The sequence below is a fragment of the Uloborus diversus genome, chromosome 7, assembly GCF_026930045.1.
Source record: "Uloborus diversus isolate 005 chromosome 7, Udiv.v.3.1, whole genome shotgun sequence".
Taxonomy (NCBI): domain Eukaryota; kingdom Metazoa; phylum Arthropoda; class Arachnida; order Araneae; family Uloboridae; genus Uloborus; species Uloborus diversus.
This window is the reverse complement of record NC_072737.1, coordinates 103103499-103391045: the sequence shown is the minus strand read 5'-3', so window position 1 is coordinate 103391045 and position 287547 is coordinate 103103499. Positions and strand designations below refer to the sequence as shown.

Genomic DNA, 287547 nt, shown 5'->3' with positions numbered 1-287547 from the left:
TCAGAAATGAGACAAACGTTTCTTTTCCGAAAGTTCAATACAGCTACTGCACCAAAAATGGTTACACATTTTTAGAAATCACTTAACATAATTTCAATTGAAGTGGTGACTTCATTGAACTGAAATAGGAATTTATGTTTCAGTAAAATTCTTCCCTTTCCTTTATATTTGTTTATTTTCACTATTTTTAATTAATATATTTTTTTAGAAGAGAGATTAATTAAGACAAATTTAAATTTTATTTTACACTTCATTTTTTATTTATATTTATGTGTTTTGTCGTATAATTATTTTACATTCTTTTATCTTTAACATACAAGTATGATTCATACATATTTGACACTACTTGAACAACACAGTTCAAAGCAGTCAGTTTTGGCTGCCCAAAAAGGCTACGGTATGACATTTTATTATGCAGCTAATACAAGTTTGTGTTGATTGAAATGTCATCCTCTATAATGCATGTCTGCTATATACATGTACAAATTAATGTCATAGATGTATCAAAATCCTAGACTAATTCCGAGAAATACTTTATAAAACCATACAATAAATAAGGTAGTTTTCAAACAAAGTTTATACATCAGTATTTGGTAGAGATCAGTTTGGAAAGCTGATTATGCCTGTCAAGTAGCAATATAGTTAAATATTTACAAGGTGAAGAGTTATCATTCGTATTCTTTACTAGAAGATGCGAAAATTTCTAATGTTACAAAATAGTGTTGGAATTCATTATTATTTGAATTTACAGAAGGTTTACCAATTACTTAATTTTTTTTGTCTCAAACTTAGATATGATTATATTGTACTCAAAAATCAAGTATTCTGTGAAAAGCTCTCTTTCAGAAATTAAAAAGATCTATTATAACATGAGTTACTCAGAAGTCAATGTGGTTAAGTCCGTGTTTTGATATTTTCTGATCTTTGTAAATTTTGATTGAATTATATTGAAGCAAATCAGAAAATGTATGATATATACTTTTATGGTCGAATTAATGAGCCTAAAATTATATAAGTTGATGATTAAGAATTCTTTTCCACTTTTAAATTTTTTTTAAATCAAAAGATTTAATTGTTCTGGCTCCTGAGCAACTTGTTTATTACTTGGTCAAATATATCTTTTGTATGAAAGGAAAACTATATTTGAATCAGTGAAAGAGATTAGTGCTAGATTATATGATGGTAATTACTACAATAAGAACAAGGCAAGATTAATATGTGGCCAAACAGTATTGACCATTTTTTAACTATGCCTTTCTTCTATTTTTAGTACAGTCAGTATTCATTTTTACTTATTTAAGAGATGTGTCAAAAAATGACACAAGGGAAACTTTTTCGATAAGGTAAGGGCTTCTGTTGCTAGCCTGAGGTAGAAATTCATTACATTAGGTTAAGTGATATTTTAATACTTGAACCACAGTTGGGGGGGGGGGATCATATCATTTGAAAAATTTTGACATTTAAAATGTCTTAGTTTTTATCAGTCTGTAGTTTTTTCATAAACATGTACTTTCACAGTGGTGAGATGCTGGGGCAGCACAGAACAGCATTTATCGTAAAACATGTCATGAAATTTAATCAACTCTCTTATTTATTTTTTCCCAACTTCACAGCTGACACTAAAATATTTATCAACAACAATCTTGAAACAAAGGCACAGATAGAAAGTCCTTCGCTAACAGCAAATGTCCTCCTTTTTGTCATTCTATGTAATATTTTACTTATAACTGATTGAAAAACAGACCTTTTTTATTCATTACTTTTTGAACATTTCTTGAATATTAAAATGAAATTCTAGACATGGTTATGCAGCCGCTCAATTTTTAAAAGCATTTGTATTTCTCGTAAATCAAAGCATTGCATCTTCTGTATTCTGAAAATCAACTGAGACAGAAACAATTGTTTTCTGGTTTGGACCAAGTTAAACAAGTAGATAATTTTTCACATTGCCCATTCTGTGAGGACCACAGCTGCTGGATCGCATAAAGTAGGGATGTCGGTGTATTCCTCTGTGAGTTTTTTCTCCCACATGTGGATACTCATTGTCTTCCATAAGGTAGGTCTTCAAGCGGTTAGGTAAGTTGAGTTCATCGATGGCACTGTCATGACTCAAGAGTGTCAGGATGGTAGCTCTACACCGATCTTGCAAGTTACCAAATTCTCGTTTGGTGACACCCAGATACATTTCTGTCTTGGCTGCTGTTGAACACACTATTGGGTAAAGTTCATCTTGGACATGATGGAGATCTGTGAAAGCCACACCTAAGCAACTACCATCTTTGTAATAGGCCAGAGTACCTTTGATGCCGTCAAAAAGCAGACCAATGATGGTGGCTTCATTTTCCCGGAAGGGTTTCGTATATTGTCGCCATTGACCATTATGCCAGAGCAGACCTTTATGTGAAAGTCCCCAACCATACTTGTCCTCGCCCAACATATTCACAAAGGCATCAAGGTGTAATCTGGCTTTCCTTGTTCCAATACCTATGAATACAAAAGTTTAAATTGTATTAACATTAGGTAGAGATGTGAAATTCTTGGTCATAATCATTTCGAAAATATTAGAATATTTTCTAAAACAAAACAAGAATTATCAAGATTAGTTCAGCCAGTTAGGAGCTACAGTGCCACTGAAAGATACATGTCAAATCTATAAACCTCCTTCCTTGTTGCCTTTAAGGTTTAAAAAAGGTTTGTACTGTTTTGGAATTAGAATAAAAAAGGAGTGTTTTGCTTGTTAGATACTTTATATGATTTGATAACTAATGAAGAAATTAGGTGATAATGGGACTCACCAAACATCATGCTGGTCCCGAAGATCCTCTGTGTGACATGAATTTCCCAGTAGTAGCGTCCTCTATTGAGTATCCTTGTGCCCCTCACTCCAGCTGTTCCATTGCTCCAGTTGGGATGAAAGTGAGCCGACCTCATCAATGGACCGTGCAGTCGAACTTCATGTGACTTGTGCAACTTGCTCCATGTCCAGTGGTCAGAACAGAAGTTATGCAGAGGAGGACCCTCAAATTGATGACACCTCATGGCTAAGGAGAATGATATAGTTAAAACATTGCATTACCCAAGCAGAGAAAGTGCATTCCTTACATTAAACAAAATAAGTCTCTTGTGAATTTGAATGAGAATGAACATAATTTTACAGAAAGTATTTTCTGTAAATCATTTTGTTTTATTTTATTTAAACACGTTTTTGAACTCTTTAGATGTTAGCTCTGGCCTGCCATTTAGGTGCATCAGAAAGTGGCAGTTGCCTTCAGAATTTGAGAAATTAATAAAAATTTGCATGTATGGTAGGTGTGGTTTTTGTTAGTTTTTCAGTGTAATACACATCCCCTGTTTATAACCCCCACCCCTCCCCAGAAAATTTTGACATGATGATCGTGTGTTTGCTATTTATATGCTGAGCTGCCAACTTTTGAAAAACTAAATTAGTAGCAGACTTTTATGCAGGGGGAGGGGGGGGGACAGCATGTTTAATTACGAATTTACATAGCAATGAATAATTGATGTTTAAATTCTGTACCCCAGAGACAGATTGACTTCCAAAAATTGCGATATTCCATTTATTAGTGCATTGTATGTAGAAGCCTATTCTGCATCAAGCCATGTGAACGTAATTCTTTAAAAAGAAATCATTTTGAATTTTTTACCAGGGTTGAAAGAGCGCGTGTCCCATCCTTTGCATGCTCGCCAGAAAAAGTTTTTCATCCCTCCTGTAAAATTACCATAATGTTACATATGTCCTTCTGGCTCTGAGGTACAAAATTTACAATAGGACCAGTAACACTTTACTCTGAGAAAAATACTAGCAATCAATGTTAAGTTTTATTTATTTATTTTTTAACATTAACTATAGTAAGATTATTTTGCTTGTGTTTAAAGAAACATTTAAAAGCAATATTATCTAAAATATTATACTGTCTGTAACAATTGAAAAAATTCCTGTGATTACAAGAAAAAAAAAGTCGTGGACACGTTTTCGTAGCATCGTAGTTTAAGGCTGTAGTTCGTAGAAACTAAGATTTTTTTCGTAACAGTTGGCAGCTCTGTTTATATGTATGTATAACATTGAACTGTATAAAATCTTGAGACCAATTTTCACTTTTTGTGAAAAGAACATGTAATATGCATTTTTCTTTTACAACTCAATAAAAATTTTAGGAAAATGAAAGCTTCAGAACATGAAAACATTACATGCTGCCCCCTTTTCTTTTATATTCAAAAACAGACTTGAATGAAATGAAAAACATATCTTGTTAACGCAAAATCCAAATTAAAGATCTTTCTGTGGGTAATAATTTTTCCAAACTCATCCCTCAATAAAGCATAACATTTATATTCAGGGATGAAAATGATGGGGGAGGAGAGTGTCGGGGCAGCTAGGAAAAGATATCTGAAAATTTTATGCATGAAACATATTTTATAATTTTTGTAATAATGGAAATGTTTTTTCTTTTTTTAGTTTGTATTTATTGCAATGAAAATATACTGCAATATTTTTTTTTTTTTTCAATTCTAAAAAATCTTCTGCAGATCAAAACTTTTACTGGTTTGTATGTATCATGCATGTGTGGTCACCAGTTTTGCCCTGACCCGGTGCATTTGTAAGCATAGGTATCTTTAACCAAATTTTCTTTTTTAAAGTAATTTTAGTCCAAAGAAGTTACTGCAGCTAAGAAAAAGTTTTACCAATTTGGAATCATATCATTTGAGGCAAAGGTATCTTACAATATAATCCATCAAGGAGTATAATTTAGCACCGAAAGGTTATGAGTTATTACGGGTTCTGTTAACCTTTCAAAAATTAATTATCTTAATTTATCTTTAAAATTTCCCTCTGTGCTTTTTGATGTTGTACGTTTACAGGAGTTGGTATGTCCTTTGGCAGGTTTACACCAACAAAAAAAGTTGCATGAAAGAATGAAGTTCAAGATGTTTAAAATTATTCCATATTGAGCAATCAATATTTATTGATTTCACTTTGCCAAGCTTGAGCTTTTTCAATTAGTCTGGGTTATTGGTGGATATCGAGTTAAGTGATTCATTGCCATATCCATCAAAAGTTTATTTATTTATTATTTTTGCAAAAGGGAAATAGTGCAGCAAATGCCCCATTGGAGAAGAAGATAAAATCTTTTCTTATTTTGTTGCGTTTTTTGACTAAATCATTTCGCATTTTGTTTCATTTATTTATTTATTTTGTGCTTAGGAAGAATCTTTTTACATTTTATTGCTTTTTTAATTGATAAAATTAAACACTTAGAAACGGTAATTATGAGTGTATTAAATTAAATGAATTCGCGTAGAATGTTTTTCTTTTTCATTTTGTCTCCTTTGAAATAAATAGCTTTTTATTTTATTTATTTATCTTTATTTTATTTTATTTTATTTTTTTTTTTTTTTTTTTTTTTTTTTGTTACAATTGAGCGCATTTCTCACTGCATAGATTTTTTTTCCTTCTGTGATTGTGCTTCATGTGTCACGATATATTATTTTTTACTTTGTACGATTCATTAGACTTTTTGTATGATATTTAGTTAAATAAAAAATAACAAAAGATAGTACTAAAAATATTCAAGCATTCTGAGAGCACATAATTACCTTGCTGCAATCCTTAATTGCAAAAACTTCTTTTTGTCAGAAACAAATTTAGTTTTTTGCTTTTTAATTTTATGATTAATTGTGATGCATTTGGGCGGTTCTCGAAAAAATGTCTCGTACGTAACGCTAAGTTTTTTATTTTTTCCAGCTAACCAAAGCCTTAAAAAAATAATGCTGTTGGGGAATAACACCTGCTTTAATATACTATCAAAGCATAACAGTTAATCCCATATTTAATTAATAGTTACTTGAATAAAGTAAAAAACTTAGCATTACTCACGGGACATTTTTTCGAGAATCGCTCATTTCAAAATATTTCTTTTCATCAATCCATCTCTGGAGAAAGGGGGGGGGGGGTCGAAAGAGATCTAGGACGGCCAGGACTATATTCGTCTGCGTTTGGAAAAAATAATGCAAACTTACTTATTTCATCGTCGGACTCCAACATAGGATCATTGTTCAACGCGAAGCATTTCCTATCGCACGTGCACTTCATCGGCCGTATGGGCTGCATGGTTAACTCCCAGCAGTCTGATATTTCTCTTCAACGATCCATGCTGCAGCCCCGACCACTTTCGCTTTTTTCCTCTCCGCGGAGCTCCCCCAAATCGATCCGCGCTTTCCAACGGATCAGCCCAACTCTCTCCAATCACCACCATTCCATCTGATTCCATTCCGAACACCCCCCTGCAGAATAATAATCAAGGGGGGGGGGAGGAATCTCATCCACATCTGCCGGAACGGAAAGCGTACCCTTTGTTACGAGCGTGTGGTGCTGCTCTAACGGGAGTGCGATACCGGCTGCTCCCCCCCCCCCCCATCCCCTGCCGATGGCCACAGCTCTTATACAAACACAAGTTTGGTTGGGAGCCATGTTTAACCCCTATGCGAGATCTAAAATCGCTGCTAACTTACAATCTGAATTAAATGCTTTTTTTTTCAGCAGTACTGGCATAAAATTAATTTACATATGAAATTAAGAATAACGTCTTGCAGTTCACTGCATACACGTGCGTCAGCAGTACAGGCAACACCTTTTCCAACGCAAAAGAAGTGAACTTATGATGATGGCCTCAGAGAGCCAAGGCGGGCCCCTTATCAGTTATGTCGCCGGGCCCCCCCCCCCCCCAAAAAAAAGGGGGAGAGAAAATCAAAACTGCTGACTAAAAAACAATTAACTTTATTTTAAGTGCGGCAACAGTAAATACCAAAAGAGTAAATTTTACTTAATTTTTACCTTTTCTCTTATTTGGAGTTTTCTCCCCCCCCCCCCCCCCCCCCCGCCTTTTCTTTTTTTCTTTCGCCGGGTCCCTAGTTTCCGACTAGTCTGACATGGCTTCTCGTCGGGCCTACTTCTGGTTGACGAATAAGTCAGAAAAGCTAAGTTTAAATTACTTATTGCCACCTTTAATTTAAAAAGTAGACATGTTTTTAAAAGGTTGTTTGAAACAATTGCATTAAATTTGTATCAATGTTTCATGAGTAGACCAATAATCTTGGACAAAGCACCCCCCTTCTCCCCCCACAGCACTCGCTATATATCGTAATTAAAGGAGAGTTGTGAAAGTGAGTTTTAGATGTTGTCCTTTCAAATTATGTCTATTTTGGCGTCTACTTTTTAAGGATGTCAATACACACGATGTCGCTTTTCGCATTAACTTTTATCTGTATACATTTGCATTGTTCCGTAAATTGCTGCATTATTTTTTACTGTTGACTGACTAAAAGATAATCTAATAGGATAATTGGCCGCGATGGTACAGTGATGGTGCACTTCTCTCAAATGCTATGGAGCTACCCCCCCCCCCCCCCCCCCCAGGTAAAAAAAAATTCAGCCCAAAAAAAAAAAATCCTAACTTCGTTTGACAGCTTTTCAATTTGTGAACATAAATGTCTGCCGCGGTCGGGCAAGCATTTATGGCAGCTTTATTGACAGCCGGCGCGTGCGAGTGACGTCACGACCACCTGATTGCTCTGGGGATGCCCGTATCTCGTCCGGCACACTCACCGACAGATGCTGTCGTTTGCGCGGATGCTGCGTTGAGAGGCTTCTCCCACATCTGCCCGTTTATCGCTCCACTCCGCACACTTCTCATAAACATTTTTTCTGCCCCGATATTGCTGTTGATTTCAATATGAAATCCACCTTTTAATGTCAAAATCTTTTACAACGATATCAGCTTTTTTCAACCATTTTATTACTTACAACGCTTTGTAACAAACAAGTAAAACACACACACAATTTAGCACTAACAAATAAACAAACAAAAGTATATGTCGAAAATTAATAATACTTCAATCGTCTTAATATAACAGTTCAGTTTGTGTTGGGAAGAAAAATCATTTTAAGGTAGGCGAACACCCTAATTATTATTATTATTATTATTTATTTTTTTTTGTTCAATATTCATTGCAATTTTCTAAAACTTTATACAATTATTAAATATGACACAAATAACACATTTTGATTACTTACTTGTTGAAAAAAAAATTTTCAAAAGGTTTTTATTAGTATAAAAGCCATTATTTTTGGCAAAAAAAAAAAAAATCCTTAACACTTTTAGGGCATTCACTTTTTCAAAATTTTAAAAACGTTTTATGTCTGTCTCATCGATAGATACCAGAGAGTAATATGAACCTCCAGCTTGGAAATGATTATCTAAAAACAGATTTTATGGGTAAATGTTCGAAAAATTCCCCAAAAAAACGTGATTTTTGCCCCCTGACTTTAATTGAGCATTATATCAAAACCACATATTGCATGCACATTAGATTTTCGCGGGTTATATCACAGTAATATGTTCTATTTGTATGTTTGCAAAGTTTCAAATGTATAGAGTTAATAATTTTTTCATTAGAGCTGTTGGCGTGAACAGAAACGTCTGTTATTTGCGCATTTGATCTCAATAAATTTCTTCTAGTTTTTCAAAATTTCATCGATTAAAAAAAATTGCGGCTATAGAAAGAAAAACAATGGGGCACTAAATTTCTCAAAGTGGACGCGAGATGTCTATGGTATCTATGTATGAGGAGTGTTTGTAATTTGAAAATTTTGGGTTGCCGTTTCCAAAACTTTTGGACTGACAACACATTCTAAAACTGAAAAATTGTTTAAGAAAAAAAAAAAAAAAAACTTCTTAAATGTTTTTTTTTAAATGATATTTGTATTCATATTTGAAAAGTTTTTATGTGGGGAGGGGGTATGTCGAGCTTCCTCATAGTTTCCGAAAACTTCCCACTGTATTCAGAATATTTTACTTTAGTCCACTATCACCCCTTTAATATGTGTAATGGAACGAGCAGGAATAGGCTAGGGTGCCGAGGATACCGTAATCCAAAAAATTTTGGGAACCCCTGGTATATATGCATTTGAAAAATAAAAATGTAGTACAGTTGATTTTGGGTAAATGCAAAATTTAAGCTAAGAAAGAAATAAATAAATGGTCACACCTTTTGGTATGAGCTGCACTGAGATAAGAGCAAAATAGATAAAAAATAATCAAGTTCAAATCAATTTATAAAAATACGAAATCGCCATCTGATCCATCTAAAGAAAATTTTCTCTCGTGAAAAAGTTGTTTACAATCAAAAAGTTCTTAAAAGTAATGCTGATTGTGAATGTGAATTGAATGAAATCCTGCGAAGAATTTTATCTTTTTGAAATTAGCACTTTGTCCAAATTTGTGCATTAAAAAAAATACAGTGGTCGCCGCTTATACGAATCACGTTTGTTCTATACAGGTTTGATTCCATAAAGCGGCTGATTCAATAAAGCTGGATCTTGTTCTGCTTTTGACGATTTGATTCATTAAAGCGGTTGATTCAATTAACCGGCGTCCACTGTACTACATAAATTCTTTTTTAAGTACTTATTTCTTTTTTTCTGTGATGAAGCACAAACTATAAAAAATAAGACGCTTTTTCTTTTTTAAATACACATGCAAAAATTTTTAACTGTCCCGTTTTAAAGTGCAAAAATAAACCGTCACCATGGGTATCAATTAGTCGAGTGTATGTATTATATACAGTGAAGCATCGTTTATATGTTTTTGAAGGGACTGCATGAAAAAGCGTACAAACAAAAAAACGTACAATAGGTATAGGTTAAAGTGTATTCGACTTTGCAGGGACCAATTTTAAAAACGTATAAACGGTGCTTCACTGTGTAAATGCTTCCAAATAATAAATCCTGCAATAACAAATATTGCCATCTGATGGTTCCATTTGGCGACACAATCAGCATGTGTTCACCACACAGGCAACCCCACAGCCACGCGCGCTAAGCATTCATCCCTTCCCGCATCCCTCTTTCCGTTCGAATATATTCCCTCCTCTCTCTTTCTCTCCCTCTTCGCTTTATTTCCGACTTCACTGCTGCGGCTTCTTCGGCCACGAGTTCACATTTTTTTCTTCTTCCAAACGGAACACATTTATTCTGGCAGCATTAAAATCGTCTGCAGAAAGACCCCCCCCCCCCCTGCCCCCCTTCTACAACCGAATGGAAGCACTGGATGTTGATTGATTCAAATCACTGTTACTCCCTAACACTTTTCATGAAGTTCAGGTTTTACTGAATGTTGTCAAGTTGCAATAAACCCTCATTAATTCGGACCCTGTTAAACCGAACTTCGCTTTATCCGGACAGCTATATAGACGTACATACTGCATAAATACTTGACGAGTTAGAACAATATTGTGTCTTTGTAGATCTGTTAAATAATGCATTTACATACTACTGTCTGACCATCGATTATATGAAAAGGCTAATATCCGGTTTATAGGCGGAAATGGACGTATCTATTAGTTTATAGGGGTGTTAGTTGGTTTGTTACAGATGTGCACTTTTGCTTCTCTATTATTTTGCCTTAGTTTTGTAAAAATGAAAATTTGCTATCAGCAACATTTTTTAAATCTGAAGTATATTCGATCTATATATTCTCACGTCAAAAATTAATTGATTTATTTATTCAGAACAAAGTTTTGAGCTTACCATTTTGCTTTTACGTTCCTGAACGAAATGAAAATATTTTCTTTTCTTTTTGTTGTTTCCATGGTAACTATTTTTGTTTTCCCTTATTTTATTTTAAAGAATGCAATAAATGAATAAGGCACTAGTGACATTATAAAATGTGTGCATGAAAATACCATCGTTATTTTCCCTTCTCCCCTGCTAGATTCATTCAGATGGATTAGTCTTTACTTGACAAATTGCCTAATTACATACAATCCGCGGTCAAAATGTATATTAAATTGTATTTTGAATTCATCCTCTTGAACTCAAAATACAATTTTTTCTGTGTACAGTTGGACGATTCTCGAAAAAATGTCCCGTTCGTAACGCCAAGTTTTTTTATTTTATTCAAGTAACTATAAGTTAAACATGGGATTAATTGTTGTGCTTTGATAGTATATTAAAGCATGTATTATTCCCAACAGCTTTATTTTTTGAAGGCTAAGGTTAGCTAGAAAAAAAAACTTAGCGTTACGCATGGGACATTTTTTCGAGAATCGCCCCGTAGTTTGTTTGTGTACTGTGGCTCAATTTATTGTTTACTAGCAGTACCCGCACAGCGATGCCCGTGCTAAAAATTTGATGGAAGTCAGTTGAATAAAAAAAAATGACGCCTTTTCCCTCTCTGATGTGAAATGATAATTTTTCTTTGTATAAAATGCGTACACACCTTTTCAAAAAAAAAAAAAAAAACTATTGATGTTTCTTTGGAATTTTTAAAACTTTTCGTCAAATCATTAAATTAGATTTACAGTTGCTTTAAAACTCTATTTATCGAGTGAAGCGGTTTTTTCTGCAATTTAAAATATTCCGCCAAATAATTTAAAAAAAAAGACATCAAATAATATCTTTCAAATGTAAAAATAGTTCCGCAACTGTATTGTTTATCGCCAAACTCGCCCAGCAACCACGCTATCATAACCCATCCGTCTAACAAAAAAAAACATCGTCAGAAAAAAAAAAAAACAAATGTCGTACATTTCACTTAGATAAAAACAAATTAAAATTTTCTTTTCTTTCAAAACAAATCGCCAAAACAATGAATGACATTTACGGTTGCTTTAAAACAACAATCCTAGACTGAACCTGCTCAGCACCTAACGAGCCAAGCGACCACGCTACCGGAACCCAGCCCTTTTGCGAGTGAAGCGAATTTTATTCTTTGGCAATAATAAATGTTTCGTCAAGCAAACAAAAAAGTATAAAATCACATTAACAGTAGCTTTCAAATCTTTATATATTAAGAGCTGCTTGCCCGGTCTACCCTGAGGATAAAAATTGTGTCTAGTGACATAATTCAATAATCAGGCTTAAATAAAAGAAAAAAAAAACACCATGCAAAATTACCCAACCAACCAATGACGACAGATATTAAAATACTTTTAAGGAATTAAAATGCGAAAGATGGATTTTAAAAGCGTAACCATGGAAACATGAAATAAAATAAGTTTAAGAAATTAAATGCAAAATAAGGAAAGAAACAATGGATTCAAAAAGCGTAACAGTGGAAACGCGAAAATAAAATGGTTGACAAGCTGAATCAAAATGACATTTTTCGAATTTGATTTTTAAAAGCTTGTAACTTTTTTTCCTTTGAAGATAGAAGCCAATTTTTTCGACCACAGGTCGAGAGAGATCTGGAGTAAAAAATCTCGCTTTTTCCAATGCTGTCAAAAAGAAAACTGTGGGACAATTCCTTCACTTTTTATTTATTTTTCATAAAGATGTGATTTACAAATGTTTTTCTCCTACAAATAATCTATTTCTTCCAAATAAAATTACTTTTCAAATGACAACCTAAGCATTTTCTCTTAACCTTCAAATGTTATGAACTCCGATAATCAGTCTGTAAATTACATCTACATAAAAATTAAGTGGCAAAATATACAAAATTGCTACATTACATTTATTTATAAAAAAGCCCCCCAGGCTTTTTTGTATTACATTAAAATTAAGTGATTGGTCAACTACTATCATCCAAAGATTATTTTTCCCTTTTTAGATCATTTTGCTACGAAAGCGTGTTTTTTTTTTTAGTTTTTTAAACTATTATTTTATTTATTTACTAGCAAAAATACCCGTCGTTGCCTGAGTCAGTAATACACTGAGGTGACAAAAGTCATGGGATACGTCTAAATATCGTGTAGGTCCTCCTTTCGCCCGGCGAAGTGCAGCAACTCGACGTGGCATGGACTCAACAAGTTGTTGGAAGTCTTCTGCAGGAATATTGAGCCATGCTGTCTCTATAGACGTCCATAATTGAGAAAGTGTTGATGGTGCAGGATTTTGGGCACGAACAGACCTCTCGATGATGTCCCATAAATGCTCGATGGGATTCATGTCGGGCGATCTAGGTGGCCAGATCATTCGCTGGAATTGTCCAGAACGTTCTTCAAACCAATCGCGAACAGTTGTGGACCGGTGACATGGTGCATTGTCATCCATAAAAATCCCATCGTTGTTGGGGTACATGAAGTCCATGAATGGCTGCAAGTGATCTCCAAGTAGCTGAACATAAGCATTTCCAGTCACTGTTTGGTTCAGTCGCACCAGAGGACCAAGTCCATGCCATGTAAAAACAGCCCACACCATTATGCTGCCACCACCAGCTTGAACAGTGCCTTGTTGACAATTTGGGTCCATGGCTTCGTGGGGTCTGCGCCACACTCGAATCCTACCATCAGCTCTTAGCAACTGAAATCGTGACTCATCGGACCAGGCCACGGTTTTCCATTCATCTAGGGACCAACCGATATGCTCACGTGACCACGAGAGTCGCTGAAAGCGATGTCGTGCTGTCAGTAAAGGCACTCGAGTCGGTCTTCTGCTGGCATAGCCCAAGGAAGACAAATTTCGCCGCACAGTCCTACCGGACACGTCCCTCGTACGTCCCACATTGATTTCTGCGGTTATTTGACGCAGTGTTGCTTGTCTGTTAGCATTCACAACTCTACGCAGACGTCGCCGGTCTCGGTCGTTAAGTGCACGCGGTCGACCACTGCGCTGTCCATGGTGGGATGTTATGCCTGAAATTCGATACTCTCGGCACACTCTTGACACAGTGGACCTGGGAATGTTGAATTCCCTAACGATATCCGAAATGGCATGACCCATGCGTCTAGCTCCAACTAACATTCCTCGATCAAAATCTGTTAATTCCCGTCGTGCGGTCATAATCACGTCAAAATCTCTTCACATGAATAACTTGAACACAAATGAAAGCTCTGCGAAAGCACTGCGCATTTATACCTGTTCTACGCGATGCTACTGCCATCTGTATATTTGCATATTGCTATCCCATGAATTTTGTCACTTCAGTGTAATTGTGAAAAACAATCGCTACTTTCTTTCGTTTTCTGTTTTAACTGAAAGAACTTAAAACACACCGCTTTGACGTGATTAAAAATCGGGCTTCTTCCTTACCCATAGAAGTAAAATAGCAATTCGCAACTCCAGAGCTCGAATACGCTACCTTGCGGATATTTACAAAACTGCCGGAAAAACTAAAACATTGCGTTCCACGTGTTCATTTTACTCGACATTAAATCCCGGTTATCACAAATTTGCCATTTCAACTGCGCTTGCGCGCGGACTTAGCTGATTTCAAAACTCTTGCTCAAACTAATTTAAAACATTTTAAATTTGTTAATAAATATGAGATGACAACAAATAAAAATGAGAAATTACAAAGCTTTCTTTGATTTAGTTTTTACGCCTCGGTAAAGATTGAGTTTTGAGTCTTAATTATTAATGGGTTCGGAGTCTGATTTTCCTATCAGACAAAGGCCCTTTTCAGAGCCAAATTTTTAACGTCAGAAGGGCATACTCGAATTGCAGCATCACTTCTAATACAAAACCGAATCCTCAACCTAAACACCACGGGTGCCCATCCCCCTCCCCCCAAGCTCAATGGTGCAAATTCCCCCCCCCCCCAAAAAAAAAAAATTCTCGCTTTCGAATCGGGTTGAATATAACCGTTTTTAGGGTGTTTAATTTCCAGTCAAATTCATGTGGGGAGGGGGTAGCACTAACAAATAGCATTTTGAATTGAACTAGTGTTGGATTGTTGACCTGCCTTGCCTTCCCAAATTTTACAACGTGCACCTTGAGTAAACAAGTTTTGGGTACCTCTGAATTTTGCTACATTTTTTTTTTTTTCAAACGCATGAGCAATTACGGGAAGAATAAAGTCAACTTTCTGGCTTGGGATGGAGTCATTGCTAGATGTACACAATAAGCATCTATGCAAAATGAATCTTATTTTATTGCCCTTAGATAAAGGGTTGGGGGTTTCTCCCCCGGAAAATTTTCGAAATTAGTTTTAAAATTACAGTTTTAGACAATCTCTGGGGATGTTAGGGGGATAAAAGGTTTGGTGTGCCCTTCCCGGTAATTTTTCAGTATTGAAACTTTAAAAGCGCAATTGTAGATAGTCTAACGTCGTGTGAAAAAGGGCTTTCCTTTGTTTTCAAAATTGTAGTTCTAAAACCGCAGTTTTAGACTATCTGTGATAATGTTAGGGAAAGAAGAGATTCTAGGGCTCACCCCAAGAACATTTTCAAATTAAAGTCTTAAAAATGCTATCTATGGTTGGGGGAAAAGCAGTTTTTTGAAATTGAAGCTCTAAAATCGCAATTGTAGCCGATCTTTGTGACGTTAAGAAAAAGAGTTTTCGGAAGCTCTCCCAGAATTTTCTCAAAATTGAAGCCCTAAAAACCAAATTTAACACGATTTTTTAATACGTTGACGAGAATGGGGAGAGGGGCGCTCCACTTAAATTTTTGAACTTTTTAGCTTTAGAACGCAGTTTTGATAGATCTTGATAATGCTAGTGGAAATTGAATTTCGGTGCCATTCCCCCGGCAATTGTTTGAAATTGATACTCCAAAAGCGCAATTCTAGGCTTGTCTTTGATCGCGTTAAGGAAAGAGGGGGGAATCAGGGGCTCTCTCCTATAAATTTTTCAAAGTTACAGTACTACAAACGCAGTTTTAGATGACTCTTGATGATAAAGAGGGTGTCATTCTGCCGCTACAGTGGGGGGCGCTCTCCTGGAAGTTTTCTAAAACTGCTGGATCAGACACACCGTGACAGATATGTTTCGTAAATTCTCAAAAATTGATTGAGCTCTTCAGCACACATCGAAAATCAGAACTCGAGAATTTTCATGAATCAAATATCCTTCTATACATATCAGATATAGAAGAAAGTAAATATGATTTACGAAAAATCGTTTAAACACCTTATGAACAGACTGTTTTACCTCCATCAGCGAAAACCAACATCACTGAAAGTTTTAATAAAAATCATGTAATGATAAATTGAAACAATCAGTTTAAAAATGGTAGAGAAGATGGTAGTAAAGTGAAATGAGAAAAATTCTTTATGAGCTCAAACTCGTTGATGAAGAAAATACATTAATTGTTGATTGGAGGGATAAAAAATATGTTATTCGCAAAATTCAAAACTAGTTCTTAACGATTGTCGAGGTGCAAATGAATCAATGGAAGACTAGAGCATACTGGTCAGAATTATTACAAACAATAAAAAATTTTTGACCTCTCTCTCTCTCTCATCATTTTTGACACACGCATTCATCATGCAAAATGATACTACTTCCAGAAAATTTATAAAAAAAATTAAAAGAAATCAAATCGTCTGATCCAGCTTTGAAACGGACACCAACTCCATGTCGTCTGTGATGTTCCCTTCATTGAAAAAGAGACACGGTCATTAAATTTTGGAAAGGAGTACCAGAGCCGTCGCTAGGTCAAAAAACTGTGGAGGAGAGGTGGTACGCTTTTGGCGGCCCGTTAATTGTTTCAAACTCATGTTCCAGAGAGAGATCTCAATGCAGAGAGAGGGAAGATTTGGCTTCTGGTTTAGCAGGGATAGTCATATTACTAGACCTTAGTACTAGCTGTATAAATTTAATCATAAGGATAATATTCAGTCAGAATTAGGAGGTGTCGGAGGGCTACCTTCTTGCATTATTTTGAAACTGAAGACATAAAAAGGCAGTTTTAGATTATATTTTAAGTTTGAAAGGAAGGGGAAGAGAAGGTCCAGGATAGCCTCTCCCGATAATTTTTCCAAATTTAAATTCTCAACACAATCGTACGTCATATTTAATTATGATCAGAAGAGGGGGTCCAGGGCTCACCCCCGTGAATTTTAAAGATTGTTATTTGAAAAACAGTTTTAGACGAGTTATGGTGATGTTAAGGATGGAAGAGACTCGGGGTCATCGTTCTATAATTTTTCAAAATGCAAACTTCAAGCACGCATTCCCAATTGTGAATTATTTGTGATTGTGACACGTAAAGGGAGGCTCTCTCCCGGGAAAAATCTGAAAATTGTAGCTCGAAAAATGCAGTTTTAGATGATCTATGGTGATCAGTGGCGTAGCTACACTTTCTGCCGCCCGGGGCGATTCCTCAATTTGCCGCCCTTTGGTTGCAAACAGTCAAAAGTATTTAAAGGAAAAATAAGAACTTAATTACGAAGAAAAATAAAAAATATGCTCTATTCAGAAAATTTTCCAAAATTAGTCCTAAAAATGCATTTTAAACTTTGGTGACACTAGGCAGGAGTTTAGAGGCCGACGCTCTGCGCAGAAAATTTTCCTAATTTTCAGATCTAGAAACGCAATTTTATGGTTTCTTTGGTCTTGTCAAAGGGGGTAATGACTTCCTTTTGGATCCGTGCTTGGGTACCTCACTTGATGTTGAAAAACTCGGAAGTCGCCGCTTTCCTAGATCCGATACTGCTATATTACAGAATTTGGATGGTTTTCTTTTATACTGATACAGGGTGATAAGACTAATAAGCCCTATAAGTTCGATTAACCATACTGATTAATGAGAAGGAAAAGTTGTGCATCGAAAATCATTACTTTCCATGTGAATGTGAAAGGTTTACTTAGACAACAATTCACTAATTAAAAACCTTCCGCTTAAATAAATGTCTCAGTTTGAAACTCACTGTTTATAGGACTTTTGCTGATATAAAGCAATAAGATTAGTCGCAGTTATTATTTGAGTTGTGAGTAAGTACTTTTATAAAATGAACATAAAATTCATTCTGGTCTGGATAAAAGTTTTGTAATAAGTGATCAATTAAAGCAATTTCTGAAACAGATAATGCTACCCCAAAGATGAGCAATTAATTGTCCATCATTTCAGACCTCTTTTTTCTTACTCTTGTTGTAACTTTGCTCAAAAAATAGTTTTTTTTTAAATATTTTTTATTTTAATAAGGTGGTTTTCAAGTAACTTTCTTAAAATCAAGTGCTAGCTTCATATTATAACGAAAAGTTTTTTTTTTTTTTTTTGCCTCCAGATCAAAAGCATGATTTCTCTATTGGGAAACGTTGAACTTTTTTCACGTCAAGAGCATGAAATTTCCGCCCCCCAGCAAAGTGCCGCCAGGGACGGACCCCCCCCCGCCCCACCCTAGCTACGCCACTGATGGTGATGATATTAAAGGAAAGAGAGATGCACCCCCCCCCCCCCTCGAATTTTTTAAGAATTTTAAAGCCTTAAAAACGCGATTGTAGACCTTTTTTTTCCTTAAAATTTAGTGCACCGCTAGTTTCTTGAAATTAAAGCTCCGAAAACGTAATTTAAGCCAACCTTCAATGACAGGGGGAAGGGGGAGTTTTGCAGAAGCTCGAGACCAGAAATGTTTCGTAATTGAAGCACTAAAAGCAAGATCTAAGACATTTTTCGGTAATGTCGGTGAGAGAGCATGAGGGGGGGGGGGGGGGGCATTCTCTCGAAAAAATTCTGATCTGTTGAAACCGCAGTTTTAGAACATTTTTGGTAGTTTTAATGGGTGGAGAGATTCAGAGTCCTCCCCTGGCAAATTTTCAATAGTGAAATTCAATTAACGCAATCGTAGACGATTTTGAATACTGTTAGAGGATTAGAAGGTATTGGAGATCTCTCCCGAAAAATTTTCTGAGTTGAAGTCTTAACAATGAATTTTTTGAGGATCTTCTGTAATATTTGGAGAACGACAGTTTTGGGATCCCTCAAGGAGTTTTTTTTTTAAATTAAAGTCCAAAAGACGAAATTTATTCGACCTTGAATGATGATGAATGATTAATTCAGAGGGCTTTTATCGGAGGTTACGTTGGGAGTACTCTCACGGTTTTTCGAAATTGCAGTCCTAAATACTTAATTGTAGGCCATCTTTAATGACGTTAAGGTAAGAAAACAGGTTTGAGAAAGTTTTCCCGGGATTTTTTCAAAACTTACGTTTTAAAAACTCACTTTCAGGCAGGGCCGATCCTAGGGTGTCGGCCGCCCGCGTGCAAAGACCTAATGTGCCGCCCCTCAAGAGTAATTTGCAGATTTTGACTAATTTTTAACGTCCATATAAATCTTTCTTCAAATTTCTATACCAAGTTCTAATTCAAAAAAGAAAGAAAAAAAAAAAAAAAAACAGAAGAATGATGAATTTATAAAAAGGAAGAAAAGTTTTATAGTAAGAAACTCCTTAGGTACAATTTATATCTTTGAAGAAAGTAATAGATACTAGAATTTACTAGTCTTAAAAACGCATTTTATAGTCTGTCTTCGGTGAGATCAGAGGGAGGAGGGGGAGGGGGGATTGCTCCGAGAAAATTATCGAAATTGGTATATGAAAAATAGCTTCAGTTAATCTTTGGTTGTGTTCGGTTGCAAGGACAAAAGAGTCGGGTATACTTAAGGTGCATGGAGAAATTTTAGAAACTTTTTCGAGACTTCAGGAGATAGTAATTTTGACGTTCTTTCCTAAAATTCTTTCAAAATTGAAATCAGTTTGAAGCTATTTTTTGTGACCGTAGCGTAGGAAGGATCGGCGCTCTTCCCGAAAATTTTCCGAAACTGAAGTTTTAAACACGCAATTTTGGGTTACCTTTGTGGACGTTGCTAGAAGGAGGGATATTCAAGCGTCTCCTATCGAAAGTTTTCAAAATTGAAGTTTAAAACGCAAATTTAAGCTGTCTTTGGTGACGGTATGGGATCTAGCGGCTTTCCTCCGGTAATTTCTCGGCACTATTTTTCAAAAACCCATATTTGGCTGTATTTGAAAACGATAGGGGAAACGTGAAAATATTCCGAACCGAAATATTTTTCAGAACTAAAATTCAGGGGTGATTGTGTTCCGGTATTTTACCGGTTTTCCGGTATTTACATCTTGATTTCCGGTATCTTCATCTTCGAAAATACCGGAACCATCCTATATTTTCAGAAAAACCCGCTTTTGTAAAATTTAGGTCGATGTTTAATGAAACGCCGAAAGTCCAAATTTAAGACGTTTCGTTTGGTATAAAGGGTAAGCTACCGTCATGTTTTGCAACCTCTATGGTAATTATTGAAGAACAGCTGGGGTGAGAGATGGAATAAAGGCTAGATAAGAAGAGAAAGGAGCGTTACTTGATATTTTTCCCCTTAATATTTTCTTTTCAAGATGTCTAATATCGTTTCTCTGTTGCATATCTTAATATGCAGATGATGTAACTAGGGTTGCCCATTCCCCCCGACTGCGATGGCACCCCTCAATTTTACCAAGCCCCCTTTTCCCTCAAGAATTGCCACCCACTAATAAAAAGACTTAAATTCTTCTAAATTAATTTCTCCAAAAGTTTCTGTGGTATAATCTGCTTCCATGACGATCCCTCCCCACACAAACACATGAAAATCCTTGCTATAACTATATTATTAGATTAAATTGCTGAAATATTTATTCACCAAGATGGCCTTTGGCTCTTCTCTGTTGTAGATGCTTATGTAATAGGCTTTACAGTCCCCCCCCCCATTAAATGTTGAATTTAACGACTTATATATATCGAAAATATCGATATTTGGAGAGCGATATATCGTGGCATTAAAATTCGGATATCGCCTAGCCCTATTGCGCAGTGATCATAATACATTCTGCCACTTTTGCCCCAAACTTATTTAATTCTGAAATATTTATGCAATTTTAGAAAATGAATGTAATAAATGGTTAAGGATTCAGATACAATGGAGGAAAATAAAACATTCTTTGAAAAATTTTTAGAAATGAGAAAAATTAAAAGAATTTAATTCTCTCCATGCACATGGACATATTAAGTCCAATTAAAACTTCGAGTTTTAGCCCCAACAAATAATTATGTATATAAATAATGTGTGCATACACGCAATGTGTATATGTATGCCCATCAAAACACTTTTTCTTCTTGGAAAAAAGTTCAGCTATTTTTTCATGGAGTCACAATCACCTCTGTAAAATCCATTATAAGCTAATTTTTTTTTAGAAGGAAGGGTTTTGGGGTTCCCAAGCGGATGTTTCTAAAAGCGCAATTTTATACTATGTTTGGTGACGTTAACGAAACTGGGAAGCTTCGGCGGATATTTTTCGATATTAATATCTGAAAAATACAACTATAGACTTTTGTCCACCTTATCTCAACGATTAATGGGTATGCCCTAGTGCGGTAAAAAGTTACATAAGCCAAGCAGTTCTCCTCCGGAGTTTTTTAGAAATTGAAGTCCCAAGCACGTATTATTTTAGGCATTGTTTGATAACGATGGGACTAAGAGCGGGCGGGGGTTCAGTGTACCCCCACGAACTGTTTTTTGAAACTGAAGTCAATTTCAAGCTAGTTTAAGCAGGAAGGGTTCTGTGGCTCTACAGAACCGTCTAAAAACGAAATTTTGAGGTATAGTGATTACATTGGAGAAAAGGGGGATCCTTCTGCCTTTTCGCGAAGGGTCCTTCTCCGAAATTAAGTTCTTGAAACTGATGTTTGAAAAACGCAATTTTAGTTTGTTTTTCAATAAATTAAGTGAGAGGGGGTGGGATTAGTGGTTTCTCTAAAGATGCTAATTGAGACTGTCTTTGGTAGTAATCGAATAAAGTTTATTGCAAAAATTTCGAAAAAGAAATCCGAAAAATGTCATTAAACAATTTTTGATGACATTAGGAAGGGCTGTCCTCTAAAAACACATCTTGGAGCCAACATTTTTAGGCTATGTTTTATTAAGTTAAGGTGGAAGGGGTGAATCAGAGACTTAATTGGGTCCTTAAGATCAGTGGTTCAACCAGTGAAATTTTCCGAAATTAAAGTCCTAGAAATCGCTGTGAAAATATCCTAATTGCATTAATTAATTTGTTGGGACTCTAGCTCAGCCGAAATATAAACAAGCAACACGAAATCTCAAAACAGAAAGCCCAAAAAGCAAAGTCCGTGCGCAAGCGCAGTTGAAATGGCAAATTTGTGATAACCGGGATTTAACGTCTAGTGTTCATTTTGGACAAAACAAAGTTTGTTATGCGTATTTTTTTTTATTTGCGTAATTCATCATTTGGAATCGCCATCCGCAACAGAGTAACATCAAAAATATCTGATATAAACTGTGAGTACACATTTTATTTATCTTGTTCTGAGTGAATTTGAACAAGTATCAGTTTTTCAACTCGATGAAAAAAAGCGGACTTAACAAAATTGACTGGACACTAGGGCCATGCTGAAAAATTACTCTTTTCCTTAACCTAATTTCACATTAATAACTTTTAATCCCATTTAAATAACCTTTGTTACTACAGCATCCAACTGAAATGGACAGTATGCAAATAAATTTTCTTGAAAATATTTGTCGCTGAATTGAAAAATCCAGAAAGAACGTTAAGAACTTGAACAATAAAAAATAAAAGTTTGGAATTTTTATCGCTAGAATATCGCGCTAACTTGACTTAATTGCTCTGCAAAAGCTGTCATTATCGGTGTAAGAGTTTCGCCAAAAATCTGTTTATAGGGTTATGGTTTTAAAATTGTGTGAAAGAATAATGTATCTTGACAAGATTTCGCATATCAGTTAAATCATTTCCATGACGAATGAATTAAATGCATGATAATTTCTTTTGATATCCAATCATATAGTCATAGAAATAAATTATCTAGTGTTAAATGTTACTCTTGACAGTGTGTCACGTATGTGCACTATGTGACAAAAATGTCAACAAATGCCGGAAATGTCACGAAACTGGACATAATATGTATCACTCACTCATCAAAATGTTTACGAACTTCCAAGTGTCTCACATACTTGAAATTTGGCATAAAGATAGATTTTCATGCACATGTAAAGGGAAAAATCTAAAAAGTCAAAAAACTTCATTAAAATAGCGGTAGAATTACGGTAAACGGGTCGCGGCGATAAATGTTTGATTCTGGCAACTCGCTACCTTAATTGGCGACAGAGCAATATTAGCAACCCTACAACAAAGCTGATTCGCTATTCGTTTGGCCAATCGGCGATACACAAAACTGTAATTGATTTGTCTCATAAACTTTTTTTTTTTTTTAAATTCTATAGAATTATATTTTTAAATTTCTGAAAGTTGATTTTTTTTTTGAAAATTGGCAACGTAAACTATCTTTTCAATTTTTAGATCGTCGAAACATTTTATGAAATTTGACATTGTGGAATGTTTTTCACTCTTAACTATTTTAAGTTGTTGATTTAAAAATTAGTCATTCATATCTTTTGGATACTTTTGTTTTAGATTTTGCTTGCCGTAAGTACTTTCCTTCATGTTTTATTGTTCCATCTTTAATTTAAAATTTATTAATTATTGTAATTATTCAGTAAGGTAAAATAAAAATTTGCAGTTATGATAACGTTCTCTGACTGAATCTTTTCGTTTAGTTTAATTTCTCTTTATAGATTTTTTTCGTTTTACTATTACACTTTAACTGTGCTTAATGACGTTTTCTGTTTACTTGACGATTTATTTTGTACTTTAATGTCGTTTTCGATCCAACTTTTAATGTTGTAAAATTTTGTTGGAATTTATTTTTCATTCTTTTGTTCCTTAGAATTTGTTTCAATTTGTTTTGGTAGAGGAATTTAAACTTTAATAGAGTTGTTGAATCATTTAATTAGAATGTTATTTTACATTTTAACAGGAGGTTTAACGTCATTTTGTAGTATTTTTAATTTATTTAGCATTTTTTTTTTAAATTTTAATACACTGTTAGTGTTACATTAATGTTTCGTTTGCTTTTTGCTCATTTCGCTCATTGCTAGTTATGTATTCTGTTCGAATAAAATGTGCATGCTAGCCAAAAACAGCTTAAGTTATTATTTTTTTGCATTAAATGATTTTGGAAACTAACAATTATCTGTTCCAAATATCCACTCCCCCACTCTTTTTTTTTCTTTCAAGTATACTCTATGATTTCCTAAATTAGGTTTAATAATATGTTTCTTTGTATATTTTGCTACATTATCATCATTTAAAAGAGGAAAAAGAATTTTTTTCTTTATGGTTACGATCTGAGAGAGTTAACAGACTCTTCGTTACCAAGGTGATAGTTTGCGTCAGCCATAGCTCCGCCCATTTTCTTGGGGTCTATTCTTATTGGTGGATTTCCTTTGTTTACATTGAAGTACTTTGTTTACGTTGAGTCGTAGGTGCCAACTTTGACTTTTTTTGAAAAAATCCGCCAACGCGACCCGGTTACCGTAATTCTACCAAAATAGCAAAAAACTGTGCTATTTTTTATGAGCATCACGGCCTAATCATTTTACCACGCAATTGCAAAATATTTCGCCAAATAAATCACAACAAAAGGTTGTTCAAAGGTCAAACGTTGCCAAAACAAGATTGTTGAAGTTTAATGTTAACAATTTAATTTCTAACCAAAATGGGGGCTTTAAACAATACTTTAAGTTCCACTAAAATGAAAAATGATCCATCAGATAATTAAAATTACAAATATAGAGCTAAGCCTTTAAAATCAAAAATAACCAGCTTTAAAATTTATAAAAACTTTAGATCTCAATTAAATGCAAAATTTTACAGGAGGAGCAAAAATGGCAGCAATAATTTCAACAATTGTGAAATATTTTCGCCACTTCTGCATATTTTACGATCTACGTTATAATAAACCCCCCGAACAAATTTGAAATTCCAATCAGATTTTGAGATGAGTGATGAGTCAGCAGTTTTCCTCATTTTCGTCAACTTTGAGGACGCCAAAGACCAAGCGCTAACGTACTTTGGCCTTGCTGATAAATGGGAAAAATAGACGATTACTGCACAAAATTTGCGCCAAGTCCCCAGCTATCGAAATATCTTCAAAACTTCTAATAAAGAGAAACCTCAAATCAGTGCATCGTAAAAGCAGTAGGAAAAAAAAGGAAATCATATATTTGTATACGCTTTTGCATTTATAATTGTCTGAATTAGAACATAATCTTTGATTTAGCTTTCAAAAAGTAATGATATCCCAACAAAACATAAATGTGAAAAGAAGCCAAGTTCGGTCGAAATGAGGTTCGGGATAGGCGGTGTCACCGACAAAAAAAGTTCAGATCTAAATGGTTACCAAGTTCCATAGCAGTTCCACATAGATGTTGGATTTTCCCATGTTCTTCAATTCATTTAGAAAACAATTTTTTACTTTCTTTGATAATGGATTTAAAACTTGGCAAGTTTGAAAAAAAAAAAAAATAAATAAATAAATAAAAATAGCGATGACTAAAACTTGCCGCAAGTTTAAAATCCATTATCAAAGAAAGTAAAAAACTGTTTTCTAAATGAATTGAAGAACATGGGAAAATCCAACATCTATGTGGAACTGCTATGAAACTTGGTAACCGTTTAGATCTGAACTTTTTTTGTCGGTGACACCGTCTATCCCGAACCTCATTTCGACCGAACTTGGCTTCTTTTCACATTTATGTTTTGTTGGGATTTTTTACTTTCGTAATACTTTTTGATTTCGAATCTATTTCTACATGGGTCAGAATAACCAAGAAACTTTGAAAAACCTTTTCAAATGAATAAAGAACAAAAAATCATACATGCGAACAAAAATTTCTGTCATTTCCTAAGTTTAGAAGCAATTTATACGTTACAGCGTGCGTTTGTTTTAGTTTTTTCATCCGCTATTAGACAGTGACTGCAGCGCCCCTATAGTTTGTTGGAGTTACGAATAAATATAAAGAACCAACGAATATTCATTTAAAAAAGAAAGCACGAATTTAAGCATATAAAAATTTGAAGAATTTCCAAAATATGAACTAACAAAAACAAAGATCACTAAAAAAAACCATGCGCTTTATTTAATTAAATAGTACACAAACACAGAAAGAAAAAAAAAGCTCTCTACTATGTTTCCCTAAGAGTGCAAAAGTAGAGTTTCCAAATGTTTAAAGACATTAATCTCATGTTTGCTCCAGAGAGGCCTTGATTCAAAATTTACATCATGATTACTTTTAATATTGCTGTTGTAAGGCAACGAATTTTCGAAACAATGGGTTTAATCTTGAATCATTTGATGTGGAAATTACATGACATTTACTGTATTCGATCACGACGTTTTTAAACTAAGTTTTTTAGCAATAAATTATAGCCTAAGTTGTTCCCTGATAATGTAGCTATCTATGGTGAAAAAATGGTTAAAATTCGTCCAGTAGTTTTGAAGTTTACCCCGATCATCCGGACAGAAGTAGCCCTTTATGTATAAAGATTTATTTATTTATTTATTTATTTATTTATTTTGTGTGGTATATGAAAATTTTAATCAGATTGGGACTTAATTGACGAAATTATTTATAAAACGAGTGCGAGGTAATATCTTAAAGTTAAGACAAGTGCACCCCGATGGAAAGCTACTGTGAGTCATCGATGTATGTTTGCGGAAATCATATTTATCTTATACATATAAAATCTGAGTATCTATCTATCTATCTATCTATGTCCAAGCTTCTTCTCCCGAACGACAGTGAACTGACCATCGAACCAGGTATCGATGGATTCGTCATCTTCCCGTCTTCATGTTTGGCTATTTAACATAATCCTCCGATAATAATTAGCGGAGATATCAATTAAAAATTATTAATTATGACTCTTAGATTTCAAAATAAAATCCATATTTTTCGAAGGCTTTCCTCCATTCAAATTATTATTCAGTGCTTCAACTCAACTTTCCGGATGAACGCTTTTATTAAAATTTACAGCGTGAAGCATAGACTAATAATAAGAGTAGACCGAGCTATGACAACCCTTTTGCTGCTCATAAACCAAACCATGTGACTGGTGGATATCCTAGCAACAGCGGGCGTTGATCGTAGCAGACGATCAACGCCGGCGAGAAATAAAATAAATGGAATTGATGGAACACGGTATCTTTTATGGAGTCCGATTTGTAAATTAGTTATTCTAAGTTGTAAATATTTTGTTAATATAGTGAGTTTTTCGTTTAGATAGTATTGTGCATTTTCTTTATTTAATTTCAATAACTCTCTAAGAAATTAAAGATGCAAGTGCCCCAAAAGAATCGGCAAACGGTAAGATTTTTACCTACAATTTCAATTTAAGATACCAATTAGTACATTTTTGCGTTAACGCAAAACGTTTACGCCATTATACGTTCACGCCAACGCTGACGTAGCAGTTCCGAATGAAATTAAAGTTACTGAAAACTGTGATAAAAACTAATTACTAATGTCAAAATAATGCATAACTAAACGAAAAACAGTTCAATATCTGCACCTGGAAAAAAAAAAAAATTATAATGAAAACACATTACGTCTTAAGATACATGTCGAGTGCCAAACTATAGATAATGTTGCCATCTAGCAACCATGCCGCCAAAGTTTTCGCCAAGCCTTCCACTAGTCACATGATGTATCCATGAACCAATTTTTTCATCAGCAAGTCTGGGAAAGCTCGGTCTACTCTTATTATTAGTCTATGGCGTGAAAAAAATCATTGAGATGAAAGATCTGTTGCCATTTCTTTTTCTCGAATATAAAGAAATAAAATTAGGCTTTTGTTTTAAGGCTTTTCCTGTAATCAGGGTGTTTAAGTTGTTTACTTTTCGATTATTTTGCCGTAATCTGCAGCAAAATTTTGCTGTTTTTTTTTTTTTTGTTCAAGCCTGATTGTTAAATACGCGTCACATGACATAACTTTCATTTTCGAGGAGGACCGTGCACGTCGTAAAGTAAATGAGTGATTTACATGCAGTTTATTTTTAGTTACCTAACCTTAGTTAAACCTTGCTTTACGCGCATTTATTTATTCCTTAACGCGTTAGAAACTAGTGTCAGTGTACTACAAAAGCATCAACTGGACTGCTCTTACATTTTTTAGGTAGCCCGTGCAACGCTGGGCACTCAGCTAGTATTACTTTGAAAATTTGAGATGCAGTTGAATAAAAGTTTTGTTCAACAATGGTCTGATCAACAATGAATTTCCAATTGAAGGCTCACCTAAATTTTGGCATGAAATTAGTTAAAAATAATTATATTTCATGTTCTAATTACCTTGGAACATTGAAACACATTTTGTCTGATGCAGAAATATTAAGGTTTTTGTAGATATTTTAAAATAATTTTTGCGAGTATTTTTCAATGTATTTTTTAAAATTTTTCCTTTTTCACATTATTGGATTTATGCCAAAATATTGGTTAAAATTGGAGGAAATTAACAATTAAAAGAGTTAATTAATTAATTTGATTATAGAATATTGCATTGTCATCGGGTCTGAGGTCGCGTGCCAAATTTCAAAAGAATCCGATCGCAGGAAGTGGACGAAATTTGAGCTGCAAGATTCCGTTACAAGATACATACATACATACATATATACAGGTGAAGCTAATAAAAGCTATATACATACAGGTGAAGCTAATAAAATAAAAGCGTGTTAAAATATGCTAACTCTCAACGTGTTTATTTTCTTTCACAACTGCGATCAACGCAGTTGAGACACAAGTCCCCCCCCCCCCCCCCGCTTTGCTCTCATGACGAAGTTAACAGTTCTTGATTGAAGTATTTTAAATGTCTGTAAGAGAGGAAGATTATGTAGTCTTGAACTAAAAATGAAGGAGTTAAAACCAAAATGAAGGAGTTTGAAGGGCCCTTCGAAAAATTTTCCTAAATGAAGGAGTATTGGAGGAGTTTTGAAGTAGCGTACGAATCCTGTTTTTAGTAGTTTAGAAGTGATTGTGTTAGACTTCATGGCTTAAAGGACGCCCAATTTCAACAGACCAGAGCCATTTCAAGAACAAATAGTACTTGGATGCTCATACCCAAATTAACCATTTTCTGGAATACGCCTTTCTTGCTTAGGAAGATTGATTAAGAGAAGATACATTATTCCATGAAAGTGTTCGAATTTAGAAGGAGTAACAAGTCTGAGGAGCGCGGACCAACACGGGTCGTTTTAAGTAATGATCTTTGATGGAACTGTGTTAATGTTTGGCACTAATTGATCTGTGTGGGTTGAACTTTTTTTTTTCTCTCTCTCAGCAAGGCAGCTCTACTTCAAGAAGCTACGCACGGAATCAAAGTCGGGGGAAAATAGTTAATTAATATTTATAATATGTAATTTAAATAAAACAATAGCAAATCTAAATGGCTTTCCCTGCTCCCAAGTGGTTTGGACTTCAAATGGTAGATTCATAGGGGCAGATCAGCAAGCCGTAAGAGCACTTGGTGTTTGAACTACTATTTCACCAAATCACAAGTGCACAACATGGCAGATCGTTCGAATTTCAACCCGAAGTATTATCAAGTACCGAAAGAGGAAACGGGGAACGTTTATATTTTTCTTCGCCATGGAAACGCTATTATATTCATCATACATAGGAGAACGTAAGATTTTTATTTGATCGCTGCCAAAACAAAGAGCGGAAATTCCATTGAAAAACGCCAGTTGCCATAGTAACAATAAGAAAACAGAGAAATGTTACTGACAGTAAAGTTCCTTACTAGCGTAAAAAGACGTGTTTTCATTGAAATTCACAAAATGAATTTTATCCCCGGAAAAATTCTGAAATTGAAGGTAAAAATGATAAGCATCCTCCCCCCAACAACAAAGTCTGTTTTCTAAAGGCTCTTGCCGCTTCTCTCAAATACTTTTAGATAAGCTTTTCATAAGTCTCTGCCAAAATATAGATATATATTTGTTTCACTCAATTTAATATTTACTATATAATAGAACGTCAGCAGTAGATTACTATATCATTCTTCTAAAGTAAATGTGTATTAAATAGTCATGCATTAGCTAGGTGGAATTATTTTAGCGTGGAACATGCCAAATTAGCGTTCCCTCTGCTGAAATTGCTGTTGCCATTTTCGTTCCTCATGCTTTAATTTTAAATTTTAACGGAAATTTTATTCTTTCTTAATGGTTCTGTACTATTTAATTCACAACTCCAACGAACTATAGGGGGCACTGTAGCCACTTTCTAATGGCGGACGAAAAAGGTAAAACAAACGCACGTGGTAACGAAGAAAATGCTAATAAGCCTAGTAAATTTTGTTCGTATGCATGATTTTTTCGCTTTATTCTTTTTAAATTAATTTTCAAAGTCTGGTTGATATTCTGGCCCACGTAGAAAGAAATGAGAATTCAAGAAGCATTACTAAACGTCAAAACTTAATGCAAATTGCGTAGTTCGTAGTTCTAAGCAGCCATTTCCACGATGTTGAATTCGATATTTATTAATTCTTGATAAAACTAAATAATAATTGTGTCCTGACAAGAATAACAATTAATGCTAGATAATTTAATTGACATTACGAATTATTATCAAAAGAAGATGATACTTCTTTGTCTTTCTTGGCTAGCGCTAATTGTTTTGCATTTGTAGCTGAGTTATTTTTCTCAAATTGCCGAATCGGTTAATTTAAAATTTTTCTGTTTCATATTTTTCTAATTTCTGCGTTATGATTTAATTATGTCATGCCATGCAAATCATCAACAACATTCTCACGGATAAATAAGTGGTGGAAGTTTTTTTTTTTTTTCAATTGATCTAACATTATTTCTTTTAACTTATCGAATTCTGTTAACCTTTCTACCATTTTATTCCACTCATGATAAAAAATAAATATGGTTTAACTGACATGCGAAATCTCTCGCCAAATGTTCGTTGCTCGCACAATACTAAAACTATAACCCTAAACTATAATCCCACCATTTTGGCGAGGAAAATTCTCAGCGTTAAAAATTTTTCATTTCTTTCTACGATAATATATTCAAGAAAATATTTTGCATACTGCCCATTCCAACTAAATGCTGCAGTAAATTAGGTTGGTTTAATTAATTATTTTTAAACTAGGCGGAGATGAAAGCCCTATTCTTCTGCTAAGGTTATCAAATCCTTCTTTCGAACTTAAGATTAAAAAACCCCCCGTATTCTTTGAAATTCACACAAAACAATTAAACAATTTAAAAAAAAACTTATCTGGTATACCGTTATCCTCTTTCAAAAAAAGAAAAATGCATCGAACAGAGCAAATGCAAAGTTTGTTAACCCAGAGTTTTCTTGCGTTTCGCTTTCGCCATTTAAGACAATCATCACACTTTTTAGAGGGAAATAATGAAAACTAACATTATCTTGAGAAGATCGAGAATACCATTAAGGGACGAAACAATTTCTGTTGCTGAGAGCAATCTAAGACACATCGAATGCGTTAATAAATACTCCTAACAAACTGCCTGTGTTTACGTCAACAGACACACATGGAACGCAATGTGGCAATGTTTTAGTTTTTTCGGCAGTTTTGTAAATCACCGCAATGTAGCGTATTCGAGCGCTGGAGTTCCGAATGCATTGTTTTGCAATTTAATGACTTTTTTTCATTATTTGAGAATAATGGTGGATAAGTGCCACACGTGGATAAGTGCCTAAGAACGTATAGACACGCGAAATATCCATTTTGACGATTCCCGAGTTAATTATGACGAGTTTTCTCATGACGTCTGTATATACGTATTTGCGTATGTATGTCGCATAGCCCAAAACGGTATGTCCTAGAAAGTTGAAATTTGGTACGTAGACTCCTAGCGGGGTCTAGTTGTGCACCTCCTCTTTTGGTTGCATTCGGGATTTTCTAGAGGGGTCTTTTGCCCCTTTTGGGGGGGAAATCATTGTTAATTTCGATGCTAACTCAAGTGGTGTTATAATTTGTCAAACACTTGGCGATATATCGCCAAGCTTTTGGCTGCCAAGTTTAGTCACCGATTTGGCGAAACATTTGGCGTTTTTTTTTTTTTTTTTTTTGAATTTTGGTTTCAATTTGGCTACTATTGGTGCTATTTAGAAAGTAAACTATTGAATCACATTAAAATTGCCAATAATGGGAAAATGACATTAAATTGGAGTAAAAGGAAGTCATGTGATGCATGCATCAGCTCGTTTTTAAACTAGTATTGCATCATACACAGGAAATATTTGTCGAAAAAACATTAAGTCTAAATTCCTTTTTCTAAACAATTCTTTGCACAAAACTTTCTAAAAAATATTCAGTAATAGTAAAGTTAATAACCATTCCAGTGATGTAAGATTCCTTATTTTATTATTTTGAAAAACAGAATGGAATCTTACGTAAGATGGAGGGGGGGGGGGTAAAATATCTTACTTACCCTTACATGGTGGGAGGGGTGTCAAAAACTCCCAAGATCACCCTTACGTAATTAATGAATGGCCCCTTTCCATAGAAACTCGGTTTCCCCTTATTTTATTTTAGAGAATGCAGTAAATTAATAAGGTACTAGTGACATGTAAAACGCGTGCTTCAATATATCCCATCGCTGTTTTCCCTTCTCCCCTGCAAGATTCATTCAGATGGAATCGTCTTAACTTGGCCGATTGCACATTCCATACATTTCGTAGTCAGACTGTAACTGTCGGATCAGTGTTTAACTTTGATGTATATTTGATTATTTCACTCTGTAGTATCCCCCTGCCCCCGCTCCCCCCCTTAATTTTCGTGACAACGAAAGCTGTTGCTGAATGATTGAAAGTCGTTTCCTAATACTGCTTTTGAATAACTGTTAAATCTGTTTTATCTTTGCAATTTCAGCAAGACATACATAAGAATTCTGGGAAAAAGGCCAAATGTCATACGTTGTGATAATTTCCCTTCTAAACATTTTCTTTTGCAAAGAAAGTCTTCTTTTTTTTTCAGTTGTAGTATTCAGGAATGTTATGACGAATCCCCAAATACTTAAACAAACCAAATGTTAAGAAGCAAGAGATAAAATTAAAAAAATTATTAACTAATTGGTTGAAGCGTTGAAGGTGCCGTTTTAAAATACGTACATGCACATTAAAAATTAGAGAAGAATAAAAGTTTTGTCTCACTTCTTTTCCTACTAGAAGTAGAAGTTGGTGTTTTTGCAATAGTCCCCATTTTTCTGTTCTATTTCAGCAATCATCTATCAAGGATTTGCATTTCATTTTCCCCTATATTATCCAGCCTTACGATCAACCCAAGCCGCATGAAATTTCTTGAACTCGATTTCATCTTGACTCGATCTAAAAGAAATGTTGACGCATTTAATTCAGATCAAAATGACACTAGGAATTACAGTTATCATTTGAGAATCCTGTAATAAACAAGTGCGTAAGAAAAACAAAAGCTTTTAAATCACCTAAATAATCTGCTAAATTTTAAAAGCTTCAAACTCTTTGATATTAAGCCCAGGTCGTTGCCGTTCGTAAAAAGAAAAATTATTTTGACACAAAAAATACTTGATGTAAAGATATTTTCTTGAAAAATGGCTTGCCTCAATATTTAACAGGAACTTGAAGTTGTTAAATCAATATCACAGCTTGGTATTCGCAACTCCAGAGCTCGAATACGCTACCTTGTGGTGATTAACAGTACTACAGAAAACGGTAAAACATTCCATTCCACGTGCTTTCTTTGGGGTAAATTACAGGCTTCAGACAGTTTATGATGTAATGTAATTTCAGAAGAATAGGAAAAAAAAAGTTTCCCACAAACACGATGAAAAATTACTGTCATTCACTAAGCGTCAAAGCAAGTTATGAGTTACTGCATTTGTTTGTTTTACCTTTTTCATCCGCCATTATACAGTGACTGCAGCGCCCCCAATAGTTTATTGGAGTTGCGAATTGGTTAAAGGTCATCCGATATAGCGATATAGTATTGCAAGTTTTCAAATGATCAAATGAAGATTGATGATAAAATGAAAGAGAAGTGAACTCAAAGCTCAAGAGATAGGGTTTCCAATCCCGCGTCAATCTCAGTCCCGCGGGATTTCGGGATCATAAGAAGCCAATCCCGGGGGATTGACTTAATTATTCAAAAAGTTACATTTTTATGTCAAAAATAAAAGTTGTGCTTTTAAGGAAGGACTGCTTTTGTTACATGATATAGTTTTTAACTTGAATACCTTATACCAGTTGTAGTCAATTGGTTGTAGTCACAAAGTCACATCTCAATTAGCGACAATTGTTTGGTACGCTAAAATATACTTAAAGTCCAATGCATCTTAACAAAGCATTATTAAACGATTTTTGCACAAAAAATAATGAGCTTGATGAAAACGCGTCATGTGGCTCCCCAGCAGTTGGTTTTAGTTAGATTAAATAATTGTGGACATTGTGTAGCAAAGATCCCCATAAACTTCACCACCTTCTACAATAGATTTTTCTTTTCTTATGGGGGTCATGTTAACAGTTTTTGCTCCTGATCTCCAAACTTTGGACAAAAACGATGTCTGTTTGATTTGCACATTACTCTATCCAATTTACCTTGCCTTGTTGCTTCATTAACGTTGGTCATTACGTCAGTGCATTTGTTTCGTTAGAAAAGGGAGTGAACACTGACTGGGTCGCAGTCTTAACAAAAGTTTCTGAATGATTTCGCTAATTTTACCCTTTAATTTAAAGAGACTATCAAAAACCTGAGCAGCTTAACGTACTGCATTGTAATGAGAGTCATCTAGTGTTTTATCCAAGTTGCTGTCACTTCTTTTAGAGTCGTGCCAAATATTGAAGATTACACAGCTAATTCATCCAGCATAATTTTCAAGGTACCACCCACATTTATATTATTAACTTCAGGGTGACAAAGACATCAACAGGATCTTCCTACAGGTTAGAGGGCAATTACAGAAAAAGTGTTCTTTGGTCACTCATCTACATCTAAAGGTGGTATCCATTCTACGACTATTGAACGTTATTTCTAGATGTTCTATTAAACATCTAAAATTGGATATCTATTAGTTATCCTTTACAGACGTAAATTAGATCATCAACAAGGGTCGTCTACTAAACGTCGAATAGAAGTGTCCAGTAGAATCAACACAAGCAGTGATGGGTGAGAGCGGATTGCGGTGGAGCTAATTGCTGCGAAAAGTGAATTAAAAATAGTTCATTAGTTCATAGAACAACGGTTAAAAGGCTAGAACTTCATTAAAAAAAAAAATTCCTGACAATGATGATATTTATAAATTAATTGAAATGTTTGGCAACACTTGTTGCTACGGTATTAGTGTTGAAGCACGTGCTTCAACGTACGTTAAGCAGCATCGCTTTTTACTTCTGATATTTTAGCGTCTGTTTTTTAGCGCCTTGATTTCGCTAAGCCTAATTCATCTTGTTGATTTCTGTTTCAAAATGATATATGGAAATAAGACTGTTGGATAAAAAGATAAGCTTGCACACAAGAAAAATTGAAAATAATGTTTTAAGTTTAATAGTGAAATTGCAATAAGTATTAAAAAAATTGAACTGGCAGATTAGACAAAAATGTATGAATGTTAAAAAGTTAAGGAAAATGTAATGTGCCGTATAAACATTACAATTAAGAGTCTAGAATTAAAAAAAAGGTGTGCTGCTTTAATAAGCGTACCTAGAAGACGTTTTCTAGATGATCTATAACTGTTCTTGGAAACGTTACCTAGCGCTATGGATATCGTTCATTATTGATCTAATTCCACCATTTTTGATCCATTGTAGTCGTCTTTTCGACGCGTATAAGACGACTTTCGACTGTTCTGAGGGGACATTTCGACGAGTTAGGGACGGTTTTTAAATCAGTTATAGACGAGTGTTTGGACCAGATTCGACGACTTTTCAACGTCTATTCCACCAGTTTATGTTGTGTGGGGTAGTACTCTTTCTAAATTTCTTTTAAAGCCCAATTTTCTGGGTTTCAATATTTAGGAATGGTTTTCGAAAAGGCTGATAATTTTTACGTATTTTCGCAATGTAAATATAAGAACACTGAAACCTCCGAATGCGCATACCAATTCATTCTCAGAAAAATATATTCTATTTTTATTGCTTTCTTGAGAAGTAAATCTACCGTTCATCATATGAGACAAAGTTTTTCTTGCTATTATTGCAGATAGCCAGGAAGGTGATTAAAATTTGAGATCATACTAGTAAAAATATTCATTTTATGCAAGGCAAAAATTGTAAATCGTTTGCATGCAAAATCCTTGCGGGATCAAAAATTCCGCGTGATTTTGTTTCCAATCCCGCTAAATATCGTGCGGGATTCGGGATCGGGAGTGCGCGGGACTGGAAACCCTATCAAGAAAGGAGGTTATCCCAAGGAGGTAACGATAAATATTTTTATATATACAGGGTGTAACAGTACAGCGTTTAAAGACTTTCAGGGTAGATAGAGTACACCTAGATGATCTGAAATCACATAGCAATGCATGGTCGGAAACGGTTTCCTGGCGTAGCAGTAACGACACAAATCACCAAAAAGACAACACGAACAAAAGAAGAAAACATGTTTGTTATCTTTAGTACAGCAAAGAACTAAGAAAAATGAACATGAAGGAGCTATTGATCATCATCAAAGTAGGTGTTCGAAATTACGACTCCGAGCCGTGATGCATGCCTCACATTTCCGGCACATTGAAGATCGAAGCGAGTGCGGCAACAAAAATCGCGTGTGCGCATGCACCGTCATCTGACGCTTCGGTTTACGTAACGACGCCTATCGTGTACTCCAAACAAAAACTTACCAGCATTTTTGTTGGATTAGAAATAACAAACATGCCTTTTTCCCTTATTTGTCTCCTGTCTTTCTTGCACTTTGTGTCTTCACTATCGCGCCAGAAAAGCGTTTCCGACCATGCATTGCTATGTGGTTTCCCATTGTCTAGGTGTACTCTATCTACCCTGAACGTCTGTAAACGCTGTGCAGTTACACCCCGTATATAGGCATCGATTAAATTTAAATGTCAAGAATTTGCCGTGGTGAAATTAGATTCTACAAACTCTGACGACAGTTAAATCTACTTTTTAAAAACAAGTAAGCAGGAAGTTATTTTCTTCTGTCAGCCTGGTAATTGAACTTAAAAGTTTGAGAAGGTGCAATGGAGAAACTATTTTCAACGACATCTAATTCTTTCCGGAAGAACTTTGGATAAATTTAGTTTTCACAAGGATGTAATGATCAAACTAGTTTTTCAGTGTGTCTCTAGATAAATATAATGGGGTTGTTTCCGAAATTTTAAAAGTATCTTTTTCTGAAAAACTATGCTTAAAAACAAAGGATCTGACCATTTTTTAAATAATTTGACAAAGTTTAACATTTAAAAAAAGTTATTTTAATAGGTGCGCAGATTCAATTTCATTTTTTACGCCTCTGCACATGACATCACAAGTGATGAAATGTCATTCACTGATGCCATTAGCGCAGAGCGCAATGTATAATTCGCATCTTTACTCACATGTACTGGCAACAATATGGTTGATAGCAAGTTTAGAGCACAATATTTAATTCGTTTCTGAATTGTCATAAGATGGAAACGCGGTAGACAGCAAGCGTCGGCATTCAGCGCGCCAGTGGAGTATGTGCCAAAGTTCATCACTTGTGACGTCATAAAGAACACTTCTTGTTTGAAAAATCGGGCAGTTAAAAAAAATAATTAAAAATTAAACCTTTTGAAAATAAAAGATTTTTCTCGATCCATGTTAGTTATTTTATTTATTTATTTATTTATTTTTTTCCATTCTATCAACTTCAGTGACTAAAAGTAGTACTTTTGACTGATGGTAATAACCTTATTCATACAGAACAAGTTCGTCAAACCAATTCTGTAGTGTACGGGGGGGGGGGGAGATAGGGGGCTATGTTGACCGACAAGAATGTTTTTTTATTGAAAAAATAATGCAAATGTCATGTACACTGGTTTTAAACCCCCTTTTCTTTTTGTAAGCCCTCCCCCTCCCCCCCCAACCTCAAGATGAGTTCCCCCAAATATTTCTTCCCTATTACCGCCTTGTCCATAAGCAAGACTATTTTCCCTGATACCAATATCGAATTTCTAACATCCACTTTGTGTCTTTCTCAATTGACTAGGCTTCAAACTATTTCAAAAATAAATATATGAAGTAAGTTTTATTTTATTTTATCATTATTATTTATGTTTTTGAAAATACTATTAATAGCACTAAATGTTAAACAGAATACGTTGAAGTCAAACATGTCATTTATTGCAGTTGCCCCCCCCCCCCCCGCCTTGTTTTGAGAGATCAATCTATTTACGTATATGTGGAAGCGTTTTTTGTTGTTTTTAAATATAATATGCATTGATCATAACTTTTACAACGCTTGAAAAATTTGAATTGCCGTGCCTAGTTGGAAATTATACATAACTAGAAGACCCGACAGACGTTGTTCTGTTCAAACATTGTAAATTGAAAAGTTAAAAAATTTCAGTAAACTATCATGTGTTTGAACCATTTGTTGAAAAAATAAGTAAAAAGAAAATGTTTTAAGCTGCTTGGTGTCAGAATGCGTATATTTATTACAACTTGATTTATATAATGCCCACTGAGCAGTTGTTTTATTATTTATTATTATTTTTTCTCTCGTACTTGATGGTTTGTTCTTTCAGCCATACCCAAAAGATAAAAAGCGTCCTCAGATATTAAGTGTAAAAAACTAAGTACCCATCTAGAACAAACGGGAATTCCCGCTGCAACATCCCCCAAACGAAAAAGAATAAAACAATCGAAAGGATACCCTTTAAAAAAATGATATAGTAAAAGCAGTTCTCTGAATAAGCAAAAATCACTCATCCCTCCCCTCCATATGTAAAATAAATATTCTTCAACTAAAATGACTAAACACTCTTTAAAAACGAAAAACAATTCTTTGCAATTTGAAATATTTCGTCAAATAAACAAAAAATACAATAAATTACATTAATAGTAGCTTTAAAATGTAAAAAAATTATCACGCAACTCTATCGTTTGTAGCCAAAGTCGACAAGCCACCACGTTACTGTAATCCGGCCGATCAGTGAGCGAAGCTAACTTCGATCGATTCGCGGTCCGATCGTTTGAACGAAAACTTTTTAAAACTTCATGTATTGCCTAATTTGTTCTTTCCACCAAAGATAAAGATCTTCCACTGCACTGATCTTTTGTGTACAGAACTAACTACCTTGTCGTAATTTATCTGGACGAAAATAAGATTTGTTTCGTCTTTAAATTCCATCATCTTTTCTTTTAATAATGTACTGATTAGTTTAATAATCCTTAAAGTATTCTTGCCATTGGTGCCAAAACTCAGATGGATTTGAGCCGAGAAACAAATGTTGCTAGGTGCGGTACTTTCTGAGCATTTGGTTAGGAAAACCTAAAGCACCGATCCGGTCACATGGTTCAACTACGACGACAGAACACACGTTTTGCGTGAACCTTGCAGTACTTTACTTTAAAATACATCACTGGACCTAAAATCATTGCTTTCAAGAAATGAAGGCTTCACTCTCTCTCTCTCTCTACGTTTTATCTATTCTCAATTGACATATCACAGTAGGAAATTTCATTACAAAAAGAAGAGCTAGCTTTCTTTTTGTCCTTTGGCAACGGGTTAAATATTTATTTCAGTTCTCGCTCAACAATAGTTTAAAATAAATATTAATCATATGGGAGATATAACCATCCAATGTTTAAATTAATTAATTAATTAACAAAAACGTTTTCGATTCGATCCATCGCGCTTCGAAACCATGCTTGCCACAACTTAATTACGCACAAAAAAATTGATCAAAATCGGTCCAGCAGTTTAAAAGCCTTATGGTGACAAACGTCCGCACAAAAGATTTTTACATATTAAGATATCTTTTTCCTATAAGAAAATTAAATGGGGCTTTGCACTAAACAAAGCCCCATTGCCAAACTTTGCTAAACAAAGAAAATAATAACATTAACTATAATAATTTCAAGTAAAAATAAATAAAAATATATATCCACCTCAACGATCATTTAGTTGAAAATAAAATCGTTTGCAACTTTTCTTCGGTGTGAAAAAAGCGATTTTCCAATGAGTCAAATCTTATAATTGTCAATGTTGAGTTTGCGGAGACATTGATTTCTACTTCTTGGAGCAATAAATTAAAGATATAAAATTTTCTCGATGTTGTGGTACAAAACAAATTGTTTTTCCAGAACCATTGTTTTTTTTTTTTGGAAAAAAAAAGTATTTATTTTAGATGATCATGATAAAAAGAAATTTCAACTGTTCAAAAAATATCCTCAGTACATTGAAAGATAAAATTTTTTAAACTTGTTCTATATCATAATTTCTTTTGCTTCAGTATATTCGAAAGAAACCCACCAATTAGAGCAGGATTCAAATTTTTACGTGGAGCCGAATGCTGCTGTCATCATCATTGTTATTTATTTTTATATATATATATATATATTTAAAAACAGACAAAAGATTGTATGAGGCAAAAAATGAAACATAGAGATGAGGTTTTTCCGGCCTAAATCTTCCTAACAAAACATGTTTTGTTCTAATCGGCATTTTCCTTCGAATGGGGGAGATGTTTGGTGAAGATCAAGATTCGCGGTTTCCACTCGCCTCGTGACAACTAAGCATAGAAATTGGCGACTAAAAATATTAGAATAATTCGCCACCTGGTCGCCACTCTCCCCTACCCCACCTGTGCCACCAACAAATTTAAGTTCCTCCAACAATATAAAGTAATACGTGAAATACACCGCCAGCTAGCACGAAACTATAGTCCTTGGTGGAATGACTGAGCTGGCGTTGTATTTCATGTATTTCTGCATCTCTATAGGGTTGTAACTTACTGAAAATTTTAAGTTAGTTTTTTCCTCTTAAAAATGAAATGTTTTGTTTGCATAGTTAACTTGATTATATAATTAATTTATAGTAATGCCACGCATTATTTATATTAACTGATAATTTTATTTTTTAGTAGCAATTAAAAAGCTAATTTATTAGTTACTTTATTCATTTATTTATTTTTCTTTTTGCTTACAAAAGATGTCGCGTCTAGAAAAAAGAAGCGGCGACTAATAAATTACTTTTATTTGTATTCACTACTGGTGACTTTCCTAATCTGAAATGTATGGACCAACAGACATACGTACATTTCCTCTGGATCAGGACTTTTTAAAATTATTCATGCAATTAATTAATTTTTTTGACTTATTTTTGTTTTTAAAGATATTGTTTTGAAGCATTAGGCCAGAAAAAGCATTACCTTTTAATGCTCTTTTTTTTAAATGCTATTTTGATACTATTTGTTACTTTCATAAGAAAGTGTTGGATAAAAATGTCAATTATGAATCCAAATTTCTTTCAGTATGGGGATAAGAAATGGAATTTAACAAAAGTCATTCATAAATTTAAAACTTACCATGAAACCACGATTCAACTACTATTGTTGACTTAAAAAAAATCAACAATGAAGTCATTCATTTTCCGTAGGATTAGGCATCGCGACTAAGTTCAACAAAAGTGCCCATACGATAAATAAATTAAATTCACGAAAGGAACAATAATTTAACAAAATTCCTTAAAAATGTCCAAAATGGAAAAATTCAGTTTATCAAAGTGAGCAGTAATTTATTGATATTTTTATTGTAGTTATAAAAATCGTATCGAAATGAAAAAAAATCTAGAAAGTTCTAAAATTAAAATCTGATTCTTTATTTCAATTATTTCCTGAAGGTAATTTAGTTTATTAATTCCAATTAGTATCAGTAATAGCTGTTTTATAGTATTTATTTTCAAAAAATCGTAGTAATATTTTTTTTTTCTAAAGCGATCAGAAGCACGTATTGCTATCGACCTTCAGTTTCCTTCGTTGAAATAGGTAGACTCTCTTTTATAAATTTGTCCCCTAAGTTTGGCTATTGAATAAATTTAATTCATAAAGAGGAATGAAACTTAGTTAAATTTCTTGAAAAGAGGAATAAAGAAATGTATTGAAGTTAAATGCTTACAATAAAGCAGCGAAACAAGTTAACTTCTAAACAGGTTTGAATTTAATAGATGCAATTCTCAAATATGAGATGTTGCAGCAATAAAAAATTTATTTCTCTACGTTTCAATGATTTGTGTCTCTGAAGAGAAAGAGTTATTAAAAAAAAGATTGTTTTCCTCCTTTTTTTTTCAACTCTCGCGTTTTGAAAATATCCCTAGAGTAATAAAATACTCGATTGGGGGGAAAAAGATTTCAAACTATGTATATTTAAATAAAAATAAAACAATTTTTTTTTCTTCCCAAGAAACGCAATATGAAATAAAACTTATTAATGAGATCTGATAAAAAAACTTTCTTTTTTTTTAGTATGGAGCATTTTTGTGAAAAAAATAAGGTGAAGTTTCGTTATAGTAACTTCTTAATATTTCTGAAATACATTTACACTAAAAAGAATAAAATAAAAAAAATTCAAAAAAAAAAAAAAAAAAGAATCGACTTCAAAATTGCTCTAAAAAGTAAAAAATAATTTTATTCTTTTAAACATCATCAATAATACTTTTAGACATAATTTTTGAAGTTGGCGCAAAAACGATAGATAAAATCATTCACAGCCATAACTCAACTACAACTATAAATTTAACCAGGCTGAGTTTCTTCACTACCACATACATTATGCATTGATGACAGCATATTTGAGTAACGATATAAATATTTCGTTCCTAATTTAGGATGATTTTCTGAAACAAATATGAACGGACATGGTTATACTGGATTTTACTTTTTGTTTTCGCGCCAACTTCAAAAATTATGTTTAAAAGTATTATTGATGGTGTTTAAAGAATAAAATTATTTTTCACTTTTTAGAGCAATTTTGAAGTCGGCTCTATTTTTTTTTTTTTAAAAAAATTTTTTTCTGTTTATATTCTGCTTTCATATTTTTAAAATATTCTTAGAGAAGTATTGTATGCGGGATGAAAAAATTCCACGTAACTATAAGTAAACAAAAACAAACTCTTTTATACTTCATTTTTAAGAAAATCATTACATAGCTCCAAAGATTTCGACTCTTCAGTAAAAGAAGGAATTTCATTAAATCTCTCTCTCTCTTTTCGGCTCTCATATTTTACAAGTATTCTCACAGTAGAATTACTCTTGGCATGTATATACAGGTAGTTATCAAAATAATGGAAACACCTGAAAATAAAAGTTACTATTTTGAATGCGCTTTGTAAGTAATAAAGAATAAAATTAGATATGCTTTTTTTTATATAAATAGCAATATACATATTCTGGCACTATTTGGTGATTTAACGGAAGTTCTAGAAGTCTTGGATTTCTTTCAAGCTCGTGAAATGTCGGACCTCTCAAATTTTTAAAGAGGCCAAATTGTTGGGGCGCGTCTAGCTGAAGCAAGTGAAACTAAAATTTTTCAACTTTTTGGCGCATCTAAAATTACAGTATCTAAAGTCATGACAGCATACACACAGCGCTGTAAGACAAGTTCGGCAAAGCAAAATAGCTGGCGGAAAGAGAAGCTCAGTGAAATAAACCGACGAGTATTGAAGTGGATTGTAATGTCTAAAAAGCGAACAGCAGCAAAAGTGACCACAGAACTCAATCACCATATAGAGTCATCAGTGTGAGTGATTACAGTTAAAAGAGCACCTGCTTAAACAGAACATTTACGGCAGAGTAGCGATTCCCAATTTTTTTTCTCCAAGTGTTTCTATTATTTTGATAACTACCTGTATACAAAAAATAATTTAAAAAAAAACTATGCTTTTTAAAGTAGCATATTTCACTACATAACAACCTTTTTTAAAAGAAACTTTCTTTTTTATTCCCTTTCTTAGAAACGCAATATGAAATTGCAAAATTATTAATGAGATATGAAAAAAAAAAGATTACAAGTTTAAGTAATGTTATAATGATAAAATTTACTTGTTCTGCATTGCAAAGATTTGTATTCTTCAATAAGAAAATTAATTCTTCTTCTTATTATTATTTGATTCACGCATTTTGTAAATATTCCTAGAGCATATTATGCTGGGAATGAAAGATACCTGAGATATTTCACTTTACACAAAGGGAATAAACTAAAGCTCTTTTCATACAATGATAAAATGTACTTGACTACTGTACCTCAAGGATTGTATTCTTCAATTAGAAAAGAAATTTTAAAAAATATATTTTTTATTTTTCTTCCTATTCGGCTCTAACCTTTTGCAAATATACCAAGAGAAGAATTGTGCTTGGTGTAAATCCCCCCCCCCCTGTAACAATATGTAAGTAAAAAAAAAATTTTTTATATCTTTTCTAAGAAAGGCGTTACATAGCTCTTCTGGATGAAGATTTAATTCAAAATTTTCACACATAGCACAATTAACCTTTTTCGCGAAAGAAGAAAGAGCGTCTTTCGAAATTCTTTACATGTAGTTTCACTGCCATTCTTCAAAGGCAGGCAGCCAAATTGACTCTTCGTTTTAAACTTCCCAGCGCTGCGATATTTTCAGGAGGAATCAATTAAAGTTTTAAAAAATCCACATAATATACTTACCAAGTTAATTCTCTTTTTCTACTTCAATATTCTTTTAGTTTAATCCCAATGACCTCATCCCACCTCTCGCCATTTTCGAATCGGAATCTGTCTCGAAGGAAGGCCATAGATAGGGTTGCTTACCGTTCTTTGCCAGAACTGTCGCCAAACCGCTTCGGAAGCACTTATGTTACTATGGCAACTACGAAACGCAATATGAAATCACAAAGTTAATGACGAGATGTGACAAAGAGATTGCACGTTTAATTAAGTACTGTCCCCTCCCCATCCCAACTAAATGTAGTAGATTTTTTCCTCTTCTGCTTTTATGCATGAGGCACAAGAATCACCAAGCCATACTAATCTACATAGATGGTAAACAGTTTGTATTTTTAATATATTTGTTAAATTTTTTAGTTCATACCAGGACTAGATACAATAAACTACCATTTTAAGGGGACCGTGTCTTGCTGAAGAATGACCCCCCTCTCCTCCCCCATAAACGAACCTACGGTTTTGGGTACAAAAAGTTTCTGAGACTGCTTAGGTGTCAAGAAAAAGCACCCCCGGAGAAAAATATAAAAACAACACTTATTAAGTCAGTTCTTCTTTCTCCGAACACGTGAATCAAAAAATTTTATAATTTTCTGATCGATCGTCGATTTTAAACTCAGAAAAGTGGAGCAAGGGGGCGGGGGGGGGGGGGGGGGGGGAGAGCCCTTTACTTTTAAAATTGAGGGGGAAGTTGCCCTTTTTGCTCCCCCGCACAAGTCGCCTATGTATAGAGGTGCACTTATATTGTAGAAAAGCTCACAGTTTTTTTCCAGCGCACTATTAAAAGAAAATTTGGGTTCTGAAGTCTCCCCCGAATATAAACATGAAGTTTTTTACTATAGTTATCCGCTAAGTTATAAAGTAAGTGTGCCAAATAAGGCCCATCTAAGGTTCAGAGCTTAATGTTTCGCTCATTTATGATCCATTCGGCTCCAATTTTTGTACATTCATCAAATGACTCATAAAATAAGAAAAAGGCAATCCATGTGAAAATTTAAGTATAAATCAACTTTATTAGAAGCAGGGGCTCTTAATAAGGCCAACTTTGAAAAAACAGCAAAAAAGATTATGAAATTTTGGAATTCTTTTACTGTCGATATTAAAAACATGTTAAACTACATTTGATAAAACCAGACACATTTTCAAAAATGTCATATTTACTTCAATGGGAAAGAGAAAATCAATAGTCACATTCAGGGCACTGATAAGTCGTTATTATTATTTTTTTTTCTTTTTTTTTTTCACTCTTGAGAACAGTTCCTGCAGCATACGCGGATGCAGCACTGAATCATGTTCTCCACCCGACCTTTCAGTGTCTTAATAAGGGTACCGGAGTATTAATAATGTCAATCGTGGCCTTATTGGGCTATACAGTCTTACTTTTCTATGGATATCATGTCACAGGAAAACGTGGCGGTGCACCACGACATTTTTCCTTTTTGAATTCGTCTGCTGCATAAATTATGTTTTCTAGAACAATTAATCACTTTTTTTACTAGTCAACTTTACTGTAAAATAAAACCAGACAGTTTTTGCAAAATTCTACTGTCGCCACGTTTCCTATACTATTGCCTGTTGGTAACAAACTGCTTGTTGATAATAATTTATCGTCAGTTAGGCTTTCTCATGAATATAAAATCCACGATTTGACTAATTTTCGCTGTCCTGCGTAGAAAAATGCGGGATTGGTTTTGTTTCATTGATCTCCATGGCTTTGTTTGGCACACGCCTTATATGAATCTACATTATTGTCCACCGCTCTCAATAAGTCGTTGTTTTAAAAAAATATAATTTTACTTTAAATAGGTACTCAGCTTTTGCATTAAGCATTTCAAGTCACTATGAACATTTATATTCTTTGAATATGATTTGAGTTTTAAACATAATTTGTATTTTCTCCATATTCTTCCAGCTGGAAGTAAGTATGCTAGAAATCATTTATAAAATATCTTCTCAACAAAAAGAATAAAACTACATTCAATAGGGTTGTTTCCTTCAGTCAAAAGTACTACTTTTAGTCACTGAAATTGATAGAATAAGCAAAAGAAAAATATCATGGAGTCAGTAAAAACTTTTATTTTCACAACAGTTGCTTTTTTTTTTTTAATGCCCGGATTTTGGAAATATGTTGTGGTCTTTATGACGTTACAAGTGATGTACTTTGGCGCGCTCCTCCATTGTCTCTCCAAATGCACTTTGCTGTCAACCGCCTTGTCAGCTTATGATAATTTGCACTGTGCGCTAATGGCATTAAAGAATGGCCTTTCATCACTTGTGATATCATGTGCAGAGGAAATGAATTTCAATCTGCGCACCAATTAAAATAATTGTTAAAAAATATTAAACTTGTCAAATTGTTTAAAAAATAGTTCAATCCCATGTTATTATGCATGCCCTTTCAGAAAAAATGCTTTTAAAATTTCGGAAGCTATCCCATTGTGAAATGAAAAATATAAATTTTAATTGTACGCAATCACAGTGGACGCCGGTTAATTGAATCAGCCGCTTTAATGAATCAAATCGTCAAAAACAGAACAAATCCCAGCTTTACTGAATCGTTTGTTCTAAACATCTGCTTTATGGAATGAAAGCTGTTTAGAACAAACGTGATTCAAAGAGGCGGCGGCCACTGTATTTAAGTTGAGATTTTTGTGCAAGTAGAAGCGTTGTTATTGCTAAAAAAACCATTAGTTTTGGACAGTGGCGCACCCACGGAGGGGGCCAAGGGGCTTAAGCCCCTCCCAGAGATCAGATGAAATTCAGAAATGGCCATAACCTCCTTGACCAGACCAAAGAGAATGGCTAAAATTGAATCTTTTGGCCTATAATTTTGGGGATTTTACAAAAGATTTGAAGATTGCTCCTCTTAAAATACGGCTGCTGTAAAACTCTTTTTCCAACTATCGCCTTTTTTCTCCACAGAAAATTCAGCCTCTTTCTTTAAAAAGAAAAATATTTGTTGCAGCTTTCTTTATTCAATGTTTTTTCTTAATTTGAGCATAATTAAGTAGGTGTGTGTCTTTTATGATTTGCAAATTTAAACTGATTTTGTAGAAATGGTTCGATAAATAGAGAGAGAACGCACTGAGAACAGGAGAGCGCAATTTATTCTTCCCTGAAATTTTATCAAGTTGCTATATAATAAAAATAAAAACTGAGTTATAAAACATGACTGATACGAATTTTTTAAAAAAAAAATCTACGTAAATCTGGGACAGGTAGGAAAAGCACTAATTTTGCCTCTTTATTCACGTATCAGAGTTCATTAAAAAAATTATAGTCCCTCCCAAGAAAAAATCCTGAGTGCGCCACTGGTTTTGGATTGCAAAAAAGGCTCTTTTCATAAAATGAACTCGTCCTTTTCACGGGAAACCTTACGCGTCTCGCAAACTGATGAGCACACCTCCCCCCTATTAAAATACGAAACAGTTATGCGACGTACATTGCGTATGATTCATTGGTTTATTCTGCCATATTCGCCCCCTCCCCCCTTCATCCATGAATACACGCACGCATGTCTAGTCATTCCCCTCGCCACAAATCGATTGCGTTGGGATGAATTCACTCCCCCGTTTTTGGCATAAAATACGAGAAGGTTGCAAGAACACGGGTTTCAGCATTGTTTTTTGGCACGAAAGAAATATGATTACCGTCGAACCTCGTTAATTCGAACACGCTTAAAACAAATTACTGCTAAGACGAACTTCATTTGCGATAACCGTTCTGTTGTTTATCGTTCGGACTGTACATGAATTGCAGGGTATGGTGGAGAAAAGTGCTCACACATCAAATAAAAGCTGAAGTTTGGAAATAAATATTCGAATGAGTGTGAAATTGTTATTTTAGATTTTAACAGTACGAAATTCATTTAAACTCAATGTGTTATTACTGGCGATAGGGTTAGTTGGAGTAAAAGAAAACGTGGAGTGTATGGAAACAAACTTTGAGATGAAGTGCGCCAAATAAGGTCATGTATTTATGTATACCAATAAGGCCATTTCCCCATTTTTTGATGTAGGATATATAAAAAAAAATCGTTCGATCGTGATTTTATTAACCGACTTCAAAAAGGAGGCGGTTATAAGTTCATACTGTATGCATGTTTTTTTTTTTTTTGTTTGTCCACTCATAGTGTCTCATCTAGTGAACCGATTTTGACGATTTTTTTCTTTTTAATGGATAGGGGATGCCTCAACTTAGGTCCCATTACTTTGTTTGACCATATTTGTTCGTCAGAAAAAAAGTTACTGGCAAAAAACAGTAAATTTCATGCAATTTCCCTATTCCAAATCGCTTAACGACCAATCACTTAAAGTTTCAGGCGTGTTTATAGTTTTTTTTTTTTTTTTTTCCAGTATGGAGCATTTTTATTAAAAAAAAATAAATAAATAAAGGTGAAGTCTCGTGATGGTACTTTCATACTATTTCTGAAGTACATTTACACTAAAAAGAATGAAATAAAAAAATTTTGAAAAAAAAAAAAGAACAGACTTCAAATTGCTCTAAAAAGGGAAAAATAATTTTATTCTTTAAACACCATCGATAGTACTTTTAAACATAATTTTTGAAGTTGGCGCAAAAACGATAGATGAAATCATTCACAACCACAACTCAACTACAACTATAAATTTAACCAGGCCCAGTTTCTTCACTACCACATACATTATGCATTGATAACAGCATATTTGAGTAACGATATAAATGTTTCGTTCCTAACTTTGGATGATTTTCTGAAAAATATATGAACGAAGCATGGTTGCACTGCATTTTACTTTCTGTTTTTGAGCCAAATTCAAAAATTATGTTTAAAAGTACTATCGATGGTGTTTAAAGAATAAAATTATTTTTCCCTTTTTAGAGCAATTCGAAGTCGGTTCTATTTTTTTTTTTTTTTTCAAAATTTTTTTGATATTAGAAAGCCTAACTGATGACAGGGGCCGATACAGACTACCATTTTAGGGGCAGGGTGGTCATGTTAAAAAATGATCATCCCCCTCTTCCCTATAAGCGAACCTACGGTTTTGGGTACGAAAAATTTCTGAAACTGCTTACTTTCAGTAAAAAGCACCAAGCTAGCCACAAATAATGCACCTAATAGTGCAAACAACGTTACATATTAATCTCATTTGCAATGAAATCTAGCGTTCAAATATTTACTTTCAAAAATAATAATAAATTGAAAAAACAACTTAAACCGTTTATTTTATTCAAAAAGTGTTTTGAACACAATGTGGACTGATATAGTCGACTACTGATATATAGTCGATAACTGATATTATCGACGGTTTGGGGGGGGGGGGGGGTCATGACCTCCATGACCCTCTACTGACTGACGATAAAGCGTTATTAGTTATCAACAAATATAGTTTGTTGTCAATAGACATAAGTTGATTTAGAATATTGTCAAAATTTCCTTTTCGTATTAAACAGTAAATTTTGTTTCTTCATGGTTTTTTGTAGTTTAATAGCATAAAAACGGTTGTTCCTGGTTCTGGAAAGTAATTTATGTAAAGGAATTTAGAGGTTAGATATTATATACTTTCAAATTTTAAGAACAATAACAAATCTCCTGCGCACATTCATGCTTCTTGCTCATTCCGCTACGCTAACGATGCTATAAACAATATTAGCACAATTACCGAAACTACGGCACTCGATTTCATCCACTAAAAGGCAGCAGGCAGACATGGAACATTTTTGCATGTGGTGATCTAGCATAATTGCACGAGTTCGATGACTGGCTGGGATGCTTCGAATGTAATCAGTGTTCCATGCGGGCTGGATCGCAGGTGGAAGCCCTGATTATAACGATAGTACAATTTTTTTGTTTTGTGATCAGCGAGCGTGGACTGCGACAGATGTCAGAAGGGAGACATGTGGTGATTTTGAAAGACACTCGCATCATCCTGTGTGATTGGAGTTCGAAAATAATTTTGAATAGGATTTTTTTCATCAACAGTAAAATTATGGAGTTCATCCGAAAAAAAAAAATCATCATTTGGACAACTTTCTTTCAATGCTTTTGCTTTAGCATAATTGACTTTTCAGATTGATAAGACAGGAAATTTTTCATGAAGTGGTTAACATGCGGCACTTTCCTTCTGTTAATGCAAGAAATTCTGACACAAAGTGACTAATGATTCTGCATCAAGAGTGTTCCCATGGGTGCTCCCCCCTTAAGGGTAAGAGTGCATCCCTTAAATATCGCGAAGGCCCCCCTTAAAACATCCCTTTCCCTAAAAAATTCAATGGCGCAGTCTGCGCCATGACCCCCCCCCCCCCCTTCCCCTAGGTGGGCATTTCTGGTTTGTATTATTAAGATATGTAGCCACTTTGTGGCACAAACTATTTTTCTTGAAATTGTACATGAAGCATTCGATAGATTAGTGCCTCTTTCTCATAAATTTTCCTTTTGTATTAAATAAAAATGAACAAGGATACAAAGAGTTTAAAAAATTGTGTTATGTTACCAGGATTAATGGGTGTTGCGTTATACGAATTCTGGGTAAGTCCTATCATTTTTTTTACTCAATTGTTGAAGGAACCTTGCACCAGTGTTGGGCATTAATCAACTAAATCCTCAATCGACTAAAGTAATCTGATCTCATTTAGTTCCGACTAATATTTTAAAAATTTAATTCAATTGCAGACGAAGATTAACGTTAGTTTAAACTAACGCGTTAGTTGATTAAAAAAAACTAATTTAGTTCAGATTGATTTAGTTCAGATTAAATTAATCAAATTGAATTTAGTCAGATTAAAAGTAATCAGATTAAAAGTAATCAAATTAATTTGATTAAATTTTTAATTCAGATTAAATTCGTAAAATATAAATGTCACATGAACAGAGACACATTTGTATTTCTACGTGTATGTACATATTTACGCAAGCATACACGAGTTAATACGTGTATATACGACTATGTGCGTAAATATATGTATATAAACGTGTTATCCCGCGTATGTTCGTGTGCGGAGGTATATTTGAATTTTTAAGTGAATATACATATTTATGTGTGCATACACGAGTAAATATGTGTATATACGAGTATGTACGTGTACACAAGAGAATATGCATATGGATATGTGTTACCCCGAGTATACTCGTGTACAGAGGTAAATTTGCTTTAATTGTGAAAACACATACTTATGCGTGCACACAAGCGAAAATACGTGCATATACGTGTACACATGAGAATATGCGTATAGATACGTTTTATCCCGAGTCTAATCGTGTAAAGAGGAACATTTGTATTTCGACGTACATATTCATATTGAAGCGTGCATATTCGAGAAAGTACGTGCATATACAAGTATGTTCGTGTACACACGAGAATATGCATGTAGATATTTGTTACCCCGAGTATACTCGTGTAAAGAGGTACATTTGTATTTGTACTTGTATATAAATATTTCTGCGTGCATATAGGAGAAGGAACGTGTATATACAAGTATGTTCATGTACACACGAGAATATATGTAAACATACGTGTTACCCCGAGTATACTCGTGTACAATTTAATCGGGTAAATTTCTATTTAAACGTGTATAAATATATAGATGCATGCATATAAGAGAAAATACGTGTATATACGAGTAAGTACATGTAAACTCGACAAATAAGTGTTTAACCCGAGTATACTCGTGAACGAAGGCACATTTGTATTTCATCGTTTATATGCATATTTATGCGTTTATAAACGAGTAAATACGTGTATATACGAGTATGTACGTGTACACATGAGAATATGCGTATAGATACGTGTTACCCCGAGTATGCTCGTGTAAAGAGGTACATTTCTATTTCGACGTGTATATACATATTCAAGCATGCATATACGAGAAAGCACGTGTACATACAAGTATGTTTGTGTACACACGAGAATATGCGTATAGATATGTGTTACCCCGAGTATACTCGTGTAAAAAGCTACATTTGTATTTGTACATGTATATAGATAATTATGCGTGCATAAACGAGAAGGTACGTGTATATACAAGTATGTTCATGTACACACGAGAATATATGTAAACATACGTGTTACCCCGAGTATATTCGTGCACAGAGGTAAATTTCTATTTAAACGTGTATACACACATTGATGCATGCATATACGAGAAAATACGTGTATATACAAGTAAGTACGTGTACACACGACAATAGCTATATAGATACTTGTTTAACCCGAGTATACTCGTGTACGATGGCACATTTGTATTTCTACGTGTATATGCATATTTATGCGTTTATAAACGACTAAATACGTGTATATACGAGTATGTACGTGTACACATGAAAATATGCGTATAGATACGTGTTACCCCGAGTATACTCGTGTAAAGAGGTACATTTGTATTTCTACGTGTTCATGCATATTTAAGCTTACATATACGAGAAAGTATTTGTATATACAAGTATGCTCGTGTAAACACGAGAATATGCGTATAGATATCTGTTACTCCGAGTATACTCGTGTAAAGAGGTACATTTGTATTTGTACCTGTATATACATATTTGTGCGTGCATATAGGAGAAGGTACGTGTATATACAAGTACGTTCAGGTACACACGAGAATATATGTAAACATACGTGTTACCCCGAGTATATTCGTGTACAGAGGTAAATTTCTATTTAAACGTGCATATAGATGCATGCATATTAGAGAAAATACGTGTATATACGAGTAAGTACGTGTACACACGACAAATAAGTGTTTAATCCGAGTATACTCGTGTACGAAGGCACATTTGTATTTCTACGTTTGTATGCATATCTATGCGTTTATAAACGAGTAAATACATATATATACGATTATGTACGAGTACACACGATAGTATGCGTATAGATACGTGTTACCCCGAGTATACTCGTTTACAGAGGTAAATTTGCTCTTAATTGTGTATATGCATACTTATGCGTGCACACAAGCGAAAATACGCGTATGTACGTGTACACATGAGAATATGCGTATAGATACGTGTTACCCCGAGTATACTCGTGTACGAAGGCACATTTGTATTTCTACGTGTTTATGCATATTTATGGGTTTATAAGCGAGTAAATACATATATACGATTATGTACGAGTACACACGATAGTATGCGTATAGATAAGTGTTACCCCGACTATACTCGTGTACAGAGGTAAATTTGCTTTTAATTGTGAAAACACATACTTTTGTGTGCACGCAAGCGAAAATACGTGTATGTACGTGTACACATGAGAATATGCGTATAGATACGTTTTACCCCGAGTATACTCGTGTAAAGAGGTACATTTGTATTTCTACGTGTTCATGCATATTTAAGCGTGCATATACGAGAAAGTACGTGTATATACATGTATGTTCGTGTAAACACGAGAATATGCATATAGATATTTGTTACCCCGAGTATACTCGTGTAAAGAGGTACATTTGTATTTGTACTTGTATATAAATATTTCTGCGTGCATATAGGAGAAGGAACGTGTATATACAAGTATGTTCATGTACACACGAGAATATATGTAAACATACGTGTTACCCCGAGTATACTCGTGTACAATTTAATCGGGTAAATTTCTATTTAAACGTGTATAAATATATAGATGCATGCATATAAGAGAAAATACGTGTATATACGAGTAAGTACATGTAAACTCGACAAATAAGTGTTTAACCCGAGTATACTCGTGAACGAAGGCACATTTGTATTTCTACGTTTATATGCATATTTATGCGTTTATAAACGAGTAAATACGTGTATATACGAGTATGTACGTGTACACATGAGAATATGCGTATAGATACGTGTTACCCCGAGTATGCTCGTGTAAAGAGGTACATTTCTATTTCGACGTGTATATACATATTCAAGCATGCATATACGAGAAAGCACGTGTACATACAAGTATGTTTGTGTACACACGAGAATATGCGTATAGATATGTGTTACCCCGAGTATACTCGTGTAAAAAGCTACATTTGTATTTGTACATGTATATAGATAATTATGCGTGCATAAACGAGAAGGTACGTGTATATACAAGTATGTTCATGTACACACGAGAATATATGTAAACATACGTGTTACCCCGAGTATATTCGTGCACAGAGGTAAATTTCTATTTAAACGTGTATACACACATTGATGCATGCATATACGAGAAAATACGTGTATATACAAGTAAGTACGTGTACACACGACAATAGCTATATAGATACTTGTTTAACCCGAGTATACTCGTGTACGATGGCACATTTGTATTTCTACGTGTATATGCATATTTATGCGTTTATAAACGACTAAATACGTGTATATACGAGTATGTACGTGTACACATGAAAATATGCGTATAGATACGTGTTACCCCGAGTATACTCGTGTAAAGAGGTACATTTGTATTTCTACGTGTTCATGCATATTTAAGCTTACATATACGAGAAAGTATTTGTATATACAAGTATGCTCGTGTAAACACGAGAATATGCGTATAGATATCTGTTACTCCGAGTATACTCGTGTAAAGAGGTACATTTGTATTTGTACCTGTATATACATATTTGTGCGTGCATATAGGAGAAGGTACGTGTATATACAAGTACGTTCAGGTACACACGAGAATATATGTAAACATACGTGTTACCCCGAGTATATTCGTGTACAGAGGTAAATTTCTATTTAAACGTGCATATAGATGCATGCATATTAGAGAAAATACGTGTATATACGAGTAAGTACGTGTACACACGACAAATAAGTGTTTAATCCGAGTATACTCGTGTACGAAGGCACATTTGTATTTCTACGTTTGTATGCATATCTATGCGTTTATAAACGAGTAAATACATATATATACGATTATGTACGAGTACACACGATAGTATGCGTATAGATACGTGTTACCCCGAGTATACTCGTTTACAGAGGTAAATTTGCTCTTAATTGTGTATATGCATACTTATGCGTGCACACAAGCGAAAATACGCGTATGTACGTGTACACATGAGAATATGCGTATAGATACGTGTTACCCCGAGTATACTCGTGTACGAAGGCACATTTGTATTTCTACGTGTTTATGCATATTTATGGGTTTATAAGCGAGTAAATACATACATACGATTATGTACGAGTACACACGATAGTATGCGTATAGATAAGTGTTACCCCGACTATACTCGTGTACAGAGGTAAATTTGCTTTTAATTGTGAAAACACATACTTTTGTGTGCACGCAAGCGAAAATACGTGTATGTACGTGTACACATGAGAATATGCGTATAGATACGTTTTACCCCGAGTATACTCGTGTAAAGAGGTACATTTGTATTTCTACGTGTTCATGCATATTTAAGCGTGCATATACGAGAAAGTACGTGTATATACATGTATGTTCGTGTAAACACGAGAATATGCGTATAGATATTTGTTACCCCGAGTATACTCGTGTAAAGAGGTACATTTGTATTTGTACGTGTATATACATATTTGTGCGTGCATATAGGAGAAGGCACGTGTATAGACAAGTACGTTCATGTACACACGAGAATATGTAAACATACGTGTTACCCCGAGTATACTCGTGTACAGAGGTAAATTTCTATTTAAACGTGTATATACATATAGATGCATGCATATAAGAGAAAATACGTGTATATACGAGTAAGTACGTGTACACACGACAAATAAGTGTTTAACCCGAGTATACTCGTGTACGAAGGCACATTTGTATTTCTACGTGTGTATGCATATCTATGCGTTTATAAACGAGTAAATACATATATATATATATACAATTATGTACGAGTACACACGATAGTATGCGTATAGATACGTGTTACCCCGAGTATACTCGTGTACAGAGGTAAATTTGCTTTTAATTGTGTATATACATACTTATGCGTGCATACAAGCGAAAATACGTGTATGTGCGTGTACACATGAGAATATGCGTATAGATACGTGCTACCCCGAGTATACTCGTGTAAAGAGGTACATTTGTATTTCGACGTGTATGTACATAACATATTCAAGCATGCATTTACGAGAAAGTACGTGTACGTGAAAGAATGTTCGTGTACACACTAGAATATGCGTTTAGATATGTGTTACTCCGAGTATACTCGTGTAAAGAACTACATTTGTATTTGTACGTGTATATAGATATTTATGCGTGCATAAACGAGAAGGTACATATTTATACAATTATGTTCATGTACACGCGAGAATATAAGTAAACATACGTGTTATCCCGAGTATACTCGTGTATGGAGATACATTTGTATTTCTACGTGTATATACGTATTTAAGCGTGCATATACGAGAAAGTACGTGTATATACAAGTATGTTCGTGTACACATGAGAATATGCGTATAGATGCATGTTAACCCGAGTATACTCGTGCACAGAGGAAAATTTGTATTTATGATTGTACATACACTTTTATGCGTGCATGTAAGAGAAAAGACAAGTATATACGAGTATGTACGTGTACGCACGAGAATATGCGTTTAAACCAGTATTGTGCATTAATCAACTAAATCCTCAATCGACTAAAGTAATCTGACTCACATTTAGTTCAGATTATATTTAATCTGATTTTTTCAATTGCAGACGACGATTAACGTTAGTTTAAACTAACTTGGTTAGTTGTAGGGAAAAAAAACTAATTTAGTTCAGATTGATTTAGTTCAGACTAATTTAATCAGATTGATTTAGTCAAACTAATATAATCATATTGATTTAGACAAACTAATTTAATCATATTGATTTAGTCAACTAAAGTAAGCAGATTAAACTTCGTCAGATTAAACTTTATACTAAATCTAGAGAGATTGAAATAAATCTACACCGTATGTACTTGTATTTTCTCATGTATGCACGCATAAAAATGTATGTACAATCTTAAATAGAAAATTACCTCTACACACGAGTATACTCGGTGTAACATTTATCTACACGCATATTCTCGTGTGAACACGTACATACTCGTATTCTCTTATATGCTCACATAAATATGTATATACACGTTTAAAAGCAAATTTCTCTGTGCACAAGTATACTCGGAGTAACAAGTATCTTTACGCATATTCTCTCGTGTGTTCACATACATAATCATATATACATGCATTTACCTATGTATAAGCGCATAAATATGCATATACACATAGAAATTCAAATGTACCATTGTACACTAGTATACTCGGGCTAAAAAGGAATATATACGTCTATTCTCGTGTGTACATGAACTTACTCGAATATACACGTATTTTCTCGTATATGCATGTATAAATATATATATATATATATATATATATATATATATATATATATATATATAATATACATAAACCTCTGTGCACGAGTATACTCGGATTAACACGTATCCATACGCATATTTTTTGTGTACACGTACATACCCGTGTAATCACGTATTTACTCGCGTATGCACAAATAAATTTGTACATACACTTAGAAATTACAGATACCTCCGTCCACGAATATACTCGGGATAACAGGTAGAAATAATAAAAAAAATTGGGTTTACACTTATTTACTCGTATATTCACGTATTTACTTGTGTTTACACGTACTTATAGGTATATACACGTAGAAATACAAAATTTCCAGTATACACGAATATTCGGGATAACGCGTATATATAGGGATATGCACAAAACTACTCGTTAATACATGTTTTTACTCGTATATACAAGTGTATGCGAGCATTAATATGTTTTTTAACGTATTAACGTACAAATACAAATGTACCTCTGTACACGAGTATACTCGGGTTACATGTATCTATTCGCATATTCTCTTGTGTACACGAACATACTCGTACATACCTGTCTTTTCTCGTATATGCTCGCATAAAATTGTATGTACAATCTTAAATACAAATTATCCTCTCTGCACGAGTATACTCGGGTTAAAACGCATCTATATGCATATTCTCGTGTGTACACGAACATACTTGTATATACAAATACTTTCTCGTATATGCAACCTTAAATATGCATTAACACGTAGAAATACAAATGTACCTCTTTACACGAGTATACTCGGGATAACACGTATCTATACGCATATTTTCATGTGTACACGTACATACTCGTATATACACGTATTTAGTCGTTTATAAACGCATAAATATGCATATACACGTAGAAATACAAATGTGCCATCGTACACGAGTATACTCGGGTTAAACAAGTATCTATATACCTATTGTCGTGTGTACACGTACTTACTTGTATATACACGTATTTTCTCGTATATGCATGCATCAATGTGTGTATACACGTTTAAATAGAAATTTACGTCTGTGCACGAATATACTCAGGGTAACACGTATGTTTACATATATTCTCGTGTGTACATGAACATACTTGTATATATACGTACCTTCTCGTTTATGCACGCATAAATATCTATATACACGTACAAATACAAATGTAGCTTTTTACACAAGTATACTCGGGGTAACATATCTATACGCATATTCTCGTGTGTGCACGAACATACTTGAATGTACACGTGCTTTCTCGTATATGCATGCTGGAATATGTATATACACGTCGAAATAGAAATGTACCTCTTTACACGAGTATACTCGGGGTAACACGTATCTATACGCATATTCTCATGTGTACACGTACATACTCGTATATACACGTATTTACTCGTTTATAAACGCATAAATATGCATATAAACGTAGAAATGAATATATTCCATCGTACACGAGTATACTCGGGTTGAACAAGTATCTATATACCTATTGTCATGTGTACACGTACTTACTCGTATATACACGTATTTTCTCGTATATGCATGCGTCAATGTGTATATACACGTTTAAATAGAAATTTACCTCTGTGCACGAGTATACTCGGGGTAACACGTATGTTTACATATATTCTCGTGTGTACATGAACATACTTTTATATACACGTACCTTCTTGTTTATGCACGCATACATATCTATATACACGTACAAATACAAATGTAGCTTTTTACACGAGTATACTCGGGGTAACACATATCTATACGCATATTCTCGTGTGTGCACAAACATACTTGTATGTACACGTGCTTTCTCGTATATGCATGCTTGAATATGTATGTACACGTCGAAATAGAAATGTACCTCTTTACACGAGTATACTCGGGGTAACACGTATCTATACGCATATTCTCATGTGTACACGTACATAATCGTATATACACGTATTTACTCGTTTATAAACGCATAAATATGCATATAAACGTAGAAATACAAATGTTCCATCGTACACGAGTATACTCGGGTTAAATAAGTATCTATATACCTATTGTCATGTGTACACGTACTTACTCGTATATACACGTATTTTCTCGTATATGCATGCATCAATGTGTATATACACGTTTAAATAGAAATTTACCTCTTTGCACGAGTATACTCGGGTTAACACGTATGTTTACATATATTCTCGTGTGTACATGAACATACTTTTATATACACGTACCTTCTTGTTTATGCACGCATAAATATCTATATACACGTACAAATACAAATGTAGCTTTTTACACGAGTATACTCGGGGTAACACATATCTATACGCATATTCTCGTGTGTGCACAAACATACTTGTATGTACACGTGCTTTCTCGTATATGCATGCTTGAATATGTATGTACACGTCGAAATAGAAATGTACCTCTTTACACGAGTATACTCGGGGTAACACGTATCTATACGCATATTCTCATGTGTACACGTACATAATCGTATATACACGTATTTACTCGTTTATAAACTCATAAATATGCATATAAACGTAGAAATACAAATGTTCCATCGTACACGAGTATACTCGGGTTAAATAAGTATCTATATACCTATTGTCATGTGTACACGTACTTACTCGTATATACACGTATTTTCTCGTATATGCATGCATCAATGTGTATATACACGTTTAAATAGAAATTTACCTCTTTGCACGAGTATACTCGGGTTAACACGTATGTTTACATATATTCTCGTGTGTACATGAACATACTTTTATATACACGTACCTTCTTGTTTATGCACGCATAAATATCTATATACACGTACAAATACAAATGTAGCTTTTTACACGAGTATACTCGGGGTAACACATATCTATACGCATATTCTCGTGTGTGCACAAACATACTTGTATGCACACGTGCTTTCTCGTATATGCATGCTGGAATATGTATATACACGTCGAAATAGAAATGTACCTCTTTACACGAGTATACTCGGGGTAACACGTATCTATACGCATATTCTCATGTGTACACGTACATACTCGTATATACACGTATTTACTCGTTTATAAACGCATAAATATGCATATAAACGTAGAAATAAATATATTCCATCGTACACGAGTATACTCGGGTTGAACAAGTATCTATATACCTATTGTCATGTGTACACGTACTTACTCGTATATACACGCATTTTCTCGTATATGCATGCATCAATGTGTATATACACGTTTAAATAGAAATTTACCTCTGTGCACGAGTATACTCGGGGTAACACGTATGTTTACATATATTCTTGTGTGTACATGAACATACTTTTATATACACGTACCTTCTTGTTTATGCACGCATACATATCTATATACACGTACAAATACAAATGTAGCTTTTTACACGAGTATACTCGGGGTAACACATATCTATACGCATATTCTCGTGTGTGCACAAACATACTTGTATGCACACGTGCTTTCTCGTATATGCATGCTGGAATATGTATATACACGTCGAAATAGAAATGTACCTCTTTACACGAGTATACTCGGGGTAACACGTATCTATACGCATATTCTCATGTGTACACGTACATACTCGTATATACACGTATTTACTCGTTTATAAACGCATAAATATGCATATAAACGTAGAAATAAATATATTCCATCGTACACGAGTATACTCGGGTTGAACAAGTATCTATATACCTATTGTCATGTGTACACGTACTTACTCGTATATACACGCATTTTCTCGTATATGCATGCATCAATGTGTATATACACGTTTAAATAGAAATTTACCTCTGTGCACGAGTATACTCGGGGTAACACGTATGTTTACATATATTCTTGTGTGTACATGAACATACTTTTATATACACGTACCTTCTTGTTTATGCACGCATACATATCTATATACACGTACAAATACAAATGTAGCTTTTTACACGAGTATACTCGGGGTAACACATATCTATACGCATATTCTCGTGTGTGCACAAACATACTTGTATGTACACGTGCTTTCTCGTATATGCATGCTTGAATATGTATATACACGTCGAAATAGAAATGTACCTCTTTACACGAGTATACTCGGGGTAACACGTATCTATACGCATATTCTCATGTGTACACGTACATACTCGTATATACACGTATTTACTCGTTTATAAACGCATAAATATGCATATAAACGTAGAAATAAATATATTCCATCGTACACGAGTATACTCGGGTTGAACAAGTATCTATATACCTATTGTCATGTGTACACGTACTTACTCGTATATACACGCATTTTCTCGTATATGCATGCATCAATGTGTATATACACGTTTAAATAGAAATTTACCTCTGTGCACGAGTATACTCGGGGTAACACGTATGTTTACATATATTCTTGTGTGTACATGAACATACTTTTATATACACGTACCTTCTTGTTTATGCACGCATACATATCTATATACACGTACAAATACAAATGTAGCTTTTTACACGAGTATACTCGGGGTAACACATATCTATACGCATATTCTCGTGTGTGCACAAACATACTTGTATGTACACGTGCTTTCTCGTATATGCATGCTTGAATATGTATATACACGTCGAAATAGAAATGTACCTCTTTACACGAGTATACTCGGGGTAACACGTATCTATACGCATATTCTCATGTGTACACGTATATAAACGTATTTTCGCTTGTGTGCACGCATAAGTATGTGTATACACAATTAAAAGCATATTTACCTCTGTACACGAGTATACTCGGGGTTACACGTATCCATATGCATATTCTCATGTATACACGTACATACTCGTATATACACGTATTTACTTGTGTATGCACACATAAATATGTATATTTACTTAAAATTTCAAATATACCTCCGTACACGAACATACATGGGATAACACTTTTATATACGTATATACCCGCACGTAGTCGTATGTACACGCATTAACTCGTGTATGCTTGCATAAATATATATATATACACGTAGAAATACAAATGTGCCTCTGTTCATGTGATATTTATATTTTACGAATTTAATCTGAATTAAAAAAGTAATCAAATCAATTTGATTACTTTTAATCTGATTACTTTTAGTCTGACTAAATTCAATCTGATTAATTTAATCTGAACTAAATCAATCTGAACTAAATTAGTTTTTTTAGTCAACTAACGAGTTAGTTTAAACTAACGTTAATCTTCGTCTGCAATTGAATTAAATTTTTAAAATATTAGTCTGAACTAAATGGGAGTCAGATTACTTTAGTCAACTAATCAATCAATTACAAATTTAGTTGATTTTTTTAGTTGATGCCCAACACTGCCTTGCACTATAGTTTATGTAAAGTCCCACAGTCAAAATTACTTTGAGGTAGAATGCACCGCCCACTGGATCCCGCTTCCCTAAAAAAATGAGTGATTGTTGTTTGTTTTAAACTACTTCAACACTGATTTCGAATTTATTTGCTTAAATGTTTATGGTTATTTACTATTATTATTATTTTAAAGTTTTGAGTAGTTATGTAGGGCTTTTAATTCTGGTTTTTGGATAATCATTTTATTTAAGTTATATCAGCAAGTAAACAAGTTTCTTAGGACTTGACAGTATTCTAATTTCCTTCCATCTTATAATTCAGTTTAAATTAAAAAATCCAAAGCGGTTCTCCCTATAGATCTTGGTTTTGAAATGGGTTATTCACATTATATGGATCGGCTTAATTTGGCAAATAATTCAGCTTCCATTTCAACAAATTTGGGGCATGTTTCTGTGATTTAGGGGTTTTCTTTTTAACATTTTCTTGGTTGTTGCCTGCTTTTTAACTGCCTGAAATTTTCAACAAATTCATTTTTGTCTCATTAATAAATTTTATTTGTCAATGTTGAAGACATTTTGGATTTTGTTGTGGTGAATTAAAATTCACAGGATTTCTGTTCATCTGAACTGGTTAAAACATTTTTTCGGAAATTGCTTCGACCAGCTTTCACCGCATTTCTGATTAATTTTGCGAATGCTTTGATCCAATTTTCTGAATTTCATGTTATTCCTCAATTAACCGTTGTTAGTTTTTAGGTGCAGTGTGCTTTTTACACAAATTGAGATACAGTGCATGAACTTCCTCTTTTGATCAAGTTGAAATTGAATCAATTCTTTAAATTTTTGGAACAGATATAACTATCACAAAGATATTTTTTAAAAACTTTGAAGATTTTTCAGCTTTCCATACATATTTTTTTTTTTGTATTTAAAAATTTGTTTAAACATCACAGTTTGGCGGCTCCTGGTTAGTTGTTAATCGTCATTAATTAAGATTCGATGACGTTTTCAAGTAATATGTGTTGATATGTGTTGAGTTTCTTTTCTTTTTTTTTTTTTTGTTCAAATGTTTGCCAAAACGTGAAAATATTTTCAACTTCTAAAATTTGTGTATAGGTATTTTAGTTTATTTAAAAGTATCCCTTTGGTTTGGTTTTGGAAACTTACAATAAAAAGAAAAAGTTTTTTAAAAAATTTGATAAAAATATTTTTTTAAACATTTTGAAAGAAAACTGAGCCCAGAAAATCTCAAAAACCAAATCTCAAAAGCAAGAGCGTAACCAGGGGGGGGGGGGGGGAGGGGCGAGGGTAATCTGTTTTTCCTTTGAGGAATATCCAATTTCACTCTCCTCCCAAAAATGAAAGATAATTTGAAATTGCATTCTGGGACTTTAATTTAAAAAATTTTTTGAGGAAATGCCAAACGATTTCTGGGGATAGTCACCAACTCCTTCCCGAACGTCTCAACATGAGAGTATATGGTTGAAAATTGCGTTTTTGAAACTTTGATAACAAAAATTTTTTGGAACAGCTCCTGAAGTTCGACAAATCTTCCAACTTCATTAAAGACGCCTAGATATGCGTTTCTAGGACTTTTCACTCCCAAAAAGTCTCTGAAGAGAGCATTTAAATTTTCATTTAATTAAGATGATAAATTATCAGATCATCATCAAGATAGTCTAAATTGCGTTTTTCAAAATGTATTTTGGAAGGGGTCTTTTTTGAAAAATAATTAGGGAAGTGAATAGCAACCCCTATTTCCCTTCAATTTACTAAAAATGCGAATTTTTTAAAATCTCTTTAGATAGACTCTAAAACCTGTCCCCCGACCATCTAATACCACCAAATATTGACTAAAACTGCATTTCTAAGACTTCAATTTGGAAAATTTTCTGGGAGATATCACTCTAATCGTCCCTCTTCCAATTTAAAGACAGTCTAAAACTTTTAAGCACTTATAACTTTTGATATCGATCTTTTGGCACGAGGAGGCAGCTAAAAACTGCCATCTTGTTGGGCCTTGGCTTGCTCCTCCCTAAACGTGAGCACTTATTCAAAAAAAAGTTGGGTGTGTGGGGGGGGGGGGGGGGAGCTAACACTAACAGTTTGGCCCTGGATTAAAAAGGTTGGCGACCCCCGATCGGGACTATCTGAAGAGTCGAAATTCCGGATAAGAAGCAAAGCAAACAGAAGATAAATTAATAAGCAGACTTACCTCTCATTACAGCAGAAAATGCTTAGTAACAAAATCAGATAGGACTGTTTTGCTCAAACACTTGATCCCCAAAGCAGAATACTACTAAATTTGAGACGTATGTCGCAAAACAGATGCCTGAGCTGCAGAACAATCCTGTTCAAATGTAAGAGGGAAACTCAAATTTTCTGCAGACATTCTTGTGAAATTTCTGCCTAAACAGCAGATTTTCTGCAAATATCTTCCAACTTAAGATAAAATTTTGCACAAATTCTAAATTTCTTTAAATTAGAAGAAAATCTAAAATTCTTGGAAATTACAATACAGGGTGGCGACAGGAACTGTGAAAAAAAGTTCCCTGACTTTTCCCTGATTAAATTCACCAAATTTCCCTGATTTACGTTACCAATGATAATGGTTTTCTTTCTCTGCTCTACTTGAAATCCATTGTATGTTTGTATAAAATGCAGTATTTTAAACGTTTTAAGTTGTGTAAAGTTGTTGAACTAAAGATATATTTTTGAAAGATGCTACTTTTTTAATAAAATGGTTTAAAAAAAAACATATCAAGTCAATTTTTTTGGTGAAAAAAACCCTACAAAACAGTATATTAAATTTTTCTACATGGAAAGATTATAGAAAATTAAAAAAAAAAAAAAACTTTACTTTCAGAAGTTACTTAGCATAAGAATTTTAAGAAACTATTGAAATTACTCTTAAAAACATATGTGTATTTATGATAGAACTAAAAAGTAATTGAAATTATTTTGATCTAAGTTTTCAAACAGTATAATAATTGTTACAAGAATAACAAGTAATAGTGAAAGAAGAGAAGTAATGTAGTTATTCTGATATAACTAATTGACATATTTCTGCAAAACAGATAAAACAATTTGACTTTCATTCATAGGGAGCTTTTTTCTAATCAAGAACATAGGTTTTAATGAATGAATACAGCATTTTAACAATAAATAAATAATAGTTTAAAAAACTAAAAAAACACGCTTTCGTAGCAAAATGAACTAAAAAGTGAAAAATAATCTTTGGATGATAGTAGTTGACCAATCACTTAATTTTAATGTAATACAAAAAAGCGTGGGGTGCTGTCTATTTACATTTTTGCTTGGGCAACAAATGGAAGAAATTCAAGACAAATGATAAGAAGCCCCCCACGCTTTTTTGTATTACATTAAAATTAGGTGATTGGTCAACTACTATCATCCAAAGATTATTTTTCACTTTTTAGTTCATTTTGCTACGAAAGCGTGTTTTTTTAGTTTTTTAAACTATTATTTATTTTTCTGTTTTTTAGTCTTATGTTGGAGAATTATCAGGCAACATTTTTTTTTTTGTGCGGTATATGAAAATTTGAATCAGATTGGGACTTAATTGACGAAATTATTTATAAAACGAGTGCGAGGTAATATCTTAAAGTTAAGACAAGGGCACCCCGATGGGAAGCTACTGTGAGTCATCGATGTATGTTTGCGGAAATCATATTTATATTACTTTGAAAATTTGAGATGCATTTGAATAAAAGTTTTGTTCAACAATGATCTGATCGGCAATGAATTTCCAATTAAAGGCTCACCTAAATTTTAGCATGAAATTAGTTAAAAACAATTATATTTCATGTTCTAATTACCTTAGAACATTGGAACAAATTTTGTTTGATGCAGAAAAATTAAAGGTTTTTGTAGATATTTTTAAATAATTTTTGCGAGCATTTTTTAATGTATTTTTTTAAATTTTTCCTTTTTCACATTGTTGGATTTATGCCAAAATATTGATTAAAATGGAAGGAAACTAACAATTAAAAGAGTTAATTAATTAATTTGATTATAGAATACTGCATTGTCATCGGGTCTGAGGTCGCGTGCCAAATTTCAAAAGAATCCGATCGCAGGAAGTGGGCGAAATTTGAGCTGCAAGATTCCGTTACAAGATACATACATACATACATACAGGTGAAGCTAATAAAAGCGTGTTAAAAAAATAAAGATATTTACTTAAGTACACAAGTTAACTCTATTTCAAGTGATTTCAGTATGTAACGAAAAAAAATCTTAGATTGCTTTTGTAACAAACAACTTTGAAATGCAAGGAAAAAAAGAAAAAAAAAACAATTAGTTAATTTCAAAATATATAAAAGAAGAATACAACTTGGTTGTAAAATTAAAGAATCACTTAAGTCTGAAGAAAAGAAAACTTTTATAATCTGTGGTGACAACAAATAGAATAACGGCAAAAAACAAAAGTTTTTTTTTTAAATTGAAAGCTCAATTTTAGCAATTAAATTAAAAACGCGAAAAAGAAATAACTTTTAAGCTTTTATAGTATTCATTCAAAAACCAAAGATTTCTTCTTGAAATCGTGATTACAGTACGCTTACTTAGAGACAATGGAATCAAGGCAAAGGAGCTAAGGCATTAATGAAAGCTTCCTCTTCGCCTGAATGTTTGTTTATTTTACGTAGCATTAAAAGCGTAAAAGGAAATTTCAAGCTAGTTAAAATAAACAACCTAACAAATATAGAAACAATCTTAAGAAGTTCATTCTGTGGTTAATAAGTAAGATTCAATACTTTGATGTTGAGGAAAAAAATGCACAAATATGCGGCAGTGTATAATCGCACCTCATTAATTTTACTTATTTTTTGAACAGATAATTGGCAGAAAATGCGTAGGGAATTAGAGTACTTAATTTTGTAAAGCAAAAAAAAAAAAAAAATTTTTTTCCTCATAAAATCAATTTTCCCTGATTTTTTGTTATTTTTTCAAAATTCCCTGATATTTCCCTGACTTTTCCCTGATCAATAAAGTTCCCTGACTTTTCCCTGATCTGTCGCCACCCTGCAATAATTCGGCTGAAAGCCGAATCACAAAAAATGTTGAATTCGATAAGTCATATGCAGGAACTTTAGATTTACTTTGAACTTTAAGAAATCTGCAGAATTTGTGCAAAGTTCTATCTTGAGCTGGAAGATATTTAGAAAATCTGCAGAAGAAATTTCATTTTCCAAATCTGAAAATATTCTGATTTTTCTAGCGTTTTTAGTTTCCCTTTTCCTTATTTTTCCCAATCAACCTTCATCCACTGCAATTTCCTCCATAAACGTATGTTTTGGAAACATGTGTCTTTTGACATTAAAACACGTCCATCGCCGAAAATTGCGTGTCTTGTTTGAAATTTTAATCCTTTTGCATCCTGAAAATATTTCAATTATTTAGAAAGTTTTGAAGTGTTCTATTATTTGCTACCCTAACTCGACTCATTTTAGTTATTATTTTAGTAATTTATTTATTTATTGTACATTGTTTTAATTTCTCCTTCATGCCACGTAAAGTTAACCAAAAGAACGTGGTTGACATTAAGGTTCGGATTTTTGTAAAGTTTTGTATCTTTGCTCTTTTTATGCATTTTAGAAAGAATATAAAATATTTTTGGAGAATCTCGATCGGTTTAGGTTTTACAGAAATGCATAGCAACAGTGAAGTTTTAAAAACTGAAGAAAAAAAAGCCCTCCTGTCTTGTCCCTTAGCTCAGGCGGAGAATCTAGCCACCAGGGGCGAATAGAAGGGAGGGGCGATCGCCCCTCCCTTGAAGGACATTTCACCGGTAATTTTTCGAAAATGAAGTTCAAAAAACTCAAATTTAGACGAGTTTCATTGATGTTGGGAAAAGGGAAGGTGGTTGGTTTATACTAAATTTTTTAAAAGGCGCCAAATTTGGCGACATTTAGCAATTTCTCGCCAGATTTGACATGTCTGTATATTCATTAGTAGAGCATTAGAATTCCCAGCTTTTTGCTATCTTAAGTGTCTCCAACCAAAACTAGAGATCAATTTTCTGTCTTAAAATCTTAAGAAACCCAAGATTAAAAACTGGTGAACAATATTAATTTTTACAGATGGCATTCGCTTAAATTAATTGGGATGCAACTGGATAGACATTTTCGAGTGGGCGTGGCAAAAAGATGAATTTGTCCGATGAACTGAAAACAAAAGATAACAAAGGCTGAAAATAATGATTCGTGCAAAATTTTTCTAGTTAAAGGTTAAATACTAAAAAATTAAAACGATCGAGTTTTTCAAAAGAGGGTGCAAGCGGATTTTGAAATGAGCAAAAAATCGGGACTAAGCCAAAAAATCGAAAAACAAGCTCCAAATGCATAAACTTGATGATATTCTACCAAAATTACTAAAGGAACTGCAACATCAAATGCAAAATTGCAGTTTTGGCGCAAGTTTGTCTGATTTTGGCGTAGAAAAATCCATTTGGCGGTCTTTTGGAGCAGTTTGGCACAGAATCGGCGCAGCTGGCACATCCCTGCAAAAGACAAGTCCTGTCCTCCTTTACTTTTTTCTTACACTTCTTTTGATTTAAATTTAGTTCACATTTAAGTTCGAGTGCTTTGATACCTATTTTTACAATTTGTTTGCTTTTATGTAACATATTCAAAAAGGCTTTTAAAAAAGCACACAAAAGAATGGTTGAATTTAAAATCTTTACCTGAACAAGTTACAAGTGAGTTTTAAAGAGCTATTAGATATTTTTTCTTTCTTTTGGTATGTTTTAAGTTATTCACTTATATTTGACCTTATTATTATTTTTTCCTTGGCATATACGTGGGCAAATCAAAAAGTTTTTGCGCCTATCTTTTTTAAGCCAAAATATAGCTGGGAATACGAAATGAATATGGACATCCCCAGCAGTGACAGTTCCTTTAACCGTACCAGCCGTATTTGCTTTTTGGTCGGAAGAGAGGAGCTTCTGTCAGTCATTTAAGATGATGGTCCGTATTCCGACGTCCACAGCTTATGAGCAACGAAGTGTTATTTGTTTCCTACGGAGCAAAAGAGACAAACGCCCTTTGTGTCTCTTCAAGTGAGTCTCCAAGAGAGACAATTTTCCCCGTGTGTGGGGAGCATCTCCCTGCCAATTGCTATTTGGGTTTGTCCCTTGCTCCATAGAAAATGAATAATATTTCGCTGCTCATAAGCTGTGGATGTCTGAAGACAGACCGTCATCTTAAATGACTGATAGCAGCTCTGGTCTTCCGAGCAAAAAGCAGATACGGCTGGTACAATTAACGGAACTGTCACTGCTGGAATTACATATTTGTTTTGTATTCCCAGCCATATTTTGGCTTAGAAATAATAGGCGCAAAGACCTTTTGATTTGCCCTTGTATGTATATATACTGAACTACTTGATTAACAAATCTGAAGATCAAGCAAAGCCAACATTAAAACCTTTTATTTTTAACTGTTTGATATTTAATCACAAAATTAATAATGAAATTACAATGAAAAAAATTATTTTGAGGAATGATGTCACAGAAAAGGAATTTTTAAACGCACATGAAATAAATATGAAAAATGTGAAGAAAGAAAAATAAATAAAATTTTTAAAACAGACTAAGAATACGGAAAAATGCCTGAATCTGAGAAACTTGAAATGTATGCATATTCTTTACCAGAGCATTGGAATTCCCAGATTTAAGCGTCTCCAACCAAAACCAGAGATCAATTTTCTGTCTTAGAATATTAACAAACCCAAGATTAAAAACTTGTGAACAATATTAATTTTTACAGATGGCATTCCCTTAAATCAATTTGGATGCAACTGGATTGAAATTTTTGAGTGGGCGTGGCAAGAAGACGAATTTACAAGTCCTTATATACTGAAAACAAAAGATAACAGGTTGAAAATAATGCTCAGTGAAAAATTTTTCTAGTCAAAAGAACAGAATCACATACAAAATTAAAATGATCAAGTTTTTCAAACATGGATGCAATCGGATCTTGAAATGCGCAAAAAATCGGGATTAAACCAAAAAATCGTAAAAACAAGTTCTAAATGCACAAACTTGATGATATTCATCCAAAACTGCCAAATATGCTAAAGGAACTGCAACATTATATGCAAAAATGCAGTTTTGCCACAAGTTTGTCCGATTTTGGCACAGGAAAGTCCATTTGGCGGTCTTTTGGAGCAGTTTGGCGCAGGATTGGTGATTGGCACATCCCTGAGATTTCAATAGTAAACATTTTTTAGTTTCAAGCTCAGAGTTATTTAATAGGCAAACTAAGAAGTAATGATGCATCGAATATTCGCTTCGTATTTGGTATACAATATGAAATCTCAAAATCCCGAACTTTTTCATGTATTAAAAAAAACCCACCTTTCTTTCAGTTTTAAAAGTTTAAAATTGTCAACAATCAGCAACTACTTGGAGAAAACACAGTATTTTCAGTTGACCGCTTTTTTTTTTCAAATGTTTTTTTCGATATCACCTGCTACACTGCGATGCAAAAGTTTAGACAATGACGTTCTTCAGCTGTAGAATTTAGAATTGCGATAGTAGAAATACAAGTCTGCAAACATATTCAAAAACTCTTTTGAAATACTATAACTAAAATACAATTGTTTGATATGCTTTAACAATACTGTTTTGGATAAAAATAGAAATTTGCTTGTTGCAAAAGTTTAGACACTATTACGAGTTTCTGTGAATTTTTTTTCGTATATGCAAATTTAAAAGAGATGACATCACAGATCTCTTGTACTTAAGGTCTGCCAACGATAACACTTGGTAGTCGAGATGCCGCGAGCTGAGCAGATTAAAGCGGATGAGGTAACTAAGATTTGGCAGTTGAAAGCTGAAGGTAAGCTTGTTCCTGAAATTTCGGCTATTATTAATAGATCAAAGAAATCTATTTACCAAGTTTTATCAAGGCACTGCAATTATAAAGCAAAACGCAGATCGGGGAGGCCGCGTGTGACGAATAAACGGGATGATCATCAGATTTAAAGACTAGCAAGTACCCAACAAATGACTGTTCGTGAAGTTCAAAGCTCCTTGGGGCTTTTAGTATCAAAGGATATGATTCGTAGACGAATTTTGGAAACAGGGACAATGGTTCACTGCAAAATGAAAAAGAAACCAGCTCTAAAGCCACATCATAAATCACAACGAATGTTGTGGGCTCGAAATCATATGTCATATGGATCGAAATGGATATCAGTAATATTTAGTGACGAAAAAAAGTGGTATCTGGATGATCCAGATGGCTGGACATCGTACTGGCATGACTTACGGAAGGAACCCAGATGTTTTTTTAGTCGCCGACAAGGTGGTGGCTCTGTGATGGTTTGGGCGTTTTGCAACAATGGACAAGTGTCTTTGAACTTTACCAGTGGTCGTCAAACATTACAGTATTACACTAAGACACTAGAGGATCATTTCCTACCATTTGCTGAGCTTATAGGGGGCCCTCAGTGGGAATTTCAGCAAGACAATGCTTCGATTCACACTGCAGGAAACACAAAATCTTGGTTAAATTCAAATAATATAAAAGTTCTCAATTGGCCAGTGTGTAGTCCCGACCTCAACCCTATAGAGAATCTTTGGGGCATCATATATCGCAAAGTTTACAGCAATGGTAGACAATACACTTCTGTATCGGAACTTAAGCGATCTATTGAGGAAGTATGGTACGAAATTGAGCCCTAAACCATGCAAGATTTAGTTTCTTCGATGGAAATTCTTATTTATGAACTAATAAAGAAGAATGGATGCACAAGCAGGTTTTAAAACTGTTTTATTTAATTTTTATTTCGTTTGTCTAAACTTTTGAGACAATGTTAATTTTTTGTTACAATGTAAAAACTTGCAAAATGCACAAGTCAACTTTTCATTGCTATAAATATTATATAGTATGCATAGCACCTTAGACTAAAGTAGTCTTAGGAAAACTGAATAGATTTCGAAATCTGTGTGAATTTGCTCATTGTCTAAACTTTTGCGTCGCACTGTATGTGTAAATATGCGTTTTGCTGCAATTGTGCAGCAATATTTTAACATCCAGTTTTGGTTACCGAATAATTATTTTCTTCTTCTCATAAGTATGCAATACAAAGCCTATTTAACAAAGGTACAAAATTATTTTTAGTAAAAATATGATTTATTTATTGTATGGATCAGCCCATTTAATAATAAAAAGCAACATTCGCAGACTGTACGATGATGCAAATTATCTCCAACTTTTGTTTCAGAGTAATGAAGTGTATTTTCATTCATATTGATCAAAAAATAAAGGAAATTATTTTTTATATTTGAAAGACGATTAATAATTACAGTATTTAAATTTCAGAAGTTTCACACCATGAAAATTTTTATGATGGGATTCCACTGTGTGTTTAAAAACAAACTAATTAAATTAATCATTTTAACCTAAGTTTAAAAAAAATGATTAAAAAATTGATATTAGATGAAAATGTATTTATATTTCAAAAATAAACATTTTCTAGTTGAAATTGACATAAAATTAAATACAAATATTAGTTAATATTTTTCAACTCAATATTTGGTAGGATAGACCGACCAGTGAATGAACAGTTAAGCACAATTTCATTTTTTAAAAATCCTAGTAATTTTAAATTTTATACTATACAGATTGTGATAGTTAAAACATTTTAATTGATCTATGTAAATATCTCTAAAAAATCGCGGGAACTTAAATGGTACCGCTTCCGACTTTTTTAGGTGTTTAAAGAAAAAATGGCACAACAACCCAGTGAATGAACACCTCGAACCAGTAAATGAACACAAAATGGTCCAGTGAATGAACATGATAAATTTTGATTCAAAAAGAAACTAAGTTTCTTTGAGATCTATCTATCTATATAACTATTTATATCTATTTACCTACCTATCTATTTACATAACTATCTATATCTATCTTTTTATATCTCTATCCATCTATCAATATACCTTCCTATCTATTTTTCTATCTATCTATATATCTATCTATATATATGTACTTATCTATATATCTACTTATCTATCTACATACCTATCTATCGATCTATATATCTACTTATCTATCCATCTATATATCTATCTACTTATCTATGTATGTATCTATCTATCTACTTATCTATCTATATGCTTATCTAACTGTCTATCTACCTAAATATCTACCTATTTATCTGACTGTACATCTAAATATCTACCAATCTATTATCCTAATCAATCTATTTATCCATCTATCTACTTGCTTTTTTACCTGTCTATCTACCTATCTAACTAACTATCTCCTTATCAATATATCTACCTATCTATATCTATCCACCTATCTATATCTACATGTCTATATCTACTATCCATCTCTATATCAGTCTCCCTACCTAGCTATCTATCTCTATATTAGTCTCTCTATCTACCTATCTATCTATTAACCACTACCTATCTATGTATCTATCAATAAATCTATCGGTCTATCTACCTACCTACCTATTCTATCTCTATATTTATCTACCTATATATCTATTTACCTCTTTTTTATATATCTTCCTCTATCTATTTATCTATCTATCTATATATAAACATATCTACCTATCTATTCTCTCTCTTTGTATATATATTTCTATTTCTCTATCTACCTGTCTATCTATCAAGAGAGATATAGAAAGATAGATGTAGGTAGGTTAATATACAAATAGAGATATAGATAGATGAAAGATAAAACTCAGTAAAAAGTGCATTGTTTGCAAAGACAAAAATAAAGAAATTATAGAATATATAATGAAATACATAAATAAGTAAGCATATAAAACTTTCTGCATTACAAAAAAGTACGAAAATGAAAATATCTCAAAGAAACTTCAATTTTTTTTTTAAATCTGAAGAAATTTTGCCATTGTTCATTCACTGGGTTTTCGCAATTTTTTGTACCCAGTGACTGAACACCCCTCTACCTGAAAATCTACGAATTGACTGCATTGACTGAAACAATTTAAATCCATACCCTAAATATGTATACTTAATTTTTCTTTTGTAGAGTTAAAAAATAAAATTTATCGATAAAAATAATATGTATCAAAATAATTGCTAGCACGAAACCAGCCTTATTATTTTAAAAGAGAGAAAGAACGATTCACGGCAGTAAAAATTTCACATTTTTTCCAGAAAAAAAAAACATATCCAAAGTAACCAATCAGGTGTCAGATAGCTTAGAATATCAATAAAGAACACTTTTGTAGTGAATTTATTCAGAAAAAAAATTCAGGAAGCTTATTTTTTTTTTAAAAATGACGCGCTGTTCATTCACTGGGTGGTGTTCACTCACTGGTCGGTCTACCCTATATCTCTACTTAGAATTAGTGTGAAGCCCATAATACATAATTAAGAAATTATACAATGTGCTTTGAATGTAAATTAAATTGGTACATGCAAGACTATTTGTAAATTTAATTACATTTTATTATTCCACAGAACATTTTTGGTTATTTAAAAGAAACAAAGCCATATGATTGAAAATACATTAAAATATTTTATTAGTCACAGCACTATACAATCGATTTGGCAGGTAGTGTGACAACTTCGACCCCTTTAGTTCATAAAACAAATATAAATAGTTCAAACATCATTTTGTACTGGTAGTGGTTGTGCTCTCTCTGGGGCATGCAAGTATTAGAGTATGCATCCCACCACCAGCCACCTTCAACACCTTCCAGGATTTTGCAAAATTGCCCTCTATCTGTTTCGGCACATGGCGATCCTCGTCGTCTCCGTGCCCTAGTTGATAGTTATCTCCTAAGCCCCATGAAAATACATATCCTGGGAGGAATAAGAACCAAGTTATTTCAACGTGTAAAAAAAAGTCTAAGATTGCAACATTGAAAACTAACAGACAAGTAAAGCAATAGCAGGGAGATTGTGAGTTCATGAAATTTAAAAGAGAAAGGCTAGGAAGGAGAGCATTCATTTTTTATACCCCTCTTACCCTTTTTAATAGGTAATTGACAGTCAGACCTTGATATAAGGTCTCTTTTCTTTAGTTCTGGTTCATTGAATAGGAATTCTAATGTTGTGAATTATCGAATAATATATGATCAGTAATTGAATATTGTAATCACTTATAGGGGCATTTTTTTCTGACTTTCGTTGGGTGCATTCCATGCCACAGATTCAATTCGAAGAATTTAACTTGGTGCATAATATTTTATCAATGAAAAGTAGTTTTTCAAATTGTAGAGAATGTAGTAGAGGGTGGATATTATGCCCCGAGCATTAAAGTGTTAACACAAGCACCAAAAAAAAAAAAAAAAAAAAACTGGTATTTTGAGTAAACCAGGTTATACAGCAATACTTTGCTTCAGCATACTAATATTTAACTGCATACTGAATTAAAAGTTTACAAAAAATAAACTTATTTATTGATTCTATCAGATTTAATTGGTTCAACTTTATTAAAAGTTAAAATAAAACAATAGTTTTCAACGTATTGCAGGTATTTGAACGTATTTACAGATAATAAACTACTTGTATATATACATGAAATACACTGCACTAAATTATTTCTTTGATTATTCATTTGTGCCGAGGTCTATTTATAATATTTATGGTACTTTTTTAGTACATGAAATACACCACCAGCTCAGTCATTTCTAGCAGAGGACTGCAGTTCCGTGCTTATTAGCACTCATCAGCCCGGCATAGGAAAGTGACTGAGCTGGAAATGGAAAACCTCTATAGGAAGCCAAAAGTGCCAAACAAACTGCTAGCTAATATAAAATTAGCACTGACCAGACGAGTGACCGAAGCAATGGTTTGCTTCAACTCAAAGATTGATGGCAAGGCATGGTATATTCAGTATATCATGTATTTCTGCTTTAGCTCTGGCTAATGGGCGGTAATTTACTGAATATACTTGTATACATGCTTATGTATAAATCGGTTATAAGGTCACTCTGCTTATAAAGTCAGTTTCAGAAAGTTACAAGGATGACCTTACATCGAAGTTTGACTGTACAGGATGTTCCCGTTTAACCCTGCAAACCCTCCATTCTCGCAACTGTTAGTTCTTTTAGATAGTAGTTAACTTTCCTGTAGTTAACTCTCAACTGTTAGTCCTTTTAGATTAGTAGTTAACCTTCCTATAGTTAACTTTTGTAGAATGAATGTTAAAAAAAAAAACTCTATATTTTTAAACATCTAGTTCTACTTTTAACCAGTGTTTGTAATTTTTTCAAATAAAAAAGCCAGATTTTTCAAAATTTAAATCTTCAAAAATTTGTAGTCATTAATAACTTTTTATTTTTAAACATAACATATTTCATACAGTAGATGAATCCATTAAGCTTACTTCGAAACTAAGATAAGAAGTGATTTGTTTTATGCTTTGCTTAAAAATAAGGTTTCCATCATCATGTACGATTTAGTTTAAAAGAATATTTTTAGTAATTACTTTTCTGAACTATATTTAGGGGTCTGTCCAGGATTTTTCACAGGGTCCGTTTTTTGTGAAAAATCAAGTAATTTTGTGAAAAATCAATTATCTTTGTGATAAATCAAAATAATTTTGCATTTTTTTTTTTTTTTTTTGTAAAAACGTAAGTTTAGATTTTTGAGATGGTGGAAATTGAATCATTGACACTTAAAGTTGAGTGTTTTTCTAGTATTTGGGGAGAGAGGGGGAGGCATCGCTCCCTGGAAGATGGGCACCCCTCAAGTATCAATATTTATCTACCATTCTACATCATGTTAAATTATACTAGAAATGTTATTTGTATAGTATTTAAAATAACTGTAAGAAAAAAAATTCAGGCAGGGGTTCAGCATTTAACTTTTTAACCGAAGACACTGTTTAAGAGCAGAGTTTCGTTTAAACCTTATAAACTCTGTGATTTTTACAAAAATAAAAAATATTTTATTTGTTTACCTCTTAACTAAGCGTACTAAACATCGAAAATTCGAAAAATCAAATTTCCACAGCGGATGCAAAGAGATTGCAATCCTTAAAGTGAAGGCATTAAAAGTATAAAAACGGCTTGTAAAATAAATTTTTTTGATAAAATTATTTTTGAATTGCATTTTAGAGTCCTATGATAAACATATCATTAATATCTGGACACAGTTGAAGGAAAAATAAATAAAGAAAAAATAAACCATCGATTCAGCATTTTAATTATTGACTCATAAAAGAAAATGAAATTACACTTTAAAAACTTGAAATAGCTTTGTTAAAAAAATAAAGAGATTTTTCAGTTATTTGCATCCTAATAAAGCGAAGTTACTGGCTTGAAAAAAAGAATAAAATAGGATTCTCATATCGGATGCAAAAAGATTGCGTTTTTCAAAATGTAGGCATCTATAGAAAAAAAAACGGTAACTAAAAGTTTATTTAATGTTAATTATCCTTTTTAGCTTTGAAAAACCAAACCCATATAACTTTCTCCCAAAATAACAGTTTAACATTGCACCACCATACACTAAGTGGCGATAAACAGTTAAACATCACACAACCAGACGCAAAGTGGCAATAAGTTTGAATTTTGTAACCCTATCTGAAGCGATCACATCCCCCCCCCCACACCTAAGTTCCTTTCACTGTACATTATTGAAGATTAAATCATGAGTGGGGAGAAAAATGCTTACTACGCCTATTCAGAGAATGTTGACGATTTTTCAAAGAAGTTTACAACATCAAGTTTACAACAACATCGCTGCATAAAACAAACAAGCAAAATTATAAACCAAACTGACTTTCAGCTGTTAATTTCTTTCAAAGAAACCAACAACAGGCATTATATTTATTGGCCATAGTGATTATTTATGGCTTGCAGAAGCATCACAAGAGTGCGGATTTTTTTTTCTTTTGAAAAATTAGCTGATTTTGTACAAGTTGATTCCTCTAATTTAACTTTTAAAAAAGTTCCAAACATTATCGTTTTTATACAGGAAATATGCAGTATTATTTTAATTTGAGGTTTGTTCTTTCAATAAACAATTTGTGAAAGATCCGTTTTTGTTTATCAGAATTTTATGAAGGGTCTGTTTTTGTTGATAGGGATTTTGTGAAAGGTCCGTTTTGGTTGATCGGATTTTTGTGAAGGGTCCGTTAACGGACCCAAATTTGCTCTGGCAAGACCTCTGATATTAATAATGGTGTATAAGAAAAACTGCAAATTTTTATTTGGTTCTGTTCTGAATTGAACTGTAATTTTGAGCAAAGGCAATATTGCAAGACTGGAAATCTGTTTCACACACAAAAAGAGAGATCTATGTAGTTTTGCCTGTTGAATTTAAGATTGTATAATATAAAATTAGAGCAACAGATTCTAAAAATACAAAGTTAACTGATTTTGCTAAAAAAATCACTTGATTCAAATTAATGATTTCTTTCTTTTCTTTTCTTTTTTTTTTTTTTTTTTAATCTCTTGATTTAAATCAACAAACCCTGCTTTTAACTGAGATTAAACTGATTTTTCACATTCATGTTTTTCAATTTAATGGGAACCCTCACTACACCAAGGATTTAATTTAAAAAAAAATCTACATTCTTGGATTCCTGTTAGAAAAAAGTTAGTATTACATGCTAACTGAATATACTGGATACAATGTAAAACAATTATTCTTAAATTATAAACCCCAAATCCTAGAATTGCCTATTCATGCCTATTCTAGACTTTTAAGGTATAACTGTGTGATTAAATCTGAAACCTTGGCAGTTAGAACTGGCGAACTTAAGGATTATCTTACCTTGCTCAGTCACTGCAAAAGATACACAATTACCACCACATGATACATTAGTACATCTTTCATTTGCTAATGTAGGAATCACTGTTGGACTAGACGTATCATCACAATTTTCACCGAGACCTAATCTTCCATAATCTTTCCTTCCCATAGAATATACCAAACCTAAAATAATAAATAAAATTTATGACATAAGACAAATGAAAGGAGCTCCTCAAAACAGTAACTACAACACATTCAGATAAGGCGAAAGTTCACATTTGTGTGCTGCAACAGCACAAACATATTACACAGGGGTCGGGTCTGTCCAGAATTTTTCACAGGGCCAGTTTTTTTGTGAAAAATCAATTTTTTTTTGTAAAAAATCAATTAATTTTTAAAAAAAATCAAATTTTGCAAAAAATGTAAAAACAAAACTTTTGAACTTTGAGATGGAGCAAACTGCATCATTTACACTTAAAGTTGAATGTTTTGCCTCTTTTCTGTTGAGAATATCACTCTTGAGTGTTTTTCGAGTATTGGGGTCTGGGAGGGTGCCATCACTGAGAGATGGGCATCCCTCAAATATCAATATTTATTTACCATTCTACGTTATGTTAAATTATACACTAGAAATGTTATATGTATAGTAGTTCAGCATTTAATTTTTTGAACTTATAAACTGCGTGATTTTTACAAAAATAAAAAAAACATTTTATTTGTTTACCTCTTATAACAAAGCATACTAAACGTCGAAAATTTGAAAAATCAGATTCCCATAGCGGATGCAAAGAAATTGCAATCCTCAAAGAGAAAACATCAAAAGTATAAAAATGGCTTTTAAAATAAATATTTTTGATAAAATTATTTTAGAGTTGCATTTTAGAGTCCTATAACAAACATATCCTTAATGTCTGGACACAGTTGAATCAAAACAAATAAGTAAATAAAATAAAAAATGAACCATCGATTCAGCATTTAAATTTTTTGACTCATAAAAGAAAATGGAATTTCACTTAAAAACTTGAAATAGGTGTAGTTACAAAAATAAAGAGACTTTTCATTTATTTGCATCCTAATAAAGTGAAGTTAGCTTGAAAAAAGAATAAAATATGATTCGTATATCGAATGTAAAAAGATTGCGCTTTTCAAAATGTTAGGCATCTAAGGGAAAAAACGATAAATAAAAAAGTTTATTATTAAAAATTATTTATCCTTTTTAGCAACAAAAAATCAAACCCATATAACTTTCTCCCAAAATAACAATTAAACATCGCCCCGACGATGCTAAGTGGTGATAAACAGTTAAACATTGCACCCAATGCTTAGGTGGTGATAAGTTTAAGTTGGTAACCCTATCTGAAGCGATCACATTTTCCCCCATCCTACTATCCTTTGCAGTTCTAAGTTCATTTTGCTGCATATTGTTGTTTATTAAATCATGAGCGGGGAGAAAAGTGCTAAGGACTACTGACTGAAAGTTGACTTGATGACTACTGACTGAAGGTTGACTTGACGCTTTTTCAGAGAAGTTTACAACAACACCGCTGCATAAAACAAACAAGCAAAATTATAAACCAAACTGACTTTCAGCTGTTAATTTCTTTCAAAGAAACCAACAAGCATTATATTTATTTGGCCTTAGTAGTTATTTATCGCTTGCAGGAGCATCACAAGAGTACCGATTTTTTTTTCTTTTGCATAATTAGCAGATTTTGTATAAGTTGATCTCTCTAATTTAACTTTAAAAAAGGTTCCAAACATTATCCTTTTTATGCACAGAAATATGCTGCATTATTTCGATTTGAGATTTGCTCTTCCAATAAACAATTTGTGAAAGATTCATTTTTGTTTATCTGAATTTTGTGAAGGGTCCGTTTTAGTTGGTCGGGATTTTGTGAAAGATCCGTTTTGGTTGATCGGATTTTTGTGAAAGGTCCTTTAACGAACCCAAATTTTCTCAGGCCAGATCTCTGTTACAGTATGCTTGAAATTTCTTGTTAATTTGTAAAAATAGAGAGGGGAAAGGGGAGCACACATATGAACAATATTTCTCATTTCTTTATTTTTCCAAATATATTATCAATTTCTCAGACCAAAAATGCGTTCCATGAATGAATTGTCTTTTGTGTCTTGCAATTTTTTGCATATGTGCCCCTATAGGGGGGCACATATGAACTCTTAAAAATGCAGGACAAGCATCATATTTCAGCAAGAAACTTTTCGAAACATAAAGTACAATATACAATTACACTGAAGGGTTTGTATCCTACTTTGTGTCAGTTTAAATTATACAGTAACTGTATCATTAGGAAAATATTTTTTCCCCAAACATGTAACTCTGCTCACTATCAAATTTTAAAGTTTTGGAGCATGTTCTAATTATTGGAAAGAAAAGGGAAACTTATTGCTTTTAAGCTTCATACAGAATATGATGATGTATTTTAAAATGATATTAAACTTCAGTTTTTAATTAAATGAAAATATTTTGCTTTTTATTTCCTGTAAGTACAATATAACACTTAATTGTGGATCAACTATTCAGTAACAAAATGATTTAACAAATAAAAAATAATAAAAATAAATAAATGAACATTTAGTTTTAAAAAAACAATTAACAAATTTACAAACTGATTGCAGAAAATAATTACGAATTATTACCCTGTCCCCGTACAACCTTCTCCCCTACCCCACATTATGGGGTGGATGTTACTCAGGATTAGTTTCATATTGTCAAAACTTAGAGACCTAGTAGTGACATTCTCTAAAATAAAAAACCAGGTACCTATTACTTTCCCCGTGTTTGAGATAGGTTTGAAATAATTAAGGGGTCATCAATTTGATACACTCCCTTACTTTTTTGACCTTGGGACAGCCTTGCACATATGCATCTAGGGCAAGTTATATAAAAATTTTATTTATCTTCTGTACATTAGCCCACTTAAAATTTGGTTATAACTCAAATGTAGTTGTTTCTGAAAATTGCATGAAACATTCAAACCTTACTATTATTATTATTATTATGTGTTTGTAAAGGGGAGGAGGGAGGGGAGATGACATCACATATAACCGCCACGGGTGTCATCCATGCTAGGTACGTCACTGATAAAACTCATGGGGATCTTAGACAACCATTTCATTTTTGTACTTTCATGATATGCATACGAAAAATTCAGGAAAATCAGAGGATTACACTGACAGCAATATAAGTTATGTTTTTAAGCTTTCAAGAGAAATTGTTAAGACTTGAACATGCAAACATAAAACACAATACAGTCAAACCCCGCTATAACGAACCCTCAACGGACCGACTTGAGAGATCGCTATAACCGGGGGGTTCGCTACATTAGATTTTCCAAAAAAATAGTCAAAATTCGGTAATATTTTACAATAATAAACATTATAATTGCACAATGACTTCATTAGTAGTTAGGGTAATAAAATGAAGTTTTAAGAAATAATTAGTAACTATATTTTACTCAATAATAAGCAAATTAAAATTTTACCATTTTTTTATTTATCAGTAGCGTGGAAGAAAGACGTTATTTTCGGTTGAAAACTTTTGGATTTTATATACATATCAATTTTTTTCTCAACTACTGCAAAAGAATCCACAATATGTTTGTCAATGTTTTCAGTCGCAAAAAAAAATGTTCAAAATATTTACAGCTGCTTTTGTAGCGGAAATGGACGGTCCTTGATTTGCATCTTCTGTTCCTTCATCATTGTCCGAAGAATCGTCATCCATATATCTAAAGTCAAGGTCATCTTTTCACTTACTTCTGATACGATATCGCTGTTACTAACTTTGCCAGATGTAGCTACATCGTGATCACAAGATTCAAAATGTTCAATTTCACTTTGAGGAAATACGTGCACTCCGTGTTTTTCCAGCCACTTGGAAATGGGAAGGTTGTCATCATCATCGTCCTCATCATTGCCTTTATCTTCATCCTGTTGCGTTTTTCTAAGTCCAGCATGATGAAAATAATTTGTGATAGTTGACTCAGATACCATCCTCCAAGATTTTTCAACCAAAACAACGACATCAAGAAGGGAAATGTCACAGTCCTTGTTGTTATCGTAACATTCTAAAATGCGCAAGATTAGCTGTTATCGGTAATGACATTTAAGGCTACGAATTACTCCCAGATCCATCGATTGCATTACTGAAGTAGTGTTTGAAGGGAGAAAAACTAATTAAATCCATTGTAAATTCCGTGGTTCAACGTGTGCGGAACAATTATCTATCAGCACAATAATTTTTCTTTTCTCTTGGGACAGCTCCTTATCCCATTGTTGGAGATACCCCTGGAACAAGTCAGCAGTCATCCAAGATTTTTTGTTTGATTTATAAACTACAGGGAGTTTTTTCATGTTCTTAAAGCACCTCGGTTTTTTCGATTTTCCAATAACCATCAACTTTCGTTTTTCAGAGCCAGTCATGTTAGTACAAACAAGAATGGTTATCCATATGTTGGAGTGTTTCCCGCCCACTCATTTTTCACCTTTTAACTTCAATGTTTGATTTGGAGTCAGCTTATAAAATAAGCCCGCTTCATCGTAATCTTGAATGATGTCCGGCCACATTTTGCATCCATTCCTTCAGATCAGAAGATCACACACTTGCAGCTTCACCCACAACTTTTCCACTCGTTATGTTGTGCCGTTTCTTGAATCTATTCAACCACCCGTTAGATCAGACAAAACCTTTTTCATTAAAATGTTTGGCAAATTCATTTGCCTTTGCCTGCAGAATGGCTCCCGTTATCGGTACATTTGTTCCTCTGCAGAGTGAAACACTTACATACGCTTCGTCTACGTTTTCCCTTTCTGCTTTTCGCATTTTTTTACAGTCGTTTATGTTTCTTTCATAGGCAGAAACAATTGCATCACGGTTCTTCCAAATAGTGGCTACAGTAGATTTTGACAGCGAAAATTTTTTGCAAAGTGAGGATTGGGTTTCGCCACTTTCTAATTTGCGAACAAATTGCACTTTTTCTTCAACAGAAAATCCTTTGCGTTTATTTCCACTGGAAATGATGATTTCTACCTAGTTCACATGATTATTCGCAATGGAAAGAAAGCTAAAAATCAGAGCAAACACACGAGTGACCAATAATCTCGTGCTAAAACCAGTACAGAAAATTGAGGGAGCTAGAAAACCGGCTCGCCCCCCCCCCCCCCCCTGAAGAAGCAGCTGCTCTTGCAAGGAACAATAAAGGAGGAATGTGGTTTGGACTGGGAATTTCCTAGAAAAAAGGGTGAACGTTGTAGAAGATGGAGTTTGCTGAGAGAAAAATTGCTAAAGAATTTCATTGGGGCATGTGCAAAGAGGAACTTGAAAATTCAGACATTTTAGGATCGTTATAGCAAATTTTTTCGTGTTTCTGGATCGTTATAAGCATATGAAATTGTATTAATGACATAGGGCTTCAGTTCGGACCAATTAAAAGGTTCGCTACAACCGGGGGATCGCTATATCCCGGGTTCGCTATAGAGGGGTTCGACTGCATTTAAATACAATTTTATACAATTATTGAAGATCTAAATTCATAAAAAGTTTCCCCATACATATAAGTTTTTAAAAGGATTAATCTGGTAAGGAGTTTGTACAACAAGAAAAGCAGGTAGGGTCATTTTCAACCTGTGTGAGTGCTCTTGCTATAACCACAGGTGAAAGTTCTCACAGGTTCATAAAAGAAAAGCCTAAAATACTAAATAAATTTAGTTAACAAGGAGTTAGGTCAAGTTAAAAAAGTTTTCGTAGGGCTTTAAAATGGAAATATTTTTCAATTTTTTCCCCCATTAGTATTAATTTGTGCAGGTCAAACTTATACGCAGAGAAAATGATAAATTACTTCACACATAGATATCATTAGTGAGCTAGCTCACTTGCTGAATTTTAGATAAAATATTCCACAAGTGAGAACTATTTCTTCAAAAAGATTAAAACAACATCATCAATATGTCTTTTTTTCCATTCTAAGTCATTCAAAAAATCAAAATTGAAATAATACCTTCAGTATCTAAAGTTAGTGTATGATGTTGACCACCACTGATTTCTTTCCACTCTTTATTATCAAATGATGAAACTTTCTTTGGTATAAAACTCACTCTTTCACCTTCATAGCCTGGAAATAAAAGAATGTAAATATGGAACAATTTGCATTTGACAAAAAAAAAAAAAAAAGTTAAAATTACTTATGTGCATGACAGCGTATCACATATTGTTGCACACTCTATACTGTACATAATTTTTAGGCAGAGGTGGGTTATCTGTTAGGCACTGAGCTTCTAACCATTGAGTCACATGCTCAATACTAGTAGGTCTAAGACCTTCCATGTATGCTTAATGGTGACAAATGCACGTTGACATTATATCTATAATAGTCTACATTTCCCATTACAAATCAATACTTCTAGGAGAAAATAAAGCAACAAAGGTGTAACCATCATTCTTGGTCAGGGGCGAACTAGGTCCTGCAAAAGGGCAAACATTTTGGCCTCCAAAGGGCACAAAAAAAAAAAAAAAAAAAAAAAAAAAAAAAAAAAAAAAAAAAAAAAAAAAGGTACACAGGTTTACGAGTTTACAGAAAAGAAAAAAAAGAAATTGCAGAATATTTTTAAAAAAAAATTAATTTGAACTTTGACCTCTTGAGTTCAAATTATGTTTTTTGCAATCACGAGTATGTGTGTGTGTGTGTGTATGTATGTAGGCGTGTGTTTATATGTGTGTGGGAGGGAGGTATGTGTGTTTGAGTGTAGGAAGGTATGTGTGTTTGTGAGTAGGGGTATGTGTATGTGTGTAGGCATGTGTGTTTATGTCTGTGTGCAGGTATGAGTGTGTGGGTAGTTGTGTGTATGAGTGTTTGTGTGTGTGGGGGGGGGGATGTGTCTGTGTGTGTAGGCATATGTGTTTGTGTCTGTGTGCAGGCATGAGTGTGTGGTTAGTTGTGTGTAGGTGTGTGTGTGTATGTGTAGGTGTCTGTATTTATGCGTGTGTGTATGTGTTTGAGTGTACGTGCGTGTATGTATGCGTGTAAGAGTATTGACGCAGTCTGGAGATGGTTTTTGCTAGAGGAGCAGCATCGTGAGGCGGCCGGTCGACGGTGATGCTGCAGAGGGTGCTGGCGAGAAAATAAAATGATAGGACATCAAAACAGTCAAATGAAAGCAATAAGCGATCGTGATTGCTCAATAAATAAATTTAAAAAAAAACTTTTTAAAAATAAAATAGGTATTCAGACTTGAGGGCCATAGGCCAGGGCGCATTGGCCGGTGGGCCAATGTCCCAGGATTAAAAATATAGAAAGCTTTCAGTTGTCTTAGCTAAGATGAACTTCTAACTCTGTAGCTCATCAAATGGAAGTGACACCGTTCAGCCTTAAATCGTTTAATATCACTACTTGGGCTTGGGTTCTCGAATGGTTACAAAAAAAGTAACACATCACTCAATAAGCTGCTGCCCTAAAGAAAAACAAATTTCTTTCTGGTCCTTAGATTCTACACTCCTTCAAGAGTGGTACATTCATTTCAACATTAAACTTTTTGAATGCCATTTTCTTAGATCACTTCTGCTTTGCTCTCAGTTCTGGCAAACACATCTTTATTTAACTTGTGACATGTGTGAAACCTGCAACAGCTCAAACCTTGAGTTAAAAGCAACTACAGTAAAACCTGTAAAGTTGACCACCCTTGTAAGTTGATTTCCTGTCTATGTTGACCACCAATATGCACCAAATTTGGCTGAGAATCATATGATAAACCCTTTGTAAGTTGACCACCTCTCTAAATTGACCATTAAAGTAGTGCACCGCAAGTGGTCAACTTACACAGGTTTCACTGTACTCAAGTGTCGAGAGTCTTTATTTTTCCAAATGAAAGATAAAGGTGTAAAATTGAAATCATAAGCACGGCATTTCTAAGGACGTTTCTGGGACCATAACCCTGTCTCTCTATGCCAAAAGATGAAATGCAGGGTTTGTACGAATGTGGGAGGTTTTGTTTTCACAATTTTGCCTTTTTTTTCTTTCGTCAAGAAAATTTGTTAAACAATTCAATATTTTATTTTTGCTATCTATGTATCTTTACTGACCTAAAAAAATCCTATGCTTTTGTACATATCACAAAAATAAAGCAAAGTACAATCCTATTTAAGAGACAGGTTGAATGTGCTCCGTTGGTCTTAGTTTACAGGCATTAATTTAAGAAACATGCTTGTTTGATTTTAAAGTACTATATTTTCATTTCATTAATATGATTAGTTATTTTATATTACAACATGTATAGTAGATAAACTAATGGTAAAGAAAAAATAACATAAAAAACCTCAGTGAGTGGGCAAGAAATTTAAGCAAATAAGTAAATAAGCGTGTGCTGTCTGAGGAAGTCACAATGGAAAATTGCTAAATTACAGTCTGTTTAGTGCTAAGTAAAGTAAGCTCCTTGAAGGACCATTAATATATATATATATATATATATATATATATATATATATATATATATATATATATATATATATGTCTATATATAGACATTAAGGACCTACTTTTAAAAATCAAATACTGGAAAAGGTTTTTTTTTTTTTTTTTGGCAGCAGGGAATTTTATGAAATGTCTGTTTGAAAACTAGTGATATGCTGGATCGAGATTCAATAGAGAAAATTGGGAATTCTTTTAAAAGCCTTTCTTAAATACTAGAATGAATTATAAGTGTTTTATTTGTTAACAAATAAAAACTGGCGGAAGATTAAAATTTTAAATCATTGAGCTTTCTTTTCTTGTTGGTGAACAATGATATTATTGCCAAATACATAAATAAAGGATAAGATTGTACTTATAATCTGCTAAAAAGGTTCATCATTCAAGTTCTGCAGGGTGCGGCAGGGAAACTTGCTAATTTGAAAAGTCAATAAAAGAAAAAGTACTTCATGCAACTTTTTTTTAAAAAAATAAGATATTGTATATATTCTGAATTTTTATTTTAACTAGATTTAAAAATTACATCGAGCAAATGATGGCCCCCACAGGGGCGGATTTATGGTCTATTCAAGGGGGTGGCGGTAAACCGTGAAAGCCACCCCCAGACCTTTCGGTATTAATTGATTTTTTATTATCATTATCTTGTCTTTTGAATACTAATCCTTCCTATTGCCCTCACGAATTTATGGTCCCCTTGAGCTGCCAAATTGCACCTTGTGGACGATCACCCCCAGGATTAGGAACTACTGTTCTAAATCATGGCAATGTCTTATCATACCAGAATAGTGTAGTCCTGGAAGAAAGAGGTGAAAAGACACATATACAAACATTAAAATTATTAAGTTCAAAAAAGAAAGAAAAAGATAGGGAGGATTGAGCTTAGGTTCAAATTAAAAAGTGGGTAACACTGTCTATCCTTGACTAACTGTCTAAAATTAATTTAAAGCAAATTTGTGGAATTTACAAGATTAAAAATAGTAGTGAATGCTAGTAATTTCTTCAATTCCACATTATTGGTTTCAGAAAATGAGTCATGGAGGGGGTGGTCGCACCCACCGCCCCTCTAGTAAATCCGCTACTGGGCCCCCATTAATGATGCACTGATCTACCCTAGATTTGAAGTTTTGTACCACTCTTTCAAGCATCTCGACAGGAAAGTTGATGATGGCTAGCCGGATGTTTCAGGTCCTTGGCTTGCCTTTGCAAAAGATTGATGTCTTTTCTTACCTAAATGATTGTAATTATTAAGGCCAAATGCCCATATAGAGCCTGTATCGTGGGCACGTAAAAATGTGGCATAATCTCCAGTCCACACTTCATCAATGGTAAGAGATTTGCTTGAACTTGAAACATGTACAATATTAGGTTCCAACAATGTAGCTGAAATGAGAGAGAAAAAAGAATAATTTAATAAAGTGTTATGAAAAGATACTAATTTATAAAAATCAAAATACAGAGCAACACTTCTAAAGAGTATCTCAACAAAAATATTTGCTTAGAGGAGGTTGATTGTTTTAAGTTCCTCTGTTGAGGCAGTGATTAAGAGTAGACTAGAGAAGAGGCCATTATTAGAAGACATGAAAAACAATTTAGAATCCAAATATATAAACCTTTCATATAATCATTATTTAATGCAAAACTATACTCAGGATGGCCACATAAAGAACAAAATCATTCCCCCCTACTTTCCAAGTCCAACTAAAATGTTCCCCCCCTTTTTTAATGACCGATTTTTCATCCTCTCACAGCTATATTTCTACTCTTCCTTGATACTTGAATAGACCTAGCCTTTTACACTATTTCAAGCAAATTATTTAGATACCAAAATAAGCAGCAATAACATGAAATACGTTGAGCCCAGGGCTGCCATTGGGATTTTTTTGCAAAATCCAAGGTTTGGCTCATAAAATTCCCTATATTAAGGAAGAAAATCCAAGATCATGTAAATAAGAATTCATACTCACTTCTTTTTAAATGCTACTAGTGCAATTGGGCAATTATTAATCTTTCTTAAAAAAAGTGAATTACGATAATAAATACAATACAACACCAATTATCTGAACTCGAACTTTCTGAATCGCTTTCAGAATTGAAATAATGATAATAATATTTGTATAATCAGACGGAAACGTATAGCAATTTGCAAATTAATGATTTTGCCTTTGCGCTCTATTGTTCTTCCCTCCACAAAGTTAGTATAGGCGCAGCCTGAACATTATTGGGATTGATTATCAGTCTTATTTCAGGGATAAGCTTTTTTATTTGCTTCAAATGTACAGCACTTATAAGTATGCTTAACATGTAGAAGTAGACATGTTGCCTTTCAAAATAATGAAAAGCTACTTTTCTTTAAACTTTTAAAGAGTTTCCCAAACTGTAGTTCACGGGCTATCCAGCTTAAACGTTAAATATAACTGAGATTGAAGGACAAGTAACGATAGTTTAATTCAAAAAGAAAGCACATTTATGAGGAATAAAAAAAAATCTTTCATAGAACATGCAGGATGCAGCAGCCCCCCCCCCCCCCCCCCCCGAAGTAAACACACAACACATGAATTTTTTGTGGATAATGTTCATATTGTTACAAAACCTTTTTTTTTTTGTACCTAAACACATTTGTACATTTCCTTATCTCAATATTTTTTGAAAATCTAATTATAATACATAGATAGTTTCGTAGCAGACAGTGAAATCCTGAAGACACTAAAACGCAGAAAAGTTGGGCTAAATTTAAAAGTCAACATTCAAAGTTTCAAGCAAAGGCTGAAATAGATCAAATGCTATAATTTTCAGTCTATTTTAATGATTTTGGAGTACCACTGTTTTTATAAATTTTTGTACATAATATGCTTGAGTTTATTGAGCGAAGTCATTTGAAGTGAAAGTAAGCATTTGACACTTGAGATTTTCATAAAGTCACCAAATTTTGGGCAATCATCCTTTTATTCTGGCTAAATCATGAAGGCCTAAAATATTTAGTGCTCAGAACACATTGATATTGACATACTTCATACTATATTGAACCCGCACCTGCTGGACTTTGTTGATGTAGTTAGCATGTGGTAAACTGAGGAACAAGAGCAGTGAGCAAGGTTGTAGCACTGGTGCAAATGGATTTTTTTCTGTATTAACAGTAAGAATACTTTTTACTTCCTTTTAAAAAAAGGAAGTATTGTATTCGCGAAAAAAATTTCACTCAAAAATAGACCTTAATTTCTACTGCTCACCCCCGAATGAAAGTAGAGTTTTTTTTCGACTTGACCACACGTGGATAAGTAAGGGCCTAAGAACGTATAGACACGCGAAAAACCATTTTGACGATTCCCGAGTTAGTTAAAGAGTTTTCTCGTGACATCTGTATGTACGCATGTATGTCACATAACTCAAGAATGGTATGTCCTAGAAAGTCGAAATTTGGTATGTAGACTCCTAGTGGGGTCTAGTTGTGCACCTCCTCTTTTGGTTGCATTCGGGTGTTTTTAAGGGAGTCTTTTGCCCCTTTTTGGGATGAAATCATTGTTAATTTTGATGTAAACTCAAGTGGTGTTACAATTTGGTGGACACTTGGCGATATATCGCCAGTCTTTTGGTCGACAACTTGGCGATTAAATTTTTTTTTTTTTTAATCTGGTTTCAATTTGGCCACTGTTGGTGATATTTAGAGAGTAAACTATTGAATCACATCAAAATTACCAATAATGGGAAAATGACATTAAATTGGAGTATAAGGAAGTTTGCGAGGCCCACATCAGCTCATTTAATTACATTTACAATTAAGTTTAATTATAATTACATTTAAAGTGTTAATAATGCATTGATTGCTATGAATGTAACTGTTTGCAGCTTCCGGAGACTGGTGACCGATAGCGAGCAGAGGGCGGTGGCTCCCTATAATTGAGGCAAACTTAAGAAGGCAGCATTGTGAAGACTACGTATATCCTAATCACAGCGTTACATCCCTGCCAGGGTAGGTTTGCCCAAACCATAGGGTCTGGTGGGGGAAAGTGGTCAATGGGGTAAAGTGGTCATAATTCAAATAAATGGCTATAGCTTGGAAATTAATGTACGAATAAATGTGAAAATTTTATTTTAGGGTAGTGCATTTATAAACTATATTTTGAATACAAAATTTTACAACTGGCAAAATTTTATTTGATAGAAAAAAATATTTTGTGTAAATATGAAAATTCTTAAAATCTAAACACCTTTTTTAACTTCCTTGGGAAATTTTGTTTGTTAGAATTATGAACAGATTGACTGCACAGGAAGCTTCCTACATGTCTCAAGAACGCTTACTCATTAGCAGTTAGCTGAATCTATTTTGAATAATTTGTTAGAACAATTTAAGTAAGATGGGGTAAAGTGGTCATAATATTAGGCTTAACGAATATTGTTCTTCTAAAGTCACTAAATCATTAAGTGTAAGGCAGATATAAATTAAATATTAATTTCACTTAACATGTATTGTTTTTACAATAAACAGGGTTAAATATACGAGTATATGTGTATGTATACGCATATACTCGTGTAGGCATGTATGTATACGTATTCACATAAATGCACCAATAAACACGTATTTGGGTACCTGCAAGTATTTTTTATCTATACAGATATACATTCGACTATACACGTATATTCCCGCTTATATGCTCGTATATATACGAACAATTGTATACTCAAGGAGACACGTATATACGCATACATACTCGAGTAGACACTTGCATACAAGCGTATGATATACATGTATACAGGGTGAGTCTAAACTCTTGGTCAAATTATTAAAAGGTTTTAGACGGGAGGATAAGAAGCAAGAATCATAAGAAACATCCAGAATCAAACTCAAGGCTGACGCGCTACATGCACGCAAAGCCAGAAACTGATGGATGCAAAACATGTCACAAATTTATTACACAAAGACAATTTTACACAACATTTTAGGTTTTACGAAATTTTTAAAGTTATTGATGAAATTTGCGACCGGCAGCTGTAATACATGCATCGCAATCACTCTGTTGCAATTACGAGACTTTTGAAAAACTTTCATCAGTCGCTGCACTTTCGTTGCGATGCGTGTATTAGAACTACTACAGGCCGTAACTTTTAACAACTGCTCTAAATATGTCTTAAAAACTAAAATGTCGGGTAAAATCATCTTTGTGTAACAAATTTGTGACCTGTTTTGCTAACGTCAGTTTCTGACCTTTTGTGCATATAGCGCGTCAGCGACCATAAGTTCCTTATGATTCTTTGCTTCTTATCCTCCCCTTTCACACCACTTAGATTTTTCAAAAATTCTTGGATTCATTCTGTAAGCATACATGTATATTAGCGGATATACTCGTGGATATACGTGGATACATGTACTGGTGTATGCACGTAAATACACGTATATACGTCTAACAGGTATATAATCGTGTTTACACGTAAACATACGAATATACTCGTGCTTTCATATATATTTACGTGAGTAGACATTTACAAACACGCACTGGATATATCCACGAATTAACTCGTGTATACTCGTATAAGTATGTATGTACACTTATATATGCGTATATACGTCGACTGTACACGTATATACTCAGGTATGCACGCATATACTCGAGATACAAGCGCAAAACACGCATATGATGTTCTTTTCTACGTTTTACTCGCATATACACGTGATACGTATATACTCGTGCAGACACGTATACACTCCTATAGGTAATCACGTATACATGCGTGATTATATACGTGTATACACTCTTGTATACACGTATATCCTTGAGTAGGCATGTGCATGCATCTGATGTATACATGTATCTATTCATATATGAACATGTTTACTCATGTCTACACGACACGTATAGTAGACTCGTGTATACCCGTATATACTCGTACATATACTTGTAACTATAAAAATAACCGAAATATACAAAAATTAAGGTTATTTGTAACGGTTTTGCAGTTTTTTTAAACTATGACCACTTTACCCCATGCTATGACCACTTTACCCCATGGGATGGGGGAAAGTGGTCATAAATACAAAGGGAAATGAAAGTGTTATAAAACTACTTAAATTCAATATTTTTTCCCTGAAATGCAATGTACCGTGTTCTTTAATAATGCAATGTAAAATAACAACAAAAAAAGTTGAAGTGTTTAAAGAATTTATTGTTTTTATTATCCACCTAAGTTGAAAACCTACGATTTTATGACCACTTTACCCCACCAGACCCTAGTTAATAATTAAAATCCTAATATGCCATAAAAATACTGAAATGAAAAATTAACACATTTAAACTAGGGTAACAACATTTTGTTCACCAACTTCAAAAGCTCATTTTTATAGCAAACTTGTTTTAGAAATTTGGTGATAACATTTTTATTTCTAATTGAATGTCTAATAGAATTTTACTTCCATAACTGAAAATAATAATGTAAGAAATGAAAACCAGGCAAGAGCTCTGAAAATATACAGAACAATGAGGAAATAAATTTAAAGAGAAGAAAGCGTAAAAATATATTAGAAAAAATAGATTTAATTGTCAAATTTTTTTTTTACGCTCGCCGGGGGGAAGAGGGGTGTGCAAAGTTCTTCATTTTTCCGGAAGGGGTTCGCGGAGGTATGAAGTTTGGGAACCTCTGATTTAGATCATATTCTTCACAAATTTCCTTTCACACTGCTTGATCATATCATTTAGTTTAGTTTAGAACTTACCTAGACCTCCACGTCCACCATTTCTAGATCTTCTTTCCGGCACTCTGCCCAGCTGACCATTCTCTGCACAGCCAAACGTGTAAACTGAGCCATCAGCCGAGAGGCACGCAAAATGATCGGTTCCAGAGGCAATCTTAACTATAGTAACCCCAGGCAATATCCTGATTGGAGAAGTCTGTTTCTGTCCATCAGGTGTTAAACCCATTGGACCATCACCACTCTGATGAAAAAGGAAATTTATAAGACAGGAAAACAAAAAAATAAATAAATAAAACTTTACATGTTGCATCACAATTACTACTTGGAAAAAAAAACCTTTTTAATTTAGACACTATTTCTTCGGAAAATTTTTAGTTGACTATCATGTTCCATTTTTGGAACATTGGCGGGTAAACCTTTAATTTAGTTTTAAAATATTTTGTGAATTTTAGTTGTAGTTAACTATATTCTTAAAAAAAAATTTTTAAGTACATATATTTTCTTACAAAAATTATATTTATATACTTCTTTTTCCCCAAAATTTTAAGCCTACTTTAAAAGTATAGGACTAAAATTTTTTTTAAAAAGAACAAGAACTCACCCTGAAATTGCCCCAAATGTAAACTTGCCCTGACTGCGAAAGAGCTGCAGAATGCGAGTCTCCAGCACACACTTGAACTATTCTCTCAGGAATTTCAACTCTGTGGGGAATGAAAGGAGAGTCTTCATCTGTTGCCGGTTCTTCACTTGTCGGACGGCCCAGCGCACCTTCATCATTGCATCCGAATGTGATAACCTGAAAAAAAAAAAAAAAAAAAAGAACTATTGAACAACTTGAGGGAAAACATAGACTTGACTTACAGCATTTTAAACCTTTGATTCCAGATTCTGATGCCCTGCCAAATATTCAATATTGAGAATATGTCCTTGATACACGACAATTTTTAAAATCAGCACTGCCAAAAGTCACAAGGACAAAGATTGGGTGGCCAGTTACCATACTGTAGAAGATGCACAACTAATGATTGCTATCAAAGAAATGTTGCTGCTATACACTAAAGCTGAAAATTAGCGATCGCCATTATCGCCATGTGGCGATTAAGGTTGCAAAAGTGGCAATTAAAAAACATGTCATTAATTGCCACCCCCGGTCGCCACTCTAGCTCAGTCACTCTACTTGCATTCCCAATCGAACCACACTCTCCTCCCCCTGTTCCGAGCTACCCCGATGTATTTCTTTGCCCCACCGCTAGAGGGAGAAATTCAGCTGCAGCAGTGTACTGTCATTTGCACTTTGAATCCTGCATGTGCCACCTGCTTTGCGTGTTAAACGTAAAATCGAAGAAGAATCGCTTAAAATTACATAATTTTTCATCAAAAGGTAAGTGATCAATTTATTGTTTAATTTATTCACTTCCTATTTGTTGAAAATTGGACTTGGTAGCAGCAGAGTATTTTACAGTGCTGAGATCGTTTCTTAAAAATATATGTATTTTCAAAAATAAATGAAAATATCATTTTTGTTCAAGAATAACATCAAAAAATAAATTGCTTGAAAAAAAAAAGAACATCGTAATTTTGATGCTAAGCAATAGCGCTTTCGAAATTTTTTTATACATGATTATTAAATAAATAATAAATTTCTAATTATAAATCCATAACTGGAATTTTTTAATCTTTTAAAAAAATTGAATTTTAAGTTTGAAGCAATTTTTTTTACACAGTATGTTTTTGAAAATGGCGCCACGAAACAGAATATTCACTCTCGCTATGAAAACACGCTTGGTTTAATTTTTTTTTTGTCCCTTCTGTAAAATTTTATGCTATTTGGTTCTGTCACCTTTCTTGCGTGTAAGTGATACTCTGATACTTTTTTTTCTTCATTAATAAAAATTTGAAACATAGTTGCAGTTTTAAAAAGTGGCTACCAACTTTTAAAAGTGGCTACTAATAAAATTGAGTCTACCGGCCACTGGCTACTAACCAAATTTCCCTGTTTTCAGCTTTACTATACACTCTGTATCTGAAGTTCAATCTGGGGTGGTGCACCATTTTAATGGTCGAAAATCGACGTCTTCGTTTCCATGCTGAAGCTTCTTTGTGGCGACTTGTGGTATTTTTCTTTTCTTTTAGAAATTAAAATCCAATGGTTATGGTTTTATCGAAATTCCTTTGTAAGCAAGAACCATCCGTAGTTAATAAAACTGATGTGTTCTACTTTGTTAGCCATTTAATTCTTTAGTATTTACAGTAATACAACTTTTCAAAGCCAAAATTTCCCTGTTTGTGACTTATGGTACCATTTTTTTTTCTTGTAGAAACCCCATAGTCTGCTATGTAACTCCATGAAATTTGGCAATGAACAACAAGGACCCATAATCATGGCCAAGAAATTCCAGAAAATTTTGTGTTGAATTTCTGCTCAATTTATTTGAGCAGAAATTCAGAGTTGCATATTTTGTTAATGGGTATCTTTGCTTAAATTATAAGCTGGGTCCATCTCAGAAAACTTGTATATTTTTATTGCTTGGATATTTGGTTTTAAGATATTCGAAAAGGAAACTTACAAATTTATGCACAACGAGTTTAATATGATCCAAAGTGTCAAAAATTATTATAAAAGTTTGAGAGATTCCTTCGGAAATCCATGCATGGACGTGAAGATCGTGGCGTGGGCATGTGCTCAGTTTGCGAGGTTGGATTTCATTCCGTGGTAAAATTGCCGCATTTTGAGATGTTTAAGATAAAGAAAAATCTGATTCTAATAAGTTCAATGCTTCTAGCGAAAAAAAAAGTAACAAATTGGAGCAGTTGTGATTAACCAACTTCCAGTTTCATGGTTTAGAAAAAATGTTTTTCAGTAAGAATAACCATTAATGAAATATTTTTAATGACTAAAGTATAAAAAAATGTTATTATTGTTGTCGTCTATCTCTTCTATTTTAAATCAGAGAAATTCTGCAATCAGAATCAGGAAATTTTTTTTTAAATCTTGGTGTCGAATGTAATTAATTTTTTACATCCGACACCATAAAATAACAAAAAACTATTTTTTTGAATGCTGTTCGGATTGCATATTTTCAATAGTAACTGACAGGGGCGGCAAATAGGGGGGTCAAGAGGGGGCGATCGCACCCACAAATTTTTTAAGCAGGATGATAGAAAATGGGTGAATTCAATTTATGTAAGTCGGAAATCAATGTTCATTAAAAAAATCTCGCTGGTTCTCAGTAACTATTTGATGAAACTCGACACATTCCCAGACTAGAAAAATGTTTTTCGTTATTTGGATGATGACTTAGAAATTCACGAAGTATTTTTCGGCCTTTTCACGGCTAAATATTTCATACTTGTGTGCCCAGTGTAACGATGGTATGTCCAATATGAGAGGCTCGTGCAAAGTGGTGTGGCTGCATGCAGGGGTCTGTCCAGGATTTTTCACAGGGTCCGTTTTTTGTGAAAAATGAAAATGATTTTGTGAAAAAAGAATTAATTTTGTGAAAAATCAAATTTCGCAAAAAAAAAAAAAAAAAAAAAATGCTAAAACGAAATTTTTGAATTTAGAGATGGCACAAACTGCATCAATTAAACTTAAAATTAAGTGTTTTCCTCTTCTATGTCGAGAATATCATTCTGGAGTGTTTTTTATATAGTTCTGGACATTTAGTGAGGGGGGGGGGCATCGCTCTCTTAAGTATCAACATTTATCTACCATTCTACATTATGTTAAATTATACTAGAAACATTTCTGTACAGTATTTAAAACATTTGTAACAAAAAAAATAAATAAATAAATAAAATAAAATTCAGACAAGGGTCAGCATTTTTAACTTTTTGACCCAACACTCTTAAAAAGCACAGAATTTCGTTTAAAACTTATAAATTCTGTGATTTTTACAAAAATAAAAAGATATTTTAATTGTTTAACTCTTGACAAAGCGTAATAAACACCAAAAATTCGAAAAATTGGAATCCCATAGCAGATGCAAAGAGATCGCAATTCTTAAAGTGAAGGCATCAAAAGTATAAAAACGGCTTGTAAAAGAAATATTTTTGATAAAATTACTTTAAAATTGCAGTTCTATCATATCCTATCATAAACATTTCATTAATATCCGTGGACACAGTTGAAGCAAAAAATAAAAAGAATATAAAATAAACCATCTATATCTATCCTCTTAAAAGATATTGGAATTTTGCTTTAAAAACTTGAAATGAGAGTTCTAACAAAAATAAAAAGACTTTTCATTTATTTGCATCCTAATAAAGCGAAGTTAGTTTGAAAAAAGAACAAAATATAATTCTCATATCGGATGTTAAAAGATTGCGTTTTTCAAAGGGTAGACATCTTAAGAACAAAAAAAAAAAAAAAAACGGTAATTAAAAGAGTTTATTTAAAGTTGTTAATCATCCTTGTTAGCATCGAAAAATCAAAACTCATATAATTTTCCCCCAAAATAACAGTTAAACATCGCACCGCACCTTAAAAACGCAAATATTGACAAGCAGTAAAATGATGAGAATTTTTTCTAATCAATTCATTATAAAGGTTCAAAGCCAGACTCTAAGTGGTGATAATTTTGAAGTTGGTAACCCTATCTAAAGCGATCCGATCCGTATTTTTCCCCACCCTTACTATCCCTTTGCAGTTTTAAGTTCATTTCGCAGGCATATATTATTATTGTTTATTAAATCATGAGCGGGGAGAAAAGTGCTTACCAACGCCTTTTCAGAAAAGCTTACAACAACACCGCTGCTAATTAGCTGTGATAAAACAAACAAGCATTATATTTATTTGGCAGTAGCAATTATTTATCGTTTGCAGTAGCGCCCTTTTTTTTTTTCTTTTGCAAAATTAGGCGATTTTGTATAAGCTGATCCCTCTAATTTGACTTCAGAAAAGGTTCCAAAAATTATCGGTTTATACACAGAAATATGCGTTATTTTGCTTTCACATTTGCTCTTTCAATAAACAATTTGTGAAAGATCCGATCTTGTTTATCAGAATTTTGTGAAGGGTCCGTTTTGGTTGATCGAGATTTTGTGAAAGGTCCGTTTTGGTTGATTGGAATTTTGTGAAGGGACCGTTAACGGACCCAAATATCCTCTGGCCAGACCCCTGGCATGGTTTTCTCAAGAAAATTCCTGGATATTTTACATTCACTTTTACGTTCATTTTTTAAGTGTATATTTATTTAATGAGTGTTCATCGCTTTCTTTTGCTAGAAACACGTTTCAGCTGCTCAATGCATTATCTGCTTTCATAGAAACTTCTTAAAAATTCATGTGCTTATTGAATAAAAAAAAAAAACATATCAACAAATACCTTTTATGGGACTCTATAGTTATGCAATCTCGAAGTGACACAAGATGGTATTCAAGAGTTAAAACCATAAAAACCTTTCTCTATAACTTCAAAGCAGTGATTTGACGACTGTGAGAATTATTACAAAACTATTCTTTCAATGGTGAAAAAACTCATGCCCTTCAGCATGTATGACTTCGTTTGAATTTTTATTCAATTTGTTTCTATTGCGGAAAGTGTTTTAAAAATGCTTTACTCTATCAAAACATCTTCAATCCGCAGCCCTTAATTTTCGGACTATTCAAGCCACAGTTCAATCTACAATTGATCTGTGCGTTCATACTACCATAGTTCAATCTACAATTGAAATTGAAAATAGATTTTACATAGATGCATATTTCAATCAATGATGAAACGTTTTCAAAAAAATTCTTCCTCCGAGCCAATTTTAAAAAGGCGCTAAAAAACGAAAAATCCACTTGATGATGTGAAGTCAAACACTGATTTTTTAATATTTTGTATGAAGTAATAGATTTTTTTTCGAATAAAATTAACATAAGATTTTGATGATAATTATTTTTCTGCATGGTTGGCTTTAGATTATCTGGATTGGATTTTTGAAAATGAAAAATAAAATGTTTCAATTATGAGTAAAATTTTTAGCACTAAGCAAGAAAAATTACAGGCAATATACCGACAGACCGGTTATCACATCCAGAGACTGCTGTTCCGTCCTCTTCAGCCTGGAATAGTGAATAACAGAGCTGGTGGTAGATGACATCTCATTGAAGCTGAGAGCGCCGACGAGACTAGATTATTCAATGATGAAAAATTAAGCTCCTCGCAATTTTTGAAGTTGCCTGTGTGATTTTGAAGAGCAAGACATAAAAAGTGTTTTCATACATAACTTTGTTACTTCAATTATTTCTTAACTATTCCAATTAGCTCAGCTGGTAGAGAACAATTTTTGTTAGGTTACAGAAATATTTTCGAAGCACTATGGGCAAAAGAAAAAAAAGAAAACCTTTTCTATTTTGGCTGTACTGGCAAAACAGCACGACACTGGGCACTGATAGTAAGACGATTCCCTGCTCTTCTGAATTCCAAAAAACATGCATTAAAACTTTTCCAAAAGGTATAAAAACTTCAGTATCGAGATGTTTTGTATGATAACTTATTAGAAAATGAATCAAAATTTTAATTCCTTCTAAGCACTAATTTTTATTCATATTAAACCCATTTTATGACCACTTCCTGTTAGTTCATGTGTGTTTGTTACCGCACTGTGGTCAGGGTTCATACTCTATTTGGATGAAAAAATTCCATGACTTTTCCAAGACTTTTTCATGACTTCAATGAAAATTTTCATGACCTCGTTACAGAAGAGAATAGCACTATTTAATCTCAAACTTGGTAATATTTGGAAATGAGCAATACGTCCCACAGCCTCATTGAAGCACTTACTGTTGTGGAAAAAATATAAGTGCACACTTAAAAAACTAAACTATTCTTATTTGTCTTCAATATATAAATTTAAGTAAAGTAAAAATGCAGTGAAGAAAATATGATGATGCTTAAATGTGTGATTTTTTTTAAAAAAACAGGCAGAATGATATTGAATGGGACAAAGGTTGAATGAGTCATCACTAAGTTTCAATAAATTTGCTTCAAAAGTTACCTTTTAGTGTCAACAGTGCCTTTAATCATCCACGTAATTTGTATTTTGGTTCTTTGAAGTAAAGCCACCAGAAGTAAAGCCACATAGTTTAGTTCTTTATGTTTTTAAACCAGATCTTTTTTGAAAAAACATTCAGTAATGAATCAATCTTCTGATTCAGAAGTATATTTGTTTTGTTTACAAATTTGCATATTTTCAAATGCATATAAATTAATAGGTTCAGAAATTCCAGAACACGTTGAATTCCCGACATTGAAAGTAGCAGTGGGTTGCATGGATTAGTTTTGCATGCCGTATGTTGGACACTACTGTTTTAGAGCATTAGAATCCCTCTTTTCTGTATTCTATCGCCTGACTTAAGATCTTTATTTTCTAAAACATTCAACAAATTAAGATAAACTCTGATAAATTTAATAATAAAGACCTTACGAGTGATGGAATCGAACTCGCATGCAATTAAATTGCTTTTTTTTTTTGAGTGGGCGTGGCAAAACTAAGAACGTGAAATTTTGCTACTACAGAATTTGAAACATAAGAAGTGTTGAAAATAACAGAAAATTTAAAATAGGTGACGTCCAGGCAGTAAAATCACATCGCAAAAAATGGCAAGCGGCTGCGACAAAAGCGGATGCAATGAGATTTCAAAATTCAGATTTGATTTTTGGATCGTTCAATTTTCCACTTTTAATAGCTTTTATGTGCTGCACTGTTAAATCACTCAAGATTTCTAATGCTTCTTTAGCTACTGTTCCTTTCTCTTTGTCCAGAAAATTTTTCCATGACTTGAAATAAATTTCCATGACTTTCAAAGGAAATTTCAATTTTCCATGACTTTTCCAGGTCTGAAATTCTGTTATTTTTTTTCCATGACTTTCCAGGATTTCCATGACCCGTACGAACCCTGTGTGGTAATACATATTTAAGAAACTCGACCCCCCAAATGAAATGCTGAAATGCCGCCCCTGGTAACTGATGTTCTGATTTGCAGGTGAAATGTTTTGTAAAATATTCCATCCTATTTCATACAGCACAAACTTTTAGGCAATTTAGTGTTGGACGTAATTTTATCAAAGTGCACGTTATAAATAAGCTTTTAAAGACAAAAATATTTTATTTAGGTCTCATTTTTTGTGCTACATTTGTTCTAAAGTGTTGTGGCAGGCATATGAATCAGTTACAATTTGAAAAATATAGCAACTCTTGTAGCTTGAAATACCAGTTCCAACAAGATATCAAAAAATCCATTATGGCAGCATGTCAAAAATTTCTTTGTTCAAAGGCTTGTAACTTTCAAACAAACTTTTGAGGCAATTTTTATTATTTTCATATAATTCAACTCATAAGCTTCAAAGTGATACCTAATTTGTGAGAAAAAAAGAATTCTGAAAAATTGGTTATCAGTTCCCAATTTGCGTGGAATTGCCCATAAGCAGATGTACATTTTTAAACTATCAAAAATGCATACATTTTCTACAAGATATGATCAAATTTTTGTATTTCACTATTTACTATGAACAAATTTAGCCAGAAAATAACTTAATAAATAATACTTTTTGGATACATAAATTAACATATGGGAAAAATAAATTAATCAGTTACTATTAAGCTTTCAAAATAAGATAAAGAAAACATACAATTAGTAAATGGAAGACAAAGTATTAATTAGAACTGATGAATCTTTCACAGGCAGGGGTCTATCGTGTGGGAGTTTTCAAAAAGGGACTAACGAACATTTGGTGCAAATTCTGTTCAATTTTACCTCATTATGTAGTGCAAAAAAATAAAATTCACACATCCTTACCTCTCCACTTTCGGTGAGGCAGACCGAATGCATTCCACCGGCAGCAACATCCACCATTGCTTGAGGTAGGTCAAGAAGTGCAGGCCGTTTCTTTTCTTCGACATCTTGCCCAAGACCCAAAGCACCAACACCATTGTCTCCAATAACAAAAATTTTGCCTGATACCGTCTTCCGAGGAGGAACTTGAATACTAACTGCAATTTAAGGAAAGGGAATTGAAAGTCAAATTTCCAAAGTTAGCATCAATTTCTAAACACAAAAGTTTTAACAGTTAAAGAAACATGAGCAGACAACAGAAAAAGTTTATTAAGAAAATTAAGTTTTTTTTTTTCATCCCAAAACCTCATTTTTGATCTAATTAGAATTGAGAAAATTTAGAAAGTTAAATGTGTTTTCTTGCAGCAGCCAGGACTGATAAAATTTATTTCAGGGGTGCTGAAATGTCCCCAATCCAGCAATCTGTGGAAATTAAAATTAATTTGGGGAAATTTTGCATCTTAATTTAACCATCCCGCAGATTGAAAAAATTTCCCCAACAGTTTTTAAAAAGAAAAACGTATGCATATACTTGCCAACTTTTACATATTAAGCATACATTTACATACCGTTGCCTCATAGCAACAGTCAGACATCTAATCCCAGAAATAATAGTAAGATATCCTACTGTTGCTCTGAGGCGACGATATTTTAGCTATTTTCTATGTACTTCAGTTCCAATTTTATGCATTTCTAAACCAACCTCTAATCCACCAAGTTTAACATAGGTGGATTTGCATCCACCTATGTTAAACTTGCTTGCTCTTTTTTAGAATGTGATTATATTACTTAATTTTGTATGTACTATTATTTTCAATGCTAATAATATTTCATTTGCATAGGAGCGGACTTGCAAGCTTGTCATTTTGCTAAACCCATTAGAAAACTTCAATCCAGTTGCATCCCAGATCAAAGGCACTTGAAGAAATTATTTTTTATTAGGGCTTATCTTAATTTTTATATGGGTTTTAGAACATAAAACTGATTTAGAGAGTTGAAACTGGCGATCAAATTATTGCTACAATCAAGCAAAGTCAAGAATTGAGATGAGTTATTCAAATTCTGAAATTTCTTTTGTTAACTAAAGCCTGTCTGAACTTTTAATTATTAAATATCGCAGAATTAAACATATAGAAATAGTAGGTTTAAAAACATATTTTGTTTAATACTTAATTTTGTAATGTTTTATTTATTTTGCCTAATTGTTTTAAGACAGAGGTTAAATTTACTATATAAAATAAATCAAAATACAACTTATGATCTGACATAAAAAATCAAATAGATACCCTGACATTTTTTCTCTTGATCTTGTCATCATTCTGAAAAGGCTAATTAAATGATTTCAATTTTGTATTTATACATTATGAGTCACATTTATTTAAGTTTACTGGTTCAGATTTCACAGCAACATAATATATATATATATAAAATAACTTACACTTTTGTTTCTTTGCTTTTGTTTCGCTCACTTTTAAACATTTCTTTTCCACAGTTTCTTTCAGAACGGTTTCAACAACTTTACGCTTACGATTCTTTTCTGTTTGCAGATTGGATTCGCTAGCCGATTTTAAACATTTGATTTCGGAAAGTACTTTTGCAGATTCTCCTGGAACTGTTTCTAGTTTAGTTTCTCTTTGTGCCTCTTTAGGAGAATTTCCTGGGTCTGCTTTTCTTTCTTCCCCTAAAGTCTCTTTATGTTCGGACACTTTTGATATAAGTTTTCTCCCTTTATAAGGCTTTTCCGCTTCTGCCTGTTTGTAACTATTACTAAGAAATTCTGATTTATTTTTCTTTATGACAGAATTTGTTTTAATAATAACTGACGATTTAGCTTTTTTCGGTGTAGCTTTTTGAACTATTTCTTCATTTCCCTCCCCTCGAAGAAAAAAGAGTTTAGTTAAAATATGCATTAAGAATTTAATTAAAATATGTCATAGATTTTGTAAGTGTAAAATTTCCCTTCATTCAGAAGAAAATTACTCATTACAATTAGAATGAAACAAATCGGCTGCTTTTCACAAAGGAAAAATATTTCAACAGAACAAAATGAAAATTGTCCCCCCCCCCCTTCTTAATCCCACCTGATTCAGAAATAATTATGCTTTTTGTTCAAACAATCCCTCATCCTCCAATTAACTATAGCACGGGTTCTCAAACTGGGTGTAGCAGAACCCTGTTGTGGCATAGGAGGAGGTGAGCGGTGTTTTGAGGTGGCCATGGTGTTGATGTATAGTAAAACCCCTTTACAAGGAAAACTGATACTACAAAATATTCATAACAATGAACAGAACGTTCGGTTCTATTTTAAGACCTATTAAGATAAGGTATAAAAAATCTTGTTTGAAAGAAATTATTTTTATTAAATATTCATTACAACAAAATGTTTTTCTAAACTTCAGTTAGAATATTTTTTCTTAATGCTGTTTTCAGAAACTGAAAAACGACTTTTACAAGTCATAATGTGACAACTCCGTTGTTACTTTGGGAACATGGTAAAATGAAATTGAATGTACTTTTGTCATTCAAGGTGGAAATCCATTCATGCTGAAATGTTAGTGGATGTGGGACAACAAAAACTAGTGTCTAGCCAAGCACAGTCAATTTCTGAGCACTAAACATAAAGCACCTTGCGAATTCGAAAGAGGGTCAGCAAGTTTTCAACTTTTCGTGTGGCTTAAATGCCATTCAAATTAGAAACTTTTATAATGTCCTCTGGGACCAAATCTCTCATACAGAGTAACACTTTCTGTGAAGATGACCAATGAATAAGTTTGGTGCTCAATATTTTTCCCTTTTTTTTAGAATAAATAAAGGGCAATTCCATGGTGTCGGACATAAAAACTGAAGAAAAATTTCTCAGTTTTAATTCCATTTACCAAATATAAACTTATCCAAAATAATTAAATTTATTTACAAGATACTTACTACATCCCATTGAATAAAAAATCATGTTAGTTTTTTAAAATAGATCCCTAAAGTATAAATAAAAAATTTTTTAAGGAGTTCGTGTTCGATGTAAACACACAAATAGTAAATTTGATGGTTCACTTAAAAATTATTAAAAGTCTGTGAATTGGCTAATATTTTAATTTTAAAAACAGCTTAATTGTTAAGAATACTAATGATTTAAGCATATTTCAGTTTTCAAATGATATTATAAAGAATAAAATTATTTTTTACTAAAATATTTTTAGCTTAGTGTCAGACATAAATTTTCGATGTTGAACGCAAATTGTTCATATTAGACGTAAACTACTGCTCTTAAATGTAAATACATAACAATAATTACAGTTATTAATATGTAAATTATAGGTTACATTTACTAAGACAAAATTTACAAAAGTAAATTCAGAAGTAGGGTTGGTTGGAGGAAGTGGGTCACCCCCCCCCCCTTCCCAAAAAACTGAAATATGCATATGGTTTTTATACTTTTTTTACACTGATCATGTTATGGTTCATCACAGTGATTGGTTTTGCATATGTTTGGGTTTCGTGGAATTTTTTTCTAGGTCAGATAACTTAGTTAAAAAAAATCTGAATATATTTTTTGGGGGATCAAGCAACATTTTTCAAAGAAGTGATTTGCGGTTTGCTTTATTTATTCTTTTTTATGATCATTAAACCTTCATGTACAGTTTAACTTAAAGTGCATACTGCAACCAGAATTTTTGAATAAAATAATATTAATAACTGTTTGAGGATGGGTCCCACTTACCCTGTATAATTTTGCTATAAGAAGTCCTCACACAATGGGGTAAGTGGCTCCCTCCATACCAGTGAGGATTTGAAAATAAAAAGCAACTTTGATGAAATATTTATATTAGTGAAACACATTGGCGGATTTATGGGGGGGCAGAGGGGGACAGTGCCGCCCCACCCCAGTTTTGGGAGGACTTTACGTAGTAACAAACATATCTTCCAAATTTTTTTTAAAAAAATCATTACTTTTTTTCTTTTTTGAATAGTTTATAAGGGCATGGGTGGATTTATAGGACGGGAGGGGCATAGAGGGCAATGACCCCCAGTTTTGGGAGGACTGTAGTAACAACACATTTTCCAAAATCTTAAAACAAAAAAAATCATTTTTTTCTTTTTTGAATAGTTCAATAAAAATGAAGAGAATAGCGAATGTCCTTTTCTGATGGGAGAAAAGAAAAAAAAAACATTATAAATACAAATAGTACAGCTGTCACTAGGGTGCTGGAAAGATGTATAAATTCACTATTTTGGACTGAAAACCATTTGGGCAAGTGTATAAATGAAAATATAGGCGAAACGAGCTATACATTCAGCTGTAGCACTTATAATAATTGACGATTATTTTTACAAATTAGAACCTAAAACAAAGGGAACCTCCCTCCCACATTTGGGCTAACAGAACGATTTACTCGTTATGATTTGTTTTCTTTCTTTTCAGAATGTTCATTCTCAATTTGCGTGATTTCAAAAACTAGATATTTTATGTTGTTACAGACGCAAGATTTTGCAGAACCTTCTGGATTCATACGTTCAGATTGGTAAAATTGTAAAAATCCTTTAACCGTAAAAACTGACAAATTTTCATAAAAATGACAAAAATCTGCAGGTAAGAGCAAATTACCTATAAGATAAACAAGCTATAGCTTAGGGTCACTGCTCTGAAGTGAGCCCGTAACTAAAATTGTATGATTTGTTCCTTAAAAAATGGAAAGTGCTTGAAAAAACTAATTTCATTTTGAAGTGCTTGAAAGCCTTGAATATTTGGAAACATGTGGCTACAAACCTTAAATTTTAAATTTTCTAACAAATGGTAGGGGGAGGAATGCCAAAATATGTCAAATTCAGCTCCTTGCTACATCCTGCATCAAAAATGTAAAAATCATGGTTCTTACCCTTTGTAACATATTTCTTGAAATAAATTTTTTTCACTCACATGTTTCATATCTTGCTATTTATTTAAACCCGAAAAAGGATACACTACCTCTATTCTTTTTCGCTTTCTGCACTGCTTATAATTTAAAAAAAGATTGTGGTAATAAGAGAATTCTAGTTTATTTTTTCTTTTAAACTTAAAATAGCGGTTTCTTTACAAAGTTTGAACAATACTGTACAACTGCATAATCTAGTACTTAATTTCAGAGACTAGAAAGTGCAAATGAGGAGCCTTAAAGTATTAAATGTTGTAAAATCATTGAAAAGAATTGGCACAGTATAACTTACTAAGGCTCTTAGGCCAAAACTCCCAATCTAACCAACCAAACCTTGAAAATAATTAGACAAGTCTTTGAAACTCCTAAGCAAAGTGTGCTTCAATTTTATTTCTTATCAAGTGTATAAATTATGAATTGTTCAAATAAGTAGTATGTTACTCTCAATTTACCTATTTTCTAAATCTGCATACTATTCATTTTAAAGTATTAACTTGCGTCACAAAGCACAATTAAATCATAAAACTTTTAAAAAAAAATTTCTTTTTTTTCAAGAGATTTTTGTTTATCCAATTAACCCTTATAAGGCTTCAAAATGCAGAATTTTAGAAAATTTCCTCCGGGGGAGATACCCTCGGACCTCCTAAAATTGGAGATATTCTATATCCCACTTAAAAGGGAGCCCTGTGTCACTCTCTTGATACCAGTCACCCCTCTTAAGGTCAATTCAACAAGGACAGCACGAAAACACATATTAATAAAAAACAATACACAAAAAAAAGTAAAGCATGGCCTTATGCTTCACAGGAAAAACAGACCAAAACATGGGGGGGGGGGGCAATTAAAAATGTTGCTCAAAAAAAAGAAAAAATCCTGCCCCCCAGGAACTCGGTCCTAAATCCGCCTATGGTGAAACACAAGACAACTATGATGACTTACTAGGAATTGATAGTTCAACTACAAAAACTGCTAAAGCTGGTTATTAGTTATTTGTTAAACTTACGTGAAAGAAAACCATTTCGATTTATGTAGGTCTAATGTTGATGATGGTACTTCTTCAGTCAACTTTACACAGACGCAGTCATTTAGTGTTTCCAATTTCTTTTTCAACTTATAGTTTGGGTTAATTTGCCAAAATTGATCTTAATCAACTGTATTACATTCATTCAACACACCTTTATAATGTAAAAGTAAAATATATACCTAAAGGCTTTCAATAAATTTCAAAAAATGAAACTGTTTTGTTTTCTGTTTTAAAAATTTCCGTGATACAGATTTAAAAGACAGTAAATATCTAATAAAAGTATACATTTGCAAAAAAAGTAATTCACACTAAAAATTTACATACTTTATCATGTAAGACTTCCTTATCCCTTTAGATATGCTTCATTTTGATTTAATTAAAAAGGGAGGTGACCCACTTACCATGGAGTTAGTGGGACAAACATTCAATTTTGTAAAAAATATAATAATTACAGGGTTCTGTCCAGGGTTCTTTACAGGGTCCGTTTTTTGTGAAAAATCAAATAATTTTGTGAAAAGTGAATTAATTTCATGAAAAATCAAATAATTTTGCAAAAAAAAAAAATTGTTAAAGCGAAATTTTAGAATTTAGAGAGGGCACAAACTGCATCACTTAAACTTAAAGTTGAGTGTTTTCCTCTTCTATGTTGAGAATATCATTCTGGGTTGAGGGGGGTGGGGTATCGCTCTCTTAAGTAGTAATAATTATCAACCGTTCTACATTATGTTAAATAAAACAAGAAATATTTCTGTACAGTATTTAAAATAATTGTAACAAACAACAACAAAAAAAAACATGCAAGGGTTCAGCATTTAACTTTTTGACGCAAGACACTCTTAAAAAGCCCAGAATTTCATTTAAAACTTTTAAATTCCGTGATTTTAACGAAAATAAAAAGAGATTTTATTTGTTTACCTCTTAACAAAGCGTACTAAACATCAAAAATTTAAAAAATCAGATTCCCATAGAGGATGCAAAGAGATTGCAATTCTCAAAGTCAAGGTATCAAAAGTATAAAAACGGCTTGTAAAAGAAATATTTTTAATAAAAACATTTTGAAATTGCATTTTAGAGTCCTATGATAAATATATCAATAATACAGTTGAAGCAAAAAATAAATAAATAAAATAGACCATCGATTCAGCATTTTAATTTTTGACTCATAAAAGAAAATGGAATTTTGCTTTAAAAACTTGAAATGAGAGTTCTGACAAAAATAAAGAGACTTCATTTATTTGCATCCTAATAAAGCGAAGTTAGCTTGAAAAAAGAACAAAATATGATTCTCATATCGGTGGTAAAAGATTGCATTTTTCAAAATGTAAACATCTAAAGAAAAAAACGGCAAGTAAAAGTTTATTTAAAGTTAATCATCCTTGTTAGCATCGAAAAATCAAACCCATATAATTTTCTCCCAAAATAACAGTTAAACATCGCACCGCAAATATTGAAAAGCTGGTAAAATGATGACAATATTTTCTAATCAAGTCATTATAAAACAGGGTTTGGACTCAATTTCAGAAATAAAATGAAGGAGTTTTGAAGGAGTAAAATGAGATTTTGCAGGAGTACTAATGAGCTGTCCCTGAATGTCGCTCTTTTATTCATCCTGGTTAGGACTCGACCGATGCATCGGCGCCGATGGTTCAACAATTTAGCCATCGGCATCGGCGGCCGATGCTAACTTGCTTGAAACATCGGCCCATCGGCCTTAAAAAACATCGAAAAGCCGATGGAATTGGCCGATGTTTTTGAAAAAAAAAAAGGATCTTTGCTGTTTTACTTTTTAATACAAAGTAAATGGAGTTGTTGTTTTCATATAAAATTATTTACTTAAATTTCAGTATGAATTTCTATTTTTAGTCATCCCTAGAAGAGTTTTTAATACTATATTCAGGCACCAAACAAGTTAATTATTGCGTTGTTTCTTGCAGCAGGATGTACGTATATATCTGTCATAAGTCATAACTCAAAAATGATAATCTGTAGAAGGTTAAAGTTTCGTATGTGGGGTCTGCGGACGTTCCAGTTGTGCACTTCCCTTTTTTTTCGATCGGGTGTTCTGAAAAGCCTGTTTACTCATTTTTTGTGGCTATTAATTACCTATTTCAATGCAAAACTAATATAGCGTCTCAGACTGACGATCATTTGGTGATATATTGCCGAATTGGAGACTATGGAAACAAATATGAGATGGCGAAACCGATTTTTGTGTCATTTTATTAGATTCCCGTTGAACCGACAGTAATTTTTAATTTTTCGATATTTGTAATATGAATCACAGTAATGCAGTCTTTTCTGTATCACTTCGGCGGAATTACAAGTTTGGGGCCCGTCGAAATACATTTTGGGGATCACAGAAGTTGTAAAACATTTATCATTCGCATTTTTGTAACTCCTTCGGTGGCCCTATGGTTTGGGCTGCGGAGTCGGAAGCAAAATGTCCGACTCCAACTCCTGGATTTTGAAATGCTTGACTCTGACTCCAACTTCGACTCCGGATTTTTTTTTATTTTTTTAAATTGTATTTTTTTAAATTCCCTCTCTCCCTTTAGGGGAGGGGGAAAACCTTAAACAGAGATTGAAATATTATTTCCTTTTTATGAAAACTTCGCATTTTGTTTTTTATTTTAAACACAAGACGCATACAGCGTTGAAAATTTAATTTAAAAATCAAATTTTCCAATAATTACGAGTTAAAAAATGAGATGACTTAAAAATCCCCTGTAAAAAATTTGAAAAGGATTATCCGTAATTGTAATCTGTAATTTGTCCCCCTTTAATGTTTAACAAATATATATTGATCAAATTGTGTGCTTTCAATTTTTGAAAGCTGTAACGTGAGAAGAAAAAAGCTTTTTTTTCTAAATCCAAGTTCTTGAGAGGGGATGGTTTGCCCCGGGTGACACCCAGCTGGTAGATGACACCCAAAGTTAATTTCAGAGTTTTAAAAAAATATAAATATTTTAATTCTGAAAATTTTCGTGAATATATTTTAAATTATATATCATCAATAAAATTTCAACGAAAATAGAGCACATATACGTCACGAGCTAATCTTACACAAAATGCGGTGGTATACAAATTTGTACGAATAGCTTTTACTATACCTATATTTCTTCTTCGCTAAATTTTTAATTTAAATTTTATTGGCTCCTTTAGAATTAACCTTAATATGAAGATTTTAAGATTAACTGCAATTATTGAGTGTTGTAATCAAGAAATCTTTTACACTTATTTTGTTCCATACTTTTTAGTGAGAACCAAGCCAGGGTTGGCCGGATTGGACCCAATTGGGTTGGACCCAATGGGTTTTTTTGAAAAAACCCATTTAAAAAAACCCATTATTTAGCCCACTTTTGGGTTTTTTTAAATTTTCTGAGAAGTTTAAAAAAAAAATAATTAACTTAAATACTTTTACAATTTAAACTTCTTTTTTATTTGTTCTTCAACACAGACAATGGACATAAAAAATGAATTTTGAACTTATAGTATTTCTTAACTCGTAACGGCATTAAAAAATACTTCAAAGAATCTAAATAAATATATTTAACTTTTTCCTTTAACTGGTCAATAAATCACTCAAATTATTTTGTCTAAGTCCTGTCACGTCTGATTTTCTTGATATTTGTAGATTGTACAGAAGAAACTACTCTAGCTATAAGGCTTTCATGTGAATTATTTTCTGCAAATCAACACGTCACAAATCTCAAATAAACAAGGTATATTTTTTAGAAATTAACAGGTTTTACAAACGGTCGGACAGAAAACAGAATAGGATGTACAGTATTTTCATTATCTTACAAAAAGTTTAATATTTCTTACTCGGTACACAGAAATAGAAAAACAGGCAACATAAAATTCAAAGAAATATCTTGATTAAGCTGGAATTCATTAAAAAGGGATTTAAACTACTTGACACTCTACAGTAGTTTTGCATAACAAAATGAAATACAATAAAGTAAAATGCAAAAAAAAAGTAGTAATTAAAAATGAACAAACGAACAATAGATTTTATCACTCGCGAAGTAACTTTGCCCTAACTGTTGGTAATCATGGAAACTAAGAAATCTGAAACTTCACCATTCTTGGGTTTCATCGTCTTTTTTACTTTTCTTCAGAAAACGCTGAATTTTCCAGCCTTTTTTACCCTAAGACAATTTTTGTGCTTTGTCCATATACTTACACTACAATATGCTACAAGCACCACATTTCCCCTAAAAAAAGACAAAAAACCCCACATTTCTTTTAAAAAACCCAGCTTTAGTTGGGTTTTTTTTGGGTTTTATTTAAAAAAACCCAAAAAACCCTGGGTCCGTGGGCTTTTTTAAAAAAACCCGGGTTTTTGCCAACCCTGAACCAAGCTTATAGAAATAGTCTTAATAAAGAAAAAAACATTAGATTATTTCATCGATTCTTTTGGATTCGTGCTTTCGCGGCAGAACTTCTTTGAATTTGCCGATCACCCTTAAACGTTTCAACGTTGGCTACGGGAATCGACTTACTAATTTGTTACGTTTCTTTTATTATTTTCTAACTGAGATCGAACAAAACACTATATTTCTATTTTTATTTGAAAGTGATTACTTGAAAATGTTAGGCAACAAAACCGTTTGCTGACAGTTGCTATAAGTTAATTAAAAAAAGCTAGCAAACTGAGGGACTGCTACAGAAAGTTGGGTAAGCACTCAAACTAGCTGATTGCCATAATGGCACTTATTTTCTCATTAGTATCTTTTTATACATGTAATCGAACCAATTGGTAGTCAGTTTTTAAAAAATGCTAGGAGAGTCAGTGAAAAGGAAAGAAAAAAAAAAGCCCAGAGTCGGAGTCGGCATGTTTTCCAACGACTCCGACTCCTTTACCCCAAAATCAATCCGACTCCGAGTCTTCGACTCCGACTCCACAGCCCTGCCTATGGTTATGGGGCTTCTCGCGCAATTGCAACATTTGCTATATTTTAAATCCGCTATTGCACGTCAAAACAAAAACGGGTGCAAGTTTTGAAAGGTTTTTCTGCTCAATATTTATGATTATTTTGAACTCTATTTTTACGACTATTTTTTGAATTTCCGAGAACACTTGCGTGCCCCTCCTCCCACTCTCTCAATTTCTGAAATTAAACTCTAGTTGTACTTCTGAGTTGTTTAAAACTAACACCATTGATAAAATTGGAGATTTTTTTTCTTTCAAACTTTATCTATTGTTTAGAAAGAATTTAAGGCATTAATGTAAGAAATTGATTAAAGACGTTTTGAATGGTGACATAATTCGAAAATCAAAGGGACTTTTGATTTTTTTTTTTTTTTTTTTCCGAAGTGCTGAAGTAGATTCAGAAACTCTTCCGAGGCGTTGGTGGTATCTGTTCTGTACTAAAAAAATGAGGCAGAGGTTGGGGCCGAAGTGTGATTTACTCCAAAATCAGAGGGTGACCCCCCTAACCCTACTTCGTCGTTTCAAGCATTTCTTAAATATTTAGCGATTATTTATTTTGGTCAAGAAATGTCATTTTGCGTATTTCTCATACTTGTTTCACCTATATTTCGTAAATTGCCATCTTTTTTGAATCATTAACAGCGAATGATTTTTTTTCTGTTGTAAGTAACTATTTTTATGTATTTATATAAAATCAATGAATAAGTTATTTCCGTTTTTTATAGAAAAGTTTCAAGGATTTTCTATTATGCAATTTTTCAAATTTCAGAAAATTATTGTTAAATTGAAAAATTTAATTTGAACTTGTTTGTAAAGTTTCATAAAAGATTAAACAATCAAATTGTTCAATACTATGTGTGCAAACATCAGATCAAGTAGTATATGTATTCAGTTATTAACTTGGTGTAAATATTGAGTTTGTTTATTGTACCTGCGTTTTAAGAACCTTGCTATTTTCATGGCTATTTTTTTTTCAGCAAAATGTATGTCACTGTTATAACTTTTATGAAAAATGCAACTTTTCTATTCATAAATTTTAAATAAGTATACAAATATTCCTATTTTGATTTAATATTGTAATTTATCTGTTACCTTTTTTGTTTAATTTGATGACTAAAAAATGTCTACTTGCAATCTTTCCACTTTAATTGTTAATTTGTTGACGGTTTCATAGTTCTATTCTTATTTATTTATTTTTTTGAATGATTAAACAACGTAATTTAATTTTTTTTAACTATGTTTAGTGTACCTAAATCCATACATTATTACAACATTACTGAAATCTTAGTTATATGCTCAATTAAAAAAAAAAAAGACAAGAAATCAATTGGTTATTAAACAATCTCTTTGTTTTTCTTCCTTCTTTTTTTGGCTATTGTTCTTTCTCTTTCATCATACAGCAGTCGAAAAAGGAGAAGCATAACTACACCCTATACAGATTGTACGTAGTACGATGCAAAAGTTCGGGGACAAGCTGTATAAAATATTACTCAGAATAGTTCACATTACCGAAGCACATCCACCTTCAAAAGGTCGCCTTGAGGGACTATGTACTTCTGCCAGTGTTCATAATATAACTTTTGGAAACACTCCTGGAAGCCATTTTTTGCTACCTTCTATGATGCAGCTTCATCTTCTCCTGACGGAAAAAAGTGGCGTCTATGCAAATGTTTTTTTGCTGGGAACAGGTAAAAGTCACACGGAGCTAAGTCCGACGAAACGTTATGTTTTTTGTTTGTCATATCAGAGTATTGACCAATCGAACCGTGCATCCTTAACATGAAAGTCGCCTTCTTCCCCACGATGAAGTTAAAGCAGCAGCGCAAGAGGCTTTACAGGAATTTGCGAAAAATGTCTTCCAGGAGTGCTTCTAAAAGCTATACGAACGTTGGCAGAAGTGTATAATCGTTCAAGGTGACTATTTTGTAGATAGATATATGTTTCGGTAATGTGAACAATTCAGGGCAAGGTTTTATACAACTTGACCTCGAACTTTTAGATTATACTACGTACGTATGAGTTTTCAATTTACTATTTCATAACGTTTTTGAGTGACGCAAGTTTACGCGCATGAAGACATCACAAGAGAATTTGCGATAATTAACTGAGGAGGCGTTCAAAATGGATATTTGGTTATCTATATATTCTTAGGTACATATGTATGTACAGATGTGCCGAAAAAACTTGTGAAGTATAAATTTGGTGATAGTAAAATAGAAATTTAGGTCGAAATCTGATTTTTTTTTTTTGTGATTACAATTCTTTATTCGTAGAAAGGAAGTAAAGTGAAATGAATCAATGATCCTTTAAATCCCTGACAATCTTATCAATTTATTTCTGTTTGATTTTTTTTTTTTTTTTTTTGCCATCGGCCAACGGCATCGGCCATCGGCAATCGGCCATTTGGAGGAAAACAATCGGCCATCGGCCATCTTTGAACAATCGGCCAACAATCGGCATCGGCCCATCGGCCAAAAAATGCCATCGGTCGAGCCCTAATCCTGGTTGTACCAAAACGGCTTTGCCTGTAGTAAAAAATTAAAAGGTGATTTGGTTCACCTGTATAGTAACAAATAATAGATGATGAATTTCTCACCAATTTTCTATGTTAATTTGTTCACCCCTGTTATGGTAATTTGCTTGCCCACATTATGATAATTAGCTCGATAAAATGCTCTTAAAATGGTGATAGAAAAAAAAAATCAAATTTTCAAAAAATCGCTAAGAGGTGCTCACCAGTATGTTATGAACACATTTTGTGGCAAATTTCATGAAAATCGGCCGAACGGTCTAGGCTCTATGCGTAAAACAGACAGAGATCCAGAGACACAGACTTTCAGCTTTATTATTAGTAAAGATATTTGACCCTCTTCCCCTTTGTCACAAAGTGTCACACTTCACCTTACTACTCCTCTTGTCACATGTTATGACATTGTTATAATAACTATGTAATGCCACTTTTTGGTCTCTCTCTCGCTTCCTCTAGTCACAATTTTTTTAACCTGTCTCCGTCTCAAGGCATGACATCACTTGTGGATGTGGATGATCCTTTTTACAATATCATAACTGCGATTTACTACATAACTGTATTTTTAACACAATCACTTAATATATTAAATCTACTTGTGTATTTTTAAATATTTAAATAAAAATTAAACAAACTGATTTTTGCTGCTGAAAGGGAGAGAAAAGCAATAATCATAAAACTTGAAAAAATAATCAAGCACCATTTAAGCATGTTTTACTTCACTTATGAAATGTCTTAGTCATCTAATAATATTTTCACCTTCAACTTTTACGACTTCTACGCTCAATTTGTAAATCACATCTTTATGAAAAAAATAAATATACGAAATTACTACGTCAAAATTGTAATTATACCTTTGCCCTTGTGACGATATTAAATTGTCGATTGAAGTATATTAAATCACTGTCACAGAGGAAAATTATGTAGTCTTGAACAAAAAAAAAAAGTTTTGAAGGAGTTAAAACCAAAATGAAGGAGTTTGAAGGGCCCTTTAGAAAAATTTCCTGAATGAAGGAGTATTGGAGAAGTTTTGAAGGAGCGTACAAACCCTGTAAAAGTTTAACCCCAGACACTAAAGGTTTTGAAGTTGGTAATCCTCTCTGAAGCGATAATATTTTTTCCCCCACCATTCATATTTACTATCCCTTTGCAGTTCTAAGTTCATTTCGTTGATATAAATTATTATTACTGTTTATTAAATCATGAGCAAGAAGAAAAGCGCTTACCAATGCCTTTTCAGAAAAGTTTACAACACCACCACTGCTAATTAGCTGTGATAAAACAAACTAACAAAATTATTTAAAACCAAACTTATTTTCCAGCTGTTAATTTTTTTCTAAGAAACAAACAACAAGCATTATATTTATTTGACAGTAGCAATTATTTATCGCTTGCAGGAGCATCATAAGAGTGTTGATTTTTTTCTTTGCAAAATTAGTAGATTTTGTATAAGCTGATCCCTCTAATTTGACTTTAAAAAAGGTTCCAAAAATTATCGGTTTACTATGCGTTATTTTGATTTCAGATTTGCTCTTTCAATAAACAATTTGTGAAAGATCCGTTCTTGTTTATCAGAATTTTGTGAAGGGTCCGTTTTGGTTGATAGGGATTTTGTGAAGGGTCCGTTAACGGCCGCAAATATCCTCTGGCCAGACCCCTGCCTTAAGAATAATTAAAGCATTATTTTAGAAAATAATGATGGACTTTTGCTTATTAATAATGTTCAAGATAAAATAAGACAATAACTTTTAATTTTTTTTGTTTTGAAACTTTTGAATATATTTTGAAAAATGAAGGGGTTTTACTTACTCCAAATCAACCCTATATGTACATACAGTAAATTCATTAAGTTGTTTTTTTATGCATGTTTCACTTTAACTTTGAAATTAAAGGCAAAAATAGGAGAGATACAGTTGAAAACATATGCTGTTTAAAGGAATGTAACAGCGTCGGACGTAAAAAATTTTTTACGTCTGACACCTAGATTTTAATAAAAAATATTCACTTGTTACAAAATGAAAATAGGTTACATCAATGAGATTGAAAATCTTACTTTGTACCCAAAAATATATGTATGTAAATTATTGGCTCAGCATAATTAATTGCACATTTTGGTGTTGGATGTAAAACACTTAATTCACCCCAGAGGAATTCGTATCAAAATGAATTATATTTTGACACACTTTTGTAACATCACCAGCAACACATTGTATCTTTAAATGGTTATTCATCTCAATTCATAGTATTAGCATGTATTTTTTGGAAAAAACAGAATTTCTTTGAGTCACCAAATATGGTTTGAAAATCATGGGCGAATTTATGTGGGGGTAGAGGGGGGCAATGCCCCCCCAGTTTTGGGAGGACTTTATGTAATAACAACACATCTTCCAAAAATTAAAAAAAGAAAAATATCATTATTTTTTTGTTTTTGAATAGTTCAGAAGAGCATGGGTGGATTTATAGGGGGGGGGGGGCAAAGGGTGCAATGCTCCCTAGTTTTGAGAGGAGTTCATATAGTAACAACTTATCTTCGAAAATCTTATAACAAAAAAATCATGATTTTTTCTTTTTTGAATAGTTTAATAAAAATGAAGAGCATAGCGAATGTTCTTTTCTGAAGAGAGAAAAGAAAAAGAATAAAACCGAACATTAAATACAAATAGTACAGCTGTCATTGGGGTACTGAAAATTGGTCTAAATTCACTATTTTGGACTGAAAACCATTTGGGAAAGTATATGAATGAAAATATAGGCTAAACCAGCTATGCATTCAGCTGCAACACTTAAAATAATTGACCTTTGGAACTCTTCCTCCCCCCTCCCCAATTTGCACTAACAGAACGATCTACTCCTTACCTTAATTTGTTTTCTCTCTTTTCAGAATGCTTATTTTCAATTTGCGTGTTTCGGTTGTTACAGACGAATTGCAAAAGAAGTACATACAGGGGTTTGGCCAGAGGATATTTGGGTCCATTAACGGACCCTTCACAAAAATCTGATCAACCAAAACGGACCGTTCACAAAATCCCGATCAAACAAAACGGACCTTTCACAAAATCCCGATCAAACAAAACGGACCCTTCACAAAATTCTGATAAACAAGATCGGATCTGTCAAATTGTTTATTGAAAGAGCAAATTTGAAAGCAAAATAACGCACATTTCTGTGTATAAACCGATAATTTTTGGAACCTTTTTTAAAGTCAAATTAGAGGGATCAGCTTATACAAAATCGGCTAATTTTGAAAAAAAAAATCGGCACTCTTGGGATGCTCCTGCAAGAGATAAATAATTGCTACTGCCAAATAAATATAATGGTTGTTTGTTTCATCACAGCTAATTAGCAGCGGTGTTTTTGTAAACTTTTCTGAAAAGGCATTGGTTAGCACTTTTCTCCGCTCATGATTTAATAAACAATAATCAGGGGTCTGGCCAGCGGATATTTGGGTCCGTAAACGGACCCTTCACAAAAATCCGATCAACCAAAACGGACCTTTCACAAAATCCGATCAAACAAAACGGACCTTTCACAAAATCCGGATCAACCAAAACGGACCCTTCACAAAATTCTGATAAACAAGAACTGATCTTTCACAAATTGTTTATTGAAAGAGCAAATCTAAAAGCGAAATAAGGCATATTAAACCGATAATTTTTGAAACCTTTTTGAAGTCAAATTAGAGGGATCAGCTATACAAAATCTGCTAATTTTGCAAAGAAAAAAAAATCGGCTCTTGCAAGCGATAACTTGCTACTGCCAAATAAATATAATGCTTGTTGTTTGTTTCTTAGAAAGAAATTAACAGCTGAAAATAAGTTTGGTTTTAAATAATTTTGTTTGTTTTATCACAACTAATTAGCAGCGGTGTTGTAAACTTTTCTGAAAAGGCGTTGGTAAGCACTTTTCTCCCTGCTGATGATTTAATAAACTATAATAATATATATCAGCGAAATGAACTTAGAACTGCAAAGGGATAGTAAGGGTGGGGAAAAAATATGATCGCTTCAGATAGGGTTACCAACTTCAAAATTAATCGCCATTTAGCATCTGGCGTTAATCCTTTATAATGACTTGATTAGAAAATATTCTCATCATTTTACCATCTAGTCAATATTTGCGTTTTTATGGTGCTGTACGATGTTTAACTGTTATTTTGGGAGAAAATTATATGGGTTTGATTTTTCAATGCTAACAAGGATGATTAACTTTAAATAAATTGTTTTACTTGCCGTTTTTTTTCTTTAGATGTCTACACTTTGAAAAATACAATCTTTTAACATCCGATATAAGAATCATATTTTGTTCTTTTTTCAAGCTAACTTCGCTTTATTAGGATGCAAATAAATGAAAAGTCTCTATTTTTGTTAGAACATGCATTTCAAGTTTTTAAAGCAAATTTCCATTTTTTTATAAGTCAAAAATTAAAATGCTGAATCGATGGTTTAATTTTATTTTTGCTTCAACTGTGTCCACAGATATTAATGATATGTTTATCATAGGACTCTAAAATGCAATTTAAAAATAATTTAATCAAAAATATTTCTTTTACAAGCCGTTTTTATACCTTTGATGCCTTCACTTTGAAAATTGCGATCTCTTTGCATCCGCTATGGGAATCCGATTTTTTGAATTTTTGATGTTTAATACACATTGTTAAAAAGTAAACAAATAAAATCTCTTTTTATTTTTGCTAAAATCACGGAATTTATAAGTTTTAAAGGAAATTCTGTGCTTTTTAAAAGTGTCTTGGGTCAAAAAGTTAAATGCTGAACCCTCGTCTGAATTATATTTATTTATTTAATTTTTTTGTTACAATTATTTTAAATGCTGTACAGAAATATTTCTAGTATAATTTAACATAATGTAGAATGGAGATAAATATTGCTACTTGAGGGAGCGATGCCTCCCCCCCCCCCCGCCAAATACTAGAAAAACACACCAGAATGATATTCTCAACATAGAAGAGGAAAACACTCTACTTTAAGTTTAAATAATGCAGCTTGTGCCCGCTCTAAATTCTAAAATTTCGATTTATTTATTTATTTTTTTGCGAAATTATTTGATTTTTCACAAAATTAATTCACTTTTCACAAAATTATTTTATTTTGCACAAAAAAACGGACCCTGCGAAAAATCCTGGACAGACCCCTGATAATATTATATATCTGCGAAATGAACTTAGAACTGCAAAGGGATAGTAAGGGTGAGGAAAAAATATGATCTCTTCAGATAGTGTTACCAACTTCAAAATTATCACCACTTAGCGCCTGGCGTTGAACCTTTATAATGACTTGATTAGAAAATATTCTCATCATTTTGCCAGCTTGTCAATATATGCGTTTTTACGGTGCAGTGCGATGTTTAATTATTATTTTGGGAGAAAATTATATGGGTTTTGATTTTTCGATGCTAACAAGGATGATTAACTTTAAATAAACTCTTTTAATTACCGTTTTTTTTTCTTTAGATGTCTACATTTTGAAAAATGCAATCTTTTAACATCCGATATGAGAATCATATTTTGTTCTTTTTTCATGCTAACTTCGCTTAATTAGGATTCAAATAAATGAAAAGTCTCTTTATTTCTGTTAGAACTCTCATTTCAAGTTTTTAAAGCAAAATTCCATTTTCTGTTATGAGTCAAAAATCAAAATGCTGAATAGATGGTTTATTTTATTTTGTTTTTTGGGTCAACTGTGTCCACAGATATTAATGATATGTTTGTCATAGGACTCTAAAATGCAATTTTAAAATAATTTTATCAAAAATATTTCTTTTACAAGCCGTTTTTATACTTCTGATACCTTCACTTTGAGAATTGCGATCTCTTTGCATCCGCTATGGGAATCCGATTTTTCGAATTTTTAATGATTATTACGCTTTTTTAAGAGGTAAACAATTGAAATATCTTTTTATTTTTGTTGAAATCACGGAATTTATAAGTTTTGAACGAAATTCTGTGCTTTTTAAGAATGTCTTGGGTCAAAAAGTTGAATGCTGAACCCTATTCTGAATTTTATTTTATTTATTTATAGTTTTGTTACAATTATTTTAAGTACTGTACAGAAATATATCTAGTATAATTTAACATAATGTAGAATGGTAGATAAATATTGATACTTGAAAGAGAGATGCCCGCCCCCCCCCCCCCCCCCCGCCAAATATCAGAAAAAAATCCGGAATGATTTTCTCGACGTAGAAGAGGAAAACACTCAACTTTAAGTTTAATTGATGCAGTTTGTGCCATCTCTAAATTCTAAAATTTCGTTTTATAACAATTTTTTTTTTTTTTTTTTTTTTTTGCGAAATTTTTTGATTTTTTACAAAATTAATTCATATTTTACAAAATTATTTGATTTTTCACAAAAAACGGTCCCTGTGAAAAATCTTGGACAGACCTCTGACATAGCTAAAAGGTTTTTGTACAGCAAAATACTATCAAATGTAACAGTTAACACCAGACTAAAGGAATGTATGTAACAATGAAACAAAAAACTAGAAAAATTGTCCAACCATTGAAAAAACAGAACGTAAAATCACTGTAAACAATCAGGGTTTCCGCTATGATCGCATTTTTCGCAAAATGCGAAAGCGCTATCTCAATTGCGCAAACAAAGTAAAGCATTTTCGCTTTTTTGCTCAAACAAAAAAAAAAGTGAGAGAGGAACAATGTATAATCCAAGAGAGGAAGCAGCATGACGACAGTCAACTTAATCTTTTTTAAATCTTAAGCTAAGATTTAAAAATTACTATGAAGTCACCAATACTTAGTCTTCCGGCATTATGCCCTTCTCAATAGCATAGATAGTAACTAATTTTCAATAACTGCATTATAGGAGGAATAGAGTGCAACATTCTAAAAACCAAATATGTAGGGTTTTTTTTTTTTTTACGTTAAAAAAATAGTTGCTGTACTTATTTCTTTAAGGATGCCATAGAGATGAAATAAGAATTTTATTTTGAACTGGAGATGAAACACAATGAGACATTTAGAAAGATATGCGAATATGTAACATTTTAGCATTTTGCTAAAACTTTTTCCACAATTTTAGCTTTTATGCTAAAGAACTTTTGAACCCAACTTAAACCCTGTGAACAATGCGTTAATTTTTTAGGGGGAAAAAATTAAGAATCTCAATTTCTAGCAGTTCAAAACTAAATTTCTGATTTTCCAGAATCATACATTGTAAGGAAAACGTCTGAATAAAAGAAAAAGTGAGGGAGATATATTTCTGGCACGAAAGCTTTGCACAATTCTTGTAAGATCGCATTATTGGCTGATGAAATGTTTTTTTAACTGTGTTTTCTTTATTTTTTAAAGGAAAAAATTTGTATATATGAAACTAATAGTTAGAACTGTTCCTCATGCGCTTGGAAAATTTTCGGCTTGTCTTTTTTTTTTTGAGAAAGAAAAGTAAATACTATCTCAAACTGAATAAATTTCAGTTATCTGAACTTTCTGATTAATTGAATCTTTTTACTTAGAGGGAAAATACCATTTTCCTTACTGTCTAAATACTGTTTAAAAATTAAGTTAAGTCATAATCATCTAAGTCTAAATGAGACAACTATTGTCATTATTGAAATCTGAGAAAATCAGTCATCAAAAGTTTTGGAAAAATTTGCTGAAATTTGATAAAAACCGATAAAAACCTTACACAGATTGGTAAAATCGTAAAAATCCTTTAACTGTAAAAACTGACGAATTTTCATTAAAATTACAAAAACTCAAACAAAAATCTGCAGGTAAGAGTGGATTACATGCAGGGCTGGATTTGCCTATAAGATAAACAAGCTATAGCTTAGGGCCCCTGCTTTGAAGTGGAACCCTAACTCCCAAAAAATTGTGTTTCGTTTCTTAAAAAAATGGAAAGTGCTTGAAAAACTAATTTCATTTTCAAGTACTTGAAAACCTTGAATATTTGGAAACGTGTGACTACAAACCTTAAATTTTAAAATTTATAACAAGTTGTAGGGTGAGGAATGCCAAAAACGTGTCAAATTCAGCTCCTTGCTACATCCCATCTTGCATCAAAAATGTAAAAATCATGGTTCTCGCGTTTGTAACATATTACTTGAAATAAATTTTTTTGTGACTCGCATGCTTCATATCTTGCTATTTATTTAATCCCGAATGCAGAATTTTGGAAATTCTTTTGTATTGATTGCTTTTATCTTACTTTTACTGCATATTGTTAATCTGTTTAGCCCGAGAAAAAAAGATACACTACCCCTATTTTGTTTCGTTTTCTGCACTACTTATAATTAAAAAAAAAGTTGTAATGAAAAATTGAAGTTTATTTTTTCTTTTAAACTTAAAATAGCCGTTTCTTACAAAGGTTGAACAATACTGTACAAATGTATAATCTACTAATCAATTTCAGAGACTGGAAAGTGCAAATTATTGGTTCTAAAATCCCTGAAAAGAATTGGCGCAGTATAGCCTACTAGGGCTCTTGAGCCAAAAACTCAATCTAACTAACCAAACCTTGAAAATAATTAGACAAGGCTTTGAAACTCTTACGAAAAGTGTACTTGAATTTTATTTCTTATCAAGTGTATAAATTAAGAATTGTTCAAATGTGTAGTATGTTACTCTCTTTATACTTATTCTCTAAATCTGTGTACCATTTCTTTTAAAGTGTTAACTTGCATCACAAAGCACTTTTAAAGCATAAAACTTAAAAAAAAAAATGATTTGCCTATTATTTCCAATTAACCCTTATAATACTTCAAAATGCAGAATTTTATATCCATTTTATATAATTTCCTCCCGAGACCCCCGGGCCCCCTAAAATATGAGATATTCTATATCTCACTTAAAAGGGAGCCCTGCGTCACTCTCTTAATACCAGCTCCCTCTCTTTTAAGGTCAATTCAAAAAGGACAGCATGATTACACACAGTAATGAAAACAGCACATAAAAAAGTAAAGAATGGCCTTATGCATCACAGAAAACAGATAAAGACATGGGGGGGGGGGGGGGGGGCAATTAAAAATGTTGATCCAAAAAAAAAATCCTGCCCCCCCCCCCAAGAACTCAGTCCTAAATCCGCCTATATGAAAATACTTAAAATGTTGACCTTAGTTTAACTCCCTGTAACTTATTTATGACTGAAGTCATCAAATTTTAGACAAGCATTTAAAAATATACAACTCTTTAATTTTAAATTGATACCTTATTTCTTTAGAAATTTTTAATTTTGAAAATTTGATCATCTGGTTGACCTTATCATGGAATTGCCCTAACGTGTTTGCTTATATTTTCAATTACATATTAGCAGTCATAGATAAAAATATAAAGTATCTGCAAGCTAATCATTGTCTAAAACGTAAAAAAAATTCTTAATCATAAGAAATAAATACTTGCAGGTATTTGCTATGAGATTACAAGGAACTAATTTTCATGCCAATTATGTAAGTCTCTAGATGCAAAGACCTAAGCTAAATTTCAAAAATTTAAAACTAATACCTTTGAATTTGTAAGCTCACATATTTTTCGGAATTATATCTCCACTGCAGATCATACATTGGTGGGATCTTTTTTTTCTTAAGCAGTCAAGTCAAGAAATCAATAGTGTAACTAAATTTCTGAGACTGGAGGAAAAACTAGCAATTCATTGCTTCTTGGAAATGCTCTGTTGAGGGAGGGGACAAAAACAAGTGCAATACATCTAGTAGCAAAAGTGTTTTTTATGAAGATGAGAGATACCACTAGGAGCAAATTTCCCATTTGCCTTTGGCCCCTTAATAACCCAATGCACACAAGGATTCCAAAACTATACCGTATTTTCGGATGCAAGCGCTGCTGCACTTACGAGAAAAAAAAGTTTTAAAAAGTTTATAAATTGCCGATGCGGCGGATACAGCAGGTGCGGCGAAAATGGTGTGTTTTTTTTTTAGTTTTCAACATTTTACAGAAAATAAACTATGTTGGAAAGAATTAAAATGAAATGTTTGGAACTTTCTTCGAAGTGATCGGAAATGTGTTCAAAATGTGTTTTGAATATAAAAAAAAATTCCTTTTGAATTTCTGGTAGCATTATTAAACATACTTTTCTTCCTCCAAGCGATCAACTACGCAAAAATTTGATCACAGTTTAGCTTCTACTGTAATTTAAGCCTTTTAATTACTAGGAAAATAATATAAATGCCGAATGTGTTATTTTACTAACATTTTCATTCATTAAAATAATTTATTATTCACAGTAGTAAAAAATTTATTTTTTTTTAAATAAATTTTTGCTGTACTTAGAAGTTGCTTGCTTGAATTTTACAAAATTTATGCAAGATAAGTTTTTAAGACATAGCTATACAAGCAAATTACAATACAAATAGATACTAACCACTAAAATGGGTCAATTTAAAATTTTTTTTTTAAATTGAAATTTCCTGTGATGGAAAAAGTTTTTTTATGGGTATCAGATGCTTGAAAAAAAAAAAATGTTTTGAACAAGTTCAAAGCATAAATAAAAATTACGGCCTTTAGGCCTTCTTAAGGGCCAGTGTGAAACCCAATTACAAGTCACATTTATGTTTTACATTTTACTGGACATTATTTTAGAGCAACAAAATGAAAAAATAAACAAATAAATAAAATAACTTACATTTTTGCTTCTTTGCTTTTGTTTTGCTCATTTTTGATCTTTTCTTTTCTTCAGTTTCCTTCTGAACTGTTTCAGAACCGTTTTCGAGCGGAACATTTTTGCGTTTACGATTCTTTTCCGTTTTCAGATTTGACTCACTGGCTGATTTTAAAACTTTGATTTCAGAAACTTTCTGCGATTCCTCCGGAACTGCTTCATGTTCAGCTTCCATTTGCACAGCTTCAGAAGAATTTTCTACGGCTGTTTTTACTTCTTCCTCTGAAGTTAGTTTATCTTCAGACACTTTTGACATCTGTTTTCTCCTATTAGAAGCCTTTTCGGATTCGGTCTCTTTGTAACCATTACTCAGAGGTTTTGATTTAGTTTTGTTTGGAACAGTCTTTGTTTTAATATTTGCTGCTGATTTGGATTTTTTCTGTGCAGTTTTCTGAGCCATTTCTTCAATTTAATATCAACAATCTAAAATTAAGTAAATTATGACTTAATTTCATGTGAACAAGTTATTACATAGTATATTGTACTATAATTAAGCAAACAAAAAATAAAATGAAATGAGAATATTCATTCATTCTTTTCACTTATCTTGTCCGTAAAACTTCAAAAAACCAAAAAATTGATTGCAAGGTGAGCCAACATTTGAAAGATTGATTTTTCAAGAAAATCAGAATGTATGATTTCTAACAGGGTGGCTACAGGAATTCTGACAATAGATTCTTTCCAGGTTTCTGAAAAAGTTCCACCAACTTTTCTGGATGAGTCGCCAGCCTGTTTAAATTATTTTTTTAAAAATCTACTGAAACAATGATACATTACTAGCATAATATATTACCGAGAGAGTTTCAGTCCCGCAGTCAGTACTGTATTTTATTTAAACCCACCTATCACCATTGTACCTACCCTCATCCCCAAAGCAGAATACTACTAAATTTGCAACGTACGTCGCAGAACAGATGCCTGAGCTGTAGAACAATTCTATTCGAATGTGAGAAGAAAACAGACAGAAGTTCTTCAAATTTCAGGGAAATTTCTGCAGAAAATCTGCAGAAACCGTGGTGCAAAAAATCTGAAGAAACCGCGGGGCAGAAAATCCGTAGAAACTGCAAATTTTCTAAAAATATCTTCCAACTCAAGATAGAATTTAGCAGAAATTCTGCAGATTTCTTAAAATTAGAAGAAAATCTAAAATTCTCGCAAATTACGATAATTTGGCGGAAAGCTCGCGATGTTGAATTCGATAGGTCCTTTGTAGGATTTTCCCAATCGATCTTCAGCCACTGCAATTTCCACTATACACGTATGTTTTGGGAACATACCAACGTTGAAACACATCCATTGCCGGAAATTGCGTGCATGTTTGAGATTTCAATCCCTTTGCATCGAGAAAATATTTAAATTATTTAAAAAGTTTTGAAGTGTTTTATTATATGCAACCCAAACTCGACTCATTTTATATAGTATTTCAGTAATTTCTAAATTCAGTAACGTTATTTTAATTGCTCCTTCATGCCATGTAAAATTAACGAAAAAAATGTGGTTTGACACCTAGGTTCGGATTTTTGTAAAATTTTGTACCTTTGCTCTTTCTATGCATTTTAGAAAACATATAAACTATTTTTGGAGATTCTCAATCGGTTTAGGTTTGACACATTGTTAAAGTTTTTGATTTTATAGTTTTCATGATCAACTAATTTTCTAAATTCAGTGTTTTTTAATTAGTTATTTTGTTGAAAGCTGTGATGTTTCCGGAAATATCTCATTTCCACAGAAATAAATAGCAACAGTCCAGTTGAAGAAAAAAACCTATATGAAACAATTTTGATTTTTGTCACCCAATTTGTAGAAAATGTCACGTTTTTTTTGCGTACGATGCTTGAAAGAAACAATTGCAGAACAATTTTAGTCAAATGATTTTACGTTGCAGAACATCGTAAAATATTCTGCTTTGGGGACCCTGATGAGATTTTGACCAGTGGTCACTAGTACTGCCGTGTGCAGGTAAACGGCAGCAACTGCAGATTTTTCGATTTTCATTTTTTTGCATTTTTGAAATCTTTATTACTATAGTTTTATGGTACAAACACTTTTATTTGGCTGTCGCAGAAAAAAAAGCATTTTTTTATCAGTGGTAATTAGCAGTAACTGCTTTTTCAGAAACATTTTGCGAGAAGTCGGCAGTATGTACATACTGCTCCTTACCTGCCCACGGAAGAACAAAAACTTTCTCCCATGATCTGGTAAACGGCAGTAACTGCTTTTGTCGCTACATTTTGCAGGTACAGTGATCTCTCACTTATACGCGACCAAACGGGACAACGAAATTTTCGCACATAAGTAAAATTTGCGTATAAGTGAAAAACCCAAAAATTAGCTTAAATGCAATAAGTTAACATCAGTTATAGTAATTGTGAGCATTATGTGTAGTAAAATTTAGACTTACTACACCGCTAGTAGAAGTGAACTTGCAAATAAAAATGTCCACAGCCTGAAGTTGGAAAGAAAAACACGTGAATCATTTTTCCTCATGGAAAATCTGTATTTATTATCCACAAAGGATTACTTAAGTTGACGAACAACATCTTCATTGATATAAAAAAAACATTTAGACGAATAGACAAAGATTAGCCGCTAAAATACAACGATACATTCAGCTTTTACGAACATGCTGATTCCAAGGAATATATGGCATTAACGTAACATACAAAAATAGGCCTAAAGGCGTTTTATGACTTTAAAATTGACATCACGTTGTATTACGCCCTGCCAGGAGTAAAGGGCACTGGCAGACATCACGAAATCACGTACAACACATTTTGCGGCTATGTGAGGTGAGAGAGAGAGAGAGCGAAAAAGATCGCTCGAAGTATTTAAAGGTCTTCACATGGCTGTCAAATTAAGAATATGCAAAATATAAGATGTGTTGCCAATGCAAGAAAGTTAAAGATATGTTGCCAATCAAAAAGTAACTCAATCTACAAAAAAATTCTCGCGGTTATAAGATACAATGAACTGGTGACTCGGTTCACCCAAAAGTTCATTCACTTGACTGAGTCATTGCAACCGATCGCACACATGACGTCACAACGTGATGCAATGTTTACATCGAAAAGGGATTGATTCTGCATGATGCAAAAACGTGTTTTTTTTTTTTTCCAAATTAAGTGATTCTTTCACTTTTTGTGAAAGTTTAAAATTAAAAATCTAACAAGCGGCCCCATTTTTGCAACATGCACAACAATCAGAAAAATTCACAATAAATTCAAATTGACAAAGTCACCATTGAATTTCACAAAAATTTTACACACCCAAAAAGTTCAAATTTAGTTTATATATTTTTCACCCCCAAAAATAATGTCACAAAAATGTCCAAGTTGAGATTTGGTATAAGGTTTTGTCAAAGCATCAGCTAAATTTAATTTAGAACTCACATACATTAATTTAAACAATTTTTCATTTACTAAATTTCTCAAAAAATGATACTTGATATCAATATGTTTACTTCTTTGATTTTGTATAGGACTTTTGGAAAAATCTATTGCAGCAATGTTGTCACAAAATATTTCACAATTTTTCAAAATTAAATTCAAATTTTCATTTTTTAAAATTTTTATGATCCAGACAAATTCTTTAGCAGCCTCTGTCAAAGTGACATATTCGGCTTCCATAGTGGAAAGAGCAATACATTTATGCTTAAAGGTTTTCCACATGATAGGTGCATTATCTAGCAAAATGATGTAACCTCCTATTGAAACCCTATCATCTCTACTAGCTGCCCAATCTGAATCAGAATAACATTTAATATTTAAATTTGAAATATTTGATAACTTCAATTTAAGATTTTTCGTATACAAAACATAACCAAGAAGACGAAGTAAACCATGCCAATGTTTTTCACCATAATTAGATTGAAATTGGGAAAATATATTCAAAGCATATGTTATGTCGGGACGAGTTCTACTAGCCAAAAAGGATAAACAGCCAATTAAATTTCGATATGGTAAAGAATTACATTTATCTATTTCTAACTTACTAGTAGGCGAATCAATTTTTGAATAAACCACCCCAACCGAAATAGGAACATTACTAATTGGAATATTATAACTAGAATACAACTCGACAATTTTATTAATATATGTTGTCTGATGAATATACCAATTACCATCAATGTTTTGAAATTCGACACCCAGAAGTTTTCTTATTTCACCCAAAATTTTTAATTCAAAATGATTTCTTAAAAAATTTACAATTTCATTCAAATCAGATTTTAGTTTGCTAAAAAGTATGATATCATCACCATAAAAAAGAAGAATAACCTTATTTTTATATATGTAACAACAATTACACCAATCTAAACTAGAAAAGTTCATTTTCAAAAGTGTTTCATGGAGTTGATAGTACCACATTCTACCACTTTGGTGTAAACCGTACAAAGCTTTCTTTAACAAACAAACTTTACCAGGCTCTAGTACATATCCACTAGGTTGTTTCATATATACATTAGTATCCAAATTAGCATACAAATAAGCGTTATTTATGTCTACATGCAGATGACACCATTTAAAAAGACATACAAAAATACAGAAAAACAATCTGATTATAGAAAAATCAATGACTGGGCTAAAAACTTCTTGGAATGATTCTCCAGCTTCCTGAAGATAACCTTGAGCACATAATCGAGCACGGTATTTCACAATATTCCCTTGCTGATCTTCTTTTACCGTATATACCCACCGATTTCCCAAAATTTTACTATGTTCAGGTGGATCCACTAACTCCCATACACCGCGATTATATATGGTTTGTATTTCCTGATCCATCGCGTTAATCCAATGTTTAGATTCCCTAGAATTAATGGCTTCTTTAAAATTTAATGGAAGTTTAATTTCAGCAAGATTTCCCTCTAAAATTTCTATTACCTTTCCCTCTTTTAAATTTTTGCCCGAAAAGTCAAAATATGATTCATCAAATTCAATTTTGTTATCATTACAATATTTAATAACTTCATTTAAAGAACGCAAGCGAATATTTGAACCTTCAATCCTATAGTAAATATCAGTTCTATCACCTGATGGTCTAGGAACAGCTTGACGCAACCAATTAATTTCGGAACAAGGTTTTAATTCTTCACTAGGACTATCACCGGAAAGCTCATCCACTCCCTGATTTGAAATTACAGGATATTCATAATCAAAATTGTCAGGTAAGTATTTCATAACCTTTGGACTACTTGATCCAGAACCTAGTACAACATCTGCCCCTTTAGTTCCCTCATCAAAACTGACATTACATGTTTCTATGATTCTTTGTTCGTCTTCCAGCCAGACACGATAACCTCTAGTATTTTGAGCGTAACCTAACAAAATTCCTGGTTTAGATTTATCGTCCAATTTCTTTCTTTTCTGGCTTGGAACATTTACAAAAGTTAAACAGCCAAAAGTTCTGAGATGTTTCACGTTAGGCTTTTTATTGAAAAACAGTTCAAACGGGGTATGATTGCTCCCATGACAAGACCTATTCCAAACATAAGAAAAACAAAATGCAGCTTCCCCCCAGAATTTCGAAGGTAAGTTACTGTCTTTTAAAAGTGCTCTAACTCCCCCCATTAATGTCTGGTTAAACCGTTCAATTATGCCATTCATCATCGGTGTGTAGGGATTAGTTTTCTCATGCCTAATGCCACGGTTATTCAAGAAAATTTCAAAATTTTGATTGCAAAATTCTTTCCCCCCATCTGTACGAATTGATTTAATTTTCCTCCCTAAAAGCCTTTCATTACGATTTAAAAATCTTACAAAAATATTGAAAACATCCGACTTCAATTTCATAGGGTATACAGCAACGCGTTTTGAAAAATCGTCCATAATGGATAAATAATATTTCTCTCCCCTCAAAGTTAAATTTGGGACTTCACCTACATCCATGTGTATAAGCTCTAAAGGTTTAGAAGATCTCACGGCCCCAATCGATTTAAAAGAAATACTCCTAGCTTTAGTATATTTACAAATTTCACAATAGTTAACATTTTTATTCAATTCAGGAAGACCTCTAACACTATTGTTTTTGCTAGTTCTAGAAATATATTCATAATTAATGTGACAATATCTCTTGTGCCATAAATCTTCAGGTGAAATTTTACCAATTTTTTCAGAAATGTTACAAACAGGTTCAGAATTATCACAATGTTCACTATTTTTCAAATACAAATATCTATTAGGCTTAAAGAAATATAAATTTATGTCATTTCTACGCTTTGCATAAAATAATTGATTCCAATTTTTGTCATAAACTTTAAGAATGGTATTATGACCAACAAATTTGTTACCTTCCTGTTCCAATTTAGATAATGACAATAAATTACGACGGATTTCAGGATTGTACAGAACATCTTTCAAGATAATTTTCCTATGTCTACCATTAATTTTGACCAACAATTGAATTGTACCAATCCCTAAAATATTGCTTTGTTTACCGTCAACAGCCATAGACATTTTTAAGTTATTAACTGGTCTAAAATCAGAGAAAAGATTTTTATTTTTAGTGACATGTGACGTAGCTCCAGAATCGGCAATCCACGTTATATCTGAGTCAGATGAAGTAATATTCAAAGCTTCTGACTCATTAATTTCACTCACATTATGTTGAGAATTAGAAGACCCTTGAGAAAAATTTTTAGAATTTAACTTTGCCTTAAATTTAAAACAATCAACCTTTTTATGCCCAAAAATCCCACAAAAATTACATTTCCCTTTAAATCTATTTTTACTAAAATTTGACACAGGTTTACAACTACTTTTACAAGGATGGATCTTACCGGCAGGTAGCGAATTCGGAACGGTCACATACACAGCAGGTGTCTGTAGTGGAACGTTCATTTCAGAAATTCTATTTGCTTCGAGCAACAGTTCTTGTTCTATTTTCAATGGGGTAAAGTCCACGTCAGACCATCTGTAGATTTGTTGTACAATGGATGCAAACTCAGGGGGTAAACTCCGGATATACTGGAAACCTATGTAAAGGTCGGACATCGCATGGCCAACTTCTTTTAATTGTGACGCGGCTGCTTTCACTCGGCAGATGAAAAGACCAACCGTTTCTCCGTCTTGAAACTTGACTTGAAAAAACTTATCCAACAGGGATATTAATCTGGCACGGGTGTCAGGTTCAAAATACTTGCACAAGATTTCCCAAGCTATCTTTCCTTCAGTAGTGCATTCGATGAGAGGCTTGAATTCTTCTGACAGGAACTGATAAATAGTAGTATAAGCTCGAGTTCTTCTAAGATTCAATTCCGCTTTATCTCGGAACGTCAATTTTTCTTCTTCAGGTTTCTTTTCTTTTTCGTCAGCTTCGATGAATTCCCAGCTGCCCGAATGACGCAAGACAACTTGTATGTTTCTCTTCCAAGTATTCCAATTATTGGCATTTAGTAAAGGTATTGTAGGGACTTCCATACTTTCAAAAATTTCACGATGTTTTAAAAATTCTTCAGAGCATAAAAATTCAAATTTTCCAAGTTCTTCAGGTTATGGCCAGGAATTGCAAAGTCCAGGTGACCTGGGCCCATAACCACTTGTGAGCATTATGTGTAGTAAAATTTAGACTTACTACACCGCTAGTAGAAGTGAACTTGCAAATAAAAATGTCCACAGCCTGAAGTTGGAAAGAAAAACACGTGAATCATTTTTCCTCATGGAAAATCTGTATTTATTATCCACAAAGGATTACTTAAGTTGACGAACAACATCTTCATTGATATAAAAAAAACATTTAGACGAATAGACAAAGATTAGCCGCTAAAATACAACGATACATTCAGCTTTTACGAACATGCTGATTCCAAGGAATATATGGCATTAACGTAACATACAAAAATAGGCCTAAAGGCGTTTTATGACTTTAAAATTGACATCACGTTGTATTACGCCCTGCCAGGAGTAAAGGGCACTGGCAGACATCACGAAATCACGTACAACACATTTTGCGGCTATGTGAGGTGAGAGAGAGAGAGAGCGAAAAAGATCGCTCGAAGTATTTAAAGGTCTTCACATGGCTGTCAAATTAAGAATATGCAAAATATAAGATGTGTTGCCAATGCAAGAAAGTTAAAGATATGTTGCCAATCAAAAAGTAACTCAATCTACAAAAAAATTCTCGCGGTTATAAGATACAATGAACTGGTGACTCGGTTCACCCAAAAGTTCATTCACTTGACTGAGTCATTGCAACCGATCGCACACATGACGTCACAACGTGATGCAATGTTTACATCGAAAAGGGATTGATTCTGCATGATGCAAAAACGTGTTTTTTTTTTTTTCCAAATTAAGTGATTCTTTCACTTTTTGTGAAAGTTTAAAATTAAAAATCTAACAGTAATACTAATAATATACTACTAATACTAATGAATAAATTTGCACATAACTTCCATTTATACATTTTAATTTAATAAAAAAGCCAAATTTGAAATTGTACGTTTTGTCATTTTTTATGCACTGTACAGTACGTAGGCGAATTCCTCAAAGCCTAAAAAAATGTCGCGCGATCAGTGCTATAGTCGACGAGGATGCAAAAGATTTTCGATGGGCTATGTCAACACGTACCGCTTGAGCACGATTTTTAGTGACAACAACCTTTTTGTATGTAACCTGTTCTCCCCTCTCGAAGTCAATCACAAGACTAATTCCACCCCCTATTGCACACTTATGCAAAAAAAAAAAAAAAAACACGTTCTTTGAAGAATCTGAACAATGGAATAACGTCGTGTGAATGTATTTCAAGAGAAAGAACAAGAAGGGTACAAATCCTCCAATAAGCAAAGCGTGAATTAGGCGATTTAACTAAAATTGAAAAAAATTTATCGCGCATAAGTGAAAAGTGCATTTTAGGTTTCGCGTATAAATGAACAAGAGTTAATATTGTTTTCCTATATCGCTGGCCGGGCCCGTGAGAAAAACGCGCATAAGTGAAAATTGCGTGTAACAGAGGTCGCGTATAAGCGAGAGATCACTGTAATTGGCAGAATGCACTTACTGCTCTTTACCTGCACACGGAAGAACGAAAACTTTCTCCCGTGGGAAGGCAAACGGCAGTAACTGCAAATTTTTTGATTTTCATGAAATTTTTTGCCCACAATTGTTCTGCTGTGGGAGGCTAAATGGCAGTAACTGCAATTTTTTCCATTTTCTTTTCTTTTTGAATTTTTCAAATCTATGCTTCTTCAGTTTTATGGTGCAAACATATTTATTTGGTTAGCGCTAAATAAAAGCATTTTTTTTATCAGTGGTGATTAACAGTAACTGATATTATCGCTACATTATGCAGGTAATCAGCAGTATGTACTTACTGCTCTATACCTGCCCATAACCATTGTCTAGAGAATGGAACATAAATGAATCGCCGCCAAAACTTGAACTAAGACGCATAAACGGTTTTCGCGATTTCTTTTTAGCTAATTAAGGGCAAGCAGTAACGCACCGATGGGAGGTCATTGTGTGACCTCTCAAAAATTTCCTTAATTAGGCAAATTTAGAGAAAATATTGCATTTTTCAAAATGATTCCTAGTCGCTTCTCATTAGATGTAGGTATGCGTGCCAGGTCGTATTTTATCTTTCGGAAAAATTTGGGAATTACCGTCTCTCGTCCTTGAGTGAAAGAGATACTTAAAAGGGGGAGATACTTGTGGAAAAATAATCATACTTTATTTCAAATAAAGTCGAAGAAAATGTTTTGTAATTTCACAGCCCTCAAACATTAAAAAAAAAAATCTTCGATTCTTCATATCCGTATCCGTGTTCTAAAAACAATAAAACAAAATTATCAGGGGTCTGGCCAGAGGATATTTGGGTCCGTTAACGGACCCTTCACAAAAATCCGATCAACCAAAACGGACCTTTCACAAAATCCCGATCAAACAAAACGGACCCTTCACAAAATTCTGATAAACAAGATCGGATCTGTCACAAATTGTTTATTGAAAGAGCAAATCTGAAAGCAAAATATCGCATATTTCTGTGTATAAACCGATAATTTTTGGAACCTTTTTTTAAGTCAAATTAGAGGGATCAGCTTATACAAAATCGGCTAATTTTGAAAAAAAAAAAAAAAATCGGCACTCTTGGGATGCTTCTGCAAGCGATAAATAATTGCTACTGCCAAATAAATATAATGGCTGTTTGTTTTATCACAGCTAATTAGCAGCAGTGTTGTTGTAAACTTTTCTGAAAAGGTATTGGTAAGCACTTTTCTCCGCTCATGATTTAATAAACAATAATAATATATATCTGCGAAATGAACTTAGAACTGCAAAGGAATAGTAAGGATGAGGAAAAAATTAGATCGCTTCAGATAGGGTTACCAATTTCAAAATTATCACCGCTTAGCGTCTGGCGTTGAACCTTTATAATAACTTGATTAGAAAATATTCTCGTCATTTTGTCAGCTTGTTAATATTTGCGTTTTTACGGTGCAGTGCGATGTTTAATTGTTATTTTGGGAGAAAATTATATGGGTTTTGATTTTTCGATGCTAACACACAAGGATGATTAACTTTAAATAAACTTTTAATTATCGTTTTTTTTTCTTTAGATGTCTACATTTTGAAAAATGCAATCTTTTAACATCCGATATGAGAATCATATTTTGTTCTTTTTCCAAGCTAACTTCGCTTTATTAGGATTCAAATAAATGAAAAGTCTCTTTATTTCTGTTAGAACTCTCATTTCAAGTTTTTAAAGCAAAATTCCATTTTCTGTTATGAGTCAAAAATTAAAATGCTGAATAGATGGTTTATTTTATTTTATTTTTTGGGTAAACTGTGTGCACAGATATTAATGATATGTTTATCATAGGACTCTAAAATGCAATTTTAAAATAATTTTATCAAAAATATTTCTTTTACAAGGCCTTTTTATACTTTTGATGCCTTCACTTTGAGAATTGCGATCTCTTTGCATCCGCTATGGGAATCCGATTTTTCGAATTTTTGATGATTATTACGCTTTGTTAAGAGGTAAACAATTGAAATATCTTTTTATTTTTGTTAAAATCACGGAATTTATAAGTTTTAAACGAAATTCTGTGCTTTTTAAGAGTGTCTTGGGTCAAAAAGTTGAATGGTGAACCCTATTCTGAATTTTATTTTATTTATATTTTTGTTACAATTATTTTAAGTACTGTACAGAAATATATCTAGTATAATTTAACATAATGTAGAATGGTAGATAAATATTGAAACTTGAAAGAGCGATGCCCCCCCCCCCCCCCCCCCGCGCGCCAAATATCAGAAAAAAATCCAGAATGATTTTCTCGACTTAGAAGAGGAAAACACTCAACTTAAAGTTTAATTGATGCATTTTGTGCCATCTCTAAAATCTAAAATTTCGTTTAAAGAAATTATTTTTTTTTTTTTTTTGCAAAATTTTTTGATTTTTCACAAAATTAATTCATTTTTCACAAAATTATTTGATTTTTCACAAAAAACGGACCCTGTGAAAAATCCTGGACAGACCCCTGATTATGGAACAAATCTGATATACCCCCTCTTGGCGACTTTTTCCTGTTGGCGCAAAAAAAGCGTCGCCAAGAAAACTATGTATGACATCATATGTCATACATCGTTCTTAGTGATGCTTTTTTAGCGCCAACAGGAAAAATTCAAATTATGTCATTAATTATTTAATGAAATTAATGCATTAATTTTTTTCCGTTGTTTCTCCGGGATACGAGCCCTCGGTCTCATAGTACTTTCGTAATGAGACCTCGGCTCGCCAGCCCTGCCTCGGTCTCATTACGAAAGTATTATGAGACCTCGGGCTCGCCAGGACCTCGCTGCCGCTCGGTCCGTTATCCCTCCGACTTTTAATATACATCACAGTCGGAAATAAGTCACAGATCTCCTCCGTTCAGTATACAATAAAGTAACAGATTTTATGTGAAATTAACACCATTTTTGTGCTACAAAAATGCCAACCAGACCAAAATACAAACTACCAGAAACACACTAAAAACACAATAATTCAAAATATGTTCACTTACCTTTTTTACTTTTCTTTTACTTCCTCACGTGAGGCAGTGCACATATGTTCCGCTCTTAGGAATATTTGTTCGGATTTTAATTCAATGTAATTTAATATTTCTTCATTAATATAATTTCGCCAATTGGCTTAAGTTTGTGATGAAAAGAAATATTGACTTTCAATATCAGCAGTTTTGGTCCCAATTAAAATCTCATATGTTATCAAAAAAATCTCCTCTATTTTCAACTTGCTAGAACTAAACCATGACCCACTCCTGATCGTTGCTTCTTTTCCACAAACAACACCCCCAATAACCTTTCTACAAAAAAAAAATTAACCCATCTGAACATTTTTTAGTTTTTATAATTTTCATAACAGAATTACATCTAGAACATAACATTTCATTCTTAAGTAAACCAATTTCCCTTAAAAATTCTAAAAAAACCTCTTTATTTTCAATTAGTTTAAATATAAAAAATCTATTTAGGACTCCGGTTCCAAACGTTGGACGACCTGACGAAAAAGAAAAAGAAGATTCATTCAAAAATTTCAATTGATACATTTGGACAACATCACAAACCGAACTCATAATTAAAATAGAAAATTCAACTAAATGAACATTAAAAAACAACAAGAAAAAGAATACTCTAAAATAAAGTTTGAATTGAAACTTTATTTTAGAGTATTCAACTTAAAATCTCCCTAAGAGCGAAACATATGAGCACCTACCTCCTACCACACATACACGTGCAAAAAGACAAACTTCGAAAAACTACTTTCCAGCGTTCAAGTTGCAAAACCAGGGTTGCCAAGTTATCGCCTTATTGGCGATTTTCGTATCGAGCGAAAAATTAAAATCTCGCCAAGAGGGGGGCATATCAGAGGAGAGCCAAAATTATTTTTTGCTAATGTACAGTTATAGAAGATAACACACGAGTAAACACAAGTAATGCTTGGCAGACGATAAATAAACGTGTACCAACAGAACGATTCTGTTCCATTTGTTTTGTTCTGTCGCAGACTATATTTTTCACAATTTTTTATATATACTAAGCTGCTGCACTTTTAGTAGTTCGATGAGAGCCATTATCAACACACGAAGCATTTCTTACACCTAAATTTTCATGGATATTTATTGCTTTATTGCAAAGTGCGGAACATTAAGCGATTTGTCGTAGTTTTAAAAATGCCTAAAGAATCTTCCAGTTGCCAAGGGACAACGTATGAACATTAAAGAGTTTTTCGACAATGCCGTAAGCAATCAAAACATATGCCTTTTTATTTTATTTTTAAATTACATTTCATTTATTGATATTAAATTTATGTCAAGTGTATACACAGTATTATTTATTTTTTAAAGTAAAATATATTATTCACATTGCAATAAATATACTTCGTAATGACATATCTACTCCGTATTATGTTGAATTTGTAATTATTGGTCATTCAATAGTACATTGTGCAATTACTGCTGATTACCAGTAAAAAAGCATGAAAATTACGACTGCGAAGTGCAGGTAAACGGCAGTATCTGCTTTAATTAAAATTTTGATTGCAAAATCAAATTGAAACAAACTGCCAAAAAAATACTTCGATATAAACATATAGAATAGCCTAAAATCAATTTCAATATTAAATTGATATTTGTGGGAAATCAAAAACGCATTTCTTCAAATATCTCAGAAACTCATTTTTGTAGATACTGCGTTTACCTACACACAGCAAAGTATACCTCAACTGATTCCTTGTTCCAGATTATTCTCCTATTTTTTCGAATTTGAAATGAATAATTTGTTTACACTGCACATGGGTCAGGTTAGGCAAACCCGAGCTGAAAAAGTTTGCTCATGCAAACAGGCTAATATTGCAGTTTCCCCTAATAAATTTTCATGCAAAAAGAAGTAAATTTTAGAGCTTTTGCAAAGAATAATGATGGTACAGGAAAGTTCATCTACAGCTTACTTTCAAATACCATATGCGATGAACATAAACAAACATCTGAACATTTAATTTAGTTACAGTTTTCTAAAAAAAAATACATACTATATGCTATGATCTCACTACATGTATGTCTCAAAAAAATTAAATAAATAAATAAATATCGTAATCATAAACGAGAATTCCAACAAAGGCCCACTTTCCCCCGCCCAACCTCATAGTTTTGGTGTAAACTTTTTGACGGAAACTCGAATACATCATTCTTGGTGAAATTGACATTTCGATTTCACTCTCAATCCAAAATAGAAATTATAGAAAGGTTTTGTCATAAACCTATTATGGAGCATTAAAACCTTCAACACAAACGCTTCAATAAAAATTTACTGCCATTGTAAGCGTAATATTATAAACAAATGAAGTTCACACGTAGGGGATTTAAAATTACCCAAAAATCACTGAAACAAAATAGGCTTAGTGAAAACTTTTCACGGTGTATCGGGAATTGTAGAATTTGTGCAGTCAAATAAAAAATGATTCATGAAAAATAAGTGTAAGATTCTAAAAATACCATTCATCAGAAGCAGCTTTCACCAACAGAAAATTTTCAACTATCCTCTTCGTCCTCTGGATTTGAACATGCGGTATGCGGAGTATGCGATCGCGCTGAAAACATTTAAAACAAAAGAAATGCTGCCATTTTGAAAATACTATTTTAAAACCTTTATTTGTGTATCTGTTTATCTAACTAAAATCACTTTCAAAAGCAACTAAAAGTGGTTAAAAACTGTAATTTATTCCTGCAAAAAAAAACATAAGGACTCAAAGAATGTGGAACATATTCGAAAAATGTTTGATGAGTTATGTACCTTTTTAAAGAAAACTGCTAGCACATCTCTATCGTCATCTTTTGAAAAAACTATCATATGCTTTTTATTTTTAAGAATATTATTTTTTAATCAATTACAGTAAATTAATTTAAATCGCAAAAATGACGTCATTCAACAGCATGCGCTCAATGTTGTTAAACAACTCAATACACATATGTTTTGTGACGTCATGATCGTCAACAACATCAACAAACTCGCTCGCTGAACGCAGCGTATAAAGACTGCAAACTGTTAAGCTCTGCGTAGTGTTTATCAATAATATTGTGTATTTAACGGCTAATATTGGCATTTATCTATGCCTTTTTTAGGAAGAGATTGGCGATCCCCTGGGGAAGCATGGGTTAAAACATCAGAAGGCTGGGAAAGAAAGAAAATTTTGGAATACAAAAGCAGTCATGGTCAAACAAGGTAAACATTCATTTCAATTGCATCTACTTTGCTTTTGTAATTGAGCAAAATATGCTTGATTTAATTTCTTATTCTTTCCTCTAGTCTATTTCACACTTATAAATCGCATGTAATATGCGAATGTAAAGTTTAGATTTTTTTTTTGTAAAATTCAGCGTGATGTATCAATAAATAATTTACCAATGTTTCCGCATTAAATCTAGCTGTCTTTTTACCTTGTGTACGTTTTCTGTTCCTGAAGTAGTGTTTAACTTCATTTCAACGCTACAAGAATTAGAAACATTACATTTTTATTCATTTAATAAAATGTGATGAAAAGCAACTTATCTACAATCTGTGGTTTTACTTATAAATGTTCGTGCTGTAGTAGCTTAAAATCGTATGTCATACAATTCAAGTTTATATGACATGCTTAAATAGCATCTCCCATACAACTTTAACAAAGTGTATTTAAAATAATATTTTTGTTTATAATATTTTACTTTCATACATTAGATTTATGTCTGATATTATACTTCCTATGGATACACTTTTAGTGCAAAATTTTATCCACTAATGTAAACCAATCATTTAATCAATAGGTTTCTTGTTATTGAATTTTATTTCCTAATTTTTTATTGTATTTTTTTTCCTTACATAAACTAATTGCTATTCAATAGTTTGAGATTTTACTATGTAAGAACAATGAGGAATAATCTCTCATGAAACAAAATAAAAATATACAGGGCTGGATTTGGAAGTATGGAGGCCCTGGGGCAACGAAGGAGTGGAGGCCCCTAATCAGGGTTCGAAAAGATCATCATATTTTCGAAAATATCGAATACTTTGATATATATCCGAATATTTTGATATATATATGTATATATCCGATATTTTCGACCCGTGAAAGTTGGGATATTTTGTAAAAATTTTATTGTGGGGGCCTCTTTGTTGTGGAGGCCCAGGGGCAGTAAGTAGCCTTGCCTGCACTCTCTTAAATCCGGCCCTGAAAATGTAGAACAATAAAAAATCTGCAGCTTTATTTGTCAAACGGGGCATAACTAATGATTGCAGGCACTCTAATTGTAGATTGTATCTTTTTTTCATGCTATGAAGAAAAGTTAGACATTGTGTACTACTTAATTATTTCAAACTTACAGCTTTTTGTACAGTAAGTGTTCCTTAATATTTATCTCAATTAATGTTGCCTTTATTTAATCTATCTTTTTGACCGGTGTTTAAAAAGTAGATGTCTTAGGAATCTTTTTGTGATGTAATTTCTGTAAAGTGTGTGCCCAATAAACAAAAATTTCATTTTTGGTTGCCAATTTGAAAAATGCTTAGTGAATGGTTAGTCTGATTTTTGGTTGATGAATTTTGCCTCCACTTAGTTATTAAAAAAATTCCTCCAATTCCTATAAGCATAACTTTTTTCTTGGGTGAGGATCTCCCACGATGCAACTGTTTTTTTGAAGTGCTTTTAGTTTGTTAATTTTAATAACTCCTGGCAATTAATTAGAAAATATGGATACTAGAACCTTTGTTCCAAAAGTTCTGTCACTGGCTCTGTGCCATTCAATCAGGGGTGCCCACCTGGGGGGTGGTCATGGCGCAGACTGTGCCATTGAAATTTTTAGAGGTGTGTGCTTTAAGGGATATTTTTCTTTTTATCGGAGGGGGTGGGAAGCGCTCTTTCTCTTGGGGGTCTTTGCAGTATTGGAGGGGGGGGGCTGCACCCTTGCTCTTTGGGGAGTGGGGTGGACTCCCCTGCATTCAATGGTAATATTTTCTTTGTATTTTTTAAAGAATAGGGAGAATTGAGGAAGAGTATTGAAATTATAAAATGACTGCTGTTTTGCAGGTTGTTCCCACCTTTCATAAAACGCATTCAATTATTCTTATAGTTTGACATCAGATGCAGGGATTTTTGGCAAAACTAATGTCAAGTTAAAATTATTCAGATATTTATTGTTGACTATGTAATCTTATAGAATCTTGAGTTTTATTTTTCTCTATGAATGCGAGCGAAGGTAAAGCCTATACCTTTTGCAAACATTCCTATTAGTCATACATTCAATTGGCTACCAGTTAAAGATACCCTCCTTCCTCATTTTACTTCAGTAGTTGAGATTCTTCAGAAAAGTGAATGAAGGTAAATCCATATTCTCCTGTCTGCTCTTGCACAGGGGTATCCACCAATAGGGAAAGGGGGGAAGTGTATGACACAGACTGCACCATTGAAATTTTTAGGGGATTAATTTGACAGAGATTTTTATCTTATTTGGGGAGGGGCTCTCATTCTGGTTGAGGGGGGGGGTTCTTTGCAACCTTTGAGAGAGGTGTGCCATCACCTTTGGGGGGGGGGGGGGTGCATGCATTATTAACTACATGCATGGTGCCCATATAGGGGGCACAAGCCCCCACCCCTCTTTGAAGTTTGAACATCTTTGCTTTTATAGTACTTTTTTCTTGGCAAAAAAGTAAAAACATTTCTTCTCCAGACATTAAAGATTAGGCTATTGAAAATTTCAAATTTTAATAGCTCTAATCTGTACTGCAATTTGTTTCCATGCGGAAAATATCCTCCTAAACAATGGAGAAAATATCTGAGCCCCCCCCCCCTTAAAATTTGGCATATGGACGCCCATGTCTAGCAATCACTTCCTACTTTACCTAAAAACTGAAAACCCATTATCTTTCCCTGTGTTTGGGATACATTTGAATCAGGGTTGCCCCCCCTAAGGGCAAGGGCCCACCCCCTCATTATTGCAGAAACCCCCCAAAAAGCAAGAGTCCCCCCCTAAAAAAGAAAAATCCCCTCAAAACAACCCCCTTAAAAATGTCAAAGGCGCAGGCTGGGCCATGACGCCCCCATAGGTGGGCACCCCTGGTTTCAATTAATTAAGGGGCTATCAATTTCATACACCCGACTTGGCCTTTCGGCGCACACATGCGTCAAGGGCAAGTTATATAAAAAAAACCTTTTTTGTTTTTATTTCTTTTACACATTATCCCACTTAAAATTTAGTTACAACATAAATCTAATTGTTTCTGAAAATTAGAATTTGATGTTTACACTAGAGCAGCGGTTCCCAACCTTTTTAGTTGTGCGGCCCACCAATTTCGTAGAAAACACCATTGAGGCCCACTAAGTACTATATATTATTTGCGCAGCCATAATTTACCTTCTGGGGGGGGGGGCATCTGCTCATAACTGTCCTGAAGTGTAAATAATATACCGTATTAGGATTAAAAGTGAGTTAAAAAGAAGGAGTTCTGAAGAGTCCTTTTCCCCTCATGTTGCACCACTGATGTAAATACACTGTAAAGAACAATTTTTCAAAATATTTTTTAAGAAAGAAAATAACTTTTTAATATTCACTTAGTTGGCATAGCTGTAAGAAAACTCGAAAACAAGTCATCTAAGTTAAAGCTCCATCGAAGACGCTGCTTTTTCTCCACCAGAGAGTTGATATCTGGTTTAAACATGGATAGTTTTAGTCTCAAATAACTCGTAACATTCAATGCATTTCTATATGATTTTTTTTTTAAACTGCAATCAAAAGTCTCAATCAAATAGGTATGTTGTCGAAAAGCCCCTCAAGTGTCTCAATACACTGGTTAGTCATGCCATAGTTCAACAAAGGAAGAGCATTTCTAACTTGAAGTTTGAAGCTAATACTAGTTTCTTTGGGCAATTTTCTTTGAAGGAGTTTCTGATTCATTAGATTTCATCTTCTATTGTAGGGGAAAGTTCCTAAGAAATATGAAAAATCTTAATCTTCAAGTTCCTTATTGGCTATTAGTTATTGGCTTTTGAGTGACGATACATTTAAAAAGTGAAATTTTCGCAAAGGACGGAAATTGAGACCCCAAGATTTATTTTGGTTCTGATTCTCGACCAGTGTCCACGGCCCAGTCACACGCTGTTCGCGGCCCACTTGTGGGCCGCGGCCATTGGTTGGGAACCGCTGCACTAGAGGATCCGACAGACGTTGTTCTGTTCAAACTTTGTAAATTGAAAAGTTAAATTTCAATAAACTATCATGTGTTCGAGCCATTTTGTTGAAACCAATAAGTAAAAGGAAAATGTTTTAAGCTGCTTGGTGTCAAAATGCGTATAGTACTTATTACACTTGATTTATCTAATGCCCACTGAGCAGGTGTTTTATTAACTATTTTTTCTCCCGTACTTGATCGTTTGTTCCTTCAGTCATACTCAAAGGATAAAAAGTGTCCTGCGATATTAAGCGAAAAAAACTAGCAACCCATCTAAAACAAACGGGAAATCCCTCCGCAACGTACGCCATATGAAAAAAAAAAAATCGAAAATATATTGTTTAAAAAAAATGATAAAGGTAAAAACAATTCTTTGAATAAGCGAAGCCGAACACCCGACACAAAATAAACACATTCTTCAACTAAAATGACAAAACACTCTTTAAAAACGAAAAACAATAATTTGCAATTTCAAATGTTTGCCAAACAAACAAAAAATACAGTAAATTACATTAACAGTAGCTTTAAAATGCAAACAAATGATCACGCAACTCTAATATCCAAAGTCGCCAAGCCACCACTGTTACTGTAATCCAGCTGATCAGTGAGCGAAGCTAACTCCGACCGATTAGCGGTCCGTGTCCGATCTTTTGAACGAAAACTTAAAATTCGCAACTCCAGAGCTCGAATACGCTACCTTGCGGTGATTCATAAAATTGCCGAAAAAGATAAAACATTGCGTTCCACGTGTACCATTTTGGGCAAAACAAGCAGTTTGTTATGTGTAATTTTTTTTTACTTTCGTGGTTCATCATTTGGAATCGTCATCCGCAACAGCGTAACATCAAAAATATCTGCTAAAACACTGTGAGTACACATTTTGTTTATCTTGTTCTGAGTGTAATTGAATAAATATTAGTTTTTCATTTCGATGAAAAAAAAGCGAACTTAATAACATCGACTGGACACTAGGGCCATGCTGAATAATCGGTCCAGCCGTTTAAAAGTCTTATGGTAACAAACGTCCACACAAGAGAAATATGTATTAAGATTTCTGTTTTTTGTCGCTACGCGAGATCTTCTCATTTCTTAATCGATTTCTTTGATTTATCACTCATTTTAAAGCTTAGTGTGCAGGCTAATGACGAAAAATAGACCCATGGTCTAAAAATTGTTTTATCTGTCAAAAAAAAAAAAAATGTTTTAAAGCACCGGATTGAGGTTTTTGGTTAAATTTATAAGTTTAACTTGCGCCATGTGACTGACAGAGCTAAATGGCTCGATCGGCAGAGCGTTCGTCTGGTAACCAGAAGAACGAGTGTTCGGACCCAGCCCGGACGACCTGCATCGAAAAATTAGACAAATATATCTCGTATTACATGAACAATCTAAAACAATAAATGACACAAATGAGGGAATAAAATAAATGTTATACGAAAAATTGATTCTTAATTGTAAGGTTTTAAAAAAAAAGCTTTGGCTCTGGTCAGAAAACTAAAGCATGATGTAAGCGAAAATATAAGTATCAGGTTTAAGATTTCAGACTAAAACGAAATAATTTTTTGCGCAGAAAAAAAAATCGTATACTGAAATGTAGATTCTTCTAATGAGTTTTTGACCCTGGGAACAAATAAAAAAACTTCTACTCCAAATTGAAATTACGCTTTTCATTTAGTAACCCTTTGAATATTTATTAGAATACGAAGTAAATCATTGAAATTACCGACAAATTAATGGGTAAAATATCATTTCTTTTTTCTAATTTCGGGGGGGGGGGAAACAGCCAGTCTCATTTTTACTACATTCGAAAAGCTACGCTTAAAAACGAACTTGGTTCAACTGATTTTGTATTTTAACCGTTCGGTTAAATAATTAACACGTGCTGCCATCCAAGCAATAACAGTTCAAGCAGCCTGCGATAACAAATTGTATAAATTTTCAAAAAACAAAAAACCACTTCTCTTCAATATCTCATCTTATGTATTATTTCTGTCAGTTTGCGAGGTCTTTCTTATTTTTTGAAGAAATTCCCCCCTTATTTTAAAGCTAATCGGGCCAACTAATGACGAAAAGTAGACCTACGGTCTAAGAATCAATTTTTCGGAAACGCCCCTTGCTCTTGCAAAACCTTGATGCAGCCTATAGTTCTTGTGCAGATTTTTTTCTTTTTTTAAGCAGATTCTAATACAATTTTCCAATGTCCGGCGAAAACAAAATCACAATTAACATTTTTTTTCCTTTTAAATAAAGCTTACAAGCACTGGACTAGGTTGTTCAGTTAAATTGATAAGTTTTTTCGGTAGAGCGTTCTGCTATAAACTAGCTGAACTTCGGGCCCGCCCGAGCTGTCCGCCATTATAGCTAATTTAGATTAATATTACGCATTACATCTACTCACAACATACAACGGATAACACACGTAAGGCAATAAAATAAATGCGACTGGAATGCTCCTTAGCGTTTTGACTCCTTTATGCAGGCTACAATTATTATTCAGATAAGTTGACTATTAATTGAAGGGTGTTCTTCCTTTTTTTTTTAAAGGTTTGACTCCATTCAGATAACTAAGCATAATGTAAGCATAAAAAAAGTATTAGATTTAAAAAATCAGATCTCAAGGGAATCCTTTTTGTGCAGAAATTTTTTTCATTGTATGCTGAAATGTCGATTTTTCTAATAGCAGTGTTTAACCTTTTGTATAAATAAAAAAATACTACGCCAAATTGAAATTACGAGTTTCACCCAGTAAACCTGTAACTATTAATTCGAATTCGATGAAAAACATTTAAATTATTATCAGCTTCAAAAGTAAGAAATCATTTTCTGCTTTTCCGCTTTCGGCAAAAAAAAAAAAGAAAATGCATTTTGTCTACGTTTGAAAAATTACACCTAAAAACGCGGTATCAGTTCAGCTGGTTTCGGTTTTGAATTTTAATTGTTCAATTAAAAGAAAAACATGTGCTGGCATTCAAGCCATAACGGTTAAAGAAGCCTGCTATGGGAAATTGTATCAGTTTTCAAAAATAAGAAAAAAAATTTTCAATCAATTCATTATTTCTCTGGAATGTTTGTTTCAATCCTTACGCGAGATCTTCCTCATTCCTTCATTAAATTCCATGTTTTACGCATAATTTTGAAGCTTATCATGCTGGCTAATGACAAAACCTAGACGCATGGTCTTTTTTCTTTTGCCAAAATGCTTTTTTGCTGGTTTTTTATTACACATTGCTTCAATGAATAGCATTCGAAAACGAAGGCGCAATTGCTTGGTTGGTTGGAATGTTCTGCTGATAAGAATGGTGCCATTTCGAATCCGTGCCAATAAATATCTCTTTAATGTTTTGTTTTTTTCCCGTCAGAAACTACGTAGGCAGGATTGTATTTGCCACAGCCAGTTTTTTCACATGCACAATTACAGCTTTTTCACATGCAAAATTACAGCTTTTTCACATGCACAATTACTGCTTTTTCACGAGTCACTCAGTCACACATTTAATGATATTTATGTTTGCATTGAAAATACGTACAACAAAAAAGTGAGCGATGATCACATTATCACAACGTTGTATTTAACGAGGTTTTGTTGCTGATGTCTTCATTCTTCATGTCTTCTTTTGTGCGTTCACATTTTTCTGTTTACTTTAATCCGTTTGCTTTTTTCGATTCTTCTTCATAATGTTCTTTCTTTGAAATTTTTTTAAAGAGCGAAATGCCACATGAAACGATTCGAAGCACATTGCGGAATTCCGCACAGTTTCGACTAGTACTTTTGATTGGTCTAGGAGGAGCGATTTGAAGAAATAAGAAATCTATTGAAACTATCGCATTCAGGGACACCCCGAACTTAAATTTTTGGAAGGAGGGAATTCTCAATTTGCCAGATGGAACTACAAATTTTGCCGAATGATAAAACATAGATATGCATATCTTATCTTTACTAATATTATAAAGAGAGAGGGCGGATTTTTGTGTGTTTATATGTTCGAGGTAATCTCCAGAACCCCTGCACCTATTTTAAAAATTCTTTCACTATATGAAAGGTGCTTTCTTACTGAGTAACATAGGCTATAGTTCGAAAAAATCCGATAAATAGTTCTTTTTTTATTTCAATTTAGGCCCAAATTTCACGTAAATTGCCAATCATTGGCTATTAAAAGGGGTGAAAAATTACTTGCACATATTAATATTTTATATCGTTGAAAAGGGTAGAATTTTTCGCGTTCTAAGCAGTTTGTTTCTATGCTCTAACTTCATTACGACGGGAGTAATTTGCGTTTTTAGCTCGAACTTTTTTAGGCTTAGCTGAAATTTTGGCAATACTTTCTTCATTAAATTTATCAATAAAAAGTGAAGGAATTGTCCCACAGTTTTCTTTTTGACACCGTTGGAAAATGCGACATTTTTTACTCCAGAAATATCTCGACCTTGGTCGAAAAAATAACCTTCTATCTCCAAAGAAAAAAAGTTACAAGCCGTTAAAAATAAACTTCGAATAAATCTAATCTCCATTAAAATTGCTGATGTTTTGTTTTGTATTGCCATGGTTACGTCTTTTAGCTTCGCTTCATTTTAATTTCTTAAAGGTCCACAAACCTGGCGCCCGGAATTATTAAGCAGTGGGGAAATGTTTTCGCCAATTCTGCATATTTTACGATCTACGTTGTGATAATTACTCGACGTTAAATCCCGGTTATCACAAATTTGTCATTTCAACTGCGCTTGCGCGCGGACTTGGCTGATTTCAAAAATCTTGCTAAAATTAATTACAAGCATTTAAAATTTGTTAATAAATATGAGATAGTAACAGATAAAAATTAGAAATCAGAAAGCTTTCTCTGATTTAGTTTTTAGGCCTCGGTAAAGATTGAGTTTTGCGTCTTAATTATTAATGGATTCGAAGTCTGATTTTCTATCAAACTAAGGCCATTTTCAGGGTCAAATTTTTAAATACAAAGCTCAACCCTCAACCTAAATGAAAATGTATAACACTGAGCTGTTTATGCCTAACGTAAAATATCCGCAAAAGACAGATATCTTTACTCATGTTCCAATCATTTTTGAAGTACACAACGTGTTTCCTATTTATGTTAAATAAATATTTCCATACCAATAAATATTGAAGTGTCATTTTTCTCTTTACATTATAAAGATTATCAGTTATTCATATCCGTAGTTTCATATAATATATCACGAATTCGCTGTGAAAGTATTCTAATCGCATTCATTAATTTGTTGAGACTCTAGCTCAGCCTAAATATAAACAAGCAACACGAAATCTTAAAACAGAAAGCCCAACAAGCTAAGTCTGCTCGCAAGCGCAGTTGAAATGGCAAATTTGTGATAACCGGGATTTAACGTCTAGTGTGATAATTCCCCCGGACAATGTAGAAATTGTGGGAAGAATTTGAAAACTAGGATACTTAGCAATTTTCCCAATTATCGCCAAATTTGTGGACGCCAAAGACCAAGAGCTAATGTATTTCGGCCATGGCCTTGCTGATAGTGACAGAAGCAAACGATTATAGCCCATAATTGACGATAGCGCGAAACCCCCAGTTATCGAAATATTTTCGAAATTACTAATGAAAAGAAACCAGTGCATCGAAAAAGCAGGAGGGGATGGAAATTGTATTTCTACGCGCTTTTACATTTAATTGTAAAGAAGAACATTATTATGATTTAGCTTTCAAAACTTAATGATATCCAAACAAAATATCAATGTGAAAAGTAGCAAAGTTCGATCGAAATGAGGTTCTGGGTACGGTGTAACCGACAAGATTCAGGTCTCAACGGATAACAAATTCCATAGCAGTTCCTCATGGAAATTGGATTGCCCCGTGTTCTTCAATTCATTTTGAAAACATTTTTTTTTTTTTTTTTTACTTTCTTTCATCCCAGATTTAAACTTGCCAAGTTACTGTATAATTGGAGTGGGCACATGTTTTGGAAATTGTTTTTTCACGACCAAAACTTGCCGCAAGTTTAAAATCCGGAATCAAAGAAAATAAAAAAAATGTTTTCTGAATGAATTGGAAAACATGGGACAATCCAACTTCTGAGGAACAGCTTTTGAACTTGGTACCCGTTTAGATCTGAATTATTTTATCGGTGACACCGTCTACCCAGGGCCTCAGTTTTATCGAACTTGGCTCCTTTTCACATTTATGTTTTGTTGGGATTTTATTTTACAGCGATCCATAGCGTACGGTAATGTCCACAGCCCTGCTATTTTAATTACAATAGAGAAAATAATGCTTTTTAGTTCCGAGCAATTTCATGTGTAACGGAAAGATAGTTTTTTTTTTAAAGGTTTAAGCGATTACAGTGAAATTACTTTCATTTCAGCTGTCTTTTTTTTTCTCTGCACTTCATTGTTAAAATATGAAAAACGAGACAGAGAAAAAAAAATTGTATTCCTTTTCCCTCAATGTTTGTGCTATTTTCTGCTCCATGATGAAATGACACTTTTCTAAACCAAATTTTTGAACTTTTTGTATATTTTTGTGACATTGTGTCTTAATTCAATCTTTTAACTGACGAATACTTTCGTGATCGAGAAGTAACAATAAGAAACTGTTAATTTAAATAATTTTTCATGCACTAGGTTGACAAAATTCAAGTTTATGCGTTTTGACGGAATAACTGCGGTGGAGTGGCTTTTAAAGTCCATTCATTGCTATGAAAAAGACGATATTTTTAATTAAGTTAAAAATTGTTGCCTTTAACTTATATGACACTGCTGTTGTTGTTCACGTGTCCATGGTTAATAATCATGGAAGGATTGAGGGCCATTGCCTAGAGATTTTGGACTTTTTTATTTATTCACACATAGACAACATGAGAAAGATTTTCAGCGTAAAGAAAGGAAATACACCACTCAGAGCATCCGAGGTTATCGAAAACACATTTATCAGCATTTGAAGCGAAGTTTCTACCACAAAGCCACGAAGGCCCCCAGCGCATAATGAATGTGGCATAATGAGTGATATAGTTTACATTTTTCTTTGCCAAAGAAAAAACATCCGCTTCACTCGCAAAAGGGCTAGGTTCCAGTAGCGTGGTCGCTTGGCGCGTTAGCGCTGAGCAGTTCAGTCTAGGATTATTGTTTTAAGGCAACCGTTAATGTAATTCATTGTTTTGGCGATTTGCTTTGAAAGAAAAGAAACTTTTGATTTGTTTTTATCCGAGTGAAATGTACGACATTTTCTTTTTTTCTTTTTGAGCAATCACGATTGCTTATTGTTCTCATTTGACTGTCTTTGGTGTCTGTGCCTTTTTCAATCCTCACCGTCACCTGTAGGTACGACTCCGTCCCCCGGTAGCCGCTCCTGGTGGCGTCCATGTCCTACACACATGCACCTTCATAATACATACGCACTCACACACATACACACACGCGCCTTTACACACATACACACACGCCAACGTGCATACACACAGGTTAACGCACACACAAACACATACACAACTGTACGCACGTAACCGCCCAAGAGGAGAGGTGAGCTTGGAGGGACAGGAGCCATGTCTAGAAACAAGTGAGTAGGGTAGGTCCTGTCGCAACTCGTGATTGCGAAAAACATAATTTGAATTCAAAATTTCAGAATTCAAATTAATTTTTTTTTTTTCTGACGACAACGAGTTTTGAATGTTCCACGGGATGCTTTTTTTCGTTAGACGGGTTATGATAGCGTGGTTGCTGGGCAAGTTTTACGATAAACAATAGAGTTGCGGAATTATTTTTACATATTGTAACGGATTCGGTGCGACTTCCACTTTCTTGTAATGAAAACACAGTTCTTGATAAAAACACAGGAAATTTATTTACACTATGTACAGGAAAGATCGTCAACAACTGCTAAATTATTCATCAGCAATTAAGCAATTATCACACAACACCGTAAACTCAACGTTTACACACGTATTTACTTCCAAATACGAAAGCAACACAGCGAAATGCCTCGCTATAAACAGAGCTAATACACACTCAGCACAAATTCTCAATCGAAACTCCCCTGTTTATCCATCGCTAACGGCTTTTATAAACATCGAGGAATTTTCCACAACATTCTTACCTCTTCTCGAAATGCGTAGACCGTTATCAAATTTTATCAATGAAAAGAAAAGAAAATAAGGGGTCGTATACTTTAGCCATATGAAAAGGGGTTGTATATTCATTACGGGAAACTATTTACAGGTTACGTTACTACAATAATTACTATTTACAGGATTTGTAACATTGCCCTCTTCCAAAGGACTGCACGTCCCGGGCAGTACAATCCCCAGAAAGGGTGCCAAACTTCTATCACAAGTTTACAAATATACACATTAATTAATAAATAACAGATACAGAAAACACAATAATAACAAGAAATATTACTAAACATTAAAAGCAAAAATTATCTACAACTTTTATGTTATCAACCATGGTTGTTTACGTAATACTCATGAACTATGGCCATAGTATTGGGCTAACCGATCATAATGTACAACCCTAGGTTTTGTATTAGGTGATTTTTGGATCCTCACTACGACGTCACTCAGTCGGTTAAGGACTTTGTAGGGTCCATCCCAATGCGACTGCAATTTGGGTGAAAGACCTTTCCGTAGGATGGGATTCCATAACCAAACCTTGTCGCCTTCGTTGAATTCATGTCCAGTAGACCTTGTGTCGTATCGGGTCTTCATCTTCTCCGCCGCGATGTTGATTCGCTCTCGTGCGAAGTTATGAACGTCTTCCAACCGGACCTGGAGATCCTGGATGTACTCCTCAGGCGATGAAGGCGCATCTGGAGGACGACCGAAGACGAGATCACAAGGTAGCCGAAGCTCTCGTCCGAAGAGGATCTGAGATGGGGCATATCCGGTAGTCTCGTGGACAGCACTGCGGTAGGCCAGCAGGAACAAAGGTAGCTTCTTGTCCCAATCCTGTTGATTTCTGGATACCATAAGTGAGAGATTGTTCAGGATTGTGCGGTAAATCTCTCCACCATGCCGTCCGATTGTGGGTGTAGTGGTGTTGTCCTAGTTTTCTCAATTCCGAGAATTTGACATAGGCCCTTAAACACAGCAGAGATGAAATTCCTCCCTTGATCGGAATGAATCTGCAAAGGTGTTCCATATCTCGAGATCCAATGTTGGACTAGAGTCTCTGCTACGGTGGTAGCCTCTTGATCTGGAATGGGATATGCTTCCGGCCATTTGGTGAAGTAGTCGATGGAAACAAGAATGTATTTGTTCCCATCAGCAGTTCTTGGTAGAGGACCCAGGATGTCGATCCCAATTCGTTCGAAAGGAGCTCCAACGTTGTACAGATGTAGCTTCCCTCTGCTTCTCTTCTTCGGTCCTTTACGAGCAGCACAGGCGTCACAAGAATGGCACCACTTCTCCACGTCATCCTTCGCCTTGCTCCAGAAGAAGCGCTCCCGAACTTTATTGAGGGTTTTCAAGACACCAAAATGTCCTTCAGTCGCACTACTATGTATTTCTTTCAGAACATCTGAAATCCTTGATCGGGGAAGTAGTAACTGCCACCTAGACGTTTTGTCGTCATCAGATTCCCATTTTCGGTGCAGCACGCCGTTCCGTAAATGAAGCGAGTTCCATAAAGCCCAGTATCTTTTTGTTGCAGGACTGAAGATGGAAACGTCCTGCCAGCTAGGGCGTCGACTGTCACTTTCCATGAACTCCAAAATTGGTTTTATGTCGGGGTCTTCAAGTTGATCTTTTCGAACTTGGTCGTCACTCCATGGATCAGGTTCTGATGATATTGGAGTCACTGTCACCTGATAGGCGATAGGGCTAGTCGTTCCATACTGTTTCTCGATTCGGGAACAATAGTGGCAGTTCTCAGGACAGGGTCTCCTTGATAAAGCGTCAGCATTACCGTGAGATAACCCTTTTCGGTGCTTGATCTCCATGTCATATTCCTGGAGCCGCTGTATCCACCTGGCTATCTGGCCTTCTGGATTCTTGAAGTTCAAAAGCCAAGTTAACGAGGCATGATCTGTCCGAAGCAGAAATTTTCGGCCGTAGAGGTAATGATGGAAGTGTTCTACAGCTTTCACTATGGCCAGTAACTCCTTTCTGGTAACGCAGTAATTTCGCTCCGACTTTGATAAGCATTTGCTCCAGTAAGCGATGACATGTTCATTTCCGTCAATTTCTTGGGATAAAACAGCTCCGATGCCCTCGTTGCTCGCATCAGTGTCCAGGATGAAGGATTTTTCAGGCTGAGGATAGGCGAGGATAGGGGTTGATGTTAAAGCCTCCTTCAGTCGTAGAAATGCATCTTCGCATTCTTTGGACCATTCAAACTTTTGCTTGCTCTCCGTCAGCTTATGCAAAGGTCGTGCGATGTTAGAAAAACCCTTTACAAACTTCCTGTAGTACGTGCAGAGCCCCAGGAAACTTCGCAGCTGATGGATGTTTTCGGGACGACTCCAACTCCTGACCGCAGATACCTTTTCTGGATCGGTTTGTACACCTTCAGAAGAGATGATGTGACCAAGGTAGTTCACCTCCCGGCGGAACAAATTACATTTGGACGGGCTTAACTTCAAATTGGCTTCCTTAAGCTTTTGCAGCACCTTCCTAAGATTTGCCAGATGTTCTTCGAAACTGCGTCCCACGATGATGATATCGTCTAAGTAGACCAGACAGGATTCGTAGGAAAGTCCTCTTAACACTGTCTCCATAAGACGCTCGAACGTAGCTGGTGCATTGCAGAGGCCGAAGGGCATCACTTTAAACTGCCATAAGCCTTGTCCAGTTGTAAACGCTGTCTTCTCTCGGTCATCAGGGTGTATCTCAACCTGCCAGTAGCCGCTCTTCAAGTCCAGGGTCGAAAACCACTTGTGTCCGGAAAGAGTGTCTAAGGTGTCGTCTATCCGTGGAAGAGGGTAACTGTCTTTCTTGGTGATTTCATTCAGTCGTCGGTAATCGACACAAAATCTGGTGGAGCCATCTTTCTTTCGGACCAAGACGATGGGAGAGGCCCAAGGACTGGACGAGGGTTCGATGACATCATTCTCCCGCATCTCTTTCAGGAGGGTCTCAACCTCTTCCTTCTTGGCGAACGGTAGTCGTCTTGGATGCTGTTTAATAGGGGGGTGTTCTCCAGTGTAAATCCTGTAACGGCCAACATCCTCCGATGCTGATGAAAACAGATGCTTGAAGTCATCCACCAATTGTTCCGCAGCAGTTCTTTGATCTTTCGATAATGGCGCACTCCCAACTAACTTCGATGTCAAGGACTCAGAAGACACAGTCTCGGGGGAATTGATTCTTCTAATGATGCTGTTTACTGGAATACAGGTTGCTAACACTTCACCTTTCCGAACATTCCTTGGCCTTTCACTCACGTTGGCGACTCTCACAGGAATTACATCCTTAGAAAGGTCCACAAGCGTAGATGCTACCAGCACTCCTTTTAGGTTATTGCTTAGGTTAGGGTATTCAATGAGTCCAAATCGAAAACTATTGCTTTCTTCAATGGAGCCAGGTATTAATGATTCTGACCTTGAGGGAATTGATAAATCTGTTTGGGCTATTATTTGATGAGCGGATTTTACATCATTTTCAGCGTTGAAGATGGCTATGTCTTCTCTCATCGAGTGCAGTTCATTAGTCTTGAAGTCGAGGTTGAAGTCATACTTCTTTAAAAAGTCCAATCCGAGAATGAAGGGGTCTGTGATAGCGGCAACGAATGCCGTATGATGGTAAGTGGCATTTCCAAACACAATTTCTAAGTTCACTTTACCTTCAATCTCGATTTTGTCACCTGTCACAGTTTGGAGGGTAACGCAGGGCGGCGTCCATAGAATGTTGAGTCCAAATTGACGAGCCACATCTGTTCTAATGATTGTAACATTGGCTCCAGTGTCAATAATCAGTTCGCAGGGAAACCCGTTTACATATGCGTAAACAAACAGTCCATTACTGCCGCCACTCGTCGATGAAATCTGGAAAACTTTATGATGGGGCTCATTCCAATTTGGCGACCTCCGCCCCGCGAGATTGCCATGGCTTAGTTTTCCTGGACCTGAGAGGGAGAGGCGCTCTTCCCTCTGGTTTCTTGGCGAGCTTCGCAGTTTCTTCGTAAGTGACCCTCGCCGCCACATTTCCAGCACTTAAGTGGTTGTCCATTTTGGTACTTGGGAGCCGAAGTCCTTTTGAGGATTCCTGCAATTTCTTTTATTTGCTTTTCCAGTTCAGCAAAGCGTGACGAAACCGGATCAGGCTCATTAGTTTTCACGCCGCGGATTGAATGGCGATCCTTGCGGGTTGCTTGCTGGGCGGCCTCCAACTTCATCGCATACACAACAGCAGAACTCAGGTCTTTGACATCCGCCATCCGTAGAGCTTTCTGGATTTCCGGATCTCGAACCCCGTCGATGTAGTAGTTGAGTGCCAAGTTGTCTCGAACATCCGCAGGACAGTCGCAAAAAGCAAGATGAGACAGTCTCTCGACGTCCGCCGCAAGCTCTTGCAGGGTTTCCCCGGTTTTCTGGAAACGGGACTTCAACTGGAGTCGGCTGAAATCTTTCTGGCACTTCTCACCGAAGCGAAGCTCCAACGCAGATGTGAGGGCGGCGAAATCCAGGCGCTGGCTATCCGGAAGGGTCTGAAGAATGTCCGCTGCGTCACCTCTCAGGGATGCTGCAAGATGGCAGGCCTTGGTAGCAGAGTCCCATCCGTTCGCTTCCGCCACTATCATGAATGGGGTCTTGTACACCTGCCACGAACTTTTCCCATCAAATGTGGCCAGTTTAATGGACGGTCGAGCAACAGATGTGGGAGCGCAAAACTGTACAGAGCTGCTTTCCGCGGTCGCCAATCTCCTTTCCATGTCTTTAATTATTTCTTCCTTAAATGAAGTAATTTTCTTGTCTTCTTCTTCCAACTTATTTTCCACATTGGCGATACGCTCTTCCACAGTATCAAATTTTTCTTCCAGAGCATCAACTTTATCTCCCATGGCGGTTAGTTGATTCTCCATCATGGTTTTCATCGACGTTAGGTCACTTTTTATTTCATCTTGACTTGTAGTAATTTTAGCAGTTAAATCACTATTTAACTGTTCTTGGTTAGTCGCCAATTCATTTTTTAATTGTTCTTGATTAGCTGTAAAACTTGCAGTCAAGTCACTTTTTAATTGTTCTTGATTAGCCGCCATATCACTCTTCACAGAGGTGATTGCGTCAAGAAGTTGTTTTAATTGTTCATCCATTGCGCGAGTAATCACCATAAAAATAAAGTCCTAATTCAAAAAAAAGTCTTTATGAAAAAATGTCCAAAGTCACACTTACTCCAAGAAAGTCCAGAAGAAGCCCCACGTTGGGCGCCAAATTGTAACGGATTCGGTGCGACTTCCACTTTCTTGTAATGAAAACACAGTTCTTGATAAAAACACAGGAAATTTATTTACACTATGTACAGGAAAAATCGTCAACAACTGCTAAATTATTCATCAGCAATTAAGCAATTATCACACAACACCGTAAACTCAACGTTTACACACGTATTTACTTCCAAATACGAAAACAACACAGCGAAATGCCTCGCTATAAACAGAGCTAATACACACTCAGCACAAATTCTCAATCGAAACTCCCCTGTTTATCCATCGCTAACGGCTTTTATAAACATCGAGGAATTTTCCACAACATTCTTACCTCTTCTCGAAATGCGTAGACCGTTATCAAATTTTATCAATGAAAAGAAAAGAAAATAAGGGGTCGTATACTTTAGCCATATGAAAAGGGGTTGTATATTCATTACGGGAAACTATTTACAGGTTACGTTACTACAATAATTACTATTTACAGGATTTGTAACAATATAAAAGATATTATTTGATGTTTTTTGTTAATTTGGTGGAATACTTTAAATTGCAGCAAAAACCGCTTCACTCGCTAAATAGAGTTTTAAAGCAACTGTAAATCTAATATAATGATTTGACGAAAAGTTTTAAATTTCAAAGAAACTTAAATAGTTTTTTTTTTTTTTTTTTTGAAAAGGTGTGTACGCATTTTATGCAAAGAAAAATGATCATTTCACGTTAGAGGGGGAGGGGTCGTCAATTTTTTTAATTCAACGGATTTCCATTAAATTTTTAGCACGGGCATCGCTGTGCGGGTACTGCTAGTATCTAATAAAAATAAAGACATTCTGGCATTCAAAAACTGCAATATTGCATATGTTTCCAAATTTGCCGAATAAGAGGCTATTCATAAATTACGTAAGGGTCCCAAGGGGGAGGGGGTTGGGAAAATATCTACGTACCCTGACTTTGGGTGGGTATGGGGGGGAGGGTTCAAATTACCATTCTTACGTAATATTTTCCAAGTCGATATTTTATATTAGAAATCGCCCGGTGAAGCGGTTTGGTAGGGATTACATTTCATTTCAGTCTGGAAGATAAAGCTGTTTTTTTACTTGATTTACAAAGAATGAATAGAGTGTAAAATGTAATAAAAGAATGGCACTATGTATGGCATGTTTAATTTTTATTTATTATCACATCATGAGCAAAAAAAATCGATAAAATATTTAGACTAGATGATCTGAATTGATCTCGTTTTAACTGTTTTAATTTTTTTCCTTGAAATTAGCTAAAAACTAGTCGGTCTTTATTTTAAAAGCGTTATTGGTTTGTAGATTGTTCAACTGTTATATGTTTAAGATTATTTAAAAACATGTTTTCAACTTCTGATAAATGGTATGCGAAAGACTAGATATTTATCTAATAGCTAAAGTACCCAACAGACGTTGTTCTGTTCAAATGTTTTAAGCTGCATCGTGTCAAAATGCGTATATTTATTACAACTTAATTTATCTAATGCCCACTGAGCAGTTGTTTTATTAACTATTTTTTCTCCCGTACTTGATGGTTTGTTCTTTCAGCCATACTCAAACGATAAAAAGCGTCCTCAGATATTAAGTGTAAAAAACTAACTACCCATCTAGAACAAACGGGAAATCCTGCTGCAACATTCCCCATATGAAAAGGAATAAAACAATCGAAAGGATATCGTTTCGAAAAATGCTAAAGGTAAAAACAGTAGCCTGAATAAGCGAAAATCACCCCCCCCCCCCCCAGTTCCCGATGTAAAATAAACATTCTTTAACTAAAATGACTAAAAACTCTTTAAAAACCATAAACAATTCTTTGCAATTTGAAATATTTCGCCAAATAAACAAAAAAATACAATAAATTACATTAACAATAGCTTTAAGATGCAAACAAATGATCACGCAACTCTATAGTCGCCAAGCCACCACGTTACTGTAATCCAGCCGATCAGTGAGCGAAGCCAACTTCGATCGATTCACGGTCCGATCTTTTTAACGAAAACTTTTTAATTTTCATATATTGCCTAATTTGTTCTTTCCACCAAAGATGAAGATCTTCCACTGCTCTGATCAAAAATATATATTAATCATTTGGGACATGTAACCATCTGATATTTAAATTAATTAATTAACAAAAACGTTTTCAATTCGATCCATCGCGCTTCGAAATCATGCTTGCCACAACTTAATTCCACACAAAAAATTTGATCAAAATTGGTCCAGCCGTTTAAAAGCTTTACTGTGACAAACGTCCGCACAGAAGATTTTTATATATTAATATATCTAATGGTAATATGTAGTTGATAGCAATAAAATAATGATAACTTATCTGTTGAAACATAAAAATCTTTTATTTTCGTCAAACTGGGAGTTTTAGCGTAACTGATCCTTTTATAACAACATTTTACTGTTTTGAAAAACGAAACGAAATCTTGCGCAAAAATAGGAGGGAGGGTTTTGAAAAATCTTACGTACCCTTACATGGCGGTAGGGGAGGGTCAAAAATTGCCAAAATCATCCTTACGTAATTAATGAATGGCCCCTAAGAACGATTTTTGGTTGGTGAGATCGCAGTGACCAGTCATCGAGGAGCCCGTGATTGCGAAACACATAATTTGAATTCAAGAAAAGAAAATTCAAATTAATGCTAAGTGTTGTTTGCATTTTTTTTTTCATTTTAAATTTCTCATGATTTAAATTTCTCACGAATGTTTAAGTTTTTGTTTGTAATCTTCAGTTTAGTCTGTGTAATTTTAATTTATAACCTGTTTTTGTAAAACATGTCTCAAAAATTATTTGTCAAGCCTTATCTAGCGCTTAACTTTATCAGGAGTTTTGACATTTACCTTTTGCTATTTCTGACATGGAACGTACGCCGCAGATTTGTTTCTTCATCATACAGATAGTTTCAAGAGAAATATTAAATATTTTTCTGAATCCTTTCATCCTCTCCAGGGGCGTGAATGGGGGGGGGAACACCTATTGGACCCAGGCCCGAGCCTGATGGGGGCCCAATATTTTATAACTAGGGGCGAAATTTAGAGGTAAACAATATGGAGAGGAGCCCGAAAAAGTCTGTTGTGGCAGCCCCAAAATTTCTGTGAACGTCCCTGTTCCTCTTCGTAACACGCAATGCTCGAAACAAATCGGATCTTAGTTTCGTATTCGTCGCCTTTTAGTCACAATTTTAAGGGGCTAAATTTGTTCTTATTTTTGCGGAGACTAAATGCTATAAGTTTTGGTGTGGTAGGGCAACTTTAGTAAAAATTCAACTTAGGGCAGGTACTAAAAGCACTTACTTTCGCGAGCAGTGTCTGTGATTTCGCGAGATGAAAAATTTGCGAATTTTATGTTTACTGAACAGAAAGTTGTATAAAATTGAAATATTTCGCGAGGTTAAAATTATCGTGATTACGACGGGCTCATAAAAATTAAAGCCTCTTTAAAATAAGTGCTTTTAAAATATCCCGTTACTTAAAATTAAAAGAACAAAAAAAAAAATTAAAATTAATTTGAATTTTGACATCTTGAAATTCAAATTATGTTTTTCGCAATCACGAGTGTGTGTGGGGGGGGGAGGATATGTGTGTTTGTGTGTATGGGGTATGTGTGTGTAGGCATGTGTGTTTGTGTCTGTGTGCAGGCATGAAAGTGTGGGTAGTTTTGTGTGTGTATATGTGTAAGTGTCTGTATGTATGTGTTTGTGTGTGTGTAGTTGTGTATGTATGTGTTTGTGTGTGTGTAGTTGTGTATGTATGCGCGTGTGTGTAGGACATGTATGCAACCTGGAGACGGCTTTCGCTATAGGAGCAGCAGCGTGAGGAGCCCGCCTGTCCACGGTGATGGTGCAGAGGGTGGCGGTGGGAAAAATCAAAGGACCTCAAAAACAGTCAAATGAAAGCAATAAGCAATCGTGATTGCTCAAAAAAAAAAAAAGAAAGAAATTCTGAGAATAATTGCGAATGGCACTGCGTTATTTTGTTACTTATATTTAAAAATATTAAATTAAATTTTTCATACCTTATTTGGAGAAAACCTAACATGGCAGCGTCGTAATATTATGGTTAGGATCTACGTATACTTCAAAATAGCTGCCAGGTTTGGTTTACCCCATAGACTAATAATAAGAGTAGTCCGAGCTTTCCCAGTCTTACGATGAAGAAATTAATTCAGAGATACATCATGTGACTGGTGTGTGGATTGGTGAAAACTTTGGCAACATGGTTGCTAGATGGCGATATTATCTACTGTTTGGCACTCGACATATATTTCAAGACGTAATGGATTTTCATTATAATTTTTTTTCCAGGTGCAGAGATTGAACTGTTTTTCCTTTAGTTATGAATTATTTTGACATTAGTAATTAGTTTTAGATCACAGTTTTCAGTAACCATTATTTCATTTGGAACTAATCATTTTAAGTGTAATGTTATGTGTTGACTAAAAGTATTCGCCGCAAACAAGTTGAAACAAATGCCTATAGCCCAGTAAATTTAAATTCCATTTTGGTGTCAATAGCTCAAACGGGGGTTGAGCTATAGAACGTTTTTTGTCGTCAATTGTGACTGCTGTATCTCAAGAAAAAATGAACGAAATCAATCAAACAAAAATTTATCAACAAGTAGCCCTTAGAGAGTATAAGAGCTGATTTTATTTTGGCGACAATAGCTGAAAAGGGGGTGGCGCAATCGAACGTTCTTTGTTTTCCATTGTGAGTGCCATATCTCAAGAAGTAATGTTACGTTCTGGATGAATTTTGGAATAAATGTCAATCCATATGTAAACAGGCATTGGTTCAATTTTGGCGCCAATCGCTCCATGGGGGGGGGGGGGGCTGATTTTTTTTGTGTGAATAAAAATAGCTTTATAATTGCAACAATAAAAAAGATAAATCGTTATAAACTGGCGTCTGCGTAATTCGCGTGATTTTAATTGTTGGAAAACTATAAGAAAATCGTGATGATTTAAACTTTTTAACTGTTACTATCTTGTGTTTTTTAACAAATAAATGTTTCTAATTATTTTAAGCAAGTTTTTAAAAATAATTATCAATTTTCATTATTTGCTTTGCTTTTGAGATAAATCGGGAATTGGGATGGTCCTTAAATTTTGGCGTGTGTAATTTTGTTTTTGTTGGGAATATTGCTACCTCGTCAAGCATGGAGAAGGATTGTAATTATACGAAAGATATAGAAGAATGTTTCGTGATGGCCACAACATACTATTTTTTTTTTTAAATTATTTTTTTGAAACTTTATTTAAAAGTAATTTTCGGAAATCGCTACAAACTACTCTTTTTTTTGTATCGAACTACTCGCTACTCTGTTTTCTTTAAAAAATAGTACGCTACACTACAAACTACTAAAAAATGTAGCTACTACAGTAGCGTCGCTACTTCCAACCACTGCCTTGGACACAATGCACAAAATTTTATCTCTCAATTCATTCAGAAGAAACGAAAGGTTCTAAAGTTCAAAGATTGAAATTCTGTGTCCTTTTACCCCTATCTTCAACTGACCCTAGCATTTTTTTTTTTTTTTTGAGCAATCACGATTGCTTATTGCTCTTATTTGACTGTTTTGATGTGCTATCATTTTATTTTCCCGCCAGCACCCTCTGCAGCATCACCGTGGACCGACTCCTCACAATGCTGCTCCTCTAGCGAAAACCGCCTACAGGTTGCATCCATATCCTACACACATGCGCATACATACACAACTACACACACGTGCATACATACACAGCTACACACACGCACTCACACACAGACACAAACACACACACACTCGTGATTGCGAAAAACATAATTTGAATTCAAGATGACAAAATTCGAATTAATTTTTCATTTATTTATTTATTTATTTATTTGAGCAATCACGATTGCATATTGTTCTCATTTGACTGTTTTGAATTCCTATGATTTTATTTTCCCACCACCTCCCTCTGCCAGCACCACTGTCGCGTCGACCGGCCTCACGATGCTGCTCCTCTTGCGAAAACCGTCTCCAGGTTGCGTCCATATCCTACACTTACACGCATACATACACGCGCGTTCACACACACACACACATACACACACATACATACACCTACACACACGTACAAAAACACATACACACAAACACGCATACATACAGAAACCTACACATACACACACAACTACCCACACACTCATGCCTGCACACAGACACAAACACATATGCCTACACACACATACACATCCTCCCCCCCATCCAAATACTCATACACACAACTACCCACACACTCATACCTGCACACAGACACAAACACACATGCCTACACACATACACATACCCCCTACACACAAACATACATTCCGTCCACACACACACACATAAACACACACGCCTACATACACACACACTCGTGATTGCGAAAAACATAATTTGAATTCGAGGTCAAAATTCAAATTATTTTTTTTTTCTTTTTTTGACGTGGAATTTTCATTTGAGCAGGAGGGTCGTGGAACGCATCTCTCGTGTAAGTTAAAACTCCACTGTAATCTGTATTTCAAAAATCGATTGCATTAACATCTATATATATAATTCTCTTACGTGCCGGCAAATGAAGGGGTGAATTTCTAAACCTCTGTTGGCAACACTTCGCCGATAAATCATGTAAACAAACTTCTACGTTGTTATGAAATCTTGAATCACAGAATACTCAACGAACTTTTTTTTTTTTGAGATGAGTTTGAGTCGGGCTGTGGCCCATTTCAACCTTAATCAGCAAAGAAAAGCTCAAAGAAGGCAGGAAACCGTTCTTGAATCCAATTTAAGACGAGCCATTTCCAGAGTTGTATTCTCTGATTCGCTGCCGATAATTTTTAGCGGCTGGGGAATTTTCAGTCAGCAGTTCCTTCAACAGATCAGGTGCGTCACACAATGCCGGTAACCGCACCTTTCCGTCATGGCAACATTTAGTATATTTATTTGCAGTATTACGCTCTTTCTGCCAATAAAGAGCACCACAAAATTCGCATTCTTCACACATTGCTCCACAATCATGTTCATCGGCAATGTTGTTTTGAACGCGTAGGCGCTTTGAGCGTCGTCTATTCTCTGCTTCAGTACGACAGTTCAGTTCAAAATGAATAACCGAGAAAGAATTTACTTTATTCCTTTTATTCTCAGCTGAAAGGTTTCGCCAAATTTGTTTAGGGTTATAGTAGTTTTAGTATTGTGCAAGCAAAGTAGCCTTGGCGAGTTTTCGCGTTTTTAGTTAAACCATTTTTTGTTCGTGACGTGGCAAGGATTCAGAATAACAACAAGAAGGACAAACGTTTGAGAAAATATGTTTGGTGCTCTCTGAGCCTGTTTTTAGTCATGGCCAGCTCTATGTGGCATTATCAAGAACAAGATCTTTTGAAGCAGTGTCAGTTGTGGCTCCCAAACGGGACATTTTTAATTGTGTATATGAGGAAGTTTTCTCAGATTAGAATATATAAGAGTGTAAATATGTAAATATATAAGAGTGTAAATAATGTAAATACATCCCTCGGGGGAGCCTGTAACCCCTAGAGGGCGCGTCCCCAGGTGGCGGATAGGGGAATGCCTTCATTGGTTTTCCAATGGGTGGTAGAAGGGAAATAAAATACCTTCCGCGGACCAACAGGTAGAAGTGCAATCTCTCCAAAGCAATGACAGACACTTTTGTATCTATAATGGTAAAGTTGTGCACATTGCCAAGGCAGTCATCTTACATACAGCAAAGTTAAACTGTCGAAAATCTGGCTAAAGCAGACAAATTAACATTATGAACGTAATTTTCATATTGGTTAAATGGATGGTGACCTAAATGCAATTACCAACTTTAATTTTTACGGAAAATTTTAGCTAGGCTAATGTATTGGCATACAGCGAGCGAGCGAAGCGATCCACAGGGAACTGCGTAAGCAGTTCCGGGGGTTGGCGAGCGATAGCGAGCAGGGGGCGATAGCCCCCTAGTTTTTCAAAATTATCTGGAAATACGTATCATTTGCGTTTTATGTATCAAGTTTTTCCAGTGTTCCTGATTAATCGTTTTATTTCAAAAATTCATGCCGAACAGTCAGGGGTGGAGTCCCGATGGGTTACGGGAGGTCACTGTGACCTTGGAAAAAGTTCCTCATTCGGCAAAATTTGTCTGAGGATTCGGCAAAATTGTCATCTTTCGACAAAATTATCAACCGGCGAAATTTTGGAGTTCCATTCGGTGAAATTATCATCATTCAGTGAAATCTGAAGTTCCATTCGAAAAAATTATTATCATACGGCAAAATTTGGAGCTTTATTCTTCATAGCTATCATTATTCGGCGAAAGTTGGAGTTCCATTCGGTGAAATTATCATCATTCGGCGAAATCTGAAGTTCCATTCGACAAAATTATTATCATACGGCAAAATTTGGAGTTTTATTCTGCATAGCTATCATTATTCGGCGAAAGTTGGAGTTCCATTCGGTGAAATTATCATCATTCGGCGAAATCTGAAGTTCCATTCGACAAAATTATTATCATACGGCAAAATTTGGAGTTTTATTCTGCAAAGCTATCATTATTCGGCGAAAGTTGGAGTTCCAATCGGTGAAATTATCACAGGGTTCGTACGCTCCGGGAAAACAGGGAAAACCTGGAATTGTCAGGGAAAGTGACACAGGTCAAAATGTCAGGGAAAAGTCAGTGAATTTTCCAAATTTGCCCTCTAAAATTTTTTTTCCATTTTTTTCCCCAGGGAATTTTGCTTTATGAGATCTAATCTTCATTTTTATCGATGGTTCCAAAAAAATTGTAAAAATTTTGAAGCAAAATGACGCTAGCAATAAAAAAAGTGGCTACCCAAAAAAACTTCCGCAACCGCCATTTTTGACTCTCAATAGTTCCCGCGAAAACAATTCCTCAGGTGAACAGGAATTATGCACAAACTCAATAGGAAGGAAGACAATTTAATGCTTCGGGAGCACAAACCTGAAGATGGTAGCGTCTATTGGGGAAAATCGTTTTTTTTTTTTTTTTAAATCGGAAAGGCTACGTGTGAAACGTAGTCGCCATCTTTGGTCATTCACAAGATGGAAGTAGACACGATCCTTAAATGCCTAAGTTTCCAAAATCAAAGAATAATTGGATGTTTTCTTTAATTGCAAACTAATGAAAATAACGTAAGATGTGCTGAATTTTTTTTTTTTAATTTTATTATTATTATTTTAAATATTTTTTTTTGAGAAATGAAAAATTTTGTTCTTAAAGCTTAATCTTACCATTATTGCTTGGGACGCAAATGCGCTAAAATCTTTTCAATTGAATTGTAGTTTCATGAAGATTTATTTTTTTGAAAAGTTTGTTTTCATGCTACCTGTTTTAAAAAAATATTTCTTATTTTTGGGCGTAACCGCCATATTTGGTTATTCCCAAGATAAAAGCACACAAGACTTTTTAAGTGCCTAAGTTCCCAAAAACGGCATTGGATGTTTATTGCAATGCAAACTATTGGAAAAAAAACCACAATTTGCCTTTTTTTTCCGGATAACTCATAATTATTTTCTGGAAAAATGCAAAATTTTATCTTCAGAACATTTTTTTATTCTAATTGATTTAGACGTTTTGTGCTAAAAACTGATTATTTTGTTTTAATTGTAGTTTTTTAAGGATTATTATAACTACTTTTATGCTACAAATTCAAAAATCTACTTATTATCTTAAATTTTTCACTTAGTCACCATATTTGGTCGTTTGCACGATGGAAGTAGACGTAAACTTCCAAAAACAGAATTGGATGTTTATCTCAATGCAAACTATTGAAAGTAACATAAAATGTGTAACAAATTATGAATTTTTAAAAATTGACTATTTTCTAAAGAAGAAAAATTTTAATTTAAGCATACTTTAATGTGCAAAAGAAAAAAAAGATGATTGGCGGATGTTGATTTTTGTTATTTTGCATTATATGGTATGCCAATCACTGCAACAAGTTAATCATATTCATACTGAGAAAAAGATTTGTATTTTGCGAAATTTTTTATGTGTTTATTCTAATAAGAAAATAAAATAAAGTATTGTAAACCAAGTATTTTAAAAATGTGGATGCTAAAAGATTGCTGTGCGACTACAGCAAAACGCTAATATTACGCATAACACGTGACATCGAAGAAAAGCTAAAATAAGTTGAAAGTGCTTTGTTTTCAACAAGTAATAAACCAATTGAAACAATTTTGAACGAAGTGTTAGGTAAAAAAGCTTAAAATTTAGAGGAAAAAAAGAAAGAAAAAAAATCTAGGGTTTTTTTTTTTTTTTTTTTTTTTTTTTTTTTAATTTAAGGAGGAAAACTTAAGTTCTTCAGCATTGGCTACTTTAAACAATGTTAGTTGTTTTTAAAATATTGCTTTTTAAACTTAATTTTCAATAAAGCGAGTAACCTAGAATTTTCTAGAAAACAATCTGGAAAAGTCAGGGAATTTTTTTAACCACAAGTGTATCATCATTCGGCGAAACTTAGAGTTCCATTCGTAAAATTGAGACTGTCCTCCCAAAAGTTTAGTTCGGGTTGCCTCTGCGAACAGTGGCCATGTGAAAGTAGTTATGAACAACTAGGCCTTTGTGCAATTGTCTTGTTGTTTCTTTCTTTTGGAGCTTGTTGCCCTCGAGGTGGTTATTAAAAGAGAGGAAAAACACTCGTTAATACACTTCGAAATGTGTCGATTATGCATAACCTAATGCATAATGCAGCCATCGCATCCCATTCGAAGTCATACGCATTCGTTACGTTTTGCGAATCTCCCAATTGTGGATTGTTCAAATTGCGATTTTAATAATCGCCTGCCAGAGGTGCTTTATGTTACATCAACATGCGTAGGAACACAGTTGCGTTTTGTTGTTTCCAGTGCTTTAGAACGTGTTAGAGCTGTCATTCGTTCGTCTGTGACCCAGTTCGAAGGGAGACCTTCGAATTTGGAATCCACGCTCACGTCCTTCCATGTTTCCTCTTGTGATCCAATTTTCAAGGTGACTATTTAGTCTTTGTCTTCCGAATCTTCCGTCGATCGATTTTTACGCAATTGCGGATTTGTGGAATAGAATTACGTAATGTTTTTCAACAATAGTGGTGGTATTTCTATTTCAGTTTTATTGCCACATGAACATGGCTATACCAAGCAGGCGCGCCCTGAACTTACATTTTTGGGACGGCGGAAATTCTCAATTTGTCAAATGGAACTACAAACTTTGCCAAATGGAACTTCAAATTTTTCCGAATGATGATAGTTTTGCCGAATAAAACTCCGTTGCCAAATGGAACTTCAAATTTCTCCGAATAATGATAATTTTACGAATAAAACTCGAAATTTCGCCGAATGGAACTCCAAATTTTGCCGAATCGTCAGACAAAATTTGCCGAATAAGGAAATTTTTGAGAGGGGGGTGCCACTGGCATCAAGTAAGACATAAAATAAAAAGTTAAAAATAGCTGGTGTAGTAGATCTGACTAATGGTTAAAAATATCAAATATAGTTTCCAGTGATGTTCCCATCAATTTTTCTGAGGGTATACTCCCAGTAAATCACTACGCACAATATGTGTATGCGATCATATACATAATGTCATAATATGGAAATTTTTGAAGTTTGAGGGTATACGCTATATGTCTAGAAAATGTTTGAGAGTATACGGCGTATATGGAGTATATACCCTATGGGAACACGACTGATAGTTTCACTGAAAAGAATTATGTTGTAGCTGAAAAAGAGATAATGAAAAAAAAGCTGTTGTACGTATTATTTTTAATGGCGGAGGAATCTATGTTTAGAACATCATTTGTTGCAAAAACACTATTAAACAAATCACGGTGAGCAACTTACCGCAAGAGAAGAAGAGAGGGGATTTTTTTTTCATTCCAACCCCTATTCAAGCTGCGGGTCTTTAGACTACAGCATCGTTGGTCATTTTCATTTGAACACCCCTTATAAAATCTTTTTTCTACCCCCTTTTTTCCTACAAAAATGAAAAAAGCAACAGTTTTGGTGGATATTTTTGGGTGTTTTCATTAAAAAAAATGCCCTGGGTCCGTGGGCTTTAAAACACCCGGGTTTTTGCCAACTTGTCCTCTATGTTGCAAACCAGATTGCATTATCCCTGACTGACAAGGGTTGCCGTTTTGAAAAGACCATGTGTCTATCGATTTTATCAGAAAATCCAAGAAGTAATTGAAAGTAAAGTCATGCTACCACAGATATTAGCTCCGTACTCCGAAGTATGACATAGAAAATATTACTGCTTCGAAAAACTTCAAGCTGAACTCAAGTGAGCTAACGCAATTAACTTTTTAACGTTAAAATTTTCAATGAGCTATGTGAAATCAATGAAACTTTTGACATAAACAACAAAACACGTAGTTCACACATTACTTTTCAAACTAGTTTAGAATTTTGTGTTAATTGTTTACAAATAAACATAAAACATGGAGCCTTTTTTTTAATTATTTGTTGAAGTTAATTGATAATTTGTTACCATGATTTGAAACATTTGAATGAGAGAAGATGACATTTTCATGCACATCAAAATTTCAGAAAATTTAATTCCAAAACTTCAATCCCCTGAATCATTTTATCATATTTTTCGAAAATTTTATTTTACCTTTTAGTAAACTTCTATGGTCGATGAATTCTTTTTTTTTTTTTTTTTTTTGTTTGAAAACATACCTTTTTTAGTAGTTTGAGGTTTTTTTTTCTTTTCTTTTTTTTTTTTTTTTGCCTATTTCTCTTTTATCCACCTTATTTTTCATTGAACTTCACGGGAGAATTTGAAAACAATGAAAAATAAAGACTTTTTGAGTGCAAAATAAATAAATAAATAAATAAATAAAACGAGCTGATGTGTGCATTACATGACTTCCTTTTACTCCAATTTAATGTCATTTTCTCGTTATTGGCAGTTTTGATGTGATTCAATAGTTTACTCTCTATATATCACCAATGGTGACCAAATTGAAACCAGGTTAAAAATAAATGAATAAATAAAATAAATAAAACTAGTATGTTGTGGCCAACACGAAACTTTCTTCTATATATTTTTCTTTCTTTTTTTGATCTCTCCTCATGCTTGACGAGGAAGCAACGAAAACAAAATTACACATTCAAAAACTTGACGACCATCCCAATGTCTGATATATTACAAAAGCAAAGCAAAGAGCGAAAATTGAAAGTTATTTTAAAAGCCTTGCATGAATTAATTACAAATATTTTATTTGTTAACAAACATAAGATGGCAACAGTTAAAAATTTTAAATCATTGAGATAATATTTCCGATCATTTCCATACAATTAAAATCACGAGAAATACGCAGACGACAATCTATTACGATTTATCTTTCTTATTGTTGCATTAATAAAACTATTTTTATTCGCCAAAAAAAAAAAAAGTCAAAAGGCGTCAAAATTGAACCAAAGCCTGTTTACATATGAATTCATATATATTCCAAATTTCAACCAGAACGTAGCATTACTTCTTGAGATAGGGCACTCACAATGGAAAAAAAGAACGGGCGATTGCGCTACCCCCCCTTTTTAGCTGTTGACACCAAAATAAAATCAGCTCTTATACCCACTAAGGGCTACTTGCTGATAAATTTTTCTTTCATTCTGTTCATTATTTCTTGAGATACAGCAGTCACAATTGACGACAAAAAACGTTCTATAGCTCAACCCCCGTTTGAGTTATTGACACCAAAATTGAATCAGCACTTGTTTCTGTTAATGGCAACATGTGGACCAAATTTTGTTTGATTCCACCAGTTACTTCCTGAGGCAAGCACGCGTAACTCAAAAAACGTCCCATTGCTCCACCCCCCCTGGGAGGAATTCGCGCCAAAAACCAATGGGCACAAGTTCACATAGGAGCACATATGTGTACCAAATTTCGTTCGATTTCATGCGGTGGTTTTTGCTGTAGAGCGGCCACAAAAAACTGGTCACACACAGACGTGACACACACACACACACACACACAGACATTTTTCAAAAATAGTCGAAATGGACTCAGCACACCTCAAAACGTTCGAATCCGTCGAAATTCGAAAATTTGCACGAATCCAATACTTTCTTCTATATATTAGACTAGCAAAAATACCCGGCGTTGCCTGGGTCAGTAATAATTATGAGAAACAATCGTTACCTGCATTTGTTTTCTGTTTTAAGTAGAAGAATTTAAAACACACATTTTTGACGTTATTAAAAATCTAGCTTCTTCCTTACTGATAAAACTAAAGTAGCAGTAAGTAGAAAGAGCAAAATAATATTCATTTAGAAACGAAAACACAAAATTTAAGCATATACAAATTTGAAGAATTTTCGAAATATGAAATTAAACTTCACATGTTTAAAAAGATTTATCAGTTAATTTTTTTTTTTTACATGGAATCTTACCTTCTCTGTCTGTCTATTGAAGTACGAACTGATTAAAAAAATGTAGCCGCGCGCCCGTGATCCCCTTAAACTTGCTTTAGTTATTTTGGAAAATTTCAATTATTGTGGGTTCTTGGTGCAATTTAAAATGCTACCGAATTTGCAGGAATCGTTTTGGGATACCTTGGATAATGCTCCCCCTCCTTACTTTGTAAAACGGTATATTACTAATTTTTGTTAAAGAGATAGTGTCGCCATATGCTAAGATCCTTTTGGTCACCATAAAATGGCGCTAAACAATTTCATCCGAAATGTTTCCAAAATAAGAAGTAAAATTTGGCGATATTTTGAATTTGTGCACAAAGTCACATTAATGGAAGTTTTTGTGCTGTTTATGGATTTGCCTAATTTAGTTGCTGGATTATTTTACAGTAAAAAAAGTTTTTAAAGATTCTTTGATTGACGATATTTTGGTTACATGGTGAAAGCTGACAAACATTATTACGTAGTCTTTGACTTCAAAAACCGCGACAGTTGAAAAAACTGCCAAATGCATCCGCTTCTGAAATCTTTCTGCATAAATTTTGGGGAGGTTTCTGCTGTTAGATTGGATAATGATTAAAAAATCCAATCAGCACAAATAATAAAAAAACACCATTAATTACACTAAAGTTCCGTTTAAATTTAAAACAATCAACCAAATCTAGTTATTATTAGCCAATCTTGGGGGAAAAAACATTACTTTAAGATTTGACTTGAGAAAAGCCTCAGTCACACGAAACACAAAAATATTCAACAGTTCTAACTATGAACTGGGAGTTGAGATGATACACTAAATAATGAATTGGGTTGAGGAAAGCCTTCGAACATGGAACAAAAAAAGCTCATAACTCGTTTTTCATACAACTTAGAATTTTCTAACATATGCCATCTTCAGCAGAAAAATAAGCGCTTTCGATGGACACATAATTTTAATATGTGCACGTATTTTTTCACCGTCATATTGGGGCATTTATGCGAAAATTTGGACAAATTAGAATAAAAAAGGAACTATTAATGGGATTTTTTTCGAACTGGTCTACAAACCTCCCCAGTACCAAAAAGAACAAACGGTGAAAGTTTCAGCCAAATCTGCCGGGTAGTTTCTGAGATCTTAGGTAACAAATTTACCAAACTCCATTTTTATATATATAGATAGAAGAAGATATAGAAGAAAGTAAATATTCGCTAAATTTGTCGCCAAGTTGCCGACCATCATCAAGTGTCCGCCAAATTATAACGCCACTTGAGTTTACATCGAAATTAACAATGATTTCCTCCCAAAAAGGGGCAAAAGACCCCCTTTGGAGCATCCGACTGCAACCAGAAAGGGAGGTGCTCAACTAGACCCTACTAGAAGCCTACGTACCAAATTACAACTTTCTAGGACATTCCGTTCTTGAGTTATACGACATACAAACACACGTAAGCACATACATACGTACATACAGACGTCACGAGAAAACTCGTTGTTTTTTTCTCGGGAATCGTCCAAATGGTTATTTCGCTTGACTGTACGTTCTTAGGCACTTATCCACGTGTGGTCGAGTCGAAAAAAAAAAAACTCGACATTCATTCAGGGGTGAGCAAAATGGAAATAAAGGTCGATTTTTTAGTGAAATTTTTTTCGCGAATACAATACTTCCTTTTTTGTAAAAGGAAGTAAAAAAGACACGATTTTTTTCTCCCTCAATATTTTAGCTTTCATGACTTTCATTGGCCACGCTGAAATGGCTCACGTGACTCGTCACCTACTACTCACAAAGGCACGACGAACTGAAATCAATAAGCAATCTTAATAATTCAAAAAGTTTCAAAATAATGAAAAATATATGAGTATATCTCTTTTACGGCTAAACTTGGATTCCGTTCAGTTCTGGTTCATTTTTTCTGTTTGGCGCAAAGCACCGCGTTCTAATCCGCGAATTTATCTCCTATTTGCAATCATGTATTTGACCTATATCTCAGGTATTTGTAGAAATATGCTTCCTTCCGAGACGCAACCGAGAAAGTGGGGAACATTGGAGCGGAACGGTGTTTCTGATCAATATCTCAACTTGCAATTACGGTCCATTGTCCGTTACTTTCTCCTCAAATAGTTTCATGCAATTTCCTTAACTGGTTCTAATCATTCGACATTTGTTCGAATTCTTTTAAAATCCTGTTCTGAGCCATACATGAATTATGGTGTAATTCGAAAGTTACTCTAGAATACAGAAAAAATTTCAAGATGTTATGCTTGTTTGCAAAATAATGGTGAATATTCACTGCTTATTTCTTTTCTCATTGATCAGTTTTTCTCGGTTTCTGGTTTGTTGATTTTCAAATTGCGATTTGTTGATTTTGTAAAAGATTAAGAAAAAAAAAAGAGGAAGAAACTAGTTGAAGGACAGATATTTAAAAATTTTAATTGCAGACAAAGGTTTTAATTAAATGAATGAATTAACAACGTTTTAATGCACAAAAAGCAAAATTGTGCATTAAAATGTTTTCATTCATTTAATTTTCAAGCACAAAGGTATTTATTCGTTATTAAATGTTTTAATGTTGTAGAAAGTTCTTTTCGTTTTCAGATGAACTAAAGTACGAAAGAAAATACAGCAATTGAGATGAAATAACAATTCGATCGTTTATTTCAGAAAACAGCTACGTGCGCGTGAGCTTTAACCCTTCAGAACTCGCACTATAAGCGAAATTTAGACTTCGTAGTGGATTTGAAAAAATATCAGGACACATTTAAAAATGATCAGGACAAAATTAGAACACTTAATATTTTTTAATGTGTGTGGTGTATATAGGGCAATGTAGGGTCAAGTGAAGTGAGCAAAGTGAAATGGAAAATTATTTCCATAGTTTGTTCAGCGCCACCTATCTAGCAATATTTTAACTATGTTCTTATACATATAGTTGATTCCTGTCAAAAAATTAATAGATATAAAGATCTATGAAAATATTTACACTACTCAAGTTTGATACACATATTGTAATATTTTGTGGTTTGTCAAAAATAGTCTTTGTTATTATAAAATGATAGTTTTTTAAATTAACATTGATGTAATTTTGAGATATATTGATGTTCGGTGCAGTACTTATTTAGTTAAAATATTAGTCATATTTTGATTTCAAATGTTAAATATATTCTCTCAAGTGCACGTGGGGCAAAGAGAAATTGTTTAGTTCATTTACTTGTTCATTTATTTATTTAATCACTTTTGTATCCATTCATTAATTAGTTCATCTTCATTCCCTCATTCATTATTTACTTATTTATTAATCATTCGCTTATTTTCTTTTTCATTCACTATTTTATTAACTCCTTTTTTTTACCCTACATTAATCAATTTATTTATTTGTTCATATATTTTAATTATTTATTCATTTATTCCTTCATTCGTTTATTTATTCATTTATTTATTCGTTTAATGAAAATTATTTTAATAAACAAAATAGAAAATATTTCATTAGAAAAATACTTTTATTTTTCACTTTGCCCCATACGTGGGGCAAATTTAAACCATTTAAACGATTTCTATTATGTAAATGAAGTTGAGCGTGATTATGCTTGTTAAATGTCTTGATTGCAATCATAGGAGTCGGTATCACTTGCACCCCCCTTCTCCTCTAGTATTGGGTAAAAAATTAATTAAAAATATATTACTTTGGCACTTTTTAATTAAAGAAATTTTTATCATTGAATTCATCAAGCGAAGGACAAAATACATAACGAAAAGTATTAATCTCATGTTTATGTGATGCCGAAGGGGGGGGGGGGGGGCAGTGGGTGTACTTTCACCCCCCCCCCCCCCCCCCCGGCTTTTATAATGAAGTTAAATTCATTTCAAAAAATAATAGCAACTAAATACTTTTTATTTTAATATTATCTTTACATTTTTAAAAATAACATGTTATTCTAAATAGGCAAAATTAATTTCATTTTATGAAAAGGACAAATTACGTGCTTACAAAAATATTGTGATCAGAGAAATAAAACTTATAAATTAAGTAATCTCAACAAAAGTGAATATATCTCATTTTTTGCTAATAAATAAATAAATAAATACATAAAAACAATAAAAAAAAATCATCAAGAAAAATATAAAGCAAATAAAAAAAATACTGAATTAATATTTTTTTTAGTCACTACATGCCGATGCCCATGTTTTCTATTATTCGTTCGAGAACAAATTAGTAATCTCCTCTGCTCGGGTATTTATTGACAAAATTGCGTCTTTCCTTCAACAAAGATCGGCCAACTGCCAAAATTTTACAATGAAATGCGACTGGGTCTATTATTGTCTGTTTCTATTTTCAAATCGTGCGTTTTATCCTTTATTCGTCGTTCATTCACCTTCTCTAAATGCGACATTAAAGATTAGGCGAAACAATATTTATTTCCCTTTTTTTTCCCAAATATCTTTTTTCCTGAAATAATGTCGTCTGTCACTTTATAATTACTAATCAGTCTTCTGTAGACACACATTTTTGTAGATATTTCCTTTAGTGTCTCATTGAAAAGACTGATGAGTTTACAATTCGGTTTTTCTTTCTAGAAATAAATTCTTTTTCAGAAACTATGAAAATGCTTCATGAAAAATCTTTTGTATTTTTCCGTGCATGAAGATTCAATTTTTTGTCTTTAAACTTCATCTTAGAAATAGAGTGCGTCTCAGATAAAAAAATGTTGTACGCTTTTCTGAGCTTTAAGCACTTGTTTTTATATTGGTGGACCAAGACATAGGTCGAAAATAAACCCGAGGACCCCCCTTAGCCAGCACTGATGTTGTATGGCTACGAGGCCCGTTGGTCATTGGGGACTGCAGCGAATGAAAAAGAACTAATAGAAAAATTAATTTTATGGCATCGTTGTGTTCTTGAAAATAAGTCTCTGAAGTTTGGAGCTAACCGTTTACTGACAACTTAGGATTAGGTTTTTTTTTAAATTAATTTATTTATTTTTTATGTAAAAAGGTTTGATCATGTGTGTGTGTGTGTGTGTGTGTGTGTGTGTGTGTGTGTGTAGCCTTAAAGTTGTATTTCTTGTGCTCTCTAATTTAAGTAATTGAAGTAAAAAAATTTCCAAAGATTTTTGTATTATACATTGAGACAAATGCAACTAAAACAATCTCGCAAGTAACATGAAAAATTGCAAAACTTTTGAATGTGAAAGTTCTATTCTATTGATGTGGTTAAAATATAAAAATCGTCCAGTTAAAACAACATAATTGGCTACGCTGTTATAATAAGATCGAAGTTATATATTTTATCGATTCATTCATATTTCCGAAAATAAATATAGCAACACTAATCAGTAGAATTTTTCCTCTTCGGGCAATATCTAAACTTAAAATAAAGGTATAATTTGAAAGGGCTAAATTATAATCTGAATGGACCAATCGGAAAAACTACTCCGTTATCGTCTTATAAGTTCTAAATATGAAAACGGTCGTGACCAATAAATACTCGAGATTCGTGAAACTGGAGGTCATTGAAGCAGTCAAGTCTAAAAGCCAAATTGAGTTTTTTTTGTAAACAATGAGTTTACCCGTTCTCATTCTCATGGGAAGTTTTTGTCAGTCACATGCCTCAAATCCGCCAACCTAAAATCAGCTTTTGTCTAAAATCCGCACGAGACTTGACTTGAGCTTCAAACAAAGAAATTTACAATTAAATATTCAGTCGGAAATAACATATGAATATCAAAATTGAAAAAACTTAGAATCGATTCTTATTTAATTTTTAAATTTAAGGTTTATTTTGCATAAATATAATTCGCACTTAAAGTCCATCCTAATCAAGGTTTGCCGATAGATATCAGTCGATATAAATCATGATATATATCACGATTATATATCTGATATTTATTTTGTAAATATCATGATGTTTTGACATTTTCGATATATATTTTTTCAACTAGGGTATTTCCAATATGAAAATTATATTTGCCTAGTAATATTGTTCATTTATTATTAAAAATATCCGAAAAGCTATATGATGCATTTTTATGAGGTATTAATACATCATTAATGTAACAAAGTAATATAATATTCCTTTTTTATTTTATATTCATAAAATTATTAGTAATTTAGCAATCCATATTAAAAGTGCCTAATTAATTATTAAACATTGGTCAGAAAATAAGAAAATGTCTTATGACTGTGCACAGACTAATGCATATATTTTTTATTTCCGAATCATATAACTGTGTAAAAGTAGCTAACAGAAGAAAAATGAGTAAAGCAGCTAAATGCAAATCCATTAAAAATGTTAAAAGTATAAAATGAAATATTAGATATAAATAACGAAAGAGAGCTTTACTTTTTTTTTTAAAGTTTACATGTTGTAATAATAAGTAAATAAAGAGTAATTTGAGGGTGCGCTTACTGTTTTGAAGACTTTAGTTTGTGCTGATTGAAAGTACCGGATATATATCAAAATATCCGATATATACCTGTATATCAAAATATCGGATATTTTCGAAAACTGATCCTAATTATTTGTATGCTGTGCTATTATTTACTGCAGCCATGTAAACCCCAAACTCTTCCCCCTCGTTGTGCCTTAGGAATTTTCAAATAGTGCCTGATTTTTTCGTCTGATTTACATACAGTGAAATCACGTTGCAGCAAATACCATTATAATGAAATATTCGTTTCAGCAAAGTGAATTTTCAGTCCCATTTTAATTTCCTTTACAATGCTGGAATTTCATTACAACGAAACTTTAGTTACAACGTACAAAATTTTCACCCCTTGAAGTTCTTTGTAACGGGATTTCACTGCATTTTCTTATACAACTATTTTCTGGACCTCAGGCAGTCCACTAAGTTTTGATTTCTCATTTTCTCTTATATGTTTTCTCCTGTCTTTGTTGTGAGACGTGTTTGAATAATTATTCGAGATTTTTTTCTTCCAAGATGGAGAATGCATTCACCTGGAGCGCTACACTGCGTGCCACACCTTAGCCCACGCCCGATGCGCACTGGCGCCGAATGAATAATGACGCTCTTAGGATAGGACTTTTTTAATGCATGCGTCCGAATCTCTGAACGCTTTTGCTAATAGCAATACCAGCGATAGGGTTGCTTCGGGTTTCTTCGCTTTTTCGACTTTTAAAAAAGCTCCATGACGTGCTGAACGGTTGGACTGAGAATGGGGTCGTTTCCAAAATTTTAAAAGTATTTTTTTCTGAAAGAGCATGCTTAAAAACATAGGATCTAACCATTTTTTAAATAATTTAGACAAGTTTAATATTTTAAAAAAATAACTGAAATCAGTGCGCTTTCATTGTTTACACTTCCGTCGTGTGACATCACAAATGATGAAATGCCATTCACAGAACAAAATATTTAATTCGCATCTTTACTCACGTGCATTGGCAACGATATGGTTGATAGCAAGCATAGAGCGCAATTTTAATTCGCTGCTTGATTATCATAACGTGGAAACGTAGTAGAAAGATGCGGCAAAGTGCATCATTTGTGACGTCATCAAGACCACGCCTTGTTTGAAAAATCGGACATTTAAAAAAATTAATTAAAAGAACACTGTTGGGAAAATGAAAGTATTTTCTGAATCCATGTTATTATTATTATTTATTTATTTATTTATTTTTTTTGCTCATTCTATCCATTTCAATGACTAAATGTAGTACTTTTGACTGAAAAAAACCTCCCCATTGCCAGCTCCGCCATAATTCTGTGACGGATTCGTTTCGCAATAACAATGGAAAGCAAGTCAAATATGATGTGAAGAATTTCTATTTAAAAAAAAGTCAGCTGTTGATAGACGAACCAAAGTGGTAAATATAACATTCGAAATTGGACCTCAGAGCTTCAAGTTCAGGATCAAGAATGTTAAGACAGCCACTGAATAAGTGCTCCTCACCAGGGCCGGATTAAGATATCAGGGGCTAGGACATATGCTTTTTTGGGGCTCCTGTGTTGTCAACCCTTTCAATTTTAGCCATTAGCAAAAACAATTTTAGTTATTGGTTTTAAAAAAATTAAGCATTTGGGGACCCCTAAAAAGTTTGGGCTTTAGGCCACAGCCTTGTTCCCCTATTCTCTAATCAGGCCCTGCTCTTCGCTGCTACATTCGCATCGGTGGGTGAGAAGTCACTGCGACCTCCCGAAGATGTCCGTATTCTTCAAATTTTGTCTTACTATTAGGCAAATTTGGAGACATTATTGCAATTTTTAAATGCCCGAACCTCGCTTTTCATTCGATGGATGGACTTGTGTGTGCATGCTCGTATTTTATCATTCGGCAAAATTTTGGGTGCAATGTTTGGCAAACTGATAATTCTCCCTCCCAAAAATTTAAGTTCAGGGCGTTCCTGATTCGCAGTCATTTTTAAGTGAAATGAGAGAACAAAACTATTACTTTGTCCACTGTTCATCAGAGAATTAGAGAAACGACTAGATCGCAAGAGAAAGAGGAAACTTTTCTGTTTAAAAATTTTGCAGTACATAATTCTTGATGGCTGCAGCAAACCTCTTCTGAATAATACCAATTTTGTTCTTTTCTTCAGAACAGAAAATGGAAAGTAGCTGAGCTAACCGGTATTTCCATGGTATTTGCAAAATAGCTCAGTCCCACAAGCATCCTAAAATCTGTTTTTGAATGATTCTAGTAATCTATTGAAAGATATCAATCTATATTTACAAACTATTCATTGAATGAAACGCTAATATAGTTGAACAAGTCGACTCGTGCGGAACACCGCACTGTCATTCGAATCGTTTCATGTGGAATTTCGCTCTTTAAAAATTTAAAAGAAAGAACATTATAAAGAAGAACCGAAAAAAGTAAACGGATTAAAGTAAACGGGAAAATTTAAACGCACAAAAGAAGACATGTAGAATGAAGACATCAGCAACAAAACCTCGTTAAAAACAACGTTGTGATAATGTGACCATCGCTTACCTTTTGGTTGTGCGTATTTTCAATGCAAACATAAATATCATTAAAAGTGTGACTGAGTGACTCGTGAAAAAGCAGTAATTGTGCATGTGAAAAAACGGGTTGTGGCAAATGCAGTCCTGCCTATGTGAGCATCTGACGGAAAAAAAAGAAACATTAAAGAGATATTTATTGACACGGATTGGAACTGGCGCCATTCTGATTAACAGCGCGACACTCCAACCAACCGAGCATTTGCGCATTCATTTTCGAATGCTATTCATTGAAGCACTGTGTCATAAAAAACAGCAAAAAAGCTTTTTGCCAAAAAAAAAACATGCGTCTATGTTTTGTCATTAGCCAGCATGATACGCTTTAAAATTATTCGTAAAAAAAGGAATTTGATTAAGGAATGAGGAAGATCTCGCATAGCGATTGAAACAAACATTCTAGGGAAATAATAAAATAGATTGAAAATAAGTGTTTTTATTTTTTAAAATTGATACAATTCCCCATAGCAGGCTGCTTTAACCGTTACGGCTTGAATGCCAGCACATGTTTTTCTTTTCATCGAACAATTAAAATTCGAAACCAAAACCAGTTGAACTAAGTCCGTTTTTTAAGTGTAATTTTTCGAATGTAGACAAAATGCATTTTTTCGTACGTCGAAAGGAGAGGAGAAGAAAATGATTTCTTACTAATGAAGTTGATAATAATTATAATGTTTTACATCGCATTCGCATAAATAGTTTAAAGTTTACTGGGTGAAACTTTTAATTTCAATTTGGCTTAGTATTTTTTCATTCATCCAAAAGGTCGAACAATGCTATTAGAAAAATCGACATTTCAGCATACAATAAAAAAGTTTTTCAGTACAAAAAGGATTCCCTTGAGGTCTGAATTTTGAAATCTAATACTTTTTTTATGCTTACATTATACTCAGTGGTCTGACAGGAGTCAAAGCTTGAAAAAAAAAAAAAAAAAACGAAAGAACACCATCGACTAATAGTCAACTCATCTGAATAATAACTGTAGCCTGCATAAAGGAATCGAAACGTAAAGTAGCATTCCCCTTCGTATTTATTTTATTTCCTTACATGTGTTATGTGTTGTATGTTATGAGTACATGTAATACGTAATATTAATCTAAAATTAGCTGGAGGTGTCTTGAAAAATTTCAGTCTATAGCATCCCAGGGGACAGGAGCCGTATGTAGAAGCAATAAACCCAACGAGTAAGGTCCTATTGCAACTCGAAACATAGTTTGAATTCAAGACGCAAAAATTCAAATCAATACCAGGGGTTGGATGCTGGATGTCTTTTTTTTTTTTTTTTTCAATATTATTTTTATTTATTTAGCTTTCTGCATTATGCATAGTAGTAAAACTATATCCTTGCGGGTGCTTACGAAAGTGCAAAGTAAGATGTACGGAGTAGGCTGATTGCTTGCTCTTAAAATGGACCTTATTTGCTATTATTCTTCTGATGTGCCAATTTGTTTGTCACTTTGTCTGCCCCTGTTTAGCGATCAATTCCTCTTTTACTATTGAATCATTGCAACTACACTGAACTGAGTCTTAACTTGGATACACTAAAAACTATTTAATAGCACAACATTTAAAACATTGCTAAATAATTTGAATTCAAAATTCAAATTATCATTTTTAAATTATTTTTTAAATTTTCATATGATATTAGTTCTTATTCCGTTAAAAGTACTAACGCATACTTTGAAGCCAGTAGACCTGAGACACCATTTATTCGTATTTGCACTCTGTGTAAATATTTTTGCACTATTCATTAGAATGGGGGTGCCATTGCCTTCGAAGAGGCTGGGAACTTCTGCCTGTTAGGACCGCGGGAGGACTTTTGGAGGCATCTAAACCTTTCGCACTCTGCACTTCATTAGACACGACAACAACAACAACAACTCGATGTAAATTTTCCGAGACATTCACGATAAGTTTCGATGGAGGTTTCAGCACCAAGATATCAACTGATCTGAGCGCATATAATTACAGATAACAACTGCCCCGAATACTCGTTCAGCTGCATCCCCGCTGCTCCGGGAACTCTTATTTTAAACGCAATTTTAGACGTAATTAGATGTTCAGCTCGTCGAAAGGGGATGTTACAGGAAGAAGTCGCGAAGATGATTCTGGTATCGAATGCGACACTGAAACAAAATTAAGCCTTGCTGAGGTTGTAGAAGAGGGATGGTATGAGGCAGTTGTTTTGATCGACGTTTTCGAGAGAATTGCACTTTGATGCACTGTATCTTTGAAATTAAGGAGAAAATATAATTGACAAAAATGGTGAATTGCTCTATTTCACTGCCTAATAAGATAAAAAGCCATGTTTTTTCTTTTTCCTTCTGATTTCCTTTAAATAATTGCAATAGTAATTTAGTGTGGCAGTAATTTTTAATTGCAATAGTAATTAAGTGTGGAATTCTTTGATGATATATGATATGTTATTTCTAATTAATCGAAACTACAGCATTGTTTTTAAAAAGCGCTGTTTAGCAATTCATAATTTAGAAATTGCTGACAGAGTAGCGCAGTGGTTATGCGTTGACCGCCCAAAGGCGTAGGTTCAAGCCTAGCTTCTGTCGGTAGGTCTTCAACATGCAGAAAACGGACTGTCCATGTCGTATGATTATGCGACACGTAAAAGATCCCTTGAATACTCGGTAGGCTTGGAATACTCTTGGCAAAATTAAATTCTTATTGCTCTTTCGCTTCGAAGAGAGCCCCGGTACATCCATCTGGTGAGGAAACTGGGCGTCAACATTTTCATGGCAATGGCTATCCGTCGATAGAGGTGCTCACAAAAGAAAGGGGGCCGGCTCTTGGAAAATGCACTAGGTATGCAAATGGTGAGAAATCAATACGCAACCCCATTTTGAACTGCAACTATTTAAAATTTTCTAGACTAGACACGTCTACAGAGATCTTTTTGAACAGTGAGATGGACAAAAGTGCGGTTGAGTTGCAACCACAGACCTTTTCTGTTATTGCACATGTTACAGACTTGGATGCTTGAGTCCCCCAAACTGAAAGAAACGCCGAGGAAAGTACTTGAAAAGCTCTAATTGATCCTGAAAAACCAAACATAAAAAAATTAAATCAAATTATACCAGAAGAAAAGAAAGAAACAAATTTCTCAGTAATTCAACAATTTTAAAGTAAAGTTTTCAACAAAGTCATTAAAAAAAAAAAAAGAAAGAAATCAGTATTTTTCGTAAAGAAAATCCCACTCTATATTAACTACTTAATATTTGTACCCTTATGTGTAGTTCTCATTGCGTGATACCCAATGTTAAAATCATCCTTGTATGAACAAAATAAATAAACAAATTAATGTAAAAAAACAATAATAATGTAATTAAGTGGCATAAAATTATTCCTCCTATTAGTGATCCAAAGTTCGAGTTGTTAACCTTCTTAGATGGCATGCATTTGAAGTTCTACACATCAGCTTAAGCACTCTCATGTCCCCCCCCCCCCCCCCATCAATTAAAAAAAAAAAAAAAGAAGAAGAACCCTGAGCAAATCCTCGGAGGAAGATCTAGGAAGAAACCAACATTAATTAGATCCTCCAAAAGAAGGAAGGGAAAATGGAACGAAATGGAAGTTTTTAGGAATAAAAAAGAACATTCAGATAGGGACAAGGAAAGGTGTTGAGACTATTTTCGTAACTTAACTGTAAAATCTAAGAAGGAAATCTTCCCGATATAATAATGTTCCTTTCTGCATATTGCATTCCATTCTTGTCAAAAGCGCCGCTTGATGACGAAATCTGTCAAAGTAATCTCTTTACTTAAAATATCTCAGCGCTTTTAAAACAAGTATTTCCGTGGACTACTCTTCCTCAGCTTAAAATGCATCAGGTTAAGTAATAGGAAAATTTTCACTTCGATCACGATCACATATCTCATGATTATATTAGGAGTCTACAAAATATCTTTAAAAATGCCAAGTTTGCGAAGAATTATTTAATTATTTGCACTAATCTGCAAGAACAGAGGCGGACTGGCCCGTCGGCGGACCGATGCGCCCTCCCGCTTATGCGCCCTCAAGCCTGACACCTTTTTTTTTAGTTGTTGAATTTCCCCTAGCTTTTAATTTCTCCTTTGTTTCCTTTTTTTAAATTATTTATTTATTATTTATGTTTTTTTTTTTTTTTTGCACCTATTTTTTCCTTTTTGCACCTCCCCCCCCCCCCCCCCCCCCAAGGTTGACGCCCTTTCGAGGGACCTTTCGAGGTCTGTCCTTGCCTCAGTGCCGACTAACGTAAGTCCAAAAATTGCGATTTTCAGTTTGTTAGTTGTACATTGTATGTAGAATCCTATTTCGCATCGAGCCATGCGAAGGTAATTCTTTAAAAAAGAAAATTCTTTGTAAATATTTACTAGCGTCAAAAGAGCACACGCCTTATCTTTTGCATGCGCGGAGACGGTCTTTTTTCCTCTGTCCTGTAAAATCGTGATTATGTGACTTACGTTGTTCTGGATCTGAGGTACAGTAATTTACTTCGAATGAGGACAAACTTTTTTTTTTCTTCGCGCATTTTTGAACGCCTTAAATTCTAAATCCTACTCCTAATTTCATCAATGATATCAAAATGAGCCACAATAGTTAGAAAAAGTGTCACATGATTATGGCACGAAGACTAGGTTAACAAACGGACCCGCAACGTTATGATAAATAAATTTATTATTGTTGATCATGCCTACCTCCCATCCCCGTTGGGCATGATCTTGGATTGAATAACCTACAAAATATAAATTATAACCATAGACGTAGTAATACTAGATACACAACTGTATAGCAAGAGCTAATAACCGCCATTGAATGCGCGAAACTTGAAATAGACGGTCAAAAGTAATGCATTGCTGTTTGCATCCCTTTTTTCTTCGGCAAAAGTTATTGCATTCTATAATAGAAGGGTTCGTTGTCCATGGAACCGGTTTCTAGTTGTGTATCTGGTTAATACTACATCTATGATTATAACATATGAATTATATGGAGGTATTCAGAAAGTATTACGTTGTAACTTTTAAAGCAGGTGCTATTGTGTGCATGAAACATAGGGGCGTGCACAGACATTTTGGGGGCCCTCACAAATGAACCACCCCTCCATATTTTTTACCCTTACGTCCCTAAATATATTTCGCCCCTCATTTTTAAAATCAGGGGCCCCCTTCAGGCTCGGGCCCGGGGCAACAGCTGCCACCCCCCCCCTTGGGCACGCCCTTATTAAAGCAAGGGTGTGAACGAGGAGGTAGCGGTGCCCCGATCTGAGGTCACGGGAGGTCACTGTGATTTTCCCGAAATTTCCTTATTCGGCAAACTTTGTAGTTTTGGCAATATTATCATCATTCGGGAAAAAATTGGAGTTCCATTCTACCAAAATTTTAAGTTTCATTTGCGAAATTTGGAGTTCCACTCAGGCGCCATTTTCAAAAAGTGAAATGTGGGATATAACGGTGGTCATATTTGGATTTAGGGGGTCATTTTGCATAAGAAATATGCCGGAAGCGTTTTGAAGGTTTTTTTCTTTGCCACGCAGTGTAATTTAAAATTCTGTACTGGGATAGCTACAAATTTATGTTTTGTCTTTGGCGTAGGGAACACCCCCCCCCCCTCAATTAAATTTGCCTCTTTAACAAAATAGTATTCAAGTTTTTACAATTTTCTGGTTTCTCCGAATTTTTGGTAATGAGATCGACGTCCTTCCTAATTACCTCTAACCAGCGGGCTTGTGTACTTATACACATCCTCATATTTCTTTTTTTCAATAAATTCTATTGGCTGAAGCCAATAGAATTTATTGAAAATGGTGTTCGCTTGTTCATCGAAATGAATTCGAATCGAAACAAACTGAAAGACAGGTAGAAAATCACTGAAAAGAGGAATTCATTTGTCACCTAACCGAATGATTTGGAACGAATTTTTCTTCCGCCCCACATTTTCCGAAAACAATTCAAGACGGAAAGTTTGGGCTCCGTGTTTCTGCTCTAATAAGATTTCGCGACGACTCCTCATTAGATGAGCTAACTGCTATCTTCTGCTAAAATACAGGTTAATTACTCCTGTAATGAGCAGCCCGACAGATCTCCTTCGGATTTCGAAAAGGAGAGAAAAAAAAAGTACTGGCTCGACGGCTAATTGGCAGAAGAATGGCACACATCGGGGTGATAATGAACTTTTGCATCGCTCGTGTCTCGCTTGCTCATCCATATGACGTCGGATGGAGGCCACCGTGAATCACCACTCATCCGACCACTTCGCAGGCGACGACCTCTGCGAAAATGTTGAGCTCCTCGCAACGGCGCCATTTTGGACTTCAGTGCTGTGGAGCACCGACGATTGAAAAATAATGAAATGTTCGGATGTAATTGGGGGGGGGGGGGTCAGCAGAGGCGCCCTGAGGAGAGGTCACGGAACAGTGGCGTATATATGTTTTTATTTTGGAGGGGGCCCTTATAACCGAGATTAGTTCCCCTCCTCCACTTTTTTTTGTAGTTTCAACTTTTTTTTTGGGGGGGGGGGAGGACCGGTGCCCTGATCTTCTCATTTTTTTTCAAGGTGGGGCAAGGACTTCGTTTCGTCTTCCAAGGGCAGAACCAAAACATAGTTTTAAGAGGGCACTCTTAAAAAATTCTCGCTTCTGATGGGGGAAGAGGGGAGGGGTCCGGTGGGTTCTTCCCCGGAAAGTTTTTGAAATCAAAGTTCTAAGAACGCAGTTTTAGACCGTCTCTGGTGATGCTTTGGGGTGAAATAATTCTAGAGCACTTCTGCGGAAATTTTTAGAAATCGAAACCTTAAAAACGCCATTTTCGGCTACATTTGTTGCAGATAGAGTAATAAAAGGAATAGGACTTTTTGAAGTTGTCCCCGATTGATTTTTTTTAAAAAAAGAGCTTAATCGATCATCTCTCTGCCCGATTTTTCGAAATTGAAGTTCTATAAGCGCAGGTTTCGTCCTTAACTTCGTTAAGACAGGGCGGTTCTGGGGCTCTCCCGAAAACTATCTCGAAATTGAAGTCCTAAAAAATAAAGTTTTAAAAAGATATTCAGTGGTTAATTCAGCTAAGAGATAATCAGTGGGGTTTAAATGCTATCCACCTTAAAGTTTTTTAATTTTCAGATTTCATTTGGGAGTTTTGGGCACTCGTCCAAATTTTTTTTTTGTAATTGAAGTCTTTAGAACGCGACTGTGGACCATATTTGCTAATGTTAGAGGTTTGGCCAATTTTCAAAATTGAAGCCCCAGAATAAGCAATGTTGAACGATTTTCGATGCTATTAGAAAGCAATGCATTTAGTAATCGTCCCCTGGAAATTTTTCGACATTGAAGCCCTGGAAAACGAGATTCGAGACGCTCTTTTATGGTTTTGTTGTGTGTGTGTGCGGGGGGGGGGGCAGCTTGTGAAGCTTAGCATTTTGAAGACTTTTTTAGTTTTAAACCGACTGGGCAAAAGAAAAAAAAACGGGGCTGTGGGATGAAAGAAATAGAGTTGTTGGGCGTAATTACCTGATTAATAGTTAGCAACTTTTGAAATTTTTTATTTTAACGTTCTTTTCAAAAGCAATTCAGCTTTTTTTCCCCCAACATTAGGCAATCTTTGGAAAGAAAGAGTTCAAAAATCCTCCCCTGAAAGGTAAAACACAACTTCATGTTATCTTTGGAGAATGTAGACGTTTACAGCTAAGGAGCGGTTAAGGATCTCTATCCGAAAGTTTTCAAAATTGAAATCTAAAAGGCACAATTTCAGACTACTTTTGGTAGTAACCTTAGTGAAAGGATGGTGATTCCAGGACTCTCCTCCAGAAATGTTTTGAAATTGATGTCCGAAAAACGTCTAAATAAATGCGTTTTTAGGACATCAATTTTCCAATATTACTCCAACCGAACAACTAAAACGTATTTTAAATTTCTTGCAAGGGACGAGAGTTATGGGGAGAAATATTTTGAAGACCCTTCTTATCAGATTGACTAGAAAAAAAAAGGTGGGCGGTGGGGATAGTGAAAGAAAGAGGGGTGAACTTAATTTGCTATGCAATAATCTTCATCTGTTAAAAATTTTTAATTTAAAGTTTTCTTTTTGAAAAAAAAAAAACGATATTCCCCCCCCCCCCCCAACATTATTTGCTTTTCTATTTAAAAAAATAACTACGCTTTCCCCAAACACGTACTTTTCTTGAGTAAGAGATACGGATCCCTGGATCCCTTCTGAACACCATTGCCTGCTGCCCCCTATAACGCAGGGTTCCTAAATTTTAGCGATTCGCGGCACAGTTTGAAGAATTAGAATTTTCTAACGGCATCCTAGTCTAGTTTACTTATTATTGTTACCATGGGCACTTCGAGACACTCATCACCTCTTTTTGCGGAACCCAATTCGGAAATTCCTAACACAACGTATTATAATTATTATTATGTATTATCCCTATCATTTTTTGTTTATTCTTTTTTTTCTACCTTTATTTAATTTTTTTTCTAGATTTTGGAGGGGGCCCGGGCCCCCTCAGCACCTCCCTTAAATACGCCCTTGTCACGGAAGGTCTCTGTGACATCTGAAAAAATTTCTTATTCAGCACATTTTGTCTGACGATACGGCAAATTCGAAGGTACCAGTGTAGAATTGTTTTTTTTTTTAATTATTTATTTGTCATGCCAATTTTGTGTAGTTGTGTGTGCATGTTTATCATACTTAAGAATTAATTAGGAATTTTCCTCCTTCTAAAAGTATAAGTTCGGGATATGGCACCCCTGGAGGTTCAGCTGACCCCCCCCCCCCTCCCCAGCTTTGGAAAAAAAAGTGTTTTTACTTATAAGTGGGAGTGGCTTTTGCTGTTTTCTGATAAAATTTACATGAAGTAGACACCCTTTGCAACCCCCCCCCCTCCGAAAAATTTGAAATAGTTTACACTTGACCGTAGTTGATGTCCTTTTGATTTAATTTTTCTATGCTTACGTTACAATGCAAACTCTTCTGGTCTACGAGCCAACGCGAACATGTCCCTTCTCCGGACACACGCGCGCGTACAAACGTACCAAATTTCTTTTGTATTTTTAAGTTTTCACTTTTGTCGGCAGTCCCATGACTGCTTTTTTTTAATTTTTTAATAGCTTATTAATAATTTTGTTAAACATACGTTCATCAATTTCCTTTTTGTTCGGGCAGGAGCGGAATTTTTACATTGTTATAATTATAATGAGCTCCTTACTTAAAGTTTTTTTACTCGAGGGAGAGCAGGATTTTCATTTTGTTTCAATCGTAAGTTATTTTAATCTTCCTAGAAAACGGTATAAATATCCGCTATCCAAATAAGATTGTGCAGCAATCTTCGGGGGTTGGTAAATTCAGTGGGGGCGGGGGAGAGGCGTAGCCCCCTAGGTTAATGTATTAAATACATAAGTAAGCATAATTTTGTTTCGAAAATTGAGTTCTTTAATTGTAAGTATATTAAACCGTTTGATTCTTTGTACTCAGGGGTGCCCATCCCCCCCAAGCTCAATGGCGCAAATTCCCCCCCAAAAATTTTCTCGCTTTCGAATTGGGTTAAACATAACAGTTTTTAAAGTGTATAATTTCCAGTCAAATTCACGGGGGGGGGGGGGAGCGCAAACAAATACCATTTGAATTGGAAGGTTGTTGGATTGCTGACCTGCCTTGCCTTCCCTAATTTTAAAACGTGGACCTTGACTAAACAAGTTTCGGGTACCCCCGAATTTAGCTACACCTTATTATTATTTTGTCAAACGTATTAATAATTACAGACACAACTTTCTGGCTTGGGATGGAGCCATTACTAGATGCATATACAATATGAACCGTGAAACGGAAATTTATTGTCCCTTAAATAGGGGGTGCGGGTAGTTTCTCCCCCGAAAAATTTTTCGAAATTTTAATTTTTAAAACCAGTTTTACACGATCTCTGGTGATGTTAGGGGAATAAAAGGTTTGGTGGTCCCTTCCCCGGTAATTTTTCGATATTGAAACTTTAAAAGTGCAACTGTAAATAGTCTATCGTTGTGTTAAGGAGGACTTTCCTTTGTTTTCAAAATTTGTAGTTCTAAAACCGCAGTTTTAGACAATCTGTGGTAAGGAAAGAAGAGATCATAGGGCTTCGTCCCTGGGAAATTTTCAAAATTAAAGTCTTATCAACGCTATCTATAGTTGGGGGACAAGCAGTTTTCTGAAATTGAAATTCTAAAATAGCAATTGTAGCCGACCTTTGTGACGTTAAGAAAAAGAGTTTTCGGAAGCTCTTCCGGAATTTTCTCGACATTAAAGCCCTAAAAACCAAATTTAAGACGACTTTTTAATAATGTTGACGAGAGTGGGAAGAGGGAGAGGGACTCCACTTAAATTTCCGAACTTGTAGCTTTAGAAACGCAGTTTTGATATATCTTGATAATTGTTAGTGAAAGCCGAATTTCGGTGCCATTCCCCCGGCAATTTTTTGAAACTGATACTCCCAAAAACGCAATTCTAAGTTTGTCTTTGATCGTGTTAAGGAAAGAGGGGGGAAATCAGGGGCTCTCTCCAATAAATTTTTCAAAATTGCATTAATAGAAACGCAGTTTTAGATGACTCTTGATGATAAAGGAGGGTGTCATTCTGGCGTTACAGTGGGGGCGCTCTCCTGGAAGTTTTCCAAAATTGAAGTCGCATAGCGAAAAAAGATGGATCACACACACCATGACAGATATTTTTCGGAAATCCTCAAAAATGAATTCAGCTCAACTATTCTGCACACATCGAAAATCAGAACTCAAGAATTTTAGCGAATCAAATATCCTTCTATACATATCAGCTATGGGAGAAAGTAAATATGATTTACGAAAAATAATTTAAACACTTTAAAACCAACATCACTGAAAGTTTTAATAAAAATCATCTAATGATAATTTGAAACGATCAGTTTAAAAATGGTAGAGAAGATGGGAGTAAAGTGAAATGAGAAAATTCTTTATATGCTTAAGCTAGTTAATGAAGAAAATATATAAATTGTCAATTGGAGGGATAAAAATGTGTAATTCGCAAACTTCAAAACTAGTTGCTTAACGATTGAATCAATGAAAGACTAGAGCATACTGGTCAGACTTATAACAATCAATAAAACATTTTTGACCTCCCTCCCCTCGCATCAATGTCACACGTATTCATCATGCAGAATAGTGCTACTTCCAGAAAATTTATCAGATACTGAAAAGAAATCAAATCGTTCTGATCCAACTTTGAAACGGACACCAACTTTATGCGGTCTGTGATGCTCCTTTCATTGAAAAAGAGAAACGGTCATTAAATTTTGGAAAGAGTACCAGGGCCGTCGCTAGTTCAAAAACTCGGGGGGGGGGGGGGTGCGCTTTTGGCGGCCCTTTAATTTTTTTCAAACTCATGTTTAAATATGCAGAGAGAGAGAAAATTTGGCTTCTCGTTTAACAGGGATAGTCATACTACTAGACTTTAGTACTAGTAATATAAATTGATCGTAAGGATAATATTCAATCAGAATCAGGGTGTCGGAGGGTTACCTTCTTGCATTATTTCGCAATTTGACGACATAAAAACGCAGTTTTTAAACTATATTTTAAATTTGGGGGGGGGGGAGAAGAGTTTCCAGCATAGCCTCTCCCGATAATTTTTCCAAATTTAAGTTCCCAACACAATCGACAATCGTACGTTATATTTAATTATGTTCAGGAAGAGGGGTCCGGGAGCTCTCCCTCGGGAATTTTCAAGACTGTTATCTGAAAAACACAGTTTTAGACGATCTATGGCGATGTTAAGGGAGGAAGAGTCGGGGTCATCGTTCTATAATTTTTCAAAATGCAAACTGTAAGCACGCATTCCCAATTGTGAATAATTTGTGATTGTGACGAAAGGGGGGGGGGAGTTTTGACGGGGCTCGCGACCAGAAATGTTTCGTAATTGAAGCACTAAAAGCGAGATTTAAGACATTTTTCGATGATGTTATCGAGCACTCTCGAAAAAAATTTCGATCCGTAGAAAACCGCAATTTTTAGACAATTTTTGGTAATGTTAATGAGTGGAGAGATTCGCAGTCCTCCCCTGGCAAATTTTCAAAATTGAAATTCAATTAAAACTATCATAAAAGATTTATTAATACTAGACGTTTATGCTAAAAGATGGGTTCTGAGAACATTTTTCCGGGATTTTTTTCAAATTTTAAAAACTCATTTCTAAGCCAGCTTTGGGGACGTAAAAAGAAGGGTTAGGAGTTCCGCACTCTTCCTTTCAGTTTGGCTATGTCCTTCTTAGATTCGTTGTCAATTTTAATTATTGATAAACATATTGTGGTAAAATTTTCTTCCAATTTTCCTTTGCCAAACACGATTATTTGCTTGGATTTTCCATAACAAAACTTTCAATTTCTCCCCTAATATTTTTGCTTTCTTGCAATACAAGCGTTTGCAGCCTTAAAAAAAAAAAAGAACTTTTAATATTTTGAACAGATGTGGTAATTTTTTGGGATACCTTAGGTCTCTATTCCACTTTATTTTATTTTAAATATGCCACCTGCATCTCTTGATCAAGCTGTGGATTTACATACGATTTTTACATTCAAAAATTAAGAACTTTTGGTGTGAGTTATTCATTTCAATACTTTGAATCTCTCTTTGCATTTAACTGTTATTATTATTTTTTTTCCTCTCTATTTCAAATTTATTTCGGCAACCCATACATTTTTCTCCACTTAGCAATGATTTTCAGGACAATATTTTTCATTAAAAAAAAAAAAATAATAATAATAATAATAATTACATGTGGGGAATTTTTCTGCGAGCCCTGTTCTATGGACTGTTCCAATGAAGCTGTCCTATTTATTTATGTTTTTTTTAAACTGAAGAACCATGAAGCATAGTTTTGTATAACCAAGGCCGCCGAGTGACAAGACGTGCATACCCATTCTGCGACCTAGTGAAAAGTGTATTTTACTGAATACTTTTTTTTTTTGCGTTAATAAAAATGTTTAAAGCGTACATTTCCGCGACTCTTAATAAAAGAAAATCGTGGATGTTCCTAAATTGTATTTTAAAATTACATTTTCTATTCAAATTTTACAGAAAAAATACTTTTTGGCACTATTATTTCAATTGTTCATTTATAATTACTATTTTAATTTTTTAAAACAGCGAAGAGTTTTCCTTTCTTTTCGTTCGTTTTCATCGCTAAAATGAAATTGGCGGCCCCACCTCTGAAAAACTGGGGGGTGTAGCACCCCCGCCCCTTTTGGCGATGGCCCTGAAGAGTATGTGAAAAAAGTATTATTAATGCATCTATTTCTTGTTGAATAAGTTTAAATATTTTTTCTTTCCAAAATTCAAAAATTTCATGTTCTAAAGAAAAAAAAAAGTTAAAAAAAAAATCCCCCCCAAAAATTTTGATGGCGCAACTTGCGCCATAATCCCCCCCTGTGGGCACCCCTGATTTGTACTATAACTTTCAATTGATTGATGACCGATTGTATCAGCCAATTTGTTGTTTGCTTGACAGTGTTAACGTGATTATTTTGATATAAAAAAAAAAGATAGCTAAGCGTATAGAAACATTTCTGCTGTTCCAGCGACGCTCTTATTTTCCTCTTAACGAAAACCTACGGACAATGTGCAGATTAAAGAATGTCTTAGTTGGTTATGTGTGGAATAATGTAATTTGCAGGATTCAGATGGTTGTTTGGGGAAATGAATCATTTTTCTGAACTTTAACGAATTATTGTAGTTAATGTGCAGATTAGCAAGCTAACTGCTAATTAGGGTCATTCCACGATAAAGTGGACCGCTTGTCCCGCACGTACGTGACAGTTCATGTATTTCATTAAAAAGTAAGAATTTTAAAGGATAATGATGAAATTTTTCGCTTAAAAGATCACACATAAGTTTCTAATTTGTTAAGCAAAAAAAAAAAAAAAAAAAAAAAAAAATTCGTTCATTAATATTTGAAAGCATTATTTTTAATGACATACAAGCGTCCCTCGTATAACACGGTACTTCTACAACACGGTTTCGATATTGCACGGTACGAAACTTGAATTTAATGCTTCATGGTTTTGATACAACACGAATGTTATATTTAAAAAAAGATGGAATTTTATTTTGGTTTAATACATTCTGTTAATTTTTGCTAATAACTCTAATATTTTACTTTGTTTTTATGAAACTTGGTTTCGATACAACATGGAACACATCCCTTGATTTACATTATTTCTAAGTCTCGTATAACACGGAACACGGTTTCGATATAACACAATGCATCTTATATAACCTGATTTTTCTCATGAAAATACATAATTAGTATTAAAAATAAGTAAACATGTTATTTTTAAAAAAAAGTCTCGTATAACACGGTTTCGATATTGCACGGAACAAATTAACCGTGTAGTACGAGGGACCTGTATATGAAGCGCCAAGTGCGGGACAAACTGGCCGTTTTCCGTGGAATGGCCCATTAACTGATTTCTGCGATAGCATAAATAAAAATACAACAACACACACATCACACAATGATTTCACAATGAAAATAAATAAATTCTGTAAAAGTTGTTTTTCTGCTATCGGAGTGTCAATACCGGAAAAACAACTCCCCTTGCTGCAGTGCGTTAGTTGCTGTAACAATGGTAGTTTTTTAAAACTAGAAAGAACGAACTTTTTAGTTTTACACTTTATCTCTGTTTCTGTATGCTCGATTTTCATTTGATAATAAATTTCGGACTTTGAATTTGCCGGAAAATAATAGGGAAATGAGGAGCAAAACTGTACAGGCGTGTCGAATCAACCCCTCTCATTTTTGCGTAATACTGTCTGATGATATCAATTATTTTAAAGTAAATGCAATGCAAAGCAGTTGAAGCTGTATTTAGTGTTTGTCGGTCATTTATTTAAAGTGTGGAGTTTGTTTCAAAATTTTCGTAACTTTTTGTCTCACTTTTAACCCCTGACACACACAGGAAGGGGGTTATAAGTTTGATGCGTCTAGGTGTATCTGTATATCTGTGTGTCTGTCTGTGGCACTCTAGCGTCTAAACGGATGGACAGATTTTGAAAAAAAAATGATTCGAAAGGAGAGTTGATTGAGAGTGTTCTTAGCTAAATTGCCTCTTTGGATGACATTAATTAACGAAGATGTTAATTAAAAACCTTTAAAAGGTTTTTCGCGATTTTTGCAATGAAAAAATAGTTAAAAAATTTAAAGTTTAGTACCAAAATAAAGAGATTTTTTTTTTCCGCGTCTGATAGAATGTGCTTGGAACTCCCATGTTTCATAGAATTCGAATTATAACGTTTTTTTAAAGTAGATTTTAATAACGGCTAAGCCTTTATTCACGCGATGGATAACCGAATTCAAATTAAAAGCAGTGATTTAAAATTTTTATTTGTTGCTAGTTTCTATTTAATCTTTACTAATAATGAAGCTGAAAGTCTGGATTTCTGTCTGTCAGGATCTCTGTGACGCGCATAGCGCCTAGACGTTCGGCCGATTTTTATGAAATTTGGCACAAAATTAGTTTGTAGCATGGGGAGTGAACCTCGAAGCGATTTTTCGAAAATTCGATTTTGTCCTTTTTCTATTCAAATTTTAAGAACATTTTCCCGAGCAAAATTATCATAAGATGGACGAGTAAATTACCAAGTTATCATAACGTGTAACATGGGCACGCCAATTGGCAAGAAATTCACCATACATTATTTGTAAATATACAGGTGAACCAAAAGACCTCTTAATTTTCTACTACGGGCAAAGCCGTGCTGGTACCACTAGTAGCAAATAAAATACTTGACATTGATTCTTAATAATACAAGGCTTTTCAAAGGAATTTTCCCTCTTAATTCTACAGTTGCGACTCAGTCGGAGGTTTTTTAAATTTTTAATTTTATCGTTGCTTGTAAAGATGCTATTTTGTATCTGAGGGGGGGGGGGATAATTGTCAAAATCGTCATTTTGCCAAGATTGACAAAAAAAAAAAAATCAAATAACCATGTATATGTCAAAAATTCCACACTCAGAACATTGCCTCTCAAAGCTATAAAGAAGTATGGTGAGTAATTTCTATCGTAAGGAATATCTCTAAAAGTCTTTTAATTTCATTTCAATGCTTACAAGTAAGTGTGATTTTGTCCCACTTTCTTCTACCTTGTGCGGATTTCCCTCCACAATTTTAGTTGCTTAAAAAAACGTCTTTCCCGAGAAAGATCTTATGGACACTCATTAATAGTTGCATACGTTAATTCTCCACTTTACGATCCTCTAATTTACGAAGACTCATGATTTTACAAGCAGTTTACCACCCAGGGCCGTATGCAAGGGCAGGCCCCGTTTATAGGGTTCAACCCCCTTCCGAAATTTTTCATCCAAAGAAATATTTTCCATTATTTATTTATTTTATTTTGTTATTTATTTTTAGGGAGCAAAATAATATGTTGTTATGATTATTATTTCATTTTTATTTGTGAAATGAAATTAGTATGGCTGAAAAATTGTACAAACTCATTATGTGTTTGTGATAGTTTATGGTAGTAGTTATTGAGAAATTCATTTATTATGTAACAATATGGCGTTTTGTAAGAACATCCCCTCCCTCCATTTAGATAATCTATTGTAACAAAAATCAATAGAATACACATGAAACCAAATTTGATACATCATCTAAATGTTTCAAAAAATGTGTTTGGTATAACCCAGTGGTAAAACCCCCTCCGAAACAAAAGTCTGGTTACGGCCCTGAGTTTAAGAGACCCGAACTATTTTTCATTAAAAGAACGCAATTCGATTTTACAAGATATCAATTTTATCAACATTTTCCATGGTCCCCTGGAGTTCGTAAAATCAAGCGCCAAATATGGTAAATTTGATATGACTGCAGATGCAAAAATTTCGGATACTTTGAAGTGATGGGAGGAAAGCAGTTTTTCCGAAGGGGGAGGGGGAGGATTCTGAAAAAAAATGGAAAAATATAATTTTTACAAACGAAAATGTAGTTTTAGAAAACATAAAAAAATGTTAAATATTTAAAAATATATTTGTCATCTATATTGTTTATTCTTTTTAAAAGACATTTGCACTTAACTTTTAAACCGATTTTTAAAAAAAATAGCCAATCATGGCCTTCTTTGTTCAAAATACCAAAAATTACCCAAGTTATTTTAATCAACATTCAACCGTTAATTTTGAATGAGATGTGATTTTTGTAAATAGTTTAGTGATATTCTATTGACAGAAATTGCTTTTTTTTTAATTCCTTTTGTATACTATGAGACTTTAAACAGAAAGTTGCTTTTTTTTTTGCTAACACACCCATTAAATAAAAATATCTTAAAATTTTTACTTAAACATTTCCACTGATCAATACTATTGATATACTAATTCTGTCCTCTGTCCTGTGTATGCATAACTGCTTTAGCGAGGAAAGCAGCAAATACTACTTTGATGTAACGGGAAATCAAATTATCTTACAGCTTGCATTATAAAAGTTATCGTGTTTTCATGTGGGATACTGAACATAAAAAACTTTAAACTAAACAAGCATTAGAGTATAAATATTGTAAATTTCTAAATACATTATTTTATACCATAAATATTAAACTTTTCAATTTTTCCCGAATGAAACTAAACACCTTCAGGAAAAAAGAGGGGGAATTCCCAAAATTTCCGTGTTTTTTCCCAACGGTTCAAATCTGTAGTCATGATAGGCTTGCCAGATTTCTGAAACGTTCAACCGGGACACCGGAATGCCCCCCCCCCCCTTCTGTCGCGAGTATTCAAAAGGGAACTGGGGTGATAAAGAACTCAAGTAAAATTTTCTGAAGACAGTGTGAAATTTTCAGAAACTATGAGAAACTGGACCCCCCCCCCCCCTTACGTAAACAATTATTGGAAAGAAACATTTTTAATATTTTCCTTTTTTTAAACAATTTTTTAGCTTTAGAATGTGTTGTCAGCCCAAAATATTCGGAAACTTCGGATCACAAACACCCCTGGCTGGTTTTTAACGTATTTTAGAGGGTAGTTCAATCTCAATGCCATGAATAAATACTAATTATGAGCCTAAACCAGGGGTTATAATAAATGACACAAGCAGATAAATTTAAACATTTTATTTCTTACAAGTTAATATTTATTAGTTACTTTAGTAAGAAGAAATACTTTGAATGAGGAATAAAAACTTAAACAATATTTACGTGTATTTTACATTCGCTAGAAAAATTCTCACAAGTTGATTCGATATTAATTATACGAGTCTATGTTTCATATGACAAAGTAATTATCCAAAATAATCCTTCACAGTTAATTATTTTTAGACTTTTTTGGTCATCTAATAAAATTTATCTTTTTTCGGGACCTGAAGTAAATCTGCCGGGACTCCGGGATTTTACCTGAAAACCAAGACCGTTTCCGGTCAAATCGGGACGTCTGGCAAGCCTAGTTATGGCCCATTCGACCACAGACAGATGAGTCTCCATAACTGAGCATACGTAACTGGATAATTCCTGTTCGTGTCCAGCAAGTAGGAAGAGTGTTATGGAAATGATTTTTCACGAACCGTATCGTGGAAAGACACCGGCGGAAAAACAATTAGTGCAGGAAGCGGGAAAAGAACAAATCTACCACCGGAGCGTGCCTTCTGGTGTTGCCTGCTCTGGGAAGGACATTGAACTATCTGTCTATTCCAGTTCTGGACCCCGGTCTCGGATCAGCGCATGTCCAAAGTGCTGCTCTAATAGGGTTATTTGTAGGGTTTCGTCGTGCAGTTCCGAAACTAAGTGAGAAAAACGAAAGTGTGTCGAGTTTCGGATTCGATCCTTGTTAACCCTTCGAAACTCGCGCCGTGAGCGAAATGCTCGCACCACTGAGGGGAGAGGGGCTGTGCATAAATAATGTGTGCTGCACATATTTTGTCCGCATATTTGTCCCCCTCCACCCGTTGTCGCACTCCCTTTGTCCAAATCAGGCTATATTATGTAAACAAATTGTATTAAAAATGTGTGGTGTCACATTTTTTGTTACTCCCTCTCTCTTCCTCTTGTCAGAAACTGTCAATTTCCCCCTTACCCTCCGTCTTTCCCTTCAAAGCACGACGTCATTTTGTGGACGAACCCAGATACTTTTTTTTTTTTCAATTCCTATCATATCAATTAGCTCACTCTCCCTACATATATTTATACGATTATACCTTGTTTAAATTTTCATTAGTAAATAAATTACTTTTTATTCATCCACTCAAGTTCAGATACATCTTTTTAACTTATAGTGGATAACACTTGATGTTATTACGGTTTTTTTTTTCAAATATTAATTCATTCATTAAATTTAATTATATTATTTTATTTTTTATTTATTTATTTATTTATTTATTTTGGCAAGGTGTGATTGAAATTAGCCAACGTGGCTAATATCAGTCACACCTGGCAACCTTGAGCAAGTCGATCATGTATACATATCGCTTGTTTGGAAGAAGAGTGCCACAAGGGTGAATCCGGGGAAAGTTTTCAAGGAGGGGGCGGTTGATTTTTTAACTGACCTCTTACCACGTATCTGATTTATTTTATAATTGGGGGGAGGAGGGGGCTTCTACAGTATTTTTATCTAAAACAACTAAAATATAGAGACTTAGCCAAGGAAGTCCCCGAAATTATTCTTTTCTTTTTCTGTTGAAAGACGTATTCTTAAATTGCGTTCAGAACTTCAGTTTTGTAATAATTCTGGGGGAACATTACGAGACCCTCTCCCCCTAACATCATCGAAGATCACCCAAAACTGCGCTTTTTGAAACTCCAGTTTCTAAAAATTACCACAGGATAGTCACGGAGCCCATTCTTTCTCCTAACACTACCCGAGATGTCTACAATCGTGTTTTTATACTTAAATTTTGCAATATGCCCGGGAAAGGGCTTCCAAGCTTCTTCTCCAAAACTCACCAGACATTGGCTAAAATTTCCTTTTTGAAACGTCAATGCCGAAAAGTTTCCAGAGGGAAGATTCGAACCAGTTTCTTTTCTTAACGACATAAAAAAGGAGCTTACATTTTAGGGCTTCAACTCGGAAAAATGGCCGGTGCAGGGCCCTCAAGGGAGGGGCGATCTTCCCCATTCGCTCCCTTGTATCCGTCTTTATGTAATCGTAAGTCTGGATCGTTGACAGCTGTGATATATGGAACAGTCCTTTGTTGATCTAAGAGGGAATTGACTTATTTTTTTCCCTTGTTAGTTTGTTTCTTCAAATACTATCACTTTGTACAACACTTTTGTTTAGAACAAATATATTATGAAATATATTGAAATGAAAAATATTTTTAACTGCAACAGTTGACCATTGTTAATTTCGAGCCCTAGCACACCGCTTTTATGTTTTGCAGCACCCCTTACCTTTCACATTAACAATCGAATAATATAAAAATAATAATATTGGACTGGCAAACAGAGTCTTTTAACATAGATCACAACAAGGTTGAGAAACAAACGCGAAATGAAAGCAGACCGCACGCAACGAAAGAAATAAAAAAAAAATGTGTCCTAAAACACCATAGTATGTGCAAAGAGTGTTCCAATAAAAAGCATGCGTTTACGACAAGGATGGATCTAGAAATCCTTCAAGAGGGTGAAATTGCGTTTTTAGAACTTCAATTTTGGAAAAATTACAAGCTTTCCGAACCCTCTCCACTAACTTAATCCAATATCGTTTAAAGTTGTATTTTTGGAACTGCAGCTTTGAAAAATAAGCAGAGGAAAGAGAGCTTGAACCTCATTCCTTCCTCTAACGTGACCAACGATTGTTTAAAATCGCGTCTTCAAGTTTGAAATATTCCAAACATTTTAGTTTGAGAGTCCCTTTAAATTCTTTGCAGGTTGATTAAAAAATAGCTTTTGAACTTGAATGTGGTAAAATTGTCTGTAGAGCCCCTCAAGGGAGATGTGAAAACCCTCATGGCCCCTCCCTTGTATCCGTCCATGGTTGAAATGAATACTATGATGCTGAAGTTGTGTATGTGGATGGGTAAGGTAATTTTGGGAAAGGGAGAGACTTTTACAGTGTAAAAGTTTGTAATTACATAACATTGCTCAGAGATCCCAGCAATTTTCCTTTGTCTGCTCAATTTTCTTTATTTTCCAAGGCATGAAAATACTCCTTGGCAATTTTTGGTGGATTGAAATTCATTTTCAAGTAGTGAAGTATACGAACGCTGAAGACCAAAAGGGATAAATTCTGTGAGATGACTACCGATCTAAGGATGAAATCGGAGACAGCAGGGAAAGAGGAGATGTGCAGCACTATTTTGAATTTTAACTTTTAGTGTGTTTGACTGTTTGTTTATAATAACAAAATATTCAAATATAATATTTGAAAAAATATCCCACTGACGTAGAATATGACCTGTCCACAACGAAACGACAAAAAGTTTGGGCCAAGAACGCTAAATTTTCGTCAAATTTTTAAGAATGAGGGAGAACTGCTTTGAAGCTTTGAGTAGTTCGCAAGGTATTGGTTGAATTACATTTTAACCAAAAGGGTTTAGCCACCAGTGGGGCCGTGGTGGCCTGATCGGTAAGGCATCGGACTTGTGACCGGAGGGTCTCTGGTTCGATCCTAGCAGGTCAAAGATCCACCGTCTTCATTAAGGGTGACTGGGGGACGTTAAATGTGCTCGTAGTCACAAAGTCCTCCAAGTGAAACGATACCTCTGGGGGTGCTAGGCCAGAAGTTATTCGACTTCTGGTCTGGTTCTAAATTATCGAACTGTCCATAGATGGTGCTGCCATCTATCGTGTTGTCTGAACCAAGTCGGACTTCCACCTAGAAAGAGGCGTTCGATTAAACGGAAGCTGTACCCCTTTTCCTTAAAATCGAGTAGCATCGCTTCTCGGGCTCGGGTTCCCGAGTGGCATAAGTAGCAGCAACAACCCATTATAGTGTATTATATAGTGTATAAATGCAGTGGCGTCACTACGGGGTCGGTCCGCTCCTGGTGTCACTCGTCCTGGGGGGGGGGACACCCGAAGTAGAATTTCAAATTTTTGAAAAATATAAAGCTGAAATGCATTTTTAAGAATCCAAATTTTAAACATTTCCGGGGGAGACACCCCTGGACCCCCTTTTTCCTGTCTTTTGTACATTAACCCACTTAAAATTTCGTAAAACACAAATAAAGTTGTCTCTGAAAATTGAATTTCATGTTTGCATGTTTACATATAATATTAAAACTTTTTTTTTTTTGCTCGTTTATGGGGGAGGGGGTGACACCACAAATTACCACACCGGGAGTCACCCATGCTAGGTACGCCACTGATTAAAGTGGTCCTTCCCGTTTATTCACCGAGAAAAAAAACGTTACTATAGATTATGTTATTGAAATCATCGGAACAGATTAAAAGTAAGAAGATTAACTTGATTCGTCGACGGAAACGATATTTGGATAATTGTGAGTAAACCTTTGCGTAACTAATGCTTTCACTGTTTGCGATGTTCCTCATGACACGATTACTGGGCTCATGAGTTTGTTGGCTCGTATGACGTCACGTGTCGCAACATGTGCTGCAGATAAACAGAATAGTATCGGAATTAATATGATTTTAAAACCGCAATCTGCTTAATTAAAAAAAAAGAAAAAAAAGGGAATTTTTTCCACAGCTCTATATTTTGTCTATTTCCGTTTCAGTTCCAGATTTGTTGCAATAAGCAACAGCCATTGGGGTCAAAAAGAACGTTGTGGTTGTTTTTTACTCACGTTTTGATGGAAAAATGTCGATGCTAAAATCTTATTTAGATAGATATACTCAAAAACATAATTAGATCCGGGAAAGAGAAACAATATCTATTCGTACCACAATTTTTCTAGGTCAAAATGCTCAAAACTTTGAAACAACGATAAAAGCGTGACAAATTTGCAATAAAAAAAAAGTTTATATGTAGGAGGAAAAGAGAAGGAACTTTTCACAAAAGCCATCAACAATGACTAAATTCCAAATTTTCCTCATGCTGTATTTTAACATGTATGAAAATTATTTTTGACCACAGATTCATTAGATTCTACTAATGAGCAGAGGGTAAATTCAGTTACCCTCACATAACGATTCGCGATTCGATTAAATAATAAATACATAGTACATCAAAATCAAAATCCAGAAATACTAGTGACCATTACGTTATACAAAGTTATTTCAATTACAGGGAAGAAAGAAAAGCATTCAGCCATCGCAAGTAACTACCTACATGTCTACTCGATGTATTAGTTCGTGAATGCGAAATTAAAGCAATTACTGAATATGATTCTGGTGGAATTCACTGTCGTCTTCACACGTAATGCATTACATCTTTCATAAAAAGTATGTGTTTAAGAAAAAAAAAAAGAAGAGGAAACATCTCAGCATAACCTTAATGATGCTTTGTGCGTAATTTTGCTCTGAGTTCGAAAATTATGTTTAAATAAAGTGCTATTGACGTTGTTTAGAGAATTAATTTCTTTCTTTTTTAAAAATTTTCAGTGCAATGGGCATGGGGTCATTTCCGAAATTTTATTTATTTATTTATTTATTTTGAAAGAATATGCTTAAAAACGTAGGATTTGACCATTTTTTAAATAAAATGGCAAAGTTTACTATTTTTGAACAATTATTTTAATCAGTGCGCAGATTCAATTTCATTTTTACGCTTCTGCACATGACATCACAAGTGATGAAATGCCATTCACTGAAGTCATTAGCGCAGAGCGCAATATTTAATTCGCTTCTTTACTCATATGTAGTGGCAACGATACGATTGATAGCAAACGTAGAGCGCAATATCTTTCGCTTCTGAATTATCATAGCCTGCAAACGCGGTAGATAGCAAGCGTAAACATTCAGCGCGCCAGTGGAGTGTGCGCCAAAGTATATCACTTATACGTCATAAAGACCACGCCCTGTTTGAAAAACCAGATATTTAAAAAAAATTTATTTAAAATTAAATGTTGGGAAAATAAAAGCATTTTCTGGGTCCATGTTTTTTTTTTTTTTTTTTTGCTCATTCTATCAACTTCAGTGACTAAAAGTAGCACTTTTGACTTTCCTTCCCCCACTCCCTTAAAAAGCTATTTGTACTTTTCTAGCGTCATGTTTTTCATGTTTTTGCAGAATTTAATTCTTAGTCATGACTTTGATTTCTGGCTTTTGTTTTAGGTTCGGAAGAAACCGAACTGCCTTTCTCGAGAAGAAGCGAGAATCTTCCTATGAAACAAATTCTGATTATTCATTTGGTAGCTCAAACAAAGGATATCTTAGTAACTCAGGTATGTTTTATTCTTCATTTTAGAACTCTACCAGAGAAAGCAAAAGAGCAATTTTTTGTCCTTTTAATTTCCCCCAAATATTAATAACCGGTACTCTTATGCAGTGGCGGCGCTAGGCGTCGGCGACTGCCGACGGCCTCGCGCACGTAGGGCCTCGCAAAATTATCAGTTTCGAGAAATTTCCATGTTTTCAATTGAAGGCTCTTATTAGATACAAAAGTAATTAAAATAGTGCGTGAAGGGGAAACTGCACATAGCCAGACATAGCAAATGCGGGGCCCGATTGGAGAACTCTGTCGGAGCATTTTACAAAAGGATTGTACAATTGTGCAGTGCCTGATCGTCGATTTTTCCGAAGTGGGCAAAGATTTGAAACTGTTGCAATTATCCGTCTTCCTTCAAATTTTTACATCACGTTTCATTTATTTAACTTTTTTGAAATAATTAATGAGTGAAATTTAATTTAAAAAGAAATCTTTGAATTAAAAATATTCAATACTTACAGCTTATTGATCAGCTAACTCTACTCCCCCCACCCACGTCCTATTTCTTTTCTTTTTTCTCTTTTTTCCTAGTTCGTCTAAAAATAAGAAAATATTCAGAATGCTGCTCCTCTGAACTCCCCCCCCCCCACACACACACTGAAAGCAGTATGGAACATTTGAAATTTCGTTTCCAGATCTTCAATTGCGCAATATTTCCAGCTGAAAGCCCCCAAATACTCAACAGCATTGAAAATCGCTCTTAAAACTGCATTTTTGGAGCTTTAATTAAAAAAATTACTGAGCCTAATATTACAAAGTATGGCCTTACAATCGCGTTTTTAAGGCTTGAATTTCGGAAAATATTCGGGCAAGGGTAACCGTATCAAAATTCTTTTATATAATAAGCAATTTGGTTTTTTAAACTACGCTAACAAAAAGTTTAAGTGGAATGTCTCCTGAATATAAAATATTGCTTTAAGTTTTTAGAACCATAATTTTCGAAATTTTTCCGGGAAGAGCTCCAGAACCTCCTTTCCGTTCAATCTTCAAAGTTTGTCAAAAGTTCTGCTTTTGAAACCTATAATTGCGTTTTTTAAGGCTTCAATATTTAGAAATTTCCGCTGAGACCCCGGTATCTTTTTTTCTCTAACATCAGCAAAAAACGCCTAAAATAGCGTTTTTAAAGTACAAATTTTAAAAATTTTCCGGGGGAGAGAGCCCCCGGACCCCCCCCCCTTACTATCATGTCGTTTTTCCCTTCTGCACCCTCCCCCCATCACCAAAAGAACTTCTTTTTGATTTCGCTACTAGTCACGAAAAGTTTTTGTCATAGCAGTTAAGAAGTGAATTGGGAACTGTAAGTGCCAATAGTTAGAACAAAAATTAATTCTATGAATTCAATTATTTGTCTAAGAATATTTTATGATAAAAAATGCGTCGCAAAACTGCATCGCAGACGTCTACTTTTGCTCTCGCGCCGCCACTGCTCTTATTATGGGTCAAAGTCACTCGGCAACTTTTGACAATGGCTATTGTGTTCAAGGTTGGAAAAAAACGGTTTTTTTTTTGGAACCCCCCGCCCCCCCAAAAAAAACGTGTTTTTTTTTTTTTTTTTTTTGTTTAAACCAGGTTTTTGGGTTTAAACCGGGTTTATTTGGTTTAAACTCTAATTGTAAGTATAACGATTTTATTTTGGAAAATTCATGAACATTTAATGATTTAATTGTTAATGAATGTTTAATATTCACATTTGCACTTAATTACTTGATGATTAATTAATAATTAAAAGTAAAATCTTGTAATTTCATTTCCTCAGAAGTAGCGCTTTCTATAGTAGAAATATTGCTTGAAAATTTTTAACTGCTAAAAAAGTATCATAAAATATTATAAATAGACCTCGGCACAAATGAATAATCAAAGAAATAGTTTGCTGATAGAGTTAAGACATAATTCTAAATAACCAAGAATAAAATCTTGTAAATCAATTTCCTCATAATTATAGCTTTCAACGATAAATATATTAATACTAGCAGTACCCGCACAGAGATGCCTGTGCTAAAAATTTAAAGAAAATCCGTTGAATTAAAGAAAAACAAATTACATCAATATCGCAACTCAATTTTTTTCAGTTCTGAACGAATATAACTTTAATTCCGATATTAAGAGGAAAAATATTAACGTCCTTCATAACACACGAACGATTAGGTGAAATCTCGTATCGCTAGCAACAACGAAACTGAAACTTCCTAATTTCGCAAGAGCAACGGCACATACGAGTTGACGGAACATGCGCGAAAATAGGGCTTTTATGTAAGTTCTACGCATTAACGTATTTGAAGCCGTAATTATTATAGCAAAGCGAATCCGAGCATAGTTACGGTTTTACGTTACGTCGGTAGTTCATTGCAGCTCTTTTGTTTAGTATTTTTGTCTTCAGTTAAAGAGTCGTCATCAAATACTGGATTTGAAAAAGTGAAGAAATTTTATTATTCGTTTTTCGGTTAAATTGCTTGTGAAATAATGACATTGATGAGATAATTGATTTACCTAATAATATGGATTTCGGATTGGATCTGCTGAAGGAAAAATTAATTGCAGTTTTAAAATCAATTTCAAAATATGTGTGTATCGTTAAAAAACAATACAGTGAAACCTGTGTAAGCTGACCACTTGCGGCGCACTACTTTAGTGGTCAACTTAAACAGTGGTCAACTTACAGAGGTTGATTTATATGATAAGGGCAATTTCCGTGCCTGAAAAAAGCGGTCAACTTAGACAGGTGGTCAACTTCACAGGTTTTACTGTAATTTTAAATTTATTATACATTTTAAGTAACCAATTAACGATTTTATTAATGCAAATTTACAGTAGACGTCAGATTTTTGCCAAATGTGGCAGAGTGGTCCTTTGATGCTCAAGAATTCACATTGGGCAATTTTCGTTCGCAATCGAAGCCCCCCTCCCACCGGGGGTTTCCTTTTACGAATCCACAGTTTTCGTCAGATCTTTGCCAAATTTGGAACAGTGGTTCTTTGATGCTTAGGAATTTTCATAGGGAGTTTTTTCGCCTACCTATGAGGGAGGGGGTGGAATGCGAAAACACCCCATGGAGGTTTTCCTTATGCAAATCCAGTTTACGTCGGATTTTTGCAAAATTTTGCGTAGAGGTCCCTTGATACTCAAGAATTCACATATAGGGGCAGTTTTCGTTCGCAATCGTACTCCCCCCCCCCCACCGGGGGTATCTACGAATCCAGTTTTCGTCGGATCTTTGCCAAATTTCGATCAGCGTTTCTCTGATGCTTAGGAATTTTCATAGGGAGTTTTTCGCGTACCGATGAGGGAGGGTGGGAGGGTGAAAACACCCCACGGATGTTTTCCTTACGCAAATCCAATTTACGTCGGATTTTTGCAAAAGTTTTGCGGACAAGTCCTTTGATGCTCAAGAATTCACTTAGGGTAGTTTCGTTAGCAATGGAGGCGACCCTCCCTCCCACAGTGGATTTCTTTATACAAATCCACAGTTTTTGTCGGATCTTTGCCAAATTTGGCACAGTGGTTCTTTGATAGTCAGGAATTGTCATAGGAGTTTTCGCCTACCTATGAGGAAAGGTGGGAGGGTGCGAATACACCCCACAAGGGGTTTTCCTTATGCAAATTCAATTTTCGTCGGTTTTTTTTCCAAACATGGCGCAACAATCCTTTGGTGCTCAGAAATTCGCATAAGTTTTTTCTCATCAAAATGAGGTGTATGGGGACCACACCTTGGGGGGTTTCGCCAGAAAATCCAGAATGATTACAAAAAAATCCAATGATATCTGAATTTAAATTTTGAGTCAAAAAATTGTGCGTTCTACAAATTAACGAGAAATGTTTGTGGGGTTTTTTTTTCCATCTTTTTTAAACCTGATTGTTAAACATTTGTCACTAGACGAAACTTTTGTTTTCGAGGTAGACCGTGCAACGTCGGGTAATGCAGCTAGTGACATATAAATCAAAAGTATATTTTATAGTTCAGTGGGCTTAATGGGTGCATATGGTATGATAGTTTCCAAAATTTATAGCTGCATTCTTTAAAGATTTATCATTAGTATTTTACTTAATGTTACTCAACTAAGAAGTAAAAAGCCTTAAAAATGACTAAAAATAAACTATTTAAGACGACAATCTTACTAATATTATATATGCGAAAGTTTGTCTGTATGGATGGATGTATGGATGTATGGATGGATGTATGGATGTTTGTTACTCTTTCACGCAAAAACTACTGAACGGATTTTGATGAAACTTTACAATAATATAGCTTATCCATCAGAATAACACATAGGGTAGTTTTCGTCCCGTTATGGGGGGCAAACCCCCTTAGGGGGGCAATAAAACACAATTTTTGTATAAATTCTCTAATATTGGGATGAAAAAATACTTGCACATATTTACATTATATGTCCATCGAAAGCTCTGATTTTTCTGCTGAAGATGGCACCTGTTCGAAATTTCTAAGTAGAATAAAAAACGAGTTATGAGCTTTTTAGATCCATGTTCGAAGGCTTTCCTCAACTCAATACAGTATTTAGTGTATCATCTCAACTCCCTGTCGATAGCGACAATTGTTGTATTGCTGACTTTCTTTGCTTTTCGTGATTGTTCAAGGCTTTTCTCAAGTCAAATCTTGAAGTAAGATTTTTGCACGAGATTGGCAAATAATACATGATTTGGCTGATGATTTTCCATTTAAACGGAACTTTAATGAAATTAATGGTTTTTATTATTATTTATGCTGATTGAACACTTACTCATTATCCAAACAACCAGCAGATCGCCAAAATATTTGCAGAAAGATTTCCGTAGCTGATGCATTTGGCAGTTTTTTCAACGTTGCTGTTTTTGAAGCCGAAGACTACGTCATAATGTTTCTCAGCTTTCACCATGTAAACAAAATATCGCCAATCAAAAAATTTTCAAAAGACTTTTTTTACTGTATTAAATAATCCAGCAACTAAATTAGGCAAATCCATAAACAGCACAAAAACTTCCATTAATTTTCCTTTTTGCACAATTTCAAACAATCCCCAAATTTTATTACTTATTTCGGTAACATTTCGGATGAAACTGTTTAACGCCATTTTATGGTGACCAAAAATATCTCAGCATCTGGCGACGATATCTCTGTAACGAAAATTAATATATCGTTTTACAAAGTAAGGAAAGAATGGGGGAGCATCATCGAAGGTATCCCGAAACGACTTTCGCAAATTCGGTAAAATCGCACCAAGAGCCACAATGATTGAAATTTCCCGAAATAACTAAAGCAAGTATAAGGGGATTACGAGCGCAGCTACTTTTTTTTAATCACTTCGTACTTCATTAGCCATACAGAGAAGGTTTTAGACTCCATGTTAAGAAAAAAAGTATCAACAGATTAATCTTTTTAAACATGAGAAGATTAATTTCATGTTTTTTAAATTTGTGTATATGCTTAAATATAGTGCTTTCGTTTCTAAATCAATACTACTTTGTTCTTTATACTTATTGCTATTTTAGTTTTATGGGTAAGGAAGAAACTCGATTTTTAATCACGTCAAAAAGATGTGTTTTAAATTCTTTCACTTAAAACAGAAAACAAAAGCAAGTAACGATTTTTTCTAATAATTATTACTGACCCAGGCAACGCCGGGTATTTTTGCTAGTACGAAATATAGTTCAAAGTACATTCAAATTATTGAGACTGCTCAAATTGAAAGATTTAAACAAAATATTGAATTGAATATTTAAAACTTTTTCGTTGCGAAGCACCTTTGTCATGCATTGAGCTATACCATTTGCACTCCCTTCTCCCCCTCCCCTTCAGGAAAGCTTTGAATTAGAGAAATAATTGTATCTATTATATTTGGAATTTTTTTTTTTTTTTTTTTGATATAATATGCTCTGAACTATAACCTTTGCACCCCTCCCTCCAAGAATATATCGATACATCGAAAATATAGATATTTGGAGAGCGATAAAATCGCAGTATTAAAATTCTGATATCGCCCATTCCTAGTTCATACCTGTTTATTCCTGGCCGATTTGGTGTTTTTTTTTTTTTTTTTTCGACACCCAAGCAGTTTTAGAAATTCTTCGCACTCAAAACCGTAAGTTCGTTTATAAGGGGGGGGGGAGGCGTCATTCTTCAGCATGATCGCCCTTCACCCTAAATGGCAGTCTGTATCCGCCCCTACATATAACATACAATGCAGTGCATAATTTATAATTATATTTTTTAACGAAAATAAACTCTTACTGTGTACTGAACGTAGAGCAAAAATGAAAAATATTTACAGTATACTGTATGCATCCTATAAGCAAATATTACATGAAGAAAATTGAAAAGCACACGAAATATATTTTTTCCTTACAAATTTTAGAGCAGTTCATTAAAAATTCACGGGAGTGCGGTCAGAATTTTTTTGAATTCCAAAAAACGCAATGATAGGCTTTTTCTAGTAAAGTTCAGGGAGAGGAGGGGTTCAGGGACTCTCTTACATCAATTTTTTCAAACTGATATTCCCAAAATAACAATATTGGGCGATCTTCAAAAATATTATAGAAAGAGGGGGGGGGGGGAGAGGCGCTGGCTCTCCCCGAAATTGAAGCTTTGAAGATTTTGAAATTGAAGCTTTAAAAACGAAATTGTACTCCATCTTTCATAATATTTATACGCTTTTTGAATGCATTATCGAAGGGATGGGCTTCAAGAACTCCCTTTCGGCAATATTTCGAAATTGAAGTTCCAAAAACGCTACTTTAGACGATGCTGGATGATGTTAGAGGTAAAAGCGTTCGGGGCTCCAAGCCATTAGTTTTTTTTCCGATCGTAAATCTTTTTATTGCTGCAATAAAATCGCTTAAGACATAAGATTTTCACTTTTGCAACATAAATCAGTTCTGATCGGGAAGTCTACTAAGATAGCGCGAACAAACCCGAAAAGAAAGAAAGGTGAGGAAGTGTATGGGCGATTAATGAACTGGCATCATCCCCCCCCCCCCCCCCCCCAAGTCTTCGTATGTAAAAGTATTCTTTTATATGATAGCTGGTGGTAAAATTAGCAATAAAAAACAGCTTCAGTAAAGTAGATATATTTTTTAAATGAGGAACACTATTCATTAATTTAAAAAAAAGCAATAGGGGAACTGAATTCTCATCCAAGAAAGAACCTCCGAATCATGTCCCTCAAAAGGCACTCAAATACAGCCTAAAGTAGCGTTTTAAATATTTCAGCATCGAAAAATTTTCGGAAGAGAACTCCCGAACCCCTTCCTCTAAGTTCACCACAAATGTCCTTAGTTTGAGTTTTTAAGGCTTCAGTTTCTAAATTTTTTTGAATTAACAGTACCTTCTTTACCTATATTATGACCGCTTAAAAGTTTTAATACTTTAATTTCGGAAAATTTTTGACAGAAGCTTCGACTGTCAAAAATTTTGTCTTTGGATGACTTTCCCACTTAAGTCATCCAAAGACAGCCCAAAATAGAGTTCTTAAAACTTCAGAAACGAAATTTTTTCGGGCTGGGCGGTGGAATACCCACCTCTCCTTGTATGAAGCAGGCACACTAAAGGCAGTGTAAGTTTGTGTTTAAGATTTATTTTTCTATTGAAAGAGCAACTCCCCTCACCACATCGCCAAAGACAACGCAAAGTTTTAAGACTTCAATTTCGAAAATGTTTCGAGAAAGACCTTCAAATTCCCTAAGCCGATTATTATTTCATTATTCGAGGAAATTACTCGATTAAGCAGGCATCTTTAACATCGCATCTATGGGGAAATATTTGATTCCCAAAAGTTTTATTCGTACAAGCGGGGTATTTGTTTATCTGTTACTGGATTAAGCGGGGCTGTCAGTATATATTTTTCAATGAAATTATTTTAAATCATCATTTTAAAATACTAACTGAATTGTGTTCATGAGGTCAAAATGAAAAAGCTATTAATTAGTTTTAACTGAAAAAATATGTTTTCTTCTTTCTTCTAGTTCCATTTTTTGAATAAAATACTATATAATATTCGTGCATATGCTTCATTCAGCAAATTTTTGACTTCTTTGTATTGAAGAATTATTTGATAAGTATCTGTAAATTCATAATTAAAACGTACGTTAGACACCGAACGCAAAAATAATAGTTGTTATTCCTATCCTCATATATATATAATAGCCAATGATCAAATAACGCTCCTGACGTCATCAACAATGAAACTCGCGCCACGGCATGATAATTTGATAACGTATGTTTTTGTAATGTTTAAAATGCAAGGAAAGGCTTTATTGTAACAAGGCTGAACTGGATCCGGTTACTTAACTGTTTTATTGGTAAGACTGTGTCATCTCAGGGCAATGAAGAAACAAAAAAGTGGTCAACAATGAACGCTATCTACTGAAGCTTAGGCTCAATCCATTGGAGTAAGGGTTAAGATGTCAACTATCAAAGTGTCACCAAACAGGCAATTGCTTCATTCAAATGTGGAATCAATTTTCACCCGTCATATCTTGAAGGGCGATTTTCTAGTTGTCATATAATTTCAAAATATCGATTTAAATCGTATCTAGATTTTTAACTTACAACTTTTCTTAGAGTTTTTACTGGAGATTTGTCTTCTCTTAAATCTTTAGATTATAACATCTGATGACTTGGAGCAAAATGTTTGCAAATTGAGGCTTCAAACAACCTATAAACCTTTTATATTTGTCACCGAAAGATGATTAGCTTTTCACAGTATATCTGAGTTCGGTGCTGCCGAATTGTCAAATAGGGCAAAAATTACCTCCTAATAAGGATCGACTACCGCCCAAATGTAGAAGTTTAATTTTTATATTTGCATATTGTTAGTAAAAAAACTAGTAGGTTTAGTGTGTCAAATTATGTTGTGATAATTCATTACTGTTACTATCAGTCATTTCCCCTACAGTTGTTTAAATTTAAATTTTGAATTTAGAATGGAGCATTTTGTACAGAAGTTGTTTTGAATTGGCATAATGAACAGAACTACGGATTTGATTTAGTTATTGGTTTTCCAGCTGAAGGGTAAAGTCCGTGCGTAAAAATATTATGTATATACAATGTGTTCTTAAGTGTATTCAGACTCATGCACTCATTTTCTTAAGTTCCAAACGTAATGCCTCCTCTTATCACCCCTAAATGACCCTTGCACGCGAAATTCCTTATATAGAAAATGTCCAAGAAAAATGTTTAATATCTCTGATGGCCTTATAAATAGTATTTATGAACAAATTATCATTCAAATTGTCTTCAAAATTTTGACGTAGAAATTTTATTGTTTAACTGAATTCATTGTAAATACCATAACTGATCCTTAGATATCTATTTTATCAATAGCAATACATCACAAGAAAGTACCATAGACTAATAATAAGAGTAGACCGAGCTTTCTCATTCTTGCTGATGAAGAAAATTGGTTCATAGATGTATCATGTGACTAGTGGAAGGGCTTGGCGAAGACTTTGGCAGCATGGTTGCTAGATGGCAGCATTATCTATAGTTTGGCACTCGACATGTATTTTAAGACAATGTGTTTTCATTAAAAAAAAACTTCCAGGTGCAGAGATTGAACTGTTTTTCTTTTAGTTATGCATTATTTTGACATTAGTAATAGTTTTTGATCAGTTTTCGGTAACTTTTATTTCATTTGGAGCTGTCAGCGTTGGCGTGAACGAAATGGCGTAAACGTTTTGCGTTAACGCAAAAATGTACTAATCGGTATCTTAAATTGAAACTGTAGGTAAAAATCTTACCGTTTGCTGATTCTTCTTGGTCGCTTGTATCTTTTATTGCTTAGAGAGTTATTGAAATTGACTAAAGAAAATGCACAATACTATCTAAACGAAAAACTCACTATATTAACAAAATATTTACAACTTAGAATGACAAATTTACAAATCGGACTCCATAAAAGATCATTCTTCCGTGTTCCATCAATTCTATTTATTTTATTTCGCGCTGGCGTTGATCGTCTGCTACGATTAACGCCCGCTGTTGCTAGGATATCCACCAGTCACATGGTTTGGTTTATGAGCAGCAAAAGGGTTGCCATAGCTCGGTGAAAGTACTCATTAACGAGTAACCACACTTTTCTATGTATTTTAGTTGTTTGAACAGCTTTAATAATGTTTTCCTAAGCTTTTATATGAAAATACTTTTAAAAAAGATGAAGATTATTAGAAGTATCATTCCATTTATCGTTGAATGAATTCTAAAAATGTAAATGAATAAAGAAACATTTCGAGCTTTTCTTTAATGAGCCTTGGCAATATTTTTGTGCAAAGAAGCATTAAAATTTGTCCAAAATCCAATTCGAAACTGTCAAGGGATATTATGGAGCATTTATTAGTTGAAATAAATATGTGCGTTTTTTTTTTTTTGAAAGCAAATATATTGCAAATTTTTAATTATCATTCTTTATTATATCATTACTTAATTAAGCTAATTATCATACTTATTAAGTGTCGTTTTAATATGAATGGTACAAATTTATACAATTAACAGTAAATGCTTCTGGTTTAGCGTGCCTCCATTTTTAAAGTTTGTGCAATCTAGCCCCCCCCCCCCCCCTTAACAAAATCCTAGCTACGTGCCTGAAGCCACTCCTACAAAAGCACGTTGCAAACAAAACAAGGCCATTGCAGTAAATCGAGAGAATGTCGATGTAAATTTGTGGTTATGGAAAGGTCCAGTAACCTCTTGGAGGTTATGTTTGAAAGCATATTTTTCAAACACTCAATTTTTCTTTTTTTAGTAAAAACTGAAGGAAAGTCATCGAATTTCTTTCCGTTCCGACCTCCGTCTCGGAAATTTTGTCCAAGACGACAATCCGTCCTGAGAGGGAAGGCCTTGCACCAATAGAATACCTTTATAACGCAATTCTTTATAGCCGCACAACTTTTCAGAAATAAACAAGTTTAGCAGCTAAGAAAAGCCCTCTGTTCTGCCTTACAAACATAAAAATTGTTGTGCAAATTAAATTTTGAAATAGTTTGTCATCGCTCTGTCTTAATTCAAAGCTTTTAAATGAAAATTAGTATTCACAGTATTAAATTTAAAAAAAAAAATAAATAAAAAACATACCACGTCACCCTTGAAAATGTAGTTATGTAAACCATGAAGCTAGCAGAAGTATAGGATAGCTCCACTTCCTTTATTCTGAAACATATTTATTTGTGAATGACAATAGAAATATTATATTGTATAATTATAGTGCTTTAATACTCATTGCGGTTAAAACTTATTCTGAAGTGCAAAGTGCAAGGTTGTCTAAGTTTTTACAAAATTTTGAAGGGAGTTATCTCTCCCCACAAGCATTCCATTTATTTCTTTTGCTTGTGATGAATTGAATATTTCTAAAATTTAAAGCTGTGCTTATAAAATGTATTTTATTTTGTTATCTTGTCTTTTCTTTTTCAGTTTCCAGTCAAGAATCTCAACCATACTGTCAAATTACATTAAAAAATACCAAAGAAGTAAGTATTTTTTGAAAACTAGGAGTAAATTTTATTAGGAGAGTTTTCCGACAAAAAAATATGTTTGATTGCTTAAAAAAAAAAAAAAAGATATCGGAGTAAATATACATTTGTTAATTACCAGAAAAATTTCACGCTACAAATACAAAATTATTTGACAATTCGGTTCGAATTCGCTTTTAACGAATATCTTAGTACCGTAACATCTGCTTATTATAATCGAGTGCTGGAAAAACCAGCTGAGGAAAATAAAAATTTAAAAAATCATAGATGCGCTTTTTTTTTTTTTTTTGACAATGCCAAAGAAGTTGGTAAATTTGCATGAACTCTCTCATTGTATCTTCCTTATATTTTTGTTTTTGAAGGACACTCATGGTCTGAAAAACGTAGTGATTTGCTTCCCTGACTTCGAAAACGTTTGAAGTTTTTCAGTACATTAAAAGCCATTGAGTATGCTGAGAATTGTTCATCTTCAAATTCTTCACATTTGTCGTTACCCTCATCGCTTTCATTGTTTTTTCCATTGGCATTAGCTTAAATTTGAGCTTCAATACTCTTGGACTTGATTACATTGATGTCAACAAATATATAATTCTGAAATACTTCTCTACTCCACAAGTTAAAAAGATATGCCGTCATCACTAACATTCCGTTGACTTTGGAGCATTAAAGAAATTTTCACAGCTGGAAGTCAATAGAAATCACAAAAATGTTGCTCCCTTTGAACAGGATTTGCTCGCTAAAGGTTAGTTGTGCTCCAATAGACTTAACATTGAACCAACTAAATCTTCCTAATTTCTTTGCTAAATCCAGGTTCTCGTCAAATGAGGGCTTGTTAAAAGCGAGTTCAACTGTAATACTTTGAACTTAACTTGTTGGAGCAAAAGGCAAAGTTTCAATAAATAATCTGGTAGCAGAAAAAGCTTGACGCTGCAACATGCGCTGCAGATTCCTGAGAAAACCTGCAGGCTATTTTTGAGTTGGGGGAGAAAAAAGAATCTTCAATTTCAGCAAACAAAGATATGAAGACTTTTACCGTATTTTTTAAAATATAATCCACAGTTCAGTATCTTATTTTTAAGTATTTCTCCGACCCATTATAGATTTAACTATTAATCTAATGTCGGATTATACAGACTATTTTTGGATTTTTAATTTGCATCGCAGACTGCCCTAGGAAATTCTGCTGCCGGAATCGAGAGTTCTATCAGACAAAACAAAAAAAAAAAAAAAAAAAAAAATTGATTAATTAATTTATTTTAATGAACTTTTCAACTCTTAGGTTATTGGTTTTAACAATATCAGTGAGGCCATACAGAAACTTGACTTTAGGAATGCAGTTCACGATATTAGGAGGTTCAACTACATTTGCAAGGTAAGATGAGATTTCTGTACTTTAATGAGTGAACTAAAAACTTTTCTTTTAAAGTTAAAAAGTCATTTTTCTTTCATTCACTGTTTCAGCTCCTACACTTGCTGATAACTCAGAATCTCACAACTCTCAGTGGTAGAGCGACTCAAATATTATTTGCTGTCCTGGAAGAGGTGGCTCGACAAGGTAATTACCTCATTGCTTTTTATGTTTGACCTTGCTACTATGAATATAAATTATATGAATGCAGACATCAAGAATTATTTTATTCCATCATATATTTAAAGTTATGGTCCATCCGTAGATTTTTAAAGAACAATATCATCAATAAGAAGTGGAACTTGTTGACTTTTCACCAGCAGAATGTATTAGTATTCGTGTACTAAGGTTGAGCCAAAATACTTTACTGGTTATGCCAGGGGTTCTCAAACTAGATGTAGTGGCACCAGTGGCGGATCTAGCCGATCATTTTGGGAGGGGCTATCCAAAATTTTTGAACAAACTCTCGAGAAACATTATTAAAATGAATGATTCTAAAGAGAGAGTGAGGGTGTTTGGAATCCCCCCTTCCTTAATATTTTACCTTAGACGATCTAAAAATCTAATTTTAAGCTACTTTTGCACGTATTAGAGAAAGCAATGGAGGATTTGTGAGCTCTCCCTCCGAAAAATTTCGAAATTAAAGCCATAAATACGCAAATTTAGGCTCTCTTTGGTCTCGTGAGCAATACAACAGCATTTAGAGAGCGTCCAAGTGTCTAAAGTTGGAATCTAGATATGATGCAAACGAAGGAGTAAAATTTTGGAAATAATAATTCTTTTTCAAGGAGAGAGATATAATTTCTCTCCCAATTAAGGCTTAAATTTCTTTTAATGTAAAAAACATGTGTTAAATTTTATTATTTTCTCATAATATTTTCGATCTTTTTTTTCTTTTAAAAAAAAATCCTACAATCACAAGGCTTTGGGAGGGGCCATGGCCCCCCTCTAGATCCGCCCCTGAGTGGCACCCTAAACTGGTGTAGCGAAAGAATTGTCGAGGGGTGCCGGGATGTATCCAGGTTTTGCAGCAAATACATAAACATATTACCAATACAGCAACAACGTTTACTTTTACAAGGACAGAAACTGCACCAGTTTTGTTTCCTAAATGTTCGTTAGATGAACCTTTCATAATACAGCAGACATCAAGTCTGTATCTTCTGTCACTCGCTGTACCATGGCACGGTCAATGGTCGTTCATTTTCCAACAAGGTGGGGCATCCCCATTATCTGACGGACATTCCTTTTTTCCTCAATAACAAGTTTCCTATTTTGTAGTAAGTTACCGCCATAAGGCCAGAGCTAAGGCAGAAATACTTAAAATACACCGCCAGCTCAGTTATGCCATCGGAGGACTGCAGTTTCGTGCTTTTTAGCACTCATCAGCCCGAATAGGAATCACATGAGCTGGAGGCGAAAAATCTCTTAAAGCTTATACTTACCGCCCTATCAGGGCGGTAAGTATAAGCCTTATCAGGGCCGCCCTATCAGGGCGGTAAGTATTATTAAAGTATTATTATTAAAGTAAGTATTATTCCGCCCTATTAGGGAGGTAACTTACTACAAAATACCTTAGCTTTGTCATCAATCTTTGAGTTGAACCACACCATTGCTGCGGTCGTTCATCTGGTTTGCTAATTTTGCATTAGCTACTAGTTTGTTTGGCTCTCTTGGCTCCCTTAAGAGATTTTTCACCTCCAGCTCATGTGATTCCTATTCCGGGCTGATGAGTGCTAAAAAGCACGAAACTGCAGTCCTCGGATGGAATAGCTGAGCTGGCGGTGTATTTTAAGTAACAAGCTTCCTAGCCGTCAGATTTCATGAAGTTCTGATGACGACAATCGACTTCTTCCGTGGGCACTGTGCTGTCCGGACCTAACTCCAAGCCACTTTTTTTTATGGTGTTACATCGAAGATCGCGAGTTTGTACCCCATGGGCCGCCTGATGTACAAGATTTAAGCCAAAATATTACAATTACGTTTTCTGTGGTTGAATGTAACATGTAACTGCGAGTGAAACAAGAATTAAAGTTTAAAATTGAAATGTGCCGCAATAAGAAAAGTCAATACATATCAAACACTTCAGAAAAACACTTGTGCAGTTTCAGTGTCCAGTGAAGTCAGCATTGTTTCTGTTTTGGTAATATTTGTTTGAATAAGACTTCCAAACTGGGGAGGGAATTTTAATATGTATATGTTTGTAATAGAAGTAGACTAGGGTGCAGTGAAAGAATTTGAATTCTTTAAAGGGTGCCGTCGATCAAGTTTGAAAACCCCTGGATTATGCAGGTAGTTCTTCTGTCTTATTGTCTATATGTTTCATCTCTAATCACTCCCTCTCTTTGAACCCTTATGTTCCTCATGTGGGGACCACATCATTATGGTTGGCCACCATGTTCAGTACTGCCCAGCTCTCCATCAAAACCAGGGCTGTGGAGTCGGAGTCGGGGTCGGAGTCGGACTGATTTTGGGTTAAAGGAGTCAGAGTTGTTAGAAAACATGCCGACTCCGACTCCGGGCTTCTTTTTTTCTTTCCTTTTCACTGACGCTCCTTGCATTTTTTAAAAACAGACTACCAATTGGTTCGATTACATGTATAAGAAGATACTAATGAGAAAATAACTGCCATTAACTTTCTGTAGCCGTCCCCTAGTTTGCTTGCTTTTTAACTTAACTAATAGCAACTGTCAGCAAACGGTTTTGTTACCTAACATTTTCAAGTAATCACTTTCAAATAAAAATAGAAATATAGTGTTTTGTTCGATCTCAGTTATAAAATAGTAAAAAACGTAACAAAATAGTAAGTCAAAGTCCGTAGCTAAGGTTGAAATTTTTAAGAGTGATCGGCAAATTCAAAAAAGTTCTGGAGCGAAAGCACGAATCCAAAAGATCCGATGAAATAATTTAATGTTTTTTTCTTTATTAAGACTATTTCTAAAACCTTGGTTCTCATTAAAAAGCATGGCACAAAATAAGTGTAAATGATTTCTTGATTACAACACACAATAATTGCAGTTAATCTTAAAATCTTCATATTAAGGTTAATCTAAAGCAGCCAATAAAATTTAAATTAAAAATTTAGCGAAAAAGAAATATAGGTATAGTAAAGCTATTCATACAAATTTGTATACCGTCCCATTTTGTGTAAAATTAGCTCTTGATGTATATGAGAAATATTTTCGTTGAAATTTTATTGATGAAATATAATTTAAAATATATTCGCGAAAATTTTCAGAATTAAAATATTTATATTTTTTATAAACTCTGAACTTAACTTTGGGTGTCATCTACCAGATGGGCATCACCCAGGCAAACCACCTCTCTCAAGAACTTGGATTTAGAAAAAAAGCTTTTTTTTCTCTCAAGTTACAGCTTTCAAAAATTGAAAGCACAGGATTTGATTAAAATCTATTTGTTAGACATTAAAAGGGGGGGGGGTGTAAATTACAGGTAATCCTTTTCAATTTTTTAAAAGGGATTTTTACGTCATCTCACTTTTTGACTCGTAACTATTGGAAAATTTGATTTTTAAATTGAATTTCTAACGTTGTAAGCGTCTTGGGCGAACAAAATGCGAAATTTTCATTAAAAGGAATTAATATTTCAATCTCTGTTTAGAGGTTTCCCCCCTTCCCCTGAAGGGAGAGAGCAAGTTGAAAAAATACACTTAAAAAAAAAATAAAAAAAGTCTGGAGTCGGGCGTTTCAAAATCCAGGAGTCGGAGTCGGGGTCGGAGTCGGCCATATTCCATCCGACTCCGCAGCCCTGATCAAAACTCCTTTGGTTGAGAGCTGCGGGAACACTAGATGTTAAACTGATTTTCCTCATTGTTTTTCTTTAGAACATCCTTCTTACTGTATGTGTTTGAGTGCTTTTTATTCTTGCATATTATTTAAATTTTCTTTCATGTCAAGCTTTCTGTAACTAAAAAATTGAAAGGTATAAAAGTCCAAAAACAAATGTAACACATGTAGCTATATCTAAGCCTTTATTGCATTTTATTTTATTGCTGAGTGAAAAAGGTTTCCTCCTATTTTTCAGTGGCCAGCAATCAACAGAACTTGCACATTCTTCATATGCTCTTAAACGACCTGAGGCGCATTATTAGGAAGTATTATTGCTGGGGTCGGCCCCTCGGCAGCACCATTCTTTGGGAACAGCACCTGAAAACGATTGACAGAATCTGTCAGCTAGCTGGTGATATTCAAATCAAAGAGGTAACGTTAACTTCCATTACCTGCAATCAATATAATAGACGAAAACATTAAACAATCTGTATATTTATGGTTCAGATGTTCAAGGCCCCAAATCTTGAACCTTGTGATTTTAATGAATAGGATCATTAGAAAAAGAATTTTAAATTAAATAGACCAGAATGTATTTGTTCAACTGGTGCAAGCTGGAGTGCGCTTTGATAAAGTCATACTCACACCTAAAAGGCTTGCTAAAATGACATTCAATCAAGCAAGTTTAGCAGCAAAATTTCCATCTTAATATTTAATACCCAACTCTCTCAATCATAAATTTAAACAATAGCATTGTTTCAGCTTTAAGACTTATGAGCTTTACTGCTGTATTTTAAATACATAACTTGGTAGTTTCAGGCTTTTTCAAATTGGTGGTTTAAATTTCAATATTTGTTTTTTTTTCCCCTATGTTCTTTAATTGTTTAAATTAATTTTTAATTTCACAAAAACTTCATCTGATGTACTGAAAAAATGTAGCCCCCCCCCCTCTGCACTGTACATAGTTTTTATTTTTCACTTGAAACGAAATAAATTACTTGCTATTACGAATGACAAATATGATCTAGCCTGTAGAGTATTTGTCCTTTTCTAACTGTTGAGCACAGTTCTTATCCCTCCCTCCTCTTTTCTGCAATTCAGCTATGATTGACGTTTAATGTAATCTATTCTGCCTTCTTTTTTCCCCCCAGCCAATCGAAGATGGGTCCTGCAGGCTTTCTGACATGCCGGAAGGCATCTTGCGCGAGATCTTGCTGAGGCTGAGTGACTATAAAGACCTGATGAATTCGTCCCAGGCCTGTGATGACATGAAGTTCCTGATCGCTGAACAACACATCTGGAAGGAGCTTTGCAAGTTCCATTTTAGCAGGGAGCAGCTCCAGCTCTTCTTCGAAAGCAGCCAGATCAAGTGTGTGGGAGTCAACATGGACTGGCAGCTTGTCTTTCACCAACTACGAAGGTGAGCAGAATGCAGTTCATGTGTATACTGTGTTTATTTCTAGTTATTAAGGTACGATCATACTTCTGAATGTCAATTTGTGGTAATGGCCCCATACCAAGGAAAGCTTTGAAGGCATTTATAAAGATTTTTGGGAACTTAATTTGGGACGTAAAAAATCTATAGAGGTATTGACAATGTAGGTACAATGCTCCTGTTCTTGGGCTGCAGAATGTACATATACGTATTTTCTCATTACATAAGTATGTTTTCTCTGTTAATGAACCATTTGAGGTTGCAACTATCCTCAGGCAGCTGGACAGATCAGTGGACAAGTATTTTCGATTTTTTAAAAATTTTTATTTTGGCAGACATATTCGTAGAGATAGGTAAAGCTGTAGAACAAAACCATTCCCAAGCGCAGGGGTAGCAGAACATTTCTATTTTTGGGCAAAAATGCATATGCTTAAGTTTGAGGACTTTTTGCATCCCAAGTATTTATACTATATTTGTGGACCAAGCGTCAAAAAAAAAGAAAAAAAAAAGAAAAAAAAATCCAAATTCGGTAACTATAACCAGAAAATTGGAAGACTTATTGTGATCTTAGGTTGCTATCGCTCCTTTTCATCCTGGCAACTCGATATTTATTCCCTCGTAGGAGTACCTTGCATCCATCGGGGAACACGAAAGAAATAAGAACTTTTGTGCCATGCAGCAATACATGGTAATCATAAGGCTCCATACTAAAGGGTAAATATAATTGAGGAAAATTATACCTTGCATTCTTCCATTGCAAATAACAAAATCTTCAGCAGTTACCGCAGATTTTCAATGTATACATAATTAGCAAAGAGGCAATCCATAATGAATGCATATTAGAGCCTTACACGTCACTCCTTAATGTTCAAATATCTCTCGTAGACAGTTTGAATCCGCCTTGGTCCTTTTCTAGTAACACAAAGACATGTCTAATTTCTGGCATTCTAGGAAGACATGACTGCTGGAAATTCAGAACAGCTAAGGAAACCACCTTGAGCTCGGAGAATGGCATTTGCCAGACTATCAGTACTTTGAAATAAAACAACTTAAAAGGAGTTGTTCTTGGGAAAGAAGATACTGTTTTATTACATCCAAATGCAGCAAAACCAGAGCTAAACTAACTTCTTGAGTTGATACTATACTGATAAGATCCATAATCTAAATCAGAGGCGGTAAACTTGTTTATGATCGAGAGCAAACCTTCTTCATATAAAAAATTAAGATAGATGTAACTGTGAAATCTTTACTTACTTGTCTGATTTTGCATGTCTGTTTGCTACACAAATCCACAGGACTTGCCAGATTGAAACAACATTTGAGCAGACATCTACATCCTCAAATTTCAAAAGATATCTCCATGTTGTTCATGTTTCCTAGAATTGTCGTACAAAACTCTGTGCTAAGTCTTTTCAATAAATGTACTCGTAAGATTTGTGTGGATCTTTTGATAGCTACAGAGCTTACCTCTAGCATTTAAAAAAGTGATGTTGCTTCAGTACTGGGAGCAACCAAAGGCAATCCTCAGCTAAGATTTTGTTTAGGTACAATGTTTTCAAAAAGAAAATATTGTACATGTAGTGCAGGTGCAGCATCAGAGCAAATGAATATTTTCTTCTGTTACTTATAGAATGAAGCGAATGCAGAATCAATAGAAAAGTAGTTTTCTGGAAATAAATTTTTCTTTAAGCTTGTCAATGCTGATGGACATAATTAAACGACCCGCAAATGAGCGAAATCGGTTTTCCCGAACCTGAAACAGAAGGTTTTCTTTTTTCTTGTCATTCATTCTTTAATGGATGTTTCTTGTTGATATCAGTTGGGTACTAACCCACCAAAGGTTTAGAACATTATTTTTAAGCATCTTATGTAGAGTAAATAAAGAAAAAAATATCTTAAAAGCTGAAGCTGAAAGCAGAACTTTTGAAAAATCTGCTTTAGGTTTGGGTTTGCGTTTAATTTTCGATTTTTTTCTCTTCTAGGAAATATGGGCTGAAAGAAGAATATACCGAAAGTTTATTTCTTTGTCGACATTGTCGCTGCCTATTTTGGAAGGTAAGAAAATATTGATTTTAAGAATTTTAATAGAATCTCAAAATAATTGTGTATGCCTATTTCGTTTAAGCGATTCAAAAATTAACTTAAGTTAAATTAGCTCAAGCATTACCTACTTTTAAAAAAAGCAATGGAATGAGTGAGCGGTATAAAAGCCTGTCAAAATAAATAGATAAGAAGACTTATGCCCTCTTGAATCACTAGTTTCTGACAAATGATGACATAGCATTAAGTGTTGTATCAAAGTGAAATTTTAATTCAATCGTTTTTTATAAAAACTCACTAGTTACAAAAGTCGCATGCTATATGTAGCTCAAGCTCAAACTGTTGAGCACAGGACAAAGTGTTGCAGCAGTTAACTAAAACATTTATCATATGATGTAATTAAGTATATTTCTTTTTCCTATTTACACTCATTTTACCATCTGAGTTGTAATTGAATGTCAATCAAATTTATCAAGATAGCTTTTCATTTTCCATAATGTTTGTACAAACTAGATGCTAGAGCGCTTTTGAACCGAAAATAAAACTTAAGTGGAGGTAACAACTTGAGATCCAATGCTTTTCGGTTTCCAGACAATGACAAATTGCTGGGATAGCACTAATGTCACTTATGTTGCTCAGTTCCCAATTATGAGAACACTCTCTTGCAATAAAATTTCACGGAATTGAGAATGATGCATTCTCTTGCATCTCACCTTAAGTAAAAAGTGCAACAAAGGGACGGACGGTGGTTAAAAAATGTGACATCTTTTATATATATATACGGGCATCCCTATGTAGCTATCAAATTTTGTTGAGAGTGACATTTAAAGTGTTAAAACAAGTTCTTAGATAAATAAATACCTTTGTGCAGAACAGTAAAGTAAGAAATAACAACGTCAGAAAAGCACAAATTCGCAGATTACTGCAGAACGTGTTTCGGCGTTACAGGGAACGCCTTTTTCAATGCAAAAAGTAATGAGCTTATGGATGAAAAGACATCCGACAAAAGCCAAGAGCAAGTAAGCATATAGCTTAAAAGACCAAAATATCAGATTAGCCAAACACCAACAAGAAAATATAAACCGATAAGGAACCAATTGGAATGCAAACAAAGGCCAAGAGCTCTCTCTGAGGTACAGAAAGCTGAAAGAAAGAATTCAATTAGGCAAACATTAAGCCAAAGCTTAAACAAAAAGAAAATGTCAATAAACGTGAACCGCAAGAAAGGAAAAGCTGAATGGAACAACAAACACCATGGAATAAAATAAACAAAAACAAAATTTTCGGAAAAGGAAAAATAAAAAAAAAGTGGGGGGGGGGATGTCAACCATATCAAAAAAGTTCAAAATAAACAAAGCAAGATAGATAAAAATAAATGGAAAAAAAATGAATCGGGAAAGGACAGTGTTAAAGATATGGGAGCCAGACATTGGAAAAATACGGAACTGCTTTAAGATCATTAACTAAGTTAGAACTGTTCCTCAAAATATGGAAAGATTCCCAAAAGTCAAGATCTGATGAATTGGGACAATTTTAGATAATCTGATAAGAGTTAAAATCAAGTGATTCAAATCCCAACAATGTTGAGCAATACTAGACTTATTTATTTTTTCACATAATTTTGATGCTCTTTCAAGCAAATTTTTAAAGCACGCCGAGTCTGTCCAGTAAGACAAGTTTACAAAAACAATTAATTTTATAAATTCCACAACAATTACTTTTTGCATTGAAAAAGGCGTTCCCTTTAACACTGAAACACATGTCTGTAGTAATCTGCCAATTTGTGCTTTTTTGACTTTATTTCTAACTTTACAAGTTCTTACAGTTTAGCACATGGACACCTTCCACATTTATAGAAAGAAGTTAAATCTTGAATAAAAACAGCTAAAATCGTATTAGAACATTTCAGGTGGGCATGGCATCTAAAGGTCATTATTCATCTCTTGCATTTGTGTCATACCTTTCTCCTTGACCTTCAGTACAGTTTGTTTACTCACTTTAACACCGTATGGTTGATTTGCATTTCTTTATCTCAACTGTAGCAAACCTTCTTGGTTTACTTTCGGTTTATCTTTTCCGTGAACAGAGTATAGACAACAAGCATTCAATATCTGCCAATTCTTTGATTTGCAGTCATTCGGCCATCCATGTGTGGATCCTCGGCGCAGCATTCCCAGCAGCGTCGACTCAGTGGATGACGACAACGAGCAAAGTCTGGTCAGTTCGGTGCCACTCTACGTTCCCATACCGCCTCAAGCCTTTCTCAGCTTCTTTTCTCTATAACAAACAGAAGAGTCTTGGAATGTAAATATTCAGTCGGAGGTGCGGCCCAAGATAAACGGAGACCAGAAGTGTTTCTCCGGATCTCATCGACGACAAAGAAATGCATTTATTTTCGACTTTTTTTGGTTGAGAGATTTTAATGGAGAGTTAATTCTCTGCAAAACTGTAGAGAGAGAGTCCCAACTTTTCTGTTGCTGTATGAAAAGTCGAAGTTTGTTTAACTATTTTTAGAACACTTTTCCGTTATAAGTCCGTCACTTGACGATGTCCTTTCATTCTACTCACTGCTGACATATTTGGTCAGAGTTACTTGTTTCGATGATATCATATAGTTTTCTTTTTCATAAACTTAAAAATGAAACAAGCCATTAAAATGAAATAAACCGCCTAATAACACAAACCATTTAATCTTCTGATAAGTTCAAATAAAACAATCTGCCAACTAAGTAAAACAGCCTCTTTAAAATGTTCAATAATCTGCCAAATAGAGATATCAAGCCATTAATATACACGTTAAAAGTAGTATTAAAATGTAAGGTCTGAAAAGAGAAGCAAAGATGACAGAGAGGTAAAACTTACTTTCTCTCCCCCCAAGAAGTAAGTAAGCTAGTCTCCAAGCCAATAGACCTATCAATAACCGAAAAGTAAGTATTTTAGGATTTGACCATTGAAACTAATTTTGTTCGAGTCAGGGCTCCCAACACGTTTTAGCTTTAGAAAAGGGTAAAGAGGTCCATTTTCAATCAAAAAGGGGACTAAAGAAGACCAATTAGGATTAAAAAGAGCACCTTGGGAGGACCACTCATACTTAAACCCATAGAAGCACCAAAAGGCATATTTGCTGCCTGCTGCTAAATCCGTGAAGCTAAGTCGTTAATTAACAATAATAATGATTTTTTAAGATACAATTCCTTATTACCTTCTGTACAACTGATCTTTTTATCCATTGAATACTATTACTTACACAAATATTTGGATGGGGGGAGGGGACACACTTAGTTCAGCACTCAAGGCAACTTCCTTAGCTTTAAATAGGCGCAATGATACATTTTGAATTGAACCAGGGATGCTGGTAGTCTCACTGAAAGATAGTATATTTTTAGTTTAAAATTATTTTTGTGTTTTTCTGTCTTGTAATGCTTTTTAATAGCGTTATATTCCTTCTCAACCGATATTAATCTATCACACACCAAACAAAAAAAGTTATTTTCTTGTTGTTTTCCCCAGTCTCAAGTTTTGTTTTCATCTTCATCTAACCATTTGCTTAGAAATTTTCACTTCCCCATGACTGACAACTGAAACCTGAAAAATATTGATTTGATTTTCATCAAAGCTACAGTTGAATTCATAGTAAAATTATTTATATTTGAATTTTATATTTAATATCTTATCAGAGGGTTCATACCCTTCAGGGAGAAATTTTTTTTAGCACTTTTGAAGAGACAAAAAATATTTTTCAAAGTACTACCCTAATTTCATACTACAAACATTGCATGCATATTTATTTAATACTAACATATTAATAACACGAAGTAATATAAAAAGTATAGGAAAACAAACTGATTTTTCTACAAGAGACACTTTGATAAAAGATCTACTGTATAGAAAGTTTTCTTATAAATGTCTGAAATGCTTAATCACAAAGAGAAGCAGATCACATGAGGCTTAGTTTTGCATTTTTCATATTCAAAGCACATTTTCAAGAATCATAAAGCTTAGATTTAAAAAAATAAAATAAAACCTTCATGATTGCAGGGCTATGAGTGCTTGAACCTTTATGGAGAAAAAAACTAAATTCCTTCCTTCAGCAGGCATCATGACAATGAAATGATGCACATAAATTCAACTTTATACCGAAAATAAGCTAATTATAATTAAAAAGAAGTTTGCAAAACTAAACAAATTTGAATTAAATAAATAAAAATTAAAACAAGTTAATCTACTGTAAGCTTGCCAGATTTTTGATTAGTTCAATTGGGACACATTAATGCTCCCCTTCTCCAAAGTAACGAGTATTCAGAAGGTTACCCAGGCTGTTTTTAGAGTGTTTTAGAGGATATTTCATTCTTAATGCTATGAGTAAATGGTTACTAATTGCGAACCTAAACCAGAGGTAATAATAATTGACACAAGCAGATAAATTATAAAATTTTATATCCTATGTGTTAATGTTTATAAGTTACTTTGGTAAGAAGAAACACTTTGAACGAGGAATAAAAACTTGAACACTACTTACATATACATTTAATGGCTAGGGAAAGAAAGAAAGTCTTTATTTTTTGTAGAAAGCCTTTTTTAAATTTAATCTTGTTGTAAAAATCCTCACAAGCAAATTTGATATTCATTTTACTAGTCAATGTTTCAAATAAGAAAGCAATTATAGTAAACCTAAATAATTTTTAGGATGACCTTCTTGATCATCTTAAAAATTATCCAATTGGATGGATTAAATAATCCTTTAGATGACTTTTATGGTCATCTATAATCAAATTCAGCATTTTCCGAGACTTGAAGTTATCCGGCCAGGACACTGGGACTGTCAGGGTCGAACCGTGACGTCTGGCAAGCCTAATCTACTGTAGCATGACAAAGTAACCTCTAATTGCCAAAAATATTTATAAGATGCAAAATGATTGAATGCTCGGAGAAGCAAATTTTCATGAACCAAGTTCAATGTTGGCATGTTTCCCATAAAATAAAAAACATGCTAATCTAAGGTAGTATATGGGAAAATAACATTCGATTGGGCAAAATATTTTAATATTTACATGATGCAAAAAGATGGAAATTTCAAACACTGAATGCAATTTTCCGCAAAGTTCGAGTCAAGTCAATGTTACCATGGCTTCCAAAATAATTTCTTTGTTAATTATTGAAATTAAGCAAAAAATAAGCTTATCTAAAGTAGCATATGTCAAAATAACTTCTGATTGTAAAATTCATCAAAATATTTACAAGATGCAAAAGGATTGTTTCAATCCTTTTTCCCTCAAACACAAAAGCAATTTTTCGCGATACTGCATATCGAACATATGTTCAGAAAATTGCACTCTTTAAAAGAATTACTAGCACAATCCAATGATTTGTGAGAGTTCAAGCAATAAAGAAACTTTTTGTACTTTTTCAATGTTTTCAAGCACTTGAAAATGAATTTTTTTTCTTTTCCATGAACTTTTTAAGGTTTTTCAAGGGCATAAAGTTTAGGAATATATGCACTTCATGCGTCACGAGATTGCCTCCGATTCTATTTGAAAAAGGGTGGTTCATAGCAACGTTACTATTATAGTCAGCGGTAACTTGAAGTCCCAAGGGATAGGTTAAAACGTTGGAGTTATGATGGGAAGTTTCCACAACAGTCTCAAGAGTTTGGGATCCAATCAAAACTTCTAAGATTATGGAAGATTCGAGTTATCGAGATCGGAAAGTTCATTTTCGCTATCGCAACGTGGGGCCGAAATTCCGAGAAATATCGGTAGCACCCTGCTCCGATTTGACATCATAACTCCTCCCCTAAACCTCTCTTTTTTTATGGATTTCCATGCTGCAGCGGTTGAAGGAGGAGTAATGACGTCAACCTGAAATGAAATAATACGAGAAAGTCAGGTTAAGCGATGCCGGGTTAAGGCGGCGCAGCCGCGTTTTGGTGAACAGCATCTTTTAACGTTATGAAAAACATTAAATCTGATTTTTAAGTAAAAACAATGTAAACGTGGACTAATGGGACCAAAATGGTTAAAAGCGGTCTTTACCCTAAAAAAAAAACGGACCATTTGGGAGCCCTGTAGAATGCAAAATCCAAAAAGCTACTTAAACTGAAAGGAATGGCAGCAAATCTTTTCTAGATAAAGTGCGGGCATTTTATATTTGGTGAGATTCAAATGAGAGAAAAATCCAATTATAAACCAACTTAATAATCTTAAGCTTAATACCCTCAAGCTATTTTTCTTTCTGTCATTTTTTGTTATTTTGTTTCCCTGGGCAAAATTTTCCTTTTATGCAGTTTCATAATTACTGAATAAATTATTCTCAAAGTTATGTTCCATTCCAAAAAACTAGGATTTTAAACAACACAAATTGAACTTTTTGTGCGACACATAGCTATAAAAGATCAATCGTTTGTGCTACAAAACGGTGCGGCATAAAAATAGCATCTTTGTCCTCTGCATCGTATATTTGAAGAAAATCAAATTTTATTACTGTAACAAATCTGGATACAAAACTGTAGTATTGACGACAGAAATGTTTCCCTAGTTATTATATCCATGTTTAATTTCTAACGAGAGAGAGAAGTGCAGGAGCCCTTTCTTTTAAAAACTTGCAAGATTGCAAGTGTTGTATGCATGGTTCTCGATTACATCAAACTTTTTCTCTTGATATTGTCTGCTGTTAATGTTGTTTCTCTCGAGTGTAAAAGCATCGATGATTTGTTCGTATTGCAATCTATATAGCTATTACTAAACGGATTATGTGTGAATAAAATATGACAACGTATATAAAGTACAAATTGAGAATGGAAAAAGGTTAAAAAACCAGCAAACAGCTGTTTCGGCACTCTAAAATACAAGTGCCATCATCAGTGCATTAAAAACGAAGACAGGTTCACCCGACTAACACAGTCGAGGCGAACAATGGAATAGGGACGAGTTGTAAAAGATATGAGAGCAGTACCGGAAACGATGAATGCTTGTTTCTAACATTGGTAGTGCTTCTTATAAATTAGTCAAATTTTTAGTTTCCGTTTTTTCACCTCTTCTTTCCAGCAACTGTTTTACTGTTCGGAACTCTCTTGACTTTGTTCGCAAACTTCGAATTTTTCAGTTAAATAACCATAGAATGGCCTCTTTTGATGCGAAATCACTCTTCACTAACGTGCCTGTTGAAGGTGCATTAGACTGCCTTAAAATGAACCCTTTGAGTCCAATTCTAAGTGATTTGTACATGCACTATTTCGAACTTAAATTATTTAAAATTATACAATTTGATTTTTACGTCAGGTGTTGACGACATTTTTCTGCTTTTGGACTCGTCTGTCAGTGACCTTGATAACCTTTTATCCATCCTAAATACTATTGACCCACATATTCAATTTACGGTTGAACTGGAATCTGGTAATCATCTTTCTTTTCTTGATGTGTCCATCACTCGTCATGACAATACGTTTACAACTACTGTTTTCCGTAAACCCTTTGCTGTTTCTCTTCCCACCCCCCACAAGTTATCCGTTCATCCTCCTAAACAAAAATTGGCTGCTTTCAGATCTTTTATTTACCGTGCTTTAGCCATTTGTTCAAATTCCAATTTACTTTCATCAGAACTGAATTACCTACGAAGTATTGTGGTGGATCGGGGATTCACATCAGATATTATTGATATTATTTATAAGAAGCTATGTAGCTCAACTAACAAAAATCAAACACTTGCTCCTGTGAACTATTCGAGTTCCGTTGTCTTACCCTTTTTTCCTAAAATCAGTCTACAAATTGCCAAAATCTTCCTCGATTACTCAACATTGTTGGTCTTACGGTCATAATTTTATTTTTTCTTCCGCCAAAGTTATTCACGAGTGTTCGTCTATTCATGATTTAGATTTTTGGGAGTCATATTACATATGGAAAAATGCTTATTTAATCGTCAATGATTTGTCTAGCACTCCCCCTTTTCCTCATGTTTGGAAGTCTGTTATTTGATTTACTTTTTGTCCGTAACGTTTTCTCCTGAGAGCAAATGTCCTCTGGAGTTCTGACGTAACCTTGACGTCATCGTTTCTGGTACTGCTCTCATATCTTTTACAACTCGTCCCTATTCCATTGTTCGCCTCGACTGTGTTTTAGTCGGGTGAACCTGTCTTCGTTTTTAATGCACTGATGACAGCACTTGTATTTTAGAGTGCCGAAACAGCTGTTTGCTGGTTTTTTAACCTTTTTCCATTCTCAATTTGTACTTTATATACGTTGTCATATTTTATTCACTATGCAGTACAAAGTTTTCGACTACTTTTTATGGATTATGTGTGCTTGAAACCAGTAATGAAAACATTATTTTAAGAGATGCAGCTCAACAACTACAGGTAGACATTGCAAGGTTCAGCACCTTAAGTTCTAGTACTTAGTTTGAATTTCATAGTATATCTGTCTTACCTTTTACAAATCAAATTTAAAACAGTTGTGTTTTTTTAGTTTTTAATTAGTCTTACAAGAGTTGAAAACCAAATCAAATAACATTTGAGGCTGTGAGAAGCAAAGGGATGTAAGCACCAAAACTTAAAAAAATGGAGATAATCAGTCAGTAACAAATGTTAGGGTTAGGCTAATTCTCCTCTGTTTTAGGGCAAGGGATGTACAACAGTTAACTCTCGATTATCTACGGAATAGCAGGCACAGTGACTGCAGATAATCTTCAAATTATGTAAATATGAATACAATGCTAGTGCTTAGTCGTTTAAAAGGATCAATAATACTCCCATACATTTATAGCAAAAACAATAACAGTATGTAAAAAATGCATGTTAATGTTATAAAAGGATCGCTAGTTATTGCTAACAGATTACACACATATGCAAGCAAATCGTGCAAGCAGATAATTTAACGCATCAAGCTCAGTTAACCAAAAACGCACAGGAGAGTATTTTTTTAAAGACTGGTCCGGTCACTTGTTTACATATGTAAGTGGTGTATATCTAAAAATCAGGTTTCAACCTGTCAGGTTTCGGTGACCTAAGTCATAATCTGAGCATTTATCTACATTCGGTTAACCATCGCCGGAAAATAAGTTTTTTGGAAAGTGAAAGCCTACCTAGGATCTGAACTTTGAACGCGTTTTACTCGAAACTTCAAGTCCACTTAAATCCCTTTGCTTCTCACTGCCTCATTTCATCGTAGTATTTTGAAAACCTTAATGCAGGAGAAATGCATTTTAAAGATATGTTTCATTCCCTGCTGAATGATAGGTTGTAGTGAGCGTCAACTGAAATTGACAAATTTGGAATTTGGACCAGGCTAACAAAACAGAAGGCGAAGTCACACCTCTGGGGAAACGACAATTCGACTAACTTTTTTCTTCGATATTTACTGCCTTGATAATTTAATATTAATTTGTCTAAGGGGCAGGATCTGTATTCAGCTACATTCGAAAGCAGCTGAACGTTTTTGTTAACATTAAAGAGTATTTTTGAGCATTACCGGTGATTCCTCACTCCGCACCTCCTCGATAGTCCTCCCCCCCCCCTAGAACCCCTGCTGGACAGGGCACAATTGGTGATGTATCTATCAATATATTTTGGTTCATATTTTTGTATAAGTGAAATATTTTAATGTATGTTTTTTACCCTGCGTATTTTTGCCAGATATTTCAAGTCATGGTTGTTAAGTTTTTGTAGATTATTTGTTTCTTAATAACAAAGATACTGATGCATTGATTTTTTTTTATTGTTTGTATTTAGGTTGTAACTTTTGTATGTTTGCTGGGTTTCTCAAGTTTTGAGCACTTATATGTATAGAAGAAAATAAATTTGTTGAATGTGACTGTATATTTGTTTCTTTTTCTTTGAAACAATGAAATAGTCATAACCTTCTCATAATCAAATTTCATGCAAATGCAAAGCATGACCAATAGGGTGCAGTTGTAATGTAAGCTAGAATATCAAAAACCTAGCCCAGCTCTAAGGGAAACCTGTTAACCTAGCTAAACCACCAGTGCTTCGTCTCTTTTTCAAAGTGAAACTTTTATGCATATTTTTATATTAGTTGCTATGACATTTATAATTGGACTTCTGCAGTGTTTTGCAATTAAGCGGGAGAGGCATAAAACTTCGTAACATGTGGTTACATTTAAAATAGAACACAAATTTCAAAACGTTCCTGAAGACTCGTTCAACTGATCTGTCCCTTTTACTGAAAGAGGCAAAATTTGAAAAAGGAAAAACTGTAGAAGTCCCTTTTAAATTCAAAAAGGAGGTCAGAATGAAACAAAATTTTACACACGTACTGACAACATTGATTCCAAACCTGGGGGTAATTACAGGGTGGCGACAGATCAGGGAAATCAGGGAACTTTATTAATCAGGGAAAAGTCAGGGAATTTTGAAAAAATAACAAAAAAAATCAGGGAAAATTGATTTTATGAAGAAAATTTTTTTTTTCTTTACAAAATTAAGTACTCTTAATTCCCCACGCATTTTAGGTCAAAAAAAAAAACAGTAAAATTAATGAGGTGCGATTATACACTGCCTCATATTTGTGCATCTTTTTTCCTCAACGTCAAAGTATTGAATCTTACTTATTAACCATAGGATTTACTTCCTGAGATTGATTCTGTGTATGTTAGGTTGTTTATTTTACCTAGCTTGAAATTTCCTTCAACGCTTTCAATGCCTGCTACGTAAAATAAACAACCATACAGGCAAAGACGAAGCCTTCATCAATGCCTTAGCTCCTTTGCCATTATTCCATTGTCTCGAAGTAATTAGCGTACTGTAATCACAATTTCAAGAAATCTTTGGTTTTTGAATTAATACTATAAAATCTTAAAAATTATTACTTCTTTCCGTTTTTAAATTAATTGCTAAAATTGAACTTTCAATAAAAAAACTGTTTTTTGCCGTTATACTATTTGTTGTCACCGCAGATTATAAAGGTTTTCTTCAGACTTAAGTGATTCTTTAAGTTTATAACCAAGTTGTATTCTTCTTTTATATACTTTGAAATTGACTAATTGCTTTTTTTTCTTGCTTTTCAAAGTTGTTTGTTACAAAAGCAATCTAAGGTTTTTTTCGTTACATGCTGAAATCATTTGAAATAGAGTTAACTTGTGTACTTAAGCAAATATCTTAATTTTTTTATTGTTAAAATGCTGTATTCATTCATTAAAACCTATGAAAAGCTCCCTATGAATGGATGTCAAATGGTTTCATCTGTTTTGCATAAATATGTCAATTAGTTATATAAGAATAACTACATTACTTCTGTTCTTTCACTATTACTTGCTATTCTTGCAACAATTATTATAATGTTTGAAAACTTAGTTCATAATAATATTAATTACTTTTTAGTTCTATCATAAATACACATGTTTTTAAGAGTAATTTTAATTGTTTCTTAAAATTCTTATGCTACGTGGTTTCTAGAAGTAAACCACTGGAAGTAAAGTATTTTTTTTTTCTTTTTTTAAAAATTTTCTATAATCTTTCCATGTAGAAAAATTTAATATACTGTTTTGTAGGGTTTTTTCCCAAAACAATTGACTTGATATGTTTTTTTAAACCATTTTATTAAAAAAGTAGCATCTTTTTAAAATATATCTTTAGTTAAACAACTTTACACAACTTAAAACGTTTAAAATACTGCATTTTATACAAACATACAATGGATTTCAAGTGGAGCAAAGAAAGGAAACCATTATCATTGGTAACGTAAATCAGGGAAATTTGGTGAACTTAATCAGGGAAAAGTCAGGGAACTTTTTTTCACAGTTCCTGTCGCCACCCTGAATTACCCCCAAATTACAAGGGTTGAGTTGCTGTTTGGTCTCAAAACAATATTTTACAAAAATAGATTTCAATTTTTTTATTTTGTGCTAATGTTATGTTGCAACTTATTTCATACGACCATGAACTTGTTTCTTAAATGGTCATATTCATTAGCTGATTTGAACCCCATACAGAACCTCTAATGAAATCTTGTTGATTGAAGATAACTGATTGGCGGTTGGTGTCAGACTGAGGTTCAAATCAAAAGGCAAATACTCTCATTAACATTTCTCAGCATCATTTGGTTTTATAAGCTTATAACTGAAAATAGTCAACTAACACATCAATAAAACACACTTAAATTACAAATTGGACAAAATTTATTAGTTCGAGGAATTTTGCAAGTTAATTTAGTGGACAGAATTATTTAAATATTTTCCCCTGGTTGAATTTCTTTCCTCCAAAATCGCCAGCCCATGCAAGGTATTCGGAGACTAATTTCTTCGTTTCAGGAGTAGTGGGATCTAGCTTTTTCCAGCTATAAGATTCATAATCAATTTGCCAATCCTCAGAGAGCTAAATAAATACAACATGGAACTCATTAATAAACTAATATTTTAAAGCATTTTATCACAAGAAAGTACAGTGAAATTCCATTACAACAAAATTTCCGTTTCAATGAACTATATTTTCAGTTCCTATATAACTGCCGTTACATTATTTGAATTTCATTGCTACAAACAAAAATTTGCAGTCCCTCGTAGTTCGTTGTCACGGAATAGTTAAATATGCAAAATTTTAAGCAAGTAAATTAATATCACACGGAATGCATATACATAGCTTCCAACATTCCAACTTAAAAATTCGCACAATGTACGCGGTGGCTATATTTCTACTTGGTTTTAACCATTATAAAGCAAAGTTATAAAGCATTATATTTTCAAACCCTTACCTTTATTTGATTTGTGCTTTTATAAGCAAAAAAAAGAATAAAAAAATTTAAAAATAAGTAAATATATAAACTTATTTCTTTGAACTTAAACTTTCAAAAGTTCTTTTCAAACTTTCGACTTCGCAGCTTTCAAAAACTGTATCAAAAAATGGTGCTTCTAACAGTAGTTTTTGACAGGTCTTGGTGCTTTTTTTGTGAAAATATGTCTGATGTCGTTAGTTCCTCCATGTGCTATCTGGAAATCAATATGCAAACTGAGTAAAATGCAAAGTGTGGTCCTTTTCATTAGGGTTGGCAAGGTTTTGGACACTACGGTAAAACCCCTGGTTTTTACCGTCAATTTTTTTAAATTGAAGTCTAAAAAGCGCAATGATAGGCCATTTTGGTAAAGTTCAGGGAAAGGGGAGGTTCAGGGTACCAAAATCACAATATTGGGTGATCTTCAAAAATATTATAGCTGGCTCTCCCCGAAATTGAAGCTTTAAAAACGAAATTGTACTCCCTCTTTCATAACATTTACACGCTTTTTGAATGCATTATCGAAGGGACGGAGTTCAAGAACTCTTCTTCGGCAATATTTCGAAATTGAAGTTCCAAAAACGCAATTTTAGGCGTAAAAGCAATTGGGGCTCCAAGCCATTAGTTTTTCTGCCAATCTTAAATCTGTTTATTGCAGCAATAAAATCGCATTTGACATAAGATTTTCACTTTTGCAACATAAACCAGTTTTGATCGGAAAGTCTCCCCAAGATAGCGCGAACAAACCAGAAAAGAATGAAAGGTGGGGGAAGGGTATGGGCGATTAATGAACTGGCAAATGAGAAAAAAAAACGAAAGGACACACACCTCCAAAAGCACGTTGTAAACAAAATAAGCTCATGGCGGAAAATCAAGAGAATGTCCATGTAAATTCGTGGTTATGGAAAGATCCTGCAATTAAAGCATATTTTTCGAACACTCAATTTTTCTTTTTTTAGTAAAAACTGAAGGAAAGTAATAGAATTTCTTTCCCTCCCGACCTCCGTCTTGGAAATTTTGTCCAAGACGGAAATCCGTCCTGAGACGGAAGGTCTTGCACCCATGCCGTCTTGTCCAAAACCCTGTGTCCGAAAGTGCCCAAAACTATATTTTTTTTTAGAAAAATTGCATTATGTGAGGAAGCATCAAAAACAGAATAAAATGTATTGAAGTAATTTTTTATATTGAACATTTATTCAATGGAGAACATTCAAGTAATTTATGCAGCTGATTTGAATCTAGTTACATAGAAGTTGAATTCTTGATCAAAATTTCAATTTCTTCGCATTAGTTTTTTTTTTTTTTTTTTTTTTGATAATAGCAACCAAATTTCCCTATGTTTATGCATGTGTGCAAATTAAAGCAGGGCTGGCAAGTTTTTTATCATCCTATTCGAAGCCCTTGTGTCCGAAAGTGTCCAAAAACTATTTTTTGAGAAACTATATTTTGTGAGAAAATATCAAAAACAGAACAAAATGTGTAAAATAAATTTTTTTTTTTTTTTGACTATTTAATATATTTATTCAATGTGAACATTCAAGTATAAATATATATGTTATGTTTATGCAGCTGATTTTAATCTAATTATGTAGAAATTAAATTCTTCATTAAAAATTTCAATTTGTGTGCAGGAGGTTTTTTTTTTCTATAAACCAAAATTTTCGACATTTATGCACGTGTGCAAAAGAAAGTGTTCAAAATACAATGCAATAATCGACTTAAATGCAATAAGTTACAATTTTTTGTTGTTTCAGAATTTATTAAAAACATATGTTCTAAAAAAAGAATAACACAAGTTTTACAATATAAGTGTTTAATCATCAATTTCTTGTTCTTTAATCAATGATTTAAAAAATAATTTTCGTTAAAACATCATGTAAAACTTTTTTGCAAAAATCATTTAAAAAATTAAGTTTTTTTTCACCTAAATATTACACACATTTAATAACATTCCTTTCAATTATAAATGGAACTGAAATTAGTTGTCTTGGTAGTGTTGTGAATTTCCTCTCATAACTCTACCAACTGTTACATAAGGAAGTTTTTACGCAGTAGTTTTATTGTCAATTTTTTCAAGCAAAATATTTTTAAAATGACATTTTAGAAAAAAATATTATATAAACTCATTAATTAAACCTTGGTTATGTCTATATTTATTTATTATAAATATTGCAGTCAATACGACTTAATTAGATTACACCCCTTTAACTTTATCATAGTTTTGGACAGTTTTAAGACAGTTTCGAACGGTAAAAACCATAGATCTTTAAAAGGGATAGATGGGCCTTTCTCCTACAGCGCAGCGTATTTCGCCCGGAGAAAGTGGGGTCATCATGATTCTTCGGAGAATCACGTGATCAAGGGACATCGTGTCTCCCTCTTCTCGGGCAGCAGTGATATAACAATGCGAAGCGCCGTTAAAAGTCTAGGATTGTCTGATCACTAATTTTCTTCACCCTCGAGTTTAAATTGTCAAAATTATCATAGTCTGTGGGACGAAAAAAAAAGAAAAGAAAAATTGGGGAGGGGGCGGAAGTCAAATGACCATTCATGTAGTTTATAATTGCAAATAATTTATTTTCTGAGTACTTAAAAAAAAAAATGCTTAAAAATTAGGAACAAACCAAAGTTATTGGTTTGGCTATTATCGTGTTGGTGCGAATTGCATGCGAATATTAGAATATTATTTGAGTTAATATTCGATACTATTTACTAGAGACGTACCGAGTACTCGGTAACTACTCGGTACTCTGCCTACTCTGCCAATATGCCGAGTACTCGGTACTCGGCCAAATTTTGATCAGATACTCGGCCAATACCGAGTAGTTGCAAAAAATTGAATACATTAAAATTTACAAAAAAGCTCAAGCATATATAATTTTCTGCAACCATTTACAATTCAAATTTAAATTTTGAGATTAATGAAGTTTGAAATACTTCAATGAAATAAATCTTGGTTCAAATGTCTCGAAAGTTAATAAAACTTTTTTGTTGAAAATTGTGCAAATATGGAATTTTTGCTACAAACTAAAATTAGTTATAAGATATATAAAAATACCTTAGTTTTAAAAATAAAAGGAAATAAAACAACGTTAGAAGCACAGTGCAGGATCACTGCAGACACGTGTTTTGGCGTTACGAGGAATTTCTTTTTCAATGCACAAAATGTGAGCTCTTTGATTTAAAGGCATCCAGCAAAAGTCGAATTTTTTGTCGTATGCCTTTACAGTCTTTAGTTCACATGTTATGCACTGAAAAGATGATCCTTGTAACACAGAAAAACGTGTCTGCAGTGTTCCTGCACATTGGTTTTTTTGCTTTTAAAAATTATTTATGTTTAGCGAACTAGACCTATAATGAATAAATTTGTATAATTTGTTTTAATTCCAACTTGATAAGTCATACCTTTTATTTATTCATTTTTAATTTAAACAATATTATTTTTGCAAAATTTTGTAGTTAAATTTCAGCAGGAATTTAGTTTAAAAACTATTATATGGACAAGGAGGTCTATACTACTATTTCAATAAGTTCAAAATTCATCGGTGTGTGTCAGTGGTCCTTCTTTCAACATAATTGGTACTGGGAAACTCGGCCGAGTAGTGAAAGGCCGAGTTACTCGGTAACTCGGTACTCGGCCGAGTAGTAAAAGGCCGAGTACTCGGTACTCGGCCAAAGTGCTACTCGGTACGTCTCTACTATTTACATTTGTATTTCTAATTGGTTTATGGTTTTAGATCGGGTTTTATGTTAAGTTGTTGCACTGGCTTCAAAAGTTGTGGGGAAAAGCACGCATTGAAACTATTTATCTGTATTTTAAAAATTTGATTGAAATAAAAAAAAATTTATAAGGTCAATTTTTGTTTAAGATTTTTGAAGACGTCTTTTTCTACTCAGTATTTAAAGCACTTGAAAAAAAGTTTAAATAGCTTGTGCGCCTGCTTCAAAAGCTGTCATTTTGTCCCGCATTTCATTAAAAAGTAATAACCTAAAAAGGTAACAAAGAACATTTTTTGCAAAAGTACAAAAAATACATTTGCGATTTCTTAATGAAAAGAAAAATTGTTACCTTTTTTAATTATTACTTTTAGTGAAAAATATGAGGTGTTACGTGAGGGACAGAGTGTTCCGTTTTTCTTTAATAATGGGTAAAATACTTTAATATAACCCATGCTTAAAGCATTTAACCCATGCGCAAAGTGATTCTCTTCGATAAGGGAAACAGTTTCTTGTGAGGGGAGTCCCTTGATCACGTGATGTCCAACGGGGGATGTTGGCGCGCGCTCTGAGGAGAAAAGTGGGGAGAAGGCACATCTATTCTATTTTAAGATCTATGGTAAAAACCACCTGTCCTGGCCTAAACTAGTTTTGGACAGTCCAAAACCCAACCCTGCTTTTCATGATTTGAGGATTCCAGGATAATCTTCTGATTAACATTCTAGAAATATCTGGTCATATTTCTTAGATTTAGAAATTTCAACTTTAATAGTAAACTTTTGCATACCACGTGTAATTCTTGTAACAAACACATCACTAGGCGCAGTAATAGCCAGACAGAATGCTTCATGCGCGATGTGTAATGGGTCAGAGATTTATGCTTTGGCCACGCCCTTCAGTTGAACATCACTGGAAAACCCCATCAATCACGTTGGACTTTCTTACAGCTTGGCCGCAAAACTTATCATTCTGCGCTGAACTTTATTGCCAACTGAGATATTGTGCCAAATGTTGGCTTCAAACAACGTCTTTGGGAGAAGTGTAGTAGAACCCCTATTACTGGTGAGGCCCACGCATTCGCCGCATTGGAGCAAGCGTACAACAGGGAAAGCAACCTTTATTGGCAATTATTCGCTAAACAGGAAATTTTTGCATCACGTTTCTTGTATTATGTGTATGTTCCAACACAAAATTGCTTACAGAGTTTATTTGACTGATTCTTTCTAAAGAAAAAATTTAGTTACTTAAGTTACGCTAGTAAAAGTACCCATTTTAAACTAATACACGTCTCGGACATTGAATACAGTCGAAATGGCAAATGAGGGAAGTTAAACGATAAAAAAAAGATAAATTATAAAACCGTTTCAATTTCTTTCTGACAAATTAAAACACTTCCAAATAGAGGGTTGTAAATCTTTTAGATGATTTATTGTACCATTTGTAGTTAAAAAAAAACAGCAGTTGAATGAAAAAAATAAGCAATCCAAGATCGCTTTTAAAAAAAAATTCAAACAGTTGGGCATTATGTAGGGTTTGAATAGAAAAACACAGTATTTATTTGATTAAAAAAAATTTTCATAGAAACTGCTCCTTTCTTTTTTTTTGTTTCAATAAAATCAACTGATTTTTTCATGCAAATAAAATGATTTAAATTTATTAATACTAAATGTAAAATTTTAATACTAATTATTACCTCCAAGTAATCAAAGCCCCAGAAAATCTTCAATTGATGGGTCTGGCATGATTAGGCGAGAAAAAAGGGGGGTAGGGGGGGGGGACTAATGACTTACATTTCTTGGTTGCATCCCAAAATGACTGGGAAGGCGATAATTATAATTGCATGCATTTGGAAATCTTACTTTATTATTCTATGATTTTGGAGACAAAAAAGGCAGTAGCAAAATTTTACAAAAACATCTTTTCCGAGGAATAAGAATTGAGTAATCGAAAAAATCTAATTTCAACTTCACAACAGTTTTTGCAAAATTAATGCACGAGAGAGCCAGAAAGCGAAGGTAAACATTGGCGAAATTTTGGAAACTGTTGGTGTTGCTTTCAGTCTGCCAGTCACTTCGCAGACTATTAATTATCCATTTCTTTTTCCTTTCTGCATCTGTTGGAAATCTGAAATCCTTTTTTGGAGCTGTTTGCACAATTAATAGTCACATGTGACTCAATTTAACAGAAAAGAAGAAGACAAAAGAAATGTAAACATCAGCAACAATGCTACCTCCAGGGGTCTGGCCAGAGGATATTTGGGTCCATTAACGGACCCTTCACAAAAACCTGATCAACCAAAACGGACCTTTCACAAAATCCCGATCAAACAAAACGGACCCTTCACAAAATTCTGATAAACAAGATCGGATCTGTCAAATAGTTTATTGAAAGAGCAAATCTGAAAGCAAAATAACGCATATTTCTGTGTATAAACCGATAATTTTTGGAATCTTTTTTTAAGTCAAATTAGAGGGATCAGCTTATACAAAATCGGCTAATTTTGAAAAAAAAAAAAAAAAAAAAAAATCGGCACTCTTGGGATGCTCCTGCAAGAGATAAATAATTGCTACTGCCAAATAAATATAATGGAAGTTTTTTTTTAATCACAGCTAATTAGCAGCGGTGTTTTTGTAAACTTTTCGGAAAAGGCATTGGACGACGATCCCTCAAATTCCGGATAAAAAAAACACGAAAACTACGTCAAAAAACAGGATCTCAAATGCTCCTCTATTGCTCAACATTGTTGGTCTTGTGGCCATAATTTTATTTTTTCTTCCGCCAAAGTTATTCACGAGTGTTTGTCCATTCATGATTTAGATTTTTGGGAGTCATATTACATATGGAAAAATGCTAATTTAATCGTCAATGATTTGTCTAGCACGCCCCCTTTTCCTAATGTTTGGAAGTCTGTTATTTGATTTATTTTTTGTCCCTGACGTTTTCTCCCGAGTGCAACTGTCCTCTGTAGTTCTGACGTAACCTTGACGTCATCGTTTCCGGTACTGCTCTCATATCTTTTACAACTCATCTCTCATTCCAATGTTCGCCTCGACTGTGTTTTAGTCGGGTTGAACCTGTCTTCATTTTTCATTGCACTGATGATGGCACTTGTATTTTAGAGTGCCGAAACAGCTGTTTGCTGGTTTTTTAACCTTTTTTCATTTTGAATTTGTACTTTATATACGTTGTCATATTTTATTCATTATTCACAAGGCATTGGTTAGCACTTTTCTCCACTCATGATTTAATAAACAATAATAATATATATCTGCGAAATGAACTTAGAACTGCAAAGGGATAGTAAGGGTGAGGAAAAAATATGATCGCTTCAGATAGTGTTACCAACTTCAAAATTATCACCACTTAGCGTCTGGCGTTGAACCTTTATAATGACTTGATTAGAAAATATTCTCATCATTTTGCCAGCTTGTCAATATATGCGTTTTTACGGTGCGGTGCGATGTTTAATTGTTATTTTGGGAGAAAATTATGTGGGTTTTGATTTTTCGATGCTAACAAGGATGATTAACTTTAAATAAACTCTTTTAATTACCGTTTTTTTTTTCTTAAGATGTCTACATTTTGAAAAATGCAATCTTTTAACATCCGATATGAGAATAATATTTTGTTCTTTTTTCAAGCTAACTTCGCTTAATTAAGATTCAAATAAATGAAAAGTCTCTTTATATCTGTTAGAACTCTCATTTCAAGTTTTTAAAGCAAAATTCCATTTTCTGTTATGAGTCAAAAATCAAAATGCTGAATAGATGGTTTATTTTATTTTTTGGGTCAACTGTGTCAGGGTTCATACCCTTAAGGGAGAAAAAAATTCAAGCACTTTTCAAGTACTTTACAAGGCAAAAAAAATTTTCTTCAAGGCAATATCATAAATTTGTACTAAAAATATTGTATGAAGATTTCATTCAATGCAAACATATAAATAATAGGTAATATAATAAAAAAGTAAAGAAAAACAAAATTTCCTTTCCTACAACAACAGACTCTGATAAAAAAAAGATCCACTGTGTTGAAAGTTTTTCTGCAAATGTCTGAAAAACTTGGCCATAAAGAGGAGCAGGTTCTACGAGGTTTAATTTTGAAATCTTCACATTCAAAGTATATTTTATAGAATATGCAAGTTAATAATTTATAAGAAAAAAAAAAGAACCTTTCCTGAGTGATTTTAATTTTTATCAGAAGAAACCACAATGCCTAAATTCAATGGAATTGCTAGAGGACGTTTTGATTGATAGAGGTTCATACACATATAAGGGCGGTTAGGATCAAAAACACAACCCAGAAGGTAATTTCCGGTTGCACTAAGTTTAATAGTATTAGACTTTTGATAATTGTTTATGGGTATCAAAGTATAAATCAATCAATCGATTTCATACAAAATCACCTGTAAGTCTCACTGAGCTAATCGGGGGGGGGGGGGGGGAATTTTTAAAACTAAGACCCCTATTACTTAAATATACATGTGTACAGCAACTACTTTTGATACATATAAAATTCATTTCTTATGTTAAAATAATTTATGAAGTTAAAATATTGCGCAGATAAGTGCCTGTTGATAACCAGCAACAAGCAAAGGGCCAAACTAGGTTGGTCCTAGTCAATTTATTTGACCCCAATGAATATCAGTGACCTTCCTTAAGCTATCTACCCCTTTGCTGATTACAGCCTCTTCTGGCAAATGCCCCACAACCCAACAAAAGTAGTAATTTCGAATATTTGAGGTAAAGGGGCAAAATTGGAAGTAGGGAGGTGAAAGCAAAACAAACTCTACTGGATTTCCAGTGAATAACCAAAACACAATCACCCGTGTTATATACCTTAATTATTTTAGCAGACATAAAAAAATGATGTACTTATAAATTCAACATTAAAAAATTGTATAACTCAACTTTATCATTAAAATAAAAACTTTAAGTCAAAATGTTAAGTGCTCAATCGCTTAAATTAAAATTTTTTTCAAAAAATCTGTAATAACCAAGAATTAGCTAATGATAAAATTAAAATCAAAATTGCAAAATTAAGCAAGTATATATGTAATTAAACAAAACAAAAATAATTAACTTTTTAGTTATTAAAAATATAAACAAGCTAATCTTATGTAGCATGTGTCAAAATAATTTCTAATGGGCAAAAAATATAAAAATATTTACAAGATGCAAAAGGGTTGAAACCTCAAACAAGAGAAGCAAATTGTCACAAATTAAGTTCAATGCTGGCATGTTTCCCTTAAAATAAATTCATTAATTTTTTACTAAAATTAAACATAAAATACATCATAAAATTAAACATAATCTAAGGTAGCATGTATGAAAATAACATCTGATTAGCCAAAATATTTAAATATTTGGAAGATGCAAAAAGATTCAAATTTCAACACGAGAAGCAATTTTCCGCGAAGTCTGAGTAAGTTCAACGTTGGCATGCTTTCCATAAAATAAATTTATTAATATTTTACTAAAATTAAACATAAAATATGCTAATCTGAGGTAGTATATGCGAAAATAGCAATCGATTAGCCAAAATATTTAAATATTTGCAGGATGTAAAAAGATTGAAATTTCAAAAAACAGAGAAATTTTTCGCGAAATTCGTGAAAGTTCAATGTTGTTATGGTTTACAAAATAATTCCTTTTTTAGACATGGAAATTAAACAAAAAATAAACTAATCTGAGGTACTATACGTCAAAATAGCTTCCGATTGTAAAAAACTTCAAAATATTTACAAGATGGAAAAGGATTGAAATCCCAAACAGGGAAGCGATTTTTCGCGATGTTGCAAATCGAACGCATGTTCAGAAAATAGCATTAGTAAAATACTTTATTAAAAGTTTTAAGCACAATCCGATGATTTTTGAAAGAATTTTAGCACCAAGAAACTTTTCCAAGGTTTTAAAACTTTTTCAAAGTTTTCAAGCACTTGAAAATGAACTTTTTTTTTCAAGCACTTTTCAAGGTTTTTCAAGGGCGTACGAACCCTGTGTGTCCACAGATATTAATGATATGTTTGTCATAGGACTCTAAAATGCAGTTTTAAAATAATTTTGACTCTAAAATGCAATTTTAAAATAATTTTATCAAAAATATTTCTTTTACAAGCCGTTTTTATACTTCTGATGCCTTCACTTTGAGAATTGCGATCTCTTTGCATCCGCTATGGGAATCCGATTTTTCGAATTTTTAATGATTATTACGCTTTTTTAAGAGGTAAACAATTGAAATATCTTTTTATTTTTGTTAAAATTACGGAATTTATAAGTTTTGAACGAAATTCTGTGCTTTTTAAGAGTGTCTTGGGTCAAAAAGTTGAATGCTGAACCCTATTCTGAATTTTATTTTATTTATTTATAGTTTTGTTACAATTATTTTAAGTACTGTACAGAAATATATCTAGTATAATTTAACATAATGTAGAATGGTAGATAAAGATTGATACTTGAAAGAGCGATGCCCCCCCCCCCCCCCCCGCCAAATATCAGAAAAAAATCCGGAATGATTTTCTCGACGTAGAAGAGGAAAACACTCAACTTTAAATTTAATTGATGCAGTTTGTGCCATCTCTAAATTCTAAAATTTCGTTTTAAACAAAAATTTTTTTTTTGCGAAATTTTTTGATTTTTTTTACAAAATTAATTCATTTTTCACAAAATTATTTGATTTTTCACAAAAAACGGACCCTGCGAAAAATCCTGGACAGACCCCTGACCTGTGTGAAGCACTCTGGATCAAGTTTGGTCCAAAATGGCAGATGCATCGGCTCATCCACCACAGAGGCCTTAACGAGTAGCACAGACAATAACAGAAGAGAATCTTTTCACTTTTCAACATCGTTTACATTGCACCTTTAGGGGGTTGCTTTCAAAAGTGCTGGAAGTAAAAGGAAACTTGAACCGTTCTCAATGTATCGCAAAATTAAAACCAAACACCTAAAAATCGTACAAATTTGCCATAAGACCGTACAATTGTACAAAACGTATGAAAATCTTACAATGTACGGCTAAATCGTACAAGTTGGTAGCTATGCATATATCATAAAATGAGCTTCATTAATAGGGAGACTTAAAATTCTCGAAGGATATCCCATTTGTGATGAATAAAATTTCTCTATATCATACCTGCCAACATACACTGGGAAATAATCCAGTAGATCATTAAAAAATACAGTAAATGTTTAAGACGGATTTTTCGTTCTTAGTTAGGAAATAAAAGAATTTTTTATTATCCTTAGTACAACCAAATGTTTTAAACATCTTATATACAAACAAGAGAAATGATCAAAATCCAGGAATCTCCTGGAAAAACCAGTAGAGTTGGCAGGTATGCTATATAATACAATTACGTAAACCACATGGTCAAGGGCGGATACAGATTACTATTTTAGGGGGGGGGGGCATGCTAAAAAGACAGAGACAACTGTGGACTAATTTAATGAAAGGCAACATATTTGTTTTCGAAAAAATGTTCAGGAGGTAAAAATAACGAATTAGATTAACTGCATAATCATTTTTTTCGTTTCCTGGTTGCATAATTGAGTACGAAGTGATGACAGGTTACGTCTCACAGTACGAAATTTTCAAATTAAAAAATCAAGGAGATAGCTATTTTAATTTTGGATATCGGTCTTTGTTTGAAAAACCTGGTGATGTGCCCTTTTGAACGAAAGCCTGAATGTTGATAGGGCCAATTTCACCAAAATCCAAACATATTAAGCACCTACTATTTTCATATCAAAATACTTGATCCTAAAGTTAGTGTATCAAGTGTCCATGAGCCTAATCTAACATTTAATTCAAAACACCGTAAACTATATTCTTGGGATCCGAAACTAAGAATTTTTCCTACGTTGATTACTTTGCAGGTGTTCATGATCCAATTTTTTCATTAAATGCATGATACGATTGAATGGAACGAAGGTAAAAACCAAGAATACTACCCCTGAACACCGTGCTAAAAATATTTTATTTTGGAAAATTCCGAGAAAAAAATGAAAAAAAAAATTTAAGTGGTGAAACTTTCAACGCTGAATAAATTATAAGGGTAACTACTTTAAAGGTAGACCACCTTTGTTTAAAATAAAAGATGAGCTCAAATTGCTAAAAAAAAAGTTTGAGGCTAAACTAGACATGCATGTCTGTCTTCTTCATCAAGAGTCACTTTATCCACTGATTTCATTGTCGTCATTGGTCGTCACCGCCACAGAAGAGATTGGGTTTTGACCAAGATAACCTACAGTATCATCTCTCATCTCCATAGCGAGTCTTGAGTATGTGGAGAACATCATTCTTCTGATCTGTACTCACAGGAAGAGTTAGGAGTTGTGGTGGCAGAATCTCAAGTAGATCATCCTCACTCTTTATTTTTCTCAATACAGAATGGAAGACTTCAAAGCAATGATGAAACATGCATTTGACCCTGGTGGAAATTTCTACAGATCGGCAGGGAGTTTAAATTTTAATCATTTTGGCATTAGCTATTTTGTTATAAAACATCAAATGTTTTATAAGACATATATTCCATTCGCCACCAATGTTTTTTACCACCCCAACCTGGTTGTATGACTCCTTGTATTCTTTGTTTTTTGATTTCCAAGTGTTGATATTTTTTTCCAATCTACCAACGACATTGTCAGCATTCAAAGGAACATAATCTTGAGGGGTTTGATAATAGGCAGAGAAAATTTCTTCAGCCGATAGGAGAGAATATGAATAATGTAAGCATTTTTGTTTTGCCTCCACATGCTTTGCAGAAAAGACAAGGAGTGTCAACGCTACTTAAATCTTGGCTTAGTAGATGGGAAAGTAAGCTAGAACCAATCTCCATAGCTCCTCTTCCACTTTGTGCTTCTGTCCAAGTGTAGAATGTCCTCGAGCTTAAGAAGATGCCGCAAAACGTAAAAAATGCTGTTTGGAGCCTATAAAAAAAACCTTAACCAATTGGAGTTATACTAATGGGTGCACTTGCTGTAAATCAAAAACAGCTACCTTAGAATTGCCTTGGGGTTCGGTTTCTTTTATCAGCTCCAGTTAATCTAGGAGTAGGGATGATGAGATACTGGAGAAACAAATGAACAAAAAGCAAGCGAAAAACATACTTGTAAATAGACCTGCTTAAATGATAGCACGTTTGCCGAAAAAGGTTGTGAATACATCATAACAATAGCAAACTTTGTCATTTCTATTTATCATACTACCTATGCTCGGATGTTTTGTCCTTCTCCGAATTCAAAGCTGAAATACCAGGTAGCAATTCTGAGATTTTGAATATGTGCTTTTGAAAAAAACCCACGCAGTTTTTGTTCAACAGATTCAATCAGGTGTATTCCCTTTTGTTTGCCATTTGATTGAGACCACCTAAAAGACATAGAAAATGCCAAAAAAAAAAACTTTGTTTTCTGAAAAGTGGATATGTTCTCTTTAGATAAATTACTCCCCAAATAAGAGCAATCAAAACATTGTGCTGAAAGTACAAGTTAAAGTCAATTTGAATAACTTATCGGAAGTAGTATTTCAAAATCCCCCCCCCCTTCCCGAGAAGCCCAGATTTTCCGAGTGAATGGCCACCACACACACGTGCAGATGTTTATTTTTTATTTAATTTTTTAAAGAAAACTAAATGAACTGTTAAATCCAAACCTCTTAATACACCTGATCTACCCCTAATGAATGTTGTTGGGTTCTTGCTAAACAGATACTTCATGTAGATGGGACATTTGCTAGAAAATTAACCTTTAGAAGTTATGGTTCCAAGGGAGAAAACAAAATTCAAACCTAACCGTGCAAAAATTGATCTGCTCTGTCAAACAAGAAGGACCATTCTCGAAGATAGTTAATAATACCATCATGTTTTTTCTTTCATAACATAAGGGTATAATCTTTTGTGCGAAAAAATAGTTGTCTTAGTATTTGCGAGTTTTCTGTGTTCTTCATCCAAGTTTTTTATGTCACCACCAAAATATAAGCAAAATTTTCTGGGACAAGCCTTTTTTTCTGTTGAACACTTTTACTGTGTGATGAGAAAAAAATATGGCCCAAATAAATCTTAAAAATTCCATGCATAAACTTTTAAATTATAATAAATTACTTTAGCATGTGTAGTCAAATGCAATATCCTGTCAGATTTTGTAATGATAGAACAAGATCATAGGTATAGATTACAATACTAATCTAAGTAAATTTTATTATATGCATCATGAAAGCAATCAAACAATTGTAAAACTAACGTAGAAAAATGAATATGTTTTATTAATGCTTACTTTGAAAGCTAATTCATGTCCTCGCCACACCCAGATGCCCGAGATGGTGCTGTTATTATCCTCTCCAAACAAGCAGACACTTCCAAATGCATTCTTCCTCATTTTATCCAACCTTTGAAACATGCCTGTAACACAAAAGGAATAGTTACAATCAGCATAGGAAATAAGCGGTATTGCATCGCAGTTTGTGATTCAAAATGTACGAAACACGATGCCATGTCACAAATTGCTTTAAATTTTGCCATGCAAAAAAAAAAAAAAAAACCAGCATTTTTTAAATGGTTTTAGATGACTATTTTTATCCAACAGGGTACAAATTGTTTTATTTTTTTAAAAAATTATATAAATGTATTTTTTTGAAAATTTCATATCCTAACTGTCATTGTTCAAAACAGGAGGGGGGTATACAAAGAAGGGGGTCTTAGGGTTCCACCCCCCCCCAGAAAAATTTTGGTCTGACATTTAAATGTTAGTTTGAATTTAAAATTTCCAAAAAATATTGTTCCAAAACTTGAATGTCTTTCATATGTATATTAATAAATAATGCTTTTAGTGAATCAAAACTGGATTTCAATAACATACTACCTTCCCCAAAGCTCCGCATGAAAGTTTTAAAATCCTTCCCAAAATTATTTTCTGGTTACGGCCCTGGTTTAAAACGTTTTAAATGCACAAGATAACATTTCTTGAAACTTGTTTGTTTTCTTGTTGAAAATGTAATTTAACAAATGTCGCAAAACTGCTTTTTAATTTTACAGTACTCAACAACATCAAAATTTGAGGAGCAATCCCCTAAAGATAAGTACCTTAAATATGTAATTTATTGAGGACAGAAACATTAATAGTATAAATTTAAAATATCAGGAAATAAAACAAAAAAGTTCCAACACTCGCCTCCAATGAGATTGCAGCTCATGAAGGTGAGAGTAAGCTCTTGAGGATACAAGTATTCACAATACCATATAGAATAGTTTTCAGCATCAAATTTTTCCCAGAAATATTTGATGGATACACTTTCGTCTTCATTGCTGTACACACGCTTGAATTCGTCCATAATGAAGGTCCTTAAAGAATAAAAGAATTTATATCAATTTACTTGAAGCTTAACTCTGCTACAACTATTCAGTACAGTTGAACTCTTTTATAACGAGAACTGATTTATGGAGCAGGGATCACGTTAGGAATTTGTCACAGCGCCTAATAAGGTATAATTGTAAATTCGGCGAAAAAAAATTCTAATTTGGTGAAATTATTGGCAAACATAAAATTCTCCAAAATTTCCATAGAAAAAAAATTATCTCCCTGCTCGAAGATTGTCAAAAATGAAGTTTTACTTCATTCTCTGATTAAATATTTCTACAGACAAAAATATATCAGGAAAGGATACTATTTATGAAGACTTTTGAAATTTGGCTAACACTTTTAAAGTTTGGCAATCTACTGCCTAAAAATTTGAAATACCTAGTACGGTCCCGAGTTAGGATTAAATCTACAGGAACAAAACTTATTTTTAACAAGCAAACTCTGCTTGAAGCAGTCAAAGTAATTTGTAAATGTTTGTTTATTTCTTTCTCAGAAAAGATTCTACTTTTGGAAAAATTCCATAAACATCTTGACATACATGGCTCCTCAAGTGTAGAAAACCTTCAAAATATTTTGAAGCTACAGATGCAAATGTCAATGTTTTTCAGACCCCATGTTCCTCGAAAACAATAACAAGAAAAAGGACATCAAGACAGTTCAAATCAACTAACCAACTTCTTTGGTACTGTACAGAAAAAACGAAACGACAAAGCAAGCAGGTATAAATTATGATTTTTTTCACAAACCGGTTTTTTACGAGCTCTCCGTTATAACTAGCAAATATGGGGGCCCCTTTGCACTTCTTATAAAAAAAGTTCTACTGTACTGTAATAAATTGAAAAGTTATGCAACAGTGCAAGACTTAATTATAAATAATATTATGAAGGTTTTTACGATGAACATTAAAAGTAACATTATAATAAAATAATGATACTTCTTAAGGTGCAGCAGTCGAACTCTAGAAACATTCAACTGCTCCAATAAATTGTCTGTTGAATAATTGTCTAATCCAGCTAATCCATATCAGTTATCAATTATGTGTGATCTGTGTGAAAATTATATTTATATTACTTTAGAAATTTGAGATACATTATAATTACATCATTGTTCAACAATGAATTTTCATTTGAAGGCTTACCTAAACTTTTGCAAGAAATTAGTTGTTAAAAACTATCGTAATCAGGGTATCTGCTACATTTCAAGTTTTGAAATGCATGACTTTCCCAGACTTTTGCTCGTAACTTTCCATGACTCACGAGATGCAATTTTTCCAGAAGAAACATTCATTTTTCACAAGAATTATCTAAATTTGTGTTTTGTGAAAATTAAATTACAGCCATATGATCTATGCTTTGGAGATAAATTTGAATTTTTTAAACATACGTGAAATGTAACTTAGCTTGGCTATTATTATGACTAAAAAACAATTTATGCAACAATGGCTAGTGATACGCATGAAATAATTAGAGTTTCAACTTAATTATTTTTCTACCAAGGACATACAATTATAGATCTAAAATTTCTGGAAATATTTTTTGGATTCCAATAAATCAAACAAAGTTTTTATATTAGTAAGAATTTACATGAAAACAAATTTATTATTTTTTCTCAGAAGAATCTAATGTGACAATTTTTCAATCACTAAAAATACTGAAAAAAAAAGTTTCAGTTGCAAAATGAGTTTTCAAAATAAAAGAAGCTTCAAACAAACAGCACAAATGATGTAAAACTACTGGTTAACAGCAATAACCAGCTATACTACTGCCAAAGTTTCAGGATAGGCTACAAATATTGAAAAAATCTCGATTGAAAATTCCCCGATTTCTGTATTTTAATGATGTATGAATAGTCCTTAATTCACTATTTTATTTTCTAAAATGTTCATTAACTTAAGACACTGCTGAATTTTTATGCTTCTCTTGAATCAACTCTGATACAAATGATTTTAAATTTCCAAGTCGAATGAGATAGGAAAAAATTAGAAATACTCCCAAAATAAGTCTCCAACTACACAATTAGACAAAAAGGGAGATTAAAAATAATGCTAAACACAAAATTATAAACGTTCAAATGGTAGAATATCACTGTACAGAAAAATGAGCGAGTATTATAGTAGCAGATGCATTCTATGACCAATTTCGATCATAGTGAAAATCCACGACTTTCCATACGCGCAGACACCCTATATGATTCATGTTCTAATTACTTTGGAACATCGGAACAAATTTTATCTGATGCAGGAAAATAAGGGGCTTCTATGGATATTTAATTCTAATTTTAGCAAGCAATTTTCGTCCTCATATTAGTGAATTTATGAAAAAATAAATTAAAATTGGAATAAACTAATAAATAATGGTTAATTAATTAGATTTTAGATTATTACATTGTCGTCGGGTCCAAAGTCGCATTCTTAATTTCATAAGAATCCAATCGCAGGAAGTGGGGGAAATTAGAGTTTTAAGATTCCATTACAAGTATACACATACAAGTGTAGCTAATAAAAGCGTGTTTATAATCAAAAAAAAAAGGATGAGAGCATTACAAACTGCTAAACATCAATACGTTAGCTGTTATATATAAACAAGTGTCATTGTCTAACTGATTTTTTAAAATAAATCTGGCTGTTGTGTGGCTCAAAAATTTGATTTACCCTACACCTCCATTCAACTCATTTTAGAATCAAAAATTATCAACTGAATTAAGAAGTCGAATATTTAGTTAATAGTTGTTTGTGTATATAACAGTTAATGGCGGGTTTAGTACATGTGTGAATGAAGAAGCATATGCTTTTCTGATCAGGTTAGGCAGCAATGGAATTAATTTTTTTTTCGCAATATCAGCATTAAAATCAGATATTAGCTTATTATTCATTAAAAGGGTATTTGAGATTCTAACAACATTTGCTGCAGGCAAACATTTAAAACTGCATAAAACTTAACTGCAGTAAGAATTGGGAAAGCTTGATAAAATTATATGAAGGAAAATAAATTACATTAAAATCGAAGTTTTACCCTTTAGGGAATTGCTCAAATGGATCTTTGGATTTTGGCTCTTGTGCTAATGCAAGTTCAGTTTCATCTGGTTCTTCAGCATCTTCTTGTTTAGGTTTGGATTGCTTTTTTTTCTCTTCCTTTGGCTTCTGAGGTTTGTCTTCCTTTGGCTTAGCAGGCTTTTCGCCACCTAATTTCTGTTGCAATTCAGCAAACTTTTTTGCTGAAAAAAAGGCAAAGCATGGTTAGAAATACCAGAAAGATCTAGTTAAAAGATTAAATAAACTTCATTATAAAACTCTTTGCATAAACTGGCAATACAATAGATAATTCAAATTTTGAACATGCTATTTGCAACATCAATAACTTTTATCACATTCAATGAAGGGAAATTTTTCAACAGATAGTAAGCACAAATCTCAACACACACTCACACAACTTTATCAACTGCAATCTAAATACCATATCAATGTAATTGCTTAACTTGTGCCGCATTGAGGTCCTAAACACCAACTTCGTTACCAGACAAATTATCAACAACTAGTCAAAATTGTAGTTGCATCCTAAAAGTAACGGAAGTATGGTCTTTTTACACCGCCTTAATTTTATCAGATTAAATTTAGCATTAGATAAGAAATAATTTTTCAGAAATGCCTTAGTTTGGCATGCATTATTACATTAAAGGGGGGCCCAGAGCCTGAAAGTAGACCTGATGTAGGCCGAAAGTATTTCAGATTATATTTGTGACAGTTAAGCATGCTATATACGACATGCTATTACTGGGGATCAAGATCATCAACATTAAAAAGTACCTATTGCGCCGTCATCAGGCCGGTACTTGAGTATTGCTCCGCCGTTTGGGCACATGCGTCCGATTCTGCCAAAGACATTTTAGACTCAGTCCAATATAGAGCATCCAAAATTATCATTGGTGCAGTGTCATCTGCTAACACCAAGGTTAAACTCGAAAGTGGTCTTGTTTCCCTCAACAACAGACAGAAATTTGCTACTGTGAAGTTGACAAATAAAATCAGAAGCCACAATAAAGACCACATTGCTTACAGAGCTTTTGACGCTTGGATAGGCACATCAAGGATTCAGAGATCATCAACACTGCAGTTAGACAGGGATATCAGAGAGGCCATTCATCTTGCGCGTTCTTCCTTGGACATAACTCAAGAACCACTCTTTCCATTTAGACCTCATAAGAGTACTAAAATCAATACTTATCTACTTGAACCATGTTCTAAAAAAGAACCTACTGAAATCTTATTACAGAAAGGCGGAGACACTGTTCGTTCACTTGCCAATGAAAACAGTGTATTAATCTACACAGATGGTTCCTCTGACATTGACTGTAATAGAGGTGGCGCAGGCATCTCCATCATTTATCCCTCAGGAAACAATGTCAAACTTAAAATATCCACTGGTCAGATCGCCTCAAACTTCACCAGCAAACTCATTGCTATTAATGAGGCTCTTTCTTATTGTCTCTCTTCTCCCACTCCTAAAAACCAAATAGAAGAAATTGTGATCTTTTCCGACTCAAAATCAGCACTCAAAGCCATACGTAACGGCGTGAAAAAACCAACGCAAGAATCTAATTTTCTTCTCCACTCATTCAACATAACTTGTGTTCTCCAGTAGATCGCCACTCATGTCGGAATCGAGGGAAATGAGTGCAGATGCCCTAGCCAAGGATACACGTGACCAAGATCAACCTCTAACAGCCACTTTCACAGACGTGAATGCTGTTGCCAGGCGAAGGATCTACGATCAGCTTTCAGCAAGGCAACAATCCCCAACCTTCACTGCCCAAGAAACCTCTCTTCAACAGCTAGGCTACGCACTGGACATTTCAAGGACATGAAGATATTACCAACTAATAATAAATCCTATCCCACCTGCAAGCACGGTCCCCATTTACAACTCACCCCGGATCATGTTTTTAATTGTCAGGCCATTATTCGCTCCCTCCTCCAACTTGGAGCACCACCAATTGAAATCCTGTACAGCCATCGGGCTCCAGAATTAGCAGATGTTGTTATCAAGACTTTTGGAGACATCTAAACCTTTCGCACTCTGCACATCAGACTCGACAACATATACGACATAACGGGAATTTTTCACAAAAATATAAAAAAGAAAAATTACTATTTTTTTTTCTTTTTTACACAAAGGGGATCCAAAAAAAAAAAAAGAGGCCTGAATCCCCAACCCCTTTGAATTGTCTTCATACATCAATGCAAGTCACATGTCTTTTTTTTTTTTTATCTAGAAACAAAAAAAAAAAAAAAAAAAAACATCACAGTTGCATAAATCAATAAAACCGACAGGTTCTGATTCATGCAGCAGCAATGTTAAAAACTTGGAATCACAATTACAACAAAATTATGCATTTACTTGAGACATAATTTAGTGTTTCACACATTCCAGCTGGAAGTAATGTGTATAAAGGTGTCCCTCCTACAACATTCAGATTTTAAAAATATGTTACTGCAGTGTGAACTACTATAGTATGAACTTAACAGACCTTAAAACCAAGTTAATTTATAAAGAAAATGTTTGACACTAACATTTGCTATTAAAAGGAAGTGAAAAAGTAAACAAAATGCTTTACAAATTAAAGTTTAGTATTTTTCAAAAATTTTAACTACCAGAAATTTGACAACAATTAAAAATTTAAGACTAAAAATTAAAAAAAATTAAATAGTTTAGAAAGTTTAATTACCATCAAACTGAGCCATCTTATCACACAACTTCACATCACCTAGGATAGCTTTGAATTGTAGCTGGTTTATAAGAGTTTTGAACCACCTATTTACATTTTGATAAGGAGCTCTAAAGGAAGGTTCAAGAACCTGAAAGTTTTAAGAGAAGAAAAATATAACATTGTTTAAATTAGTACATCATCAAGTAATATTATCATAGGCTTTGTCATTATTTATTCAATTATAATGAGTTTTTAATTTAAACTCCAATTTTTTGAGGGGTTCTGAAATAAAAGAACATACTATTGCTGCCAAATGAAAAATTCCATGTATGACATAATTGAAAAATCAGATGAAACTTCGCAGGTGGAGATTGATAAATGAAAGGAAAATTTTACACTAATTATAACCTTCTACCCTGACACTGCAAATTATAATGCTGTATTATCCTGTACTTTCTAAGGCAAAATCCAAAAAACATATGTTAAAATATAAAAAAAATTTGAATGCAAAAAGAGTTGGCAAGTTTAAGCCAAGGATGGGAAAAGATTAAATTTTGATGTCAAAAACATTTTATTAATAGAGGCAGTAAATTTATGGATCATTTAAATGCTTTGATAAAGTACTTTTTAGCTGCCTTTTTACAAATAAATACATTTCCATATAGCAGCAAGAATAGATGAACATTTTTTTTAATAAGAAAATTTCAGTACACTTTATAAAGACATAAAATTTTTTTAACTTACAAGTTGGAATAAGGACAATAAGTTACAACACACGCTGATATCAGCTTGGGTGATTCTTTCTCCAACCAAGAACGTCCTTGTCAGCAAATGATCATTAAGAACTTTAAGGACCCTTTTGATGTCTTCTTTTGCTTTTTCAGTACTCTAGGAGGAAAATAACACATTTAATAGGAAATCATAATTATGAACGAGAGAGAAAAAAAAAAGACGAGAAGTGACTGGCATACTTGTTTGTTATACTGCATAATTCCCAAACAAGGGAACACCCACGTACATGCTGAAGGTATGATTTCATGATCTCCAAAATTTATCCATTCCAGAATACGAGTCTGCTCATCAACATTGGCACCTCTCAGCTGCTCATTTCCCACTAGAAATATGTAAATTATTTGAGAAAATAAATTTTAAGATTTGTAAATTTATACTTTTATTTTTGCAGAACAACTTACAGTTAACTCCCGATTATTATCCCCAACCAGTGGTGCAGCGATGGGGGAGGTTTGGGGGTGAAAACACCCAAGAGCATTGGTTTTAACATAAATGCATAATGCATTGGTTCATGCATATAAAAGGGCTGTTTTGATCAAAAAAAAAAAACTTTCAGAAGGTATCTGATGAAAAAACCTCTCCAGAAGGCTGCGATAGTGTCCCCAATCTTTCACATTCAAAAAAAAAAAAAAAAAAAAAACTGCAATGATCAACTGAATGTCGACTAGACATAAATTTTAACTTAACAAATGTCAATTTTTTCCCCCCTAGAGATTCTATTTTTTTTTCTTTCCAATGACATCAAATATGTCACTGAAACCCGACTACTTGAACACTACTTTTAGATCTACGCTATTAACTGCTTTAAATCTACACTACTTACACTTGGAGTTGAGTGACCGGACCAATCGTAACTTTTAAATACATTTTTTATACAATGTTATCATTTTAGCTGTATCTTATTGTCTATAATACCACAGTCAAACCTTGATATTTCGAACCTCCATATCTCAGAACCCTTGATGTTTCAAAAAAAAAAAAAAATCCCCTGCATTTTCTGTAAAAACCTTTATGTATTTTCCATAGTTATCTCGAAATTTATTTTTCGAAACCCTTAATATGTCGCAATTTTAGCACAAAAGCAAGTTTCAATAGTTGTTTTCTTCGGCAATTTTTATAGTAAAACCAGTTTCAGGGACAATTGCTTGACGTTTTTCATCCCTTTTCTTGGAAATTTTGTGAATATGGCAATAGGGGATTGGGACAAGATAATAAGGGAGTGTTGGTATGAGGGAATGCTGTGCTTTCCCGTCCACTTTGAGGAAAGGGGGTCGATTTTTCGTCCGTCAGTTTTCAAGCGAAAACGAAAAATGCGTTCTTCGTTATCATTCTGCGTTTTTAACTCCTACGAAATGACTGCAGTTGAAATTATTGTTCATTTCAAAATCTTATCTTGTGCACTTTCAACAATTTTAAAATTTCAAAGCTGGTAAAATATTAAAGACTAATCCCCCCCCCCCCCCCACCCTGAGAGATCCGAGATTGTACTGTAGTAACATTTCTTACTTCAGATTATCTGCAGTTACTGTGCCACTTTATTCTGCGAATAATCGGGAATTTACTCTTAAGATTATTCACTTTCAGCTATATAAAAGCATATCAATATTTTTTTACAATGTTTTTACATAAAAGTTTTGCCCCATGTACAACCAAAACTCTTTTTGTGCGGCATATGAAAATTTCAATCTGATTGGGACTCAATTGACGATGATATTTATAAAACAGAAGAAGTTATTTATAAAACGAACTAACTTTTTTTATGCGATTTTTTTTTTGCCGTCCTTATCCACCGCACAAAAAGAGGTTTGGCTGTGCTATTAAATTTAAAGTAAACAATTGAGCAAAATATTGCCTCTTAAAACACCCTTACAAATCTATGTGTGAAAACTAGAAATAAAAATTTAGTCTTCGTAAAAACAAATAAAGGAATGATAAAATAAGACCAGCGATCTTATCAGGCTTTTAGAAAACTTATGTCACTATCACAAAAATCAAAATGAGTTTTACAAAATGTGAATGTTTGGAAGAAAAATTTAAGTTCTGTAAAAATACAGAACTTTAATTTTCCTCCATTTACTATATCTCTTGGTGGTTGCTCATGAACCAATGTTTAGCACATGAGCCGTAACAAGAGAGTTGAGATACCGATACAGCAAAATGACTACTTATAATTGAATTGGTGAATGCAAAAGCTATGTAAGTCAAGAATTTCAAATTTTTCAGAAAATAGAAAAAACGCCATAACATCAAATTTTCAAATATTCGAAGAAAAAATTTCCTTCCTTCACAATATGCATTTGTGGTGATGCAAAAATTATGTAGTTTCCATTAAAATTTGGCTCAAGAAAATTTTAAATGTAATTTGGACTTAAGCTGTTTTTGCACTAACTGGTTCTTAGACCTACAGAAAAAAAAATTATCACACGTTCAAAGTATATATTTATTCATGCTTTCATCATCAGAAATGAAGTGATGGTTACTTAACCATCATATTATACAGGAATGCTCAAGCTCTTACAATAGACCATTTTTAACCCATGCATCGTTATAAAAAATATAAAATCATAAAAAATCAGGAAGGATTACAAAAATTGAGTGGCGGTAGCTAAATCTGTAGTTAAAACGTTGTGTATGTTCAAGTCCTGTACCTTTCAAACTACTAATCTGAGTATCTTGTTTTGCAATCTTGCTTCACAGAGCTTGCTTCCATGAAAAACAAATTTTCAATTTTATGCGACTGAAGTGGTTTTTGTTCTCACTGATTTAATTGTTTCTTGTAAAATGTTTACATATTTCTACCTTTACTTTATGACAAACATTCAACAAAATTAAGTTGAGGTGCAATATGAAATGCATCTATGTAAGCTTAGTGGTAAGCAACATTAACTTATGGGAGCATTTAAAACCAATAAACCCAAGCAATTTGTAGGAGCGGGAGTCTCTGAGGGTGCCAAATGGTAAGCAATATTTTCAAAAGTGCTACTATTTTATGCAGAAGATTAAGTTCCAATAATTTCTTAACAAAAAAAACTTAAAAGTATAAAATGATTCTTGCACGTGCATTTTTCAAAATGTAGATATCTAAAGATATTGCCAAGCATTATATTTATTTGGCAGTAGGAGTTATTTATCTCTTGCAGGAGCATCACAAGAATGCCGATTTGTTTTTTTTTTTTTTTTTTTTTGAAAAATTAACAGATTTTGTATAAGCTCATCCCTCTAATTTATTAACTTTAAAAACAGCTCCAAAGATTATTGGTTTTATGCACAGGAACTATGCAAATACAGTCGAACCACCATATAGCGAACTTCCACACATCGAAATTTTCTATATATCGAAATCCCAGCAAATTTCTATGTTCATTACATAGAAAAATCGTTTCTATATATCGAAAAAATCTCTGTATATCAATTTTTTTTTCGAGACATTCGTAGATTTATTTTCCTTTTAGACTGTTTGTCTCGTGAAAAATAAAGGTTAGGGGGGAAAATTATGGTCACTAAAGGTTGCTACGAAACTCATAAGGAATCTGGGGTTGAGGGGTGTGTAGATAGGTCGTTGTTACGTTCTAGAATTCTTAAATTCCTTCAAGTTTATTTCAAATATATAGTTGTAACCAGTAACATTGTAAAATCAGTTTCAAGTCATCCCTTTTGTCTATTGATTATCGTTCCTAATCGTTTTAGCTGCACTAAAAATCATTCAAGTTAAGTAGATTAATTTTTTACTTTTCTCTCGATTTGTCAAAACGAAAATCCCCTAATGTTGCGAATCAAGTTGAATTGCCGAAGAATAAAGATGTATGAAAGCGCAAAAATGTAATTTGTTATTCTTTTAATTATTAACGTTCATTTAATCCGATACTCGTATAAATTAGAAATTAAGTTTCATACACGAAAATTAGCTTTAATTTTAATGTTTTAGGAGATTTTTAGGATAAAATAAGATCGTTGCTATATATCTAATTTTCCCCCCAAAATTTGCAACTTCGATATATGGAGGTCCGACTGTATGCGTTATTTTGATTTTTGATTTGCTCTTTCAATAAATAATTTGTGAAAGGTCTGTTTTCGTTTATCAGATTTTTTGTGAAGGGTCCGTTTTGGTTGATCGGATTTTTATGAAGGGTCCATTAACGGACCAGAATTTCCTCTGGCCAGACCCCTGGTTTTGTAAAGGGAATTTACTACCCCCTCACAAAAGTGGATTGATCGGGGTAGTCGAGCAACATAGTTGTCCATGCGTTCTTGGCTTATCTTTTTTACGGAATTTTATCACAGAGTTGCATTTGAAATGGCTCCTAAGCGATGGAAAAGTTATACTGCAGCCTTTAAGTTTAAGATGATAAAGGCAGAAGCAATTGGAAATCGACTTGCTGCCAGAGACAATGGCATTGATGAGAGATGCGTTTGCCGTTGGAAATCAGATAAATTAACCATTGAAAGTGATGGCCAATCGAGGGATGCTGAAGGCAAAAGTGCAAAATAGGGATTTTTAAAAATATTTCATTATTGTTAAATAAAAATACTAACAAGAAATAAAAAAATATTTTTATTTACATTTAATCCAGTTTTCTTTACTACCGATTGTGCTTTTAGGTTGTTTAATGTTGGGTGCGCGCTTATGGACGGAGCCGCGCCCATATATCAAAAAACGTTTTCCTTGAGAATACATTACGATGCGGCCCTTACACCGGGTGTGGGGCTTATTCCCGAAAATATGGTATATGATTAAAATTCCTTTTTTTTGGAAGGGAGATTTCTTTCCAACTTTAATAGTAGGACACACTTAGGGCAGGCTATCCACCGAAAGTTATCAGACCCTTTCTTTCAAAATTGTCCAAGCTGGAATACATAAAGCTTGAAGTAGTCACCCCTCTAACAGGGTGTGTATATGTAGATCTTTAATTTTATAAAAGGCAAAAGAAGTCACAATTACATGTCTCTATTTAAACCTTTTGCATATGCCTAGTGATGTGGATCGGGTAAATACCCAGTGGGTAGGTAAATATTCTTTGGGTATTTACCTGGGTATTTACCCAAGACCTGGGTAAATACCCAAAAACTGGGTATTTTACAAAAAAATGCAAAAAGTGAGTCTGATTTTTTTTTTTTTAAATCTAAGTATGAAATAATTGGTAAAGCTGATACATACATATGTATTACACAGTTTATAATATTTTTTATTAGATGAATTGATGAAATTATGGAAGAAACATATCGTGAACCAAAGAATCTTTCTTTTCAATGTCATAATTAGACAAGTATAAGCAATTCAATGATGAACTTCAGGATTTCAAAATCACAACCTAGGTTAGTCATATCCAAAATGAAAAAAAAAAAAGAAGCATGATGGATGCTTGGAAGAATTTACTGAGAAGTTATTAAAACTATGATGTTATTTATTTATTTTATTGCTGTTTAAGTGGTAACGCAGGGATAGAAGTGACATTTGCCAACAAAAATATAGGAAAATATAGGAATTTTCTGAAAAAAATATAGGAATTGGATAGAAAATATAGGAATTTTCTGAAAAAAATATAGGAATTGGATAGAAAATATAGGAATTTTCTGAAAAAAATATAGGAATTCGATGGAAAATATAGGAATTTTTTGCAAACAATATAGGAATTTTTCGAAATAATATAGGAACATTTTGAAAATAAAAAAAAGAGGACATACAGGAATTTTTATAACAAGGCAGGCCAGTAGGACATTTTTTTTTTCAAAATGCAATACAGTCGAACCTGTCTATCTCGAATTTTACGGCACATAAGAAAAATTCGAGATATGGAGGCTTCGAGATACAGAAGTTTTGAAAAAAGTTCTAAAAATAAGTAATTGGAGCAATGACTCGAAAGTAAAACTTTGGGAGCAATTTTACTAATCAACAATGTCCCCTTCCTCTCAGTTTCGGAATGGATTTCATTGCTGGAAAACTTGCTTCTTGTACATAAAGTTTTAATTCTGGAGGATTATGTGACTGCTAATATTAAGAAAAGTGCTTTCTATCTCCAAATTCCAGTCAATAAAGATTGTTGTGGATGGAATTCAAGAAAGACACTTAAGTCGAAATTCGAGTTATGCAGGTTTTCAGAAAATTTCATTCAAGACAAACATGGGGGAAAACATTGAATTAATACTTTATGTGCAGGGAAAATGAAAAACTTCGACACAGAGAGGTTTCGACTGCACTACTATTTGATTAAAAACATGTAATAACACTACCTGACATAAGTGCAATACATATGCATAAATAAGTCTAAAAATACAATTCTGCCTTCTTCTTAGAATTTTAAGCACTTAAGCATCTTGTCTGATTCCATCCCGTGAATGACCAAATATGGCGACTATGTTTCACACGTAGCTGCTGGTCAGGTAGCTTTCCGGTTGGAAAAAAAATGATAGCTCCAGATTTACCCTATTATGTTGTTTGTATATTTATTTTGTGAATGAGCTGCTTTTGAATGTGGAATTTTGTGAATGGGGCCGCTTTTACGATGCGTAAATTTGTGAAAGGGCCGCAAAGCGGACCCAATTTGTGTCTGGAACGACCCCTAAGTGTGCATGTCTTTCGGACTTCCTCAATTCTTTTAAAATCGAGAACAGCTTTGCGTATTCTTTTTTGAAAACTTGGCTGTGCGGCCTCTTCGGAGGCATTATTAAAATGAACGTTTAGTTGATACGCGAACTGCAGCACCTACATTCCACACAATTAAAACCAAAACAATCGAAGTTGAGATGAGCTATCCCGCAAGTAGCAATAATTGCAACCGTAGCCAAACGCAAAGTTCCGAAAAAAGAAAAAAAATCGTGCGTGTGGAGACCTGAAACGGTAAGTGGCCGGAGAGCCCTTCCTAGAATGACATCATCAAAACCTACACAGCCCATGCGCCCATCATGATCGCCCAAGTTCATCGACGCCGAGTTCGAAAGTGAAGTTTTGAGGACTTGCGCAGGAGCTTCATGGGCTCAGAATTGAGCTGCAGAGACGAGCTAAAGTCAAACGCTGCTCCGCTCAGGAAGAAACACGGTACAGGGCACTCAACACATTTTAGCTTTAGAAAAGGAAGGAGACCATTTTCAATTAAAAAGAGGACTAAAGAGGACCAGTTAGGATTAAAAAGATGACCTTGGGAGGACCATTCATTTAATTTCAAGGAAGCACCAAAAGGCAAATTAGCTGCCTGCTGCTAAATCCATGAAGATAATTTGTTAATTAACCATAATACTGAGATTTTTAATGATACAATTCCTTTATCTTCTGCACAACTGTTCTTTTTATCCATTGAATAATAATATTATTTACACAAACATTTGAATGGGAGGGGGGGGGGGGTTGCTGGTAGTCCCACAGAAGGATAGATGAAGCTGTGCTTCATCTTTCCTTAGTTTAAAATTATTTTTGTGTTTTTCTGTCTTGTAATGCTTCTTAATAGCATTATACCCTTCACAACCGATATGAATCTATCACACACCAAACAGACCTACTGTATTCAAAGTTTTCCTAAAAATGTCTGAAATGCTCAATCACAAAGGGAAGCAGATCACATGAGGCTTAGTTTTGCAATTTTCATATTCAAAGTATATTTTCAAGAATCATAAAGCTTACATTAAAAAATTGCTCCATGATTGCAGGGCCATGAGTGCTTTGAACTTTTATGGGGGGGAACAAATCCCCCCTTAGCAGGCATCATGCCGCCTGCCTTGTCTAGTGGTCAGAGAAGTCTGACTGCGACAGGAAGGTCCGGGTTCAAATCCCGGCTCGGGCATGGACGTATTTTCTTTTGTCCTTTCTTTGTGTGAATCTAATGTTATGCTGTGAATAATTGCCTACCCTATAAACTGGTCCTTATGACATGTGTGTACTGTGGAAGTCGGACTTCACACCAAATGACAGTGCGGTTGGAAAAATGAAGCAGCGCACCCCAAATTGCCAGCCTAGCTGGCACATGAGAACAACAGCAGGCATCATGACAATGAAATGATGTACACAAATTCAACTTGATGAAATTACATACTTCAACTTTGTTTCAAATACAAATGCTACTTGAAAATGCTATGTACTCAATTATTTAAATTTAATATCCCCCCCCACACACAAAAAAACAGTAATAAACGAAAATAAGCAAAGAATAATCAAAATTAAGTTTGAAAAACTAAATAAACTCGAATTAAACACAAAAATTATTAATTTTTTAGTTATTTAAATAAAAGTTAAAACGTATCATGTCAAAATAACTTCTAATTGTCATAAATATAAAAATATTTATAAGATGCAAAACTATTGAAAGCTCACAGAAGCATATTTTCGCGAACCAAGTTCAATGTTGGCATGTTTCCCATAAAACATTTATTTTCTACTAAATTAAACATACAACATGCTAATCTAAGGTGGCATATTGGAAAATAACATTCGATTGGGAAAAATATTTCAACATTTACATGATTCAAAAAGATTGAAATTTCAAACACAAAAAGCAATTTTCAACGAAGTCCGAGTAAGTTCAATGTTACCGTGGTTTCCAAAATAATTCCTTCGTTAATTATTGAAATTAAACGAAAAATAAGCTAATCTAAAGTAGCATATGTCAAAATAACTTCCAATTGTGGAACACATCAAAATATTTATAAGATGCAAAAGGATTGAAATTTCAAACGCGAGATGCAATTTTCCGTGAAGTCCGAATAAGCTCAATGTTGTCATGGTTTCCAAATTTTTTCCTTCTTTAATTACCAAAATTAAACGAAAAATAAACTAAACTAAAGTAGCATATGTTAAAATAACTTCCAATTGTGGAACACATCAAAATATTTACAAGATGCAAAAGGATTGAAATTTCAAACGCGAGAAGCATTTTTCCGCGAAATCCGAGTAAGTTCAATGTTGCCATGGTTTCAAAAATAATTCCTTCATTAATTATTGAAATTAAACGAAAAATAAGCTAAGCTAAGGTCATGTCAAAATCACTTTGGATTGTAAAAAGCATCAAAATATTAACAAGATGCAAAAGGATTGAAATTTCAAACGCGAGAAGCAATTTTCTGCGAAGTCCGAATAAGCTCAATGTTACCATGGGTTAAAAATATTTCCTTCGTTAGTTATTGAAATTAAATGAAAAATAAGCTAATCTATAGCAGCATATGTCAAAATAACTTCCAATTGTGAAACACATCAAAATATTTACAAGATGCAAAAGGATTGAAATTTCAAACGCGAGAAGCATTTTTCCGCGAAATCCGAGTAAGTTCAATGTCGCCATGGGTTCCATAATAATTCCTTCGTTAATTATTGAAATTAAATGAAAAATAAGCTAATCTATAGCAGCATATGTCAAAATACTTCCAGTTGTCAAATACATCAAAATGTTTACAAGATGCAAAATGATTGAAATTTCAAACGCGAGAAGCAATTTTCCGCGAAGTCCGAATAAGCTCAATGTTACCGTGGTTTCTAAAATAATTCCTTCCTTAATTATTGAAATTAAACAAAAAATACGCTAAACTAACGTAGCATATGTCAAAATAACTTCCAATTGTGAAACACATTAAAATATTTACAAGATGCAAAAGGATTGAAATTTCAAACGCGAGAAGCATTTTTCCGCGAAATCCGAGTAAGTTCAATGTTGCCATAGTTTCTAAAATAATTCCTTCGTTAATTATTGAAATTTAACGAAAAATAAGCTAAGGTCATGTCAAAATCACTTTGGATTGTAAAAACATCAAAATATTAACAAGATGCAAAGGGATTGAAACCTTAAACACGAAAGCAATTTTTCGCGATAAATCAAACCGAATATATATATGTTCAGAAAATTGCACTATTGAAACACAATCCAATGATTTTTGAAAGAATTCAAGCAATAAAGAAACTTTTCATACATTTTCAAGGTTTTCAAGCACTTGAAAAAAAAAAAGACCTTTTTTTTTCCAATAACCTTTCAAGGTTTTTTTAATGGGCGTACGAACTTGGTTTAACACGCGCTGCGGCGGCGTGTTTGGGTGTACAGTAACTTTTAACGAAATGAAAAAACTTTTAAAATGTGATATTTAAGTAAAAACTATGTAAAAGCGGACTAATCAGACTGAAATGTTAAAAAGCGGTCTAAAGCGGACTTTACCATAAAAAACGAACTTTGGCGGGAAAAGCGGACCATTTGGGAGCCCTGCTTAGATAAAATGGCGTCTGCGCGTCGCTCGCGGAAATGCAGTAGCAAAAAGTCGGGGGGGAAAGTAAAAAAAAAAAAAAGGAAGCGAAAACTGAAAATATAGGAAAATATAGGAATTATAGGAAAATAGGAACCTTTTTCAGAAATATAGGAAAATATAGGAATATAGGAACGCTGCGATGCCTGTGGTAACGTGGCAAATATAGAAACAGTTTTCACATTAATAAGCAAAAAAAATATATTGTTTTCTGTTGCCTTGCTCATTTGCATTTGCTCCCCAGTACTTCATGATGAAAATTTATTTGAACTATTTTTAATACACGCAACTAGTGATGTCGGGTAGGAAGGTAAATATTTTTTTCGGTATTTATCCTAAGGCAGGGTAAATTCCCTAGTAATTGCACATTTTGCCAAAAAAAAACTTTAGGTGGTATCAAAAAGTGAATTTTTTTTTTTTTTTAAACATAAACTGTAAAACGAAAGATTAAAAATATAAAAATTTATGTATTATAATTTCCTTAACTAAAGGCGTAATGAAAAGGCGTAAAAAAAACTCAGAATTTAGAATGAACTATTCTAAAACTTAAATAGGATGGTAGGATAATTTAATTTTTTATGGGGTAAAGCAAAGGGATTTAAGTTTAATTTTGTCACATAGATGGCGGTAGCACAACTTCATCTTTGATTTTTCATAATATCATGCTACTAGTTAGTTTTGGCTTTGAGTTGTAATCAGTTTGTCCAAAGCCTCCTAAATACTAAATGCCTATCACATTGCACTACCTGATGGCAATACATGGATGGTGTTGCTATGAAGATGGATCCAAACAATTCAAATCAAATCGTTAATTGGTTAATTTTAAAATTTAAATTTAGAAGTTAACCAATTGTTTTCTCAGCTTTTAATTTCTAATGCTTTCGACCTTCGATAGTTGGCAGTAGCCAGAAGACCAAAAATATGCTTACTGGAATCATTTTGCTCTATGTTAAAAGGGAGAACGCGATAGACATTTAGTATTTAGGAGGCGTTCGTTTGTCACTCACTTTGTATTTGTACTGGTAAAACTTTAAATTTTGCTTTGAAAAATGAAAAACAAAAAAGAAAGATGGGGACATTGATTAGGCATATCCAACACATTTAATGTGAATATCATATTAGATTGCTAAGTTGTTTCGCACAATAATTCTTTAAATATGTGATCAAAATACAATTTTTGGGCAAAAATTTGTTTTGTATATGATTGGTTATATATATACATAGTGAAATACGGACAGAAAAGTATTTTAGTTGAATATAAATTTTTGAAATAAATACCCGGGTAAATACCCAAAATGGGTATTTACCCGGGTATATACCCTGGGTATTTACCCCTAAAAATAAATACCCAGGTATTTTACATCACTACATATGCCACACTAAAATTTTACTTTAGATACCTTTTTTTTTCTTCTACGGCTTAATACAAATCTGAACAAGTGCTTTATTTTATGACGATTTCAAAATTTAATAAACCCGATAGCACAGACAGAGCAAAATTTGCATAGTCCCTAAAGAATCTACTGTAGGTAATAAGCATCCTTTCCACCCAGGTTCTTTTTGTATGAGAAATGAGATCTGAGAAATTTAGAATGGATTTCTGCCATCTCGGCAGAAACTTTAGTTCCTGACAATTGAATTAATAAATTTTAAAAGAATGACTTAAATTTTACAATATAATTACATTCTTAAAAATACTCACCATAGAAAGCAATGGCATTGCTTTCGGATATGTATTTTTTATCGGAAGTTTCTAAAGCTGGAACCTGTTGAACAAAAAAGATAGCAATGTCAAAAATAGCAGTAAATTTAGTAATTAATTCTACTTTTAAATATAGGGATGCCTCAATTGCCAAATCGATTAACTCCACTTTTTAGAAAAAAATCCCCATTTCTGCTTTAATAGTGCTTAATCAATGCTCAGAATGTGAATTTATATTAAACTTTTGGTTCAGTGCATTTCGGATCCTGCGATGGCAGAAAATGTAACACCAGGGCCAATTCACTCCTATTAGATAACACTATCTTCTTCATCACTTTTCTCGACTTACTGTTTCATGGAGTTAATCGATTTGGCAAGTGAGGCATCCATATATATTTGCTACTAAAAATAAACAAAATACATGAATTCTAAGTTTTGGTAAAGTGTTAAAATTAAATTTGAGCAACACCAAATCCTTGAATTAACTATTCTGCAAAATGAATCTTTTTCCTCGAAAAATTGAGCCGAATAAGCCTCTCTTACAGGAAATCTAGGTTTACTTCCATTTTTTAAAAAGTGGCAAAATAACTTTCTTTAACTTGAAGGTATTTGCAGAAAATTACAGAATTTCTCAGTTAAGGAAACTTCAAATTGTGGCAACCATAAGACATGCTAACGTGATTTTGATATGGTGGTGGCAAAACTTTAAGTATTAGCAAAAAAAAAAAACCTTTTTTGTGTGAAAATCTAGAGTGTGTTTAAATAAGCCTCATTTGCGGAAAATTGTGATATAGTCTAATTTTTAAAAAAATCTGCAGAAATTTTGCTAGATTTCTACAAAACTATTCAGTCATTAAAACTTCAAATTGCAACAGACTTGTGATTTGCACTTTGCTACACAAGCCAATACCATCATATTGGAAATGTTTTACATTTTGCAATATAACTTATGAGAAAACTCTTTAAGGGTACATTATACATCCATATCTTTTAGCACTTGATAATCCTAATTGGGCACGTTACCGCTCTTAAGCCAGAGCTAAAGCAGAGAACTACATGCAACATACAGACAGCTTGGTTATGACAGCAAAGACTAAACTTTAGTCCTTAAGTATGGACAACAATAACAGAGCCAGGGCCGCCCGAAGAGCTGACGGCACCCAGTGCGAAAAATTCCTGGCCTCCCTTTCTCCCTATACATGCAGAAAAATCTAGTTATAACATTAGTGCATTTTGCGTGCAAGTACAAAGTGCATACATTTGCATTTTCTACATATTAATGAACAGAACAATCAGAGCGCTATCAATAATACAAATTAAAATACCAGCAATGAATCTGTTTCAAATATTTGTAACACATTATTAAACGAAAAACTTTTCAAAAATTTAATTGTTAAAAATTCAAATGTTTATCAGTAAAATCTTATCCCACAAGATAAAAAACAAACAATTTAAACTGAATCCATGAGTTTGCTTATCTACCGTTACAATACCACTCTATTTTGTGGATAATTAAAGATTTTAATTGAATTTTGTGAAGGGGCAAAAAAATGACCCAATTGGCGTCTGGATCGACCCCTGGCTACATTATGTTAGAGTAATATATGTTCATAGGCATGCGCACGGGGTCACCAGGGGTACCATTCAGAGCTCGAAATTAGCGGTCGTTAGTCGTATTTTGCAACTGTAAATTTCATTTTGACGACCGCGATTTGAAACGTAGTCGTCACTGTGACGCCTAGCTTTCCCCCCTACTAAGCTTTCACTTTCGGAAGATTTGTCTCCAAAAACATCTGTGTGCGTTGCGATCGCGGAAAATTTCCTGGAAGTATCGCTTTCAGTCGGAAAACCTTGAACAATCCCCCCCCCCCCCACCTTCGCCCGCGAACTGTAGCAGCCAGTGTCATTGCAAGCACACCCCTCCATTCCTCCTCTTTCTGGAGTAATCTTTTCTCCCCTTTGTTCCCTTAGTGTTGTTTACCCCCCGATCGCCCCACCCCTCCAAAACCGGACTCATATCAGGGTTGTTTGAGCAGATAGAACGCACGGCGAGCACGAGGATTCCTTTTTTTTTCCCCACAGGATTTCGCTCATCTTTTTTTCTTTCTTTTTTTTTTTTAATCATCGCTACCATCATTTTTTATTTGTTGAAAATATGAGTAAACGTAACTTAAAGTCATACTTTTACGCCACTAAATACTAGCGGAAATAAACGGCCAAGGATTGCCGATGAAGTCGAAATAGAAAAAAATAATGACGAAGTAGATGCAACTTCTAAATGTACACGGAAAAGGGTCAACGCTGCAACTTTCATCAAGTGGCAAAAGCAGTTTCCGTGGTTGGAAAGAAAGGGTGAAGACCTGATGGTATGTAAAGTCTAAAGATTTTGGAAAAAAAAAGATACTGGATTCATCGATGGTTGTCCTACTGCAAGATTCGAAACAATAAGTAGTTTTCTTGTTGATTAGTGCAGGCGGTTCATTCGCTTTTTTTATTTTTATTATTATTTTTAAAGATATTTATTAAATAACGCTTAATTGTTTTTCAAAACACATCATAAATGCAATTTTCAATACTGAACACGTTCTTCTCGGAATAATAGTTCCGGTGTTTGATATTGCAATCCTTTTGCATCTTGCCGATATTATAATACTTTTTAAATATAGAAGTTATTTTTACATGCGCTACGATTAGGTTACCTTTTTTTCTTTTTTATTTTAATTTATAAGATATTATTTTTTCAAAACATGCGGACAATGAACACGTGCTTTGCCGGAAGTTTATTTTCGCTTTTGACCTTTCAATCCTTTTGAATCTTGTAAATATATTAATATTATTTGGCAGTTGGGACACATGCCACTTCAGATTAACTTGTTTTCTGCGTTTGTTTTTCTTTTTGATGAATAAATTTATTTTCGAAATCATTCCAACACTAAACTTTTACTTTGTGGAAAATTGCGTATCGTGTTCGAGATTGCAATCCTTTTGCATCTTGTCAATGTTTTAATACTTTTAAAATCTAGAAGTTATTTTTACTTATGCTACCTTTAGGTTAGCTTATTTTCTTTTTTATTTTAATTTATAATATATTATTTTTTTCAAAACATGCGGACAATGAGCACGTGCTTTGTGAGAAATTTATTCTCGTTTTGGACCTTTCAATCCTTTTGCATCTTGTAAGTAAATATATTAATATTTTGACAATTAGTCACATGACACTCAGGTTAACTTATTTTCTGCGTTTGTTTTTCTTTTAAATGAATAAATTTATTTTCGAAATCATTCCAACACTAAACTTGTACTTTGAGGAAAATTGCGTATCGTGTTCGAGATTGCAATCCTTTTGCATCTTGTCAATATTTTTTTTTTTTTGGTTTTATGTCACTAAATTAAGTTAATAGTAATTATGGTACTTGTATAAACTTAGCAGATGATTCCAAAATGCATTATTTTAATGCATTGTACATATATATCAGCTTGTTTTCATGCATATTATAGTTTAGTATAAATTTCAGCATGTTATTGAACGCATTTGCAAATTGCAACCAAGTAAAGCATAACGGCACCTAAGAAAAAAATATTGGTTGCCAATGGCACCTAAGTAGCTGATGCTAATTTCGACCTCTGGTACCCCTTCATTAGCTAGCAGAAATGAAAGTTAATACAAAAGTGCAAAAATTAAACATTTTTAGGTTCAGTAATTTCTTACCTCATACGCTCTAAAATGGTTTTTTAGTCACAATATTTAAAAATTTTCCTTAAGCGAGCAAGTATGGGAGCCTTCCCAAGCGTAATTTTTAACCACCTGGTACAGGGATACTCCCATTTCTGAAGCCCTGCGCACACCTATGTATATGTTTGAAACTTATTTTAAGAAACTTTAACCAATTTTTCTTTTAATTATTATTTCACCAAAAGACTCGACTTGAGAACACAACTTAAGAAATTGGTGTATCTCACAACAGTAAGAGATGCAGAATTAGTCTACAAATCATACATTCACAGGTGTAAGAATTTTCTATATCTCCTCGTGTTACATAATTTCTACAACGTTAAACCATGCCTTTGTAAGGAGACTATTAGAGACGTACCGAGGACTCGGTAACGACTAGGTACTCAGCTAAATTTTGATCAGATATTCGGCCAATGCATAGTAGTTGTAAAAAATGGAATATTGTTAAGGCAAATTTTAAAATTAATAAAGGAATGCAACTAGAGACGTACCGAGTAGCCGAGTACTCGGCCTTTCACTACTCGGCCGAGTTACCAAGTACCAATTATGTTTTATGAAGAACCACTGACACACATATGATGAATTTTGAACTTATTGAATAGTAGTATAGACCTCCTTGTCCATATAATAGTTTTTAAAACTAAATTCCTGCTGAAATTCAATTTACGCATTATATAAACAATTTTGTTTGTGTCAAAAATTTTACAAAAAAAATTATTTTTTAAATTAAAAATAAATAAATAAAAGGTATGATTAATCAAGTTGAAATTAAAACAAATTTATACCAATCAATTATAGTTTTAGTCCGCAAAACATAAATAATTTTAATACAACAAATGTGCAGGAACACTGCAGACCCATGTGTTTCTGCCCCCCCCCCCCCCCGTTACAAGGAACGTCTTTTTCAGTGCATAACATGTGAGCTAAAGAATGTTAAGACATTCAACAAAAAAATCCGACTGTTGTCGGATGCCTTTAAATCCACGAGCTCCCATGTTGTGCATTGAAAAGGGAATTCCTTGCAATGCCAAAACACATGTCTGCAGTGTTCCTGCACTGCGCTTTTAACGTTGTTTTATTTCCTTTTATTTTTTTAAGCAAAGGTATTTTCATAATTTTTTATAATTAATTTTTGTTTGTAACAAAAATCCATTTTTAACATAAAAATTCCATATTTTCTATACTTTTTTTTGCATAATTTTACATAAATAATTTTTATCAACTTTGAGGACATTAAAATAAAGATTTATTCCATTGAAGCATTACAAACTTCATTATTCTCAAAATTTAAAATTTGACTTATAAATTTTTAATTGTAAATGTTTGCAGAATATAATGTTTGCTCTTTTTTCTATAAATTTTAATACCTGCCCTTGGACAATATTCAATTTTTTGCAACTACTCGGTATTGGCCGAGTATCTGATCAGAATTTGGCCGAGTACCGAGTACTCGGCAAATTGGCCGAGTACCGAGTAGTTACCGAGTACTCGGTACGTCTCTAAATGCAACCATACTGCAAACATTTACAATTCAAATTTAAATTTTTAGAATAATGAAGTTTGTTATGCTTCAATGGAATAAATATTTTTAATGTCCGCAAAGTTAATGGGGCATTCCACGGAATTTTTGACATTATGTAGAGTCCGTAACGTAACCTTTTTTTGCCATAACTTTTTAATTTACCCGTTTGATTTGCAAATTATTTTAATATTAGCTGTGTGTTGGTAGGAAAAGATCAAAATAAAATAATATGCTAATCAAACAGTAAATTAAAAAGTTATGGCAAAAAAGGTCACGTTACGGACTCTACATAAATGTCAAAAATACCTTGGAATGCCCCCAATACAACTTATTTATTAAAAATGGAGCAGTGCAAAAAATATGAATTTTTTATATCATGTTTGGCGGAATGGCCCAATATTTTCTAAACTAGGTATGAAATATGGAGGTCAACAATATGGAGGGAGACCCCAGAAAAGTCATTTGTGACGGCCCCAAAATTTCTGTGCACACCCCCCGACTAGAGCTAAAATAGATCGATATAATTTATTTTAATTCCAACTTGATTAATCATACTTATTATTTATTTGTTTTATTTTAAATTTCGAAAATTACTTTCTTATAAAATTTTTGACACAAACAAAATCTTTTAATACATAATGCGTAATTAAATTTCAGCTGGAATTTTGTTTTAAAAACTTGTATGGACATGGAGGTCTATACTACAATTCCAATAAGTTGGAAATTCATCACGTGTGTTTCGGTGGTTCCTCTCAAAACATAATTAGAACTCTGTACTCGGCAAAGTTCTACTCGGTACGTTTCTAGAGACTATTATAAGAAAAATTAATACATACAACAAAAAGTAATTCTAAAGTTAATAACAAAAATAATTTTAAATGCAGAACAGGTGTATCTCACACAATAATGATTAATGCAAAATTTGGTTCTACAAATCATGTATAAACAAGTGTAAGAATTCTCTTTATCTCCATGTGTTACACGGTTTCTACAAAGTTAAACCATGCCTTTGTATGGAGAAAATTCGATATAAAGCTAAGACAAAAATAGAAATATTCAAAGCTGAATTTGGATTGTCATTTTAAATCCTCTTGGAAAAACTCGAAATGACAGGTCTGGTAGAATACCTGCTGAAGTTTTTCACATCCTCTGCTGGAAAAGTGAAAATAATCCACTGGAAGTGACCCTTTAAGTATCGCTCATGCAAGGGAGAAGACTCTTACATGAGGGAAACTCAGTATAAAAAAAATCTGAAGTTCAACTTTCAAGTGAAAATTTTTGAAAAATACACACAGCAAATTTACAGTAAAAACTCTTGACAAATGTTTCGCAGACTCCAATAAAACGCTTGATTTAAATGCCCATTTAAAATTGGACTATTTTAAACACATTGTGAATAATTTTCTTTTCTTACATTGGTTCAAGCTGATTTTATAAATTAAAACAAATAACATGTCAAACAGTTAACAAAATATTCAGAACTGGAAATGAGTGTTTACATTTGAAGTTTCTCTCACACAAACTATTTTATACAATGGTGTCCATTATAAATAATTAATTAAAACCAAATTTTACCTTGCCATTGGGAAATTTTTTTAAAAACGCTTCTGTTTTATTAGTTTCGCCAAAAACAAAGTCGTCGGCAACTTTCAGAGAAAAGCCGCTATACTGGGAGGCAATCAGTATTTTCTGGGCCCGAAAGCTGTTTGGGTAAGTGTACAGCGTCTGAAATAAATATATTTAGAGCATTAACATTCATTTTGAAAGGTATTTAAATAGTTTAAAACGTAAATAAAAATAAAAAGCGTGAAGATTAATCAGATAGAAACAAAACTACAGCTTACAGATGCCATGTTTGAGCTGGAAGAAGACCGAAAAGTTGTGATGCCAGGTTAAATTAAAGAGAATTGTGACGTTTTCAGTTTGCACCTCTTTTTTCAAGAAAATTTCAGTAAATTAAAATGAAATATTTTAATGAGTTTAGAAGAAAATACAAATGCAAGATTTTCAACTCGATACTATTTGATTAATTTTGCGGCACTGTCAAGCGTTAAAACTGCTGTAAAGAATATAATAAAACATACAGTGGAAAATGAAAAAGGAGGTGGATGTTAATGTAAACAAAAATTTTTTGTATTATTACTTCATATTTAGAAAAAACCTTATGAAATCTTTTATTCTAGATTATTCCTCTACTACAATGACCACTTTGAAAGTCTGATAAATTTAGTGTTTGCCCCCTAAATTTCGAGCAGAGTCACGTTGCTCTTATTTAACAATGAATAATGAGTTGCATGTTTAAAAATTCCAGAAGGTACAAAAACCACCGAGTCCCAGTCAAGGGTCCTTGTTGAGCGAATTTTCGGCACCGTTGAAACAAGCCCATAACAAGAACTAGAGTCCCTTGGGACTCTAAAAGGTACCGTAGAGCAACGAGCAACGCCACAGGACAGTATTCATGTGACGTCACTGCGGGTCAAAACCGGCACTGCAGTGCATTGTGGGAACTGTAGCAGACGAAAATCCGGTACTAAAGCGTATAATAACACTTGTATTTATACGGCTTATAAACTCTTCTTTATATTAAAAAATGCGAGGTTTTGTAAGTTTTTTAGTAAGAAATGTTGTAAAAGAATGATGAACGATTCATTTAATACGAAACACTCTCTTTATTATCGTATTTTCATGGGTTAAAGCCTTTTTGGTTCCTCGTCAGAAACATGGTGAAAACTCGAATTCTCGTTTTACTTTTCTCTTTTCTCGGCATTTTTCATGCAGTCACAAGTCTGTATAAGCCCTAAGCATGTTCATGATACGTATGAAATCCTGTAACCTTTAAGTAAAACGATTTTTTTAGCACTACTAACACTGCATAGTTGATCAAAATACCCGCAGACGGACAGCTGATGGGACCGTTGCCAAACCGTGAATAAGGTCCATTATGCGCAACGTCAAAATTTTCGACAGCGATCAGAAGTTCGTTAATGTTTCAGAACTTCTAAGAGGGGTAGGATGCATCCTAATGACTCGAAAAAATATGGCAATGGAGGGTCGAAAATGATTTCAAAACCCGAGAAAGTTTTGATGTGCCGGAAGTATTCCAGATTGTTCGTAGTCCGGTCTAGGAAGATCATGGAGCCTCATAGCTCCATGAGGAAGATTGGGCTCCGGGAACATTGGGCGTCGGGAATATTGGGCGCCGATCATTTTGAGCAGGGCCGTAGATAGGGTGGGGACCGTCGGGTTAAATCCTCCCCCGAAATTTTAACTTTTCTCTAAAAAAATAAAGAAACGAAAACTATCTGATCAAAATTCTTCCCTCTTCCTCCTTCACTTGACCTTGTTGTACAAATCTTCTTTCCAGTCAGACCCTTTCTCCTTTTCACCACCTCCACACATACATACACAGTGGCGTAGCTAGACCCGACTTTCGGGGGGGGGGGGTTACTTCTTTATATATATATATATATATATATATATATATATATATATATATATTATCGCTTGGAATTTTTTCCTTTTCTTCTTTTTTTTTCTTTCTCTTCTTTTTTCTCTTTTTTTTTTTTTTTTTTGAGACTAACTTTTCGGGGGGGGTTTTGTCCCCAAACCCCCCCCCCCTTAGCTACGCCCCTGTACATACATATTTAAAAAAAAAAAATCCTAACTTTTTTACACCTTATAGTTCTTTCCCAGAATGTTAATGACTTTTATTACAAAATAACATTTTAAAAACATTCTTTGTTATTCGAGAAATACACCGCCGTAATTTACTGAATATTCTTTGTTAATATTAGTTTTTTTTTTTCAGGTGTCAATGGATGATTGCTTTTCAATTGTAACTATTTTCACTAACTTGCTCGAAAGTTTTTCTAAAAGCCTCTGTTGCGTGCATTTGTAATTGTAGACATGTAATAAACACTATGTCATGTATTATAGACCGTATAAGTGCAGGCAGTTAGTTCTCTTATTTTGTCGAGTATAAATATATTACGAAATTTTTGAAGTAGTTAATCAAAATAATATTAGAAACTAATTTTTTAATTACATTTCAGTTTAATTTTTGCAAACAAAATAATAAACATAATTTTTAAACGCTATTTTTTCCCATTACATGTCTGGAACCATTTTTGCCTCCGATCATGTCCCTTCCCGAAAAAATATCCTGGCTACGGCCTTGATTTTGAGCGCTGAGCATATTAAGCCCAAGTTCATGGCACCCAATATGTCCGGCGCCCAAAATCTTCCCATTTCGTCCGAGTTCCATGCGTCGAAGATGTGCGGTCTGCATTGTTGCCCGTGGAAAAAACTTCGATCACTGACTTGGACCCATGTATCTTTTGCTTTTTTACATGTAAAATTAAAAAAAAATTTCACTTACGGCTCAGAAGTGACGATTCAGACTAAAAAGTGAGGGGGGGGGGGCAAAAAAAAGCGAGAGAAAAAGTACAAAATTTTGCTAGGGCTGGTATTGAGAGCAGATAAGTGGTAATTAATGTAAATCTAGCAACTTTACTCACGTTTTTATTAAGGTTATGATAAATTTTGTACACAATAACTTTCCCCAAAGAACACTTAGAAATGCGTAGACTTACATTATTTAACCCCGAAGTATTTTGGAAAACACTTGGTAATACTTTCATTTAAGCAAGAATGGCTTGTTTAAGTAAAACAATTGAGTTACTAATATCTAAACAATGAATACATAAATTAAAAGTTACTGCTTGTGCTAAATAATGTTTCGTAAACAGATATACAAAGTAAAACAAATAATTATGATCTGAAAATTTTGTCACTTGTTTTTTTTTTATTTTAATTTCTAGTTTTGGTTCCTAAAATGGAAAGTAAAATAAATAAATGAAACGTAAAAAGTGGGGGGAGGGGGGCAGTTGCCCTATCGAATCGCCGCCACTGGTTTAACTGAAACCCCCTGTGTATATTGAAAAAAGTAACGTCAAAGAAATTCTGAAAGGATGTCTGTGGCGGGCCTGCGTCTAGGAGACCCCATTTCGAGTCCCTGTGGCTCGGACCTAGATTTCTTTTTAAAATCTTTTTAGGTTTTTTTTAAAAATTTTTTTAAGCTAAAATTTGAAATGAATTGTCTATTGAAGGTGTGAAAAGTCCCCCACTCCCTTTAACATCCGATGTCATTCGAAAGATCTTTTTTTTTTTTTTTTTTTTTTTGCATCAGATTGAGCTATGTTTCAGTTTTCACAATTAATTTCAACAGCAGATAATAAGGTTTTCTAACTTGGCGAAAGTACTAGACTCAATTCAATGAAGTTTTGTTTCCTTCAGTCAAAAGTAGTATTTTTTGTCACTGAAAGAATAAGCAAAAAAAAAAAAAAAAACTTGGACCCAGAAAATACTTTCAATTTCCCAATAGTTATTTTTTAATTAATTTTTCAAAATGTCCGATTTTTGAATCAAGGCGTGGTCTTGATGACGTCACAAATGATGCACTTTGCCGCATCTTTCTACCGCGATTCCACTTGATGATAATCAAGAAGCGAATTAAAATTGCGCTCTACCACCACTTCCTATATGGAAAGCCCAATCACTGGTTTCGTCACGTGACCGGAAAAGGCTAACTCAGAGGAAATTTCCCGATGAAAATCGCTTTAATTTATATCTCTTAACATACTAAAGCTATTATTTTGAGAACAGTAGTTCACCAAACCTATCAACATTGATCAAAGAAGAAATCAAAAGTTTATTTTCCAAGTTAACGCTCTTTTTTTTTTCTTTAAATTGAGCAAACATATAAGAAAGAACGTAAGGAATAACAAGATTATAGTAATCAAAATTTTCAATACATCGTATCATATCCGCATGAATTTTAAAAACTCTTATTTGGTTTGAAAAATAATGTCCTAATTATCAATATCATAACGAAGTAAACATAAATGAAAAATTTAAATTTTAACATTATCATAGACTCAGAGCCAGCCTTAGCACATGCGGGGCCTTTTACAAAATAGTTGTACAAATTCGAGAAGTACGATCGATTTTTTCTGATTTCGGGCAAAGATTCGAAACTACCGCAATTATCAGTCTTTCTTCAAATTTCTGCATCACGTTTGATTTTTACTTCTTTGCTTCTTAAGAAATTAATGAATAAATGGCTACAAAAATAAGTGTAAATTTTAAGAACGTAAGAAAATCGTCATTGGACAGAAGTGTAAACAATGAAAGCGCACCAGGGGCGGATTCAGGGGAGGGTCAAAGGGTCAGCTGACCCCCCTGTGGTCTGTGACAAGAATTTTATTATGATTATATTACCAATCTTCAAATTTTTAGATTCGAAAAAATAGTACATGGAATCAATGTTTACCTGTTTTTTGCTTCGTTGTAAGATAGTTCTTCTCAGCGCGTCACAGTTCAAAGGATTGACCGAGTTCGTCTGAATAGGCTATTGCTATTTTCATTTTTTTTTTTTTTTTTTGTTTTCAATGCACAATCATCTCTAATGAGTTTAACCATTGTAGGCAGGGGGTATTTGAATGGGTTTTCATCTCATGGGAAGGGGGGGGGGCACCCCTGCTTAAGAGAAGCTTTTTTTACGCAGGAGATATAACGCCGGCCTTAGAAAATTAACCCCCTTACAAATATTTCTGGATCCGCCCTTGGAGCGCACCGATTTAAGAAATTTTTTTAAAAATATTAAACTTTTATTTAAAAAATGGTCAGATCCTATGTTTTTAAGCATGCTCTTTCAGAAAAAAAAAAAAAAAAAAAAAAACTTTTAAAATTTTGGAAACGACCCCATTCAAGTCAGAGAGACATCACGAATTTGAAAAAGACTTTTCAAACGTACAAAACAGTCGTTTTGCTAGGAGGCCTGTAAGCTGTGAAATTTAGTACCTGAGGTAGAGGTGCTCTTTGAAAAGTTTCTTTAAAAATAATTGTGTTATACGTATTTTTATCAAGTTATTTTTGTCTTCAGGTTGGAATGGGATTTAATTTTTTTTCTGAATTTAATAAGCTCCTTACCCAAACTCTATTTTCTTCGGGAAGGGGAACGCGATTTTATTCTGCTTTAATCGTAACGAGTATTTTAAACGGATTCTTCTTTGTATCATTGCTATCCACCTGGGCGGGGGTCACATGGCACAAATTGCGCCATCGAAAATTTAAGGGGGGGGGGGTGTTATGAGAAATATTTTTTGCATTTGGGGGAGGGGAGGGGTCTTTGAGATATTTAAGGGGTGGGCATCCCTGTTTACATGCACTTAATCTCTTCCAAATAAAATTGCGAAACAATCTTCAAGGGTTGGTGAGTGGCAATGAAAACAGGGGGAGGAGCCCCCTTGATGTAGTAGATTAAACAAAAAACAAATATTATCTGTTCAAATTCCGTTAAAGAGTTCCGCAAAAAAAAAGCTAACAGAAATTATTTTTATTTCACAATGTTAAACTTCAAGTGCGGCCGATGCCGTAATTATTTTATTATTCCTGCAATAAATCAACCGATGCAGCGCATACTCCCGAAAATACGTATGCATTTTGCATGAAGGATCGCCATTGAAAGAACTTTGTTAAGAATGGGTTCAAGTTGAACGAACTTCAAAATGAAGGAATGCTAAATTTTAAGTATAATCTGTTAATTACATGAATTAATGCTAATTCAATTAAAACTGCAATTAATAAATTAGGATAATGAGCTTAAAATCAATAAGCTATTTAAACTTCACAGGGCCAAAATTTTAAATTAATTTAGGTTATAATGCCTTATTTAACTCATTAATTAAAATAATTAATCAAAATGTTATTTAAATCATGTTAAATGTTGGTTTATAACACTAACACGAACTTAATAAGTCATCATGGGCACCTGGATAACTTTTTATAGGGGAAGGGACAGTGGCGTAGCTAGACCCGACTTTCGGGGGGGGTTACTTCTTTATATATATATATATATATATATATATATATATATATATATATATATATATATATATATATATATATATATATATATATATATATATATAATCGCTTGGAATTTTTTCCTTTTCTTCTTTTTTTTCTTTCACTTCTCTCTTCTTTTTTCTCTTTTTTTTGAGACTAACTTTTCGGGGGGGGGGGGGGGGTTTGTCCCCAAAACCCCCCCCTTAGCTACGCCCCTGGGAAGGGAGACCTTTTTTAATGTTTGATGTAATCCTAGATTAGGTAC

The 287547-nt window shown here is 33.8% G+C and overlaps 4 protein-coding genes across 5 annotated transcripts; 1 reads left to right on the top strand and 3 right to left on the bottom strand.

Annotated features, from left to right (window-relative positions):
- Positions 1 to 1857: 1857 nt before the first annotated feature.
- Positions 1858 to 44304, bottom strand: LOC129225958 (SPRY domain-containing SOCS box protein 3-like). 2 transcript variants are annotated; one of them, XM_054860514.1, is made up of 4 exons: positions 44221 to 44304; positions 32776 to 32949; positions 2796 to 3041; positions 1858 to 2484 (listed from the first exon to the last, which is right to left on the bottom strand). In XM_054860514.1, exons 2-4 carry the CDS (start codon positions 32822 to 32824, stop codon positions 1922 to 1924), a joined length of 858 nt encoding a protein of 285 aa, XP_054716489.1. In that variant the 5' UTR covers positions 32825 to 32949; positions 44221 to 44304; the 3' UTR covers positions 1858 to 1921. The 2 variants fall into 2 exon arrangements, with proteins under 2 accessions (XP_054716489.1, XP_054716488.1); XM_054860513.1 differs by lacking the exons at positions 32776 to 32949; positions 44221 to 44304 and adding an exon at positions 6040 to 6696.
- Positions 44305 to 75373: 31069 nt separating this feature from the next.
- Positions 75374 to 142187, bottom strand: LOC129225618 (regulator of chromosome condensation-like). Its single transcript, XM_054860085.1, has 9 exons — positions 142085 to 142187; positions 127567 to 128025; positions 103530 to 103723; positions 95347 to 95541; positions 94767 to 94986; positions 89291 to 89443; positions 85601 to 85714; positions 79605 to 79766; positions 75374 to 75680 (listed from the first exon to the last, which is right to left on the bottom strand). The coding sequence occupies exons 2-9, from the start codon at positions 128000 to 128002 to the stop codon at positions 75487 to 75489; spliced, it is 1668 nt and encodes a 555-aa protein (XP_054716060.1). The 5' UTR covers positions 128003 to 128025; positions 142085 to 142187; the 3' UTR covers positions 75374 to 75486.
- Positions 142188 to 142693: 506 nt separating this feature from the next.
- LOC129225799 (F-box only protein 25-like) lies at positions 142694 to 230251 on the top strand. The gene is made up of 9 exons (XM_054860309.1): positions 142694 to 142811; positions 207655 to 207764; positions 219201 to 219256; positions 220539 to 220631; positions 220721 to 220814; positions 224712 to 224887; positions 225607 to 225875; positions 227873 to 227945; positions 230064 to 230251. Exons 1-9 carry the CDS (start codon positions 142699 to 142701, stop codon positions 230211 to 230213), a joined length of 1134 nt encoding a protein of 377 aa, XP_054716284.1. The 5' UTR covers positions 142694 to 142698; the 3' UTR covers positions 230214 to 230251.
- Positions 230252 to 240038: 9787 nt separating this feature from the next.
- Positions 240039 to 281373, bottom strand: LOC129225634 (elongation factor 1-gamma-like). The gene is made up of 10 exons (XM_054860100.1): positions 281219 to 281373; positions 280950 to 281099; positions 274120 to 274183; positions 262388 to 262530; positions 262161 to 262304; positions 261435 to 261564; positions 258725 to 258926; positions 255525 to 255694; positions 254631 to 254755; positions 240039 to 240252 (listed from the first exon to the last, which is right to left on the bottom strand). Exons 1-10 carry the CDS (start codon positions 281225 to 281227, stop codon positions 240100 to 240102), a joined length of 1290 nt encoding a protein of 429 aa, XP_054716075.1. The 5' UTR covers positions 281228 to 281373; the 3' UTR covers positions 240039 to 240099.
- Positions 281374 to 287547: the final 6174 nt, after the last annotated feature.

Coding starts and splice junctions, on each gene's coding strand:
- LOC129225958 (XM_054860513.1), bottom strand. CDS start 6,130: ATGCAGCCCATACGGCCGATGAAGTGCACGTGCGATAGGAAATGCTTC. Junction 3,042..6,039: donor GGAGTCCGACGATGAAATAA/GTAAGTTTGCAT, acceptor CATTCTCCTTAG/CCATGAGGTGTCATCAATTT. Junction 2,485..2,795: donor CGGGACCAGCATGATGTTTG/GTGAGTCCCATT, acceptor TTGTATTCATAG/GTATTGGAACAAGGAAAGCC.
- LOC129225618 (XM_054860085.1), bottom strand. CDS start 128,002: ATGGCTCAGAAAACTGCACAGAAAAAATCCAAATCAGCAGCAAATATT. Junction 79,767..85,600: donor ACTAACTTTAGATACTGAAG/GTATTATTTCAA, acceptor TTATTATTTTAG/GTTTGGTATATTCTATGGGA. Junction 75,681..79,604: donor TTTTGCAGTGACTGAGCAAG/GTAAGATAATCC, acceptor TATTCCTCCCAG/GATATGTATTTTCATGGGGC.
- LOC129225799 (XM_054860309.1), top strand. CDS start 142,699: ATGCCTTTTTTAGGAAGAGATTGGCGATCCCCTGGGGAAGCATGGGTT. Junction 219,257..220,538: donor CATTAAAAAATACCAAAGAA/GTAAGTATTTTT, acceptor TTCAACTCTTAG/GTTATTGGTTTTAACAATAT. Junction 225,876..227,872: donor GTCTTTCACCAACTACGAAG/GTGAGCAGAATG, acceptor TTTCTCTTCTAG/GAAATATGGGCTGAAAGAAG.
- LOC129225634 (XM_054860100.1), bottom strand. Junction 274,184..280,949: donor AAAAATTTCCCAATGGCAAG/GTAAAATTTGGT, acceptor TTTGTTCAACAG/GTTCCAGCTTTAGAAACTTC. Junction 262,531..274,119: donor CAATGCCATTGCTTTCTATG/GTGAGTATTTTT, acceptor ACATATTTCTAG/TGGGAAATGAGCAGCTGAGA.